The sequence below is a fragment of the Trichosurus vulpecula genome, chromosome 1 (assembly GCF_011100635.1).
Source record: "Trichosurus vulpecula isolate mTriVul1 chromosome 1, mTriVul1.pri, whole genome shotgun sequence".
Classification (NCBI taxonomy): domain Eukaryota; kingdom Metazoa; phylum Chordata; class Mammalia; order Diprotodontia; family Phalangeridae; genus Trichosurus; species Trichosurus vulpecula.
Window position 1 is genome coordinate 400,631,494 of NC_050573.1, and position 288,358 is coordinate 400,919,851.

The 288,358-nt window shown below is 38.5% G+C and overlaps 4 protein-coding genes across 10 annotated transcripts; 1 reads left to right on the forward strand and 3 right to left on the reverse strand.

The window, feature by feature from the left end:
- Window positions 1–13,771: 13,771 nt before the first annotated feature.
- LMBRD2 (LMBR1 domain containing 2) lies at window positions 13,772–76,277 on the reverse strand. 3 transcript variants are annotated; one of them, XM_036758531.1, is made up of 18 exons: window positions 75,997–76,277; window positions 51,490–51,719; window positions 51,181–51,275; window positions 50,182–50,277; window positions 48,928–49,095; window positions 47,308–47,518; window positions 40,539–40,613; window positions 37,235–37,348; window positions 36,769–36,952; window positions 35,304–35,485; window positions 34,461–34,594; window positions 33,226–33,331; window positions 31,873–31,970; window positions 29,847–29,950; window positions 24,648–24,694; window positions 22,417–22,522; window positions 21,266–21,395; window positions 13,772–19,233 (listed from the first exon to the last, which is right to left on the reverse strand). In XM_036758531.1, the coding sequence occupies exons 2-18, from the start codon at window positions 51,661–51,663 to the stop codon at window positions 19,173–19,175; spliced, it is 2,085 nt and encodes a 694-aa protein (XP_036614426.1). In that variant the 5' UTR covers window positions 51,664–51,719; window positions 75,997–76,277; the 3' UTR covers window positions 13,772–19,172. The 3 variants fall into 3 exon arrangements, with proteins under 3 accessions (XP_036614426.1, XP_036614435.1, XP_036614443.1); XM_036758540.1 differs by having other exon boundaries at window positions 76,097–76,239; XM_036758548.1 differs by having other exon boundaries at window positions 21,266–21,392; window positions 75,997–76,239.
- Window positions 76,278–76,686: 409 nt separating this feature from the next.
- Window positions 76,687–105,636, forward strand: SKP2 (S-phase kinase associated protein 2). Its single transcript, XM_036736113.1, has 10 exons — window positions 76,687–76,694; window positions 77,184–77,443; window positions 92,516–92,627; window positions 94,357–94,500; window positions 96,441–96,575; window positions 97,353–97,451; window positions 99,216–99,346; window positions 100,807–100,858; window positions 101,009–101,116; window positions 103,656–105,636. The coding sequence occupies exons 1-10, from the start codon at window positions 76,687–76,689 to the stop codon at window positions 103,867–103,869; spliced, it is 1,263 nt and encodes a 420-aa protein (XP_036592008.1). The 3' UTR covers window positions 103,870–105,636.
- Window positions 105,637–110,904: 5,268 nt separating this feature from the next.
- NADK2 (NAD kinase 2, mitochondrial) lies at window positions 110,905–167,959 on the reverse strand. Of its 4 annotated transcripts, none has more exons than XM_036758555.1 (13): window positions 167,472–167,959; window positions 153,751–153,839; window positions 152,755–152,843; window positions 151,165–151,246; window positions 146,765–146,848; window positions 144,688–144,824; window positions 134,758–134,836; window positions 133,294–133,359; window positions 131,482–131,625; window positions 119,902–119,957; window positions 119,764–119,817; window positions 116,203–116,326; window positions 110,905–113,772 (listed from the first exon to the last, which is right to left on the reverse strand). In XM_036758555.1, the coding sequence occupies exons 1-13, from the start codon at window positions 167,814–167,816 to the stop codon at window positions 113,634–113,636; spliced, it is 1,488 nt and encodes a 495-aa protein (XP_036614450.1). In that variant the 5' UTR covers window positions 167,817–167,959; the 3' UTR covers window positions 110,905–113,633. The 4 variants fall into 4 exon arrangements, with proteins under 4 accessions (XP_036614450.1, XP_036614458.1, XP_036614465.1 ...); XM_036758563.1 differs by having other exon boundaries at window positions 131,482–131,577; window positions 167,472–167,958; XM_036758570.1 differs by lacking the exon at window positions 133,294–133,359.
- Window positions 167,960–187,293: 19,334 nt separating this feature from the next.
- On the reverse strand, window positions 187,294–250,489 carry RANBP3L (RAN binding protein 3 like). 2 transcript variants are annotated; one of them, XM_036741953.1, is made up of 16 exons: window positions 250,313–250,469; window positions 249,880–250,096; window positions 228,205–228,263; window positions 227,609–227,645; window positions 226,980–227,051; window positions 226,407–226,481; window positions 219,714–219,785; window positions 219,008–219,153; window positions 216,564–216,667; window positions 215,164–215,248; window positions 213,240–213,342; window positions 212,680–212,804; window positions 211,284–211,404; window positions 197,985–198,127; window positions 191,730–191,919; window positions 187,294–187,859 (listed from the first exon to the last, which is right to left on the reverse strand). In XM_036741953.1, exons 2-16 carry the CDS (start codon window positions 250,010–250,012, stop codon window positions 187,816–187,818), a joined length of 1,509 nt encoding a protein of 502 aa, XP_036597848.1. In that variant the 5' UTR covers window positions 250,013–250,096; window positions 250,313–250,469; the 3' UTR covers window positions 187,294–187,815. The 2 variants fall into 2 exon arrangements, with proteins under 2 accessions (XP_036597848.1, XP_036597849.1); XM_036741954.1 differs by lacking the exon at window positions 226,407–226,481 and having other exon boundaries at window positions 249,880–250,489.
- Between the last annotated feature and the right edge of the window lie 37,869 nt (window positions 250,490–288,358).

Consider the following 288,358-nt stretch of genomic DNA (forward strand, 5'->3'; position numbering starts at 1 on the left):
TGTGGCCTCAACACCACATGCAGCCCTCTAGGTACTCTGTGAAGTTTGGATTCAATCAAAAGGCTACACGTGAGGAGCTAGCAGACCTTATGTGGCCTCAAGGCTGCAGATTCCTCAACCCTGTTAGGTGAAAACTGTCTAGTTCCCCCTAATGGGAGAGAAATGCTCAAATCATGTTTCTTCCTTCTCAAAACCCCAGTTTCCTGAGGCAGATAGGCGGGGCAGTGAGTAGAGCACCAGCCCTGGAGTCAGGAGGACCTGAGTTCAAATTCAGCCTCAGACACTTGATGCACTTACTAGCTGTGTGACCTTGGGCAAGTCACTCAACCCCAAATGCCCCCCTCCAAAAAAAAGATACACTAAAAACCCACTTTTTTTCTGTGACAGCTTCCAACAAGAACTGCCTTTTGACACCAGTGGTAAGAACAGTTACTCATCTGGATCCACCTATTCCAAAACAGTGTCTCTCAGAAATCTAGAACAGAGACATTAAACACATGGTTGGTTGCAAGTGGCCTGAAATACTCTCAAGTGCTGCATAACCAGATTAAAGTATATTTGGGAAATATTTAACAAAATAGCTAAGAATACAATGAAATATAGGTAATGTTAAGCTGTCATTTTCTGAGTCAATATGTGCACCACAGGGACCCTTATGTATGGGTTAGTGGTCATATTTCTATTTGAGTTTGACACCACTAATCTAAAATAGCCAACAGCAGAGCTACTCTTTGGTTCTAAAAGGGTTAAAAATGTTGCAATCCTCAAGGAAAGAAATCCAAGTTGTCAATAGCCTAGCCACATGAAAAGCTGCTCAAATTCACCAATAATAAGAGAAATATAAACTAAAACAATTCTGAGATTCCAATTCAGACCAGATTGGCAAAAATGCCCAAAAAGGAAAATGACAAATGACAGAAAGAATGAAAGAGGGAAGACATATTTAGTGTACTGTTAGGGGGGCTGTGAATTAATGGTCCAGTTATCTCAGAAAGCAATTTAAACTATGCAAAAAAATCACTAAATTTTGCATACTCTTTGACTCAGCAACACTACTACTAAGTATATATTCCATAAAGTGATCAAAGAAAGAGGAAAAAAGACACACACACACACACACACATATATATATGTATATATATATATACATAAAAAGACTATATATAATGCATAGGAAGGAAGGAGAGAGAGAAGAAGGAAAGAAAGAAAAAGAAAGAAAGAAAGAAAGGCAGGTAGGTAGGCAGGAAGGAAGAACCATCAAAACATTTTTAAAAGCGCAGAAGAGAACAAAAAGTTCAAAGGAAAACAGCAGGATAGCTTCAAAATTACCATGATGAACTTTATATAGATTTTTTAAAAAAACAAGCTATGTACAAGAGATTCATAGTACTGTAGACTTTTCTTCTTTTTATAGAAAAAATTGTTTTGCTGGTGTTTTTTAGATCAGAATAACAAAAAATAAAAATTAAAAGATGGCCCCTCTTAAAATGTGCATGATCCCAGAGAAATGTGACATATCTAGCCACTAGATCTTACTAAGTTGTTAGCTCAGAATAATTTACCTTTGCCTCCTCACACTCTCTCACCCCACACATTTTAATCAGTTGCCAAATTTTTGCCGTTTTTACCTGTCCAATACAACCCTTTTCTCCACTCTCACAGCTACCATCTAGCTTCAGATCCTTTTTTCTTCTAGCTTGGATAACTGAAATAGCATACGAATTGTTCTCTATGCCTCAAGCCTCTCAGCATTGGATTGAATCCCAAACGTGGCTGCCAAAGTCATTTTCCTTGAGAGCAAACCAAGTCACTCCCCAACTCAATCAACTCCAGCAGCTTTCTATTGCCTCTAGGATAAAATGGCAACTTCTTTGCTTAACACTTCACAATCTGGCTTCAATCTATCTTTCTAGCATCACTTGACATTATTTCCTTCTGGGTCACTATTCTTGAACTGACCTGTGATTTGAGCCGATCATCTTGAAAGTTTCTTTATCTGTAAAATGAAAGGATAAGACAAAATTAACTCTAAAATTGCTTCTAACTTTAAGTTTTATTCTCAGGAGAAAGGGGTTCTAGTTGTTCCTAGACATTTTAAAATATTTGTGTCCTCCATATTGACTCTATGTGTTCTTGGGGAAAGTTGACATAAAAATTTGTGTATGCAAAAATATACATTCACATGTGGATCTTTAGTGATCCCACTCACAGTGCCCCAATAGTCTTATAGTTCTAAATTCTTTAACAATTTTCAATTCTATATTTTTTCTCTTGTTTATCTTTCTGTTAGATTTAACCAACTCTGAAAGTAGACTATTAAAGTCTTCTACTATTATTGTGTTGCTACCTATGTCTTTTTGTAGCTCAGTTCATTTTTCTTTATGAATTTAGATGCTATACTATTCAGAGTATATAATATTAATATTAATTTTTTGTTTATGATTCCCTTGATCAAAATGTAATTTCTTACTATAGTGAATTTTATTTTTGCATTGTCTGATAGTATAATTGCAGCTACTGATTTTTTTATTCATTTGCTGCATAGTAAATTTTGTTCTAACCTCTCATTTATACTGTGTATATCTTTGTTTTTTAGATCTGTTTCTTGTAAGCAACACATTGAGGGGTTTTGTTTTCTCATCCAGTCAGTCATCTCCTTTCATCCTTTTGAATCCATTCATGTTTACATTTATTAGAGTTAGATTTGTGTTTTCTTCTTTTTGTGCATCTAATATTTTTAATTAAGATTTTTTTGGTTACTCTTCCTCTTTTAAGTCAGTAAATTGTCCTTATTATCAGTTTTTCTCTATCTACTTTAGATTCAGCATCATTCGATTAAGCTCTTCTTCTCTCTCTTTAACAGCCCCTCACATTTTCAACCATTACAATTTGAGTCTTACTTGATTTCTTTTGTTTCTTTTATGTATTTCTTTCCTGTATTTTCCCTTTCTTTTTTCCTTCTCAATTAAGCAGTTAATTCAAAAATCCTCATCCTTTCCTCTGCTCTATTTTTTTCTATGTGTTAGGTCTTTTTTTTTTTCCTTTTTCTGCACATTTTTCTAGGAAATGTTTCTCTAGAAACGGACATTTCCTCTTTAGAGTATCAATTCATGAAGGAAGTAGTAAAGAAAGAAAACATTGCCCCATGATAGAAATTACCCTGTGTCCCAAATGATCTAATTCTATCCCTTTTCACCCCATGATTATTCTACTTCCATTTTCCATATAATCTCTTCTCTACATCCATGTCCTCCCCACTCTTTTGGACGTTAATTGAGAGAAGTTCCATTTTTTCTTGTACTGAGGCAAGGTGTTGTTAATGGAGGCAAAATGGTCTGTCAGAGGAAGTGGCTTCCCTGTGAACCAACTCTCCTCAAGTTAGACCCAATATAAGGTTTTCCTTTCACATGATGTTTACTAGTGCCTTCTGCCACCAAAATTACTTTATCCATATTTTATATTTGTGCACATTTTCCCATAAGTTCAACACAGAAAGTCTACACAAATTGCCAGAAGAGTTTTAATTATTCAGATATTGTTATATTGCCACTTTTGGCTGACTTAGATGGGCTGCTATTTGCATTACTGCAGGTGACTTCCAAGTTGATGCCTTAATAGATCCATTTAAGTTTGAATATTTGAGTGCATGTATATATGTATATATATACACATATATGTACACACGAGCGTATACACATGTATTTGCAGTGATTTTTCAGTCATGTCTGACTCTCCATGACACCGTTCAGGGTTTTCTTGGCAAAGCTCTTGGAGCAGCTTGTCATGTACTTCTCCAGGTCATTTTACAGATGAGGAAACTGAGGCAACCAGAGTTAAGTGACTTGCTCAAGATCACACAGCTGATGTGAGGCTGGATTTGAACTCAGGAAGATAAGTCTTCCTGACTCTAGACCTGGCACTCTATTCACTGCACCACATAGCTGCCTTGTGTATCTATACAGATAACCTGTTATTTCTCCCTTAGAATGTTATAGTCTTTGAAATCAGGAGTGTTTTCATTTTTGTCTGTATATCTCCAATAGACCAGCCTAGAACCTGGCACATGTTCAGTGATTAATGCTTATTGATCGATTGACGGAAGCTTTGGGAGGATGAATTAGAGCAGGTCAAAGCAACTTATTTTGCATAGTCTATCTTCTCGATAAGCTAAGACAAAAGGTCATCTACTAAAGGCAGGGAGAGAGAAAATTTGGGGGAAATTTGAGGAGACAATCCTCTCAAAACGCTGTGATTCCATCCCTGTGGGTGCTCCTCTACTCATATAGATCACACTCTCTGCAGTGTTAATTTATAAGAACTAAGTCCACAAAGGCTAAAAAGTAAAACCAAAAAACCTTTCTCCCCAAGACACAGAAGATGGCTGAAATGCTTTCCAGCCCAAGGACCTTTGACTTTTCTCAGCAGACAGTGATGGGCGACTGAAGGAAAAAGGGTAGTTACTACCATTCCTTCTCACCTCTAAACAAGGACTGAAAAAAGATTTAAAGGCCAGAGGGTAGTCAGGACCAATATAAGAAAAAGGAACAGAGAAGGAAGCCAGAGAGAAAGAGCAAGTCAAGCTCCAAAAACCACTTAAGTGAGGGTCCTTCATCTCCTATCACTTCCCATCACTTCCTTCAGTCTCCACTTCAGACCTGGACTCTCCCTGCACTCAGGCCCTGTGTCCTAGCTCACTCCTGCTCAAGTGGCTGGTCTAGGAAGATGACCACGGCCAGTGGGTGGATGCTGCTTCTGCCCAGATTCCTTCTTGCCCAGGGCCTTGTTCCTGGTGGGAGTGCCAAGATCTTGACTGTGTCCCTAACTGGTAAGCATGGGGCCGAGAAAAGGGCCAAGAAACCAGGCCAGCTCTGGTTTCCCAACACAAACACATGCAAGGAACTGGCCTGTTTTCCTCTTCTAGGTATGTCTAGATCTGAAGAGCTTCCAGGTGAAAAGAATGAGGGAAGGAAAGAGGAGGGAAAGGAGGGATGAAGAGAAAGAAGAGCAAAGACAGCATAGTTGGGTCCCCAGGAACAGGGTGGGGAACTCAAATGCCTCCTCGGGGAGAGTAGTGGACTGGCTGGGACCTACTCTGGAAGCTGTGGAATGAGAGTGAGGTGTCCATAGAGTGATGAGCGCTGAAATTCAGTCATGAAAATCCAAAGTAATAATTAGGGCTCCAACACTTTATGTTGTAATCTTGGGCAAATTATGTTACTTCTCTGAACTCAGCTTTTTTGTTTTGTTTTGTTTTGTTTATTGAATTAGACCTGTAAAATTTTATGGGAACTTCCAGTGTGGAAACTCCCTTAACTAATGCAGACAAGTAAATGTTCTGCAATTTATAGTCATAGAGATGTCATGGGATGCTGCATAGTCAGAGGACCTCCCTTCCAATCCCACCTCTGACAGTGATCACCTTGGGCAAACATCCCTGGACTGCCTCAGTTTCCTCATCCTATAAAATGAAGAGATTTCCTGAAAGAAATATTTCAAAGTCTTTCATTTTCCCCAGTGGTAATGTCTTTTCTCTAGTGGAACAATAGGGACTAAGCTTTTCACCTGAGAGTTGTATGTATCTTGAAATTCTTTATTTCATAATGTCTTTGGAAGAAGTGCGGTGAAGAAGGGAAAAATGGAAGGTTTAAATAGTTTTGTTTTTTTCAGTATAATTCACTGGGAAGAGTATGTAAGTTGATTACCCTGTGGCTCTATTCATCAATCCATTGACTTCTCAGACCTAAAGCTCCTTCAGGTTAGGCACTGCCTTCTTTTTATATTTGTATCTCCAACGCCCAACACTTAGCAAGCACTTAACAACTACTCTTTCATTCATTCATTCATTCATTCATTTCAGAGATGTATGACAACTTGGAAATGGCCAAATGAGCCACAAGGCCAAATGGATGGCAGTTTTTGCTGTCGCCCAAATGCACATCACAAAATAAATCTGCCTCTGCTTTGGAAGGAGCAGATGTGGAACAGAAAGTGCTTAGAGAAAGAAAGGAAGTCTAGGTTGCTAACTTTATTTCCAGCACACCTGCACAGGTTTTATTACTGCAATGAAAACTGCAACAAAATGAAAGGCTAGCATTAAAAAAAATCAATCTAATTTGTGGAAGAATGTGAGTGAGACGACTACAAGAGCCTGAAGGGGAATAGATAGCCTGCACTGCATCAGGGAGGGAGGACGTTGTGTCCTGACTATCTGTAAGTATGTAAGTATTCAGGGAGGGCATCAAAGCAGTTTCCCATTCTGTCCCAGTCTTTTCTCTTTCCCCCACAGGTGACCATAGAAATACTTGGTTTGGATGTATTAAACGTCTGTAATTAAGACTAATTGCAGAAAAAGAAGGATGGAACACTAGCTAGGGCTTTGTCTTTAGAGTTAGAAAGACCTGGGTTCAAATGCCGTGACACATACTGGCTTTGCAACCCTGGCAAAGTGACTAAACCTCACAGTGGCTGAGGAAATTGTCTAGGGCTACAAGTTGTATGACTGCATGGGTAGAGGTTGCTCCTTACTGGGAGATTACTATGCAGATGAAATCACCGGCCAAGACCCTCCTCACTCCCCTAAAAGAAACAACAACAGGTATTTTTTTACTTTTTTTAATTTTATTTTTTTATTTTTAGTTTACAACACTCGGTTCTACAAAATTTTGAGTTCCAGATTTTCCTCCCTCCCTCGCCCCCTCCCTTCCCAAGACGGCATAGAATCCCATATAACTTCCACGTATAACTTCACATTGAAATAATTTACACACTAGTCAAGGTGTGGAGAAGAATCATGACCAATGGAATGAATCATGAGAAAGAAGAAACAACCAAAAAAAAAAAACAACCCAAAAACAGAAACAAAAGAAAAAAAAGGGTGGGGGAAAGGTGAGCACGAAGTGTGCCTCCATCTGCATTCATACTTCATAGTTCTTTCTCTGGATATGGATAGCATTCTCCATCGTGAGTCCTTTGGAGTTGTCTTTGTCCTTTGTGTTGCTGAGAAGAGAGAAGTCTGTCAGGGTCGGTCCTCACAGAATCCATATATCTGTGGTTGTGTATAATGTTCTCCTGGCTCTGCTCCGCTCACTCAGCATTATGTTGTGTAGGTTTTTCCAGGTTGTTATGAAGTCCGTATCATCCCCATTTCTTACAGCATTCCATTACCTTCATATACCACAGCTTGTTCAGCCATTCCCCAATTGATGGGCATCCCTTTGATTTCCAATTCTTAGCTACCACAAAAAGAGCAACTATAAATATTTTTGTACATATGGGTCCTTTTCCCACTTTGTGTGACCACTTTGTGTGATACAACCCTAGAAGTGGTATTGCTGGGTCAAAGGTATGAACATTTTTATAGCTCTTTGGGCATAGTTCCAAATTGCTCTCCAAAATGGCTGGATCAGTTCACAACTCCACCAGCAATGTAACAATGTTCCAATTTTCCCACATCCTCTCCAGCATTTATCATTTTCCTGTTTTGTCATTTTGGCCAATCTGACAGGAGAGATGTGGTATCTAAGAGTTGTTTTGATTTGCATTTCTCTAATCAGTAGTGATTTTGACCATTTTTTCATATGCCTATAGAGAGCTTTAATTTCTTCCTCTGAAAACTGCCTATTCACATCCTTTGACCATGCCTCAATTGAGGAATGACTTGTATTCCTATATATTTGGCTCAGTTCCCTGTATATTTTAGAAATGAGGCCTTTATCAGTGACACTAGTTGTAAAGATTTTCTCCCAATTTTCTGCTTCCCTCCTAATCTTTGTTGCATTGGCTTTTTTGTACAAAAACATTTCAATTTAATATAATCAAAATTATCCATTTGTAATGCTCTCTATCTCTTGTTGGGTCAAGAATTCTTTTCTTTTTCATAAATCTGATAGGTAAACGATTCCTTGCTCTCCCAAATTGCTTATAGTATCAGCCTTTATTCCTAAATCATGAACCCATTTTGACTTTATTTTGGTATATGGTGTAAGATATTGGTCTATGCCCAACAACAGGTACTTATATGAACATCTTAATTACCATTGATCTCATGAATAGATCTGATGACTTTTTCTCAGTTGCCTTTGCTGGATCATCATCCATGTTCTTCCCTCCTGTCTCCTGAGGCTCCATCATGGGCTCTTCCTTTTTCTTTTTCCTTCCTTTCCTCATCCTCTTCTCTTTCTCTACCTTCTCCCAGTTTCCTTATTTTTGAGGCTACCACCAGTCACCCAGGCCCATAGTCTCCATGTTAGTCTTGACTTTTCACTCTCATTCCCCAAATCCAATCTGTTGCCCTCTTGTTTCTACTATCACAACATTTCTTGTCTATATTCCCTCTCTCCACTCATATAGCCACCATCTTGGTGCAAGCCCTCATCGCCTCAAGCCTAGACTACTGCAATAGCTTTCTGGTGGGTCTCCTTGCCTCAACTCTCTCCCCAATTCGGTTCATCTTCCCCTCCACTGTCAAAGCCATCTTCTTAAAATGCAGGTCTGACTATGTCACCTACCTATAAACCTGGTGGTTCCCTGTTGGCTTTTAAAACCCTTCATAACCTGGGCCTTTACTACATTTTTAGGTTTCTTATGTTTCGCTCCCTTCTATGTAGGAAAGGCCCAGGGCAATAAAGGTGGGGCGGATGTGTGAAGAGACTGGATTTTAAGATATGTTGTGGTGGTAAACTTGGCAAGATTTGGTAACTGACTGGATATGTGGGGTGTGAAAAGTCAAGAATAATGCCAAATTTACAAACCTGGGAGACTGGAATAAGGATTGTGTCTTTAACGGAAATAGGAAAACTCAGAAGAGGGTTGGATTATGTAGTGGGGAGGGGGGAAGATAATGACCTCTGCTTTGGGCGTATTGACTTTGAATCAAACAGCTCTGGAAAAAGGTGGGATTGGGCAGGGAGAGAAAGTCAAGAGAATTCCAGGCAAAGGGAAGAATATAAACAAAGATACACATATGGGTAATCAGTTTGGCTGGGGTTTAGAATACCTGGAAGAAAGTAATAAGAGATAAGATTAGAAAAGCAGAACCTTCGGGGGCAGAGCCAAGATGGCAGCTGGTAAGCAGGGACTAGAGTGAGCTCCGTTACCGAGTCCCTCCAAAAACCTATAAAAAATGGCTCTGAACCAATTCTAGAACGGCAGAACCCACAGAACAGCAGAGGGAAGCAGGGCTCCAGTCCAGGACAGCCTGGATGGTCTCTGGGTGAGGTCTATTCCACACGGAGCTGGGAGCTGGGAACGGAGTGGAGCAGAGGCCAGCCTGAGCGGCGTGGACCATCCAGACCAGAAGCCGGGCGGAGGGGGCCCTAGCGCCCTGATTCAGTGAGCTGCGGCAGTTACCAGACCCCTCGACCCACAAACACCAAAGACTGCGGAGAAGGTTAGTGGGAAAAGCTGCGGGAGTGGAAGGAGTTCCTGGTTCCGCTTCCAGCCCCGGGGGCAGTGGAGGTGGGGCAGCTACAGCTGTTGTTACTTCCTGCTCCAGGTACACCTGGCGGGAGGAATTAAGTGGCGGATCAGAGCAGGGGTGCACAGCCTGCCAAAGACCTAAGCCCAGTTCGGGTTGGGGGTTCTTGGGGAAGGAGCAGTGCGGGTCTGACAGAGCTGGCACCTCCCCCCCAAACGTGGAACATAGAACTCGTTAGTCTACAAGCAGTCATACCCCACTGAAAAACTCAAGGGTCAAGTTAGTTGGTTGGGAATATGGCCAGGCAGTGAAAACGTGCCCAGATTCAGTCTCAGACTTTGGATTCTTTCTTTGGTGACAAAGAAGACCAAAACATACAGCCTAAAGAAGACAACAAAGTCATAGAGCCTACAACAAAAGCCTCCAAGAAAAACATGAACTGGCCCCAGGCCATAGAAGAACTCAAAAAGGATTTGGAAAAGCAAGTTAGAGAAGTAGAGGAAAAATTGGGAAGAGAAATGAGAAGGATGCGAGAAAACCATGAAAAACAAGTCAATGACTTGCTAAAGGAGACCCAAAAAAATACTGAAAAATACACTGAAGAAAACACCACCTTAAAAAATAGACTAACTCAAATGGCAAAAGAGCTCCAAAAAGCCAATGAGGAGAAGAATGCCTTGAAAGGCAGAATTAGCCAAATGGAAAAGGAGGTCCAAAAGACCACTGAAGAAAATACTACTTTAAAAATTAGATTGGAACAAGTGGAAGCTAGTGACTTTATGAGAAATCAGGATATTATAAAACAGAACCAAAGGAATGAAAAAATGGAAGACAATGTAAAATATCTCCTTGGAAAAACCACTGACCTGGAAAATAGATCCAGGAGAGATCATTTAAAAATTATTGGTCTGCCTGAAATCCATGACCAAAAAAAGAGCGTAGATACCATCTTTCAAGAAATTATCAAGGAGAACTGCCCTGATATTCTAGAGCCACAGGGCAAAATAGAAATTGAAAGAATCCATCGATCGCCTCCTCAAATAGATCCCAAAAAGAAATCTCCTAGGAATATTGTTGCCAAATTCCAGAGCTCCCAGATCAAGGAGAAAATACTGCAAGCAGCCAGAAAGAAACAATTTGAGTATTGTAGAAACACGATCAGGATAACCAAAATCTAGCAGCTTCTACATTAAGGGATCAAAGGGCTTGGAATATGATATTCTGGAGGTCAGTGGAGCTAGGATTAAAACCAAGAATCACCTACCCAGCAAAACTGAGTATCATGCTCCAAGGCAAAATATGGACTTTCAATAAAATAGAGGACTTTCAAGCTTTCTCAGTGAAAAGACCAGAGGTCAATAGAAAATTTGACTTTCAAACACAAGAATCAAGAGAAGCATGATAAGGCAATCAAGAAAAAGAACAAGAAAAAGAAATCTCAAGGGACTTACTAAAGTTGAACTGTTTTGTTTATATTCCTATATGGAAAGATGATGTGTATGATTCATGAGACCTTTCTCAGTATTAAGGTAGCTGAAGGGAATATACATATATATGTGTGTGTGTGTGTGTATGTATGTTTATATGTATGTGTGTGTACATATATATATATAGATAGATATATATAGATATAGATACATATATAGATATATATAGACAGAGGGCACAGGGTGAGTTGAATATGAAGGGATGATACCTAAAAAATAAAATAAAATCAAATTAAGGGATGATAGAGGAATATATTGAGAGAGGGAGAAAGGGAGAGATAGAATGGAGTAAATTATCTTGAATAAAAGTAGAAAGAAAAAGCAGTTCTGTAGGAAGGGAGGAGGAGGCAGGTGAGGGGGAATGAGTGAATCTTGCTCTCATCAGATTTGACCTGAGGAGGGAATACCATACACCCTCAATTGGGTATCTTACCCCACAGGAAAGAAGGAGGAAGATAAAAAAAGGGGAGACAATGGAAGGGAGGGCAGACGGGGGAGGAGGTAATCAAAAACAAACACTTTCGAAAAGGGACAGGGTCAAGGGAGAAAATTCAATAAAGGGGGATAGGTTAGGAAGGAGCAAAATATAGTGAGTCTTTCATAACATGAGTATTGTGGAAGGGTTTTACATAATGATACGCATGTGGCCTATGTTGAATTGCTTGACTTCTTAGGGAGGGTGGGTGGGGAGGGAAGAGCAGAGAGAATTTGGAACTCAAAGTTTTAAAAACAGATGTTCAAAAACAAACAAAAAAAAGTTTTTGCATGCAACTAGGAAATAAGATACACAGGCAATGGGGCGTAGAAATCTATCTTGCCCTACAAGAAAGGAAGGGAAAAGGGGATTGGGAGGGGAGTGGGGTGACAGAAGGGAGGGCTGACTGGGGAACGTGGCGACCAGAATATACGCCACCTTGGAGTTGGGGGAGGGTAGAAATGGGGAGAAAATTTGTAATTCAAACTCTTGTGAAAATGCTGAAAACTAAATATATTAAATAAATCAAATTAATTAATTAAAAAAATTAATGCTAAAAAAATTTCAATGCAGGAAAAAACAAGTTTACAATAAATAATTTAAGATGCATCATTTTTTAAAAAAATGACACACATTTAAAAAAAAACCACTAAAGAATTAAAGAAAGTAGATTTCAAAAAAAAAAGTGTTTGAGGCTTAAAATTCTCAGCCTTGAACTTCATCATTCCTCTCATTGATGTAACTCAAGGAGATAAACAGAAATTAACACAAGTCAATCAGCTTCTCCTATGTGACTTGGTTTTCCCCTTTTGGCAGAACACAAAGGCATTGAATTCTATTGCTCAAATACATGTAAAGTGACCTGACTTCTTCCTATTCTCAAAATGTGGACAAATCAAATAGCCTCTTTTTCTAACACAGAATCTATCCTATGACTTAAAAACAATACCCCTATGTTTATATTACCAACGTTTTCAGGCAGAAACATTTAAAAACATTAAAAAAAAAACCTCATGTCATGTCATTTTTAAAAAATGTTTCACAGACTGGGTAAAAAATGCTATTAACATGCCATCTGTAACCTGGAAATTAAATTCAGAATTTTTTAGAATTTTTAGAGTTGGAGAGAAACTTCCAAGATTTCTGTGCAGATGAGAACATTAAAGCACAGAGGGGTTACCTGAATTGCCCTGTCACACAGGTTAGCAGCATAGCCTTGAATCCCACAGAGGGAGGTCACCCCACCCTAGAACTTACATTCTTCCCATTACTACTACATGATCATCGTCTTGAGGATTCCTGTTCAGCAAAAAGCTCAACGTAAATACTCTGCTCACCAAGAGCTTCCCTCCCTGCAGACCTCTAAACACGTGGAGCCTGCAAGTTCGCTGCATTACTTTACAATATACTGTGGTGTACTGTGGGACAAAATCTTTCCTACTTCTTCCATGAGAATAGTACACTGCTACAGCATGCAGTTCTCAAAGGATGTGGGAGATGGGGCAGAAAAAGTACTAAATTGCCTTTGGTGGTTTCATTGCTCGGCCCTTTATTGACAGGATGGGTCCAACTCAAGAATAATTTTCCTAGGACTCATACCTAGACATGACACTCAGAGGAAAGAAGCTGCTTTCTTTCCATTTTCCCCAGGAAACCTTGTTCTCTAGGAAGAAAGGCGAAATGTTGCTGTTAAACCAGGATGGGACCTCAAGAGATCATTTTGTACAATGCTCCCATTTCAGATAAGGAAACTAAAGATAGTATGTGGCTTGTCCCAACTCAGAGCCAGCAAGTGCCAAAGCTGGACTTGGAGGTCAGGCCTCCTAACTATTATGGTTCCTTCTATTAGATACCACACTGTTGTGCTGTACTGTTTCCCAGAGTCATGCCTGGACAATGAATTTAATCTATATGATCACATACAGCTTATTGAAAACTTGAGCTTTTACGCTAAAAAGGAAAACTACCCTTAGTGTATAGAAGGTGCCTAATGGTTGTTGAACTGAAATTATTTCTTTCTATAATGGAAATATTTCTCTAAGAATTATTACTTTAAAAGAGGGGTTATGTAAAAATATAGCTGCTGTATTCATTGTCACCTGGATTCAAAGGAACTTGGGGACTGCAAAATCAGTCTAAAAGGACATCTGCTCCAAATACTAATTCTCTCTGGAACACCATGGGGTTTCTCTAGCAGTTCTAATGTCTATTTTCTTATTACCACATTGCTCTCTAGAAGCTTAAGGAGCAGCGAGAAGTTAGTGGTTTTACCTGCCTAAACTTGGTCATGAGTGAAACGTAGAAAATCAGGTACTAACACTCTTTTAAATCAAATCTTTGTTGGGATAAAAGTACAACTCATATATGCCCTAAAAGATAGCACAAATTGAAAAGTACATTAATATTTAGCAAATTTATTGAGAGATCCAAGTTGCACAGCACTTACTAATTTTAGAAATGGATTTTATTTCATGCAAGTCTACAATTGCCTATATTTTAACAGTTGACCAAATATACATTCTTCAAAAAAAATCATTACATCACCAATAATTTAACATATACAGAAAAAAAACTGATTTTATTGTATTCCATAACCAAAATGGAAGGCTATTAAGTAGAGATAAGGCTGCTAGTCTGCTAATAAACAGCACTTCTACAGCCTTTTCTAAATACAAATTGAATATACACTAAAGTTTTACAGCACAGGAATTGCACAAATAGTTAAAACTTCCAACCAACAAATTTTCAGATCAAACGAAACTAGTAAAATAAAAGGAGTATCAGGTGAGAGAAAGTCTGTCACTGAATTTCACGTAGTAATTAATGGCTGACTGAAGATAACATTGGCATTGCGCACACAAATCATAGCTAACCTACTGACAAATTATGTGCTCAGATACATCTGTTAATTTACAGATTGGAAGGAATAAACCAGTACTTCACTTGATTTTCATATGATCAAATTAAAATGGAAAAAATACCACCAATATAGTTCATTCAAAACATTAGATTCCTAGCATATTTTGATAAAACTAAAAGGGGAAGAAATGGGAGAGTGTTTTAATACAACTGATAGGCTAGAGGTGTAATTAACAATGGCAGAACACTGCTGTAGGGGGAAGGAGTCAAATGACTTCAAAATGTCATCTGAAAGCAACAAAATATCGTTATTTACAGAAATGGAATAGAAAAGTTAAATGCCAGGAATAAGAGCATCTACACGAAAGCACTTTTGTCATCATATAATTTACAAGTGTAAATCTGACTGCAGGAAATTAAAAGGCAACTCTATATATCCCCAACCTTCAAACAAAACATTTTGTTTGTACTTTTCAAACCAGAAAAATCCATTATTTCAATACCACTTTTCAATGTGGTCAGAAGAAAATGCATTGTTTTACTGAGGAACAATCACCATAGAAACCTAAAACCTAATATGCTAAATGTCAAAGATACTGGCTAGAGTGTCATACTGATAAATATAGAACTTTAGGTGGCCATAGTGAGAGGAGTAATACCACAATTAACTTATGCTGCACAATAACTTCCAAAAATGCTGTCTACCATTGTACATGTCAGTCCTGCAAAATAAAGCGCTTCTAACCACATGCAAAAAATGCCATCAAGTTCTACTTTATCAGACCATTACATCAAAGAGAATTTTCAAGGTATATATATTAGCTATTTAACCCAATAATTTTATTCAAAATAAAATGTATGCTTTTAGAATGAGAGATAAAACATGGCAGTGTTCCTTATTTTTCTTTTCATTACTAAACTAGACATGTCCTGGAAATAAAATAAAAATCTGATTGATATCTAAATCAACAAATTCTCTGGGCACAAAAGCTTTCTGAGCATGGAATGAATTGGGGGAAAGTTCAAGCCTCCTTAGCACTGGCTCCCCGGAGGCAATGGAATAATCTCAGGTGCCAACCACTCAAGGACAAACCGGCACCCAGATACTTCTGAAGAGAGGGTCCTAGGACTTGCACTGCCCCAGTGTATTATGGTCTATCAATTGGCCAGAGATAGTTTCAAGAGAGGCAGAATTACTATTCATTCTGGGGAACAGTAAGAAGGGGAAGAATGACCAGTTGCAGACAGGAAATCTGCACCCTTAAATGTGTTTTTCTAAATTACAGATGTTTTTATTTTTGCTAATGAAGTTTCTGATTAAGAGAATATCATTAGAAAGCATTCGTTTTGCAAATAGAAGCATTATTACTGTAATAAAATTATCATCCAAATATTACCAATTTCTTTATTTGTAAGCCAAGCAGTTTTGTTCAAATAATATAGTTTAACAATCAGATTTTATGGTAGTAATCTACTGGCCTGAAGAAATCCACATTAAAGTGCCTAAATAACATTCAGTTTAGTCAGCTAGCACAATGTCTTCCAATAGTGTAATGTATTATTCTCATTTCAAATAGTGGAAGTGGAAGCCAGAACCCAGTTTTTTCTACAATCTTCAATGTTCTGAACATAACTTCTAAAACAATCACTCCTAAGTAAGCAGGGCAAAGAGAGTATAAAGATTTGAAAAAAAAATACTGGCAGTACAGTTTTAAAAAATGATGGGTAAGCCTTAGAAAAACAATTACTTCTTAACATTTGAGGTTTAACAAAATGCAATCTATTACTACGATTACCATTCAAGTTTATGAAAACCTCTTAAATTCTGCTAGGGAGGCTTAAGAACAGCTTTTGCCAATTATTGCTCCTATAACTACTTTCTGAATCTGAGGCATAATAAAAAAAATAAACTATTTAAATTTAATAGTTTGAATTACATTATAGCAGAGTGGTGTTAAAAAATTCTTTCTTCAATATATTAACTTTTCAAGAACTTCCCATTGTGGTACAATAAAAGGAGGAAAATCAAACAATTTTCCTATTTGTGGTCAATTTAATTAATACACAAGACTCAGATTTTGGTACTGACAATTTGACCAAATACATCAAATAACATACAATCCAAATATTTATAACTATCAGCATTTAGCTCTAGACTCTGTATTTCCTAATTTTTCTAATAAAAATGGGAAATTCTTTGTCAATGGCAACCCTTGAAAAATTTAATTTAGCTCTAATCACTGTTGTTTATTAAGTGCCTTTTTATATAAGTAGTCTGAGAGGAGGTATTCGTTTCGTAATGGAATTCCAAGTAATGATTAGGACTATGTCTTCATAGAACTGGAAATATAGATCTTCTAGTCCTACCACTCTGATTTAAAGATAATGAAACAGAGGTTGGGAAAAGGAAGTCAGTAAACGAGCATTGATTATGACTCAGGTGATTTGCTTAGTGTCATACAGCTAGCTAGAACGCAGAGCTGGGACTAGGTCTGGAACCCAAGTCTCCCAACTGTCAGTCCAGTGTTCTCTGTGTAACACTGTGCTGTCCTCTTTGTTTGTCTCTTACTTTAAGGTTTCATAGTGATGCCCCTTTGACTATAAATATTATACAGAAAATGTAATACAGTGGGGAGAAAACCCCTAAATCCCAGTGATACGTAGTAGCTTACATGTTGTTTATGAAAACAACAAATTTATTATTTCCTAGCATGGGTGTTATTAATTATTCGTTTAATATCCTAGCCCACTGGTTACTTTGGGACACTGTCATTAATGACTTTCATTATAACATGGGGTGTTACTATTAGTGAGCCATGCTTTAAATCTGCCCTGCATGTAAAAAGCATAACTATACTAATAATGCTCTGAAGTAGATACCATTAGACCATACTCCTTGAGATAGAGTTTAATTTCATTTGTAAATCTTCAAATTACCTAGTACCATGGGTTTTCTCAGTTTTCTTTCCTCTCTGTCTACACTGCCATGTGAAGTTCATAATAAAACCTGAAAAGAAATACCACTACATTTAAGGGAAAATTTCTAAAGTAAAGCCACATGATAGAAAACATTAGTAATAATAACTATTTTCACATAGGTGGAAAACAAACCTCACTATATCTACAGGTCTTGCCAGAGAGGTGTGTTAGTTTCCACAGAAGACTAAGGAAAACAGTCCATTTTGTATTTTTTTCATCCAATACTTTCAAGTATAACTTATGATGATGATGATGATGATAAAAGGATAGCCATGGTTCTTTGACTTGAAGTATTATAAATGTTCATCTAATACCCTCACATTATCCTTGCGAGGTAGGTAGATAGAAATGTCTTCATTATGTAAATGAAGAAACTGAGGCACTGAGAGGGTACATCTCACCCAAGGAAAACCCACGGTGGTGCTACATTCAGCACCAAAGCATCACTATTTCCTGCTTACTGCTCTGTGATCAACCACACTTTACAAAGGGAAGAATGTGACTCAAAAAAAGAGCACCCCCTTCAATGTAGTGTGGCAAACCTTCCCATTAGTATTTAGCTTGAATGTACTCAATTTCATTCTTTTTAGAAACTGACTAAAAATAACGAGATAACAGGGTTAACCATAATCCTTTGAGTATTTGCATTATATTAAATTTATAAAATTACATAATACTAATTTTAAAAAATTAAGCTTTTCTGAAATATGATAACTTGGGAAAAGTTCACTTTTCTAAAAATATATAACCTACTAAATTGTGTAAGAAGTGGAAAATATTTCAAGGATTTCACTCATTCATATTCACTTTGCAAAATAAAGATGGTGACTTAAAAACAAACACAACTTTGGTTTAAACATGAAACCAAAACAAATTACTTTTTAAATGAGCATATTTACCCAATACATTATTTACAATCTATTTTGGTTTGACACATTTCATAAACCACAATTTAAGTATTAATCTGTAGCATCTTCCGTATTAGTATTTTTTTCTTTGAATTGAAAGAGCATGTGTCTTTTGTAAAAGCTTTACTGGTATATACAGGCACATTTTAAAATCTCAGATCTCTTTTTCATGTGTTTTGGATATCAAAAATATCTGCTATTAATGCACATACTTTTCCTTGAACAGAAAGCTCAGCAGTTAAGAATACAAAAAAGCACTGAATTGGAAAATTTTAAACTCATCTCCATCAAATTAAAACCATACAAAAAAAAATTACAAAGATTTCCAGCTACTATCAAAGACTTAAAAAGGAAAGACCACTTGATTAAAAACGAAAGACCACACATGCTAAAAAAAAATACTAATGTTGCCAATTGAAATTATCTTAAATATACATGCAAAAGACATTTATTTGCATATAAAGTTAAAGCAGAAGGATTATTCTGCTCTGTAAATTTATGGATAAACCTTATGTTTTAAGATATGAGTTCTTCAAACATAATCATCACTTGATTTCTCCATTCAATTACATATCCTTGAAAAGTGACTGACAAAATATCTTCTCTTTAAATCACAAAATATAGGCCACAAATGACAAGAGAACTGTAGTGTAATACAGATGTGGTACATATTACTTATTATTTTTAAACTAACTTTCAGAAGAAAAAATTCATTTCAACCAACCTGAAACACACAAATGTTTTTGCACAGACTAATTTTTAATATGAATTAAATGGACATTCCTATTATCCATTGAGAGAACACATAAAAAGTTGCATCATATGCAATAAGTCCTGTGAGAATATGGTACTCTACTACTTGATGAGAAATAAATAATTATACAAACTGTAAGTTCTGTATTATTTTTTAACCCTAACTTGACTTTCTTCTTCCAGAATAGAAAGCAAGTTCTGAGGGCACACCACTGTTACAAATACTTTACAACATAAAAAATGATTTGGATATGCAGACTTCCAAGAGTTAATTGTCACCTAAATATTTTCAAGCTTTAGACGTCATCAAATATTTTGCTTCGAGACATTGACAGATACCTTCCACCAGGCTGATACCTAAAAAAAGATCATAAAAGAGTTAACTGAAAGGTTTTATGAAGTCAGGTTTGAGAAAAAAAATTAAGGAAATATAAACAGGAAGGAATGCTATAATTTAACACCCACTATAATACATTATGCAAATTATTTGCTTTTGGAAATCAGTGACACCAGCCTCATTGTTCTTCATAGATGACAATCTATCTCCAGATGGCATTTTCACTGGCTTATCCTCCATGTGTGGGGATGCTCTCCCATCTCATCATCTCATTTCTGCCTCCTCACTTCTCTGTCTTCACTCAAGTCTCACATCGAGTCTTACTCTGCTAAAAGCCTTTCCAAGTCCTCCTTAATCTTAGTGCCTTTGCTCTGAGGTTACCCCGCCCCCATTTATCTTGTATACAGCCTGCTTGTACGGGGTTGTTTTGTATCAGAAAAAGGTCAATTTCACTGCACCTTCTTTCTGATTTGTCAGCAGCCTATATTTTAAAATTAATATCAGCATATACATATATATTTTGCTAAAATAATTTTTCTTCCTTACTCCTGGAAGCCAATAATAAAATTTAAGAATTTCAGAGAATGACAATTGCTGTTTAATGATAACAATTAGAAGCAAGGCTCAGAGTAGTTATAATGACCCACCAACCTTAAGGAAGAGCTAAAGAGAATATGAATAGACACAACTCTGCAATCCACCAGGGGCAAATAGTCACTACACTGGACCTCTTTTGTACACAGGCCACTTGTGTATACCTACAATGGGGAGGCCGATACCACACTTCACGATAGGCATCTCTTTCTTCAGCAGAGACAACAGGAGTGGAGAAAGATATGGCAGAAGCTTGCAAACACAAGCTGCCCTTACACCTCTATAGGCTAGAGCCTTAGAAGACACCAGCTTAGTGGTACTGACAAATCAGAAGGAAGGTGCAATGAAGATGACCTTTTTCTGAAGGTAAGAAAAATGCTTGGGAAAAAAAAAATGCTGTTTCAGCCTACATTATTTCACCTAAAATTAGCCCTGCTATTCTGTCTGAGACATTCTAGAGAAAGGTGCACACAATTCACTTTACCTTTGTGAGAATATCAAATGCAAGCTGACATGAGGGATTTTTTTGAAGAAAACGAGGGCCACAGATGTGTCGGTCTCCCCCCCAGCCCCGCCCCCATCTTCCATCTTGATCTAGAGCATATCACAATGATAACTCAGAATTATAGGATAGGGATGGGGAATGCTTCTCAGTGAAAAAGGGCTTAATTCAGTGGTGGGATTCAAATAAATTAACAACTGGTTCTCCAAGGAACCAAACCAAGGAGGCGCAGCTGCTGCTGACACGGCGGGCACAGGCCCCATCCTCACTTAATAACCTTTTGGCTGAACTCAACCTAAAATTAGGTACTGGTTCTACTGAAACGGTGCGAACCGGCTGAATCCCACCACTGGTTAATCACATTGTTTCTGATGTTAACAAGGTAGGCACGTATACAGCGTATTTCAGAAAATTAGAAGCATACTTCTTGAATGAACAATAGGTGGAATGAATCCAGATCTTTGTAGTGATTCTGAGTTAGTGCCTTTTCTACTTTATAGATCATTTGATAAAAAGCAGTTACTAAAGTAATAAAAAAAAAAAAGAGTCCTCCTTCCCCGCTTTTCACCTGATTCCACTACCAAAAATCCATTTTAAAAAGGAAACAAAATTCATCTTTATTTTAACTGTTAAATCCACAGAAAGAAAACTTTTCTGACAAGGGTAAAGTACAGAAACAAAAACTTCTCAATGTTTTATTCACAAAACAGTAAAATTTGGTCAAATTTGTAAAGCTATTTAAATTTGCATAGATTCAAAACCTATTTCTGTTGATTCACAGGTAACATTTAAAAAATAGCTTTTAAAGTAATAGTTATTAAGCGGATACTCTAAATAGAACTATTTTTTGGAAACTGTAGAAAATCCAATTAAGTCAATCTAGTTAAGTCAGAAGGTTAATAAAACCCTTTGAAATGGATGAATACTATAGTTAAAAGATACAGGACCAAACTGACCTTCCCGATTCAGATTCAAGAGGATCATCAGTGAACGTTTCTGCATTAAAATCAAGAGGTTCTGCATCTTGAAGTAATTCAATTCTATCTCTTTCAGTCCGATTATTAGATCTTGTATACTTAGATGCTGCTATAAAAGGAAGTAAAGAGGGGGAAAAATTCACATTATTATTTCTTTTACAGTAATGATTTTTTATTTGTAGATAATAGTCCCTTAGCATGAGGACAGAGTGGAGTCAAAGTTGCAATGGGCTTAAATTTTGAATCTAATACAGTAACAGAAAAAAAATATACAACAGCACAGCACCTTAAAATCAGAAGACTATAAATAAGGTAATTTAATAATTTTAGGGGCCAAGATTTCATTTAAGAGAATATCTTTCTTTTGATTACCTGAGGTAACTTCTCCAGGTCTCAGTAAATGGATAAATGAGTTGACGTGGCAAAAAAAAAAAACAAAAAACAAACAAACAAACAAAAAAAACCCCTCAATAGCTGGTGGTCAGCCACACTGGTGATATGCCTCTTCAATCTTAGCTAGTCTGGTCTCAGCTGCCAAAGAGTCTGCCACCCATCTTATACTTGGCAATTGTCTAGCTTGGTACAACCTGCCTGAGCTTGGACTTTTTTGGTTTTGCCTTACATAAACCATGATGAGAAATTAGAATAGGACTTTCATGGAAAACATATAGCACAAAGGTAGATAATTAATAGGTAGTCCAAGCAAAGGAAAAGATTTTTAGAGTAATTAGTTAAGCCACTAACACAAATCAGAATTAGCTATTTTATTATTTCTTTAAATAATTAAGACTATTTTTATTGAGGACAGTGTTAATTAGTCTTTTTAAAAGCACACAACTGCCTAGAGAAAAGTAAATGAAGCAAAACACGAATAGAGTAATCATGGAAATAAAGTGATATGAAAGCTTAGGACAGATGCTAACTTTGTCGATGTAAGTCAATACACTGATATCCTCTGGCTTCTGCTCCTCTGATTACTCCTGCCAATGTATCTCCTACCCTGTAGCCCAGCTTCCTGAATCTGTGACTACAAATGCTACTTCCAACTATCTGCCCAGCACTGATTCTTAAGCTGAAGATTGGCAAGCAACCTAATTTACTTCCCTAAACCAAATGCAATGACCACTTACATCTGTTGGTATTGGTTTCTGAGTAGTTTGACTCCTTTGCGTCAGTATGAACATTTCTATTCCTGGTGGAATCTTCTCGATTGTTTCCATAACGCTCTTTCCATTCCTTGAAAAGAAACATAAAACTAGCAAAAATAACTCACTGAAATAGGTATGAAGAAAAATTAACAATTTTATTTCATCAAAAGTATAATTAACTAAAATACATACACTTGGCAAGAGGGGCATTCAGTCAGTCCACTGAGCATTATGAAGTGCTTATTGTGTGTCAAGTACTGGAGATACAAAGAAAGGCAAAAAGAGTGTTTGCCCTCAAGGAACCTACCTTCCACAGAGGGAAACAACAGATAAATACAAGATACATACAGAGACGATGGATGGGAACTAGAGGAGTAGGCACTGGCAGCTGGGGGGACTAGGAAAAGTATCCTGTAGATGGTGCTGAAGGAAGCCAGGAACTCCAAGAGAGGTTGTGAGGGGGAAGCATTCCAGACTTGAGACATAGCCAGTGCAAGGGCAGAGACGGCTTGAATATAGAATGCATGGAGAGAACTAAAGCACACAAAAACTAGAAAGATAGGAAGGGAGCAGGTTATGGAGAGCTTTCAATGCTAAACAAAGGAGGTTATCTTTAGTCTTGGAGGAAACAGGGTGACATGGCCAGACTTAAGGTTTAGGAAACTCACTCTGGCAGCTATGTGGGGGATGGACTGGAATGGGGAGAGGGATGACAATTAGATGGCCATTGTAAATGTCTAGGTGAGAGGTGACGAGAACTAGAATTAAAGTGATGGCTTTTTGAGCAGAGAGAAGGGGATGCTACAAGAGGCTGGGAAGGTAGAAACAATGAAACTCTGCAACTGACTGGAAAGCAAAGATGAGAATGAGAAGTTCAGGATGACAATGAGCTTGCGAACTGCCTTCGACATCCATAAGGAAGTCCCTGAAAGCTAAAGAGCAGGTGATAAGCTTCAGAGGTAGAGAGACTTCATATACCAGGAATTCTCTATTCCAATGAATTCACATTGTTACCTCCCTGATATTTCCTCTCCCCTCCCTGGAAAGAAAGAGCATAGTGCTTTAAGCCTAACAGTCATTCTAAATATTATTGGATTTGGTTCTGTAAGTGAAAACAGCTTATACTTACAAAGCAAGATAGTTTTAAAAGCACTTTCCAACTAGAGTTATATCAAACCATACAACTCTTATGTTTTCCAAAAAAATAATCAAGAAAATACTATACATGCCACTTACTGCTATTTAGGTTAAGAGACACTACTTCAAAACTAAACAAAAACTTCAGCAAATCATTACCTTCTAATAGTTATTATGTAAATATCAGCTATATTAAAATTGTTTTCCCCAGGAAAACTAAAATGCTCCAGAAATACAAAGTCACACGGCACTAATGAGAACAATCTTGTTCTGCATAATAAAATCTCTTTAATTGGAGTGCACTAATTAGAAGCATATAATTTAAGTGAAAGAAGGCTTAGAGGGCATCTAATTCAACCCACAAATCAGCTCAGGGATCATTTCCAGAGAGTCCCTGACAGCTTGGTATTCAGTCTCTAGCTGTACATGACAAGAAGCTTCATTACCTATGGAGATGGCCCATCCCATCACTGGACAGGTCTAGCAGTTTACAAACTTCTTACAGAGAGCTGAAATTTGCTTCTTTGTATTTTGTATCCACGTGTCCTCGTTCTCCCTAAACAACGCTTTGAGCACGAGGAGACAACTATCACTTTTCTCTAACTCTTCTCTACACCAAGTGTACACCTTTAGGAAGTAGTAACTGTGACCGGGCAATACTAATGACTTTTTCTATTTAGGAAAAGAAAAGTCTGGCTAAGCAAACGGACGGTATAAAAAAATTTCAAGTACATTTAATGTGTAAGAAAGCATCAACTTTTTACGAAGGTCAAAAAGCTATTCCTGTACTTGTGTATACATATAGACACCTGTATAGGTGTACATACATACATACATAATTATGTGTTATTTTCAGCATTTTTAATGCAGGTTCAATGGGTGTACTACATGATAGCTTTTGTTAACCTGTTTACATGTACATGTAATTTTTTTTTAAAAAAAAATGTAATCCTTTTAAAAAAATACAATCAATTTCTATTACTATGTACCATCCTTCCCACTTGGCCAAATTAACAAGCTCTTACTGTGCTTTTTCAATTAATACCTTCTAAAACAGCCTAAAATATTATACTTACTCTTCTTCGGTTTTCACCTTCTTCTTGCCTTTGCCTCTTTCTTTTCTCTAGAAAGAGAAAAATGTCAAGTTTAAAATAATGTGGCTTATTTAGAACTAATTAAAGAGTGTAAAGGTGTTAAACCTGTGGTTTAAATCTTTTAAAGAAAGGATCATAAAATTCTTCGTTGAATGTTACAGACCACCTAGTCCAACTTCCCAATCAATGGAGAGTATCTTTTCTGACATCCATGACAAATAGCCACCTGACTTCTGTTTACTTTTCCCTAGCAAGAGATTAAGTTACATACTTCATAAGGGGCAAGCAAGAGACGGAGACAATCCAACATAATAGCCTGGTGTTAAATAAACCCATAATTTCAAATAGTGGGGCAAAGACTACTAAATACAAATTATTGGAAAAACTAGAAAGCAGTTTGGCAGTTCATCTAATAAGATTAGATGAACGTCACTATCACAATTAAATTTATATTATTTACCACATTAATCTCCAAACGGATACTCAACTTAAAAATAAATGGCAAATAAAAATTAATATACTAAAAGGAGATACCCTACACAAGTAACCAAGGGAAAAATTCACAAACAAAGGACAGAGGTGATAAACAGACCATTTCAGTTGCCAGAGTAAAAAATTAAAATCAATGCTATTAGAATAAGAGGAGCCTTTGATTAGGGATATTTTTCATAGAAAAACTCTCTGACAAAGGTCTGATATACAGGAAACCAATAACAAATATATAAGCACAAGTGTATTTCCTAACAGATGGTATTAAAGGATGTGAATAAGGACTTTTCAAAAGCCCAAACAATCAAAAGCACTGTAGCAACAATTCAGCTAGCAGCTGTTGCAGGGTGTAAGACCCAATAAGACCAGCAGCAAGAGCTGCCAGCACAGGCTCCTTGATCTGCTTTACTAAGGAAAGTTACTTTAAGGGGTTGACAATCTCACTTTAATCCAACATACAAATATCATTCACTTAGTTCAGGAGGAAAAGCCAATACCCTGGGCTTCAGAGCAAATACAAACAAATCACAAACATACATTATAAACAGACCAAATACAAACCAACATCTGGGTTAGCAAAGCCGGGGGGTGGGGCAGTTACAATGGCTTGCCCAGAGTCAGGCGCCATTCTTCCAGTGAGTGACAGCCCCAAGGAAAAATGCCAACCTCTGGGTATATATATCCTGGTTCAGGGTCAAAGGGCATCACAACATGTGATTCAAACCCACGTGGCCTAAAAGCTTCTGGTATGCAAAAGAATGTTCCAAACTGTTAATAAAAGAAATGCAACTAACAATTTTGAAGTTTTATCTCATACTCAACAATAACAATATATACAAAAAAGTTCCAAAGCTGGGGGAAGGCAGTCACATGAATGCAGTCATACAATAAACACTTTATTAAATGCCTACTGTGTGCCAAGCACTGTACTAATGAATACTAAAAAAAGCAAGATTGTGCCTACTCCCAAGGAGCTCACAATCTAATGGGAGAGACGACAAACAAACAAATATGTATGGACAATGAACAGTATAAAAAGGAAATAATTAACAGATAAAAGGCACTAGAATTAAGAAGGATGTAGAAAATGGGGCAACAGAAAGCCACAAGAGGTTATTGAGTGGGAGGACGGACATTTTTAGACCTGTGCTTTAAGAAAATCATTTTGGTGGCTGAATGGAGACTGGGGAGAAACCTGAGGTAGGAAGACCCACCAGCAGGCTATTGCAATAGTCCAGATATGACGTGATGTGGGCCTGCACTAGAGTGGTGGTAGTGTCAGAGGAGAGAACAAGGTGTATTTAAGAGATGTTGCAAAGGTGAAGTCAACAGGTCTTGGCAACTGATTGGATACGGGGGAAGAGAGATAGTGAGGAGCTGAGGATGGCCCTTAGATTGTGAGCATGAGAGACTGGCAGGATGGTGATGCCCTGGCAGTAACAGGGAAGACTGACAGTGGGGAGAGTTTTAGCGAACAGGTACTAAGTTCCATTATGAATATATTGAGCTTAACATTTCTACTGGATATGCAGTTAGAGACATCTGAAAGGCAGATAGAGATGTGAGATTGGAGGTCAGCAAAAAAGATTAGGACTGGAAAGGTAGATTTGGGAATTATCAGCACAGAGAATATATTTATATAGAATATAATATATAATGTAATACATAATAATTATAATATAATAGAATAGAATATTTATATAGAATATAATTATTTAAATCCATGGGGGCTGATGAGATCAAGTGAAGTAGTACAGAGGGAGAAGGGGGCTCAGGAGAGCCCCTATGGGCACCTAAAGTTAGAGGGCAGGATCTGAATAAGGATCCAAGAAAGGAGAGGTCAGATAGGTAGGGAGGGAACCAGGAGAGACTGGTGTCATGAAAAGAATATCAAAGAGAAAGGGTGGATCAACAGCACCAAAAGCTGTAGTCGTGGAGAATGAGGACTAAGGAAACAGCCAGTGGATGTGGCAATTAAGAGACCACTGGTAACTCTGGGGAGCAGTTTCAGCAGAATGATGAGAGTGGAAACCAAATAGTAAGGGATTAAGAAGAGTGAGAGGGGAGAAGGTGCAGGCAATTATTGTCGATGGTCTTTTTAAGGAGTTTAATCACAAAGGAGAGAAAAGCTACAGGCAATAGAGATGGAAGGATCAAGACTTTTTGAGGATAAGGGACACATGAGGGTGTTAGCACCCAGAGGGTACAATCTGTTGGGAGGAAATGGGATGGGATGGAACTGCTTGTGCAGGTAGAGGCATTAGCCTTGGTAAGAAGTAAAGCACCTTATCATATAAGATGGGAACAAAGGTAAGGACAGTGGCAGAAGGCATCTGAGTGACAGAAAAGGAAGTTCGTGGCAAATAGTCTCAATTTTTTCCTGCAAAATATGAAGCAAGGTTCTCAGCTAAGAGGGTCAAGGGAGAGGGAGCTGTGGGAGATTTGAGGAAGGATGAAAAGGTGTGGAAGAGTGGTCATGGAGAATGGGGGACAATGAGTTGATGAGAGAGGTATGGAAGGACTGCCTAATAAGGGCTCAGTTGGGGTTGTCTAACACAAATTTGTAGTGGATCCAATCAGAACAGTTGTCTGATTCCTTCTGTCTTTGCTCAGCAGCACATGTGTAGGACAGTGTATAGCTGAACTGGTTTGCCAATGGTCAAGGAGGAGAAAGTAGGAGAGAGCGGTTAGTACAAGAGAGATGGCATGAGAGAGAACGAAGGGGCTAAAGTTTAAAGGTCACAGTGTGGATGAAGAACATGGTTTTGTAAGGGAAGGCAGAGGAAGAGGTGGAAAGCCAATAGACTGTGGTCAGATATGGGGATTTCAGAATTCTTGAACAGAGAAATGGTGCGTTTGTGGATGATAGCATGATCACTGCTGTGAACCACCTTTATGTGTGGCTAAGGTAGGGTAGAGGAGGTCATGGTGAGTAGGTTGAGGAAGTAAATGATTAGGGTATTTCAGGGAGAGTCAATACGCAAGTCGAAATCCCCAAGTGTGAAGGCAAGAGCTGAAAAGGAGAGAAAAATTGTGAGCTAGGTACTGAACTCATTAAGGAAGGAAGGGGAATGATTCTGAGGTCTCTAGAGAATAGCTACTAGGATTATGATTGAGTAGTAGATAAGAACTTCAAGAACTTCAAAGGAGGAGAGACTGCTGAGTGACGGAGGTAAAGGGAGAGCCTGAAACTGGCAAAGAAGAGCAAGGAATATTTCTATTACTCTCCACCAGTGAGCCAAGGGTAACATGTGAAAGTGTACCCAGTATTGGAAAGAGGTGCCAGGGAATCTGTTGTCAGAAGGAAGTCAGGTTTCAGTAACAGTTAGAAGATGGAAGGAATAGGAGAGGAAAAGATTTAGGATGAAAGGAAGCTTGTTTTCTATGAAACAAACATTAGAGGGCATAGTGGAAGGGGTGGGTACCATTTGGTTGGACTTTGAGGTATAAGGAGTTTGAGAGAATGGGAATAAGGAATTGGGAAGGACTGGACAGGAAATGAGGGTTGGATGATGACCTAAAGGATGTTTAGGGTATCACCAGGGTTAGAATATTCTTTATCATGGGGAAGGCGCCTCAGGCTAGAGACAAATGAAGGGCAGATGGTCACAAATCCTCTTCCTTCTGAAGGCTGGAGACTGAGTAGGAAAATGCTCAGAAGGAGACAGAAGTCAAACCTGAACACAGTAAGAAATGGAAGTCCTAGACCCACTGATTTTCCTCTTCTTCCCTCAAGGCACAGGAAAAGCAAGAGATGGAAGGCCTGAGGTCAAAGGGAAGGTTGCTCCTCTTTGCACTGGAGGTCCCCCATATCCTGGCTGGAAGATTAGGCTGACAGCAGAAAGAGGAAGTTGCCTTGTGCTAGCACAGATGGAAGCATCTCTGCTGGCCTCTAAGCAGCCTTCCCTCAGGGAACAGGAGAAGCAGGAAATGGATTTGGCAGAATACTCCAGAGACCTACAGAATCTCCTTTTAATATTCTTGCTTGTAGCTTTTACTCACTTCCCAGAACTGCTTTTTATTGTCCTTGAATAATGTGTGTGCGTGTGTGCGTGCGTGCATGCGTGTTGGTATGTTGTGTGTGTGGGTACACAGTGGAAATCCCAAAAGCTGGAGTGCAGTTTTAAGCTTTAATAGCTTTATGCCATGTACATACAGTGATGGGCAAACCTTAAAGTCCTACAGAAACAGTAATGTCATATAAATGTGAACTATCACTGCTTTAACAGTTAATGTTTGTAATGTAATTAATAAGTGTTTGTCAAAGTTGGTTACGTACTGAAACAAAACATTCTGACAAAAAAGATTTACTATAATAGTTAAAATGAAAAGTGTACCTCCAATTCACCTCTTAGGATCTGTTTGATCCTACATTACTAAAAGTTCATCTAATGTTAAAAAAAAAAAAGACATTCAACCATAACAGATGAATGTTTTTTCCCAATAACTTATGCTACAGTATTTCTTATATATATAAAAGCTGTAATGCAACATTATTGTGTTCAGATACACTTTTTAAAAAATGTGTAAAATTCAGTGCTTGGGACACATTCTCTACTCCTTTATCATATAAGTAAAGGATGAGTACAGCTTTTAGTAAATTCAACCAAATACATTCATGTATAATATCAAATTTCAATTTTTGACTTGTCATAGTATTTCTCTTTTTCTTATTTTAAATACACATCTTACCTCGTCTAATTAGCTCTTTTCCTTCATCAACTAAGTCAGATGTCATATCATTATCTCCCATGAATTGTTGGAAACCTAACAGATTCAGACACCGTGTTCCTAAACTGGAAAAAGGGGTAAAGAGGAAGACAAGAAAGCACGGATTGAATTTATATTATGGTGTAACTACATCTTAATGGAAGATAGGCTTTAAAGTTATTAAATAAGGCCAAAAGGAAAATCTCCTGAAGTCAAAAATAACCTTGAAAAAATTTAAAGTTATCCATAAAATACAGCTAACAAAAAGTTGGAGTTGGGAAGAGACTAAGGAGGCAGTCTGTATGAAGAACAAATGGATCTGAAGTAGTCATGAGGTAAGATTTATATTTAAATAACTGAATGTTAAACTTTGTTTCAGCTAAGCTATTGATTAGGAATAGGAACTCAGGACCTCTCGAAAGGGCATCATACATACATGCAATTACACTGTTTGTTGCTCATGATTCACCATGAGCAAAAACAGACACAAGGAAACACAGCAAAGGCCTTCCCACTGAGCAAGAATGCAAACAAAGATCCTTCCTCTTTAGCCAAACCAAAATAAATAGTACGAACATAGATATAATGAAAATGAGATCCCAGAATCATACTCATCATGTGTGACATTCACACTATGAGAGGCAAGGACAACTGAAACCACGAAAAATATCTCAACCAAGTATTTCAATCTATCCTCCACTGAGGCTCTATACACCCGAAACGCTGGAACACAAAAAGTACTGACTCTGGAATCAGATAAGTGTCTGTCACTACCTATGAGATACTGGGTCTGAGTCACCTCATCTCTTTGGGACCCAGTTTCCTCATTTGTAAAATGAAGGGATAAAACTAGATAACTAAAATCCCTTCCAACTCTAAATATATAATCCTATGATTCCAAAAGGAATAAAAACCATTCGTTAAATGTAAGCAATTTGTGTAATTCTATAAAAACCAAACATGAGGTCAATAATTCAGTCACAGAACGCACTAGATCTCAGATAACAAAAGTATTTGAAGTATACAAATATTCTCATAGTTTTCCTATTTCTTTTGAGAGAGCTACAGACAACAATCGATTTTAAAATCTTCTATATACTTGTAACATCCGGAAAGCCTCCAACATTAATGTAGCATTTTGTTTTCAAAATGGCTGTACCAGTTCACAGATCCACCAACAATGTCTCAGTGTGCCTATCCTTCCATAATATCTACAACATGACTATTGCCATTTTTTCTCATTTCTGCCAATTTTGAGGATGTGAATATTGTTTTGATTTGCATTTCTCTTATTATAAGTGATCTGTAGCATTCTTTCATGTAGTTATGAAAATTCTATAGCTCTTCTTTTAAGAACTGCTTGTTCATATCTTTTGACCACTATCTATTGGGGAATGCCTATATCTATAGATCCATATCTATATCTCTATATAGTGCTGCTATATCTCAGATACCAAACCCTTATTTGAGAAATTTATACAAAGGTTTTTCTTTTTACCCATGTAACCACTTCTCCTAACCTAGATGCATTAATGTTGTCTGTGCAGAAACTTTTCATTTTGAAGTAATCAAAGCTATTTATTTTATCTTTTGTAATTGCCTTTATATCTTCTTGGGTAAAGAATATAACTCCTATCCATACCTGTGAGAGGTTTCTCTTCTAATTTCTGTTTTTCTAACTTCTAATGATGTTTCTCTTCTAAATTTTTTCATAATAAGAGCATAACATTAAGGTTACATATACAACGTTTAGAATTTATCGTGGAATATGATATAAGATCAAAGCAGGGCTACAACCATACACCCCTTCCTCCCGTCATGTCAGGCAGGTTCTTTTGAACAGTAGATCTGGTTGGCTGTTGTAGTTTGTGCTTGAAAAGGACCAAAATGACATCACTATGACATCACAGTAGATCTAATGAGTATCTTAATTGCCAAGAAAGTGGGTATCCAGTTTAGGGTGAGGACATAAGGAAGAAAATTAATGTTCATGATCTAAGTGTCTTACCTAAAATAAGTAGCAATACAGAGAATAACAACCAACATAGGATAATAAATATAGAATCCGTCAGCAATAAAAGATAGTACTTTCATGGAACCCATAATCTGAAATAGAAGAAAAAAATAAATTTAGTTTGATTTTTTTTCCCTTTACATTAAAATAAAAAGTCTATCTTAATTACCAGTCAAATTACAACAATAAACTTGCCTTTTCAATAGGAAGAAACACATCATTAGGATCACATATTTAGAGCAAGAAGGAACTCAGGAAATCAAAATCCAACTTTGTCTATGAAATCCAGAGAAGTTAGGTGACTTACCCAATGTTACACAGATGGTTAAGTGACAGACTTGGGATTTAAATTCAAGCCCTTTGACTCCAAATCCAGAGTTCTTTTCATTATACTAAGTTTCAACCTTGGTAGTTTGAATATATAAACTTATATCCCCCTTTCAAATATGGCTTATCAAACATTTACAGTAATGTCAATATCAGCTGTAAAATAACTGTATGGCAGACTATAAACATAAGCACTATTTTGAGATAATCTGACCACTAGTCCTGTTAGCATACCAAATAAGAAAATCAAGCAAGACTGTAGGTGGAGCTGTTGTTTTCTGGGTGATTCTTGTAGATATCATTTAAACTAAGATACTTAAGGAAAGAAGTTGTCTATCATATAACTTTAGATGTTTGGGGTAATTTCTGGATTAGGAGTGAGATTCAGTAAGACTGGGGAGGATTATAGTTATCCAAGTATTTCCTCTGTTTACGTGTATGCTTTTCTGTTACAATGATCTAGTGAGAAGACATACAGCAAAGTGACTGTAGTATGTGGGTATTTATAGCATTTTGGAAATCATGACTATGCTTCCTACTAGCCCTGGTATCTTATCTACGTCAGCCTTATAGGCATGTCTGTTATGAGACTGCAATTGCGATGTAGCGAGAGGTTTCCTATTCTAAGAAAGCATTCAGAAACTCCTTCCTACCCCCTAAGAAATGACCTCAAGGGGTAACAAAAAAAATTAAAACTACAAACAGGATGCTTCACTATTCAGTGTTAGGTTACCTGTTTCAAAGGTCAAACAGTTAAATGAATAAATTAAATCAAAATGTTAAAATTAAAAATTTTAATCACTTGCTCAGAATTATCAATTAGGTAAACTTAAAGAAAATGTTGTACATAAAATTAGAACCTCTAAACCAAAAAACCACAAGGATAAGTTTCTGTATCACTAATTGCACAAGAAATAAATTCTAGTATATCTTTTCATGCAAGTCATTAGTCAAGTGACCTTCCTGAATGTTATATTACACTTCTTTTGATTGAATTTGTAGTATATTCCATTTACTTACTGATGTATAAGCAGTTGGTTGAGTATCCTGGTGAGAGATTGTTGAATCCATGTGTGTCAAGCCCAAAAAATTTAGACACAAAGGAGGAGTCAAACGACAGAATAACCTATAGTAATAGAGGGTTTTTAAACAAAGTATATACACAGTAAATTCTTAAAAGAGAACTATAGTTAGGCAAACACAAATTTTTAATCACTTGGAATCTTTTGCTAACAAATTTTTTTTTTATCAACAAGACATTATTTTAACAAGACTGTATTTATTTTGGATTTTGAACATAAGCTGCCCTTATTTATCTAACAATCATTTTGAAAAAGTTGGTAGTCATGACTTTCAAAGGCTGCCTGCTTTTGCTAGTGCTTCTATTGTTACCTGGGGGTGAAGGGTGGAGGGGGACACAATAGAGAGGGAGCAGTAGCTTCAGGAATGTAACCTCTGATTCTCCTGTCTACACCTGCTCTCAGCAGGCAGGTCACTTGTGTTGAATGCACAAAAACTATTTCAGTAATTTTTTTTATCAGAGAACAACATATAGGTAGGCACACAGAGTTGCCACAGCATCCAGTTATGCGTAGATCAAGAGATAAATTTTATCAGTCCCCCAGTTCTAATCCCTCTGTCTTCTTTCTTAAGTCTAACCCTTTCCTCATCCCCATCTTCTTTTGTATATCTAAGAAACTTCAGCTAATATAAATTAAATGGTGGCAAAGATCTTGGAGTTCATCTAGTCCAATTTCCTACCCCCATGCAGATATTTCTCCTGTCTGACAAGTACTCACCTGGCCTTCCCTTGAACACTGCTAAGTGCTGGGAAACCAACATCTCCCAAAGCAAATAATTCCAATTGGGGATTGATGTCTTAGTTTCCATCTATCTCTAGGCATAGTTCAAGGGCCTTTTAATCCTCAATTTAAGTCAACAAACATTTATTAACAATACCGATTTTCTGGTCCCTGAGAAAACAGGTCACTCTAATTAGGACCTCAATTCAGACCTACATGTACCTCTGGCAGTGATGTGACACTTCTGTGCTGTAGATTTAAACTTGTCTCCGACTTCTAGAGCAGTTGCCATCACTGACTTATCAATAAGAATTTCTCCTACCAACTAATCCATTCTCATACTAACTCAGGTATTTGCAGGGTGTCCAAGACAATAACATATAAAGAAGGTATATACAAGAACATGTACAATTGAGAGATTTTTGTGGCAATTTTTAATCACCACGTACTTACATGCCACTAAAGAGAAGACTGTAAGCATCAGTCTGGTGATGTGATGCTAAATAATAATAGTTAAATACACGGATCCTGAAGACAGTAGAATAAACACAGATACTTAAGAAGAAGATGGAAAGAAAACATGCAATCTGAAAGCAAAGGGAAAATTGTTATATTTATAAAGTGACTTATACAATCACAATATTAAGTAAGTTTTGCCTGTCTTCAGGAAATGTACTCTGTAAGATTTCATAATGGTTTTCATTGGGAAGAACTATGTCAAAACAAAATGTCTATTAAAAACATGGACTTAATACAACATTTTATAAACTACACAATAAACATTATATGTATATACATCACCCATAAATTAGATTACAAGCATTCTGAGGAGTAGTATTATAGATTTAAAAACTAGAACAGAGCTATAACTAGGAAATTAAAATCATGAAGGGAGCATATTTTGATTAGGCCAATATCTATTTATAATCATAAAGTTTTGCATTTAGCCACCAAAGCAAATGAAGGTTCCTATTTCCTTGGTGACTCCTCATATAAATATTAGAAGGTCAAAATGTGGAAAAACAAGTAAATTTTAGCACAAATATTTTTAGGTTCTCTGTATGCTACCTATGATTATTGTAGATTACTTATGACTTATTCTCAAATAACATATTACAGGCTTTCTTGCCTTTCATTACTACTTGATGAAAGGGAGAATGAATGAAATAAAAGTTATTGAAGGGATAGCATAGCTATTGTAAGGAAAGTGCTTTTCAAACTTTAAAGTGATATGTAAATGAGTTAGTATTATAAATTGATATGCACTGGTATATGACAGACAGATGCCAAACTGACCTCAATATATATATAATTGTATGTTCTTTCTGCCAGTTGTATGAAGACTGCAAACAGGGATAAGACAGGTTTAGTGCTAAAGAATGTGCATTCTGACCACACGACAATCACAGAGAAGACGGCCAAAACAATAGCAAGTATCCTGTAAAACCAAGGCCTCAAGAGACATTCCCAGTACCATTCTGGAAAACAAAAGAAAATCAAAAGGTTAAAAGAGCTCATAAAAAGAAAAAGAAAATGCCATAATTTCATTTAAACTGTTTCTGAGCTCAGATAAAATGCTTTATCTCACAGGCCACAAAGATTATAGAGGGACAGAACAAGGAGGTAGAGCTCTCTCACTTGCCAGAGGCTATAGCAAAACACAGCCACGGCTCACCTTAGCATCAAGGATAGTTAAGTATTCCAAGAATACTTCCCTAGTTGGAGAGTTAACTGTGGTAGAAAAGAAAGGATGACTAGCAACTCAGTTTGTGAGGAAAAGAGAAACCTCTTCCTTTCCTCCCCAAAAATCCAAGGTGAGAAGAAGGCTTGGATTTTATGAATCCTGTATTCACAGTCTTAAGAATTTATAAAGTCTCAAGTGATAGGGTAAATGATACATAGGAAATAATATAGCACATGAAACTAAAATGTTATTGCAATGTATTCATCATTAGATATAGATGACCAGACTAGGCTGCCATTATAGAAAACATAAGAGCAAGACCTGAGTTTGTTCTGGATATTAATTCTGCAGGTTTAAGGCCGTACATGTCAAGGAAAAATCTAAGTTGAAACCATTTGGTTAAACAGCTAAAACTCAAGAAACTATAGGTAAGAGAAAATTATTTTCTGATCAGTTTTGATTCCTACTTCCTAAACCATCTCATAGCACCCTTTTAAAAATGATTTTTAATCAACTAATACTAAAGTTCATTTCTTAGCCAGAGATGATGATTTTTGTGTGTGACAATCGGATTGGCAGGTGACTTGGGATGGGGGGGGGTGGGGTGGGGAAGGGCATACACAGTGGCAAGAACAGAGAACAGTTTGTATGAAGATTGGAATGTATGGATAAAAAAAGATAAATGGGCAAGTGGCACCTTGGCAGGTCCCAAAATTATATCACAACTGAAAAGGGTTAACCACTGTACACTCTGTGTGGCCTAGGATAAGAACAAAAAAACCCCAAACAAGAAGAATCAATTGTTTCAATTTTTAATTACTGAAACTACAGCTAATATGGTGCAAAGAAAATATCTGAGTATTTGTATAGACAGAGTTAAATATATAATGCAGAAATATGAGGATGATGATACTAAATAAAGAATACTATAGTAGTTGTGAGGTTTTTTTTTTGGCTTAACACTGATGAATGCTTGTAGCATAGCATAAATGGAAATAAATATCAAACAGAAATAATTAAATTACATACATAATTGAGAATAATATATGCGTAAGAACATTACAGTTTAGCACATACCAACTGTGGGAGTATAGAAATACTGGATAAATCTGTTTTCTGGCTCTTGTGGTTGAAAAGTATGAACAAACTGGCGGGTAGCGCTGGTTTCATTTTTTGCCACATCTTCAAGATAAAATGCTTGTTCCAAAAGAATGCGCCACTGTACTTGTGTACGACGGTGTCTCTGAACTGAATAAATGACCTAGGTCAGAGAAAATGGAGTAAGCAGTTAAACATAAGGCACTTTAATGAGATGGAATGTTTAGTACAAAAATTGTTAGGAAGACTATTAAAAAACTCATGTGTGAAGATAGATTGCAGATAATATCTAAGCAAATCCTTCAGAATAATATGTAACTAGCGAAATGGACAAAAGACACAAGCGTAATCGAATCAAGTTTATGACTCACACTTAACTAAAAATTCTACATTTGTGGGCAACAGCTACACTCTTCAATAAATGAAATGGTTCATTTTTTTTTACCTGTTTATGAAGCTTAACCAAACTTTTCTCACTTGGGTAAGTATTATGTTTTTCATCAAAGTCTTCATAGTCATCCATGTTCCTACCCATTTTTTCCTGGTATTCTGTAGGACACTATTAAGAATAAACACATATATATTTTAAAATGAGTACTTTTGCATACATAGAAAATAAAATTTTCAATTTAATGAAAATATCTGCACTTCCCATCATAGCTAAGTTTCTCAAAACTTTTGCTTCGTGATTGGTATTTTGAATTCAATTCAAAAACAATAAACTTTTATTACGCGCTTATTTTGGATAAGATGCAACTAAGAATGGAGGATATATGGGGGAAAAAGGTGTCAGCTTCTGCTTTCAAGTTCCCTATTTATTCTACTGTTGAAGGATTTGACAGGTAGGTGACTAAGTCTAAGACAAGGCTGGGAGAACGGGGACGAAGAGAAATATTCAAGACAAAGAAAATCTGGAAAGAAAACAAATACTTTTAGCTAGTGAGGGGCAGGGGAGAATCAGGGAAGTTTCATGGTAGACAGAGGCACCTGCAACGAGTCTTGAAGAAAGACAGATTATGAAATAAGGAAGGTGTGCATTCCAAGTACCGTGGGAGATTTGTACTACTGAATGCAAACAAGAGGTAATGGACAAAATTCAGGGAACAGTAGGCAGTCCAATTTGAAACATTGAATATGTGAAGGGAAATATACTAAAAAGGGCTAAAAAGACAGAATGGTATCAAAATGTATCCTAAGAACCAGGTTTAAATGTTTTAGGCTATTAGAACAAGAAGTTTTGTGAACAGTAGAATGACAGTCAGACCTGTGTCTTGGGAAGAATGGAAAGGAAAAGAGTATAGCCAAGGAAACTATTATAAAAGTTGAAGCAAGGATAAGGACCTGAAATACAGTGATGGCAGGAGAGTAGACAAAAAGGAATTTATGGGAGCAATAGAGTTGAGGCAGAATCAGCAGCCACTTGGCAAATGATTAGGGTGGAATAGGAAAAGTGAAGAATGAAAGATGAGTGATGTTTTGAACCTGAGTGTTGAAAGTCTGGGGGAGTGGGGGAGGTAGGAGACATGATTAGTAGTTTCTAGGGGCATGTTGAATTCAAAGTGTCAGCAGAACACCCAGGCAGAGAAAACCAATAGGCAGTTAGAGATGAATTCAGGAGACAAATGAGGTCCAGATCTATAGATCTGAGAGTTGTCTGTATAGAAAAGCAAATAATAACCATGGGAACAGACAAGATCCCTAAGGGAGAGAGTGAATAGGGAAGAAGATTTAGGACAAAGCCCTATATGGGGCCTATTCAACAGTTAAGGAAACTGAAGTCCAAAGGGCTTAAAGTAACAAGCCCAAAGGCACAGAGGCAGATAAGATTTGAACCCGGCTGCTATAACTCCAAATCCAATATTAATAATGAAGGAAGGAGACATATGGAAAAACAGTGAAGGTTTGAAGGGTTCATGGAAGACTTTTTAGGGGACCACAGATCTAAGCTTATCTGTAGACATTGGGGAAGTAACAAATTAGGGAAGGAACAAACAGATAAGGAGTGAATGAAGATGGAAAGAAGTAAGGGGTGATAATGGCACGTGCCTGAAGGAAAGAGCTTAGATTTGGGGGCACAAGGAAAGGTACTGATCCCTTGGCAGGACCAAAGGTCACCCCTCTGAGGTTGAAACAAAGTAGAGACACAAGAGGTTTTGGTGGGCAAGAAAGGAAAAGGGAGATGATCTCAAAATGTAGATCTATAAAAAAGCAGCACAGGTCTATTGAGAGAGGGAGGAACCGAGAAGTGGTTGCTGTGGGATGTATAATCAATAATCAATCAGAAACGAATACAAGGACTGGGAAAGGCCTCTCACAAAAGGTGGGATTTTAGGTGAATCTTAAAGGAAGATATGGAAGTTGAGAGGCAGTGGTGAAGGGGCTGAGAAGCACAGCCAGTGTAAAGGCAGAGAGACGGAGATGCCAGGGCAGGGTCAAGGAAGCACACACAAGCCAGCATAGAAGACTCACAGAACAGGACAGTGGTGAGAGGAATGACAAGCATGTTTCTAAATGCTTTAACATAAAGAGTTTTAATGTTCAATAACTGGTAAAGTTATTGAAAAGAAAAAAGATCCCACTACATTCTATACTCAGAATACTTGCAGGCTTAAATTTATTTCTCAAATACAGAATTAACACCACAATCATGATCTTCACATATAATTCCAAATTTGGAGATTTTAAAAAATCCTTATTAACAATGCTAGTAGTGTTACAGTGCTAGAGAGTAGACACATGATGAATTCATCAATCACTTTAAAATTAGGCATGTGGATAAATCTAACACACTGATTATTTAGTCATGAGCACCCAAGGTGTACTAATCCTAAATGGTTCATTTCGAACAATAACAGAATAATGTAGAAGGTACTTAACAGATCAATGAATCCATCAAGATAGGTAAACATGGAGACATGTTCAACAGAACTGACAGAAACACTGGAGACTTAAGATACTGATACAAAAGTGGCTCGAGGTAAGCCACATGACCATCTCTCATCTTTACCAAAGTCAACAAGACAGAGAGTGCAGAATATGGAGGAGAAACGGGAGCGATGTCCCTAAATAAGTATACTGAAGATACATTTAGTAAATCTTCAGACAATTCAATTTTTAGAACTACTGTTCACAATACTGAAGCATCAAAGTACTCCTTGCTATTCTTTCATTCATTTCATACTGTATGTTGTGCAAACACCATGAGATGACAAAGGGGGAGCTAAATAAGCAAACATAATTAGATGTTTTTATTTTAAAGAGAGACGTACCTTTAGTAATTATATATAAGAGCCTTATGAGGGGCACAAGAAACAATTGCTACTCACATGTAGCAGTGCACACTCACTATCACTTTGGCACCCCCTCTACTGCTTATTATATGGTAATGTGAAAATGTTTTGTGTAAAGCATATTATGACAAAAGAAAAAAAATTCATGTGGAAACAACTAAAAAGAAATTCAATTAAGCTAAATTTTTTCCAAAGTTATTAAAAGAAAAAAAGATATACTTTTTATGTTCTCCAGATACCCATGGTTAAGGTTGGCTAGCTAAAATCACAACTGCGGCATTAAAAACAAATTTTTGAAAAATCTTGGAAAGTTATAAAAAGTTATTTAAAAATTATATTATTTAAAAAGTTATTAAAAAGTCATAACTACTTTCAAGTGTTATGAAAAATCTTAAAATCTGTGTCATTAAAAAGCACATAAAACAGCTAGTATCTAGGATATAACAGCAATTTAGTTACCTTTTTTAATATTGTATCAACACATTTTCTCAAAGGGTGGTTATACTTTATACTTTCATTCACTTTCCGAACCTCCTGTAAAACAAGAAAAATCTGAATGTTTCAATTTCTTTAGAATAGTAGGTTAAACTTCAAAGTATAGATGATATGTGTGCAAATTATTTCCCATGTCAAATTTCTTATTTTTTTCTGTTACCATGATGATTGTTTCGGATACTATGCTCTCAAGCTTAAGTTTTGTAACACAACAGAAAAAAATCCTTTTAATATCATTACTGCTTAAAAAGATAGACCAAAATTTAAAACCCACAAGATTTTAATATGCAAGCTTCTTACTTACATGTTCATATTTTAAATTCGTCTTCTATATCATGATCAAGAATGAGCTCAGAAAACTTGTAACTGCCACAACTACTACACAAAGACAAATACACAATAAATAAAAAGCTACACACCACAAGATTTTCAGGGAAGCTTTGAAATGCCTCTATTCTCAGTGTTCCCTAAGGCAGTAAAACCCTCCCATTACCTGATCAATTGTTAGGTAATCCCGAATACGTCTAAGAATACTTCAAGAAGTATGTTTTTTTTTTTAAAATCTGATCTGTAAAAACAAAGTCCATGCACTAGAAATGCTTATATCTAACAAGAGAAGACTGATCAAAACTGTCTAGAAAAGTTTTGAAATCAGGTTGTTTCAGCATAGGAAACAAAATATTTCTGTGTTTTTAGCATTAATGGATAACTGATAATTTTGCTTGGTAAATATTATGAACTACTTAAAGCAAGCTAAGAAAATTTATGATCGCATCTAGTGACAGCAAGACACTGCCCCTTCTTAACTTACTTTCCTTGCATGTAAACCTATAAAAGCTGTAGGAAAACTTCGTAAGTCACAAGACAAATATTCAACTGTCTCCTAAAAATAATACAACTGTTTGAAAGTCTTGTTTTTATCAACATGTTTTTATAGAAATGGAAAATGAGTAAAAGCATTATGTAATATGTTTCAGAAGGCAAAACTTCCTAAGATAAAGCATAACTTCCTCAAATTCAATGAGCTCTACCTCTCCTTCTAATTCATTTGCCCACCAGGATAGCCATGTCCTGTATCTTGATATCATTTGAAGCATCTCCTCCAAAATTCTATACTTTAGGGAAATTTCATTGAGCACTCCAGTGCCTAGGAGGAGATTATAAAGTGGGGTAAAAGAGGGCCCCAGACCCATACCAGGTGACTGCAATGGCAATACGCACCAACTGGCAGCTCTGCTGCCTACTACACAGTTCCAGGTTACAGATCCAGGGTGGAATGAGAGCGGATGTGTACTCAGGGGTGGTGTTCCCAAGTATGGAAGTACAGGGTAGTATACTGACAAAGAAGGAAGTCTGGGAGTCAGTAGCAGCAACAGTGGGGTGCCGCTTAGTACCCAAACTCATAGTAGGTTCTCCCTTCCAGCATTTGGCCCATCCTGCAGAAAAATAACTAAGGCAGAAATCCAAGAACAAAGGGGAGCCTACAATTCTGCTACTCTGAACCAACAGAAATTTCCCGTTGGCTAATAAGGTGAAGTCCAGTAGCACCTACTGTTGCTCAGACCCAAACACAGACTGGGAACTTGCAGAGCTCAGATTCTGCCCTGGAGCAGTGAAAAGCTTGCAGGTCATAGCCTGTCCCTGATGGTCTAGAATAACACAATATCCAAGATAGCAGCAGTGAGACCAGCCCAGATCTTCCCTCCAGAAGTGTGGCAGGACCCAGTCCTAACACCAAGTCAAAAGTCAGGAAGTAGGCTAGAAGAAAGAGTAAATAAAAGAAGAACCCTACTATAAAAAGCTATTATGGTGCCAAGGACAATCAAAACACAAACGCAGAAGAAGGTAATGATTCCAAAACATTTGCAATCAATGTCTCAGAGAAAAACACAGCTTAGGATTAAACTCTGCTACAATTCCTTATAAAGATGAAGCGAGTTTTTTTAAAAGAGTTAAAAATGTTTTTATAAATCTTGAGGAAAAAAATTGGCAAGAAATGAGAAGGGGCAGCTAGGTGGTACAGTGGATGGAGCACTAGCCCTGTAGTTACAAAAACAGGAGTTCAAATCTAGCCTCATGTACTTACTAGCTGTGTGATCCTGGGCAAGTCATTTAATCCTTATTGCCTTAAAAAAAAAAGAAAAATTAGAGAAGGAATCAGTAGCTTGGTATAAGAGGTGTAAAACTTTGCCCAAACAACAAATTCCCTGAAAATTAGAACAAAACAAATAAAAGTCAATGACTTTATGAGGCAATAAGAAGCATTCAAATAAAGTCAAAAGTATGAAGAAATAAAAAAATATAAAGTGTCTCATAGCAAAAACAAATAACTCTGAAAACAGAGTGAAGAGAAAAAAATTTAAGAATTATCAGACTATCCTGTAGTCTACAACTAAAGAAGAGACCTAGATAACATATTTCAAGAAATCTTAAAAGAAAACTGCGCAGATTTCTTAGAACCAGAGGGGCAAAGTAGAAATAGAAAGACTTCAACAGTTGCCTCCTGGGAGGAAAAAACAACAAATAAACGAAATGAAAACTTTCAGGAACAACAGAGCCAAAATCTAGAGCATCCAGATCAAAGCAAAAAAATATTGCAATCAGCCAGAAAGATAGAATTCAAATAGTGAGGAGTCACAGTCAGGATCACATACAATTTAACAGCCACCACAATTAAAGGAGCCAAGAACATGGAAATGATATTCCTGAAGGCAAAGGATATGTGTTTACAGCCAAGAATAACTTACCAGCAGAACTGAGTACAGTGCTACAGGGGGTGAAAATGGACCTTTGATGAAATAGAGGATTTCTAAGCATTCCTGATAAAAAGATTAGAGTTGCAGAGAAACTCTGAAAATTAAGTAGAGGAGTAAAGAGAAACACAAAAAGGTAAATATGAAATAACAGTGATAAAGGCCTAATGGTTAAACTACTTACTTTTATATACAAGGAGAAGTAGTATATGTATCCCCTGTGAGCCCTATCATCATTAGGGGTGATAAGAGGAGACCTATTAAACGAGGTCTTGGAGGTGTTCTGTTACGCTTTGCTCTTAAAAAAAGAATGGTAAGAGAGGAAAATAGGAATACCTGGGGCAGCAGAGACAAGGTCAGAGAAAATTATATCACATAATTAGGGTGGCACATCTATACAAACAAGGAAGAGAAGGTGGGAGGGAACAGCTGACACTCAGACCTCATTCTCATCTGAACTAGTTAAAAGGAACACACACGCACACGCACACACGCGCGCACACGCACACACGCGCGCACACACACACACACGCACACGCACAGAGTTGAAAAGAGAAATACAGTTTACTCAAAAGGGAAACAGGAAGGAAAGGGGAGAAGAGGTGAGGGCAATTAGAAGGAGGACAGATTAAGAGAGGGATTAGTCCTAAGCAAAACAAAGTCTAAGGAGGTAAAAAATATGTATGTATTTGTAGCTCTTTTTGAGGTGGCAAAGAACAGGAATCTGAAGGGGTGTCCATAAATTGAGGAACAGATTACAAATTACGGCATACAAATATGATGGAATATTATTGTGCTGAACTCTAATCAGCATAATGACCAACTGGGATTCTAGAGGACTAAATATAAAGTGTGCCACCTACCTTCAGACAGAGAGGTGAAGGATGCAGAGAGACAAATATTTTAAGGGGACACAGCCAATGTGAAAATCTGTTTCAGTTTACTATGCATGTTTGCAGTGTTTTTTGCTTTTCTTGTGTTCTCAATTGGGGAAGGAAGCAGGAAGGCAGATCTTTGCTGATTAAAACAAATAAAATATTTTAAAAATAATAAACAGATAAATAAGAAAAATTGTGGATGACAGGACAATTACCACAAGCACTAGATATGGGCCAGATTTTCAAAAAGGAAGAGAATGAATTCTGCAAACTTAGACCGGATAGCTTGACATGGATCCCTGGTAAAATTTTAGAAAGTAATAAGAGGGATAATTAGTGAACAACTGGAAATGGAAGTGGTAATAACAAAAAGCAATATAGTTTCACCAAGGATAGGTCATGCCACATTTCCTTTCACAAGATGACCAGACCAGCAGGATGTTTTAGGCAGAGTTTACCTACATTTGAGCAAGGTAGTTGACCGAGTTTTGTGCTATTCTAGTTTAAAAAAAAAAAAAAAGAGGCAAGACATGGGCTACATAAGAATTTGGTTAATTGAGAACTAGCTAGAATGACCAGATCCAAAGTGTATAATTAACTGTTCAATGCTGGTCTCCAGGAGGGCCCCAGAGATTAAAGAATCATAGTGGGATCTAGGTTTTGCTCTGTGAGGCTCAATATTATTAGTGACTGGGATAGAGGCATAGATGGCATGCTAATCAAATTTTCGGATGGCATATGCTAATCAAATTTTCATGTGGCACAAAGCTGGAAGCGATAGTTAACACAGTGAATGACAGCCAGGAACCAACCGGCCCTCTACACACAAAAAATATCGATGGGCTGGAAAGTGACTGGCTCCTGCAATTAGTCAGAAAAAAGAAATATGGTTTTTAAATGTAAATTACAAGATAAATACCAGTTAGGAGCATAATAAAGCAGGCAAGAAAGCTAATGGAATCTTAGGCCACATTAAGAAAGGCATAGAGGGGAAGCTAGGTGGCGCAGTGAGTAGAGCACTGGCCCTGGAATCAGGAGGACCTGAGTTGAAATCCGACCTCAGACACTTAACACACTTACTAGCTGTGTGACCTTGGGCAAGTCACTTAACCCCAACTGCCCTGACAAAAACAAACAAAAAAAAAGAAAGGCATAGAGTCTGCCACCCTCACCAGAGGTCTCATCAAGCAAAAGCTGGACAATTGAACTACCTGGGTATATTTCATATGTGGGTTGGCCAAAGGCCTTTAACTTTACTTTTAACTGAAGTTCTGTGATTCTTTGAACTCAATGAAACTATCGCCTCCTCCATCATCTCTTGACACTAAGTCCATGTCAATGAAACTTACCATAGCATTAGCTTTCCTACCTGTCACATCATACTACTGACACTTTGAGTGTGAAGTCCACTAAAACTCCTATCCCTAGCAGTTCACTGCCAAACAGTCCATCTCTTTTAATAATAATAATACCACAGCCTTGTGAGGTAGGTAATGCAAAGAAATCACTTCATAAATCCTTTTACACCATATAAATGTGAATTATTGCTTAACACCAGTGACTTTAAATGGTTGTAAATCATGTGACTTCCCTATCTCATAAGATTCAAAATTGCAAGTGAAAAAAAGCCAGAAAAATGCATGCTAGACATAAACAGGTTTCAACATATTATTTTTGACTTGCATGCAAGAAATGGCATTAGTTAAGACTTATAAGCATCGCGAAAGATGAAACTGACAATTGTGACTACATAAAAAAGATTTTGCACTAACAAAACAAAACAAAACAAAGGGAAAGAGTTATTTAACTGGGGGAAAATTCTTTGCTGTAAGTTTCTTTGATAAAGTTCTCACTTCCAAGATATGTATGAGGAACTGATTTAAACTATAAGAACCAAAGCCATTTGTCAACAGATCTAAGGACACAAACAGGCAATTTTCAAAGGAAAAATGCTCCAAATCACTAATAATGAGAGAAATGAAAATTAAAGTAATTCTTGGTAGAGATAACAAAAGAGGGAAAATGTTGCAGGGGCTTTGGGAAAACAGGCACATTGATGCACTGTAGTTGGAGCCACAGTCATTTTTGAAAACAATCTGGAACTCTGTCCCCAAAGTCATTAAACTGTGTATACCCTTTGGCCCAGTGAGTAGCACTACCAGGCCTATAACCCAAAGAGATCAAAGAAAGAGGAAAAAGGACCTGCATGTACAAAAATATAACAACTCTTTTGGTAGTGACAAAGAACAGGAAATTAAGAAGGGTATGCAACATTTGAGAAGTGGCAGATGAATGAGATGGTTTCAAAGAAACGTGAAGATTTGTAAAAACTAAACAGAGTGAAGTGAGCAGAACCAGAACAAGAAAGACTTAAGAACTCTGATCTAGTCAGTGACCAGCCATAACTCCAGAGAACAAATGATGAAACATGTTCTCTTGAGAGGTGATGGACTCAAGACACGGAATGAGACACATAGTTTTGAACATGGTCAATGTAGGAATTTGTTTCGCTAGACTACATACATTTGTACTCTCCCCCTCTCCCAGTATTTGGGAGGGGGAGGTGGGAAGGATACAAATAAATATTAGCTGAAATAAAGCAAAATAAAAGTTAAAAAAAATCCAACATATATATGGGCTGGAACACTCAATGACTTTACCATAATTATTTAGTATCTCTCAGATTTCTGTGAGGAGCAAATATGGCAAGTGTTTTGCAAATCTTAAACCACTACATGAATATCACTGTTCTCATAATTATCTACCAAGACAGCACTGGGCAAATCATCTTAAAAATGTTTTCGACATGAGCTTTTTTCCTGTACATTTTTCTTAACCTCTGAACTTTCTTTAAGTTCAACTATAAGGATGAGACTGCGAATGAGATTAAGAATTTATTGGCTGTGGTATCTCATGAGATTTAGTGGCTAATATGAACATACAGCTAGAGGGCAGGGGCAAGGTATCTTGGAGGGATTTCCCACTGCCTGATTTTCTCTAAGTCCACAAGCATATGTTTTTAAAAAGTGACATATTATAGGTAATTTTCTCAATATTTCCATGGGTAGAAATGCTTACCATAAATCAAGAATATCTACTTACTTCCATTATATCCTCTAAATTTTCTTCAGCATCTGCTTTCTCAGTCATCAGTTTGGCAGCCTTGAAATATGTCTTCATGAGTAGGTACCCTCTCTTAGCTCCATTCCAATGGGACCGAGGAATTTCCACCAAGCCATACCCCAACAGTAAAACAAGGAGAAACAGGCCCCATGTATTGGCAGCAGCTATCCCAATTGTCTGAAGCTGATTCCTAAGGAGAAGAAAGCATGATCAAATGCTTATTTCTACAATTTCACTACTCTGTGACAGATGAATGAATGAATATATATTTGAACAACACCCAAGACAGAACTTGCTCTCCTTCAAGAAAGTTCTTTATTTTAGGCTGCTCTAATTATTGAAAGTATATTTTAACATTGAACCAAAACACTATTTGTCCTAGATTCACCCTCTGAGGCCAAACAGAATGATATTTTTTCCACCTTCTTTATTTTTGGCAACATGTCTAACATAAAAATGTTTTACACCACTTCACATTATATAACTGGTATCAAATTGTTTATATCATATCTCAGTGGGTGACAAAAGGGCTAGAGGAAAAGAATTTGGAACTCAACACTTAAAAAGGAATGTTAAAAAATTTTTTTTTAAGGAAAAAAAAGGCAGTACGGACAACGAAATTTATGTTGTCTAATCTCAAGTTGACCCTTGCTGCAGGAAAACAAGCATTCTACTCCTCCATAATCCAGTCATTATTGCACTCTCTACACTGGCTGTTTCAAACCTTGTCTCTACTCAAGCCTTCCATAGCAACTTTGCCTTTAATCCTGTCTACTGAGGACCTCTCTTCATACTTCATTGAAAAAAATTTGAGATCATTTGCCATGAGATCTCAATTCTCCCCTTCTCATCTTCCATTATTCTCCTCTCTTTCTTCACTTTCAGATAAAGAGGCTACTCTTATGACTTATCAAGGCCAACCGTTCTACAGGAACCTTTGATCGAACTTCCTCACCTCTTAAATAATGTCCCTATTATGCTCCCCACTCTCTCTCTCTTATCTTCATGTCTCATCAATACAAGTCTCATATCATATCAACAATAAATGTCTCAAATACAATCATGTCTCATCCATCATCAAAAAATCCTCAATCCTACCATCTCAAGTTATTATCCCATCTGTCTCTTCTCTTTCTTGGTTAATTAAACTCCTTGAGAAAGTCACCTATTTTTAGGAGCCTCTACTTCCTTTGTTCTCAATCTCTTCTAAATCCTCTGTACTATGGTTTCCAAAATCATCATTCAAATGAATGAACATGTCTATTTTGGACAAATTAGACTGAAGAAATTTTATAGCAACAAAACATGTGTAAATTAATATTAATGTGATTTAAATCAGAATGCTAGAAAAAAATTAAAAAACAGGAAAATGAATTTGATAATTTGAACAACACAGTTAATAGTATGGGCATTCAGACTGCACGTATGTTTTTAATTAACAACAGTCTATATAGACTCCTATTTTATGAATCATTGAGAAGCACAATTTATTTTATTTTGTGAAATCTGTATTTATTTAATGTATAAAACACAAAGAAGTTTAAAAAAATACCAACCTAAGAATATTTTTGTTTCTTTTCTTAATAGTGAGCTTCTTACCATTCTAAGTGCAAATTTGGATTTACAGCCACATAAATTAAAAATGCTCCAAAAATCAGCAAATAGGTGCCATAATAAATTGCATTCTCAATCAGTGCTGTTTTGATCTTTCCGGTAATGGAAAATCCTCCTGATCTTGCATATGATTGCATAAAAGGTAACAAGATCCTAAAATGAGAAGAGAAAAAAAAGCAAAGAGTGCAAAAGTGCTTAATTTCATCTACTAGATATTTTTGTTTACCAGCCACTATAGTAAAATAAGTATCATATTCTCAAATTAAGAGTTTAAAAGCATATCTAGACGGGTCTGTACCCTTATCTCTGCCAATACTAGCTCTATGACCTTGGGTCAGATAGTTAACTTCTCTTGAGTCCCAGTTTCCTCATTTTTAAATGTGTAAAAATATCTATCTAGATAAAAATACTTGCCTCACAGCTCATATCTGGAGACTAATTAAGATTAAATGAATGCAAATGTAATGTGATCAATTGAAAATGACAAAGTATCATGCAAATGTAGGGTATTATTAAATGTGAACAAGAGCAAAGAAAACTGGGATAGTATAACTATTATACTGGCCAATGGGATGTTGTTTTTGGAAAAAAACATATTCAGCCCAATATAGTCAAAGTCTCATTTTAATAAGTATTTTTAATAGCAGATATATAATTTTCCTTATGCTTATATACTAATCTATATTCCAATACATCTTATGCCTTAGAAGTAATATAATCCCTCTCATAAAGTGTTATGTTAGCAATAAATGCTACACATAAGGAGAGATAATGTAGTATAATACATAAAGGTCCAGAATTGGGAGTTTGGATAATCTGGATCCAGTTTCGCCTCTGATACATACTGGTTTTGTGACCACGGGCAAGTGATTCAACTTCTCATCCTCTCGTTAACTCCTCCAAGACTTTAAGTTACAGAAATGAGTTGGATATCTGTATTAGCAGAAGAAGTTTATACATGGGGAGTTCCCTAGACCAAAGTCATAGATCTGGCCCTCAAAAAGAAAAACTGAGACACTTTTGGATCCTAGGATGGAGTAGCAGCTACAGAGTTATTATCATTATACTCAATCAAAAATAGTAAACTGGAACATACATTAAAGAAAATACTAAGAAAATACCTAATAAAGAAATAACTTCTGCCATGTCATTAACACTTGGCTAAATCCTAAACAGTGAAATCTTATTGAATACTGAGGAGGGAGGAGGAAGACAAAAATAGAAACATCCATTACTTACCATGTTAAAAATTGTGATGTCCAATATACAACGCGCCAGAAAATTGGCATTATTCCATCAGGGATATAGCTCCATGGCTTGAAACACGGATGTTTTCTGTTTTAATAACACCACCATACACCACCCCCCCCAGGCCCAAACAAAACAGTTAAAAACTGCTCACAACTTAACAATCTTAAGTTCATTTTATGTTAACAAAAACTGAATTTTCTATTATATCTAAATTCTATTGCAATAGCATTTCAGTCTTGTTTTAAGTCATTCCTGCAACACATTAATTTTAAATTCAATTCAAAATGACAGTGGCTTCGTGCTGAGTAAAAATAACACATCAATAAAGCACTTTGTTCTAGCAAAGAATATAGTTTCAACTTGAAATACCTGTCTTGCTTTAATATTAACATTTGGAAAGATACTTTTGAAAAATATTATTTACAAACTTTTAAAAAGAGCTTTATAGAATCAGAATACTAAGGGAAATGGTGTAGTAGCTTTAAAATACTGAGTTTCAGGCACTTTCAAATAAAGAAAGCTATAAAAAAATACACAGATACACAGCCAGATACATCTTTAGACTATCTGAAGAAGTAAAAAGCAATACCCATTATTGTTTCATTTGGAAGTTTTCTAGAAACTTAATTAATTTGTTAAAATTAGAGTTAAAATACTCTGGCTCACTCTGAAATTCTGTACCCATTCCACTGCTTTTGAATCTATTACCTTCACTTTCGAATCTATTACCCTCACTTTCATAGGTGTTCAGTGCAAGAGGAATAACCAATATACTGAGTGAACAAGTTCCTAACGCCATAACAGTGCCTTGCACACTCAAGTATTTATTTGCATGAATTGTCCATACTCTTAAACATAAAAGACACAGCTTTCTTTATGGGGAAAAAATAATTTTTAACAGGAAAAAAGTTATTTAGATGAAACTTACAGCAATGATAATTTTTAAAATGGTAAGCCATTTTTAGATTTAAAAACTAAAAGTATTACCCTGTAACAGGGGAGGCTGCAGAGTGAGATCCAGTTATGTTGCCATTTTCCAAAGGGCTAGAGTTGGTAGCTTGTTTGCATCGGTTGTATATTGTCTAAAATATTGAAAATGTGTTTGTCAAAAATGAGGGCAGGTTATATAAATCTGATTATATTTTTAAAAGTAACCAAATTTAGAATATTTCATTAAAAATTAAAACTTGCATAAAGCATTACCAAATTGAGCTGTTTTTCTTTTTTCATATGTATATTTCGAACAGATTTGTTAAAGTATACAAAACTCGGACCAAAGAAAATGTGAATTCTTACCGTACTAACATCCAAGGGCAGAATGAAGACTATGAGAAAGCAGAGATACCAAGCAAGTAGTGTTGCTACAATAACAAGTCTATGCTGTTTCTTGAAGTCTCCATATCGATGAAGTATTAATAAAGCCAGAAAAAAGACAAAAACAATCTCAAGTCCCAAAGCTGCACCACTCATTATTGTGTGCTCACTCCGACCAACCAAGGATATTCATCTGAAGATAATGACCATAACTGTAAAAAGAAGGAGGGAAAAGAGCAATATCAGCATATAAAACATTATTCTTAAGAAAAAGAGTATTAATCCAAAATAGAGCCCAGCACCCCTCCTGATTAGAACTGAGATCTTTACTGTTTTAAAACCTAAAATTCACTTCAATGTTTGTTTGCTCATGAAAATTCAAGATAGTATCATCAATTATTTCAATAAACCAATTCCGATGAATTTACAAACCTTAATACAAAATGAAAAGTGTCTAATCTATATTCGATCATCGTTACTTTTTCCTCTCAGCTACTACATTCTAATCACAATCCCTAGAGTATTTGGGTTGTTCCTCATCCACTTCTGTTGGATTACTTTAAAAACACAAAAAATAATAACATCTGGAATTAAAGGTTTGGAAAAGTACTTTATACCAATCATCCCATTTGATCCTCACAGGAAGCCTATAAAGTAGGTAGTAACTAACCTTATTTTTTGAAGGCAGCACAGGACGGTGGAAAGAATGTTTGATTTCGGAGGCCCTGGGTTTGAATCCTGTCTCCCATCCTTTTACTGAGGCCTCTGGTAAATCCCTTAATATCTATGAGCTTTAGTTTTCTCACTACACAAATTTAGTCTCTCCTCTTTAAACTTACCACCTGTCAAACTGCATCTATTACTTTGCGTCTGGGATAAAAATCAGCCAGGTACTGAACTCCTTGAGAAAAAAAATGGCTTATGATCCGGAAGCTGGTGTACAACAGCAAAAGGAGGATATGGGACAAGGTAATAAGAGGGATCTATCAAACCTCAGAGTGAGATGCTGCCAAGAGCTGGCAGCAGAGAGGGTCTTTAAGTACTACCAGAGAGCAAGGAGAATAATGATGACTGCTGGCTCAGTGTGTCAGGGAGTGGCCAGCATTGGAAAGGGTGGCAAGGGGTGAATTATCTTCTAGAAAGCTAGTTATCCGTAAATAACAAAATGGAAAGTGAGAGACAAAGACATCTTAGGATGATGGAGAATTGAGGATAAATTCACAGTTCCTGAGGGTATGGTGGAAAGGGAGAACAGGAGACTGATGACTGGGAAAGGCGTAGAGTTGAGCAGGACAGAGATGAAAAGTAGTAGGTCAAAGAGGTCTTCTCTGCTCACACAAACTCTGAATCAAAGGGGCTGAGGCCCCAGAAATAGAAATTTGTTAGCTATTCATAGGCCAGGGTAAATTGATCAGAGCACTTGGCTGATAAGTAAGTAGGTGGAAAGGTCAAGTACTGAAAGATGCCAGGAATCACTTGTCTATCCCTCTCCAGCACAATCCTTGTAAAGGGCCTAGGAGGGAATTATGAGGATCACTGGTAATAGGGGTCAGAAAGTATGGTATGAAAGAGATCTCCTTCTGTAAGAGGTAGCCTCTTTACTCTTGTGTACCACACCTGAACTGTCCTAGACAGCAGAGGCAGGAGCAGTGGTGGAAAGGCCAATGGGCATTCTTCTCTCTGCTGTGACTACGGCCCCTGCCTCTTGCATTATGGAAGGAGGAAAGGAGAGGTACTGGCTACACAGTTTCCGTCACCAGGGAAGGTAGAGTAGGTGCCACTTCCATAGCTAGCAAATGTTTTTTGGGAAATCTAAGTGAATGAAGTCTCTAATTCCAGCTGACCCACAACAAAGGTAGCTACTTCAATACTCCATCTCTCTCCACCACAACCCCTGTGAAAGGTTGGGGATGGGGCAGGTGTACTTCCTCTTTCCTAAGGAGCAGTGACCCTACCAACAATACTTTGCAATTTCTTCCAGGGGCCTGGTTTTTCTTAGGGTCACAGAAACCATTCCCTCCCATTCAATGTTTTCCTTTTGGGCAAGGACAGAATCCTCAGCTAGCAGAACTTAGTTATTTTAAAGAGAGTATTCTCTAAACTCCCAAAGCACAAGAGAATGGGAGTTTCTGCTGGGGAGGTGGGGAGAAAGGGGTGGGGGGGAGGATTTCCTGGGTCATATGGCCAAAGCCATATTCCTGACCAAATCCAGGAGCTAAAGGTTTGCTCAACTTTCACTACTATACTGTGAACAATGAAGAAAGCAGAAAAGAAGGGGCCAGTATGTTTTCTCTCTCCTTGAACTATAGAAGGTCGAGTTTGATTCTGACAAATTCATTATCTCCAAGAACAGGAATGTCACAAAGATAAATCCTCCTCAAACAGTAAAGGAAAAAAAATAATTGACAGAAAGAAACTGCATTAGTTACGGACAAGTACTAATACTAGAACCTGGGTAACTGGCAACCCCCAGGAGAGGATAAAAGCAGAAAATTGACTAAATGATCCGTAGGTGGTACAGCAGATACAAGGCAGGGAGTCAGGAAGACTAATCTTCCTGAGTTCAAGTCCAGCCTCAGATACTTACTAGTTGTGTGACCCTGAGCAAACCACTTAACCCTGTTTGCCTCAGTTCCTCATCTGTAAAATGAGCTGGAGAAGGAAATGGAAACTCAGTCCAGTATCTTTAAGAAAACCTCAAATGGGGCCATGAAAAGTTGAATATGACTGAAGCAACTGAACAACAAAAAAACAATCCCTATGATTCCTTTGCTCCTTTAACATTCTATAAGCCTATGGATAGAGAAAAGAACATACCCAGAAAGAGGATTCAGACTTACCACCCATAAATGTGCGTTTCATGATGGAGCACAGGTCACATTCCCTAACTGTATTTTATTTTGTTACTGAAGGAAAATCATATGAAAAGGTCTTCTAATTAAAGAGACTTAAAATTCAAACCATTAGAAAATTTTAATTTGTGTGTACAAACGGTATTCAGCTATGGAATGTTGGATGGGCCAAAATTAAAGGGAAAATGGGTAGTTATCTGGGTTGACTATGAAACAGATAATTAAGATCCACTAAAAACTCTTTCAGATCTGAATTACTTAGCTGGACATGTACATGATCTAAAGTAGCCAGACCATCCCTTTGTAGATCTTAAACACTTCTAATCATCTAATAACTATTTCTGATACATTCTTAGGACCTATCCTCCTAAAAGGAAACATCACTCTTTATAACCAAATTTTCCTTTGACTATTATGATCTTATAAAGAATATTACATAAAATTGGATAAGTTATAAGATAAAGGAAAAAATTACTTGAAGAATGAAAAATATAGAATGACCTCCTGTCAGTGAATGGGGTCTATAATTGGCATAACTTCCTTTAAAAAAAACTACTTTTATCATGTATAATCCTTTCATTCAACATTTTATTGACAAACATCAAAAAATGTTCATCCCTGCATTCAGTTTCTTCAGTTTTTTTTTATCAATCTCTTCTTTTTTTATTCTTAAAATAAAAAGGAAATGATATTCCCTTGGTATACTACATATTTACTCATAAATTATTTTTATTTGCTCATCACAACAATCTTTAGAATGTTTTACAAAACACCTAAAAAATGAAAAAGTCATTAAAAGTTTGCTTTTTATGGACTTCATGTAACTACTTATCAAAATTTCAAGCTTCATATTCTGAACAGCTGGTTCTGTTATTGGTATTCTCCAAATTATATAATTCTAAGTCAGCTTAATAGTTCATCAAGTTTATTTGACATTCTAATCTTCCATCAGTATCAATTCTTCCTAGACATTTTCTATTCAACATAAGAGGCTGAAATCCAACACCATTATTATTATGCTGACCAGTTAAAAGCTGGGTCCAGTGTTTTCTTGTCTGATATTTTATCTGAACTAGGAATTGGAACTGAAAACTATAGTGACTAGTACACATTATTAAATTTTTGGCTTTCAATATTGGATAAGAAAAATACATAAGCAATACCTCTGTAAATGAAGAAATGGCTAAAGAAACATTACGTCCACCATATGTACAAAAATATTTATAGCAGCAATTTTTGTGGTGGCAAAGAATTGGAAATCAAGGGGATGTCCATCAATTGGGGAATGGCTGAACAAGTTGTAGTATATGAATGTAATGGAATACTATTGTGCTATAGGAAATGGGGAGCAGATGGATTTCATAATAACTTGGAAGGACTTATGTGATCTGATGCTGAGTGAGGGGAGCAGAACCAGGAGAACATTATACACAATTACAGACACACGGTATCTGTGATGACTAGTTTTGAAAGACTTGGCTCTTCTCAGCAATACAAGGTTCAAAGTCAGCTCCAAAAGACTCAAGATGGAAAAAGCTGCGCACATCCAGAGAAAGAATTAGAGTCTGAATGCAGATGGAGGCAAACTATTTGATCTTTTTTTTCTTTTTTGGTTTTGTTTCTTCTTTCTCATGATTCATTCCATTGGTTATAGTTCTTCTTTACAACTTGACCATTGTGTAAATAAGTTTAACGCAAAGGAATATGTAGAACCTATGTCAGATCACATGCCGTCTTAGGGGGGAAGGAGGGAGGACAGGGAGGGGGACAAAATTTGGAACTCAAAAACTGGTAAAACTGAGTGTTGTAAACTAAAAACAATTAAAAAAAAAAGAAACATTATGTCCACATGCTTGGCCATCCTTTTCACCAGAAAGCACTAAAACAGAAGCATCAAACTCACAGCAGTCAAAACTCCAGAAATGTTTAACAAAATAAAAATATAATACAATATATGTAATGTGAACTTGTGGTTTTCTAAGTCAGTATGAGGCCCACAGGGATCTGTTTCTATTTGAGTTTGACCTCAGTGCATTAGAGTCAAGCAAAAGGAATAAATGTCCCAAATCTGGGTTTCTTAATATTCCTAGTTTCTTTATTTTCCTCATTGATATAAGCCAGTTTCCGGTTACTTTATCCACTGTACAAAAGCCTGCTTCCCAGGGAGAATGGGATGGAAATGGGTTTTTATCTTGTCCCTTTGATGCCAAGATGATAGTTCCTAAGATACTTTACCTAGTGCCTACATCTGAGTCACTAAATTCTCAATAATTTCTCTAGGTTCCTTACATACTCAAGCACTAGTTTTTAATTTGTTATTGTTGTCATGTTTTTATGTTATCTTAATTTCCAAATATATCCGTCCTTATTGCCCTACCCAGCAGGCCATACCTTGTAGCAAATAATAAAAAAGAACAAAAACCAAAAAGCAGCTCAGCAAAATTTAAATCAGCTGAGTCTAACCACATATGCAATATTCACACACAGAGTCTTTTACCACTACAAAAATGGGAGGGAAATATACATCTCCAATCTGAGGTCAAGCTTGAAAGGAGGCTGACTAATGCTGACAGGAAACTGCTCTACAACTTAAGAGTCTAAGAATGTCGCATGGAGCAGAAGAGAGGTTAGGTGGTGTCACCAGGGGGTCACAGAGCCAGTATAAGCGGGGGAAGGGGGAGAGAAGAGAGAAGGAATAGAAATGGAGACTTGAATCCAGGTGTTCCTGCCTCCCAAAAGCAGTCTTCTACTACACCAAACATTTCACACATAAGTATTAAAAATTGAAAACTTTGTATCTTAATGATAAATCAGTGTCTAGTCAATTAAAAGGACCAGTTTTTGTACATTTTTTTCTTTTTAAATTATGGATCTAAACAAGACCTTAATGTCTGATCTAAACTACACCTTAATGTACTAATTTTTTTTCAAGTATATTGGCCTAGATTAGTCCTTGAGACATGACATATATAATAAAAGGGAAGATAAGAGTATTTGGTTCATTTTACTAGAGCTATATAGGCCCAGAGATTTGATTAGATAGTGCACATCCCTCTCCAAACCATTTTGAACCCCCAAGATCTTAGGAAGGCTTAAAACCTGTACTGGCCAATTAGGAGAAACATTTTGGCCCACTCTGAGCTTAACCTACCGTAATGCTTTGCATGCTCTGGCATAACAGACATGTTTCCTTTGCTCTCTGAGTGAACTGAAAATGCCCCTTCTATGTCAGCAACTACAAGGCCAGATGAAGCTGACCAAGAATATTCTTCTGTTTTTGACTACCAAGGACAAGGCTTCTTGAACCAGAGACTATCTTGAATAACAGGACTTTTCTCATGTTAAAGCATGTCATGTAAATGGTAAAAGAAACACAGAGATCATGGATCTGTAATTTCAACGGGAATCATGACATTCTCCTATCTTATTGTATTTACAACCTATCCGATTAAGAAATTCCTTTCTCACATTATGGTTAACACATCTGAGATGAGAGGCAATAGAATCTATTATTGATTGATTCTACCAACCTTCGATGGCAGATAATGACAAAATCTAAACCAATATGCCTTTCTTCAATCCCTTTGAAATCCTTCTGAAGCACACTCACTGCTAAAGTGACATTCCTAAAGCACAGGTCTGCCACTCCTCAGCTGCAGAAGCTACGGTGGTTCCTCCTTTGCCTTTAGGCTAAAGCAAAAAACTCCTTTGTTTACTACTTCAAGTCTTTCACAATGCAGCTCCCGCCAGTCTTTCAAATCTAATGATATTCTACATCAGGGCTGTTCAAAATGGGCCTGCAGTGAGAGTTATGCCACAGGCCTACAAGCATAGAAATTTACATAAATGCTTTAGTAAAGGAAGCCAAACTACTGCAGAGCTCTCACTAAAATGGCAAATCAAAATATATTGTCTATTGTTTCAATAAAAACCTAAGGTTGGACAGCCCTGTTCTACATCATAGCCAAAACTGCCTATCTCCCACCTCTGTGTCTTTGCATAGGCCTATCACTCTGATGCCTGGAATGATTTCCAGGCTCACTTCTACCTCAGCTCCCTTGCAAGCACAACTGAAATACTTTTTCAGATTTCTACAATTATAAGCACCAATCCCATCCCAGAAATTACTTTGGATTTACCAGTTTGCATGCTGTTCCCCACCCCCTAAACACAAGAGAATATAAATCAAAGATCAGAGGGTCATTTTTTTTTCGTACACTCAATCAACCCTACAATGCTTGGAATATTAAGCACTTTTGTGCTTATGAATGCTGATTAAGTAGATTTATATTAGAAGAGAGGCAGCCTCGGAATTAAGATTAGAAAGACTGGCATACACAAACCTGCCTGTGTTACTTCCAAGTTCTGCTAAAATAAATGTCACAACTTCTCATTGGCTCCAAACAGTTCTCTAAAATTATATATTCCAGGGCAACCTGGTGGGAGGAGTTTCCTCACTGGGAGATACCAATGGAATCATAGTTGTGATTCTCCCTCTCCCCCACTTCAAGCTGTGCTACACACAAATATTCATAAAGTCCTAAGAATTGGAAAGGACCTTAGAACTCATTTAGTCCAACCCCATATGATACCTCTTCTTCAGCAACTACAAAATATGGTCAATCCAGCTTGAAAATCCTTCTGATACTAAAAATTCATTACCTTTATTTTTGGTAGGGCAGAGACTTGTTAAAACATATATCCCATCAGACTGTAAATTCTGAGGGTAGGGACTGTTTCATTCTTTCTCCAGTCATCAAGGCGGTACAGTGGATAGAGGGCTGACTTGGTAATGAGGGGTCACCAGCCTCCTCCAGAGCCATACGGGTCCAGTGGCAGACGTGCCTCATATACTCACTAGTTCTATGACTCAGGACAAGTCCTTCAACCTTTCTTGGCCTGGAGGTAATGGAGGTAATGATAGCAACTAGGGCAGGTAGGTGGTGTAGCGGACTGCACTCTGGGCCTGGAGTCAAGAAGCGGCTCGGTTGCGTCCAACTCTTGGTGACCCCATGGACCACAGCACACCAGGCCCTTCTACCCTCCACTGTCTCTCAAAGTCTGTCCAAGTTCATATTAATTTTTTCATGACACTATCTATCCATCTCATTCTCTGCCATCCTCTTCTCCTTTTGCCTGCAATCTTTCCAAACATCAGAGTCTTTTCCAATGAGTCCTGTCTTATCATTATGTGATCAAAGTACTTAAGCTTTAGCTTCAGTATTTGACCTTCCAGTTAACAGCTGGAATTAATTTCTTTAAGGACTGACTGATTTGATCTCCTGGCTACCTATGGGACTCTCAAAAATCTTCCTCAGCATCACAATTGTAAAGTGTCGGTTCTGTGGTGCTCGGCTTTCCTTATAGTCCAACTCTCAAAGCCATACATTGCTACTAGAAAAACCACAGCTTTCACTGCACAGACCTGTGTCAGCAAGGTGATGTCTTTTTTTTTTGCATGCTGTCCAGATTTGTCATAGATTTCATTCCAAGAAGCAAGAGCCTTTTAATTTCATGGCTCCAGCTGCCATCTGCCATGAACTCTGAGCCCAAGAATATAAAATCTGACACTGCTTCCATTTCTTCTCCTTCTATTTCCCAGGAAGTGCCACACAGTTAAAGGCTTTAGTGTAGTCAATGAAGCAGAAGGAGATATTTTTCTGACATTCCCCTGCTTTCTCCACAATCCAGCAAATGTTGGCAATTTGGTCTCTAGTTCCTCTCCCTGTATGAAAACCAGCCTGCTCTTCTGGCAATTCTCAGTTCACATATAGCTGCAGCCACGCTTGCAGAATCTTAAGCATAACCTTGCTGATGTGTGAAATGAGCACAATCATTCGATAATTTGAACATTCCCATGGATTGCTCTTCTTCCTTTCTAATCCTGTTGATGAGGTTTAGAGTTGGTAGAGCTAGTTCAGGTGTGAAAGAATTCACTTAGACCTTCTCTTGCAGCCACTGGGAGCTTTATTGACACAAAAACTGTACAGGTCTCCTAGCAAGAAAGCCAAGTGAGACTCCGATATTTGGAGGAGTTATATGCTTATATAGAGATTTCAGAATGATGATGTAGTTTTAGAGGTTTTTATGGGGGTTGAAGATTACAGACAAGATGAGGAAGACAGATGATAGGATAGGAGACGCAATATAAGGGAGACAGGGGAAACTTTATGATCCAGGATGGGAGGAGAAAAGGAATTTTATGGTCCAAGACAAGGGGGAAGTTTTATGGTATTTCGAGATAAGGGAAGGAGACTTGAGGATGACTTCAGGTTAGAGAATAAACTAGGGAAAAGCAACTCTTAACCCTTAGGGCACTGTTTGTATCCTCATCACTGTGGCCACTGCTGTGTTTTCCAAATTTGCTGACATAGTGAGTGCAGCACTTTAACTGCTTCATCTTTTAGGAATTTAAGTATCTCAGGTGGAATTCTGACACCTCCACTAGATTTATTGTCAGCAATGTTTCCTAAGGCCTAGGGCCCACTTGACTTCATTTTCCAGGATATCTGGCTCTAGATCAGGAACCACACCATTGTGGTTATCAGCGATGTTAAAATCTTTCTTGCATAGTTATTTTGTGTATTCTTGTTACATCTTCTTAAATCTCTTCTGCTTTGGTTAAATTTCTACCTTTTTTGTCTTTTATCATGCCCACTTTGGCTAGAGTACTAGAAATACCATCTAATTCAGTGGAGAGAAAAAAGCCAACCTTGTTGTTCTATAATAGAGTCTCATAGCCATACAGAACCTCAAATGGCCAACCCATACAAATTCCCTCCATAACAACTCCAGTGAGGGGGAATTGCCTACATCATTTTATGTTTATACAGGCTTCTCCTTATAACGAATCAAAATGTGCTTCTCTACAATTTCCATCCACTGCTCTGTTCCAGTTCTCCCCACCAAGACCAAGCAAAATAAACCTAATTCCTTATGTGACAGTCCTCCTTCAAATATCTGAAGACAGTTATCGCGTTCATACTGTTTTCTCTTTTCTGGTGAAATATCACCTTTCCTTCAATTGATCTTCAAATGGAATGATTTCAAATCCCCCCATCACCCTCATCCCTCTGAGCACAATGTAGCTTGCTGATATCCTTTATAAAATTTGTCATCAAGACTGGAAAAATAGTCTGGTCAGGTTGGAGTATCTTTTTTTTTCTTAATACGCTTCTCTGAATGAAACATAAAATCACATTGATTTTTGGGGGGTTCACATGTCAAGCTGATGGGTGATGAGACCTGGACTCCAAAAGAAAGGCAAAAACCATGTCTCTAGAAGCACCCCTAATCTCAGCAGGCCCCTGTGAGGAAATGCTCTCCTTGTTACAGTCACATTCTCAGATAAAAACTATCTCAAGGGTGCCTGGCCCAAGTGATGAGGGCACAGTCTCTGGGAACCCCTTGAACCCTTGAACTCTCCTTGAATCTTGCCACTCGACCTGGCCTTGACCTGAGGCTATAACCATTAGGCCCAAATGCCTACCTTGCCCAGTCCTCTATTGTCCAGCTGTTTCCCACCCTTAATCCTGTTTCCCGTCCTTAATCCTGATCAAAATATCTATACCCTAGCTCAGCTACCCCAGCCCTTGATGGGTTGTCATTTCCATATAGCCTTCAGCTATTTTCCCCCACCCGGGAGTCTGACCTCATCCTTAAGTCCCTCCCTAGACCCCTCTTCTGGTCACCCCAGACCACCCCTCAATCCCTCCCACAACCTTTGTGTATATAATCTCCATCTTGCCTCCATGAAGGCGGTCAGAACCAATCTAGCTCAGATGGGTCTGGCCCTTTTTCCTTACAGGCCTCGCAAGGGGTGGGATCTCTCGGGGCAGGCTTATTTGGCTAACTCTTAATAAACTTTGTCCTTTCCCTTGGCTGAGAAAGCTTGAGTCGAATTCTTTCGGCAGGACCCGGCGTGTTGGTACTTTGGGGTGTCGAGCACCTCTCACCCCAAACCCTCATCATTTATGGTTCCCTGAACCGGGAAGCACTGCTAATCTCAAGTTCTTCTCCAGCCAAGACTGAAGGTATGTGAGCCTCCCCCTCTCCCAATCCCCCTCCTCACTCTCCAAACATTTTGGATGTGCTTCTCGGGCCTGACCTCAGCAGGTCCCAGTGGGTTGGACAGCTTGGTCCAGTGGTCTCAGTGAGTCGGACAGTCACACTGTCCTGGTCAACCTGACGCTCTCTGGTGGTTCTCAGTGGGTCGGACAGCTTGGTCCAGTGGTCTCAGTGAGTCGGACAGTCACACTGTCCTGGTCAACCTGACGCTCTCTGGTGGTTCTCGGTGGGTCGGACAGCTTGGTCCAGTGGTCTCAGTGAGTCGGACAGTCACACTGTCCTGGTCAACCTGACGCTCTCTGGTGGTTCTCGGTCCACTCGGACAGCTCGGTCCAGTGGTCTCAGTGAGTCAGACAGCCAGGCTGTCGTGGTCAACTCAACCTGACGCTATCAGGTGGTTCTCGGTCCAGTGGTCATGTCGAAGGACATGGACAGATGCCCCATCCGGAAGCATGTGCCAGATCCTTTCAATTGTTTCGGCGCTGGGAATTTGGGAAAGTTTCAGGTACCTTCTGTATATTTTGTTTTCTTGTTTTATTTTGTTTGTCTCCCGACAATTACTCCTAACTTCTCCTTTACTAAGGAGGAAGGAATTTCCAGCCGAAGGGACCCCATGCCCTGCCTCTACTGCAGGCCCTGCAACATCTATCACCATGGGCCCTGCCCCCATGGCAATATCTCCTCCCCTAGCCTCTCTCTCTGAGGTAGCACCCACTTGGGTCTCTGGGGTATCTTCCCCTCTGACCTCTACCCCTCCTCAGGTACTAGCTGATCTCCCTTGCCAGGCAGATGCCCTGGCCTTGCAGTCTAATCTACCTCAGCCCCAAGCTCCAGGTCCCACAGCGCCTTCAAGGCTTTTTCCCCTGAGGGAAATGCCTGCCTCCCCTGCTGGGACAAGGAGATTGCATGTTCCATTCTCCATTTCAGATCTCATCCAAATTAAAGAAAAACTGGGGAGATACTCAGAAGATCCCACTAAGTTTACTGAGGGTTTTAGGGATCTGTCCCTGCAATTTGAACTTTCTTGGTGTGATTTGCATATCCTCTTCTCTACCTGTTGTACCACTGAGGAGAAGAGGAGAATATGGGAACACGCTCAAAAATTTGGGGACAGTTTGGCTAGCAATAACCCCATAAACTATCCCCCAGGAACAGCTGCTGTTCCAACTAGTGACCCAGGATGGAATTATCAAAGGAGTGAGGATAGAGAAAAGAGAGACCATATGGAAATTTGCCTGTTAGAAAGCCTAAGAACTGCATTTCAAAAGCAAATAAATTTTCAAAAAATTAGGGAGATTACTCAGGGAGAAAAAGAAAACCTTGTCCTTTTCCAAGCCCGGCTAGTAGAAGCTATTAAGAAGTATACAAAATTGGATCCTTATTCTATTGAAGGGGCGGCAATAGTTAACATGTATTTCATTAGTCAGTCTGCCCCAGATATTAGGAGGAAACTGCAGAAATTGGCAATGGGACCCCAAACACCTCAGGCCCAGTTACTGGAGACAGCATTCGGAGTGTTCAATAATAGAGACTTAGTCCAGGCAGAGGAAAAAGCCAGAGACAGAGAACATGCCCAATTCTTGGCGGCTGCCATGGCCAGTAGATTGCCAGAGGGTGCTTCTGGCAACTTTGGCAAAGGGGAAACCTGCTTTCGATGCAACAAGGAGGGTCACTGGTCTAAGGAATGCCCCTCTAGGGCGCCCCCCTGGAAGAAGCCTCCAGGATCCAGGCCTCTAGGACCGTGGCCAGCATGTAACCAGGAGGGACATTGGAGGTATCCCCGAGGCTGGAAAAGTGGTAGAGCCTCCTCCCAGCACCCTGTCCTCCAGTCTTCTCAAGACTCGGAAGGAGGGGAAAGCCTGGGGCTTGGCTGTGCTCCCACTTTCTCCACCTCTCTCGCGGAGCCCTGGGCAAAATCGAGGCAGAAGGTAAGGTTACCCACTTTATCACGGCTATGTTCTCTTGTTTTAACTAATGGCTCTGGCCCCACATGCCCCTCGACCCATCAGGTCATGGGCATCAAGTATCTGTTGTCTGAACACTCCTTCTCTGGCCCTGCCCCCTTTTGGGGAAAGGACCTGATGGTGAAATTGGGAAGCCAATTTTCTCTAGTTAAACCTCCCATCTCCCTTCTCCCCCTGCTTAGCAGACCTTCCCACATTCCTCCAGAAGTGTGGGAGATAGTCAAGCCAATTATTTGGGATCAGAGAAATCCTGGCAAAGCTGCTCAGGCCACCCCTGTCCTTAGTCGCCTCAGAGAGTCTAAAGTGTTCCCCAATTGCTGTCAATATCCAATTAAGCCCAAGGCTTGGGAGAGGCTGCAACCATTAATTGGCACTCAAGGCCCTGACTCACTCCCTCTAGAGTGGGGCCCCTACCCAGCACAAGCTTTTGGGACTTTGAAAACTAAACTGACCACCACTCCAGCATTAGCCTTACCTAATTTAGAAAAACCTTTCACTCACTCTGCTGAAGGAAGGAGAGGACAGGCTTTGGGAATTCTAATTCAGTCCTTAGGATCTGACCCCTGTTTTCCAAAACAATTAGATTCTCTGGCTGCTACAGCCATTCCAATTGAGGAAGCTTCTAAGCCTCTAGCAGACCAGCCCCTAGAAGCTCTGCCTTGCCAGAGCACCCTGGAAGCAGAGGGCCACCAGTGCCTGGCTAACCACAGGCTCACCAAACATCAAACCTTGCTTTTAGATATCCCCGACCTAATTTGGATGTGCTACACACTCCTGAACCCCGAAGCAGAACAAGTGGTTAGGGGAGCTAGGTATGAAATAGTCATCTTTAATTCCCACCAGGGATATTGTCCTTTCTCTGTACTCCTGTACTGTCTGTTTTGTTTGCTTAACTTCCTTGCCAGGTTTGTCTCCTCCAGTCTCCAAGCCATCAACTTCCAGATGACTGTGCACCCCTTGAACTGGACCCATCAAGCCAGCTCTACGCCCCTTATCAGCAGGAAGCAATTCCAGAAGCTGAGACCTTCGTCCCTGACCCCAAAAGAATTTGGGTCCCATTTGTTTGAGGGGGGAATGATGAGGGCACAGTCTCTGGGAACCCCTTGAACCCTTGAACTCTCCTTGAATCTTGCCACTCGACCTGGCCTTGACCTGAGGCTATAACCATTAGGCCCAAATGCCTACCTTGCCCAGTCCTCTATTGTCCAGCTGTTTCCCACCCTTAATCCTGTTTCCCGTCCTTAATCCTGATCAAAATATCTATACCCTAGCTCAGCTACCCCAGCCCTTGATGGGTTGTCATTTCCATATAGCCTTCAGCTATTTTCCCCCACCCGGGAGTCTGACCTCATCCTTAAGTCCCTCCCTAGACCCCTCTTCTGGTCACCCCAGACCACCCCTCAATCCCTCCCACAACCTTTGTGTATATAATCTCCATCTTGCCTCCATGAAGGCGGTCAGAACCAATCTAGCTCAGATGGGTCTGGCCCTTTTTCCTTACAGGCCTCGCAAGGGGTGGGATCTCTCGGGGCAGGCTTATTTGGCTAACTCTTAATAAACTTTGTCCTTTCCCTTGGCTGAGAAAGCTTGAGTCGAATTCTTTCGGCAGGACCCGGCGTGTTGGTACTTTGGGGTGTCGAGCACCTCTCACCCCAAACCCTCATCACAAGGACTCTTCCCTGGCCCCTGATCCCCAAAGACGATTGTGTGCAACAACACAATAAAGAGTTTGGAGTCTGAGCCCGAAATCAGAAAAGGCACTTATTATTCTTTCTCACCAGAAAGGACGCCACCCAAGCGGTAGAGGTTGGGGGCGCTTTAATTATATTTTAGATTTATTTGGTCTGAACGGGTATGTCCCCTGAACAGAGTACAGGAGAGAACAAAGGGCTCAAATGGAAGCCAGTCCTTTTATTGACCTCCACTTCGAATCTCCCGCCAGGCTCTTCATCAGCCAGATACAACCCCCTGATGGCCTATGTCATGCCTTCCTCAAATGGCTAGTTGAAACATGTTTACAAGCCTCTAACCTTTCACCTGAGAACTTTGATTAGAACTAGTTCTAACCAGTCACCTGACTTACATTCTGCTAAAGCTGGGTGGGGGAAGGGGGATACTTTCTGTGGAAACAAAACTACCCCCTCACCCCCCCATATTTTTTTGGAGGGGGAAGGGCAGGGCAATTGGGGTTAACTGACTTGCCCAAGGTCACACAACTAGTAAATGTGTCAAGTGTCTGAGGCCACATTTAAACTCAGGTCCTCCTGACTCCAGGGCCAGTGTTCTACTTACTGCACCACCTAGCTGCCCCAACCACCCCGCCCCCTCCCCTTACACCATGCTCTGGAAACCCTTCTATCTTGTTCCTTCAACAAATCTATCTCTGTTGACTCTGAGTTTTCCCATACATTCCCATACATTAACTTTTGCCCCAATTAAGCCTCAGACTACTTGCATGTACTCAATACTCCCTAATTCCCCCTCCCCAATCACCTAATTAGCATACTTGGTACTCCTTTTTCTTATAAGCATTTTCATCACCCCATTAAGTTGCAAGTTCCCTAAGGAACTTCCCCAGCTTCTATCGGCATCACAATAAACTCTGCCACTTGACTAGATGATTTGAGCAGGTGAATCCATTCCAGGTGATGCTGCCCTGCACCCTAACATTTTGGGGGTCCCAGCACCCCTAAGCCAAGTCAAGACTATGGAGTCTGCAGTCCCCCCAAACCATCTTCCTTCGAATCTGTTTTCTAGGCAGGTCTCTCCCATCGAAGGATTAAAAGCTCAAAGTTCTAATATGGTAGTCATTTCCTTACCTTTAAATCAGTATTAAGACACATGTGTACATACATTTGCAGCCTTCATTTTATATTGCAGATTTCTAGAAAATCAGCGTGTGGCCATATTAACTGAATCTTATTTCAATCGAACACTGAAATTTGCCTCTCAAGCTAAAAATACTGAGAATTAGTAGTACATTAGAAAAATGACATATACGTGAGTTAGGCAATTCGAAAAGCATTTCTTAAACTTTCCTATATGCCAGACACTAAGGATTTGTGAGAAAGACAAAAAGGAAGAGTTAGACGGTCAAAGAGATTACATGGGGGCGGGGTATAAACAGGTACATATAAGGGAATAAGTAGTAAGCACCTACTATGTGCCAGACGCTGTGCTAAGCACTTTAAGAATATCATTTTATTTGATTCTCATAACCTTATGAAGTAGGTGCTATCTTTATTCTCATTTTACATTTGAGGAACCTGAGGCAGAGACAGGTTAAGTGACTTGCTCAGGTTCAACATACCTACTAAGTATCTGAGTCAAATTTGAACTCAAGGCCCTAACTATAGGGCCAGTGCTCTCTCCACTGTGGCTATACAAAATAAATACAAATTAATTAGGGAAGATGCAGGAAGAGCTAACAACTAGGGTTGGAAGGGATCAGGAAGGGTCTTTATATAAAAGGTTTGATTCAGACGATACACACACGTATAAATATGCTTGTATACAAATACATTTTCAATTATACCTAAATTTAATCCTAATTTTTTTTATTAAATTGCTAAGGAATTATGGAAATGTTTGTCTAATATACTAATAAACCCCTGTTGGAAATTATTTGGATGGTTAAATTATTTCCATTTTTTTGTCAAATATTTGTTATATGAATATAGAAAAAGGATAGTCATAGTACTTGTCAAGTTTATTTTTTAACCTAAATGTAAGCCCTTACATTTTTATTTTTAATTAAATGTTTATTGATTTCTTTTGTATTGTTTTTTATATGACCAGAATGTCTTCCAGTACCCTTCCCCCTTGCCCTCCCAAAGAGCCATCCTCACAACAAACAATAATTTTTAAGAAAAAAATGACAAAAAAGTCAATAAAACTGATCAACAGATCGAGAAAGTCTGAAAATATATGACTTATCATACTTATGGTTCTCCTCCTTTTGCAAATGAGTAGGGTAGGGAGGTGTCTTCTCCAATCTCTTCTTTGGAGCCCTTAAAAATTTACATTTGTCCCTATTAAGCCTCATTTTGTAAATTATAGCATTTCAATCTTCTGATATCCTGATTTTTTCATCCAAAGTGGTAGCTTAGCCTTTGAAACTTCATGTTATCCTGTAGACCAGATGAGTATTTCCAACTTAAATCTGATTAGGTATTTTACTTGAAAAACCAAAAGATAATAAAAGATATTCAAAAGAGATGTTAAATAAATGGAATACTTCATAAAATAAGATAATTTGCTCCATGTAAATTAGTAATCATACTTAGAAAGGCATGGTAAACAGAAAGTCCCTTAAAGTGACTTCAACCCTCCATTAAAAGGTAACAATAAGGTAGATTTAAGTTTCAATAACTAGAAAATTTTATTACTTTTTAAATTTTCAAGCTCCTGAAACTAACCATTTCATATATATAAATTTTTTCGTTGGCCATTAGCCTCAAATTATAAAGTCTACCTACACCTTGCCTGGTGGCCCTTCCCCCAAAATGCCTTGAAATGAAAATTTCCTAGTATTTCTTCTAATCCTCAGTGTTTCTCCTACATTAAGCTCATCATCTATCTTACCCACCAAAAAGTGAGCTCCCAGATATCACAACCTTGAAACTGCTTTTGCCAAATCTTACATACTTACAAACCAGGGCTTGCAGCTCTTTGCTTATGGCAGAAATCATGTCCATCTTGATGACAGGGAAACCAATATGCTTCTTTCACTTGGTTCCGAATGCTTATCCCCTGCCTCCACCATCAAGATGCTCCTAGCACCTGGTTTAAAATTACTACTAACCTCTGGGTCCCATACCATCATCCATAGCAACACTATGAGATCACAGGAAGTAATTCAGATTCTTATCTGCTCCAACTCCCTCACTTACAGAATGGGAAACACCACCAGAAAGGTGAAGTAACTATATCAAGATCACACAGGAGGACTGATCAGTCTCAGGACCAGGCATACTACAGAACATATTTGATATATCAGAATTATTAAGCATGGGGATATAAGGGAATAAGCATTTATTAAGTGCCTACTTTAGGCCAGACACTGCGCTAAGTGCTTTTACAATTTATAAACATTATCTCATTTGACCCCTCACAAAAACCATGGAAGACCAGTGATATAATTATCCCCATTTTACAGTTGAAGAAACTGAGGCAGAAGTTAAGTAACCTGCCTAGGATCACAAAGTGAGTAAATGTCTGAGGCCAAATTTGAACTAAGGTCTTCCTAACTCTAGGCTCAGCACTTTCTGCACTGTGCCACCAGCTGCCCTGTGCCAGTTGCTCGCGTACAAACGCAAAAGTAAGAAAGCTCCTGCCCTCAAAGGGGGAGGGGGCAGGAAAGACAAGGTAAGTAAACCACAGAATTTTTTTACATATGTACAGTGACAACACAAGATGGTGAGAAGGGAACCAAAAATCCAGGCAAAGGCTTCAATATGGAGGTAACATTTGTACTGAGGCTTCAAGGGAACCAAAGGCAGAGCAGAAGAGGGAAAGCATTAAGCAGTAGATGGAATGTCATTCTTGCAGCAGCTCAGTTCAGATGGATATCTAAGGTCACACAATGATTTTGTAGGAAGAAACAGAGACAAAGGGAAAGAAATTAGTTGAGAAGTTTCATGTCACTTTAACAAGGCACCTAGATAAGAGATGTCAAACCAGCAACACCCCTGAACCAGATTAAAATGTAATTGAGAAATAAGTTAACAGAATACATAAAAATATAACAAAACAGATAACAGAGGCCTATTCACTGAATGGGTGTTACCTCACTCTAAATGAGTACAGGACAAGGCCTGAGCCTAAAAGGGCCAGGGTCTTCCAATGCATCCTGGGCCATCTCCAGTCATCCTGGTGAGTATCAGGAGACTGGACCCAGATGGCTCTGGAGAAGAAAGTACCTGGCACAGCCCTCCTTCACTCAAATCCAAGTCAACTGCAAGTCAGGTCATCATTTCCCTGATGTCATGGTCCTCTTCAAAAACAAAGGAAAACACAAGTCAATATGTGGCCAGCAAAGATCCTTAAGTACAGATTACTGGCCCCTCCTTTTCTATTTGCATTTGATACCACAGATTTAGATCACTGTCTGGCTTCAAAGGTAGGTCAGTATGTACCTTACAAAATAGCTTTACATCCTGTTTCTGTTGTTTAGCCAATAAGAACATTCTGTTGGACTCTTTGTGACTCTTTTTGCTGTTTTCTTGGCAAACACACTGTAGTGATTTGCCATTTCCTTCTCCAGCTCATTTTACACATGAGAAACTGAGGCAAACAGAATTAAGTAACTTGTCGAGGGTCACAGAGCTAGTAAGAGTCTGAGGCTGGATTTGAACTCAAGAAGATGAGACTGCCTGACTCCAGGCCTGGTGCTCTATTCACTTAGCCAACTAGAGCTCCTTCATACATACCGAGATTGGATAACTTCCTAGGTGAAGAGACATGTGGCTAAAGAGTGAAGAAGACTTAGCTTCTGACATGTACTGGCTATAGGACCCTGTGCAAGAATCCTTTTCCTAGGAAACTAAAGCTACCAATTTCAGAATAGCTGTTGATCTGTATTGATAGATGGAACTCCCTACCTCAATTAAATCAAAGTTCTGAATAAGTAATAGCAATGATTTCTCTCTAAAGGTCTCACAAGCAAACTATGCAAGGAAGTGATTCAAATTTATAAGAATAAGAACCATTCCTCAATAGATAAATGGCCAAAGGATACACACAGGCAGATTTCAAAGGAAAAAAATACAAGCTATCACCAACTATATGAAAAAGCTCTATATTAATAACAATTAGAGAAGTGCAAATTAAAACAACTTCAAGTTTCAAGCCAGCCCATCAGACTGGCAGGTGACAAAAAAGGAAAATAACAAATGGAGGGGCTGTGGGAAAACAGGTACACTAGTGTATTGTTGGTGTAACTTTGAATTGGTACAGCCATTCTGGAAAGTAATTTCTTTTTAATATTTTTTTATTTTTAGTTTACCACACATGGTTCTACATAATTTTGGGTTCCAGATTTTCTCCCCTCCCTCCCCCCTCCCTTCCCAAGACAGCATGGAATCTCATATAACTACCATGTATAACTTCGCATTGAATTAATTTATACACTAGTCAAGTTGTGGAGAAGAATTATGACCAATGGAATGAATCATGAGAAAGAAGAGACAGAACCAAAAAAAAAAAAACAAAACCCCAAAACAAAAACAAAAGAGAAGAAAAAAGGTGAGCATGTAGTGTGCCTCAATCTGCATTCCAACTTCACAGTTCTTCCTCTGGATGAAGATAGCATTCTCCATCGTGAGTCCCCTGGAGTTGTCCTTGCACCTTGCATTGCTGAGAAGAGCGAAGTCTGTCAGGGTTGGTCCTCACAGAATCCATATATCTGTGGTTGTGTACAATGTTCTCCTGGCTCTGCTCCGCTCACTCAGCATTATGTCGTATTGTTCCCAGGTTGTTATGAAGTCCGCATCATCCCCATTTCTTATGGCACAATAGTATTCCACTACCTTCATATACCACAGCTTGTTCAGCCATTCCCCAATTGATGGGCATCCCTTTGATTTCCAGTTCTTGGCTACCACAAAGAGAGCTGCTATAAATATCTTTGTACATATGGGCCCCTTTCCCTCTTGTGTGATTTCTTTAGGATACAACCCTAGAAGAGGTATTGCTGGGTCAAAGGGTATGAACATTCCTATGGCTCTTTGGGCGTAGTTCCAAATTACTCTCCAAAATGGCTGGATCATCTCACAACCCCACCAGCAATGTAATAATGCTGGAAAGTAATTTTAAATTATGTTCCTCAAACTATGAAAATGTTCATTCCTATTGACCTAGCTATACCATTACTAGCTCTATACTCCAATGATATCAAAGAAAGAGGAAAAGGACCTATATGTACAAAAATATTTATAGCAACTCTTTTCGTGGGAACTCCAAACTGAAAACTAAAAGTGTTCCCCTATTGGGGAATGGCTAACCAAACCATGGTGTACAAAATTAATAGAACATTACTTTGCCAAAAGAAACTTTAAAAATGAACAGTTCAAGAAAGACCACTATGAAATGATGCAAAGCAAAGGGGGCGAACTAGGAAAACCATTTCCCCCAACATCAAAATTGTAGAGTAAAACAAGTTTGGAAAACCTTAGAAGTCTGATCAACACAATAATAAACCACAAGTCTAAAAAATGATGAAACATGATACTTCTTGACAATGTGGTGATAAATTAAAATACAGAAGACATGCATTTTCAGATATAGTCAAAGTGGGAGTTTGTTTTATAGTACTACAGCTGTTGTAATGAGGGCTTCATTTTATTTGCTTTTTTTTTTTACTTAATCTGATCCATGGGTTAGAGAGGGGGAATGGGAGAAACATTAATAAAGAAAAAAATGGCATTTTATAATAAAAATAAACTAAAATAATTCTCTCTTCAATTTAAGTTCATTTCTCTTGTTCAATCCTTTATGATAAAAAAAAAATTGGTCTGTAACTTTCACTTGAAAACCCTTCAGATATTTCAAGATAAACATTAGATAACCCCCATTTGTTTCATCTATCAACTGCCTGAGAAACTCCTAAAAAGTCTCAAAAGGCTGAGCCAGATTAACTAAGAAAAAGGATAAAGTAGTAACCTAGATGCTAGAAGGTTCTAAAGAGAAAATAATTCAGAGCAGTCTAAAGACCACTATTAAACTTTAAAGAAATACTAAACTTTCTGAATTGGCTGAAGATTAACTGCGTATATAGCTATATTGGACACTATGTGAGGGTAAAGTAGAAAACAAGGAGAGTCAATTTTAATTAAATATGCTGTCTTTAAGGCACACCGCTATTTTATCCTTTATAGTTATAAATATCAACCAAGGTTAAGTCCTACCTGCTTTGAGAATGTTTTATATTTAACAGATTATAAGGGACCCTTTCTGGAATACTCTGCTTAGGCACCCAAAATTTCTGACTATACACCATGGTCCTTAGCCATTTATCTACAAGGTAAACAAATAACACCAATACCTTCCCCCCTTTGTGTAAGTGCCAAGAGAATTTAAAAGGATTACATTCCAGTTCTTATTTCATGTAGTTGATATCATCGAAGCTGAAGGGGCAAGTGTAAGAGGTTGAGAACTTTGATTTCACTGGTATAGAGAACTCAAGTTCCCAAGTGTAAACTTTCACAACCAATGCAGATAGATGCCTGGGGCACCGGAGATAAAGTTCAGGGTCAGTGTGGTATATGTTAGCACCAATCCAAGTTTCCCAGACTGAGGGCCAGCTTTCTCTATCCACTAATCCCACAATTTCAGCCTGGCATCAGTGCCATTATTTCTACTAAAATGAATTCTTATCATATTTGATTTTTTTTATATTATTACACTATCCATATTCCTATAACTAATTCCACTTATGGTCAGCTGTGATTCCCAGTTCTTATTCTGTTACGTCTGTGTTCAGCTATTTGTCTCCCTGTATCTGTTTATTTGTTTTTACCACCAAGTATCTTACACTTTACATATATCCCAGTAGAATGAAGTCCAACAGAGACATGCCTCCTTTACAATTACTTTGAATTATATTTCAAGCTTCCAAAGTGTTGGCAAACCCCCTACTCAATGGCATGAAATATAATAAGCATATTATTAACTTACCTAGGTCACTACAAAATATCTTTACAATAATCCTGGCCATGGAAATAATAATATCTCTGCCTTAAATGCCAAATGAGGTGTTACAGAAGTGAGATTTAATACAAAAAACCCTCAAATTTATCAAGGATCTGTATTACTCAGAAAATGCTAAATCTAAGTCAGGAGCAATTAAAGCTTGTGGAAACCATCTAACTGAAAACTGATGGGCTAGATGACTCCAAGTTTAAAATGGATAAAAGTTATTATGGTTTTAGGTAACACTATCAATAATTTAAGTAAATTGAAAAAAGTTAAGACAATGGGTCAAGACTGAATATAATGCATAATAAATTAACCCACATTAAGCAAAGTGTAGGCATTCTGGTTTAACAGTGTAATAATGCTGACGCTGCCGTCTACAAAACACCTGTTCCGCTATTGCAAGACTTTGTTCTCTAGAGCTGTCATTCAAGATGTTTAAACCAGAAGTCCTCTAACGGGAAATTCTCTACTAATCTGTACATCAGCATATGTTTTAAGTAAGAGAAGTTTCACAGTCTGAATAAGAGACAGAATGCATAAAAGGTGTTCCTAATTTATAAAATTAGAACTTTATATCTTACACAAAACAGAAAAATACTAGAAGAAAAAATTCTAGACAGTTTCTAAGTAGTAAAGAGAAAACCTGGCATCAGATGGATAACAGTCAAACTTTACGGAAACCTTCCCTAACCTCAAGATTTTCTAACCACAAAAAAACTAGTTAATAATCAACGTTCTGTGCAAAAAAAAAAAAAAAAAAAAAGGATGAGAAAATGGATGAAGAAATAAAATGATTTGCATTTAGGTTGGGCGTGCATTTTCTTTAACCTAAATATACTTTTCCTGGAGAAGAATATAATTATTCACATTTAAATGGTTTTTCCCCAGAGGAGTGTTGAAAGAGTAGTCAAATCTTTCGGACTAAGCCCCCAAACCACATTGACAAAAGGGGCGGGGAGGGCTCAGGGAGTTTCACGATAATAAAGTTAAATGCATGAGAAAATAAAGATAATCTACTTAACATAACCACTTTTAGTTTAATGAACCATGCAGAGGAAGCACTAAAGCTGACGTTCTTTGCGTAACTTAAAACAAAAATAGCCAATTCAACGAATATTGATCTTCTTCGCTATAATTTACAAATCATCCACAACTTCTGTTTCCCCAACACAATATCAACAATTTGTTTTCACGGTTAACATTCGTAATAACTTCAGGGATCCAGAACTCTCTAAAGGGAAAAAGATGAACCACCCCCCACCCCCATCTATCCATCAATCCATGCATTCATGCATCCAGCCAGCTAGCCTGCCAGCCATCCGTAAAGAATAGGATAAACGCTTAAACCAAGAACAATCAAATATCCGGGCGCAAGGAGGCTTAATTCTACCAACAGATATTTCAGTTTCCCATTCTTCCGAGGAAAACCAGAAGAGCGACCCAAAGCTTGCTCAGGGAATGCCGCATTTTGGCAGGGGGAGGGGAGGAGGCGTCTTCAGAAAACCTTTTCCCTTAACGTCGGAGTAGAAAAGCATCCTCCCCCCGCCCCTTCCCCGGGCACCCCCCGCCCGAAGCCTCAGGTGATAGTCCAGCCCGGGGCCCTGGAATTCGCTCGGTCATCCCTGCGTGATGCAGGCCGGCTCCGGGACCCTCACAATCCTCCAAGCCTCCGCCCTAAAGTCCGTAGACCCGCAAGTTTTGGGGTTGCGACCCGGAGAGGGGGAGGTGGCAAGTGACGCCCCCTCCCCTGACCTCACCCTCGGTCGCCGAGCTCGGGCCCCTCGTTCCTCTCCACGCCCACCCCCACCCCCGGCTGCGGTGTTGTGATGCTTCCCTAAGCAGGCTCGGGATCCCGAGGAGGCGCAACCCGGTCTTCGCCGCACGCCGGGGAGCCGCCGCCTCCGACTTACCGGGGCGACTGTGCTCCCCTCAGCAAGCGCGGCGGGCCCCCGGGGTCACCATCCCACCTCGGCCGTCACCCACTGCGCGTTCCTGGAGCCCCAATCTCACCGTCCCGCCTAGGGCTCCGCGGGCCAACGGGCGGAGGGACCGCGAGGACCCGCCGGCGCCTCCGCCGTCTCGGGGTGAGCACCGAGCAGAAGCGCCGAGGCAGCACAGGAACACCGGCTGCCTTCAAGCCGGTGACATTTCTCCGCCGGCCCCCCTCCTTCCCTTCCGCTTCCTCATGCATACGTCACCGTCCTCCCCCGGCCTCGCAGGTGTCCCGCCCCGAAGGGGATTCTGGGTTATCGTAGGCGGGGCGGCGGTGGGAGGAGAAGTGACAAGGAGCGCGCGAGAATTACGAAGAGTGGAATGAAGGGACCGGCGCAGGCCGATGATTTGGCAGGAGGAAGGACCGAGGGATTGGTAGTTCGGAGACTACAAATCCCAGCAGGCAGCGGCGTGCCCCGAGGCCGCCTACCAGGAGAGGGAAAAGGTTCCGCGCGCGGGTTGAATGGAACGTCGCGCTCCTGGGTCCGGATCTGCCTGCGGGGCGCGGTGGTGCAGCTGCTAGTCGGAGACGCGGGAAGTCTGGAGATCTAGGGCTGAGCAATTAATGCAAGGACTTAAATCCCCTACTCTGCTCCAGCAAGCCCATCATGCACAGGTAACCAAACCTATTCGCGATGATGATGAACAGCGGATATAAGGAGGAGAAGGAGAATGTGGATGCTACGCATCTCACCTCTGTCTTTACTTTTTAGCCTTCTCCGCTTAATGGCTTCGGATCTTTGTGGGTTTGCGAATGGAGTCTTTCCCCTCGTGGCTCTGGCCCCGCTGGCTGGGCGTGGGTGTTAATGTTTTGAATGAATGGATGCCCAGTTACCTTTTTCCGCCTCACCGCCCCCTTCCCCCCTTTTAGGTAACCTTCAATGAAAAAAGTCATTTTTGATAAATGCGCATGTATCCTAACTTACTAGCGTTAGCCCCCCTAGCCCCTTCCCACCCAAACTTACGAGAATCGCATGTGGTTTCCAAATAAAGAGTGTTACCTACATACAAGAGGCCCTTGTTTCTTTTTGACTTGGACGCATCCCTTTTGGGGGATGCAAATTAATGGAAAGCTGTGAGGATGCAACTTGTCCATTTCCTGCAGGAAACACCTCCAGGAGATTCCCGATTCGAACAGCAATGTTAATATCAGCTTCACGTGGGGATGGGATCTTAACAAGACGTCGGATTTGCTCTCAGGAATGGGGGTTGCAATTCTGGAGAAGGAAAAGGTGGATAGTGAAAACATTCCCCAGGAGCTGCTCTTAACCCAAGCCCCTCCGCCAAAAAAGCCGAAGGTGAAAGCGAAGGAAAAGGACTTTGTAATTGCCCGCAGGCCAAGACAATCCAAAGAGAACAGTTCAGGTATGTTCTGGGGCAGAGTTGTAAGTCTGAAAGACTGAAGTCTCGTTTTACTGCAAAACTGTTCCTAGAGTTAATAGAAAGCTTCTAGGGACGACTATTAAGCACCAGATCATAGGTTCAGAGATGGAAGGGACCCATGGAGTCCACCCCCCTCATTTCACACATGAAGAAGCTGAAGCCCAGTAAGAGTAAGGTCTCAAGGCAACATAGGTTAAGTATATGGTAGACCAGAACTTGAATCCAGGTCTTCTGACTTTAAATCCAGCATTCTTTCCAGGTGTATTATATTTGTAGCTCCCAGTATTGAGAGGCATTGAATTATTATGTGGTATAGTAGAGGCAGAGCTAGGAGGACCTGCCTTCCCTCATCTTAACACATACTGACTTTGTGACATTCTGATACTTACAGCACTTAATACACTTGTGTTGGTAGAGGGATGTTCCTCACCCTTAGTCTTCTAAACTGATTAAATCACTGTTCCAGACCAAAAAAAAAATAGATTACTTTAACCACTGCTTTCAGTCTTGTCCAGGAACATTTAAAATTTATATCTTATGGTCATGATCTGCTTGAAGATATATCCGGTCATTACACATTCCTGACTTTTCACTAGGTCAGACTGAGGCACTGAGCTTCTGGATTTCTAAATTATGGGGAAGAGCTTGTGAGATGAAAATCTTGCAGGTACGTGCTTTGGTTTATACTGTGTAATACTGCCCTGTACCTATGCATGGGCCTTTTTTCCAAATCTCTGCACTTGGTATTGGACAAGTATTTGAGCATGAAATTAACACTGTATCCTAGATGGGCAATTAAGGTTTAATAGGCTTACTCCTAGGTTGGAGTGCCAGGCAGGGAGTCAGATAGACTCATCTTCCTGAGTTCAGATCCAGCCTCAGCTACTTACTAGTTGTGTGACCCTGGGCAAGTCACTTAACCCTGTTTGTCTCAGTTTCCTCATCTATAAAATGAGCTGGAGAAAGAAATGGCAAACCACTCCAGAGTCTTTGCCAAGAAAACCCCAAATGGGGTCAGGGAGAGTTGGACACACTGAAAGTGATTGAACAAGAGCCTTACTCCACTGGGGTAAGAGGCTAAGTAAGCATTAATTGGATTAAGTGATGACTTTGCCTGAGAAGTAGGGAGGAGGAGTTAAAAAGTTTGTTCTGCAAAGTTGGGGAACTGAGGCAACCTAAGTCTGGTTTCAAAGACTACTGACCTTTTGAGTACATACAAACAATTTTAGATTATCCCTAGGGGAGAGAGGAAAGCGGTGTGGCACAGTATCAAAATTATAGACTCATTTTTCCAATAAGGTTTATTGGGTGCCTACTCTTTACCTAACATTATCTGAGATACAAAAGATGTTGTAATCCTGGTGAAGCTGTGCAACATAAACAAACCACTTAATATCTCTAGGTGGTTGGACTGGGTGGATTATTAAGACTCCTCAACTCCAAACCAGCTATAATGAATAGGTAAACTGAGGTAAATTCCCAGTTGAGATTGGTCCAAATATACCAACCTTAATTAAGATCTTTTTGAAAGGAAAAAATACCGAAAATTATCCTGGAAAATAACCCTGCATTCAGGTTTTATACAGAATAGGGGATTAGAACAACATTGTAGTCCTTAGAAAAACTTATCCTTTTCAGAAAGTACTGCTGACCAAGTCTGCTATGGCTTTTTGAGTGGTGTCCAACTTCATGACGCCATTTTGGGAGGTTTTCTTGGCAAAGTTACATTTGCTGTTTCCTTCTCTAGCTCATTTTATAGATGAGGAAACTGAGGCAACCAGGGTTAAGGGATTTGCCCAGGGTCACACATCTAAGTAAATGTCTGAGGCTGGATTTGAACTCAGGAAGATAAGTCTTCCTAATTCCCTGCCTGGTGCTCTATCCACTATGGTGCCATGTAGCTGCCTCTCTCCTGTGGTTTAGTGGGCCAGTTATAACAATAACCACCACCACACCCCTGCTTTTTTAAAGCAGAAAGGAGGATAATTTTTTGAGCTATGGAGTGAAGGCCTGAACAAAATCACACTGACCCCATTAACCAAAAAAAAAAAAAAAAAAAAAGAGGATTGGCTCCAGTGTAGTGACCAGGTCACAAGTTGAGAGACAGCATAAAGAACCATATTTGGAGCCAGAAAACTTGGATTCAAATCCTAGCTCTACCGCTTACTTCTGTGTGGCTTTGAGCAAGTCGCTTAATTTGTCTGAGCCTCAGTTCCCTCATCGGTAAAATATTGGGGAGGCCCTGTTGAATTAGATGACGTCTAAGGTCCTTTCCAGCTCTCTGACTTCGTAGATAGGCAAGATTTTTGAAGCTGTAAGTTCATTTCCTGTTGAATTTTACCTTTTCTTTAATATAATTGCTATTTAATGTATGTCGTACACTGAGAAGCAATAGTGACCTGTTCGTTCTGTGGGAAAGCACAGTTGAAGACAAGCCTTTCCAGGTTATCGAGATCTGGACACTCCTGGAAGCTGTACCCATAGTTATCACTGACCTTCCATGGCCTGTCCCTTTTACCTGCACAACTAATGGCCAACCATTCATTAACTGCTCCCTTTGTGGAAGGCACCGGTCTAGGCCCTGTGATCTCTGTGGTGCTTATGTGAGTCCATAGAATTATAAAACTTGTCTTTCCTGGCTTTGAAATCTCTGCAATCGATTTCTACTTGTTTCTCTTTATCCTTGTATTTTTCCAGGCTCCAAGTCACTTTCCCAGTTATCTAAGTGACGTGAACACCTAACTTCTCTCCGTTTCCTCTTGTCTCCTCAGCCTGAGGGGCTTCAACATTTATTTTGATAATCTCTTTGGCCTCCTGAACCACGCAAGCCCTTTCAACTTCTTAAGATTCCAACAACCAGCTCCCTTTTCTACCTTTCAGCCACATGTCATCTCCTTCCAACCTCAGCTTCTCACAGATCTGTCCACCCCTCAAGATCCTGACTCTCTCCTTCTCCACACCTTTCCATATTTCTACAGACATTGGTGTTTGTTGTTGTCTTTCAGTCACTTCAGTCATGTCCCACTCTTCCTGAGACCCCATTTGGCATTTTCTTGGCAAAGATACTGGAGTGTTTTGCCATTTCCTTCTCCATCTCATTTTACAGATGAGGAAACTGAGACCAAGAGGGTTAAGTGACTTTCCTGGGGTCATCCAGCTAGTGTCTGAGGCCAGATTTGAACTCTGGAAGATGTCTTCCTGACTCTAGGCTTGGAGACTCTATCGACCATTCCACATAGCTGCCCTCACAGACATTATTAATTCCAACCCTAAAAGAGCTTTGCCTTAATCTCAGCCACACTTCTTGAAGAAGTAATTCATATGCAAAAGATTACACTTCCTCACCACCCATAACTATCTCCTTGAAGTGTGTCATCTAGTCTACTGAAAGTACTCACCAAAGTCACCACTGACCTCCTGATTGCCAGATCCAATGACTTTTTAGTCCTTACCCTCCTAGAACTCTCTAACATTCGGTAGATTCCCTCCTGCATACTCTTCCTCATCCTTTATGGGTTCGGAGTTTAACCACTCTATATATTACTCTCTCTCTTGGTAATCTCTGTTCCTTCTATGATTTCATCTACTACTCCCATCCAGATAATTACCAAATCAATATCTCTAGCCCTGACCTTTCTTCTGAATGTTAGCTACTTAAAGAACAGGTTGGATCTTCCACCAGCACCTCCAATCCAGCGTTTACCTTGTTAAACTACTTAACATTCCAAGGATGGAATGTGTACCTTGTTCCAGCAGAACTGGTCCCCATATGCCGTGCTCCTCCCTGTGATTGGTATGTTCTCCAGTACTCCTTTACCTGTTGAATATAACCTTCTTTCATCTCTAAATCTTTGACTGTTATTTCTATCGATGGTGCCAATTTTTATTTTGTCTCTTATGTTTAAAACCGTGGTGTTATCTTTTACTCTTCCTTCTTCTCAGCCCATGTAGCTAATCAGTCAACAAATACTTGGCACATGAAATTTTTTTAAAAATGGGATATTATTCACCCTATAAGTAAAAGCAGTATCTGGCACCCCAAGTCAGATGCCGGTTTAGGATTAAGGTTGTAGGACTTGCTAGAATCAGGAAGTGGGAATGTCTCATACACATCTCTCTTTCCTGAACTGAGATTTAAGGTAGGCAAAACAGCATAGTAAAAATTGGGCAGCTAGGTGGTACAGTGGATAGAGCCTTGGGCCTGGTATCAGGAAAGACCTGAGTTCAAATCTTGGCTTAGACACTTACTAGCCATGTGACCATGGGCAAATCATTTAACCCTGTTTGCCTCAGTTTCCTCATCTGTAAAATGAGCTGGAGAAGGAAATGGCAAACCACTTTAGTATCTTAGTCAAGAAAACCCCAAAAGGGGTCATGAAAAGTCAGAAAAGACTGATAGGACTGAACAACAGCAAAGACTAGAACAAGAACAGGAGGCAGCATTGTACAGTGAAGTCTTGGGCTAGGTTCATATCCCGGCTCAGACCCTTACTAGCTGTGTGACCCTGGGTAAGCCTCTGGGCATCTACGAAAGGAAGGGGAGGGACTAGATGGTCTGTAAGAGCCCTTCTGGCTCTTAGATACATGATACTGTCTCTTCTATCTTCACCATATGCTGGTCATCTAATCCCTTTTCTCAGGTCCCATCATCATCACCTTAGTACAGGAATAAATTATCACCCACATAGACAATTGCAATAGCCTGTTAACTGGTTATCTTCTCTCCACTTTTAATCTGTCTTTCATACTGTTTCCAAATGACCCTTCCTTGTCATGTTCAGATATGTTATCAAAGTGTAAACTCCTTCCTCTTGCTTTGAAGACCCTCGGTAATCTAGCACCACTCTACTATTCCAAAAATGGAATGTGTGCCTTGCTAAACTTCTGACCCTCCTCCCTGCCATATGCCATGTTCTTTCCTATGACTGGCATGCTTTCCCATACTCCATTACCTGTTGAATATCTACCTATTTTATTTTTTTTCCCCCAATTACATGTCAAAACAATTTTTTACATTTTTTTTTAAAGTTTTGAGTTGCAAATTCTATTCCTCTCTCCCTCCTACCCCAAGACAGTAAGCAATCCAATATAGGTTATACGTGTAAAATCATGTAAAACATTACCGTGTTATTAATTTTCAACAAGAAGACTCAACAACAAAAAAAAGAAAGTGAAAAATAGTATGCTTCAGCCTGTATTCAGACAACATCAGTTCTTTCTTTGGAGGCGGATAGCGTATTTCATCAGGAGTCTTTTCTTGGATCATTGTATTACTGAGCATAGCTAAGCCATTCACAGCTCTTCATTGTGCAGAACTTCTGTTAATGAGTACAATGTTCTCCTGGTTCTGCTCACTTCACTTTGCATCAGTTTATGTAAGTCTTTCCTGGTTTTTCTGAAATCTGCCTGCCCTTTATTTCTTATAGCATAATAATATTCCATCACAATCACATACACCAGCTTGCTCAGCTATTCCTCAATTGAAGGGAACCCCTCAATTTCCATTTCTTTGCCACCACACAAAGACCTGCTATAAATATTTTTGGTACCAATAGGTTCTTTTCCCCCCTTTTTTATATCTCTTTGATATACAGACTTAGCACTTGGTATTGCTGGATCAAAGGGTATGTACCATTTTATAGCCCTTTGGGCATAGTTTCAAATTGCTCTTCAGAATAGGTTGGATCAATTCGCAACTCTGCTGTAGATAGTGCGTTAGCATTCCAGTTTTCCCATATTCCCTTCAACATTTATCATTTTCCTCTTTTGTCATATTAACCAACCTGATAGGTGTAAAGTGGTACCTCAGAATTTTTTTAATTTGCATTTCTCTAATAAATAGTGATCTAGAGCATTTTTTTCATAATGACTGTAGATAGCTTTGATTTCTTTGTCTGAATACTGCCTGTTCATATCCTTTGACCATTTATCAACTAGGGAATGACTTGTATTCTTATAAATTTCACTCAGTTCTCTGTATATTTGAGAAAGGAGGCCTTCATTAGAGACACTTGTTGCAAAAAAATTTTTTCCCCAGTTTTCTGCTTTCCTTCTGATTTTGGTTGCATTAGCTTTGTTTGCGCAAAAAACTTTTTAAATTGTATATAATCAAAATTATCTATTTAATATTTTCTATTGCTCTCTACATCTTGTTTGGTCCTAAATTTCTTCCTTCATCCATAGAGCTGACAGGTAAACTATTCCTTCCTCTCCTAATTGATTATGGTATCACTTTTTATGTATAAATCATGGACCTATTTTGACCTTCTCTTGGTACATGGTGTGAGATGTTGGTCTATACCTAGTTTCTGCCATAGTTTTCCAGTTTTCCCAGCAGTTTTTGTCAAATAATGAGTTTTTGTTCTAAAAGCTTGGATCTTTGGGTTTATCATACTAGATTACTATGGTTATTTACTGTAATGTATTGTGTACTTAATCCATTCTGCTGATCCATCCACAGCTCTTAGTTCTTAGCCAGTACCAGATTGTTTTGATAATTATCTTTTAGGTGTGCTGCCTTTTCCAGGAAGTCTTCTCTGATCTTCCCCAGTCTCTTTTTCTAAACTTTGTTCCCCCAGGGCTTATCCTGTAGACCCTTAATGAAGATTTGTCAAATGGAATTGCTTTTAAGTATGGAATCTAATTGAGGGTAACAAGCTATATGAAAATACAAGCGCTAAATGAGTGGTGCAGACCCTGAGTGACCTAGGATTCTAGTCCAGAGTGATCATCTTGGGCTGGGTGTTCAGTGAGATCAGAGCTGAGCCAGTGTCCTAAAGGCATTTGTTGTGGACCAGTCAGGTTATAAACCTTTTTTCCTTAGAGGCCCTAAGCAAAAAATAGAGATTTGGGAGATTTTTTTTTCTATTAAGAGAAAAAGTACAGCAATGACATAACAGACATTGATGAAATGATTTTTAATGATTTTCCCTCCTAAAGAAAAAGTAATAATCTATAATAAGTAAAAGTAATTCAGACACTTAGAATGAAGAGCTCCCTAATGACCCTGGGAGGGAGGTACTGCAAGCATTACTAGCCTTACTTCACAAATGGAGAAATTGAGGCTCCGGGTGTTTGAGTGTCTCGTGAATGGTCAGGTAATACGTGTTAGGGATGAGATGCGAGCCCTGTTCTGCTCCCAAGCCCAGCACTGGCCTTGCTAAGCTACTTCTCAAAGAAGTAATGTCTCAGCAAATGAAGGTAAAGTGTTAGAACAGGAAAGTTGAAAAGCAGTCAGTTCTCTTTTTGTCTTCTTCCCTGGATGTTTTCCAGGGGTTGGTAGAAGAGGCAAGGGACCAATGTAGAAGAGATGGTGTGCCAGACCATTAAAGTGGAAAGATGAGCAGCCAGGTGGCACACAATGTATGGGAGAGCATTTTGTAAGCGTGCTACTTATGAGTACCTTGTGCTCCAAGGATCTCTGGCTTTGTCACTGCGGGTCCTTCCTTAAGAGAACAGACATGGGGGAACGAGGGAAGAGGGCATGCTACGGAGGGAGCACAGTCTTCCAAGAACCTGGAGCCATTAAAATCTTAGAATCTCTCTAGTTGGAAGGGAACCAAGAGGTCAAATGAGGTTTCTATCTAGGGGGTCCTCAACAATTGGTCTTTCAGCCTGGTGTCATTGAAGCCCATTGCTCATTGAAAGAAACCTGCATTTGGAGTCAAGACAACCCAGGTTGGAATCCAGGCCCTGCCACTTAATACTTGTATGATGGGCAGCGAGACCCTGAATCTCTCTTTGGTCTCAGTTTCCTCATCTGTAAAAGGAGGGAGTTTGAATAGATGCTGTTTCGGGCCTTAATTCTATGATCCTTAAGAGACGAAGAACTCACTACCTACTGAGAAAACTCATTCCACTTTGAGTTATCTAATCATTAGGAAGTTTTTTCATTTATGAAGCATAAATCTGCCACTTATGACTTCTATCCATTGCCCTAATCCTACCCTCTGGAGCCAGGCAAAGCAGTTAATAAGCACCGGCTGTGTGCCAGACTCCGTGCTGAGTGCTGGGGATACGAAAAGGTATTCCCTGCCCTCAAAGAGCACTCAATCAAATGGTGTAGACAACATGCAAAGAAAATAATGTACAAGGGGCAGCTCAGTGGCACAGTGAGTGGAGCATTGGCCTGGAGTCGGGAGGACCTGAGTTCAAATCCGGCCTTAGACACTTGACACACTAGCTGTGTGACCTTGGGAAAGTCACTTAACCCCAATTGACTTGCCTTCCCCCCTCTAAAAAAAAGAAAGAAAGAAAGAAATACAAACAAGCTACATACAAAATAGGAATTGACTAAGAGGGGAAAGGCACCAGAATTAAACAAGTCTAATTATTCCATGCGACAGTCTTTCAGATACTTACAGACCTATCTTGTGTCCATCCCCACTTAGTCTTCCCTTCTCCAGTCTGAACATTCCCTGCTTCTTCTACCTGTTCTCATGGAACAGTTTTTTAACCCTGTTAGCATCTTGGTCTCTCCTCTGGACACAATCCAGCCTTGGCTTGAGCTTAAAATATGATACCAAACTTTATTAATGTAGCCAGGTTGAAGGAATTTTTCTGACCACTTGTATCAACATTGTCTCATCCTGAGCTGGCAGTTTGTTAAAACCTCCTGGCCTTTTCCATATGAACTGTGTGTATGCCTCATTCTGCACCGGTGCAATTGTCCTTTGAACCTCAGCATAGGACTATTTCATCTTATTAGACTTTGCCCATCATTCTGGCCTACTTGGTGATCTGGTGAAGCCTGTAGACCCCTTCTCAGAATAATGTTTTTAAATCTACAAGATAAAATACACAGGATTACAAAATAAACCAGTTATATTGAAATAGAGATGTGATTTCCCCTTCCATCTATGAGGCAGCTAGATGGTATAGTGCATGGAGCAGTAGGCCTGGAGTCAGGAAGACCTGAGTTCAGATCCAGCCTCAGACACCTACCAGCTGTGTGACCTCGCGCAAGTGACTAAACCTCTGTCTGCCTTGGTTTCTTCAACTATAAAACAAGGATAATAATAGCATATTGGGATAATTTCTTCCTACCTCTTCCCTCTCTCCTTTCTTCCTTCCTTCCTTTCTTTCTTCCCTCTTTCCTTCCTTTCTTTCCTCCCTTTTTCCTTCCTTCCCTCCTTTCCTTTTCCTCCCTCCTTCCTTTCTGAAAGCGCATGGACCCAGACTGAGGTCTTCTTTGTTCCCAGTCGTCATTCAAAAAAGTCGCCCCGTGTCATGAGAGGGCATCAGGCAGGATTCCATTGGAGGTGTTATTGAGCTCGGTGACCCCAGATAAGGAACTCCCTGAAAAGTCAAGGCGCAACCTCAGTGCGTCAGCGTCAGCATAACCGGTAGTTTTCTAGGGATGCGTTTATAAACAAGTATGAGGAAACTCATTCCATTCCATTCCTCATTACAGGTGAGGAAACTCACCCGGCCTGTATACCTCTCATCTGCCGGTGCACGAGGGCCGCCCTTGTGATGGAGGTGTTGGTCATTGCCCCATTATGTTTCTGTGCCTGGTGAAAATAGCCTGGGGCTTCCACCAGCCTCTGTTTAAAGTGGTTGAGTCACATGGAACTCCATGGGTGTCCTTTACGAAGTGTTTAAATACCTAGAGTTGGAAGGAACCTCAGATGCCATCTGGTCCAACTGCCTCGTTTTATAGATGAGTAAACTGGGACTCGAGAGATTAGGGTACATGCCTGAGGTCACACTGGTTGTCAGTATTAGAAGTGGGATTCGAACCCAGGTCCTGGGACTCCTGGGCCAATGCTCTGTTTTCACTGAGGTAATTTTCACAAACTACTTCTCATCTCTTTACTGTAATAAAAACTGTATGTGCTAAAACATAAGCCCCTACCAAGACACCTCTCACTGATCTTTAGGATAAGTTGCCTGTATGAGACACCTGTCTTGGAGAACCCACCCTCCCTTCTGGTAAGGGAAACAGTCCAAAGCACGTGCCTCACAGCTGAGTCAGATATAAGAAGAGAGACAGAGACAGACATCTAGCTTATTCCATCCACAGATGTTTGTAATTGTGACTACACTCTGGGGCCCTCAAACAGGGACTGAGCAAAAGGTGATGGGTGCCATTAAACAAACATCAGGATGGCTGACCTGTCAGCTGGGGCTACTTAAACTGCCCAGGATTTGCCCTTCACTTGAATAGAGCTCTCACTAAAAGATTTTCTCCCCCTCTCATCGAGTTTGGCCAGAAAAAAGGGAAAAAGTGGTAAAGGTAGGGAGGAGCCAGATTCTGGAGGGCCTTAAATGCCAGCCCAGGAATTTAGTAGGGAGCCAGTGAATATTTTGGACCCATCCAGCTCACTCATTTCACAGTTGAAGAAACTGAGATCTCAAGCAATGAAGTGATTGGCTTGTCACAGCTCATAAGAGCTGGGATTTCAACCCATGTGGCTCTTAATTTCTGAGTCCAGTGTTTACTCCGTTTCAAGGGATCCTTTAACAGAAACTTGGCACCGTGTGAAGCAATGCCCACTTACCACTGTTACACCCTGAGGAAGCATTTCTGTGGGACATGCAATCAAGAAAGGACATTATTTGCTCAACCTGAAGAAAGCACTGTACCTGCCTCGGGACAAAAACCCCAAAGCACAGCATGTAACGACCTCTTTGTGTGTCTTGGTGGAAAGGCAAGCTCTTCCCAGATGGCTGATTTTATTTCTTTTTTTAATGAATTTTATTACTCTTGTGGGTAAGCATAAGCCAATTCCTCTGAACAAACTGTAGCAAAAGTAGCTAGACTTGAGGAAAAAGATTTAGGCAGGTGTGCGAAATTGAGACTGTTTATGTTACAAGTACAGTTGGTGACAAGACAAATTCATCTTGTTTGGCATCTATTTAGCGTTTTATTTATAGACGATTAAGGCCAGGAGGGACCTTCTAAGATTGTTTAGGCCAAACCTGTCATTTTAAAGATGGCCCAGAGAAAAGGAAGGTGACTTGCCCAAGGCAACGTGGCTTGTTAGTGGTCTTGGGTTGTTTTTGTTTGAATCTGAGTCTGTCTTATGTTCAGGAAATTGACTAGACTTTATATGCTCTTTAAAAACCTGGCTCAGGTAGAGCAGAAAAGATACCTGATTTTCTTTTTCTCAGCAAGTAATCTGTAAGCGTAGGGGTTTATGGTCACAAATTTGAAATTAAGTTTTTCTTCCTTCAGTAAGCAAAATGATTATTTAAGGTTGCCAGGAATGCTAAGTAACCTGGATAATTTTTCACCCTTCTAAGACGTTGCTCCTTCTTCCCCTCCTTACACTGTGCTAAAGGCTGGCTGGCTGCAAAGAATGCCTAATCCCTGCCCTCAAGGAGCGTATGTTCTAGTAAATGCATGGAGATAATTAGGTACATACAAGATACTTGCAGAATAGATGAAAGGTAAGCAGAGGGGAAGGCTCTAGTAGCTGGGGGCTCGGGTCAGGGTCAGGGCAAGAAAGGCATCCTGCAGAAGGTGGCGTTGGACCTGAGTCTTGAAGGAAGCTAGGTATTCTAAGAGGTGGAGGGTAGGGAGCCTTGCCGGCAGGAGGAACAGCCAGATGGAGTGTGATATACAAGGAACAGTACTTTATCTGTGTATTTGGGGGAAGGGGAAAGGCAAAGGAGGCCGAAACTTGCTGTGTAATCAAGTGGAGCAGCCTGCTTTACGGAGATAGTGAGGTCCACATCCTTGAACCTCTTCTGAGTTTAGTGTGACCATTTGTCTGGGATGTATTGAGGGAAGGAGGTGGAAATTGTGGTTAGATGTAGGTGGGGTTAGATAAACTTTGGATTCCTTTTCAACTCCAAAACTCTCTTATTCCAGAAGTATTCAGAATAATAGAGAGTTTGCCACCCTCTCCAAATTCTTGAGAGCCCCGTCAGACAGTTTTATAGCTGGGGGAAGCTGAGACATGTTCTCAGCAGCCAACATGGGTACCAGTAAGACAGCAACAAGATACTGAAATTTGCAGCCAACCATCGAAGCTGTTTATCCAGTTCCTTCTGGAGCAGGAGCTAGTTCCGGGACATGACTGCTGGTAGAATCTGAAATTGTACATATTCCTAGTTTTTGAAGTGGGCCATATTTTAGTGGAATATCCCTATGTAATCAGCCCAAGAAAGTCCCAGGAACTTAAGATATTAAAATCTTAAAATTTGCTCACCATAGTTGGAAGTTGTTATGGGGTAAAAGAAAGCACTGGAAGTGGCATCCCGGGCTGGGCATGAATTCCAGGCTGGTGCTGTGGTCTTTGGCTTCTTAGTCACTCAGTTTCCTCATGTATAAAATGGAAATAAGAATACGCTGACTACCTACATCGTGGAGCTACTATGCCAGTCAGATCAACGCCACCCACGCAGAGTTTTGGCCCAATATTTTATGTACATTTACATCCGCTTTAAGATTTACAAAGTGCTCATCCTATGTATTTCATAAAGATTCACACACATACACATAAACGTGCGTGTGTGCATGCGAAGACACAGACCCAACATTCACAAGTTAACATGCTGATCAGCACTGGCATGGTAACCAAGAGAGAGAGTGTGTGAGTGTGAGTGTGAGTGTGTGTGTGTGTGTGTGTGTGTGTGTGAGTGAGTGTGTGTGTGAGAGAGAGAGAGGGTGTGGGTGGGTGTGTGGTATGTTTGTAAACCTTAAAATATTATGTAAATCTGAGTTATTGTCTCTATATTTTCATTGTGTCTCCTGGATGAATCATTGCAACCCATTTGTTCTACCCTAACTGGATTTTGCTACATCCTATCAAGTTTATTTCTCATCAGGCCTCCACAGCAAACAAATACTCATCTTTGAAAAGGTCAGAGTAGCTGTTTCCAAGGGGTTTTGGAGGTGTTTCTTTGGTCTTTGCCACCCACATTAGTTACCCTTCCATTATATTATTGTGGATGCTGGTTCTCTGTCTTGTATCCTTGTTCCGTGAAACCCCTATCACCCTGGAGAAGATGGTGGAGATGCTGTATTGGGGGTGAGTGGAAAACTGTTCAGAGATTCAAAATTGAATAGAAAAAATTATCAGAGAGGGGATGGGGTGGAATTTGGGTCAAGCATATGGTCATTTCTTTTGTAAAATAAATGACCCTCAGAGTTCAAGCTGGGAAAAGACTCAGAGATCACAGTGATCTTCTCTGTTGCCAAGTCTTGTCATTTCTGCCTACAATATCCCTTGCACCCATCTGCACCCGTGGAGCCCTCTTCACCTCTCACCCCAACTACTGCAGTGACCTGATTGCCCCCTTCCCTCAAGCCCTCTCTCTTTTCTAATCTGTCTGCCCCTCAGTGGCCAAAGTTCTTTTTCTTAGTGGTCAGCCTGACTCTCTCACTCCCCTGACTCTAACCCTCAAGTAGCACCTTATTGCTTCTAAGATAAACTATGGCTTAAAAAAAAAAAACTTTTCAGGTGTTATAAGAGGAAATACAGACTAGGTGGTAGTTTTTTTTCTGTTTTAGATTGAAGTTATTCTGCAGAACAACGAGAAATACAACAGTACAAAGTTCATTAGATGTGTTAGTTAATTGCTTAAGTACCTTATCGATAATTAGTGCTTTATCAATTGTAAAATCCTCTGGCCCTTCGAAACTCTTGCTTCCCCTTCTCCCCCACCTTTCCAGTCTCATTACACTTAACGCTACTATTACCACTGTGCTCCCCTTCCTTCCCCTGCCCCCCAAACACACATATACAGACTGATCCAGTGATGCTGGCCTCCTGGCTGTTCCTCAAACCAGACACCCCATCTCCAATCTCTGGGCATTTTCACTGATTGCCCCCCATGCCTAGAATGTGCCTCCTCTTCCTCTCCCACCTTTTGGATTCCCTGGCTTCCTTCACGTCCCATCTAAAATCCCACCTTCTATATGAAGCCTTTCCTGATCCCCCTTAATTCTTCTCTCTGTTGAGTATTTCCAATTTATTCTGTTATTGCTGCTGCTGTTTGTCCTTCATTCTCAAAGAGGACCATGACGTCAGGGAGGTGATGCCATGACATGCAGGTGAACTGGATTTAAGTGAGGGAGGGCTGTGCAAAGTCACCAGCCTCACTTTCTCTTCCAGAGCCTTCTGGGTCCAGTGCGGAGGAAAATCCCGTATTATAGCTTGTCTGTTCATAGTTGTTTGTATGTTGTCTCCTCCGTTAGACTCTGAGGTTCCTGACAGTGGGGACTGTCTTTTGCTTTTCTTTGTATCCCTGGTGCTTAGCACAGTGCCTGGCACATAGTAGGCCTAAGGTGAACCCCCAATAGTCTGAGCCTCATCCTGCTAAAATATATATTTGCTTATATTAATATAAAATGTTGTATTATATGTTAATATAAAATCACTCACACTGCTCCCTGGCACCTGCCCCTACCCTGTCTTTCTAGCCTTGTTATATATCACTCCACTTCATGCCCTCTACAATTCAGCTGAACCAGCCTTCTTAGCGTACCCGTTTCCATGACACTTGGTCTCTGATTTGTGTTCTTTGGCTCTTCCCAGTGCTTTGAAGGGGCTTCCTCAGTTTCTTCAAGGCTTGGCTAAAGTGCTACCTTCAAGGGGAAGGCTTTCCTAGTCCTCTTCAAGCTGCTGTGACCTGCCTCTTGAAACTGCCTTGTATTTAGTTTAATAATTCTTCTGTATTTGCTTATGCATTTATTTACATATGTAAATATGTCTATGGCCTGATATATGTATAGACTATTCTTTTCTCCAATAAAATTCCTTGAGGGCAGAGGCTGTTCCGTTTTTTTTGTCTTTGGATACCAGACACAGAGTAGCTGCTTAATAAATGTTGATTGATGAAATCTAGCCCCACCCATCATACAGATAGGGAAACTGAGACCCAAGGAAGAGGAATGACTTTCTCATGATCACACTAGTAGAAAGTGGCAAATCCTAGATTCAAACCCAATTCATCCAACTCCAAATCTTATGTCCTTTCTACTCCCTCCAGATGTCCATTTAAAAAAGTGCACAAAAAGGATTTAATAGAGTTTTTGTTACCTATGTGCTCAAATCAGAAATTTTGAGGAAACAAACCTGGTCTGGTTTTGTTTTATTACAGGAATTTCTTGGGATATGCTTCCAGACGAATTGCTCCTCGGAATCTTTTCGTATTTATCTCTGCCCGACCTTGTAAGAATCTCTGGGATCTGTAAGAGGTGGCATCGCCTCTCGTGAGTACTTTCTCGTTTTTTACTTTGTTGCTTTGGGTGGATGTTGTTGAAGGAAATGCTGGTTGGTTTCAAAAATTCCGACAATGCACTTCATTGGACCTGTGAGCTGATGGTCAGTGGTTTTCGATAATGAATGCTTTCTGAGTAGTCACAGCCAAAGGAAGGTAGGTGATTTCTTGAGCCCCCTGACACTGAACCTCATCCTCTTTTTGTGCTTTTTTTTTTTTTAAACCCTCAGGATGCATGTAAGCTTTGCTTTTTGTTAACAGCTCTGTTAATGTGCACAGTGTTCTTGCCTTGTACCCTGAGCTCTTGGGTAGCCATCTGCTACTTTTTTTTTTTTTAAACCAATCCTTTCAGCCAGAAATGAGGACAGAAATCCTAGAAACAGCCTGGCTCTGATTTGGGGCTTCTCTGTCTGATTTGCATTAGTGCATTAGCAGGATTGTTCCCCCCCTCCCCCCCACCAAAAAAAAATCACAGATTTCAGGACCTCAGCTTTGGAAGAGAACCTCAAAGGTCATCTACAAATTTCATTTTTCAGTTACCATTTTCAGTTCTTGTTCTTCTCTCTACTTATTTCTTAAAGAGGCTCCCTCTAAAGGGAGCATGTACATCTTTGAAGGACAGTGGTTGCTGCTGCTTCCATATAAAAGCCAGGAACACTCTTTATCCAGGTCTTCTGGAAAGGGCCCTGCTCCTGAGGTTGGATGTGCCCATTTGTCACCAGCCATCAATACCTATTTTCTGGCAGGTCTGGGAGCTCAGTGTCCTTCCACTCAGCCCCACTATCACTTGGCAGTTGTGGATTTGTCCCTAGTAGCCAAGTGAATAAAGTATCCAGTTGACCAGTGATATGAACACTCAGCTTAGAGTTGCTTCTGAATTCTGCCTGCCACCTAATGGTTGAAAGGTGCTTTTTTTTATGATTTTGTGAAAAGATGATTGAAATCAGGAAGGTGGGAAAAATAAGTACTAGGCACTGGGTTGTGAAATTTTATTTCCTCCTCTGGAATAATAACCTGAAATGTGGTAGCTGAGCCTTTTAGAACAAAACTGGAAAACCATTTGAAATAGGCAGGATCATTTCCTTGGGACAGGCCAACAGCAATGATTAGTGAAGTTACAAAAGCTGGAGCCTCAGAGCTCTTGAATCAACTTCCCAGGACCCAAAATGGCCAGATCTAAGATAAGGGTCCCTTTCCCAGTGTCTAGGGGTCCTATATCACCAGCCCAGCAGTCTTCAGTAAAATAGGACAGATCCTGTTAGAAAAAAATATTGTAACAACATATAAAGATTGTACAGCTTTATGCATTAGCCCAGGTATTTCAAATATAAGAAATCTAACTATAATATGATAAATCGCTGAGTATTTTTTTTTATATCTAAAGAATTGGAATAATCCCTTGGAATATGCTGTAAAGAAGTTTTTAAAAAATATAAGTTTTTATTGATATTTTCTATTTCTTAGATTATCATAGCTATCCCAAGTGTTCCTCCTCTCCCCCTCATAGAAAGCCATCATGATCATTACCTCAGCAAACATTTGAAGGGTTATTATTTTTGGAGTTTTGGAGACTATTCTGCTAATGGACAAATGCAAATTAGGCAGAAACGCCTAAGATCAGACCCAGGCTGGCCCTAGTATCTCTTGTCATTTTTTGACTGAAAGGGTTGGTGAGATTTCCTAGGGTTTAGCTTTCTAAAACAACTCTGCCTCTCCTCTAGGTTTGATGAATCGTTGTGGCAGACCTTAGACCTGACAGGGAAACATTTACTGCCAGGAGTAATTGGGCAGTTACTCTCTGTAGGCGTGGTCGCATTTCGCTGCCCAAGATCACACGTGGATGAACCACTGTTTAAAAACCTCAGGTAAGATTGTCCCTTGGGGGGAGGGAGGAAGGAGCAAAAACTATAATTTTGTGACCAAAAAAAGGAAATGATAGACTCTTAGAGCTGGAAGGGACCTTGGCTGTCATCTAGTCCAGTGGTGGGGAACCTGCGGCCTTGAGGCCACCTGTGGCCCTCTGGGTCCTCAAGCTCAGCCCTTTGACTGAATCCAAACTTCACAGAACAGATCCCTTTAATAAAAGGATTTGTTTTGTAAAACTTGGACCCAGTCCAAAGGTGGCACTCAAGGACCTAGAAGGCGATGTGTGACCTCAAGGCTGCAGGTTCCCTCCCCTGATCTAAGCCAGCTCTCACTTGAAGCCCAAAGCACCCATCTCTACAGTGTCCCTGGCAAGTGGTTGTCATGTAGCAGCGCAGAGCTCAGAGGGGAGGCCCACTCCACTTTGAACAATTGGAATTGTTACTTTCCTAGACGATTTTATTGGTTGCAGGTACTCCCTCCGCTGAGGCAGATTGAAGTCCACTTTGAACTTTGGGAGACTGTTGGTTACGTGACATACTGTAGCCAAAATAAACCTAATCCCCTACCATTGACCTGAGGGGGAGCCTGTCCAGATGTATACTGAGTCTCAGAGGACAGACACATAACCCTTGCTGGGCCCATACTAAAGATGAGCCCACGAACAACAGTGGGGAGCTGTCTGAGTTCTTGTCTTACAGGCACAGCCCTGGAGAGAAGCAAGTACTCCCCTCCATGACAAGACATCATAGGAGGGCTTTAGGAGAGGGCTCCTGCTTACATTCAGCAAACATCTACTTCAGAGTTAGTCTAATGCTTTCCAGGGTCAGTGAAGTACAATTGTAAGAGCCCAGGAACATCTGAGAACCCGAATTCAGCTGTTCTTCTTTAATACATTATCATGGTCCTTCTCCTATCCCTGCAGCAACTCATCTAATCTTCTATTAGTAGGAAACAGCAAATTCAGCCCCAGATGAGCATCCTTTTTATTTTTCCCCAGACTTAGAGGTCATCAGTGTAAGAAACTCTTGGTGTAGGAATGCCTTCCAACTGGCAGTTCATCAGTGATTTGTAGTCTTAGTGAGGAGGTTAAATGTTACTTTACACAGCAGTATGTGTCAGAATCTATGAATCTATGTCTTCCCATCTTCAGGGCTGGCCCCATTATCCACTATCAGTCAATAAATGTTTATTAAGTAAGCAGTAAATATTTATTAAATAACCTCTGGGATAAAAATACTAAAAAGAAAGACAATCCCCTCTTCTAGGAGCTTACAATCTAATAGGGGAAAACAGTATAGAAAAGGAATGTGATAAGGGGCTGGAGAGAGGGAGGAAGGGTTCTTGATGAAGTTTCAAGCAGTACCAAGTAGAAAATGAAGAGATGATCACCTAAGGTTCTTCTTGAAATGCAGGTTCTCCACCCTCCATTCAGAGGAGTCCTGGGGTAAAGGGTACCGATGAAGGATGAATACAAAGGCCAATTTCATCTTGCAGGATGATGAGGTTTCTGTGGGCACAATGAAGTCCACAGGGCCTCTATTTAGCAGTGCTTACTTTTTTAACTACTAAATCAAATCCACAGTAGCTGGTTATATGCATTTATTCATTTCACAGTGTTATCTAAGCAGAAATGCTGTGGTTTAAGGAACAGAAGTCATTTCCAGTTTACGCAATAGTGAGAAGAACGTGTGACTCAGAATCATGAGACCTGGCTATGTCAGTTGCCAGATCTTTGACCCCCTGGGGGAAAAGCATGTAACCTTTCCAATCCTCAGTTTCCTTTTCTGTAAAATGGCAATCCTTATACTTTCTCCCTCCTGATGCTTTTGTGAGGATAGAGTAAAATCACATCTGTCGAAACAATGGGTGGTCACAAAGTATGATGACAATGGAACCTTTTGTTATTGTATAAGTAAGGCATGGCCTTGTTTATGCACAGACCACTTCGGGTGCAGCACATGGACCTGTCTAACTGCATAATAGAGGAGGCCTCGCTTCAGAGCATCGTGTCTCGATGCTGCAAATTACAGAACCTGAGCTTGGAAGGACTGAGGCTTTCAGATGCCATCGTCAGGTGGGTCGTAGTTACTACTGCTAACTGAGAAACACACCTGCCGCATGGTATGGCAAGGGGGTGGTCACAGAGCAGAGGATCTGGCATTAAGTGCCTTTCTATGCCCATCTCTTCTTGGGCAGTTGTGAAGGAAGATGGATTACTTCAGGAGTGATAGCTGGGCATCCCCAGCAATGGCAGTACTCTTAGAAAATCTCTGGGAGCCATAGGAATTCTCACTTGCCCTTGCACCCTTACTGATGTGTCCCTAAGTTGCTGTCCGCAGCAAATAGAAGCTTAACAAAGCAGAATTTATTCATTTAGACCAGCCTTATTCACCACTTGACTTTGTGTGGGTTTCTGGCTATTGATTTGAGTTTGGAGCCTGACATATGATCTTAACACATCCTGCAGTGTTTCTACTCACTTGCTCTTTTAAGCCTTTTCCCTCCTTTAGTGCCCTGTCATCTCTCCCTTTTCCCCTATTAATCTCAGGGCCCAGATTTAAGATTGGCTTTTTTCGTGAAATCTTACCCAACTAATCCCCTCTCTTTCAATTTCTTCATCCTTTAAGCATAGAGGTCTGTACTGTGCTATCTTACACTTAGGTTACCTTAGAACTTTTCCCTACTTATTTTATGCACATCAGATTTTATTTTTCCAGACCAGTTGTTCTTCCTTTTGAGATATGTATAGTCTTCCATATTTTTAGGTTCTTCCTAACCATAAAACACACACACACACACGCTTTGTAAATGCTGAATGTGCCTATTTGTGTGTTTCTGACTTTTCTTTCAGAAATTTGGCTCAGAATTCAGACTTAGTGCGATTAAACCTCTCTGGGTGTTCCGGATTCTCGGCCTCTGCACTGGAGGCTCTGCTGAGCGGCTGTACTCGGTAGGAATTGCTTTGTAGTAAAGCTGTCGGGCTAACTTATAATGGGCACATCTCTTTGTTCATTCATTTAAAAAGGAAAGCAAACTTGTTAGGGTGTTTCAAGCCCATGTGATTGGAAAAAATGTTGGATTTGAAATGCAGAACTCAGTATTTCAAACTAAGTCTTTTTTCTACAGTAATTTTCCACTTAAATCAAATGACTTTGCCAGACTTGGGAGATACTACATACCATCAAAGTAAACCTTGATTTTTGTGGTGGTTCAGATTTTTTTTAAAAAATCTACTTTTTCCAGTGTTTACCAGATCTCAGTGACATTTGATAGCTGTTACCGAGAAGGGGGATGGGACAGAGGGAGAGCTATAGCTTATATAACCACAGGTATACTGTATTTCTAATATGCCTCTTAGAGTCTTTGTGGGACTTGAGGATAGAAAATATACCCTCCTAAACCTATTCAGAATGAATTATTTGGCAGTGAGGTAATTCATCAAACTAAGCGCATCCCAGGTCTCAGGTGCTGGGTTTAAGAAGCAGTGCCAGAAAAACCTATGTTCTTTGGTGATACCAAATATCCTGCAGGCTTGCATAAACAACTTTTTGCAATGTTATTGTTTCTGTACATAAGAACTACAGTGATAGCATCATATGTAATGCAGTCATGCTTGCCTAGGTTTGAAACAGGGACTTAGATAACAAACGCCTTGTCTTTTTCCTTAAAACAGGGTTTACTTTTTTAAAAAACATGATTTATTGATGCCTTCTGTTTTTATATCCCATTCCCTTCTCATTCTGTTCCCCTACCTTATAATTGAACCCTCCTTTGTGACTCCTTCCCCCCCTCTAAAAAATCAGTTATAAAACTGACACAGTGAACATCGCAATCTGCATCTGTGGTTCTCGACCTGTCCACTGGGAGGAGGGAGAGGCTTGTATTCATACTGTTCTCTAGGGCCAAAACTGGTCTTAAAATTAATCATTTGGGCTTCCTATCAGTGTCATTTTCATTTGGGTTATTGTGGTCATTGCAGAGTTCACTTTTTAATCTTTTCACTAACTCACCATTAATAGCACCTTTTCCTCAGAGCAGTACAGTTTTGAGAAAATATTAATCCCTACTCATTACCTATTTCCTGCTCAATTCCATTCCTGGAATGGTGTGGACTAGGAAAAGGAAAGAGGAATTATTCAGTGGGGACTTTGACAGAAATCCTCTATGATTTTTCCAGGATATAAACATTGGGGATGGGGAGCAGGGAGGATAAAATTTTCTTTCCCAGTATATAAAAGTAGCTGGTTGTTTTATGTAAGAGTTCATTGGATTTAAATTTTGTTTTGTCCTCCTGCAGAATTTCAAGTACTGGGGCAGCTAGGTGGCACAGTGGATAGGGTGCTGGGCCTGGAGTCAGGAAGACTTGAGTTCAAATCCAATCTCAGACACCAGCTGTGTGACCCTGGGCAAGTCACTTAACTGTCTTTGCTTCAGTTTCTTCATCTGTAAAATGAGCTGGAGAAGGAAATGGCAAATCATTCTAGTATCTTTGCCAAGAAAGCCCCAAATGGGGTCACTAAAAGTTTGACATGACTGAATAACAACAACATTTCAATTATTGCCCTGAGCAACATTGACCTCTCCTTTCTGGTCAGTTAGGGTCAGGTGACTTGGCCTGATGTGGGACTGGCTCACCGTTCAAAGAGTATTTTCCTGTGGAACCTGTTCTCAGTCACTGTCTCAGACCCAACTATGATTTCTGTCTTTTACGCAGCTTAGATGAGCTGAACCTCTCCTGGTGCTCTGATTTCACGGCAGAACACATCCACGTTGCCGTCAGCTCTGTTACAGAAAGCATTACACAATTGAATCTCAGTGGGTACCGACAGAATCTACAGAGATCAGGTAACTGGGACGGGACCACCTGTAAGGGAGTAGAGTGAAGTTGCCAAATGCACTGGAGGAAGACCTTCTCTTCTCTCCTCCCACATCCCTAAACCTAGCCAGAGCCTTTTAGGTCATCTTTTACTGGAGCACACATCAGAATTAACACCAGTCATACCTTCAGACCATTACCACCTATTTGCAGATGCCACACCAATATATATTCAGATATAGGAAAATGTGCTTCATCTGCTTAGAGGAAGAAGTCATTTCTTGATTTTTCTCCCTTGCCCAAAGTTATCCTATTCTATATCTTTTAATATTCCCATCCCATCTGTTCTGCCTTCTTCCCTTTTGTGTCCCATTTCTTCCATGCCCCACATATCGGAAAAGAAATCACAGCACATTATCATCACCTTATAAAAAAGGGACAAAATACCCTATGTCAGGGTCTCTCATTCGTCACTTCTTTAGAAGAGAATGAAGTTAACTGATGCCAGCAAAAGTTCCAGGCAAAATATTGAAAAGTCCATTTAGAAACTCTCTGGATTGTTTCAGAAACACTAGGGAGAAAAGGTTCTCTCAGCCGGGTCTTAAGATGTTAACCTGGAACATGCATGGGCATACTGAATTTCAGCAGGAATACTTCATGACAGTGGTCCCAAGTGTCTGGCGGCCGTAGAAGAGGAAAGAGGGAGGCCCAGGCAGGCCCGTGTGGTTTAAGTTGGTGGAGGAGGGAATGTTATTGATCACCCTAGGAAAGCTGAGACACAAAGGATCAGATAACGGTAGCTCTTACATAACAGCAGTGCTCCAGATTTTGTATTGTGTAAGGTGTTTGTTTTGCTGGAAAGAAAGGTAACTTAAAAAAACAAACCTTACATGGAACTTTCTAGGCCCCTATTGTATTATGATGTGGAGCTAAGGACACGTGGAACTAGGAGTTAAGAGCCCAAGGTTTTAGCAGCTGGCTTTGCCTTTCGTCAGCTACATGACATTGGGCAAATGCTTCACTTTCAGAAGGGGAGCCTGAATTAGATAGCGCTGTCAAACTCAAATAGAAATGGCATTATTCATTGACTTAGAAAGCCACAAGTTAACATTATTTACATTGTATTTTTATTTATTTTGTTAAATGTTTTCTGGTTGCATTTCGATCTGCTTCAGGAGCATAATGGAGTTTTGTAGGCCAAAACTGTTGCTTGTTTTACCCTACATTCCAAGCACTAACTTTCCATTTGATAGTTCTGGAGAATGGTTTCTACACAGGCATTAGAGGGAATTTGGGTGACGTAAAATGTTTCATCAGTGTTCCATGTTCTTAATAACTAAATTTCTAAATGAGAGTAACTTTATGGAGGGTGGAGAAAGGGAGTGGTCTGCCTTACCTCAAAAGAGAAGGTAGGACTTCTTTTTTTTAACGCATATTTGTGTCTAACAAATTGCCCATAAAATTGCCTGTATTTTTTTTTCCTTCCTAGATGTAATGACATTAGCGGGAAGGTGCCACAATCTGGTCCACTTAGACTTAAGGTATGGATTTGTGGAAATTTGCCATGGAAAGGTGTAGTTACCTCGGGAAAAGGGGGAAGGGTGACTGTTAAGGGATAGAGTGGCTATAAGAAGCTTTTCTTGGATGACGGAGAGAATTATTTTGGATGCCATCTCTTCCCTCTCTTTTAGTGACAGTGTCCTGCTAAAGACTGACTGTTTCCAGGAGTTTCATCAGCTCATCTACCTCCAACACCTGTCACTCAGCCGATGCTATGAAATAATGCCAGCAGCCTTACTGTGAGTGCCTCCTTATAAAGCCTTTTTTGATCATTCGATTAGTAAATGTCACCAGCCTTCATCATTAATTGCAAAGGTATGGAATAGAGTACCAGCTCTGGAGTTGGGAGGACCTAAGCTCAAATCTGACCTCAGACACTTGACACTTATTAGCTGTGTGACCCTGGGTGAGTCACTTAACCCCGCTTGCCTCACCAAAAGATATTACGTAAAATAAATAAATGAATGAATGAATGAATGAATGAATAAATAGCAAAGGTATCAAACCTGAATGGGTGACACTGACCAAAGGCAGGTGAAGCCCTAGGACCAGGCAGAGATTGTCTGTTGAACTTTGAAAATGTCTCAGGAAAAACCAGAAATGCATCAACAGGCTGAAGAAGGTCAAATGGGCTAAGATAGCTTTTCCTAAATATTTATTTTTATTCTGAGTATCTAACCACTTACCAGAAACTCATAGGGAGAATAGAAAGGATGTAAGAGTTGGTAGTCAGAAGACCTGTGTTCATTCAACCTCCATCACTTACTACCTTTGTGCTCTTGGGCAGATCATTTAATTTCTGGGCCTGCTTAGTCATCCATATGGCACTGGGGTATAAATGACACCCCCATTTTTTTTCTGAGCTTATTTCCCCTCGGCATGCATCCACTCTGTCAGTTAGAAGTTTTCTAAAATGGGGCAGCTGCTAGGACCACTACTCATGGTAATCCTTGCAGGTGCAGTACCTGTGCCCCAACTGGTGAGAAGATCTGGGTTTGAATTCTACTTTTGCCACCCAAATGAGGTCACAAAGAGTCAGAAACAACTGAAAAACAACTCAACAACAAGTCTCTGCAATAACTTTTTTTTTTCTATCATAAGTGTCCAAAACAAAAAAGGAACTTTTATCTCTCTGCCTCTTCTAGTTATCTTGGTTACTTTTCAGTAATGGAATGGTTTGTCGAAATTCCAAAACAAATATTTTCTTTTTTGAGACTTTGTACCTTCAAACAAATAGATAGTGGAGATAATGAAATCCTAGGCACATCAGTCTGCTTTGAGAGGGCAGCTGTTTCCCATGTTGACATTTGGCACACAGTCACCCTTTTCTTTGAACCAGGATTTCATTGACATTGAGAAAATTGTTTGCCCTGTTCTCATTTCACCTCAATGTAGTAGTGAGTGGGTTGATTGCCCCATAGTGGGGGTGGGATGAGTTCGCAGAAGAATGGGGTTGGGAATGCTTTCTGTAATGTGGCATTGGCCGCTGATAAGCGCTAACTCCTCCTTTTTACCATCCATTCCTAACTGGAATGCAGCATTTTAAGTGTGTGGAGAAGCTCAGTTTTAAGGTATACTATTTTGTCAGATTGACTGAATTTGATAGTTGATTGTTACTTAAGATGTCATTTCTTTTTGAAATAGGAAGTTCAGCTCATAAAGTTCTCTCTCTCTCTCTCTCTCTCTCTCTCTCTCTCTCTCTCACACACACACACACACACACACACACACGTGCGACATGTTTTCCATGAGAGTAATGCTAAGGCTGTTTCATGTGCAAAAAATCCCTTTCCTTTTGCTCTCATGTAATGAACATTGCCCCTTCTCTTATGGTATGACTGCCCAACTCAGAGATGGAGAAGTGAGGTGAAACTGGTCAAGAACAAACCCTGAACAAACATAAACTTCCACCTTTACATAACATCAAATTCCCCTTTTCTGACCTAGCGATTGTTGCCAGGAGGGAACTGAGATTGAAACCCAAAGCGCTTCAAGCCAAGCCACTTAATATAGGGTGTTTGGGTGTTTTTTTCCACTTACGTAACTACTTGTGCACTAACTTATCTTCTGCAGAATTTCAGAAAGGTTGTCATCATTTACCAATGTTAGAAAAACAGATGCCCCTTTGTCTTGGTATTTGTGTCCTTAGCACCTAACAGAGTACAATTGCATGAAATAATGCGAGCACTTACTAATAACAGTCACAGGCACTTACTGATAACTACTAACAATAAAAACCTTGTACGAGGTACAAGGCAGTGGGGGGATATGAAGCAACACAGCTCCTGCTTTCCAGAAGCTTACAGTCCAGTGGAGGTGGGAACAGAGATACCAGAAACACAGAAACTCAGGCACGTAAGCATGTGTGTTATGTTTGGAGGAAGGAGAGAATAGGAATCACTAGATAATTAACCTGAACATGTAGGATCTTAGCTTGCTTTGCTTCATACTCTTAAACCCGAAGAGAGGTGAGCTAGAGATAATGATGGCCTTCTGCTAATTTTCGCGTCTTCCAAACGTTTTTCAATGGATATCTCTGTGTGGAATTGTCCAACAAAGCAGATGCATCCCGTATTCACAAAGGGATCATTATGTTCAAGCGATAGTGCAAGGTGATAAGTTTCTGGGTTTTGTATTACTGTGTCTTTTTTTTTCCTCCCCCCCATATTTCCCAGGTTGACCAGAGGTTGTGATAGATCATGTAGAAATGTTATTTGGTGGGGAAACTGTACAGTTCAGATTAGCTGGCCTAAAAGTTGTCTATGTCTCCCTTTCCAGTGAACTTGGAGATATCCCCTCACTGAAGACACTACAGGTTTTTGGAATTGTAACAGAAAATTCCCTTCCTGTGCTAAAGGAAGCACTCCCACATCTGAAGATCAACTGTTCTCACTTCACCACCATTGCCAGGCCAACAGTGGGTAACAAAAAGAACCCAGAAATCTGGGGAATCAGGTGCCGCCTGATGATGCCCAATCCGAATAGCCACTGATGTCCTCGTTTTAAAGGACTTCAAAGAGCAGACAAAAAGGCCCCGCTGCTTGGAGCCCCTCAGCTGTTTTGCTTCTGATGAGTTACACTTTTCACCTTATAACTGTTTTGGCTTGAGGTTCACTCGAGAAAGAATTGTTTCTTGTCACTAACTCACAAAAATTTAGGAATAAGTGTTTTGCACTGGGTACACAACTTTTGTCAGTGCCCTTTAAAAGCCTTCCTGATGAACCATGACATTTCAAGTATTTATGAGTTTTAAGGGAGTAAACCGGTACTCAATATTAAAAGGTGGTTCAAGGTAAGTACTTCAGACCACCTCTGAGACATTCCCTTCTCTAAAAATCTTCAGAATGCAGCCGGTGCTCACTAAGCGAATAATTTTATAGAAACCATTTTGGTAATTACACATGCTTTTTCCATTTTATTTTTCTGTCTTGCCTTATGTGGAACAGATTGGAAGAACCCCAAATCACTGATTTTCTGAACTGAGTACAGAGCTTGGGGGAAGGAAATCCCAACTCCGTCTTTGGGTGCTAATCACTGAACCTTGAGGTAATAAGGATCATGGGAAAAGAGACCCCACAAAAGCCATTTTAAGAGCCTGAAAAAAAGTGTTGTCTTTAGCTCAAGGGTTGGGGCAAAGAGTAAAGTGTATTTCATTTTGATATATTCATACCAAAAATGCTTGGGTACCTTAGAAGACAGAGCAAGCCATATGACAGCTGGTTTCTGTGACTGATGAGCTTGAAGTCTTCTTGGACCAACTCTGTAACATTTCTTTACCGTGACTCAAAGGTAGTTTTTCTAAGTTCTGAAACTAGCAATGGGAATGTAATTATGGTGTTGGTTGTTTGTTTTTTTTTATAAAATCTCTTTTCACATCATGACCAGGTATCCTAACATTGGAAGAGACTTGCTACCTTATTCATTTTTTTATATTGAAGGTGCTTTTGCTTCTGATGGTTCATGTTCCACAAACCAATTTCTTTTCAGGTGCTAGGCAGAATTTGGCCTTGTTCCCTGTTCTTCCTTATAACTGAGGTTTATAAGGGGCTGTTTTGATTTTTTTCTCCTAGAATCACATACTGAATAAGAAGAAATAAAAAATTTTGGCATCTGTTGTTTGGAATGCCCCAGCTTGGGGGTCTACAGTCTCCTACCAGTAGCATTTTTAATTACTGGGGAGCACCATGAAACTACTTGCACTCTTGTGAAAGAGGAGCAATTTCTTGACTCAGGGCAGTCTGGGAGCAGGAACCCCAACTTAAAAGCATTGATTGTACCTGTAGGGGAACAGCTTTGACTTTTTGTAACTGATGGAACACCCAGAAAAAAAAATTATTCATATCGCTAAAAACTAGGTCAACAAATCATTTCACTTTTTCCCATCGATCAAGGAAGACTAACTTTATTTTGTTTCTGTGACTGACTTAAAAAAAAAATCAAGCTGGGATTAGTATGTTAAGCGTACCTTAGGTTGAACCGCATCTCCACTAAGGACACTATCATCTGTTAGACTGCGGGAGGGAATGCTTTGGCCTAGTGTTATACAGAGATTAACTGTTGCCAGCCTGTTTTATGTGCTGTCACTAAATGGTAACTATACCTTGAAATGTTGTTTACAAAATAGCCGTAAGAGACCTAGGGTGGGTCTGGTGGGACTTGGGCCTCTCACGTCCTTTGACACTCATGTCCAGATATAAGCTATCTTGCCAAGGTTTTAGTGACCTTTGTGATATCTACTTTTACAGTTTTTTTTTCAATTAAAAGTAAAAAAAAAATTCACACAAACGACTCATTCTTTATGCGTTTAAGCCCAACTTTAGAGCAACATGGGCAGCATGGGAGTAAAATACAGTGCAGTAGTAATATATCATCACTTTAAAAATGATACCGATAGTTTAATGGATTGAACTTGGTGTACTTTGCTCATATTTCTTATACTTTCCTTACCCATATTGCCAAAAATTGTTGCCATCACTACACAAAAGATTGTCTAGAATCCTCGTCACTTTTCAATCAACAGATTTAATTTTGGGGGATTGCCCTGGTACACAGGGTTATAGAGTCTTCCCTCTATGTTTTTTTTTCTGTACTTAGGAACTAGGCCAAACACTAGGGGCAAAAAAAACCCAAAACAAAACAAAACCCTGAAAGTCTCCTTTAATCATCTTTCTTGAGCTAGATAAAGGAAGGCAACAAGCATTTATTAAGTAGCAGGACATTTTACAAATATCTCATTCGGCCTCACAACTCTATGAAGTAGGTGCTACTAGCATTGTAGTGGAAGAAACTGAGGCAGAGGTTGTAACTTTGCCATGGTCACACAGCTATTAAGTGTCTAAGGCTGGATTTGAACTCACTGACTTCAGGCCCAGTGCTCTCTACGTTATGGCACACTAGCTACCTCACTGGGTGGGAAGGGGGAGGGAACCCCCTTCAACGTAATTGGTTTATTTTGTAATCCTGGGTATTTTATACATTTAAAAACATTGAGAAGGGGGTCATAGGATTCACCAGATTGCTAAATAGGTTCATTATACAAACTAGATTAAGAATCGTTGGGCTAGAGTGATGGGCAAAGTCTGATGTTTAAGAGTTACCTGTTTTTGTCATGGATCCCTCTGATAAATCCAGTAGAGTTTATGGACCCCTCCTCAGAATTAAGTTTTTAAGAACAAAATACAAAGAAAGGAAACCAATTATACTGAAGTTAACAAAAATTTTTTTAAAAAAACTCAGACTCAACATAATAACATCGGGCCCACTGAATCTTCTCTCCCCCTGGGCCCCTAAGCTCCCCAAAGCTAAGGTGAATCTCAGGAGACATTCCCTAACCCAACCTTCATAGCCCCCCAAATCTCAGCCCTGTCTTGTTCTAATTCTCTCACTTTTTCTACCAAAGGTAGAATCTTTGAAATCTCAGAAACTAAATCTCAGGACTATTCATACTGAAGGGTAGGAAAGTCAAAGGTAGTGATGTCAGAGTATAATGCCAGATCTCTCCTGTCATCTTTTCCAATTTAATTGAATCCAGCAGTTTAATAACCTGCTAGGTGCAAGTGCTAAAAATGCAAAAACAATGAAAAAGCCTCTGCATCAAGGAAGCTTCTATCATACTACCAACTCCCTATTACACATTTTGATATGTTGGGTTTAGTTTCACCAATGTTCAGCCTCTCCCTGAGGAGATTGGCCTAGCCATCATGCTTGTCACATGACCCCAATAGGTCTCCCTGCCTCTTTCTGCCCATTCCATCCTCTACACAGCTTCAATAAAGTAATGTTATGCTTCAGAAATCTTCACTGGTTCAACTGCTTCCTAAAAGACTGGGGCCATCACCTCATTCAGGCATTCAAGACAACATAATGTGGTTCCCACCTACATGTCCCAAGCACCCTTATGTGAATTTTCTACTCCCGTCAGAAGCAGGTTCCTCAGGGGTTACCCTGTACCATTCTGTGATGTTGAGGTCACGCAGTCTTGACTACTTTAAAACCAGTGAGGGGGAAACCTGTTACCTAAGGCAGCCCATTATTTCGAAAGTGTTTTTTCCCCTACATCAAGCCTGAATTTTCCTTCATTGTTACCAAGTATTATCTTCTGTGGACTAGCAGAAGAAAACTAGCCCCTCTTCCTCAGGATAACCCTTCAAATACCCAAGTATAGGTGGTATCTCATTTACCCCCAGAATGAATACCCTTTTTCTTCAGTTACTCTCCATATGGCACAGCCTCCAGGCAGTCAGTCAATAAGCATTAAGTGCTCACTGAGGTCTGGGCACTATGCTAAACACAGGTAAGAGGTGTGAAGGTACAGAAGTCTAGTGGAAATGAGTCAGCAGCGGAGTCTGGAAATGAACATCCTCTTACCATCCGGGCTGCCCTCCAGGACAAGTTCCATCTTGTCAGTGAGCTTCCTCATATGTGGCATCTGGGACTGAATCCAGTACTGCCGATGTTTTACGACCAGGATGTAAGAAAGGAAGCTGTCACCTCCCTCATCTAGGACTGATTCTCAATGCCCTAGAAAGGCATACTAGCTTTTATTTTTGGCTGCCAAGTCACAATGTTGACTTATTTCGAACTCCTAGATTCTTCCCCATCAACTGTTGTTTGGACGTTCCACCCATATCCTTGTGCAGTAAACCTAGGTATAATTTTACATTTGTTTCTACTACTTTTCATATTACTAAATTCCATAGCAAGATGTTTTTTGGATCTTAACTGTTTCCCGTATTAACCATCCTAGATAACCATCTCACCTGACTTGACAAGCATGTCACAGTCATCTTCAAATCACTGACAAAAGAACAATCAACACTAGGGTCAAGGCCAGACAGATTCCTGGGGCATTGTGAGAACCCTTCAAGTTGACATCAACCCATTAATTTACCACTTTTTTTTTTAATTCCATACTTTAGTATTTAATATTTTTTAGTTTTCAGCATAGATTTCTACAAGATTTTGAGTTACAAATTTTCCTCCCCATTTCTACCCTTCTCCACTCCAAGATGGCATATATTCTGGTTGCCCCATTCCCGTCAGCCCTCCCTTCTGTCACCCCACTCCCCCTCCCCCCATCCCTTTTCCCCCTACTTTCTTGTAGGGCAAGACAGATTTCTATGGCCCATTCCCTATATACCTTATTTCCCAGTTGCATGCAAAAATGACTTTTTTTTTTTGAGCATCTGCTTTTAAAACTTTGAGTTCCAAATTCTTTCCCCTCTTCCCTCCCCACTTTTGCTTTTCTTTTAACCAGTCTAAATCCACTTAACTATACTATGATTCAGCTTGCATCTCCATCTCATTCATAAGGATAGACTTATGATTGTCAAATCACGCTGAAATCCAAGCTAGAGATTCTACTCTTCCTCTGATCCAAGGTAGTTTAGTCACTATTTCCTTTTATATGCCTAGGCCTCTGTACATACTTTGCCCTTTCTGCAGCCCCACACTCCCCCAGTCATCCTTTATATAATAAGCAACTTTGAAGGCCAGTTTAAATCCTTCCTAATGATCCTTATTTGTATGCTCATCCTCATCTGCCGCATTCAACATTGTTTGCCACCCACTCCTGGATATTTGCTCCTTTCTAGGTTTTTGAGATTCTTGACACAGGTTCTCCTCTTACCCAACTGTTCTTCAGTCTCATGTTGGTTCATCATCCATTACACTGCCTATGGGTATTTCCCAAGACTCCTGCACACTCTTAGTGATTTGTCACCTCCCTTGGGCTTAATTATCTATATGTGGATAACGCAGATCTATAGCCAAAGTGAGCAGTAATTCTGCATTATCAGTTGTCTATTTGTTGTCTCAGATATCTCAAATTCATTACGTTCAAACTCATTATCTTTCCCCAAGAATCCACTAATTGTCCCTCTCCTATTTCTGCCACCATCATTCTTCTAGCCTCCCAAATCTGTAACCTCAGAGTTGTTATCCTTACCTCACATATCCAATCAGGTGCTAAATATCTTGCCGTTTCTACCTCCACAGGATCTCTCTAGTCTAGCCTTTTCTCCGGTCCTACAGCTGTCACCTTACTTCATTCAGGCCCTCCACATCTCTGACCTAAACTATGGCAATAATTCATTTTTTTTCTCCCCGATTCAAATCTTCCCCAACGTAATCCATCCTCCAAACTATGTGACTGCTCTATGCATTAAACTGCAGTGGCTCCCCGAAGGCTCTCACATAAACATTTCTAACTTTTCAAGCCTGTCACAAATGGGTCCCTTCCTTACTTTCCAAGTCTTCTTACACACTACTGTCTCCCCTCCAGAAAATCTACCATCAGCCATACTGGCCTTTCTGTGCCTCACAGACAATACCTCACCTCCTGGCCCTGTGCCTTTGTGCTAGCTGGCCCTCAGAGTTGAGATGAAGTCGATTTTCACCTCCATCTCACTGAATTCCTCTCTTCCTTTTAACGTAGCCCAAGTACCATCTTCTGCTCTTTCTCCCAAACTGCCTAACATTTAACTATGTACTCTCCATGTTCTGTGTCCATTCATATGTTCACTAACACACAATACATGTCCGTATGTAAATATGCATATATATCTAGGGAAGACCCAGAAAAAGGTGTGACGCCAAAGTTGTTGGCCCTGTTAGATGGTTCAAGTCAGAAACAATATGATCTTTATCAGGAAACAACACTGATGATGTATTTATTACCATCTGTTTTGCACTTAGGACTGTGGGAATTTTCCATCTTACAGCTGAAACCTCGTGTCATCTATACCCCATTAGAAGGTGAGCTCCTTAAAAACAAGGCTGTATCCATTTTCTTATCTGTATCCCAAGGGCTTACTTAGCACAATGCTTTCCCTTTCATTCATTCTTCCTTCCTTTCTTAAGTCAGCTCACTGTGAGTGAAAATTTTCATTTAGTATGTATATCCCTAGCTCCTTTCACATAGTAGGGACTTAAATGCCTGATCACTCCAGCTGAAAATGATCTCTCCCTCTTTTGAATGACCAAAGCACTTACATACTACCTTCCACTATCTTCATTAGCTTACATAGTTTATGGTCCCAGTTCCCACAGTGTGATCTGGCTAAAAAACCAGACAATCTTCCTTAAGCCCTACATGAAACTGTACTTTACTCTTATCATAGTTGCTTTGCAAAATACAAAAGCAGCCTATCGCAAGTGCACAAAAAAGCTGAATGGAAATGGTCAATTTTCAAAAGCATTATCATGAAAAGTGGCTACAGATCCATTAATATTAAGACTTTTACACTGTTCCTTTCTGACGGCCAAAGGGTGACTACTTTGGCTAATATTAAAAATAATTTTCATTCTTTGGTCACACACCAGTCCAGAAGAATAAAGAATGAGATAAAGTGGATAATCCACATGCTGATGAGTTTAATACATCTTTTGACAGCTGGGCTGCCTAAGTGTCAGAAAAATCAAATTTCTTTCTTTCTTTCTTTCTTTTTTTTTTTTACAAAGAACCTATTTTTCAAACAAGATGCTCTGGGTAAGAGATTTTATGAATAAATGAGGCTAGTAACAAGAATGAAAATACTTGGGTTAATTTTATCCAAATATAGCTGTCAAATGTCAAAAACTGGTGATAATCAAATTGAAACATAAATTATGAAAATACTTAGGCAGACACCGTATCATTTTGTATTTAATACACACTCAATTACCAACACTCCATAGTCATTTTTTTTCTTTCATAAAAACAAAGAATGTCAAGTTTCAGTTTGGTAAAAACCATGTGCCGAGACTGACAGTTTCGGTACTGGCAAACTGAGTTAACATGTGATTTATTCATTGTGTCATATTAAAAGCAAAAGACATAATTCCCTGCCCTTAAAGAGCTTACACTCTAATGGTATGAAAAAGTGACAATTTCAGAGATCAGGTCGTTACTTTTCAAAATATCAACGTATACATAAGAATGTATGTCACAAGAGTTTTTCCTAAGTTTCATTTTTCAAGTATGGAATTAGAACTTAAACATTTGCTAAACCAAGATAAAATTTCCAAAATATCTTTAAGGAAAATGTTCATTTTTCTCCCTAATACCCTTTATTAGTCTCAGTAAAATGTCCATTTTATCTTTTAGCCAGTTATGTTTTAAGATGTATTTTTAAAAGCTGTTTTGCCTTTCCTTCCTTAAAAAGTGAAAAAAAGTCCTCCCTCTTTATAAGAACCCTAGTTATATGTATATATGCAAATACACATATACACACGCATATATATGTATATATACACACACATACATGGGGCTCACTTTTTCTGTTGTTCCTTCGGTTGTATTCGTTATTGTAAAATCAGCAGAAGGAACTCAACATTAATATGTAGCAATTTGAACAAAAATCACCAGAAGATGGCGTGCCTGCACTGATGGAAGAGCCACATTCCTAAAATCAAGTCTTCACCAACACTATACCCTTATACACTGGCACAGTGGATTGCATGATTAAAGTAATATGAATTTAAACTTTACATTCCTGTTTGACAGATGACAAAAATGGTAGTATATTTAATTTTTTAAAAAGTTATATAAATTATTCAGTCACCAAGATATTTCAGAGTGAAGAAATGTTTACATGGTAGAACCATTAATTTTTACTTGGGCAAAGTGCTTGCTTCAAAATTTTAAAAATAACTAACCAAATCACCACAAACTAAAGGTTTGAACTCATTCTTAAACAAGTCAGGTCTAGCTCTAAAATAGTGTTTTTCTTAGATGAAAAACAATATTGAAAAAAAATTGACATTACCCATCTAATACAGATACGCTATCTTATGTATTCTCATTCTGTTACACAGTGCAAAATCTGGGCTCCCTCTGAAGACTCACAAGCAGTTTGTAACTTGGTAAGTAAAAGTAACATGATATATTCATTGTACTGCATGGCAAGACATTTTAGTTCACTTATGTTTCTAATTAATATTATCATTCACAAATTTACTTCTTATTGCTATGAAAAAAATTTTCAATGAAACTTTTTTCACATGAATAGTGTTTATATAAGCAGTAGTGGGAGTATTGGGAGAAAATTAGAAGGCAACTTGCTAATGGGCTGAAAACTAAAGAGATTTTCTTGCATTTTTATTCACAAATTTTCATCTAATTCATAATGTAAGAAAAAAAGGTAATGGTCATAATGTACACAACATTGCAGCTACATAAAGCTTGCAGTAAATCAGATGGAAACTCAAGAAAATAATAAAACTATAACCAAGGCATTCAAAAGAGAATGAATACAAATGTTTCACTGATTTTTGTGTTGACTTTCTTTTAGATTCTGTGCCCAGCCAGTAGATTCAAACAGTAGATGGTTTTTCTTAAGGTTAAAGTAAATTCAGATTATGCAGATATAACTTAATTTTATTATCACATCATCTTCATTACCATCATCATCATGGAATTATAGAAATGGAAGGAACCTTAGAGATTACCTACTCCAATGATCACATATTTAAAAGTTTTTGATTCATTATCAAGACAATTCTTAAGCAGTTAGAAAGTTTATAATAGCAGCATGATTTTCTCCAGATAAATGCATTTCAACCACAAGTGAACAGCATAACCTGAATCAAGATATAAATGAAAGGGTTCTTGTAAAATTTTTAAAAGATGAGAGGGAACATGGGGCAAAAAAGGAAAAAGATTCAAATTTCACATTGGCCTTAAATCACTGAAGATGAAAAAATAAGGCATTATCATCACCATGTTCTGAAATTATAAAATTCTTAAAAGTACATATAAAAAACATTTACCTATTTCAAATAGGTCAATGTCAGGATTTATAAAAATTATCTATCATCATCATCAGAACAATAAATCTTAACATTCAAGTTGTTTCTCTGTAAAAAAAAAAATATTCATGAGTGATAAGTATGTTTGGTTTGAACAATCCTCGAATACTATTGGAGGGAGTGGGAGATGAGGGAAGAGGTGAAGGGACCCTATTATAGTTAAATCACACCCTATACATTTAATCTTTTATTTGAACCTACCTCTTTAAATTTAAAGGTATTACCACTTAACATCTGTAGGTTATACAGCTGGCACCAATCTAAGAATTCCACGTAGTTTTAGTCCATTAAGTTTTCTTCAACAATAAATACTTTTTTTCAAGCTTTCTCAACCACAGAGGTTCTCTCAAGACCTCCCAAATTTCTGAGTTGGCTGTGTATCCAAATTGTAAGGAACAGTGCTATGACATGCAGTCCGTTTCTGCAATTAAGATGGTTTTCTTGGGGTGATCCGAATTTATAAATCCTTCACTGCTCTAGCAGCACAGTTCGAAGCTCATCATCTCTATTGATCATTATTGAAGCTATTGCTCCATCATTAAACTCAAAAGAAGTTCCTCCGTCTATAACCATACAGGCATCCCAACAGCGAGAACGAACACAAACCCTGCAAAAATCAAAGAAGAAACACGTTATCATTAGGAATAATATTCCACAAAACAATGAGCAAATGAAAAACCATAGCATTTTAGCAGTCTGGTCATCTTTGAAATATTAAGAAGTTCATGTACCTCAAATATCTTCATTAACCTCAAACCTCCAAATTAATTTTTCAAGGTATATAAAGTTGGATGAACCCTTATTGAGTTCACAGAATGTTTTGGCGGATATGTTTTATTAATGACTTAATAAAGCTTAAGATACTTGCAAAAGTAAAGAGTTTTCACGAAAAAGAATCGGTATCTTTAAGACCACTGTGTTGTTTCATGCTTGATAGCAACATCATGAATTTAAAAGAGAGCCTACCAAAATTAACTCACAAATGACTAAAATGAATTATAAATGAAAATGCTTTTGTTGACCTGAAAACCTGTACCTGTACATATAAAGACAAAGCCTAAATAGAAGTTTAAAGCTAAACTTTTTTTCAATAAGGAAATGGTGAGAGGCAATGTGGTATAGCAGACCACAGTTACAAACATGTAAATTAAATTCCTTTCTCTGACACATAGAAGCAAGTAACTTAATCTTTCAACGTTAAATGTCACACTTAAGAATATTATTTCAAGAACAGTAGCTGGTCTGCATTATTAGAGAATTTCTTTACATGCAAACACGGGAAATTAACTAGAAAAGCATGACTTTTTGGGGAAAGTGGATAGTCAGAAGTAAGACACTTTTGAAGAGGGACACAGTGAAAGGAGAAAGAGAGAATAGAATAAACAGGGAAATAGGATGGAGGGAAATACAATTAGCAACAGTTAAAAAAATTTGAAATAAGTTTTTCTGATAAAGGCCTCATTTCTCAAACACAGAGAACTGAGTAAATTTTATAAAAATAAGAGCCATTCCCTAATTGATAAAAGATCAAAAGATATATAAGTTTTCAGGTGAAGTAATCAAAGTTATCTATAGCCATATGAAAAAAATACTCTAACTCACTACTGATTGGAGAAATGCAAATTAAAACAATTCTGAGGCACTACACCTCATACCTATTACATTGGGTAATAGGACAGAAAAGGTAAATGGTAAATGTTGGAGGGGGGTGTGCGAAAAAATGAGACATCTGTGCACTGTTGGTGGAGTTGTGAACTGATTCAACCATTCTGTAGAGAAATTTGGAATTATGCCCAAAGGGCTATTACACCAATCCTTTGACCTAGCAATACCACTACTAGGTCTATATCCCCCAAAAAATAAAAAAACAAAAAGGAAAAGAATCTATAGGTACAAAAATATTTATAGCAGCTCTTTTCTGGGGTCAAAGAATTAGAAATCAAGGGGACACCCATCAATTGGGTAAATGGCTGAACAAATTGTGGTATGTGATTATGATGGAATGCTATTAGAAATGATGAGCAGAATGCCCTCATAAAAACCTGGAAAGACATGCATGAGCTAATGCAAAGTGAAATGTACTGTGTACAGAGTAACAGCAATATTGTAAGATGATCAGCTGTGAATGACTTAGCTATTCTCAGTAATACAACAATCCAAGACAAGGCTCTGAAGGACTTATGATGAAAAAGGCTATCCATCCTCAGATAAAAAACTGATGGTGTCTGAATAGAGACTGAAGCATACTTTTTTTTAACTTTGTTTTTCTTGAGTTTTTTGGTCTATTTTTTCTTTCACGTTGACTATTATGGAAACGTTTTGCATGACTACACGTGTATTAACCTATATCAAGTTGCTTTCTCAACGGGGTGGGGGGAGGTGGAGAGGGAGGAAGGGAGAGAATTTGGAACTCAAAGTTTTAAAAATGAATGCCAAAAATTGTTTTTACACGTAATTGAGGAAAAATAAAACTGAAAAGAATAGCATGACTTCTGTCAAAGAGTTCAAATTTTCTTCCAACAGTAACTAAGTTTCCTTTTTCCAATCTGAGAAAGCTAAAGCGTAATAAGCCATTAATTTCTCTTTTGAACTCTAAAATAAATTTATAAGAAACATCCAGTTATTTTTAATGCTGTTGTTCACTAAGGGAAAAGCTGAAAGCACTGAATCTGATTACTTTAATCTACTTTAAATAGAATTAAATTTCTGTGAGAAGTAAGGTATTAGCTTCTACTCAAATTTTTCTCAATACATTGAACCTTCCATTACACCTTCTTAGATGAAAAAATCAAAACCAAAACCACTCAAGTGAAAGATCCAACATCTCCAAATATCACATAAACTGCAAAGTTTCTCTGAGACATCTACCAGTTCAGAATAAGATTGAATAGAGTACATTTAAAGCCAATCTCTTACCACATTTGTTCAACAGGTTGCTTTTCCACTATGTTAACTACAGATGAGTGAATTTAATGAAAAGCAATTCATTTTAGTACTTAAAAGGGAAGAGTCACTAGTGAAACCTTACAAAACTTACTTTGAAGAGAAACACCGCTGACGACTACTTGAGAATATGCGATTTGCTATAGGTTCCCGAATGCTGAAAAGCATCTTTGGCTCTTCCGGACTATACAATAAAGATTCATTGTACTCTTTTGTTACTGAAAATAGAGAAATAAAAGTAAGCATAACAAATTTCACTGATATATACAAAAATATACTAGCTCTTTTTGCAATAGATGAAAATTGGAAAACCAAAGGAATTTCCTTGTATTGGGGAACAGCTAAACAAATTATGGTGTAAGAATATAATGAGATTATTATTGTACCATAAAAATAATGGAATGGACAGTTTCAGAGAAAACTGAAAATATCTCTACGAACTGGTACAGAGCAAAGTGAACATAACTATTAGAAAAATTTGTACAATGATAACAAAAACACAGAGCATTGGTTCTCAGTCCAGGAACCCTTTGAGGAGGTTCATGAGGTAAAATTTATTTTATAATAATAAGATATTTTAAGTTCTAATATGGTAAATACCAGTAGATAGAACCCACATAAACAAATGCTCTTTGGGAAGTATTCAATCATTTTTTCCCCAACACAATATGGATTTTTAATTAAATCTGGATCATAGGTTCCTAAAGTAGGCGATACTGCCCCTGGGAGGCGCTGGAAAAATGGTGGGAAGGGGAAGGAAGCAGTAGTAGCTTTAGGTGAAATTGTGGGGCACTGAATAAAAAAAAGGGTTAATCTACCCTAACCCCAAGGGGGCATTGCATAATTTTTTTTTGAAAAGGGGGTGGGCTGTAAGCCAAATAAGCTTAGGAACCTCTACTCTGGATGAATGTTACATTTCAAGGGTTGCATCCCCTGAAAACGTCAGTAGGAAGTTTGTAACTGCTTGCTGGCAGTAGCTTCCCCAATGCATATACCTTCCCTGACTGTTTTCAGTAGCCATCTTTCTGGTCTCTTACAATAACCTCAATAGGTACTCGGCTTATGGTTGAAGACACACTCATTGTTTTCCATCAAGTTACCCAGCCTTTCTGCCAGCTGTAGGGCCAGATTCTGCCAGGCTGTGGGCTCTGTGCAGTGCATCACCATTGCCTGTGCTGGCTAGTCCAAGATGATCATGGAGTGAACAGCAGGCAGATCCATCTGGAACATTTCAGACACTATCTCCATACTAACAGACTTGTAGACGCTGCTTATAGGTGAAAAGACAGGTGAGCAGTGAGTCTTCCTGGATCTAACTAGCAAGGTATGGGCTAATTAAATTTTTAACTTTGTTTTTAACTTTGGCTTTTAACTAGCTATTACAAAAAGGGCTAGTATATTTTTGTATATATCAAGGAACAAATCCCCAACTTTCCTTTTCATCTTCTCATTAATAAAGATATGGTCAACTCTTCCAGTCACCCAACTTCATTGCTTTAGAAGCTTCTACTTCCCTCATTTATCCCAGTGGACCTAGCAAGGGCTGCTGCTTACCCACCCACAGCTGGTAGTGAAAGTGTTTGCTGATCATGTACCTCCAGGCATCATTTTCATGAGCTGCTATGTATGAGATGATCTCCAGAAACATGGCAGATACCAGACACATTTAAGCAGCTCCAGGTTGATATTTAAAGTACCAAGTAGAAAGAAACTTGGCATCAATACTCCACCTGCTCCTGGTTTCTGCCCTGCCCCACCAGCTCCTTAGCATGACCTGACTGAAATATCCAGAAGGGAACTGTGTGAATCCTTGGTTAGACTCTGGCAGAAAACACAGATGCCACTGTGGTATGGTTATAAAGGATCTGTATAGGAGGGTCTGCATGCTGAATTTTGTCCTGTGGGTGGCTCCTGAGCATAAGGTACTAGTGAGAATGAAAGAATGAGAGATGTAGATGTGGCAGAGGATTGCACATGACTGAATTTGGTCTAATCTTGGGTATATATGTTATTTGCATACTTGAATCCTCCCTCTAATTTTCAGCCTGATTGTGTTCTGACTTTGAAGACCCTTCATGGGAGCAAGCTGCCTGTCTTTGGCCTTGCTGTCAAACTTATAGTAGCTATGAAGCACACTAAAAAGTAGAAATGATAGGTCTCAGTCATTCCTTTTTCCTGCAGCTAGCACTGAACATGCTCAATGATGGCAGATAGGAGCCTAATCCTTGAGATGCTCCACCTATTCTTGGGAATGAGGATTTGTTTTCTGCATCATCTTGGTAAACTTTTTATCCATCTTTCCCACCAGAATTAGGACACAATTACAACCACAAAGTGGCTGCTCAAAGTTAGATAGGTTCTAATTTTCTCCCAGGATATTCTCTCCAACAAAGATGTTAGGATTTGCAAACAAGATGTCTATCTTGATGCAACCTAAGCACTTCTGCCACCTCCTCTGGCTTTGTGTATGTGGCCATGCTGGGGTTGTAGTCATAGAGGGAAGTAATGATATTGAATTTGATTTTAACAATCACTCCTTCCTGTAGATTATTTTCTGCAGAGATATGAACCAGCAGTGGCAACAGCTCACACTGGGCTCACAGACCAGTTCCTTTCTTGTCACAAGTTTACAAGAGCTCATTCAGCTTCTTGACTACTATTGCATGGATAATCGCTGTTCCCTTGGTAAACATTTTAGGCTCGACGAGAGGTGCCCCTCCTTAAACCTTCTCCCAATTCCTGCCTTCATTATCCTCCTCATCTAGGCACTTTTATTTTGAAACATGCTTTTTCTTGGCTTTGTTCTTTCACTTTTTTGCAATCTTTTTATCTGAGCTGCTATTTGCTAAGGAATTTAGAAATCAATAAGGTATATTTTCCATTATTCTCCTGAGTCAGAGTCTGAGGAAGTGGAATCTGAACCCCAGTCTTCATCTTCATCCAAATCCTCATCTTCGTCTTTCATCTTCTTGAGGAACATGTGACTTTCTCTGAATGGTGCCTCAGACTTCTTCAGGAAATCTGTCACACTAAGACCATCCTCATCCTTACCTGAAGAGGAAGAACTTTCTGAATCCTCATTTTTTTCAGCACGCTCATCTGTAGACTGCTCAGGGTTCTACTTATAGTTGGTGATCTGGACTTTGTAATCCTGATTATATTTATCAATCTTCTGATGCAAGGAGTGCAAAGGAGTTCTGAGGCCAAAAAGTTTGAGAACTGCTGTGTAAAACAACTCTGAAAGACTTCAGGACAATGATAAACCACAAGTCCAAAAGAATGAATATGAAACATGACACTCACCTCCTGACAGAATGGTCATGTACTTATAAATGCAGAAAGAGGCATATTTTCAGACATAGCTAACATGGGAATTTGTTTTTCTGTACTATGCAGCTATGTATTGAGGGGCTTTAATTTTTTGATGTGCACAATGGAGGAGGGACGGTTATAGTGGGAGGGACAAGATGAAAGGGATCGGGGGAGGGGTGGGAAAACTGAAATGTCCACTAATGAAAAAGGTACAAACATTGGTGGATGCATGATTTCCCACAAGTGACCAGTACACATTACAGTGTGGACATTCTTGGCTACTAGGTACAGCATTATTTAGAACCAATGGCAGCCAAACTCAAGAAGTTTTAACTTCACTAACCTTTCTCAATTAATTCCTTATTCAATGGAAGATCCAAGTTTGCTTGCTGTTTAGCTGTTGGAAGAGGAAAAGCAATGGAATTAAATAATATTCTTTTTAAAAATACAGCTAGAATCAAGTAGTCACTGGGGTACTTACCAATCTTTAACACATCTTCTACAGCTTGTGTTGCGACCCTGTTAATATTATATGACCTAGAAACAAAATCATATTTTTTGTTGCTTTAAGTATGTGAGTTTTAGAAACATCTAGATTTTTGTATACCTAGTTTATTCTCTTTATTGCTATTTATTGCTAAGGAATACAAGAAAGGAATTTTAATATCTAGCCAAGACTGAAATGCGTACTTGTACACAAATGTAATAACTAACTCAACATAGGACTGCACTAAATACAATGAGGTTTAAGATAAAACTAAAGTCCTAAATATAAATTTGACTTTATCACCAACACCTTAATAATAGATTCAGACTCCAGAACCTCTCCTGAGAGTGCACTCACATGACAATTCTGAGGAACCAGAATACTGGAATGGTTCATAAATGTCTAGCAACTAAAGGTTAAACAATTTTTTTCTTTGAATAATTATGGTACAAGGAAAAGGACAGGCTTTTTAAAATGATCTCTCAAAGCTAAATAGCAAAAAAAAAAAACCTACACAAGGGACAATAAAATGCTTTATAATAAATAATTTGGCATTCAAAGAATGGGATATCTACATTGCTTAAAGAGTAGCCTAGCCATTCTCAAGATTAGGAGTCTGTGGGGCAGCTAAGTAGCACAGCAGATAGGGCATCAGCTCTGGAGTCAGGAGGACCCAAGTTCAAGTTCAGCCTCAGACACTTAACACTTACTAGCTGTGTGACCCTGGGCAAGTCACTTAACCCCCAATCGCCTCACACTCCTCCCGCCTCAAAAAATTCTGCACTTTTTAAAAACTGATAATTTCGTTTCAAGATAATTGGGTCCTCTGCAATCCTACATATTTTATTTTATCCACTTAAAAACTTTAATCTGAGAAGGGGCCAAAAGACTTCACCAGAACCCTCCTTAAATAATTTAAGAAAAACAGCCTATCATCATGAGTTCTAATGTTCTAGCTCTTCTACCAAAACCTTGTTTTAAAAAAAATGTCAGAGAAGTAGAACTTTAAGTAACAACGTAGACATGTGATATAGGCATGTGGCAGGTTTTAGAGAGGTCCCAGGAATCCCAGAATGGGGAGAGAAGTTGTTGTTCAGTCATGTCCAACTCTTAGTGACCCACCCCATGGACCAAAGGCACACTAGGCCCTTCTATCTTCCACTATGTCTAGAAGTCTGTCCAAGTTAATGTTCATTGTTTCCATGACAATGTCTATCCATCTCATCTTCTACCATCCCTTTTCCTTTTGCCTTCAATCAGGGTCTTTTCCAATGAATCTTGTCTTATTAGGAGGCGAAAGTATTTAAGCTTCAGTTTCAGTATCTGACCTTCCAGTGAATAGCTGAATTAATTTCTTTAAGCACTGACTGGTTTGATCTACTTGCTGTCCAAGGGACTCTCAAAATCTCCAGGACCACAATTCCAAACTGTCGATTCTGCGGAGCTCAGTTTTCCTTATAGTCCAACTCTAACAGCCATGCATTACTACTGGAAAAACCACAGCTCTGACTACATAGTCCTTTGCCAACAAGGTGACACCTCTGCTTTTTAGTATACTGTCCAGATTTGCCATAGCTTTCCTTCCAAGGAGCAAGCATCTTTTAATTTCATGGCTACAGTCACCATCTGAAGTGATCTTTGGGCCCAAGAATATAAAAGTTGACACTGCTTCTCTCTTATCCCTCTATTTGCCAGGAAGTGATGGGACCTAACTGCCAAGATCTTAGTTTTTTTAATGTTAAGCTTCAAGCCAGTTTTTACACTCTCCTCTTTCACCCTCATCAAGAGGCTTCTAAATTCCTTTTCACTTACTGCCATCACAGTGGTATCATTCGCATAGCTAAGACTGCTATTTCTCCCAGCAATCTTAATTCTGGCTTTTGATTCACCCACCTTGGCATTTCATGAGGTACTCTGCACTTAAATTAAATAAATAAGGTGACAATATATAGCCTTGTCTTACTCCTTTTCTGATCTTAAACCAATCAGCTCTTTCACGTTTGGTTCTAACTGTTGCTTCTTCACCCACATAAAAGCTGCTCAGAAAACAAATAAGATGATCTGGTATTCGCATCTCTTTGAGGACTTGCCACATTTTGCTGCAATCCACAGTCAAAGGCTTTATTGTAGTCAATGAAGCAGGAGTAATGTTTTTCTGGAACTCCCTTGCTTTCCTCCGTAATCCAGCAAATGTTGGCAATTTGGTCTCTAGTTCCTCTCCCTGTATGAAAACCAGCCTGCTCTTCTGGCAATTCTCAGTGCACATACTGCTGCAGCCATGCTTGCAGAATCTTAAGCGTAACTTGCTCGTGTGTGAAATGAGTGCAATTGCTCAGTAATCTGAACATTCCTTGACATTCCAGGAGTACCTTAAGCATTTCTACTTTAGCAACTTCTGGGTTCTAATTCATTAGAAAGCTACAAAACCAGCCCAACTCAACAAAATCGTAGAATTTCAGAGTTGGAAGAGATCTCAGTAGCCATATAACCCAATCTAATTCAACTCAAACCCCAAAGAAATTCTGACTATAATTACCATCCAGTTTCTGCTTAAAAAAATTCAAAGGAAAAGGAAACCATCACCTTCCAAGGCAGCCCATTCTACTTCTGAACAGCTTTTACCATCAGGAAATGATTTTGCCTCTTCTACCATTACTTCTGTACTCTAGGGTGAAACAAAATCTAATCAACCCTCTTCCAGATAAAGGTCATTCAAAGACTTGTGGATAGCTACCGTGATTCCTCTAGGTCTTCAAGCTCTTCACCATAGTAGGTGATCACCTCTAAATAGTCCCTGACTTATCAATGTCCACCCAGAACTGAATAGAATATTCCATATATGGTCTGTTCAGGACAAAGCATAGACTGACTGTTGTTATTCAGTCATTTCAGTTGTGTCTGACTCATTGTGAACCTATTTGAGGTTTTCTTGGCAAACATACTGGACTGGTTTGCATTCCTTCTCCAGCTCATTTGGCAAATGGAGAAATTGAGGCAAATGAGGTTAAGTGACTTGTGCAGGGTCAACTAACTAGTAGGTGCCTGAGGCTGAATTTCACTCAAGTCTTCCTGACTCCAGGCCTGGTGCTCCTTCCACTGAACCACCTAGCTGCCCCTTCATCACCTTGTTGCCCAGAAAATGGACTCTCACTCCCTTCTTCCTGAAAGCTGTCTCTCTAAAGGCACTTTAAGATCACATGAGCTTTTCTACCATATCACACTAATGACTCTCATCGAGCTTGCAGTTCACCAAAACCTCACATCTTTTTCAGACTTCTATCTAATTATGTCTTTCACATCTTGAGTTTGTGAAACTGGCTTTTTCCCCTAAAGTCCAAGTATAAGAGCTTGCATTTATCCCTACTGAAATTCATCATATTACATTCAAATCAATGTACTTGCTTAATGGTGTTTACATTTTAAAATACAATAAAATTTCATTAAAAACTATAAATAAACATTCTTAATTTAGGACTTTCCTTACAAAAACAGGCAGCGGGCAGAATTTGGCCCATGGATAGTTTGCCAATCCTAGATCCTGACAATGTCATCCAGTGTTAGTTGTTTCTCCCAGTTTTGTGTCATTTGAAAATGTGATAAATATGACAGCTTTACATTTACCCAGGTTATTGCTTAAAAAAATATCGAACACATCAAGCACAAGATTCCTGAGGTACAACACTAGAGACATCCTGATCACTGACATTCAACATTAACAACTACTCTACAGTCTAATAAACCCTCCAAGCACTTCCAAATTCAAATATCCACGTTGCCTAGACTATACCTCTCCATATTTTCCACAAGAACTTTATGAGACACTTTGACAAAATCTAGGTAAACCAAATAAACAGCATTCACTTATCAGTTTAGTTATACTTTTAACAAAAGATACAAAGTAATTCTGGCATGACCTATTTTTTAAATTTATCTTTGTACTGGTTATCTTTTATTTTTACATCATTTGTATTTCCCTCTAATTCTAAAAGGGCCATCTCTTCTAATAAGGAAGTGGGAAAAACCATGCTCAGCAAAACTAATAAACACACCAAGATTGCCAATTATATACAGTGTTCCCTCGCTAAGAAAAAGGAAGGGAGATACATTCTCATATGCCTTTCTGGAAGCCAGTCCAGGACATTATAACCAGAGAATTCCATTTCAGTTTTCTGTCATTAGTCTTTCCACTGACCCTGTTGTCATTTGCATATACTGTTTTCCTGGTTCTGATTTGATTCACTTTGTAAAACTTCACAAGTCTTCCCACACTTTTCTGTACTCTTCATATTCAACATTTTTTTCAGAGCTGTCATATTCCCTTACATTTTTGCACCACAACTTATTTGTCCATCACCCAACTGATAGGCATCTATCTACTTTGCTGCTACTATAAAAAGTACATAACCTTTGGTCTCCCTATCCCATGCAGGCTGGAAGTGTAGCAGTCATTCACAAGCCTGTCCCCACTGCTGATCAGCACAGAAGCTTTGTCTGACCTGTTTTGTGATCTAGGCCAGGTCACTCATCCTTAGGGCAACCTGGTGGCTGCCCACTCCTGTGGGCTCACCATTTTGGTGTAGAACTTAGTATAAATATCCAATTGGCTTTAATCCTACTGCAGCTCAGAATTCTCAAACCCCAAGGACCTGCCAGCCTCAACCTCTCCAGTAGTACAGATCCTAAGTATAAATCACCACATTGAGCACCATAAACTATTCTTGATGATTATATCCTGGCTCTTAGCAATCACTACTTCTTGTCCAACACATTTGCTGACCCCTCTTTTAATGACCTCTTATGGAATCTTTATCTTCCTTCAAGACTCAGCTCAGGTCCCACCCACCTCCTCTATGTCTATGAAATTTTCCCATAGCAGAAACTTTTCATTTTTTGGAGTTCTCTGACTATCCCAATTAGTTTTACCTACTTATTCATCTATATGTTATATTCTCCCAAGAGAAAATAAAGTGCATGAGGACAAGTACCATTTCATTTTTTTTCCATCTCCAACTCCTAGCAAAATGCCTTGTGTACTATAGATGATTAATATTTGCTGAATTAAACTTAGAACTATAATCATTTGCACCATTTTGCAACTCTCCACCTAACCCTAAAACAGATATGCCCTAAAAGACAACTCAACAAGATGACTTCAGATTCTCACTGTTGGTGATAAAAATTTGTATTTCAATTTGTATTTTGTACATAAAAACATTTGTATTTGTATTTCCTCATGCTTATTTTTGGTTTAATACGAAAAAATACTGAATCAATGAATATGGCAAACATTAGTCTTTCAACTTCTATCATAAAGCTTACAAAATGATAACTTCTATTCATCAACTCAGAAGTCTTTCTCTGACATCCTTAATTCTCTTTCTTATGGCGCAATCATATACCACAATTTATGTAACTATTCTCCAACTACTGGATACCTACTTGGTTTTCAAGTCTTTTATTCCACAAAATGTGCTGCTATGAATATTTTTACATATATATGGAATCTTTCAGTCTTTGACTTTCTTTTGCATTATTATGCTACTACTTTATGCAAGAGGCATTTCTGAAGAATTTGCATAAGTCTAATTTATGTTAATAAAATAAAATATACAAGAAAGGCATCCCACTGCAAATCCTTTTGAAGACCAGTCTCCTCCAGCCCAATTTCTTTTTTGTGCCAGCCTATGTTAAAATCCAGCTATGTGCCAGGCACTGTGCTAGGGGCTGGGGGCAAAAGGATAAAAATTAAATAGTCTCTGGCTTCAACAAGGTTATATCATACACATACATCGTAATATATACACGTGATATCCTAAGAATTAAGATGTTTTGGGCAGAAGGATATTAGCAGCTTCGGAGAATCAGGAAAGGCTTCAAACTGAAGGTGGAACATGAATTGTGCTTTGAAGAAAGCTAAGGATTCTATGAAGCCAAGGTAAAAAGGAAGGGAATTCCAAACATCACCTATGCAAACCTAGAGAGGCAGGTGATGAGAGTATTGTGTATGAGCACAGTCAGGTAGGTTTTCCTTGGAACAGAGAATACATAAAAGGGAAGAATTTAATATTTTATCCTAAAAGAATAGATTTGAATGGGGGTGATATGACCTGGTCAGATATGTCTTGGTAATAAAATTTTGGTAGCGGTGTGGAAAATGAATTGGAAGAGATGGGAATTAGGGAGATCAATCAGGAAGCTGCTGCAATAGCGTAGAAGAGAAGTGATGAGGGCTTCAATTAAGATAGACTCAATGGATAAGAGACAGATGCAAGATACTACAGAGGAACAAAACACAACTTGGCTAACAAACATATCTGAGGAGAAAAAAAAAGTCAAGAGTGATTCCAAGACTGTTAACAGATGAAACAGATGGTGGTATCATCAAAAGAAATGCTAAGTTTGGAAAGAGGGATATGGAGATGAAAAGAATGGATTCCATATTGGATGTGTTAAGTTTGAAATGACAACAGAACATGCAGGTAGACAAGTCCAACAGACAGCTAGTAATTAGGTGCTGAATTTCATGAGAAATTATGGCTAGACATATGGATTTAGGAGCCACATACAAAGAGACAATTGGAGCCATGGGAGCCAATGAGATCACAAAGAGTATATATAGAGAAAGTCTAGGATAGTACCCACAGAGTGCATAAAACAAGCATGATGATTTAGCAAGGACTCTGAGGAGTAAGAAGAGCAGTATGAAGAAAACCAAGAAAGAATCACAGGAACTAAGGGAGATGAGCACATCCAGGAGAAAGATGTGGCTGACAGTATCAAAAGATGTAGGGTCAATAAAGATGTAGACTGAGAAAAGGTCCCTGGATTTTACAGTTAAAAGAAGTTTCACTACACTAGAATGGTTAGGGAATGAAGAATGGGAGGTTTGAAAATGGAGCCAATGAATACAGAGCCATTTTAAGACTGATTGTAGAGGTAGTAAGAACTCTTTTCCTCCTTAGAACTACTAGAGCACTTACTGTCTATATCACTCACCTGACAATTACATACTTTGTGATATCTCTTGTTATTAAGTGAACTGTTATTTATTTCATCTTATTATTAAGCTTCTCACAAATTTATATTTTGTAAACATCAACCCAAGTATAAGATTCTTGAAGGAAGGAAGTATTTAAATTGCTCTGTGTCCAAAATAGGCTCATCTCCCTAGGAGTAAACTGTCTGAGAACAAAACAGACTATCACCTCCCCAGGGATGTAAACTCTGCTCCCAGGTGCCTTGTTTCATAGAGGTCAGTCTTTGCCATATCTTGCTAGGGCCCAGGCCTCCACACCAGCCAGCTGTAGCATGTAAAACTTTCTTGCCAGCTTCCCTTTATCTGTTGTCTTCCCCCCATCCCCATTAGGATATAAAGTCTTTGAAGATAGGGACTATTTTGTTTGCTTGTATTTGTAGCCCCAGCACTTAGCATAGCACCTGGCCCATATTAAGTGCTTCATAAGGAAGACAGCTAGCTATCTTAAGAAATATTATTTGAATGACTCCTGTTGCTTAAATCAAAATTGCCCAGAACAAGTATCAGAGAGAGAGGCTTTATAGTATATTTGAGGGAGACACTTTGTCTCCTGATCTTCTTTCTGCTTTTACCATCTGTTAGGGATAATTAATGATAATCACAACACCATACAGGAAAGAAGGGGAAGCATGAAATAAGAGAGCTACTTGGTCTTTTCTGTACTTATTTTATTGCTTTGATGCAGTTTTTGCCTTTTAATTCTTTTCAGTGAAACACCAACCACAGTTCCTTTTGAAGGAGAATCTTAAAAAAAAAAAAAAAAAAAAAAAAAAAAGGACAAAGTACCTCCATAACTTACGAATTAAACTTAATAGTGAATGTGTCTCTTTTGATCCCCATGCTTAGAGCCAGACCCTTTCTGAGAAGAATTAGTAAACAGGTGCATTAGAGTCTTTTTCACAGCCTTGGGAGTCTCTAGAAAGCAGCACTTGCTTAAAAAGACAAGATGCATGCCTTTAGTTAAATCACAGAGAAAGATAGTAGGATATTGTATTGAAAAGACCTCAAAGGTCTTTTCCAACCTTAAGAGTTCATGAGTTTATGAATGTTACAGATACTTCTAATTGATCTTCATACTGAAATTTGGTGACTGTGTTTTAGTCAAACTTCTTTTCGATGGGAGCTGAGAAAATGGTGTATCAAAGGTATATTAGCCAACTCATTTGTCTTCACAAGTTATTATAGGTGGTCAGCAAGAGCTAGTATCAAAAATGTTCAAAAAAATACTAGCCTAGAATTTTAAATTTAATATATTTTGCTACAAGTTTAAAGTTACATGACTCATATTCATTGAAAGTCTATCAAACAAAAAGAGCTTAACTGCACCAACACCATACTGATTGTGCCAAGCCATATCAGTTGAGATGATAAAAGTTTTCTCTCAGGATCCAACAAGCCAAGGAACAAGCCAGTAATTATACTCACTAATGGTCTGAACAGGCTTCTTTATTAGGAACAAATTTGCTATTTCTGTTTGCATCCACCCCTGGGGATATCAGCCCTCCTGAAATCTGAGATACATGTCAGCACAGATGTTACCAGAGTTTACACCAACTGGGAAAGTAGCCTAAGCATCCATAAGGACCCAAGCCCCTAAGTTGTGACTGCCCCCCTAAACCAACTGTTATCTTCATGCCATCTATTAGTCACAGTGCCTGGAAAAGCTTGATAAGAATGGAGCATTACAAAGTAGGTTAAAGTCCAGATTTCATCAGTTATCTCGGCATTGGGTAAGCAATTTCAGAGTTAAAAGAATTACAGACCAAGAGCCGGAAACAACCTTGAAGGTCATCTTGTACAAAGAGGACAAATAATTTAAAAAATCTCTAAATGGCAGCATCATGTCACATAGTTCACATAGACCTTCAAGGTCTATGCTATTAATGAGGTCTTCTGGACCAACTCACAAAGTACAACAGTAACATAATAAAATACTGAGATAACTTATCAGGGTGACCCTAACTCAATACTGTGTGGACACAGAAACTTCAAGAAGCCCTGTTTGTCCATTTACTCTTTTATTCCATGATCAATCAATCAACCAACCACTATCATCTATCAAGAAGTATTTTTGGAGGCTCCTACTATGTGCAAGGCACTGGCTAAGAGTTCTGGGGATACAAATAAAAGGAACAAAACAATATCAATAGATATTAACTGGACAGACAAGTACATATATAAATATAAAAAACAGATATAAAGAGAAAAATACAAAGTAGTTAAATTCTAGGCAGTTTAAGAGGGAGGGCATCAGCAACTGAAGGAAACCAGGAAAAACTTCTTCTAGAAGGCAGTACTTGAGTCTTAAAGGAAGAGAGGGATTCTATGAGAACCAAGAAAGGAAGGAGGTGTACTCTAAGCATTTGGATGGTCAGTACAAAGGTAAACACAAGAGATGGAGCACTGTGTGTAAGGAAGAGAGTAAGACAGGTTGGCTAGATCAAAGTGTAGCAGAAGTAATGTACACCCAGAATGGAAATACAGGTTGGGGTCAAGTGATGAAGGGTTTTAAAAACTAAACCAAGGAACTTAATTTGATCCTAGAAGCAACAGGGTGCCACGCATTTACTGAGTAGGGGAGTGACTTGGTGTCACTGTGCAATAATCTGCTGAAGATGGGAAGGGAGAGCATCAAAAGCACATGCCCTCAGCATTTATGCATGCTATGTAATTTGTACTTCTTTCTATTACTCTTAGTTGTTCTTCAGTATATTTTTGTGCTTGAGTATTATCAAAAGGTCACATATCATTTCAGATAATCACAGAATCTTAACGTTAGAAGGGACCTCGAAGGGCATCTATTTCAATTCATACCTGAACAACAATTTCTTCTACAACATATAGGTAGTCATCTAAGTCTCCAGTAAGGAGAAACCCACTACTTACTGAGGGGCAGTCCATCCCACTCCCCGTAACCTGTTATGATGTATTTCCTTTCAATTAGTGTAAATCTACCTTTCTACAATAACACCTAGTTCTGCCAGAATGAATTCACATCTTTCACATGACAGCCCTCTCAAGTACTTCAATATTTACCATGTCCTCCATGAGTCCTCTCTTCCTCAAACTTGATATTCTCATATTTTTTTACATACTTCCCACAAGACACAATAGAGCTTTACCACTGTGGCTGCACTACTCTGGAGACCCTCCAGCTTGTGGTACCAATTTTCCCATTTCTGTTACATTTCTCCAAAGCACTTGCTATGGTACAAAGCTGTAACCTGAGTGACCTTTGTTTTCTTTGAGTGACTCAGCTTACCTCATTGAGCCTCGCTGGGCGCTGGGGCTTCACTTCCGGTGCAGGAAGCCCAGAAACCATGCCAGGAAGAAGAGAACTTCCTGTGTGATGAGTCATGGGGATGGCTGAGGGGAGATGTTAACTCCAGAGCCAAGCCCTATTGGATGTTAACCTAGTCTACGCTAGGAGGAGAGGCCAACTCAAGAACCAATCGGCCCTGGTCATTCAGGCGGCGCATGATGATGTCAAAAACTCTATAAGAGGGGAGAGGACAGCTTGGACTCTCTTTTCCTTTTCCGGTTGGTGTGGGAGCAGCGGGGAGCATGACTCTGGGCCAGCCCTTGCTCTCAGGCCGAGCCCAGATGTTGGTAACTATGAATTGTATTGGGTCTGTCTGTTGATATTTGTAATTTGTTTGTATTTAGTTCTGAAGTTCGGGGTGGTGGTTTTGTTTTCCCCCGAACTAAATGAATGTTCTGAACTTCAGGGTGCTGGCTGTTTGCTCCCCTGAACTAGCTGACTGTAATCTGTATTTGGCCTGTCTGTTGATGCTTTTCTCTTTGCTCCCCTGAACTAACTGAATGCTAACTGAATACTGGATTAAAGTAAGCTGGTCAACCCCTTCACCGTGCTTTCCTTGTTTAAGCAGATAAAAAGAACCTGTGCTTTTCTGGCACGCCGGCAGCCTCCTGGGTGCATCTTACGCTCCCACAGAAGCTGCCAGCTGATTGTTAAAACAGAAGCACATGATATAGAGTGGCTGACGGAGTTTCAACAGTAATGCAAGAAGTAGAAGCAGACTTTCTGAGGTCCCTCTACTAGTGTGGCAGATTCTCAAGCTGGGGTCCATGGACGTTTTTTCTTTAATATTTTGAGAATTGTATTTCAATATAATTGATTTCCTTTGTAATCTTATGTATTTCATTTTATGCATTTAAAAACATACTTCAAACAAGACCTCCATAGTTTTACCAAGTCTGTTAAAGGGGTCCGTGACACAAAATATGTTAAGAACCCATGTTCTTTGGACAATATGGATTACAGGATTCAGAATTGGAATAGACCGTAGAAATCATATAAGCCAATACTCTCATTTTAAATACTGGAAAAGTAGGACTTCGGAAAGAAAGTATCCTGACCAAAGTCACACAGATCACTTCCTAGGAGGGACAAAAATGTTAATACTAGGCTCCTTTTTTTCCTCAGAACCCTCAGAATCCCTAATATAAGACAGTCAAATGCACTGAAGTTCTTATAACCACTAACAACTTAAAAAGCAAAATGTCTAGTGACTCACCAGGCTTTTGATCCTGTTCCAGTACACAAATTGAGTCCTGAACTCTTCTGTTTTTCCCAGGGACCATCATCAACTGAGATTTCATAGTAGGAGGCCCTATGAATTGAAAATGTAAAACTGGGTTTGCAGGATTTATAGTTCACCCTGAGTAAAACAGAACATAGCCTACTATTAGAACCACTGAATTCTAAATAGTAAATTCTAAATTAGGTAAAGGTACTTCGTGGTATTGTGACTGTGACACCGATTCAGTTTTGTTTTGAAAAAATAAAATCATCCCCCACCTTGTCTGACTTATTATTCCTTTTTTGCAATCACTTTTTTTTTTAAACTTCTAACAGAAGCTTCTTCAGGTAATTTTTGGAGGTAATATTATCTCCTGTCCTCACAGCATCTAGTAAAATGACTCACCTCATTTCCCAAAAGAACATAACTTTTAAGAGGGCTTCATTTCTCCAAAGAAATGAATACTTATTAAATACTGCATCTAGCAGTCCTTGAACCAAGTTAAATGTGAACTGCTTACATCTTAAGTGATCTACTATGCTTGCCTTTGAACCAGCCAATATAACAATAACATTTGGTTAGAGTCCAAAGAAAATCTCAACTACTTCTTAAAATGTAACAATATAGCACTAGGTAAAATTGGCAATGAAAAGGAAGGAACATTTGCTCTTAATAGATGTAGTTTAGTTTATAAACCTAGAATCAAATGAGTTACCTTTACCTTTAAATGTAAGTAAAAACTTTAAATTGAAATGTAATTTTGAATGATTTCCAACCATTTGGGAGTTTCTGAAAGATGCCATTATTAGTTGCAGTGGATATTATCCCCAGCAGAGAAAAGTAATCATTTTAGCAGAAATTAAGGAAAACTCTTTGTAGGTGCAGCCTTTTAAGCAACTGAACATGTCTATCACACTGGTCTAAGACAAAACTACGTTCCAATACAAACTTTTTGTTATTTCTGAAAGGGCTCAATTTGGTCGATATCTCACATATCCTTAATTCTTCTCTCTCTCTCTCACACACACACACACACACGTGTGTGTGCGCACGTGAGCCCATATGTATTTTTTGTAGGGGGGAAGGCAAGGCAATTGGGGTTAAGTGACTTGCCCAAGATCACACAGCTAGTAAAGTGTCAAGTGTCTGGGGCCGGATTTGAATTGTGGTCCTCCTGACTCCAGGGCCAGTGCTCTATTCACCGCACCACCTAGCTGTCCCTATATTTTCTCTTTCATCATAGCCCTGTTTGGTCTGTGTAGAAAATAAACAGTGAGGGTGGCACATTGAGTGCACGTGTCCAGACAAACAAGGCCGGCAATGAGGAATAGGAATGGCTGTCACTATACTGAGAACAAACAGAGAAATGGGATTATAGGCAGGTGGAGATCTAAGAGATGCAAAAAGGAGAAAAGAAAATTATACAATAAACCAAATGCATCTGAAGCTAAATAGAAGAAGACCAGCACAAGCCAAAATGGCCTGAAATAACAGTTAAGGATATTGAGATAGCAAGATAAGAAATTCAAGGGAATGGGAAGAACAGAAGAAATTAAAAAGGATGGAAAGGGATTTATTAAAGAAGGTAAGGAGGAGGGTAGGGCCAGAGTAAGAACACAAGAGAATGGTGGTTAGAGTCTGGGGGGGATAAAAAGACAAAGAATAAGAGAAAAGGGTACAGGGCGGGGGGGAATAATACAGATTATGCTAGGCAAATTAATGTGATTATCACATGCAGGTTTATAAAAGATTAGTCAATCCTCAGAATTTTGTTCCAGGAAAATGATTTTTTTTAAAGAAACTCACAGTCCCTTTAGAGTGGTTATACCTCTTCTTACACTGTCCACAGCGACAGCCCAAGAATGAGACATTCTAGGTTAGGACAAATGGAAAAAAAATGGGCTTTTTGGGTTGTTTTAAGGGTTAAATGTTCCTAACTTTAAACATACCACATGCTTATCAATGAGGCAGAATTATTAGGAATATATAGCATGTTGAAAATATAAAATACAGAGCAACCTCACTATAATACGATCAGTATCTCTGTCAATCAGATACTGTGAAATAGAAATTCTTTGGGTACCATAAACAAAATCTCTTGCATACAGTTGAAGACTGAACTAATATACACCAAATTTTACTCTAATGAATGTCATCACAAATGAATAGGCTTGTAGTCTTACACAGTACAATGCAGAGAATGTCTATGACTACAGGTTTTTTTTTAATAATGTGAATGATAGTGTAAGAAGCAAAAGGACCAGAAAAGTCCTATCTATTCAAAAGAGGGAAGCGAAACTAGACGGTTCCTTCCAGGGATAATAACCTATGACCTATGAAGTAACAAGGGGCTTGGATAGCACAAAAGTACTTGAAGGAGGAACTTTCTCCAATTTCCTTCAAAGTTTTCTCCTCTATTAAGGGTAAAGAGACCAGGTATATAATTAAATAGAATAAAGAATATTCTCATTTTATTACTGCCAGCACACAAAAATATACATTACTGATCTTATTTCACTTCAAATTTGTTAAGCCTTATAAATACTTGTCTTCATATAATAATTTCTCTACTATGCTGAAACACGCAAGTCAAACCTATTACAACACAAAAGAAGATAATCAAATTTTTATTGTGTTGGCATTTTTCCTATACAATACTGCTGGAGGTGAGAGACATATAGTTTAACGAATTCTTTTCTCACTGTAAATATCAATTGTGACAATATTTGATCTGCAGTAAATTGCAGATTTTATGTAATTACTGGAGAATTCAGACATGTACCAAGGGGAGGAAAGACAAATCCAGCTCCTAGTGGTTACTAGGAAAGCAAATAATCATGCAAAGAGAGAGCTGTAAGTCTCAATCTTCTACTCTTCACAATAAAATTAGCAAAAGGAAGAGAAATTATACAAGTACTGGAAGTACCATCAACAGCTAAATCAGCTTTCTAGCGTTTTATACATCCATCTGAGCTCCTCAAAACAATAATGTTTCCTTGGTATTTTCTAAATCTATGATGCAAACCTAAACAATTAAAATCTGGAAGCTATCAAAATAGAGGAATGAATTTGAAAGGGGAGAATGAAAAAACACAAAATTAAAACAGGATTAAAATGTATATTCCATGCAAAAACATTAATTCATCAACTAAAGGCAAGGAGTAAAAAAAAAATCTTTCAAATTTATGTTTTGAAAATTCAGTGAATTTCCAAAGAACTATATAACAAACATAAAAAATGACAAAATTAAGAGCAGAAGTTTTAACATACCTGGATGACAGACTCTCCCCTATGAAGACTTCATTTAGTGCTCTCACTGGCAAAAGTTGTGGCCCAGAAACCTCAGATCCTGCAGGTAATGAAATATAAATGGCCAAGATATTTGCTAATATTAGCTATATATGTATGTTTGGAAGCTTATATATGCATGTGTGTGTAGATGCAGACATATAAGAATGTTTTAACACAAAATTTTTATTTAGTAAGATTATCTCTCTATTTTTGAATTTGGAAATATGCACAATAAATACATACCAATTAAATAAATTTCTCCTGAGACAAAATTCAAAATTCCATCCTTTCTTTAAAAAGGTAAATGACCCACATGATAACCACATCCTCTATCTTTAACAATACTAACTTAAGTACCTCTTCATGAAGTTTTTAATATTGATATCTGACTCAAGTCCCACTAGCCACACTTTTCTTAGGTGTTTTACAATAGTGTTCGACAAGTGAAAACATTTTACTTTCACAAGGAAAGTAAGCACAACTTGCTCTAAAAATGTAATCAGACCTATAGGACAAAGTAAGGCTAGTCATTTCATTATTAAAATAATTCTTTAATTTACTATTTGAAGAAATTTTATGGAAAATCATTTTATGGTATTTATCATCTTATGGTAAATCTCACAAACACAATTTAAATTATTTTTTAAAAATCTATTCACAGAACTTTTAGAGAATGTACATATAACATATATAAAGACACACCTATATTATCTAACACCAACATACCTGCATATATGTTAAGTGCCTCATGGTTAGAAACAAATAGACTTAAATTTACCACCTTCAGTACCACATAAAAGACAAGCAAAAATTTTACTGGATAATTTTTCAGATGCACATATAAGAACAAAAGTCTTTAACAGATAAAGAACAAAGCATTTTGAATTTTGAAAAATTCTGTCAAAATCTCTGTACTCAGAGCACAAGGCACACCATGTATCTCTTACTTTCTTTAATCTGAACATGTCACTGTTTTCTTTACTCTTAACAAGTCACTAAGACAGTTAAGCCTCCAGCAAACTCAAGAATACTCACAGAATCAAAGATTTAGAGCTGTGAGGAGCTTTGGAAGTTTAGATATGAGAGTAAGGCCCCTGGGGTTAAGTGACCCACTCAAGTTCACACAAGTACTAAGTGGCAAAGCCAGGATTCAATCCCAGTTCCTACACAAAGAAGTATCTTCCTTTACTAAAAATAATAGAAAAAAAACAAAAGGCAAAATCAAGATAACAAAAAGCAGTAATACACCCCAAACATTCTTTTTTCCCCAAAGACAATCACTAAAAGAAAAATGAAGCAACAAATTCTGTCAATCAATAGAAAAATCCTGAATTCAACGTTCTACCCATCCTTTAAAAGATCAACTCAAATTCCACCACAAAGATCAGTATCTGATTCTCCTGGAAATGAACAAGTTAGCTTATATATTTCTGTTATACTTATATGTTGTTATTCTTTACTATAATTAACTGTATATAGATGTCCTCAAAATATGTACACACTTCCATTAATAACTTGTATTTTTTTCTGAAAAAAAAAAATAGCTGTTACAGAGTTTTGAACTAATAAAGTGTGCATAGGTTTTTTTTGGGACACCCTGTATATCATATCTTTCTACTAAACTATAAGTTCTATGACAGATAAGTACATTTATCCAAACTTTATCATACCGTACACTTGGCAAAGAACTTGTCACAAAATAGGCTTTAATTCAAAAATAATTTATTAAGTACTTATTGTGCTCAAAGTATTATGCTGGGCACTGGAGATGTGAAGACAAAGGGAACATAGTCCCTGCCCTCAATGAGCTTACATTCAACATGTAACTTAACTGACTCAATCTAGAGGCAGTTCTTTACTATCAAGCTTAGAACGTTGAAAGGATACCATAATTACTTATAAGACAATTCCATTCAATTCATTTATGCTATCTTCTTGTGACAATTATCTTCTGACCCCCAGATATATTCTCAGAATTTAACATTTGTTTCAGTCTTCTGCTCTACCCAGTTTCATACCATTAATCTCAAAGACTTCAAAGTTCACACTAATAACCCCTCTTAGCAATACAACCTCTCAATTCTTTAATGTCATCATCTCCAACAACCTTGTCCATCTCACAGCAATCACATTTAACCATAATCACCAGAACTGCATCACTTCCAAAGTAACTGACCATGAATTATCTCCTGTCTTCTACCTCTTCCACTTTCTTAGTTAGCTACCTATCATTTGTTCTTGTTGTGGCCTTCAGTCCCTCAATACATTTTTCCTATTATTCCATCCCAACTTCCCTACTCTGACTTGCTTTTCCTTCCAACTCTTTCAAACTTCTACCCCATGTTTTTCACTTTAGTGTTTCACTACCTACTCCCTAGAATCCCTTGTCCCACTGACTTTCCACTGATCCCAAGCTGTGAATCCTCATTCCTGGGTAACCCCCACCATCTGATTTCTGTATTTCTGCTCCAAGACTGCTGAGTATCACTGGAGAAAGTCACAAAATTAAACGGATTGCACCCAATACAAATTTAACCTCTACTAGGCCCTCACTGCCTTTTCGCTCTACCATATTTATTTTATCATAGCTAAGGGGAGTAAATAGTCTATGGGTTGAGGTGAGAGAGGCCTAATAAAGAAGTAGTTTGGAATGAATAGTACGTTGAAATAATGTATCAGTAGGTTAATACACAGACAATCCTCTGAGAACTGAGAAATGTGCTGAATTAGTGAAAAGGGAAAAGATTAAACAAAAATTCTGAAGAGACAGTAAAACCTTGACATGAACAGTGACTACTAGAAGGTAACTTTTGCCTAGAAATAGAGGTAGGGACTATGTTGGTGCATATTAACGACCATATAATGAGAGTAAACATTTAAACATCACCAGAACTGATGGATGAGTGACAATTGAGGAGGAACAACCTCTAGAAGCCTTAGCCATCTACCACTGTACTACCTCCAACACAGGAAGGCTCTGGAGCTTTGAAATTCCACTATAATTACAATCTTAAATATCTCTCTTTACCTCTCCAACATTCTTTATCACACTAAACCTACTATTCACTGTTATGGTGATCCTTGGTTCCCCAATTCATTTATCTTTTTGTACCAACCAAATATAAATAAAGAACTATCACATAAGTAACAAAACACAGCTGCTAGTCGGACTGTTACAACACCTCCACACTGGAAGCAGAGCCCTACCTTAACAAAGAATTAAAAAGTCAAGTAATTGGCTGGGAAGATGAGCAAAACAGCTCAAAAATATCATCTTACTTTGGTGGAAAATCAAAACATACAACTAGAAGAAGACAACAAAGTCAAAGCTCCTACATCCAAAGCCTTCAAATATGAATTGGTCTCAGGCCCTGGAAGAACTCAAGAGATTTTGAAAATCAATTAAGAAAAATAGAGGAAAAAATGGAAAACGAAATGAGAATGATGCAAGAAAATCATGAAAAACAAGTCAACAGCTTGCTATAGAAGACCCCCCCAAAAAATACAGAAGAAAATAACACCTTTAAAAATAGACTAACCCAAATGACAAAAGAGGTCCAAAGAGCCAATGAGGAGAAAAATGACTTAAAAAGCAGAACTGGCTGAATGGAAAAGGAGGTCCAAAAGACCACTGAAGAAAATAATTCCTTAAAAATTAGAATGGAGCAAATGGAAGCTAATGACGCTATGAGAAATCAAGAAATTATAAAACAAAACCAAAAGAATGAAAAAATAGAAGACAATGTGAAATATCTGATTGGAAAAATAACTGACCTGGAAAATAGATCCAGGAGAGATAATTTTAAAATGATTGGACTACCTGAAAGCCATGATCAAAAAAAGAGGCTAGACATCATCTTTCAATAAATTATCAAGGAAAACTGTCCTGATATTCTAGAACCAGAGGGTGAAACAGAAATTTACACAATCCACTGATCACCTCATGAAAGAGATCTCAAAAGGAAAACTCCTAGGAATATTGTAGCCAAATTCCAGAGTTCCAAGGTCAAGAAGAAAATATTGTAAAGCAGCCAGAAAGAAACAATTCAAGTATTGTGGAAACACAATTAGGATAACACATGACTTAGCAGCTTCTACATTAAGGAATCAGAGGACTTGGAATATGATATTCTGGAGGTCAAAGGAGCTAGGATTAAAACCAGGAATCACCTACCCAGCAAAACTGAGTATAATACTTCAGGGGGAAAAAACGGACATTCAATGAAATAGAGGACTTTTTCAAGCATTTTTGATGAAAAGACCAGAGCTAAATAGAAAATCTGACTTTCAAATACAAGGCTCAAGAGACGCATGAAAGGGTAAACAGGAAAGAGAAATCATAAGGGACTTATTAAAGTTGAACTGGTTACATTCCTACATGGAAAGATGTTATCTGTAACTCATGAGATCTTTCTCAATATTACGGTAGTTGGAGAGAATATACATATATATATAGACAGAGGGTACAGGGTGAGTTGAATATGAAGGGATGATATCTAAAAAATAAAATTAAGGGGTGAGAGAGGAATATACTGGGAGAAGGAGAAAGGTAGAATGGGGTAAATTATCTTACATAAAAGAAGCAAGAAAAAGCTTTTACAGTGGAGGAGAAGAGGGGAGCAGGTAAGTGGGAATGAGCGAATTTTACTCTCATAGGATTTGGCTTAAGGAAGAATAACATACACACTTAACTGGGTATGGAAATCTATCTTACCCTACAGAAAAGTAGCAAGGAAGCTGATGGCGGGGGGGGGATGATAGAAAGGATGGTAGACTGGGGGAGGGGATAATCAGAAGCAAACAGTTTTGAGGAGGGAAAGGGTCAAAGGAGAGAACAGAATAAATGGGGGAGGGTGGGATGGGATGCAGGGAACTAATAGCCTTTCACAACATGACAATTATGAAGTGTTTTGCATGACTACACATGTATACTTATATTGAATTGCTTGCCTTCTCAATGAGGGTGGGTGGGGAGGGAGAAAAGGAGAGAATTTGGGACTCAAAAGTTTTAAAAAAATGTTAAAAATTGTTTTTACGTGCTACTAGGAAATAAGATATACAGGCAATGGGGCACATAAATCTATATTGCCCTATAGGAAAATAGAAGGGGAAGGGGATAAGAGAAGGGAGCAGGGTGTAATAGAAGGGAGGGTAGATTGGGGGAAGGGGTAATCAGAATGCATGCTGTTTTGGGGTGGGGAGGGTAGAGATGGGGAGAAAATCTGGAACTCAAAATCTTATGGAAGTGAATAAAAACTAAAAATAAATTTTAAAACATTTTTAAAAAAGAAATACTGAAAATTTACCTTTATCCTTTCATTACAGAGAAAAGGGACTTGAAGTATACTTCATACTGTGTATTGCTGTCAGACACAACTAACTAATGTGTTGAATGATTCTGCAGAACTCCTTTTTTCCTCTTAAAAACGTACACTCAAAAAAAATAAAAGAATGTTAAAAAAAAAAAAGAAGTGAGTCAAAGGATGGCCCCTTTAATCCAAAAAAAAAAAAAAAAAAATCAAACTGGGAGGGGAAGGGTTGCTGGCTAAAAAATAGACAGTTACTATTTAGTAGACACTTGATAAATGTTTACTAAATAGAATTATATTATTAGCATCTGGTACATAGCAAGTGCTTAATAAATGTTTGTTGACTTTAAAAAAAATACACATGGGATGCTTGCTGGGTGAAGAGGCAGAAGGGATATCTATATATGTGTGTATATGTATATGTACATGATATACATACACACAATATTCTTAAATGAAAGTAATGTAAGTGCATAACACTATAAAAGTGCCACACTTGGTATTCTAACATCACAATCTTAGATGTGCTATAGCCAGCCATCCAATTATAGGACAGATTGTTGATCTATATTTTATTTTTCAAACACAGAAAAAGTTCTCAAAGGTAAAAATGAAAAGTTATTTATGAAGATAAAATTCACTCAATCCACAGAGAAAAAATTTTAAGGCTTAAAGCAAAGAAAAGTAAAAGCAGCAAGATAAGGGCAAGGGAACACAAGGAAGAAATCTATGAGGAGTGACAACTATGAAAGTAGGAAAGGATTGACTCACAAGGTAACTGAAGGAGGAAAAAAATACTGAAGGCATAGAAAAAAGTTTACACCTAACTAATACCAAAAAAGATGACTGTGAGAACATCAAACAGCTATCAACATATATGCTTATTTATATCAAAATACACAGAAGCGTAGTGAATAGAGAACTGGCCTAGAAACCAGAAAAATCTGGTTTCAGGTCTTATCTCTAACAGAGAAAATCACATGGTTCTGTGACCTTGGGCAAATCACAACCTCTTAGTGCTCTAAACAACCCAGACAGTTTCAAAAAGGTGCTGACCTCCATTGGTAAAGCTGCATACACCAGTGAAATAACAGGCCCAGATCCTAATCCTATGAGATTAAAAGATGCAAGCTCTTTGAGGGATGGTCGAGTTCATTAAAGGCATTCTATAAACATTTGTGTAAATACACTGAAAGAGAATCACCTATATACATATCCACAATTAGGGTAGTAGTAGAGAAAAGGTAGATTTTTGTAAACGATATTCTATAGCAGATCACATCTTTACCATTGCACAACTGCCTGAAAAATACAAAGAATAGAAGTTTCCCTAGTGCTTACTGTTTGATTTTTTTAAAAAGCATTTAATTTAGTTGAGTTAAATGCCAAATTAATAAGCTCTCTTCCAGCAAGTTATCTCTCTCATCCATATAACATCTTTCAAGATTTCTTGAAAGATACAAATAACTTTGTTTATGACCTGAAAGTCAACAAACATCAGGAGACTTATAAAATGAGGGGATTTTCAACAAAAGCGCTTTTCCCTTTGATGTCAGGAGCCCCAGCCAAGTGCAAGTTTAAGAGGGAAGCTCTATGAATGATTAAGAATTCGTTCACTTTTTCCTATTTGCGGATGACATCATGTTGGTTCAAGCCCTAGAACCATTACTGAGCCTCCTGAAAAAGAGTCATAATGACTCAAGAATTTGATCTGACAATCCACAAAGGAAAAATCAGATGTTTGAAGATTGTCTACTGCCTAAATTATGACATGAAGAGCTTTTTCACTCATGGATATCTGGAACAGATAAGACAAAGAGACATTGTGCTGGGCTCAAAGTTAGGCTAAATTGCCTCTAGGAAACTGAAAAACTCCATTAATGATCCCAACCTTCTTCCAGAAACAACTCATTTTTTTTAATACCAATATTCTACTGATGTTGTTACATAGCTATGAGACAAGAAACATAGCCTCAAAAACCTGAAAATGAACATCACACACAGGGCAATGGGGGCACGAATGGGAGATATGAGTAGGCTACAATGTAAAAGAAAGAACTTTAAAGAAGAGAAGTAAAGGATATCATCAGCATCTTAAAATACACAATCATAAAAGAAGATGGGTGAAAAACAGGTGGATAGTATAAGTGCTCCCACTAGTATTCTTAAGAAGCCAACAAAAAAGCCTCCATCAGTGAACTTATGGGAAGGACAAAGAGGGATCACAGAGGATGAGCAGGCATGGATCATTTGTGATCTTGATCAATGAAGGGCGCATCTAAGCTGATGAGATCATGAATGTATTTGAGTACATCCGAGGGAGGATAAAGGGAAAATTAAGATATACCCTCCCTGTTCTCTAGTTTAGAATAGGGTGGTTCCATCTTTTAAAATGTCTCTTTTATGCCTGTTAAATTTCTCTGCCCTTCCTCCATTGCCAATGTACGCCTTTTTAGCAGTTGGAAGGGTTAGAATGATGCCTTTTAATTGTTAAACACTGCTACTGTGGCCTGAGATCAATCAGAGATCCATTGCAGCAAAAAAGATTTCCCACAGAACAGTGATTAAGTGGGCTTAATTAAAATTTTAACAAATAGGGCTGCTCTTACCTCCAAGTGCCCTACCATGTCTCCAGATTTGTTCTTACAATACACCAAGGATAAAATTATAGAGGAAAAAATTTAAGTACAAAACTATTTACCACAACATATGACTGAAGATATATCCATCTGTAATTCTACTAATATTAGTTTTCTCTAGATAGAAAAATATATTTGTAATTGAGACACCTCAAAACATCTGCAATAAAATGAACTAAAACATATAACCCAGAAGACAAGTCTACATATACTCACTGAGATTTTTATTTCAAAGGAGTTACATGTCATGCAGATAGTAGGGATAAAGAGAAAGCTTTTATATATTTAAAGGTCTATCCACAAAAGTCTAACTGCAATGTCCTTTGATAGTACATAAGTAATCCTGTATTATCCTAGCCCATTCCATTACAATGTGGACTCCAGCAGGTCCTTCCTAATTGTAAAAGATTCAAATGTAACAGCCCAGCAACAGCTTAGCTAAATTCAGTGAAGTAAAGACATGTACTCAATTCATTCAACATATATTAAGTGCCTATAATGCGTCAGGCACTGTGCTACTTACTGGGAACATCAAGACAGAAATAAAATAGACCCTCCCTTTTAAACAGCTAACATTCTCCTGTAAGTACTTAATTTTACTTGAATGTCAGTAAAATGTCAGGGTTGGGGAACCTTTGGCCTCAAGGCCACATTTGGCCTTCTGTGTTCTTGGGTATAGCCTTTTGACCAAGTCCAAGTTTTACAGAACAAATCCTTTTATTAAGGGGATTTGTTCTGTGAAGTTTGAATTCAAAGGCCTGAACTTGAGGACCTAGAGGGTCACATGTGGCTTCAAGGTCACAGGTTCCCCACCCCTGTACTAGACTATGTGCGGCCTCCAAATCATCATTCAATTAAACAGACATTTACAAAATATTTGGAATTTAGAAGGCATTTGTGTTAGGCAGTGGAGACACAAGACAAAAACAAAATCACCCGAGTTCAGGGAACTTATTTTCTACTGGAGGGATACTGACCTTATAAAGATAAATACAAGGTAATTTGAGAAGGGAAAGAGTTCTAGCAATCAGAAAGACTTTAGGGAAGACTCAACATCTGAACTTATCCTTGAAGGAAGGAGATTCCAAGAGATAAAATGAAGAGGTAGTGAAATTCAAGCATAAAATATGGTACTGGTACAAATGTATGGGGACAGGAGACAGAGCACTAGTTTGAGGTACAGTTAGTAGTGCAATCATGCTGGAGTGTTTCAACTGAAGCAATGTGAGATATTACTGGAAAGGAAAGATGGAACTAGAATGTAGAGGGTTATAAATTTTATATATTTTATCCTAAATGCAAGAGGTAACTCTGAGTAAACGACAGATAGTAAGACTTATGAAAAAAAAAACTTTGGCAGTTGTGCTGAACATGAATTGGAGAGAGGAGAGAATGGAAGCCAAGTCTGAGTGGACAGTGATAGACGTAAGAAAGAGTTAAGAGTCTGGAATGACTCTGAAGTTATGGCCAAATTGAGGATAGCTGGGACTTCAATAGAAATCTTGAGAGATGGGTTAGAGAAAGAATAAGTTGGGGTGAAAGAGCTATTATTTGTGAAAGTCAAAAATAAACGTGGTGCAACGAAATGTCAAAGTTGGAAGGAAATACATGTGAAGGCAGCATCTATGATAAGTAGTTGAAAAATCTATGCTCAGCTTCTGCTGGGAAAAAAAGATACATCCAATTCTTAATTATTTATGTTAATAGGGAAAAAAGAGAAATCATAAATGAAGGAAAAAAATCTATATTTAGCCCCAAAAAGCATTCATAACTAAAGTCTCCTGACTATTCTATGGAGCATTCTCTTAACAGTTTTAAGTACTTTATTTAAGCAATAAAAAGTACCTCAAAATAGACAAATAAAAAAAATAGTTAACGTAATCTCAAAATGGAAAACAAAAAGCCAACGTAACCTTAAAAGGAGTGTAATACTGACAACATCCTTAACTCCATTAACCTACTCTGATCATGGATTCTCGTACTGTTGAGGGCCTTGCTGTGTTGATCCAAACTCAGTTGCTGTTCATGGAGATCTACAGGAATTGGGTTTATTCCAGTTCCTTCAAGATATAACCTGATTCGCTGCCTCCATAGCCACCTTGGAGGAGGGAAAAAAAAGACTAATTTGAGAGCAGCATACGTGAGTACAATAGAGATTATATATTGAAACAATTACATCAAATATACAAAAACCAATCATTTTATGAATAAAATATTTATACATGAAAAAACAAACTGAAGAAAAGTCAAGAGGTGGCCTATTTAAGGTAGAGTGTCCCTTAAAAGCAAAATTATATCTTTTTCTCTCTGAAAATCCTAAATGGATTTATTAAGGAAAGATATATGAAGTCTGTTCAAAAATCTATTGTTACCTCATTAACATAACTAAGCAATGTTTCCTGAACTCCAGTTCTAATTGAGATAACAATACAGTGCATTTAAATTTAAATAGTAATTTAAATGAAACTTCTACTTAATTAAACCTCCCTCAAGTTTTCATTCCCCAATGCTTTAATGCCAATTTCAAGAATAGACACAAAAAGTGTGTACACGCGCACGCGCGCGCGCACACACACACACACATAAAATTTAATGCTAAAGATCATTCTAAGAAAGTTTCTTCTTTGGTATAAATATTTCAGAAAGGTACCCAAACTCTTTGAAGGGACAAGAATATTAGCTGACATACTTGAGCAGTAATTAAACTAATACCAAATAGTTAAATTAGATTTAATGTGGCTTTATGAATACTCCAGGGAATAGTTTCCTCAGTGTATAAGAACTATCCTAGAAAAATATAAAATTCCAAGACTAACCTGGTCACCTTCAAATAAATTTGGGCCTTCTTCTTGACTTATCTAGCTACCTAGAACTTTGTAAGTGTAACCATTACTACCATTACTTACTAGAGTGAGAGGGAAGTATCTGAAAAGTCAAGATGGGGCATGAAGAGCAGCACTAGAATTAGAATTTTAAAAAAGCTCAACTATTCTTATTTATCAAGGCAAACTGGAACAAAAGAAAATGAAATCACAGAAAAATGAAAAACCCAGTTCTAGCCAATAATTTCAGCTATATGACCTACTAAACTACTACAAACATGTAATAAAGTGCATTAAGTAAAGAATCAGCCTCTAAGGCAAAAAAAGCTGTCACAATGGAGAAGAGGGGGGAGACAAAAGGGAATGAGTGAACCACACTCTCACCAGATTTGGCTTAAGGAGGGAATAACACACTCAAGTGGTTATCCTGCCCTACAGGAAAGTACAGGGGAAGGGGATAAGAGGGGGTGGATAATAGAAGGGAAGGCAGATTGGGGGAAGGGGTAGTCAGAAGCAAACACTTTTGAAAAGGGACAGGGTCAAAGGAGAAAATAGAATGGGGGTCGGGACAGGATGGAGGCAAATATAGTCTTTCACATGACTATTATGAAGTGTTTTGCATAACTACACATGTATAACCTATATTGAATTGCTTACCTTCTCAATAAGGTAAGGTGGGGAGGGAAGAAAGAGGAGAATTTGGAACCCAAAGTTTTAAAAACAAATGTTAAGAACTGTTTTTACATGCAACTGGGAAATAATATACACAGGCAATGGGGTATAGAAATCCATCTTGCCCTACAAGAAAGTAAGGGGGGAGAAAATTTGGAACTCAAAATCTAGTGGAAATGAATGTTGAATGAAATAAATAATAAAAAAAAAACAATCAACCTCTTTAAATGCAGTGAAACTACTACTAGCAGCTACATTAAAATCACATATCAAATATTTGTCATGGCCATAATTTTAATTATTCCTAAGTAGGACTGAGGGAAGGCAAATTGCACACACTTTACTATGGTGACTCAGTTAAACAGTTACCTTTTAAAATGACTAATTTGAAAACGTAATATAATTAGTATTGTATCAAGTTACCCAGTTCATGTTCAGTGGTTTTAAACTACTTATACTTTTCCATGAAATAATTTCTACTTATAAAAGTTTATCTCAAGAGTATGTTTTTATAAACGTAAAAAGGCTAACAAGATAATCCTACCTGAACTCACCACGATAAAGCTTCTGTAGTGCTTCTGGAAAGGAGTGTGTATATCGCACAGGCAGGCATAAATGACCCTCAGACCTTTGTTTTATAGATTTAGTAGGGTTGGGGAAGAGAAAAAAGAGAGATCTTTCATTTGTAAGAGTATTAGCATCAAGAATTAGGTAGAACATTTTAACATTTATATTAAGTTGTATTTTATCTTGTAAAATAAACTCTTATTTTCCATATAAGACAATAGCAAACTAATTTAAAATTAAAATCTAAACACAATGTAAAAATAATAGCATAGTAATATTTAATATATGGTATATAATATATAGTAATATTTAATGTCTACATCAAATTAAAATTGAAGGTGATGTTAATAAAAGGCTACACATTCTTAAAGAATTCATGCTAGATCTTATTATAAGTTATTTAAAATTAATGGAAGACCAAAACTAAGAATACCTTTTTTTTTTTTTTTTTTTTGAGATTGAGTCTTCCTACTTCACCCAGAATGGAAGTGAAGTAGCCTTGGACAGGCCTGACCCCATTGCTAATTGGCACAGAAACTGTGACTTGCTCCATTTTCAACCTGGACTGTTTTCATTTACTTAGTTTGTTTCATGACCCTTCATTCTCAAGGCCTCACTATACTAGTGTGGATTTCCATTTGGCTCTAACTTTACTACAACTCAGAGCTCCCATGTTCAAGTGATCCTCAGCCTCCTGTAACCCTGTAGCAAGAAATATTGGCATACATCACCTCATCTACCTCCAAAATAAAAATTCTGTAGAAGATAGTTAAATGTGAATCAGTGTAACAGTGGTATCAATGTGTAACAAGAGATTTTTTTGGGGGGGGGGGAGGGGAGAAGGCAGGGCAATTGGAGTTAAGTGACTTGCCCAAGGTCACACAGCCAGTAAGTGTGTCAACTGTCCGAGATGAATTTTTAGTAACAGAAGCCTAAGAGCTGAGGAATAATCTTGACAAATTTAGAACCTCTATAAAGTTAACTCTTGATTATATTTATTGCTTTGGGCAAAGATAAGCCCTATGAAGAAAACAAAAGCTTAACAGAATTAAAAATTTTTCCTACCCTACAGACAGAATGTAATTAGGGTAAACAGAAAACTACTCTTCTATTATATACTTCCTAGTGATATCTATGTTATGTGAGCAACCTCTTCTTTCTAAATAATTAAGAAAATATTCAGATAACGAATCATGTTAATTGAGAAAGCGCCTAGTTAGGAACTCCCCAAAAAATTTGGATTAAATCTGGAAACGAGATATAATCACAAAGTCTTTAAAGTAACTGCATATAAAAAACAAAAAAAACCTCACTTTTTTTATTCCCAATAAAGAGAACATAAGATACCAGTTACTCATGCAGTCCTACCTAAGCTTCCCCACAATTCATGTCCTGCTCTCTATGAGAATACATACACCCAGTAGTGGGATTCAAATGAATTAACAACCAGCTCTGAGCTGAGGCACCACCCCCCATGCTGACCTGGAGGGCACAGGCCCTGCCTCCACTGGCAACTGGTTCGGGGAACCCAACCTAAAAATTAAGTACCAGTTCTAGCGAGCCGGCACAAACTGGCTGAATCCCACCACTGCATATGCCCTATTAAAACCTTAAACACTATAAAGACTTAACTTTCTTTCTTTTAAAGTTCTCTATACAACCAATTTGTCTCAGCTGAGCAAGAATAAACATGACTCACAAAGCCAGAACTAGCTCTGCCATCTACTACCTGTGACTTAACTTCTCTGGCTGTGGGTGCCACTTTTATAAAGGAGGGAAACTGGGCCAGATGACCACTGAGAACCCATCTAGCTCTAAACCTTAGAGTTATTTCACTACAGTCAGTCAACTGTCATTTATTAAATGCCTAGTAATGTGCCAAGAATTTTAAAAAGAGCTGGAGATACAAAGAAAGGCAAAAATTAGTCCCTGCTCTCAAAGAGCTAAGAATCTAATAGGGGAGACAACATGCAAACTACTACATTCAAATCACACCTTCTGTGGGAAGCCTTTCTCAGGTCTACTTAATCTCAGTGCCTTCCTGTACTTTTGGAGGGAACGCTGGGGCCTTGTTTCTTCCTGATCTGTTATATGAGGTTCTTCTACTTTCTTCTAAGATTGAGTGCTGTCTTCTTCAAGGATCTCAGGAGGGACTCATGCCAATGAATTACAAACTCTGGTCTACGGCATAGTCTTATCACTGCCCTCCATTCTGAGCTTTGCAGGTTTCCCATTCTGAATGGAGCATAAATAGACAGCCGCTGGTCCTAGGCTCAGTCAGCTAGTCAGAAGACTCTGCAGTTTCAAAGCAACACAACTGTAGGCTCACCCCTACTCTTGGCTCCCTGCCCTGCTTATTCAACTACAAGATCCAAGCCTCAATCTGTGGGCCAAATCTGGGCTCTGCTCTCTGGTCAGAACAACAGAGCTGTCAAATCATCCCTGTTCCACAATCCCTGGGCTAGTACAGAGCTGCAGGCCCCAGCCTCCATTCTCCTCAATCCTGTCCATAACAGCAATATAGCCATAGGCTCATCACTAGTCTATGCTGCCACATAGCCAAAGGCTATAGCCCTTATTTGGGCTGGAAGTTCCAGGATCCTACTCCTCAGGCAGAATAATATAGCTTCTAGCTTGCCTCTACTCCAGCTCCCTACCAGAGTCCTACAGACAATGGGGGGAGCAGCCAGCCACAAAGGCTTCTGAAGAGCCTTAAAGCAGGATGGGACCTGTGGCTCTGTACTTAGGCAGGGACAACGAGAAAAGTAAGATAAGGAAGAAAAGGAATATTAAGCTGAATAAGTTGTTACATTAATTAGACTTGATTGACCTATGTCAGACAATCCATGTCTGAATTTGGTTACAAAAATCAGCTATGGGCTAAGGCAAAAAAGGAATCAATATATGTTTGAATGTCATAGGTTTTATATTTGTACCTCATTTCAAGGGTCAGGCATCCTTTCATTAAGGGCAATAATCAATGAGGCTTTTGTTAAATAAGTAATTAAGCAACAACCATAATAAGAGTTCTTTTTACATAGCACTGGACTAGTTTTACACACACACAGCACTTCACATGTATAAAGTTCTTTCCAAATTTGCTGTCATTCTTGCATTATCCAGAACATACAGACACATCTACAAATATATATCTTTGTTGCGTGGTCATTTGTCTTCAGTGACATAGCGTTCTTAGCTCCAGCCTGTATTTTTCTCCATTCTTTACCCCATTCTACTGAGCCTATTTTGCTGTCATGTGACTTATAAACACCAAAATGAATTAACTGAATATTCAGAAGTGGAATAAAATTGTAGCAGAAGGAAATGAAGATGGATTTTAAAGACTGATACCACAACTCGTTCCTAAGAGATATCAAGTAAAGCAAGTAGCTTAACAAAGGTTTAGCTACCTTTGTGCCTGAAGGCAAGAAGACAGAATGCATAACCTCTTATGAGCCCTTCTGAATTATTCCATGTCCAAAACCAGATAAAATGGGATATCATCATGGCTATGCTACACCATTTCCACATATCTCATTGGTTTACACAAATTAGTGATAACCAGAGTTTTCTGATTAAGAAGAGATTTTCATAAATTGTGGGAAAAATTACCATTTAAAAATTACTTAAAAAAATTACTTCAAGAATCACTTTAATGTTGCAAACGTACACACAAATCTAAACTACAGATACAAGAGCAAGCACTCAAATTACCTACTGAGTAGGCAAATCAAAGAAGCTGTGTTACAGTAAACCCATACAAAGATAACATGATCAGCTTAGTTAAGGGCAAGGCACTCTTTCCTATATCTGGGTTAAAACGGCTTCTTGACAAGGGGAAAGGAATCCACATATTCACCACAACAGGATTCTCCAGTACTCAGCTACCTCAAGCACTACTCTCTGAAGTAATTACTGATGCAGACAGGCTCTCACCCTCCAAACTAACTTGGCAAAAAAGATTCCCACTGTGGAAACTAGCTCTCCCCTCAGTGAGGATTCTCCACCACCCAATCCAGCTAGAACCATACCTTCCTCCCATGAATGAGATATTACTCGGAACCAGCTGAATGAAAGGGAACTACACTAAAGGGAATGCCCAACTCTCTGGGCAAGAGTCCAGATTTTGGACTCCAGCTCCATTCCATACCAGCTTAAAAACCAAGAATAGAGCTAGGCTTCCAAAAAATACTTCTCATTTTACGGTTATGGCCCCAACCCAAATTACCAACATAGTAGCTTGGAGCAGGAAGTAAAAGACTAACTCCTGATACATGAGAATCAACGTGCATGAATCAGCATGAATTGACAGAATTTTCTTATTTAGCAATTTTCATTCATTTTTAACAAGGAATTTATTTTCCTATGTTTTCTTACCTTTCTGGATCAGTGTTTACTCCAATAACTGGTTTAAACCTGTCCAAGATCTTACTGGCTGCCAGTAGCATTGTGCCATCACCTAGGAAACATCATAAGGCAAAATTACCCATTACATGTATTAAAATCAGTTGTTGAGACCAAAATTCAGGTACTATTTTCTCTTTTGTCATCCCTTGCCCACTCCTCCCCAACATGTTTTATCTCCTTATCTTCCTTCTTATTCCCATTTGTTGATTACCAAAACCCTTACCTGTTCACTCACTTGATGAGGAAATATTCTACAATTAACAAGAACAATCTGCTGCAGATCTCTCTGACAATATCACCCTTAGTGTCTTTGCATGTGATCAATAACCAACTCAAGTATCAATCATCCAACAAGCACTTATTAAGCAGTTACTACATGGCAGGCATCATACTAAGAAGTGGGGATACAAAGGAAGACAAAGACATTGTTCTTGCCCTCAAAAAGTTCACATTCTAAAGAAGAGAAAACACTCCAATAACTACGAGATACAAAATATATTCAGTGTAAGCGGAAGGCAATCTCAGAGAGAAGACCTTATGGAATGGAGGGAGCAGGGATGAGGAGTATCCTCTCAGACACTGGAAAGACCTTTTTGCTAAACTCAGCCTATGAAGAAGGAGGCCAGAAGACAGAGATGAAGAGGCAGACAGCAGGTATGAGGCACAGCCAGTGAAAAGGCACAAGGTCAGGATAAAAACGACGACGCTGCTGTCATCTATACAGAACTTTAAAGTTTTTCATTATATCCTCACAACAACCCTAAGAGGGAGGTGCTGTTGTTATCTCCATTTTACAGACAAGGAAACTGAGCCAAAGAGAGGTTAAGTGATTTGCCCACAGTTACACAGCTAGTTAAGTGTCTGGGGCTGGATTCAAACTCAGGTCTTCCTGATTCCCACTACAGCATTCTATCCTTTGCACCGCTTAGCTGAAGGTACTACCTTGTGTAAGGGACTAAGGCCAGTGTTACTGGATCACGAGTATATGGAAGATACTAAAGTGTAACAAGACTGGGAAGGGAAGAAGGAACCAGGTTGTAAAGAGCTATAAAAGCCAAACAGAGAAGATCCTGGAAGTAAGAGAAAACCATTGAAGTTTACTGAATGTGGGGGAGGGGGATGGTGACACAGTCAGAACTGGGCTTAAGAAGGTTATTTTGGCAGCCAAATAAAGCATGAAGCAGAGTTGGATGTGTGTGTGGCTTTTTGTCTTTGTTCCTTTTGGGGTGGGAAAGTAGAGAGTTGCGCAATTTTTCCAAATTAATTTTACAAAACAAACTATTTTTACAAACCAAGTTTGCTTTTAAAAGAAAAAGTTGATATATGTAAATTCTAATTACTCCAAAAAACTATTTGACTCACAATATATGTTAAATACTTTCATTCTTTGACAATAATAATGCAAAATTCTCCATAAGGCACCTATGTTTTGGCTCCTGAATTGCTGAGAAGTCATAATCATCTCATATGGCTTTGACAGCTCTACTATGCAAGGCTATGGTGTATTTTCAAATACATGTTTCTATATCTTCCACCATGCTTGTCCTATAAGAATATTACCTCCTGCAGCTATAACAGCATCTGCCCATTGAACAGTCTCTTCATCATACTCTCTCCTCTTCACTAAACGAACTTCAATCCCCTCATTCCTAAGAGGTACAAGAAAGATGAATATAAGGAACAAAATCTTACTACAATTATTATGTAGTAATAGTATTCATTATTCATTAGCATTATTATCAATAGTATTCATTACTTCAAATTTTCCAGAATAAAACACAAAATAGTAAGGCGGAGTCATGTTTTAACTATTAACTAAGATTTGGGGATTAGGTTGACTTCCTTAACCAACCAAAAAACCCTTAGAAAATACCAAAATTGAACAGCTTGATTTCACTTTACTTCTGACTACTCTGATATATTAAGGAAAAGGAAATTAACAAAAGCCTTACAAGTTAGGAGAGGAAAGAAAGAAGCATAAAACTTGATCAGCAGTCCCTGAATTTCAGTATGGAATGCTATTACGCTGCTGTTTCAAATAACAAACATACAACCTCATTTAGCCATATTGCTATATCCTAAATTTTCTGTGATTTTGACACCAGTTACATTCATCTACAATAGATTACTTAGGTGCTGTACAATCAGAATGATTATTTATCACTATAAATTTTTCTTAAGAATTTTCTTCTTAGTTTACAGATTACTTTTTTAAAACGAAAAATAAAATGACAATAATGACAATTATTTACAATTAATGACACTAACTTTTGAAAAAGCTCACAGATCTAGTTTTTGAATTTCCAACTGCTATCCATAGTATAACTCCTCTGGTTGCTAACCTTAAAGGGCTGGGCTAGGGTTAGCATTACGCAGTGAAAGGAGTACTATCCTAGATTGAAAGTCAGAGAACTTGGGTTCAAATATTATCTCTATAACTTATGACCTGGGTGACCTTGGATAAGCCCCTTAACTTCACTGGGACCCAGGTTTGGCAATTTAATACATAAAAGTTTGGAAGCCCAGGAGCCAAAAGGTCATTCCAATTAGTCTTACCGTAAACTATCCAGAATATGCTCCACATTCCTGGTATGAATATGATGTCGCTCAAGTAGTCCATTGTAGCTGGATCCTTTTAGTGCAAGCTATAGAAAAAAAATTATCCATTATGGTATTAGATGAAAAATGTCTTAAAAAATCCAGGTGCAATATAAAACTTTATATTCACTTCAATAAAGCCAAATTCATTTGAGGGGGGGCAGTGATAGTAGAATTTATGATTACCTATAAAGCTGGATTTAAAAAATTAAAATTTGGTTTTAATACAAAGTTGACATTTACTTCTGTCTATAACTCTGAACAATAGCAACAACAAAATCCCATAACTAAGAAAAACATGGATATCTAAAATTCTAGAAGTAGTTTGTCTATTTTCTTGCTTATTTCCCCCCCTCCATTTTTGCTGTTGCCATTTAGGGTCCAAAAGTCAACTGACAAACATACTATGAAATGTACATGAAACTGGCTAACCAAAGGCCAAAGACAAATTTCTCAAGCAATACTTAAGTATCTTTGTTTCACATTGTGATTTCTAACCAGCTCACTCTTACTTTGATAAGCCTCAAAAATAATTTTGAACCTGGAACAACTGAAATCCAAACATATAACTGAGTCTACCTCAAGTGAATGAGACATAAAAGATACTTATTTCAATAATTTTTATCCCATTTTCTACTAATCTAGGAACAGTCTGACTTCTTTTAAACTTTTTAAATAATGATTGAGTGAGGTAATGTATATGTACCTCTTTGATAACTTTAAAAGGTGGTGAACTGAATACAGCACCGACCCTGGAGTCAGGAGGATCTGAGTTCAAATGTGACCTCACACACTTGACACACTTGCTAGCCGTATGACCCTGGGCAAGTCACTTAACCCCAATTGCCCTGTCTTCCCCCCTCCAAAAAAAAGTTATAAGGTACCATATGGTAGGTGGTATTGTTTATATATTTATGTTATAATAATTTATACTATACCATTGATAATTATTCAGCTAGCACTATTTTTGGGAATATTTTATGATTTAAAATTAAGTATTAGTTCTTAGGATAGATTAAAAGAATAATGGCAACACTACAATATGATAGCACTTAAAGCTAAAAGGGACCTTAGAGATCACCTCATTCAACCCCCTGGATTTTTTTCCATGAGGAAATAGACACTGAAGTTAAGACGACCATAGTTACACAAGTAGTAAGCAGCAAAGCAAGGTCAAATGCATTATTTGTTTCCAATTTACAGCTATCCCTAAAATCTAAGGAATGAAACACATCTTTAACATGCATTAATCATGATAAAACACTCCATTTTATTAATATGTTCACCTAACACCATGATCACACCTGCTGAATTTTCAAACATGCCCTAATCCTACTTCCTGCTTTCAAATTCCTGTCATTTTTTCCATTCATTTGACTGACAGCAATAAGGTTTTAAAAGTAATCATAACTAGATATCTTTAACACTGTCGTACAAATGAAGACAGATTTTTCAGGGGGAAATTGGTGCTCTTTAGAAGTACAGAGGCAATGACTCATCAGATGAGTCATAAAAATGAATAATGAACAGATATTACTTGACATTTACACAGTGCTTTAAACTTTATAGGGCATTTTACACATATCATCTCATTAGATCCTTACAACAGCCTAGAAAGAATCCCTCTTTTGCAGATAAAGAAACTGAAGTTTAGAGAAGTTAAAAGGCTTACCGTAGCTATTCAACTAGTAATTTTAGGAGGTAATATTTAAACCAGAGTATCTTGACTCCAAATCTAGTGCTCTTTGCATTAGATCACGATTATCTCACCATGGTGTTTAGTTCTAGATCAGGATATATCCAGATACAGATCAAATAGCAATGAAGAATGGCCTTATTAATGAGTACTAAAGTTCTTTCCAATGTTGAAATTCTTTGCTCTCATCAAGAACATGGAGCAAACCATAGGGTGAATCTTGTGACTGATCAATCACTTTTCCCTCTTATTTAACATAGAAAAATAAAAAGAAATCATCTAGAATGAAAGGTTACCAAGTTATTTTCATATGGTAGAAATCTCAACAGAGACAACATAGTAATGGCCAAACTGTTCCCATCAATATGCCTAACTATATACTAATTGAATTGTGAATTAACTATGTGACCTGAAACTTTCACCTTTAATGGAACAATCAACATATATTAAGTGCCTACTATGTTCCAGGTACAGTACTTTATAAACACTGGATAAAAATTCTTCGAAGCAATAACAACAATGCAGACGCTGATGGAGATGATTAAGCTAGGTGACAGAGAACTACCATCTTAAATTATTCAACTTAATGTCTTTCTTAGCACAGATAATAAAGTGACTACATTTCTTTGTATCATGATGCTCCCTTGACACTATCCTAGTATGAATAGTTTTTTTTTTCTTTAAATCACATAATTATCAGTAGGAGAATTAAACAGAGTACTATTTAGAGCAATGAATACTGAATGCAGGCAATGGGAAATAAAAGAATATGCAGAAAATCAACTATTAGCAAATGTAAATGAATGTACCTGAGTTCCCACCATCTGACCATTAGGTTTATGATAAAATGTACTTCCTACCTACATAAGGAAAGAAACAGACTAAAAATAAGTAAAGGGATATTTGGGAATGTCACGAAGTAACTACAGGACTTTGAAGAAGTCACTTTATTTTCTATAACTATAAACTGAGGGGAAAAAAATCCATCCCATCTACTTCTCAGGTTGCTGTGAAGAACCCTTTAACAATAAGATACAATATAAAACAAAATGTTCTGGAAAACTAATGAGAGATTACCTCTTCAAGCACCAAGGCACTTAAAAAATTTTTTTTAACCAATTTTTGACTAGAATTTTTCTAAAAAGGTTATTATATACTTCTCTGTCTCCTTATGAGGCTTACACTAAATATAATTTAACTTTGATTTTTAAACTCTGAGTTAGTGGAAAAAGTCTGCAACCTTGGGCAAATGACATGTACTTCTCCAATAGGTCTCAGTTTCTGTTTCCTCATCTGGAAAATGGAGTTAATTATACATTGTATAACTGCACTACCTACACCTCAAAGAGCTGCTTTGAAGAATCATCAACCTCAATTATTACGTTATGCTATCATAGTGGCTATGCTTCTTTTTTTTTTTAAAGTTCTTGTATTTACTCTGTAATACTTTTTGTTGTCATTAGACTGGAAGCCATCAATTCTTGCTTTTTTCTATGGGAAGACTATGTGTGTATATGCACACGCATGTATATGTGTGCATGTATGTGTATACACATATACATACATAAAAAATTTTCCATTCCCTAATAGCAACTATGACTGCTCCAGATTATCTTATTTCTAGCTTCTAATCTGTCCTAAGCTCAGAACACGCACAAACTTTTTAGAATTGTAAAATACCCTGACAGCAATTGGTTAAGAAAATACACTTTTTCAAGAGTATGAAAACTTGCAGCTGAACTACTTCATGAAACTAAAATTTCAATTGATTGCTCCTGACGTGAACTTCGTGTTTACAGATTTTTGTAGTTGTAGAATCAAGTAAACAAAAAAAGTAACTCTGAATAGACTTGGTCCACTTATGATACTGTCACAGAAGTTATGTCCAAAATACTCCAAAACCTGTTATTTCCCTTTAACAAATTATTCTTTGTTCTTGAAGAAAACACAGTTATCTACTTTGTTACTATTTCAGTAATAGTCATGGAGATGGTAGATGACTAAAGTACTGCCAGAGTAGAAGTTAGATACTTAGATGCTCATCATAAATTTAATAAATTACTAAATGATGCAGTAAATGGTACTTTTTAGTAACCTAAAAGGTTAATGGACTTTTAACGTATTTAGCTTAATCTAAATAGCAAGTTATTCAGCCAGAATGAACAGGCTCAATGTACTAAATTCTAAAAAATATCCACTTTTATTTTATTTTCCATACCACAATGGGTAATGTTCCCAGATGATTTTTTTTGTCGTATCAATCTAAATTCTTAAATCTGTACCTCCTTACTATATGCTCAATAGAATTCAGGCACCATTCTTGGCTGCCATGGTATTCAGAGAATGTAAAAAGTCCTAAAGGAAGACCTGGAACTCATCAGATAAATCAGCATGGACAAGATGAGAAGCCAAGAGAGGCTGTGCTCTACAGCGAGGGAGGGAGGGATTTCTACCTACATGGAAGAAACCTTGGATCACCTGAAGTTAAATCACTTTTGTGAATGAGATGTTTCTAGGTCAAGATTTAATCATTCTAACATTTGGAACTGAGTCCAGTTTTTCCCTTCTTTTGGAGAGCTTTTTCGGAGTGGCGAGGAGAAACTCACTTAGTTGACAACAAAGTTGCTAAATTTGCTGGGTGGATTCAAAAAAGGAGAAACAAATACAAAGACACAGATACTTCATAAAACCACTTCTCAAAAGTTTCCCATCTCAAAAAAAAGTTTTCCATCTTCCCAATGAAAAGGAATATGGTATCTACCAACTACTTTCCTTTAATTTTTAGTAGGGAAGTAAGTCTTAGTTTGAAGCAGGGTTGGCCTTAACTGTATGAGATAATTTAAGGGGCTCCCAAAACTCATCACCAACCTTCCCTACACTGACTGTACTGTTGGCATTAAGCTGTGAATCCTTTATATATCCTAGAGACTATACTGATCTTTAAGTATCACCTACTAATGTGGAAATCTATCTTACCATAAAAAGTCAGAGGGGAAGGGGATAAGGGAAGGTAGTGTCTGTGTGGGGGGGAGAGGGGAGGTGTTTGGGGGTTGGCTAATAGGAAGGCAAATTGGGGGAGATAAAAGTCAGAAGCAAAACAGTTTTCAGAATGGACAGGGTGAAAGGAGAGAGGGAGTAGGATAAACAGGAGAAAAATAGGATGGAAGGAAATACATAATTGGTAATAATTACTGTGAAAAAAATTTTATAGCAAGTTTCTCTGATAAAGACCATATTTCTCAAATATATAGAAAACTGAATCAAATTTATAGAAATAAGAGCCTCTCCTCAATTGATAAATCATTAAAGGATATGAACAAGCAGTTTTCAGATAAAGTATCACAGCTATCTATAATCATATGAAAAAGTGTTCTAAATCACTATTAGAAAAATGTAAATTAAAACAACTCTGAGCTACCACCACACATCTCTCAGATTGGCTAATATGACAGAAAAGGAAAATGACAAATGTTGGAGGGGATGTGGAAAATTAAAACACTAATGCACTGTTAGTGAAGTTGTATACTGATTCAACCAATTCCCAAGAGCAATATAAAATGCTGCATATACCCTTTGACCAAGCAATACTATTACTAGATCTGTATCCTAAAAAGATTTTTAAAAAAAGGGGGGGGGGGGAAGAGGAAAGGACTCATATATACAAAAATATTTATAACAGCTCTTTTAGTGGTGGCAAAGAATTGGAAATTGAGGAGATGTCCATCAATTGGGGAATGGCTGAACAAGTTGTTAAATATGATTGTAATGGAACACTAGTGTGCTTCAAGTAAGGACAAATAGGATGCTGCTCTCAGAAAAACCTGGAAAGACATGAACTGATGCAAATTGAAATGAGCTTAACTAGAAGAACACTGTACACAGTAAAAACAATATTGTATGATGACCAACTGTAAATGACTTCACTATTCTCAGCAATACAATGATTCAAGAAAATTCTGCAGGACTTATGATAACAGGTGCTGTCCATCTCCAAAGAGCTGGTGGAGTCTGAAGGAAGATCAAAGATACTTTCTTTGTGGTTTGGGTTTTTTTTCCTATTTTCTTTCAGAGCATGAATTACATGGAAACACGTTTTGCATGATTGCACACTGTATAACCTATGTCAAATTGCTTAGTTTCTCAATGAGATAGGAGGAGAGGGAGGGAGAGAATGTGGAACTCAAAATTTGAAAAAAGAACATTTAAATTGTTTTTACATGTAATTGGGAGAAATAAAACATTAAATTAAAAAAGAATCACCTATTAAAATGCAGATAGATGCTAGTACAAGGGGGCAACTTCTTAAATTTAAATCAACTCACACATCGGTGAGGACTATTTAAGTGTAAGGTTCTGGGAGATTTAAAAACAAAATCTTAAATAGTCCAGAAGGCAAGAAGACATACAGGATTTAGAAAGAAAATTAAGAGATGCAACAGTGATAGTAAATGTTGCTTACTTCTAACTGGGTCTATATGAAAGCTAAATACAAACACAGTCATATTGCACAACGTAATACAGTAGTGTGAGAAGCCCCAGAAATGGAGCCACAATATATCCATTCTGTTGCACTAGGAACAGAAGACAACAAAGAATGGGCCTTAACCTCGGTCCAAAGAACGCAAGCTTCCATGTTACCCATGGAAATGGCAATAATCAGTGTTTCTAATGAATGGGAGCACTCTATTAGCAAAACAATTGCTACATGATTATTAGTCATTTAATCTCTCTACACATTTTAGGAATACATAATCAAATACTCTAATTCTGAAATAAGACTTTCTTCAGTTTCACAAAAATTTAAATCACATTTAATATGAAGGGTGTGACCATGGGAAATAGATACTGTATGTCTGTTTATGGTTTCTAAATGCCAAGTACCTTGATTAAAAGACTTATTTATATTATACCTATAATCATAACAATCTAAGTGTATGTAACCCATAGGTCCAGGGCTATAATAGATGAGGTCTGTCAAGGCTGTCAAAAAAGCAATATTCTCCTTGGCTCATTATGTTCCTACAACACTTATCCTGAGCAATTTCCCCATACGCTCTAATCAAGCTTTTCACAAATGCGGTTGACAGGGTTCCCAGCTCCAGTACCAATATTCAAGATAACAATAAATATCAGATAAAGGGCAGTTTTTATTTCATGTTACAGAGTCAATACAGAAGGCAAAAAAAGGACTCACAAGAATCCACAAACAGATAAAGAAAATACAAAAAGCACTCTAGCTAATAATCAAATAATGCAATTCTCCTTCCTCCCAAGCAGGTTCCTGGAGTCTAACTAGACCACCACCCTATGGTTTGGATATTCTTAGAAGGGAAAAAACTTGAAGTGGCCAGCAGAACAACACCTGGACATTCTGGTGAAATTCCTCTAAGACTGGCAGTGCTGTCCCAAGGCTTAAAAACTTCCTCTCCACCACACCGCCATCTCTGTCCCCCCACTTCACCCCACTCCAACACAAACACACTTAAGGGGCTGCTAAATAAGTAATATCCCTCCCACCACTGGACCACTGTCTGAATCACTCATGGGACTCTCAAATAGCTACCCCACGATATGGCTTTAGTCTCTTACTTCTCCTCCAGTTATAAGGTGGTTTTGTTGGGGAGGGGAGCTATTGATTTGGGGGAGGGTGGAGAGAAATGTCATGGATCATCCATTCCTCTCCCCAAGAAGCATCCTCTTTACAAACCCTCAGTCTTGATGAATCTCTCAAAGAGGGCGCTACCCAAGAAACCACCTTCTCTTCTGTCATTACAATACCATACTTGGACACTATCTTTTGGGACAATCACAAATTTACCTCTACAATGTGTAGGATACATGAGGGCAGGTGGAAAGAAATCTCCCCCTCTCATCAGCTATACTCTCTGCAGGCTTTCTCTTATGGGTCAACATAAGGAATGGCTTCTCTGATAGTACAAGGTGTCCCTAAAGTCTGGACATAAGCAAAAGTGCATATTTTGAAATATTTGGAATATTAACAGACCATACCTGCCTTGACTTCTTTTTCTGGGGTATGCTAAAGGAAAAGGTGTACTCAAAGAAAATCACAGATGCAACACACTTGATTGAACACATAAAGAGTGAATCTGCTAAAATTGACGGCAATGTGGAGTTACTGCATCAAGTTCATGTGAATTCTGCAAAGTGCATCGACCTTTGCATCACAAATGTTGGAAACCATATTGAAGATGCTATTTGTTAATATTCCAATTAAATAAGATGTTGTTGAAAATTTCATTCATTTCATTTCTCTAAAGTATGCATTTTTGCCTAGGTGTCCAGACTTTAGCAACACCCTGGCCCAAGATGTGCTCCAAACTACCCAGTTCATCCTAGGGAATCCCAATGGCTGAGATCTAATCCTATGCTGATATTTGTTTTCACTGGGCATATGTACTCAAGAGGGAGAAGAAGGAATAACCAAAAGTCTAAACCAGTGGTTCTCAAATTTGGTCTCAGGACTCTTTTCTCTCTTAAAGTATTTTGAGGATTCCAAAGAACTTTTTTTTAAATGTAGAATATATCTATCAGTATTTATTGTATTAGAAATTAAAACTGATAATTTTTAAAATACTTATTTTAAAGTAATAAAAATAAGCTATTAGTTAACATAAATATCAAATGAAAAACAAATTTTCCAAAACAAAAATTTACTAAGAGTGATACTGTTTTACATATTTTTACCAATCTCTTTAATGTGTGGCTTAATAGAAAGCTGGATTCTCATATCTGCCTCTACATTCAATCTGTTGAGATATGTTGCTTTGGTTGAAGTATATGAAGAAAATCAAGCTCCACAAAGACGTGTAGTTGGAAAAAAGAGTATTTCAATAGGCAAATAGCATCTTAGTATTATTATGAAAATAGTTTTCACCTCGAGGACCCCCTGAAAGGATGTTAGGGACCCCCAGAAGTCCACAAACCACACTTTGAGAATCACTGGTATAAACAAAGGTTCACCTCCCATTAAACTCAAACTGATAAATTATAATAATGGTTTCGTTATGCATGACTGCATTCTTTACTTGAATGTCCTGTATTCCCAACACAAGCAGGTCACTAATGATTCTGAAAAAATAGCAGATATTACAAGGCAACTTGGCTGTACGACAAAATCAAATTCATCAAATTAGATTTCTACAATCTAAATTGGCTTACTCTCACATTTCAAGGGGCCGAAGGAAATTAGTAGAATGGAGATCCAGGGAAAATCATGTTCACCAGTGATTAAAAAAAGAGAGGAGAGGGCTAGTCTATATATAACTAAGAGGAAGGAGAAAGATGAATTTAGAAGACAGAATAATAATCTCACATTTATATAGTACTTTGTTTCCAAAACATTTTCCTCACAATAACTTTAAGGTAGGTAAAAGAATATTGTCCCCATTTTACAGATGGAAAATGCAATTTGCTCAGTCACACAATTAGGAAAGTATCTAATCCTATCTCCAACCAATATCTTCTGTCTTTTGGTAGGAATGAAAAAGCCTAGCTCATGGTTATCTGTAACTACTAGATTACGAAATCTGTTAACTTTCTTTGTTTATTTTAATCCTCTTATTTTATTTCCACCTAGCTCCTAAGAGTAAAAATCCTCAGGATGCCTTTTTAAAACAGACTTTATTTCAAAGACAGCAGAGTAGGGGAGAGTTTCAGGAAGGCTCTGAATTAAGCCTCACATGACCCAGGTGGGAAAGTGGGTAGTTCATCAGCACAAAAATAAACAGGTAACCCTAGTGAGAAAGAAAAAAAAAAAAACCGTAGACTACAGGAAATCACCTTCTCTCTAGGAAAGTAACGTTCACAGTAAACACTCACAAAAAAACATGGAAGCGATCTCAGCATGTAATGGTATTCTTATACTTTCCCTCTCCAGATTCTTATTTTTAGAAGTGACCTAATGGGAACAACTAGGAGATGACATATATTTTTTAAAAAAAATATATTAGGCATTTCTGCGAGTGACTGAAGCTCTCTACCCACAGCAACAGCAATAGATCTAAGCCAACAGTTAATTGGCCATTCCCTCCACCTACAAAACAGAGAGAACAACCCACAGCTGGGAGTCACTCCAATACTGTTCACTTCCTATGCCTTTACCCTAATCTGCCAGTAAATTTTCTTATATAGCACTATAATTTGATTTTTCTTCTCATTCAACACATACACTTTGCCCAGTCCTGCTCTTCAGCCAGGGAATCATTCTAATCCAGCTGAACTGTATTACTGACCTTATCCTATAAATAAGACGGAGAATGAGAACTAGTACAAAAAGCTGGCAGTTTAATACGAACAACCAAAAGAGACTACCTGAAAGTTTTTATTTTGTAGCCCAGGAATCTTTACTTACAGATCTTTTTAACACAAAACTTTGTCTATTAAAGCAGTTTCTTCAGTTCTCTTGTTTCTACAATCTCTCCTTAAAAGTACCTGATAGTTAATTATATTTTTTTTTTGGTTTTTTTGTTTGTTTTTTTTTAATATTTATTTATTTATTTTTGTCTTTAGTTTACAACAGATGGTTCTACATAATTTTGAGTTCCAGATTTTCTCCCCTCCGTCCTCCCTCCCTCCCCAAGAGGGCATGGAATCTCATATAACTACCATGTATAACCTCACATTGAATTAATTTATACACTAGTCAAGTTGTGGAGAAGAATTATGACCAATGGAATGAATCATGAGAAAGAAGAAACAGAATCAAAAAAAAAAAAAAACCCAAAAACAAGAGAGAAGAAAAAAAGGCAAGAATGAAGTGTGCCTCAATCTGCATTCCAACTTCACAGTTCTTTCTCTGGATGTAGATAGCATTCTCCATCACGAGTCCTTTGGAGTTGTCCTTGCACCCTGTGTTGCTGAGAAGAGCGAAGTCTGTCAGGGTTGGTCCTCACGGAATCCATATATCTGTGGTTGTGTACAGTGTTCTCCTGGCTCTGCTCCGCTCACTCAGCATTATGTCGTGTAGGTTTTTCCATGTTGTTACGAAGTCCGTATCATCCCCATTTCTTATGGCACAACAGTATTCCATCACCTTCATGTACCACAGCTTGTTCAGCCATTCCCCAATTGATGGGCATCCCTTTGATTTCCAATTCTTGGCTACCACAAAAAGAGCCGCTATAAATATTTTTGTACATATGGGTCCCTTTCCCTCTTGTGTGATTTCTTTGGGATACAACCCTAGAAGTGGTATTGCCGGGTCAAAGGGTATGAACATTCCTATGGCCTTTTGGGCATAGTTCCAAATTACTCTCCAAAATGGCTGGATCATCTCACAAATCCACCAGCAATGTAACAATGTTCCAATTTTCCCACATCCTCTCCAGCATTTATCATCCTCCTGCTTTGTTATTTTAGCCAATCTGACAGAAGAGATGTGGTATCTAAGAGTTGTTTTGATTTGCATTTCTCTAATCAGTAGTGATCCCGAGCATTTTTTCATATGCCTATAGATAGCTTTAATTTCTTCCTCTGAAAACTGCCTGTTCATATCCTTTGACCATTTCTCAATTGGAGAATGGCTTGTATTCCTATATATTTGGCTCAGTTCCCTGTATATTTTAGAAATGAGGCCTTTATAAGAGATACTAGGTAATTATAGTTTTAAAGAAAGTTTCTCAACATTTTAAAGGTGGTGTTAGAGCTTCAGGTGATTCTCATTCAGAAGACTAAAGATACATATGACCTTTAAAATCAAAACAATTTAGTAGAATTAATGATTCCTTTGGATCGTTCAGCAGGAGTATAATTATGTGATACAGTATGAGACAACTTTAGCAAAAGCAGAATTCAACAATTTAGGAAAAAATTTCACATGTACACTCTCCCTTGTCCAAAAACAAAATATCAGCTACAGTGGAAGAACACAGGATTTGGGCTCAGAGGGCTCAAAGCTGAAATCCCCACATTTGTCACATATGTGACCTTACGCAAGTCATTCAACCTCAGTGGGCCTTAGAGTTTGCTTCTCTGGAAAATGAAAGTTGCACTAGCTGCCCTCTGAGAACAGTTCCAGGTCTAAATCTGACCTTGCAATCCAATATCACTTCTTCGGGGTCTCTTTGGTTTCTTCAAGATAAATATGAAAATCCATCCAATTCTGTTGCGGCACTTACTCTTCAAAGGACACAATTTCTACCAACTACTTCCTTTAAATGGTGAGGAAGAGAAAATATGTGTTTGAATCTTTAGTATTTGGGGAGAACACTAATTATTGAAACATAATTCCCTTCGTTATAATTTCCCTAAGATACTGACATTGAGCACTAACTAAAGTGATGATAAAAGCATGCAAATATGGAAAGCTATATAAGAAGCTGGATAACAAAGCAAACATTTAGGTGCTATCAAAACAAACTTCCATCTATCTTATCCAAGGTGGCAACAGAAACAATTTAGTCAAAGAGTAGGCACTTTATTTCCAGTGTTTCTAATCAACTGATAAAATACATACTTTGCTTAATACTAAAAGTCCCACAAAAGGTGATTATTAAAATTTTTCTATAAAAATAACATTTTTTAGAAAGCTCACAAAAAAGCCAAAAAACCTCACAACTACAAATTTAGTGATATCTCATTTAACAATGACAGAGAGACAGCCTAGGAGTAGTTTCAGTTACTGTACTTAATACCTCAATATACCTCAGTCAGTCAACAAACATTTATTAAGTGGTCTGGCACTGTGCTAAGTAAAGGGGACACAAAAAAAGGCAAAAACATTATCCCTGCCCTCAAGGAAATGAGCTTTTACGGGAGGGATAACATCCATGTAATCTTGTACATACAAGATCCATACAGTAAATGGGAAGTAATCTCAGTGGGAAGGCACTATCACTAAGGCAGAAGGGAGGGCTTAGAAAAGCTCCTTGATATATGTGGGATTTGAGGGAGTTGGAAAGGATAATGTTCAAGCTCTCTTAGCATTTATTCCAGAGCTTAAGTTTCATTGTTTACAATTTCTTAATGCATCTAGATTTTTTTTTCCTACATTTGAAGGCCTCAATATTCTCTTTATCAAAATTTTCTGCACTTTAGGCCTCTCTTTTTGAATGTATTAATGAAATGTTCAAAATATACCTTTTTTTCTCTTGCAATGCAAAAACAAAAACAAACTATAATGACAAGTGCCTCAAAGGTAGACTGACGAGTTTGGTCTTAACGTAACTATTCCAGCAAAGAAAGGACTCACCCGGGCCGTTACCAGGCCTGGAATACTGACCAGCGGGAAGGGGGTGTGTCTGCTGCACACAATCAACACCGACAGGGCCACAAGAGGCGCCCTGGGGGCCAATTTTCACATGGCTTGAGCAAAAGACTACATACCTAAGGCCATCCCTGCCCCCAACTCTCGTCTCTTTCTTTGGGGCTTAAATTTGGGTGCACTTTCTCAGTTCCTCATTTGCTCACTGCCCTCAAGGCAAAAGAGGATAATAAATAAGTAGTAAGAAGTCCTCGAAGTTTGCAAAGACTGTGATCCGATCCACACAGACCCTGGGGAGATAACAGGCTCTAACATTAGGGTGAAGGAGAGTTAAAAGTGAGCCTCAGGTAGGAGAGACGCACACACACCATAGAGAATAAGCAATGAGCCTCTCTCCAACGCACACAGAATGAGTACTAAGCTCTGTCCAACACACACAAAATGTATGATCAAAGGGCGTCTTTCCAATACATACACATCTACACAAAGAATGCCTCTAAAATACACACACATATGCGGTACACACACACAAAATAAGATCAAAGCGCCTCTCTCCAACACATACACACATACAGCACATACTTACATACACACTCGCTCACAGAATGAGCCTCTTTGCAACACACACACACACAATGGGCTTTTCTCCAATGCACACACTTCGAGGCTCGAGTGGGAGAGGCAGCGTGCAGGAGAAGGAAGAGCGGGCTGGGGGCTGAGGCAGGGCTGGGCTCGCCTCCGGGGGCGGCCCGTGGGGCTCACCAGATGCTTCAGGTCCTCCTCCGAGAGCTCCGCGTAGCGGTACCGCTGCTGCTCGAACTCGTAGCGGGTGGTCTTGGCAACGACCACGACCCGGGCCGGGCGGAACCCTCCTGCAGGGCAGCCCCTGCCGCCGGCGCTGCCGCCCTCCAGCTCGCGTGCTTGGCCGTGCTGCCCGTGCCCCCCGTGCCCCAGGTGTCGCCGGCCCCCGCCTCCAAAGCCGCCTAGTCGGGGCCCCGCGCTCTCCGCCGGAACCCTCCCCAACGGACACCGCCGCGCCGTTGCGGCCGCCCGGCTTCCCGCTACGCAACGGCAGCTGCACAGCAGGAAGCCTCGGTAGCAAGTCATTGTCCGTCCGCTCGCCGGGAGCTCGGGAGCCGTTGGAGCCCCCTCCCCCCACGGCGGGAGCCCGGCCGGGGCGTGCGCTTGTCCCCGGAGCCCCAGCCGCCGCCGCCGCCACGGCCACCGCCAGCTTCGCTCCGGCCCGGCTGGGGTTAAATGCAGGAGGCGGTGGGATATGGGGGGAGGGAGTGTGCGCGGCCCTGAGCCCCGGGGGAGGAGGAGACGTGCCGCGACGTGACCGGGGGCGGGGCGTGGGATTGGGAAATGAGACGAGGCGGTGGAAGAAAGCCCGAGGAGCCCGAGCTTTGGTGGGCGGGTGTCAATAGGTTTGTTTGTTTGTAGGGGCCTGGGCTACGCCTGCGCCAGTTCTCCTTATCGCGGCGCCCTTCTGGACGCACGGGGCCGCCACGCCCCTTCTCCCCTCCACCCCCGCCTCCCCGCTCCACCCTCCCGGCCAATCCAATCTCGCTGCGGCTCACTGCCACTCTGCTGTGATGGAGCGGGAAAGGGGATTGGCCAGCGGCCTGGGGGTGGGGCTGTCTGGCTGGGTAGCTTGGGGAGCCCGCCCGGAGGAATCCAGCTGGAACTGGTCTGGGGAAGGGTAGGCGTGGCTGCAGTTGTGGGTGGAGAGAGGTCTGGCTGGCATCCCCTCCTTCCACTGGACCACCCGGCCTTGCACGTCGAGCTTTTCCTACCTTTGGTAATCTTCTGCGCCGGCTGTGTGCTGGCCGGGACAGTTAAGCGTTGGAAGGGAGCCACGTCCATTTCTTTGCATCTCTGATGCCTTATGGTTGGAAACAGATCGGGAGGCAGCCTAGCACAGTGACCGCAATGGTGGACTTGCATGCAAACACCACCTCTGATATTTAATGAGCTGTGTGCATGGTAGTAACTGAACCTCTGAGCGTCCCTGTGAGATAACATACAGAGTGCAATTTACGTATAACTGTCCGTTTTTATCATGAGGGACCTTAGAAATCATCTTCTTTTAAAAGGGACTTGAATGATTCCAAGCTAGTACGATGAAAGGAGCTATGACTTTGGAGGCAGAGGACCTGGGTTCAAATTCTGATTCTACTTAATGCCTGTGAGCTTTGGGCAAAGCATATAACCTTCCTGGGTTTGAGTTCACCTGTTGATAAGGAGGAATGAAAATCAGGCTTCCTCAGGCTAGAGCATACCCATGAAGTGCTGAGTCTGCACACTGGCCACTTCCAGGGAAATGAGACCCAACGTCTAAGGGATTATTGCTTTGGGATGATGCAGAAATCCTGGGGATGTCTTGATCTGGTGTGTGGGGGAGGAGGGAAAATACTGCATCAAAGCCAGTTCCTTGGCCCTTAAGCCAGGAGTGTCCAACCAACTAGATGGGCTTCAAAGGCAGTGGCTCTCTCTGTTCGGCCAGTGTCAACCTGCTTCAGTATTTGGAAGGATTTGAGTTGAATCTTTTATATTTCAAAATCTCATTCAACGTATTCACCGTTCCCACTATTCCCCAAGGATTAAGAAAGGACAATTCCAAATAATCACTTATGTGCAAGCCCTAGAATCCCTTCTGGCTCATCTCATTTCATGAACTCACAGATATAATGCATATACCTTCATACATAAATACAATTAAGACCGTTTGGAGGGCATGATAAAAGTGCACCTCCATCACAAGCTGGTTCCCTTGGGGATTAGATGTTACCAGCTTAGACAGTGTCAAGTACAGACAGATGGGAAGTTTAACAGTCCTGTCTACAGGACAAGTTTTAAGTTTAGCTGGACACAGCCTTGAAAGAAATACATCTTCCAAAGTGATTGGTCTGAAATAATGGATTGAAATAAAGCATGGTTTGAAGAGACAGAATTGCTACATTTATAATTAAGAAAAATTTACTAGTTCTAAATGGAATGATTAGCTAGAGTTTGAGTTAGAAGGGACGTCAAAAGTCATCTAGTTTAACCTATAATTGGACAACAATTCTCTCTACAAGAAGGGATCATTCAACTTTTGCTTGAAGACCTCCACTGAGAGAGAACTCAGTACCTACGATGGTGTGCGAATAATTTGGAGTGAAGTAATTACTTCATTAATTTCACAATAACCTTTATAACTGTTAACATTAACAATTTTTTAATATAACCTTTAATATATCCAGTCATTTGCTTCACATTACTTGACCGTGGCTTTACAAGATTCTGACAGATTATTAAGTCTTCATTATGAAACTACCCATTGCATACAATATCAAGTGTACCTTTGGCAAGCAGTTCATTTTTCCAAGATTAGCCTTTAATTATAGCCTATGGGTTTTCAATGTGGCATAATCCAGATGAGTTCTCAGGCCATTGAATGAAGCATATTTATTTCCACTCCTTTAATACATTTCTTAAGCTTTTGTGACATGTGTCATAGTACAAAGACAAATTCCACATCTACATTTAAAAACTTCTGTAATTCATGAATAATTCTGCTTCTCAGTCTATCAACATTTTTTTTCAGAGTTCACATTTACCCAATAAAGTCAAAACTTCCAGCCCACAAGAAGTAAATTCCTAAAACATTGGAAGTGGGGAGGAGGAGGATGTAGATGTTTTACAATCTAATGAAGATATTCAGATATTACATACTTACCTGGACTTCTTTTGACTATGGTTTTGATATAGCCTTGAATTTTAAAAAGTGACTTTCATCAATGGAGTTTCACAAATTAAAATGGCCATTTTCCAGTTTTTAGTATTCTAGTTTTTGTGAGGCTTTTGCCCATGCCAAGGTTTTTGAGATTTTCCCCAAATTGTTCTTCTCACTGTTCTTCCAACTTCAGGATGCATATGTTGCATGAAAGAGGAATCAGCAACCCCTCTTCCTTAGTCCCTTCTCCCAGCTGCCAAGCCTTCTGAAAATCTTTTTTTTTAATTTTCTGAGGATTGATTGTAGTTGATACCACCAGTTTGTGAGCTCTTTTTCATTTTTGACTGAACTTTCCTTTGCCCTATAGTGTGACTGATCTGGATTCGTTGTGGATTCAAATGATACTTGAAACTCTCCCACACTGACAATCACTGAAGCTTCATCTTTAAACATTAAAACTTTTGCACATTTCCATGTAGTAATATGCCTCCTTTGATACCCCAGAATTAAAAATGACAAATGGGAGCAAGACTCCATGTGTATGGAACAAAATCTTGCACTCAACTAAAGATAAGGAAACCAAATTATTTTGATTTCATCTGGTCAAAGTTAGACATTCTGAATCAGTCTAGGGTAAGAAGTGCATATACATGTACATTGCTGTTAACAAAATTAAACCGTATTGTTTCCCTAAATATTTTGCACACAATTGTACCAACACAGCCCATTGCACTTTTGGATGACTCTAATTGTTAGTAGGTTTTTTCTGTCATTAAGGCTAAATTTTCCTCCATGCTCCTAGTTCTGCTCTCTGAGACCAACAAGAGCCAAGATAATTCCCGTACAAGGGGACAGTCCTCAAATATTTGAAAGGAGTTGTCATATCCTTCCTAAATCTCTTCTCCACATTAAGCATCTCTAGTTCTTTCGGCTGATAATTATATTGTATGATCTCCAGACCTTTTATCATCCTGACTGTACTCTTTGGACATTCCCCAGCTTATCAATATCCTTTCTAAAATGTGATACCTAGAGCTTAAGAGTTGTGGTCTAAGCAGGTCATAGATAGATAGATAGACAGACAGACAGATATAGAGAAGGAGTATCACCTACACAGTGCGTGCCATATCACACTGTTGACTCACTGGCTTGCAGGTCAACTAAAATTCTTAGACCTTTTTCAGAATTGCTTCTCAGCCCAATCTCCATGTTGTACTTGTGAAGTACAAAACTTTACATTTATCTGTATCTTTTTAGTTTGGACCCAGTGTTCTCATCTGATTTTTTATCTAGTATACTTACTATCCTTCCGAGGGACAGGTAGGTGGAGCGGTTCATAGAGTGCAGGGCCTGGAATTAGGAAGATTCATCTTCCTGGATTCAAATGTGGCCTTAACTCTGTTTACTTCAGTTTCTCATCTGTAAAATGAGCCAGAGAAGGAAATGGCAAAACAGTATCTTTGCCAAGAAAAGCCCAAACGGGGTTACAAAGTGTCAGACATGACTGAAAATGATTGAACAACATCTTTCCCAGCTTTATGCCATCTGCTAATTTTAAAATCCTTTTGTGTATGAACAACATCTTTCCCAGCTTTATGCCATCTGCTAATTTTAAAATCCTTTTGTGTATGCCTTTATCAAAGTCATTGATAAAAATGTCAGCCATGATAGGTCACACTCAGATCCCTGTGACACTGTAGTGAAGGCCATTAATGACTATTCTTTGGCTTTTACATTCAACCAAGAATATCATGAAATATTTTGTCAAATGTATTACTAATATACAGGTAAAATATCATCTGCAGTATTTCCCTAATCTAAGGAGTTTAACAATACTGTTTAAATGAATAAAAGGTTAGTTTGCCATGAACTCAATGAAGCCAACATCCGTGACATTCTCAATGTTAAACTAGAGGGAATTCCCCTTTGCCCCATAAATTCTCTTGTGTATCTTTTATATTTATTTTGTATATATTTTATATACTGTTCTCCTCTCCCCACCCCCACCCCTACATAGAATGTAGCCTTTTTGATAACTAGGACTGTTATGTTTTTTTCTAATCTCTATATTCCAGGCACCAGGCACAGTGCCTGGCACATAACTGGCACTTAACAAATAATTGTTAAATGAAAGAATGAATCCCAGCTCTGCAATTTCTAGCTTTGTGACTTTAGGCAAGTCATTTAAACTCTCTGAGCCTCATTTTCTTCATCTGAAAAATTAGGGGGCTGAACTAGATGGGCCTCTTAGATCCCTTGCAGATTGAAATCTGTGATCCTATAATTTCTTTGTATACCTCATGCTTAGTCTTAATTCTGTTTCTTGAATATACCACAATTTATTTAACCATTCCCTTGTTGTTGGACATTAGGCTATTTCCAGGTTGTTGTGGTTTAACGGGTTTTTTTGTTTGTTTATAATTACACGTAATGTTACTATGAAAATCTTTGCACAGATAACGCTAATAACACATTCAGGTTGTTGATTAGGGTTGATTCCCAACGTGAAATTATTGGGTCAGGAATAACAATAGACTATAGCTACTAGATAATATGGAGAGTTACAATAGGCCTAGAAACTGAGCTAAAGCACTGTCAGGGTCCTCTGTGTGTCAGAGGGAGCTGGTAGTGACAAAGCATTGTGGGGGGGTTGGAGAAGGGGGTATCTTCTAATGAAACCCTAGATCCTCTGGGTCAGAGCAGTAAGTCAGGGATGTGAGGAAGCTCTCAAAACATACCCAGGCCCTTTCTGTTATGTTATAGCTTATGACATAAAGGTTACATACTACACTCCACAAAAGCAATGATTGTTTATGTAGACAATATATAAGAAAAAAATAGTAAAAAAAATTAGGGAATTCTCAGTACCTAAATGATCATTCCATGACTGGCTCAAGATGTTATTCAGGGACATATAAAATGAGTGTGGACACAGTAACAGAATCTATACTGTCCTCTACTATCTCTTTCAGGGTATACTGGATTATAATATTATATTGACTTTATCTTAATTTCCATGATTCGATTTCTCTTAAGTAATCTATGTTACATTATTTTGTACTGAATTATCTCCATCCATTAAACTAAGCACTGTGTTAATATAAATTTTTGGTATTAATTCATTAATTAATATGTCATTACCATTGCTATTGCAACCTAGGTTACATGGTACTATATATTAAATATACAGTCAATATGTAGGGAGAATTTCAGGATCCAAAGAAAATATATTTCCTGAATTTTGGTATCCTCTAAAGTTGAAGCTAATAATGGACTAAATTATAACATTATTCCAATATTCTTGTGGACCTATTACTCCCTCTGCCAAAGTAGATTATCAGCCATTCATGCCTTTCTCCGTTGTTCAGCTACTGCCTATGTTCCCCTCTAAGTTCAATACAGAGGCTCCAACCAGCATACAAAGGAACCTCCACTTAGTTGAGGATCATGAAAAGAATAGTAGAGAAACCCACAGTCTATGAATGGACCACAACATATTTCACAAACAAGGAATGACCAAGGAGAAGTATAAAGCACAACATCAAAGAAATGTGATTGAAAGAGATGGGAAAATCACATAATGAAAGCTAAGGATAACTGATGGGCACCACCATGATTCCACCATGATATCAAGAAAACTTGATTAAATTATAAACTGAAATAAATTTAATTAAAATATAACTGAGGTAAGGTCACAACAGAAGGAAAATGTCTACATGGAGTTTAAAAAGTACAAATATGTTCTAACATTGTCTAAGAGAAAAGAGTATTCTATTTGGCCAATGCAAGTACAGGGAGGCTCAACATAATTTCACAATTTTGTCATCATCAATACATTATAATTAAACCCAACATAACATTGCAAAACCCTAACATAACTTACTCAGGTATTCACTCACAAATCGTTGTTCCTATGGAACAATGTACCTATCCCCTGTAGCATTGTGTCACCTAGCTATGTCTTCACAGGGCTAATTGTTAGCAACAGACCTGGTTCTCAAGTGTGGCTCTTTGACTAAATCTAAACTTCACAGAATAAATCCTTTTATTATTATATGTTCTATGAAGTTTAGATTCAGTCAAGGGGCCACGCTTGAGAACCCAGAGGGCCACATGTGGCCTCGAGGCCACACGTTCCCCACCCCTGGTGTAGCCTCTATAGTAGAATAATGATGATAATATATCAGAATCTGCCACAGAATCAAATATCCTGTAAGACTAAAAAACTAGCTCCCTTTGCCACAAATTCATGCTCACCAAGTAAGCTTTTTGTTCCTAATCCTGGCTCCCCAGCACCTACATTTGGGAAGAAGTTGTTCATCCTTAATTTTTTCAAAGAGGACCAATGACATCATGGGGGATATCTTGACTTGTGTGTGAAGTGGATTTAAGTGAGACAGTTGTCAGCTTCACTCCCTCTTCCAAAGCCATCAAAGTCCAATAGCAAGACAAAAGTCAAGACCACTGGCAATGGCCCAGGATGAAGGGAATGACCTTGAAGAAGTTACCTTGGTTAACAAACAGTAGCTCCGTCACTGAAAAGGAATATCACCTATTAAAAATTAAGGTAGCCTTTTGATTTCTAAATCAGGCCTTATGCACAAGTCCCTATATATTGGTAATTAAGGTGGGACTTTCTTTTACTGTTTTGTCTTTTAGCACTTGTTTAATCAAGTGCCTTCCAAGAGTTTGGCCTTTGTTTCTTTGATTGGATCAGGAGTCACTGATGACCTCCTTGCCTCATGGGAAAGCCTGCTTTGCATGGGTTTGAGTCAAATGTTTGTGATGCTTTTAGGTCATGTGGGTGAATCGCACATTGTGATGCCCTTTGACCCTGAACAGAATATATAAACCCAGAGGTTGGCGTTTTCCCTTGGGGCTCTCACTCTGTGGAAGAGTGGCGTGTGACTTGAAGAGACTCTGGGCAGCCGTCGTTAAGAGCCTCCCAGCTTGCAAACCCAGATGTTGATGCTTTCCTGGTAACTATGAACTGTGATTTGAATCAGACAAGGTCTGTCTGCTGATATTGTAATTTCTAATTTGTTTGTATTTGCTCTGAAGTTTAGGGTGCTGGCTTTTCCTCCTGAACTAAATGAATGAAATTTGTATGTGTGATTAAAGTGAGATTGTTAACCCCTTAATGTTGCTTTCCTTAGTAAAGCAGATCAAAGAACCTGTGTTAGCAGCCTTCTGTGTGCTGGTTGTGGTTGGTTTTACATAGCCACGGTAGCTACTAGCCGAATTATTGCTACAGTGTCCCCAGAGACAGTTCATCCCGGGATGAAGTAATGAAATTGAGGTCCTTGGGTTGCAAAATGGAACCTTCATTTAAGGTGCAGAATTTACCAAGTTTTGCCATTTTGTGAGGCCTTGCTTAGCTAAGCAACTTGCTACCTGACCTCTCTCTTATACACTACTTTAAGTGTAGCTCTTTGCAGTACAGACTGAATGGTATTTGGGAAAGATTTATATCCTATTCTCTTTTCTGTTCATTCTACCTCAAATGGGAAAAAAGAATTGAAGAGCTGTCCATCTTTTGCTATGCAAACAGTAGTTGTTCTTAATGCTTCAATTATTTTTCTTAGTAGCTTTTTTATTATTGTATTATTATTGTAAGCTTAACAGGCCACATCAAATACTAATAAAGCTATTGCATAATGCTTTGCAAATATTATAACAGATTGAGAAAAAAAATTCCTGCTTCACATTAATGTGGTCCTAAGTGTAACAATCTCAGAAGTGCAGATTATCTATTTAGTTAGTTGCACTCAATCAAGTTTTTGTTGTTAATTGCCTTCTTATCAGCATCATCCAGAATATTCCCAGCTCATGTGTTCTCACCGCTCAGGTGTCCTGTGCTTAGAGAATGTAAAATACCTACAGTTTTAATTCCAGATTAAGCATAATTAAAAAGGCAAATGGGGAGAAAGTGCTGTTATATCACATATATGAAGGTCAAAACACATGAGGTTTTGGAGTGGGTGAACTAGTAATCCAAAGGTCATGCACTAATCAAAGTCTTCTTTTATCCCCCTCACTCACAGCCTTGCAGTTTTTTATGGTACAGCTCTGAACAAGTTTGCTTCTTTGTCTCAGCCCACAGCAGACCAGAAACAACCCATAGAAGAGGAGGGAGGAGTGTGGCTACAATGACAGGCACAATGACAGACAGAAAAGTGACAGCTGATAGTTTGACATTGAGGGGGAAGGTAGGATAATGCTAAAGCGGAGAGCTTTAATTTTCCATAGCACAATAATCTTCAGAAATGTGGCCTTGAGTCATCATGAAAAGGTTAAGTTCTGCTCAGTATCCCCTATAATGCGTTTTATAAAGCTTTGCCTTAAAAAAAAAGTTTGACATCTGAAAGAGTAAGATTCCACCTCTAATCCTATGATCTAGATTGCTGGAAAATTCACTTTTATAAAACACTCCATTTCCTTTGAGATGATTGTACAGTGCCTTGTAGGTAGGAGGTACTCAAAAATATTTGCTGAAATGCAAGGGCCTAAAACAACTCCAAAAGACTTATGATGAAAAATGCCATCCACATCCAGAGAAAGAAATATGGAGTCTGAATGCAGATCGACGCAGACTATTTGCTCTCTTTTGTTTTGTTTTGTTTTTTCTTTCTCATGGTTCCTCCCGTTCCTTCTAATTCTTCTATACAACATGACTACTGTGAAAATATGTTTAATAAGAATATATATGTGGAGCCTATATAGAATTGCACGCCATCTTGGGGAGGGAGGAGGGAGGGAGGTAGAGAAAATTTAAAATTTATGGAAGTGAATGTTAAAACTAACAATAAATTAATTGATTTGCAAAAAAAAAAAATATTTGCTGAGTTGAATTTAGGGTGCCAGACAAGTGAAACATTACTGTAATACATCCCAGAAGAGGTAATTTTCCATTATTTATTCTGCTTTGGTTGTTACATTCCATTGTGCTCCAGGCACCCTTTCCAGCCACCCATAACTTCACATCGCCTTACCTTTGCCCTTACCTGTTCATCCTCCCCCGCACTCTTTCTAGCCCCACACAGCTGCCTGAAGCCCTAAGACAACTCCACTCAAGGCCAAACCCCTGTGTGTAATAACCTTCCTGAACTCATTGCTCAATGATTAACCTACTTCCACCCCATCACACTCATCCTATACCAGTAATTCTGAACTCTGGGTTGACATGTTCAGTTTTCTCTATTCTCCACTGACTTTTATTATTCCTACACTCTCAACCTCCCACTCTAAAGTCACCCACCACTTCCACTGTGCTGTCTGGAATGCCTGCTCCATAAGTAAAAATCTAGATTTCATCTTAAACCTTTCCCTCTCTCAATCTCACCATCTTCTTGCACTACCTCCCTATGACACAGTTTCTCTGGATCCTCTTTCCAGCGCTGCTCACACTTTTACTGGCATCTTGATTTGTGACTGGTCATAGTGGGATTAGAACCCCAAGGTGGGGTTATCCCTTGCTCCTCATTGCCACTTCCAGGCTCTCTTTCTACCACAATGACTCAGTAATCTCTTCTCCTTTGAGAATCATTCAATACTTACTTCTGATCCAATCAAGATTCTGGTAGCTGTTGTCTATAGGCCTCTAAGACATTCTCCTTCCTTCCTCAATGAATTCAATACCTGGCTCACCATCTCTCTCTCTGTGTCTATTTCTCTGTCTCTGTCTCTCCCTTTCTACCCCTCTCCCGATACATGTGTATGTCCATATATATGTACACAGACATATATAGACATATGCATACATAAGTATGTGTATATACATTATATGTGTGTATACTCTCTCAAACACTCTAAACTCCTAATTCTTCAACTTACTCCTTTCCCATTAGCCAATCCTCTACCCTGCAACAGCTGCACATAGAGATGGTCAATTTTATCATGATCCATAAGTGTCCCACATCTAAATTCATGAATTCTGAAATTCCTTTATCTTATCATAATTCCACCTTTACCTCCACCGATAATAATTTATCTGGTCATAATTCTACCTGACTTACTCCAAACCCTGTTCTTTATCATCACTATGGTCTCCAAATCCTTCGCGCCTCAGTTCTGTCACCCATTTCGTTACATTCTCTTCCCTTCCTTATCTTGACTCCTTGGTGAATCAGTTCAACTTTTCACTTATCTTCTCTTCTTGAGTTCTTTGTCCCTTTATCCTATTAAGATTTCGGCCTGCCAAACCCAGCGTTAGATTATTCTCACCATCCACTGTCTTTGCTTCTTCTCATATGCTGCTGAAAGGAGCTAGGGATCGGAAAATTGTGTTGACTGGATCCACTATAAATTTATTTTAGATAATCTGAAAGGGTCCCTCAAAATTGCAAGATAATCCTTTTACACCTCCCTAATCTCTCTATCTCACTCACCACAATGGCTTTTCCAAATCTTTTCATCTCTCCACAAACCTCCCATAAAGTTCACAACTTTATTACCCTCAACTCTGAATTCTGATACTGTATATCAAATCAGTTGCCAAGTCTGTAATCTCTACCTTTGTAATAGATCTTAAATACACCGTCTCCTCTCCTTTGACACTAAAACAACCTTGGTGAAGACCCGTCTGCCCCAACTGTCACAGCTAAGAACCTTGCCTCAGTTCACTGAAAAAAACAAACATACTGAGGCCATTTGCTGAGAGGCTCTCTTCTCCCCTGTTCCTTATCTCACATCCTTCAGAAATCTTCTGCCACTATCTCCTCCTTCATCCCTCTATCACATGAAGAGGTGGTCCTTCTCCTTGCCGAGGTAAACCATTCTATATATATAAGGGATTCCATTTCATCCCATATTTTCCAGCAGAATACCCTATTATTTCTACTCTTATTAATCTTCAATTTCTTGGCTTCTTCCCTATTATCCACAAACACAACCATATCTCCCCTATCCTAAAAAAGTCCACCTATCCCAGCTAGCTATCATCCTAAACTGTATCTCTCCCACCATTTGTGGTTAACTCCTGGTCATCTACAATAGGTGTCTTAATTTCCTTTCCTTTCACTCTTCTAACCCTTTGCAGTCTGCCTTCCAACCTCATCACTCAGCTAAAACTTCTTTCCCAAAATGGCTGATAATCTTTTTGTTTGTTTGTTTGTGTCCTTTTTGGAAAGGAGAAGGCAAGGCAATTGTGGTTAAACGACTTGCCCAAGGTCACACAGCTAGTAAGTGTCAAGTATCTGAGGCCAGATTTGAACTCAAGTCCTCCTGACTCCAGGACTGGTGCTCTAGCTAATAATCTTTTACTTGTCAAATCTAATGGCCATTTCTCAGTCCTCATCCTTCTTAATCTCTCTGAAGTCCCTGGCCAGTCACTAAACCTATTTTCTTTGAAATTTTCTTTTCCCTAAGTTGTTGTGACATTGTTCTCCACTGGTTCTTCTATCTGTCTGACTACTCCTCTTTATCTCTTTTGTTGACTCATTATCCACATTACCCAAGCTCACAACTTAATCATCCTCAACTCCTCACTGTCTCTTACCCCTATATCAAATTAGTTGTCAAGTCCTGTAATCTCTACCTTTGTAATATTTTTATATACACTCTCTTCTCACCTATGACACTAAAACAACCTTGGTGCTGACCCTCATTACTTTATGCCTGGATTGAGAGGATTTACAGTAATAGGGAAGTTTGAAAGAGGGGAAGATTTGGGGAGGGGGGAGTGATGAGCTGACTTTTGGACATGTTAAGTTTAAAATGTCAACAAGACATCCAGTTTCATATGTCCAATAGGCATTTGGAGATTGGATACTGGAAGTAAGGGAAAAGAGTAGGGCTGGATAAAGGGATCTGAGAATCATCTGCATAGAGATAATTATATCCGTGAGAGTTTGATGGAGTCTAGACAGTGCCCCCAGACCCAATATCTCAACTTTCTCATATGCCTCACTGCCTCACTAGAACAGCAGGGGAGTCCATGAACTTATATCTCATTAGACAGCAGGCGTGTCAACCACATCCATCTAGTTTTAGATAAGACCACAATAGCCTGCCCATCCATCAGTCTTAGATAGGACCACAATAACCAGCCAATCAGAAAGCAGCACTAACAGGACATAGAGTAGGATGTTTGACCACTAAATCACAGCCTAAGTGGACACCTGCGCAGTAATAGCAAAGCACTGTCCCAAGGTGAACTTATGATGTAGAAAGGCTTATTATAATATCATTATCATACATTAATGCCCCCCATGGGCTTTTCATATGCATTCTGGGTAACCACATGTGCAGTTCCACCAAGGCTAGGACCCCTCCTCATATCAATAGATCCCTCCTATATTTTTTTTTTGCAGGGGGGAAGGCATGGCAATTGGGGGTAAGTGACTTGCCCAAGATCACACACAGCTAGTAAGTGTGTCAAGTGTCCAAAGACAGATTTGAACTCAGGTCCTCCTAACTCCAGGGCCAGTGCTCTACTCACTGTGCCACCTAGCTGTCCCACCTCCTATATTTTAATATTCATATATCCTGTAATGATGTAGTTGCATCTTTTGCTCTATGAAAATCCCTGTCTTCCTCTGCTAAGCTGCTGGTTCCTTCTTGGAGCCTAGCCCACTTTGGTTGGAGATGGTCTGAGTCTGTGAATTCTTTTGAGATGACCCCACAAAACACCGTGAAACCTCAACAAGTTCATGAGGTCTCCAAGTGAAGTAGAATAGAGGAAGAAGAGAAAAGAGTCTGTGACAGAGCCATGTGGGACATCCACAATTAGTGGCACAACCAGGATGCAGATCAAACAAAAGAGACTGAGAAAGGGACACAGAGGAGTGAATTAAGCTCCATAAGTCAGACAAATCACTTCACTCTGTTGAGCTTTCATTTTCTTTAAAGTTTATTTACATAACAGTTTCCCATTTATTTCATTTTACTCTTGACTTTCATACCTCTCTGTTAAACCAAACTTAATCTGGTATGTTGGGCCAGGATATTGGTGGAAATGGGGAGGCTTGTGGTGGCATGCATGCTCAATCACGCATGTGCACACGTGCATGTGTGTGCGTGCATGCACACACACACACACGACACCAATAGGGCTATTGTGAGCAAAGAAATTATAGTGCAAAACTGGGCCAATTTGAGTTAACCTTGCCCCCAGGTAGATCAATCTGAGGTCCAATTGTGGGACTCAGGCAAGGGACTTTGAACCCCCATGCCTGCCATCTTTTACCTTCCAGTGACTATTTTTTTAACTTTTTGGGGGATTGCTTCTACCTGGAGATATTTGAATATGTTTTTATTACAAAGATGGTAATTTGAACCCCAGGCACTGAATGATCTGTTGTATTAGATATGGAACCATGACTAGGATACATGGTTAAAAATGAAACAAAACAAAATTTATCATACATCTAGAATTTTTCTTTAAAAAACTTAGTAGATTATCATTGGTAGTCAATTGTTCAAAAGCTCAGGCAAGGTTAAATTTTGCTGATCTAATCCTCCAGAAATAGAAGCCAGGAGTTGACTGACACTGAATAGATTTTGCCCAAATATCCAACTAACAGGACTCTCAACAATGTGTCACCCTCCTCTGATACTTTCATACCCATTGTAACCTAAGAATGAGTAACTGCTTTCAAGGATACCAAGGATACCATGTTCCAGGATATACTTAAGCTCTTCAATTTTGTGTTCCCAAAGTAAAATGTGCATTTCTAACTTTCAAGGAATCATTATTTTTAAAATTTATTCATTTAGTTTTTGTTTTCAACATTCATTTTTATAAGATTTTGAATTCTAAAGTTTCCCCCTCCTTCCCCTCCCCCTTCTCCAAGATGGCATGCAATCTGATGTAGGCTATACATGTACAATCATATTAAACACATTTCCACATTAGTCATGTTGTGGAAGAAGAATCAGAATCAAAGGGAAAAACCATGAGAAAGAAAAAAACAAAAAAAGAAAGGAAAATAGTATGCTTCGATTTGCATTCAGACTTTATAATTCTTTCTCTGAATGTAGATATCATTTTCCATCATGAGTCTTTTGGAAATTGTCTTAGAAGTGCCTTAAAAGTGACTTAGAATTGCTGAGAAGTGTTAAGTATATCAAAGTTGGTCATCACATAATGTTGCTGTTACTATGTACAGTGTTCTCCTGGTTCTGCTCACTTCATTCAGCATCAGTTCATATAAGTCTTTCCAGGTTTTTCTGAAATCTGTCTGCTCATCATTTCTTATGGAACAATAGTATTCCATTACATTCATATATCACAACTTGTCTAGCCATTCTCCAATTGATGGGCACCCCCTCAATTTCCAATTCTTTGCTACCACAAAAAAAGCTGCTATATATTTTTGTACATATGAGTCCTTTCTTATTTTTATGATCTCCTTGGGATACAGATGTAGAAGTGGTATCGCTGGATCAAAAGTATGCACAGTTTTATAGCCCTTTGGGCATAGTTCCAAATTGCTCTCCAGAACGGTTGGATCAGTTCACAAACTCCATCAACAATGCATTAGTGTTCCAATTTTCCTACATCTTCTCCAACATTTGTCATTTTCAAGGAATTATTCTAAGGCTTGGACCAATATATAGAATGGCAATACAGGGCAGCTAGGTGGTAGAGTGGATAGAATGCCAGGCCTGGAGTAAGGAAGACTCATCTTCCTAAGTTTAAATCTAGCCTCAGACACTTACTAGATGTGACCCTGAGCAATTCACTTAATGCTGTCTGCTTTAGTTTGTCATCTATAAAATGAAGGAAATAGCAAATCATTCCAGTATCTCTGTCAAGAAAATCCCACATGGGAGCACAACTGAAATTGACTGAACAACAACAAAGAATAATAATGGCTCCCAGTGTTGATCCAGGGGACCATATTAATGTAAACTGCAAGGTCTGTGTTAATTATGCAATTGATTGCCACTGTTTCATAGCTTTGCATGATGTGCTTTACCTTCGATCTCCATTCTTATGTCACATTAGTACTGGATTCCTTCCATAAGATTTGGTTAAGATTTCATGTTTACCTACATTGTAATGGTCCATTCCCTGCTCTGATTGACTTATAATGCTTATGTCTCAAAAGGCTCTCATCAATTATTCTCTGAGTGTTCCACCCTAGGGTCATGGGTTCTGAACCATGTTAAGGCCTTTCTTGGTTGATGAAGCCTCTAATAATACCCCTAACATTGCATATATCCTAGGTTTAGGTGATACTGGGACACCTGAGCAGATAAGAAATTACCTTTTTTCCCTGTAGATGTCCTTTGCTCAATAAAACATTCAATTTGAACTTTTAGTGAGTGAGCAAATAAGCATTTATTAAATATTTACTATGTGCTAGGCACTGTGTTAAGCAGTGGGGATACAAAGAAAGGTAAAAAAACTAAAACAATTGTCCTTGGGGAGCTTACATTCTAATGGAAGAAAACAGATGAAAAACTAGGTACACCTAAAGTAATACAGAGTATATACAAGGTAATCTTGTGGAATATTCCTTGGCTTAATTCCAAACACAAGAGAGCTTGCCTATTGCTTCAATTGATAAACTGATGCTGTCAGACTATTGTACTACTTCTCCACCCCCACATACCCATTTCTTTGCACACTTAAGTTCCTTGGAAAACATCCTAATAAAATCGTTGATAACTTCCTATAATCTTATTATGTTTATACTTCTTAAAGATGTTACTTGATTTTAAATGATAAATATAGTAATAAAGATAATGGATTTGTGATATAAATGCCATATTTGTGAAATAGTGGGTTGAAAACATTGACTCAGTTTGAGAGAAATAATTTTCCACCTTCAACATCCACACTATGCACTCACATCACAAAAGCTTTCTGTCATAAACATGGTACAAACAGGGTTAAAATCTTCATGCTTCTGTTGTTAACACCCACTAGAATTTAAAACAATTACAGTTTTATTCAATAAAAGTGCAAAGACATTATCTTGTGAGGAGGTTTTTAGCTCAGATTTTTCCCTTCCACAACAACAAAGCTAAGAAAATAATGGAAGCAAAGGATGGATTTGATGGTATTCTGTTTTGGGGCACATAGGGAGTTATTGTCTCATTCCTTTCCTGGTGCTTATGTTGAAGAAATGATTAAAGGGACAAAAATGAATGGGTGCCAGAAAAATAAGATTATTTTTAAAAAACCAAGACTTTAATTTCTAAAGTAATTGAAATTAGTGTCACCAACATTCCCTTATGAGCATTTGTACAAATCTGACACCTAAAAATCTCATAGATAGAAAAAAATCATTATTTTACTGCTCTGTCAATATGCTTCTCAGTTTATGGTTCTAACATTTTCCTGTATTTCTTTTCTTTTGTCTTCTACAACTCTCTTTTCCCCACTTTTTTCTTCTCTTTCTTCTTGTATTCACTTGATTTCTAGTGGTTAGCCACACACCCCCCATCATTGTGTATTTATTGGTAGGTAGCCCGTATTTATGTATTAGTAAACCTGTGGTACTAAGCATGCACATGCATGCGCACACACACACCCAAGTCAAAAAGTAAGCTCCTTCAGGGTAGAGACTGTCTCACTGTGGTATTTGTATTCCCAGAACTTGCATAGTGTTTGGCACATAGCAGGTGCTTGATAAATGCTTACTGATTGATTGTGAGTTCCTTAGAAACGAAGGACAGCCTTTAGTGTGATTCTCTCAAACTATGCTTCATGGCCTCTTAGTGACTTAAAAGAGTGAATCCATGCATCAATTCAGTCATGCAATCAGATAGGAATGAAAATTGAATTTAGGTTTAGAAGCCCTAAATTCAAATCCCTAATCTGAGATTTAATAGCAATGTGACCATGATTAAGACGGCTCAACTCTCTGAGCTCCAGTTTCCTCAACTGTACAATAGAGATATTAATAACTGCACTAGACTAGAAAACAACTCTCATACTGTTGTTTTAAAGTTCAATTAAGATCATTAATGGCAAATTCTACTTATGAATATTATTACAATGAGTCATCATGAGGCAGTGAATAGAGTACTTGGTTTGCTAACAAAAACTGTTTGACTAGCCACTTAAAATCTAAGCCTCCGTTTCCTCATCTGTGAAATGGCACCTACAAAATCTACCTTGTCAGATTTTTGTGACACCCAAGTGAGAAACTCTGGAAGTCTTAAGAACTCTGATCAATGCAATGACAAATCGTGATTCCAGAGGACTGATGGTCAGGCTTCCCATCTCCTAACCAAGAGGTGATAGATTCAAGTTGTAGAATGAAATAAAAATTTTTGGACATGGCCAATGTGGGAATTTGTTTTGTTTGACTATGCATATTTATTACAAGAGTTTTTTTTAATGGGAGAGAGTAGGATGGAGAGGTTAATACTTATTAATTGAAAAATAAAATAAAATTTAAAAACAAAAAGAAAATGTATGCAAAAATACTTTGCAAACAGTGAAGTGCTATATAAATTCCTATTTATGTAAGCAAAACTGTTAGGTGCTGAAGGGAACATAAACTTGAATTTTGAAAGAGCTCCTATTGTCAAAGAGCTATTGTAGAGTCTATAGTAGAGGAGACTGATAGGTACACCAAATATGAGCAAGGTAGACTATGGTATATATGAGATATATGAGAAATAAAAACAAAACACTACAAGAGATCAGAGATGGGAGAAATTGTTTCTACCTGGGAAGACTCAGGACAGACATTATAGGGGGAAAGGTTGCATTTAAATGGAGTCCTAGCATAAGCTAGGACATAACAATGGGAAAGCAAAAAATAGGACCAGAAAAGTAGCAACTGTTGCGACTTGAAAGGAGGGTATATAAGGGAGAAGAATGGAAGATAAACCTAGAATAGAAAATAAGGCTAGAATGGACCACCCTAAATACCTCCACCTAAGAATTATTTCAGCATAAGAGAGAATAAATACCTTTGCACCAGTAACTGGCTAAATCAGCTTACCGTAGTTCCAGTAATTTCTAAAAACACTTTGTTCCCAGAGAAAAGCTGAAGAATTTGACTCATTGAATGCGTGTAATGTAATACACAGCCAGTGTATAGTTGGGATTCCTTTGACAATTTGGTGCAACTTTTGGACCTCTTCTCAGAATAATGGTTTAAATTATAAAATAAATACAAACAATAGAAAACCAAAGTGAAGAGACGTGTGGGGGGGGGTCACAGACCCCCTAAAACGTATACATGAGGGCCCAATGAACCTAGGTTAAGATCGCCTGGCATATATAATAATGTGACTATATTTTAAAATACAAAAAGAACACATCATCTATATAAATAAGTTCTCTGTCATCCAAAGTAATGAATCTGAAATACTATACAATTATTCCAATGCTACTTTTGCTCAAAACATTCTTTTAACTCCTGTTTTCAGGGGTGTTTTTTTTTGGTATCTTTAATGTAGCAAAACTGTCTTTCTAAAGTAGGGTTGATTTTTAGAAACTTCAAAAAGTTATCCAAAGTCAAGTCTTACAATCAAACAGAGCAATTTAGTTTTAGGTTTTTAAAAAAATAAATTATAACTACAAAGTAATAAAACTGCTTTCTTGGTTAGCTCATAAATCAATTCCTCAGTTAATTTCAAGAGAGTTAAAAGCAAAACAAAAATCTTAAGCAAATTGTGGTATTACTGGGATAAATCCTAAGAAGAGGACTTTGAAGGACAAGCCTCATTTGGATAAATTTTTTAGGTATTAAAATAAAAGTATCATAACTTTAACCTTAAATGATGCTAAGGCAAATAATTTAACTTCATTAAAATAACTTAGAGAATAACAATTTAAAAGCATATAACATTTTTGAGACTTTGATACTCATGATATATATTTAAATATTTTTGTTTAAAAAGCTCATTGTCATTATGAACATACAAGTTTAGTATTTTACTAAACCATACATCTAAGTGGAAAATAAAAAAAACATTTTTGCCAAGGGTAAAAATTGTTTAATGACTTGGATCAGACTTACAATAACATTTTTCAAAGGAACAATCCTTGAAGTCTATGAAATATGTATTTCATGGATAGATAATGCATACTGGAGAAAATAAATATTTGAGTTAGACATTTATTAAATCTAATAATTCATAGTTTTAATTGTCCTATCCATCAATGTGATGAATAATCCTGATTAGTTATATTCTGAAATAATGTCTCTGAAAATAATGTGTTTGAAGCCTGTGAGATACTTTATAAATTCTGGTAATTTTTCTTCAGATTAATCCAAATATGAAGCAACAGGAATATGATTATTAAAATCTGTAAGTGGGAAAGTTTGAAGCAGAACAAATTCTAATTCTCTTCAAGACTAATTTCTTTAAAACCTTTCAATGAATATATAGGATTTTCTCACTAGAAGGTGAGTTGGAATAGTTGAGGATTTTCAATGGTCTTTCTGTAGTTGTAATCAGGATCAAAGGTGGCTATCATGAGCAGGCAACTGGTGGTCTGTGGTTCCATCTGGAAGGATCTGAAGTATAATTATAAAATATGTGGTTATTACAACATAAACAATATTTTCAATATAATATTTAACACAGCTGAAATTGAGTCTAAAGAAGGTTCGCTGGTGAAAAAAGGAAAAAATGTAACCTCCATACTTATAGGTAACAAATAAAAATAGTTCCACATATGAAACCATGCCAGAAATAAGATGGTTATAGAAAACTGGACCAAATTTCTTGAAAACAGGTAGTGACAGAATTTTTTTTTGGTTGGAGGGAGCAGAATCTGGACCTGTGATTTCATCATTATAGGGAACTCTATACTGAAGCAAATCAGTAATTCTTTGGCAATTTTTAGTTATAGAAAGCTGCCTATGGCATTGAGTTGTTAAGTGACTTATCCAGGGTCACACAACTATTATGTGTCAGAGACTGAAATTGAACCCAGGGGTCTTGCTGGCTCTCATCCATCTCTTAGTCCACTATGCCATACTGCCTCTGGCTAGTGGCAGATTAAAAAAAAAGGATACAAGAATAGATTAAAATTAATAAGCTATCAATCTTAATTCCCTAGAAAAATATACCTCAATTGTGGCAGCTGGATGGCAAAATGGATAGAGTGCCAGGCCTGGAGTCAGGAAGACTTGTCTTCCTGAGTTTAATCTGGTATTAGACACATACTAGCTGTGTGACCCTAAGCAAATCACTTGGCCCTATTTGCCCCAGTTTCCTCACCTGCAAAATGAGTTGGAGAAGGAAATGGCAAATCACTCTAGTATCTTTGCCCAGAAAACCCCAAATGGGGTCACAAAGAGACCTGACTGAAAATAACAGAACAACAAGATAGTAAGAGAAAATCTGAGAAAGGAAATATAAAATAAGCATTGGTATACAGGGTCTCCTAAAAATCTTGGAGCAGTTTAAAGCTTCTAAAGCTTCCTAAAAGATGCCCAGCATAACACTTTATGGTAGCCATTAAATTTTTTTCAGTAGTTCATAAAATAAATAACCATGAGTTGAAAAAGGCACTGAGAGCATTAACAGTTTTTTTTAGAGAAAAGAATTAATTTACCAAAGAAATATTGGAGTTTGTTTCATCTATCTCAGATTTTTCCTTGCTTGGATTTTCTTTCACTATGTAGCTAGATTAATTATTGAGATATATATATATAGAGATACATAGATATATAGATATATAGATATATATAGATATATAGATATAGATATAATTTGTGGAATTAAGATTTATAACTTAATAACATTAATACATTTTTTACATCTACTTTTAAAAATTATGTGTATGTATTGCCATAACCTCCCTACAACTACTCATGATAGAATGGTATTTAGTTCAAGCTGGTTTAGTTTTTTAAGCTACCAAAGCTCAAAACTGCACCAAGACTTTTGGGACACTGTATCATGCATTATGGAAATGATGTTGAACTAGGATACAAAATACTCTTTGTCAAGATGGTTGATATTTATTGAATTATTCCTTTCTTTTCCTTTTTTTTTACACAATTTTATCTCAATATATTTTGAACTTTGCTAACCTGCCCATTCCTTAAAATAGAGCACTACTTGATATAAATTGAATTGTATGTAGATGTAAAATGAATCCAATAGACATTTATTGAACTGAATGTAGTTTTCATAAACATATATACAATTTGGTGAGAAACATCAGTCACCACTTCTTTGGTTAAAACAAATAAGTTATAATTTGGGTTCATATACTTCTTTCCTTTTGCCTCTAGGGTTTGTTTTTATAACATTAGTAGAAGGCGTGGCACCCTAAAAGTATAATAAAGAGAAGATATAATTTCAGCTTTACTTCTCAAAGTCATGCTCTCTGCATTCATGCCTTATGCTGAGTTCTTGAATTGCGTATGGTTAAAATAAAATTCTGATTCAAAATGACAAAATTGAAACCTGAACACTCATTGGTACACATGGCAGGAGTGAGAGATGATCAGTCGATAGATAGCCAAAGGCCTCTCCTGGCATGCTCACAAAGTCAGAAGAATTTTCAGCAGATTGTGGCACCTAGAGAAGAACTGCTTCAGGCATGGATGGGTTTTCATCTGAATCATTGGAGGGAACTGTTCAATCAAGGAGATCACAGGTCTATTTGAATATTTGAGAAGATATCAAATGCCTAAATAGCAACAAAGTTGGTTGTCATAAGAAGTTGGATCTGTCTAAAGTGTTTGCTACTAGAAATGCCACAAAGTCCTTACCGTAACAGTTTCACCTACAGAATACTATTCTATAAATTGTTATTGAGCTGTTCGTTTCACCCTTCAAAGTGATGGCTATTTCTCTTAAGCTCACACTCTTAAACTTAACACTCAGGACATTTATATTATTTCACCTAAAAGTCTATTTGTTGTTTACTCATTTTCAGTATTGCTATATTTTTCAGTCTCTAGAAATAAACAGGACAGCTAGGTGGTATAGTAGACAGAGTGCTGGGCCAGGAGTCAGGAAGATTCCTCTTCCTGAGTTCACATCTGGCCTCAGACCCTTACTAGCTGGCCAAGTCACTTAACCTTGTTTGCCTCAGTTTCTTCATCTGTAAAATGAACTGGAGAAGGAAATGGCAAACCACTCCAGTATCTTTGCTAAGAAAACCCCCAACAGAGTATTACTTTCATGACTGAAAAATGACTAAAAAATAAGAAGAAATAAACAATGATTTCTGCTTCTAAGTAAAGATGTTCCTAATTGTGAATAGCATCTAGGTTTGTACACAATGAATCTCATAAACAAATTTAAATTGAGTCTTTTTTTAAGGTGGGGCAGCTAGGTGGCACAGTGAGTAGAGCACTGGCCCTGGAGTCAGGAGGACCTGAGTTCAAATGTGACCTCAGACACTTGACATACTTACTAGCTGTGTGACCTTGGGCAAGTCACTTAACTCCAATTGCCCTATCCCCCTTCTCCCCCCCCAGAAATAAGGAAACAAATAGGATTTTCATAAATACAGGCTAATCTCAAATAATGGCTTGTAATGGCAAGCCAAGTGGGACTTTTTTGTTGTCTTTTATTTTGGAGTGCTCCTCAGCACTAAGGAAATCAAGTGCCTTTGAGTCTTGCTTTTGTTTGTAGAAAGGCCCACACCCTTTTGCTAATTAGATCACAAGTGGTATAAAGTCCTCAAGAGGTATGAAGTACTCTGACCCTGAAGAAGTGTATATATATTTTGAGGTTAGCATTTTGTCTGGGGCTCACTCATTGGAAGACTCATTGGTGTGGAGACTCTGGGTAGCCATCAAAGAGCCCCCCCACCCCGTTTGAAAACCCAGATGTTGGTGCTTTTGTCTCTGGTAACTATAGCTTTGGTCAGACAGCTAGAAGCCTGTCTGGTGATTTATGTTATTTGCTCTGTTTATATAATTTCTGTTTTTAATTTCTGTTTGCATTTGCTCTGAAGTTCAGGGTGCTGGCCTTTTTCCCCTGAACTAAATGGATGATATATGTATGCTTAATTAAAGTAAGATTATTAACCCCTTAAAGTTGCTTTCCTTAGAAAAGCAGATCAAAAGAACCTGTGCTAGCAGCCCTCCTGTGTGCTGGTGTTGTTGGTCTTACACCCCACCCCCCACAGCAGCTACTAGCAGCATTGTTGTTACACAGCCCCATTCACCGCATCTCTATGTCCTTCTCTGCCATACCCTCTGTGTGTGTGTGTGTGTGTGTGTGTGAAATAAAACAGAAAAATCAAGAAATAAGCTTTTGTCAATGTAAAGTTTTAAATGGAAAATTACCTGAAAATAGAAACTATAATCTATAATTTGTGTACCAATAATATGTATGTCAAGATATGATTAGCCTTTGGAAAAATCCTAGCAAATACTGTATTTTAGGGTATGGGGGAATGAAAATCAACTTACCTGACCGACCTGTGGTGATTTTAAGCATTTCATCATCTTCATCACAACTATCACAGCTTAATAATTGGATGACTGTTTCTGACTCAGTTTCAATCTCATTTACATCTAGTTCCTGCTTATAAAAGGTTCTTAGTGCAACAAGACGGTGATGTATTGCTGCATAAAGACATCCAACATCTTTGGCACTTGCCTGCACAAAAAAATTAAATTCTTAAGAACAATCACAGGCTAGTATTTTTAAACATAGCTCATATGTCTAGGAGTTCCTTTTAAAAGAATTTTCCATCCTCCTTATTAATATGATTACTTGGCTTGCGTTCCTTGAAGGGAAAGTGCCTATGTAGCATAAATCTAGTAGAGTGTGTAGATAATAATCACCTCCCCTCTCCAAATGCTGAAAAACAACCCATGTTGAATTAAATTCCATTCTATAATGAATAGTTGTAAGGAGGTAACGGCTCATGCACATACATAATAACATTGCAAAAGCAAAGTTGAGTGATTTTAAAGACATTTTATTTGAATTTAGAATTGATTCTACAGAATTTAGTTCTATAGATGGCTATAGGACTTTGTGGAGGAAAAGAAAGTTATGCCCTAACCTCATAAATACACTTACTGTCACTGTCAATTGCCACCATAAAGGTAAAAAGAATAATTTTTAAAAGGGGGGCAAGCAAATTAATAAAAAGAGGCAAGCAAATTAATAAAAGCATTTTAAAACAGAATATTTGTTAGATCAATTTTAGAACATAATCTTTTTGGTGACTTATGCAGAGGAATCACGCTACTTTATGTGTCCTAAATAGTGTCTAAACATTTATAAATCTCAAGTAATGTTAGTTGATAATAAGCCCAGTTTGGGAGTGCTAGTTTCTAGGTTATGATGACTTTAAAAAATTTTTTTCCAATGTCCCCACACATTGGAGGGGAGCTGAACTCTTCCACTTCCTCAGAAAGCAACTAAGATTTTTCTTTGAGCTAAAATGCTCTTAGATTCTAATAAGCAGGGCATCAGATCAGGTTCAATTATTCCAGTACTCTAACCAGTTGATTAGAAAACAGGTTACTTGGGGGACCAGGTCATGTAGGCAAAGGACATGGCAATGCTTCCCATGTTTTCACAGGATTCTGCTTGGACATCCTGGCAACCCCTGAAAACACCGCCTTTTTCTAGAATAAAACCTAACTACCAGGCATTTCCTCAGATTCCTGTGTCCTTTTGCCTTACAGGACCAATACAGGAAACTTTCCTGTATTATTTTAAAATTAGTATGATAATAGCTACATATTTGTATAGTATTTTATAGTTTTCAAAGCATTTTCCCATACCTTATCTTGAGGAAATCAAGTCTGTTTTCCCCCCATGGTGGACTCAACGATCAGAAATTTATATGTGTGGGCCACAATTTTTAATATATTTACAACTAATCAACTATCAAGGCCTGTTAGTATGATACCAGACAGGAATCAGTAATACAATGCCAACTGCAGGCATATAGTTAGGCTCTATGGACCTATTCTTTCATGTTCATTAGCTATGTTAGGCAAAACTTTGCTTTTCCCCCTCAAAATCCCAAATAGACTACACTCTGGAATTAGGGTAGCATATGGCCATGGGCTAATTGATAAACACCTAGGCATTATCTCATTCGATCATCATAACAGGCTTATAATTATAGGCATGGCAGATATTAATCTCATTTCGAAGATGAGGAAACTGTATGTGATCACACACTAAGTGGCAGAAATAGGACTGAAATTTAGGTTTTTTAAAATTTCTAATTCAATTCTTTTGCCACAATTCGATGCTGTATTTTCTTCAATCTTTATAAAGAGCTTTGATTTCATCAGTATTAGTAAATCTATCATTTATGTAAATTGGAATATCTCTAAGCCTTAGAAGCCTATCTTAATTAAATTTAATTAAATAAGTATTTAAGTTTCCTATTCTGTGGCATGAACCTGGACTACGTACTATAGCTATGGAGCTGTCAAAATGACATGACTGATTAGTATACACAAAAATTGTAATACAGATCAGAATATGATAGGTCCTTTGGAGAAGTCAAAGAAAAAGGGAAAAGAGATTAGAGATGGATAACTTCTAGCTTGGAGAATCTGCGAAAGTTTCATAAAAAGAAGTGGCACTTGTTGAGGATTTTAAAATAAGATTCCAAAAGGAATAGATATAGAATAATTCCCCTTATGAACCTACCTGCATAAAGAAAGAATAGTATGATTTCAGGAAACAGCTAATGGTCCAGGGTGACTGGATCAGTGTGCAAAGGTTAGTATAAAACAAGTTTGTAAAGACAGGTTGGAGCCAGATCCTAGAGGGCTCTGTATTCCATTATAAATTTTATTCTATGTTGCTTGTTTGTAGTGCTAAACAATGGGACACTATTGAAGGTTTTCGGGCAGGGTGGTGACATGCTGAGACCTGAAAATTGGGAAGATTACTTTAGCACTAATGTGAAGGATGGATTGAAGAGGACAGAACTAGAGGAAGGGAAACCAGTTAGGAGACTTTGAAAAGAGTGTAGGCAAAAGGTTAAATATACTACCTTCGACCCAGTAATACCATGACTAAGTCTGTATCTCAAAGAGATCAAAGAAAAGGGCAAAGGACCTATTTGTACAAAAATATTTATAGCAGCTCTTTTTGTGGGGGCAAAGAACTGGAAAATGAAGGAATGGTCATAAATTGAGGACTGGTTTAACAAGTTGTGGTATATGATTGTGATGGAATACTACTGTGCTGTAAGAAATGAAGAGGGGGGAATTGTTTCAGAAAAACCTGGGAAGACTTATATGAACTAATGCAAAATGAAGTGAAAAGAACCAGGAGAACATTGTTCACAGTAATAGCAATATTGTAAGAATGATTAATTGTGGAAGACTTAGCTACTGTGATCAAAACAATGATTCAAGACAATTCAGCACTTATGATGAAAAATGCTTTCCACCTCCAGAGAAAGAAATTCTGAACACTGAGTGCAGACCGAAGCATACTTTTTTAAAAAAAATTTTCATGTTTTCTTTTGCAACATGGCTAATATGGAAATGTTTTGCATGACTTCACAATTACAATCAATATCAAATTGCTTGCTTTCTCAAGGAGGGAAGGGGGGATCTTAATAAATGCAAGTTGTTTCACTGACTTTCAAGGTTTTGAATATGGTTCACTGGAAAGATGGCAGAGCCATCAACAGAGAAAGAAGTTAGAAGAGGAACACTTTGGAGGGAAGAAAAGATCAGTTTTGATTGTGTTGGATTTGAAGTGCTACAGGAGAACCAAATAGCAATGTCTGTTGTCAAATTTCTAACTTCACAGTATCACTTCTTCTATATGTCCACTTCTCTCCATTCATCTACCACCCTAGTTCAGGTCCTTATCACCTGTTGCTTTTACTACTGCAATCACCTTCCAATTGATGTCTCTACCTCAACTCTCTCCCCATTTTTAACCACTGTCAACACAGCTGGCAAAATGATTTTCCTGGGGAAAGTCAAGATGGCAGAGTTGAATGGAAGCATTTATGCCTAGTTTACCCAGCACACCTCCTCCACAACGTTCTAGAAAATGTGCCAGATCAAATTCTGATTGGGAAAGCCAAAAAAAAGTTACAGTGAGTCACTTTTCTAGTCTAGAGTAGCTTAGGGAAACCAAACAGAAAAGTCTGCAGACATTGGTCATGGTACATGATGGTAGTAGTGGAGAGAATTCCAGTGCTTAAAGACAGAAATGGTGCTGAGACAGAGCACCAGAGCAGAAAGAGATCCCAGGGGATCCCTGAACTAGGACTGGGCATAGGAATGGGTGCCATGTAGTAGTTCTGTCACTTATTACCCAGTTTATTTACCCTCAAAGAAAAGTTCAAATTGAACACAAGCCCAAATATGAACTTTTAGAAGCATTTTTAAAGAGTTTAAAAAGAGCAAAAAAAAGAAAGGAAAAAGAGAGAACGACCAAATGAGAACTGCAGAGGAAAAATGGGGGAAGAAATAGGAGCTATGGAAGAAAGACATGAAATCAACAGCTTGGTAAAAAGAAGAAAAAACCTTATTTAAGAAAAACCTTATTTAAGAAAATGACTCCTTAAAAATTAGAATTGGCCAAGTGGACGCTAATGACTCCATAAGACATCGAGAAATAATAAAATAAAACAAAAAGACTGAAAAAATGGAATAAAATGTGAAATATTTTATAGAAAAAACAACTGACTTGGAAAACAGATTGAGGAGAGATAATTTAAGAATCATCATACTACCTAAAAGCCATGAACAAAAAAAAGTGGAAAAAAGACTTATGGACTCAAATCCACATAATTCTTACTCTCGAAAGGCCCATCTTACTCTGCTGAACAGAGGTTTTCTTGCCTCTTATGGTAACTACTTTGGGCTTAAAACATCGGGCAGACATCACATCGGTGTGAGGACATGAATGGGTGAGGATGTGAAGAGCAATGGAAGAATGAAGGTGAAATGTTGAAAGACTCCCCTTCAATAAATATGTAACATGGAAATGTGTTTTGCATGACTACATGTGTATAACCTATGTCAAATTGCTTGCCTTCTCAATGGGGAGAGGGAGGGAGGGAGAGAATTTGGAACTCAAAATTTGACAAAAAGAATGTTAAAATTGTTTTTACATATAATTGGGGGAAAATAAAATATTAAATTTTGAAAAATTAAAAAATAAATATATAACAGTGATTTTTGGATGGACTCGTAATGCCTTAATTCTTTCAGTTAAGGTACAAGTACACTGCTAGGGTGTGAGTTAGATATGACCTTGGAGCACTCAGTTTAACTCCCATATTTTATTTTCCTCAAATTAAGAAATCGAATTATATATTAAACGACCTGCCCAAAACGACACAGTGGTAACCTGGCAGAGCCAAGTTTGGAATCCAAGTCTCCTGACCTGGTTCAGATCCTGATCCAGGTTCAGGGTCCTTCTCACTATGTCACTGCTGCTAATAGCAACAAATAAAATACTGGCGGGGGTGGGGCGGGGAATGTGGCCAAAACTAAAATATCACTAATGCCCTCCTACCAATACTAAATACTCAATACCAGTAATACCAAACCAATACTGAAAATGTGTGTGAGAAGATCTTGATGGGTTTTCACAAGGCAGGATTTTGAACAGTCAGCCTGCTTTCTTTACTTAAATTCATGTGTGTGTGTGTGTGTGTGTGTGTGTGTGTGTGTGTGTGTGTGCATGCGTTTAAAAAATTGAGAGTGGTTCAGCTGCTGACCTTATTACTCAAATAACTTGACAAGAATGTGACAATATCTAAATATTAATTCCTCAATAGCTACCAATATCCTAGGCAAAGAGTACCAGCAAATGATTGACAGCTGTAATATTAGAATAAATCCTATGTCAGCATTTGGACAGCACAGGTCTACTGTGTACTTTAAAAATATAAATAGTGGTCTGAAATTCTAGTAATAGCTTTGGGGATGGGGCTGGAGGAAAGATACCAGAACTATGCTTTCACTGATACACGGGAATGAGTGTGAGAAGATTCCTTCTATCAGAGCAGGTGGGTGCTTTATTCTGCATTTTAAAGTCTTTGAGTAGATTAAGGATACTGAGTAATTGTGATGATCTCAGTGTCATGTGATGGTCAAAAACAGGGCTTTAACCCAGGTCTTCCTGACTCTGAAGCCAGTTTGTTCTTTTACTCTGGCCGTTTTCTGCCCTGCCATTTACTGCTATTCTACCTTCCAAAGTGGACCTGGCAGAGACCATGCTTGGCATGGGCTAAGCCACTTAACATGGTAAGGCTTCACCCTTGCCATTTTTCCAACCCCCAGTCTTTTCTAACTTCTTGCTCTGAAAACCGTAACAAAATCACCACAACCATTGTCCCTTGAAAGGGCATGCCAATCCACTGCACTAATGTTCAACTCACCATTTTGGGGACTTTTCAGACCATAACTCCATACCTTGCCTCCACTTCCCTAAAATGGATTATTTTCCATTAGAATGTCAGCTCTTTGAATGCAAGGGCTATCTCACTTTTGTGCTTACATTTTCCCAGGATTTAGCATATAGTGAACACAATAAATGACTTATTTCATTCATTCATTTATTCTTTCTCCTATGCTGATGCTATGATGCTGACTTTCATGTGTAAAAGAAAAAAAATCAAATCATTTGCTCACTACAGTGGGCTAGATATACACCATAAGATAATTACATTTCTTAAAGCAGGGAAAAACCCCCAAACACCTTACCTGAATTAAAAATATTTTGATGGAACAATCATCTAAATCTGTGGCAGTGATGCGTAGATTTTTGTGACTCGCTCTTTGTATCTCCATTTGTGCCCAGAGTTTGCTGTTGAGGATCAGTCTTAGACTGCCTTGATTTCGCATAACTAAAACAGAATGTATATGTGTTAAGGGCTGTTGAAAACAATTAATTCATCAATCTTCCTAGGATTTGCTATCATTTGAGGAATAGCAAATAGAAAAAAAATTATTCTTTTCATATTGTGTGCCCATTATAATTTTTTTTGACTAGGATTGAAGCCTTGTTTTCAATTTAGATTAGGAGTTCATTTTATTGTAAACTTGAAAAAAAGAATTCAATACCATGAACATAATATAAAAAGGAGGGTGATTACTCTAGGAAGAAGCATGGGCCTACTAGTGCTTTTCTGTCCCCAAACCTTCTTAAACCAGGGCAAAGGACTAAAATCTTCCCCCCGCATTTGAACCAGTGGGCAAACCTTGGTTATAATGATTTACCTGCTTGGCCCCAGTTCCATTCCTTATCTTTCTCTTTGTACAAGGTTTCAGCCCTGAACCCTGAACTGTGCTTCTATGTTTGAATCCCTATGACCTCTTGCTCTAGATACTGCCTTTCTCAGACTAATGATTTGGTTGTGTTTTTGTCCATGTTTTCCTGAATGGCCCAGGCCTCTTGATATAATAATCTCTCTAGGCCTCTGCTTCATTGCACCTTGCATAGACCTCTTAAAACTGACCCTGGCCTACCCACCTAATCCTAAACTTTATCTATGCCCTTCAGTTTGGCCTGATGCCAAGGAATATGGCCCAACTGCTCTCTATTCCTTTTTCTATGTAAACTGGCCCTTTGGCTATGATTTCTGCATCCTATTCTTGACGTTGTATCTGCAAACTTGGCTTCCAATCCTGGCCTCCCATATCCTAGGTATACCTACAACCTTATATAACATAAAACACCCTCTAAATGATAAAAGTGGTCATCCAAGTCAGAAAATCTTGTTGTCATTCATTGGCCAGTTGTATACTAGGAAAAGTAAAGTGGAGGGTTGGCAATTATCCATCGAACTCCAGCTGAGCATCTAAGCAACCAGGTCTAAGAAATAGACAATCAGATGAAGAAAAAGTGAATCTGCCTTCTAAGAGACTGAGCCTTAATATTACCATGGCCATTTTTTTTGTTTTGTTTTTGAGGCAATTGGGGTTAAGTTACTTGCCCAGGGTCACATACCTAGTAAGTGTCTGAGGTCACATTTGAACTCAGGTCCTCCCCATTCCAGGGTGGTGCTCTATCCACTGTACCACCTAGCTGCCCCCATTTGATTTTAAATGTTTGGTTTTTGGGGGGTCTCTGAATTATCTAGGTCAGGGGTGGGGAACCTGCTGCCATGAGGCAGCAGGTCCCCTACTCCTGATCTAGGTCATTTCTGTAACATATTTACACACACATTTATGTACGAACAGCAAGGGGGCAGAATGGATAGAATACTGAGCCTGGAGTCAAGAAAACTGGAGTTCAAGCTTGACCTCAGACACTTATCAGCCATGGAATGGTACCTTGGGCAAGTCACTTAACTTCTGTTTGCCTCAGTTTCCTCAACTGTAAATGGGGATATTAACAGCATCTCCTTCACAGGGTTGTTGTGAGAATCAAATGAGATAATTTTTGTAAATCACTCAGGACAGTCCCTGGCACATAATAGGGGCCATAGAAATGCTTCTTTCATTCCATTTACTTCTCACTAGAGCTAACTCACTATATCGCCTTATACGATATGTTTAGGGAAAGTTTTACAATTATTGTAATCATAACTAGGAATTCAGGTACCTGGGCAAATTCACTTGGAGGGGGGGAGAAGTTTAAGATACGATCACCCCTGTGCTTGGCTAGCGAGATTGCAGATAGAAGTCAGAGGAGTTGAGGTCAGGGTGTTAGAAGGGGCTGAAGAAAAAGATTATGAGAGGTGGAGTTATTGGAGAGGAAGGAGAGATGTTTCACAGACAATAACAACACAAATTCAAACAGGATAGAGTGGGTTTTAGAAGTGGAAAGGAGGTGATCGATGAGTAATGGTGGCCCAGGCAGGGTTTAAAAGTCCCAGTGGGAAGCAAGTAGTGTTACATCTCCTCCTCCTGGCCTTGTCGGAAAGAGAGGGAGAGGGAGAGGGAGGGGAAGAGAGAAAGGGAGGGAGAGGGAGAGACGCAGAGAGACAGAGAGTGATGGAGAGTGACGGAGAGAGAAGCAGGAAGCTTTGAGATGGTACCAACAGATGGGGTGTCTTCAAAAAAAAAGCTGATGTCACTGAACACCAGAATTTGGGAGGAAGGTGATAAAAAAAGATCTCAGGGGAAGGAGAGTTTAATAACAACAGAGAGGAGCTCCAGAGGGGATAGTGGAAATGGAGGTATGGGAAAACAACATGAAAAGATTTCAGAGTTCTAATTAATGCATGGGTAAATCATAACTTCAGAGGACTGACAGTGAAGTATGCCAAGAGGTTGTCTATCCCTTTCCACAGGGTAAGAAGGAAGAGTTGATATAGTCTTTCCATTAATAAAACATTTAAAATAAAAAATAAAGGAAGGAAAAATAGAGGAGGCTGGGAACTAGAGAGGACTAGTCCTGAGTTTAGCATGAGAGAGAACGGTGATGTCGAAAACATGCTGCCTTTGTTACTGTTGTACTTTCTCCTTCCAGATGATCTTGGGTATCCCGAGTAATACAGGATACAAGTCTCCAAGCCAGGTAGCAAGTCAGGGGAGGTCTTCCCTAGCAGGGAGGTGAGCCCTAGTGGAGAGGCCAAATGACAATGAGCTCCTAGAGAGTTGGGCTGACTGCTCTGTCATAGGAGAGGAACCCCCCTGCTCACCTCTTAGGTGTCAGTGCTGGAGACAAAGACCTGGGTGTCCTATACCACTTCTGGCTCTGGAAATTGGTATGATGTCAACAGTATAAAAATAGGATTAGACAGGCAGAAAGCAAAAGTCTGTGGAGGAGGAGGGAGAACAACAACAGCAACCAGAACGTGAAGAACCAAAAGAACAAGAAGAATAACATGAGGGAGAGCAACAATAACAATAAAAGAACAAAGGCATGAAGAAGAAGAAGAAGAAGAAGAAGAAGAAGAAGAAGAAGAAGAAGAAGAAGAAGAAGAAGAAGAAGAAGAAGAAGAAGAAGAAGAAGAAGAGGAGGAGGAGGAGGAGGAGGAGGAGGAGGAGGAGGAGGAGGAGGAGGAGGAGGAGGAGGAGGAGGAGGAGGAGGAGGAGGAGGAAGAGAAAAAGGAAGAAGTAGAAAGGTATAAGATACATTTTTAATTACTTTCATTTCCTTTCCTAAAATATTAGGACTTGGAGACTGCTAGATTTTTGAAAGCCTTGCTTTTAGGTTCTACTTTGGAAAAAAGGTCATCAGGTCATTGCTCTAGAGCTGAAGGGGACTTCAGAGGGGCCATCTAGTCCAACCCCCTCTCTTCAGAGATGAGAACCAAGGCTCAGGGAAGTTAAATGACGTGTCTCAGGTCACACAGGTGGTACATATCACAGGCAGGGATTTGAACCCAGGTTCTGTGATTCCTGAGCCAGTGCTTTTTCCACTGTACCACAGATAAAGTGATTTTTTTTTTAGTCTAAGTAAATCTTATCTATCCTTTAATGCTCAACATAAGTCTTACTTCATATGATCATGGATTTAGAGAGGGAAGGGAACTTAGAGGCTATTAAGTCCAACCCACTCATTTTACAGCTAAGAAAACTGAGGCAGAGAGGCCAAGTGAATTACTTGATATACAACTAATAAGTCTTTGAGACAGGATTTGAATTTAGGTCTTTCTGGCTTGAAGGTAGATTCTCCTATGCACCCATGCTGCCTGTCATCTTATATTATTGCTTAAAGTTATTTAATTCTGTTCCCAATTGAGAAATGGTCAATAGATAAAAAGAAGCAGTTTTCAGAAGAAGCTATCGATAACCATATTTAAAATACTGTAAGTCACTAATAATTAGAGAAATGTCAATTAAGACAATTCTGAGGTTCCATCTTATACCCATCAGATTGGCAAAGTTGACACAAAAAAGGAAGAATGACAAATGTTGTGGGAAAACAGGTGCATTAATGCACTGCTAGTTGAATTGTGGACCAGTCCTGCCATTCTGGAAAGCAAGTTGGAATTAAGCCCCAAAAGCTATTAAATCATGCATACATACCCTCTGATCCAGTGACATCAACTTTAGATCTATATGCCACACAGATCAGAGAAAGGGGAAAAAATATTCATATATACACATACATTTATAACAACTCTTTTTGTGATAGCACAGAATTGGAAATTGAGGTGGTATCCATTCATTGGGGAGGGGCTAAACGAGCTATGGTATATAAATAATAGAGTATTATTGTGTTGTAACAAATGATGAAAGGGGATGGTCTTAGCAAAACCTTAGAAAATTGGTATAAACTGATGCGGAGTGAGGTAAACTAATACTAGAAGAATATTTTATATAACAGCAATAATGTAAATACAAACAACTTCAAAAGATTAAGGAACTCTGATTAACACAATGACTAATGACAATTTCAGAATACTCAAGACTAAACACTTGCCTCTTGATAGAGAGGTGATTAATTCAGAGTACAGAATGTCTCTCTCTCCATACATGAGTGCATATGTACGTGTATGTATGTATATTTATATATATATATATATACATATATACATATGTATATGCACAAATATTTGGACATGGGCAACATGGGAATTTGTTTTCTTCTTTATACATGTTTTAACAGGTTTTGTTTTATCTTACATTCTCAGCTGAGCGAAGAGGTGGGAGGGAGAGAATTTGGATCAGAAAATAAAATTTAATTTAAAAACAAAGTTATTTAACCATGCCTGTGTAGATCCTGCCTCTTTTTATAAATGTCCCTGACAGTAGGTACTATGACTTCTCTTTCTTTGCTTTTATACCACAAGGTGCTATGCATGTATAAAGTACTGAAGGCCACTCAGTAAATATTTTTGAATGTGTGGCTTTCTATCACAAACAAACAAACATAGTGATTTTTTGAATTTAGAGTCAGTGTTGTGAAATCTTATTTCTGGTTCTGCCTTAATTTGCAGCTATGTTAACCACTGTGGCATTTTGCTTCTTTTTTCTCTGTCCCCTGTTGTACTGCTCAGGAATTTCAGGAAGCAATGGAATTCTAACAGCCGCCTTGAAGGATCCATGCTCTGGAAAAACTGAGTCAACAAAACATGCCCTGGCAATATAAACAAAGGGGCTCAATGTAGCTGTAATTTCTCTGAAGGCTTGTGCCTATGACCAAAATTATAGTCTTTGGGTATGTTATTTCAGGGTCAAGCCTGAGGAGGTCATAGTAAGGGTCAAATTTTCCCCTTTCTCTTCCCAAATTTCCCCCCAAATTTATTCTTCAGCACAGCTGAACCGAATGTTGAGCACACACTAGGAAAAGCACTTAATCACTAGCAGGAAGTTCCCTTCCTTCCCCCCTCCATTAAAAAAAAACAAAACCTTACCTTTGCCTTTATGGTAAACCCCAAATGCAATGAAAGTGCACACAATTATATCTTCTTTCACAAATATTTTTATAGTAGAATATGAACTTTTCCACAAAGTCCTATGCTGTTTTCTCACGGTGCACATGTGATAATGGGTTCTACAAGCCTAAGGCATAGTGGCAAAAGCTCTGGCTGTTTCTCCCAAGAAAGCTATCTAGCTGCTCCAGGCAATGGCCCAGCAACAGTATGTGTTTGTAGTCAAAGAGTTTAGCTAACTCAGCTATGGAGAAGCTTATCACCAGAAAGCTATCCACTAGATGTCTAATATTTTGGTCCTGGTAACCCATGAAACAGATACAGAACGGGATTCAGTCCAGTGAAGTCTCTTTCTTTTTTTGCTCTGACAATAGTAGAGTCAAGGAAAATGGAGGCGGTGGGGTAGGAAATGGAGAGCAGAGGGTGTTAACTCTTAGACCATCTACAAATACTAACTTAATTCTTGGTACTCTTTGTATTGATCTGCATTCGATGACCAACAAGCTGATACCTTATAGAAGGAGCTGAATCACATTCATATTGATATTCTCAATATGAATGAAAGCAGAAGTAATAAATAAGACTTAGGGACTCACATTCACACAACTCTTACTCTCTCCAAATACCAGGGCATCTGAAGGCCCATCTCACTTTACTGAACAGGTGTTTTCTTCCCTCTTAGGGAGGCTGCTTTGGGCTCAAAACATCAGTCAGACATCACGCTGGTTAGGGCTCTTTCTTCTTTGCTCCACAAATGCGGCTATAACAGTGTAGAAGGAGGGCACCAGAACCTACAGCCTACACTCCGCACTCCCAGCTCACCCTCCCGGCTGCTCCAACTCTACATGGCTGCCTGGCAGCCAGGAAGCTTGGGGATCTATACTTGAAAACTTGGTATCATGAGAAAGCTCAGGTACCCTGCTTTCTCCTTTGTATTTTATCTTCCTCTGTTAGAATGTAAGCCCCATGAGAACAGTGATTGTTTTTTTTATCCCCAAGATGTAGAACAGCACCTAGCACAAAGAAAGCACTTAAACATATTCTCTCTCTCTCTCTTTCTCTGTGTTTTTCTGTGTTTCTCTCTACATCTTCATCTCTCTCTTACTATCTATTACCATTAATAGGTTAAATCAGGGGTAGGGAACCTGTAGCCTCAAGGCCACATGTGGCTCTCTAGGTCTTCAAGTGTGGCCTTTTAACTGAATCCAAACTTCATAGAACAAATACCCTTAATAAATGAATTTGTTCTGTAAAATTTAAACCCAGTCAAGAGGATTTAGAAGGCCTTGAGGCTGCGGATTCCCCAAAGGATTAAAGTACCAATAGATCATGCTTGCTTCTGCCAATCTCAATACTGCCCCTTCAACACTCCCACAAATTCAGGTGCAAGTCACCTACTCTGAACCACTGAGTGTCACAGCAGCCATTCCCTCATTCTCAATTTTATTTGCAACTTTATAGGACCACAGGTTTAAGGCTGGAAGGAACCTTCCATGCTTCACACATGCATGGATTCAGTCATGCTATATAGGCTCTCACCCTCTGATGCAGTAAATCTCAGAACCAAATCAATCATTCAGACAAACTGCTAATTTTCTCCATGTCCCATCCTGCTCACCCACACTCTGCTGGGTCACAAGCCCCCGGGGACAGATTTTGCACTGCCATGATAAACACACCTAATTGACATCAACGAATTGATGCTCTTTAAATAGCACAAGAAATCAATAGTGCCGTCTAACAGGCCTACCTCTGTCTGCATTATAATTTGGATAGCCCTAGAGTCTAATAATAAAAAATGTGCAGTTAAGTAAAATATCATAGGTTCTCCTCAAAGAGGAAAATAAAGGACTTGGTAAAGCTGTTGTGCCTATCATGTGCCCAGAGTCAACAGCAACTATTATCTCAAAGGCTATTTGACTATCTTATTTTGTAGTGCTTACAGTGGGTATAAGCAAAAAGACCATAACGAAAGTAATTTCAGTTTAAATGCCAACATCACTGCCAAATAATATCAGAAAAATAAAAATGACTAATCGGCAGGAAATTATTTCTTACCACTATAGAAATCATTTCAGAATCAGTAATCTACATACAGTAAGATAATCAACTATTTAGAGAAATTTTCAAAATTAATATAAAATTAGATAAGAAGTTGGTGTCATATGCAATTACAACTCTAGCCTAACCTGTTCAAATAATCTGTCAACTCCAAAAAAAAATAAGAGATTAACAAAAGAATCTGACTCTATCACCATTTCATAGAGATGTTTAACTGAAGCAAAACTGTTACCACTAAGAAGAGACCAAAAGAACCCAGAAACCAGCTCAGACAACAAATGTTTGATCTCCTTGGTTATCAGAGAGACATTAGAATATAAGTTAATTTGCAAAACATTATAGAAGAAGATGAAACAAGATTATAAGTGTTATCTCCTTAAAGGATAGTGAAAAGCAGTTGAGGGAAAAAAATGAATCAATAAAAAAGTTTGAAGTACGACGCAGTTAAACCAGATTGTTTGAAAGCCATTTGAGGCTGAAACTACAAGTAGACAACTATCAGGCAACAATTAGAATGATACGTTAGCAAGTAAGTCGACAATTTAAAAATTATTCTTATAATAAATCATTATGACAATAGTGGAACCACTGTTTGGCCACTGCCAACAGTATCTTTTCTGTACTGTTAGGAGTGGCATTTAAGTACAGAAAGATGGGGAAGAGGAGCTAAACTTTACAAAATATATGCAGAAGGAATCCATGCTGGAAACAACTTTATTTTAAAGGCATTCATGACCAATTTTCAAGATATCTTAAAAAGGGGATGATTCTAAAAGAATGGGAAAAAATTACAAGCAGCATTTACGCCCCCCTCCCCAAAAGGTGTCTAAGAAGAGAACAGAATAATTGGCAAATATCTTTTTTATATCTATAAGAATCTTTGTGAGAATGATCTCTGCAAATATATAGTATACTTGATAAATATGAAAAAGGAACAAGGTTTTAACCAATTTCCTACAACAGACCATATCTCCATAATCACAACTGAGAGCTATAGAAAACATAAGATTCCACTCTATCTATTCTTTGTTACTTACACAGAAAGTGTGTCTCAGTAGAAGAAAATGTAGCCAGTCTTAATGGAGCACATATCACACAATGTTTCCCATTTATATGTTAAAATTAAACAAGAGTCTACTAAAGATTCAACCTCAGAGATGACTTTGGGCATCTAATCGTTTCGTATCAATATCAAATGAGTCATAAAAAGGAAGATAAGTGCTCATCTATGGGAGTGAAAAAAGATGTCCTAAGTCAAGTCCAAATAGAAGAGGGTGTTTTTATGATGGCAACCTTCTCCAAATGTTCCCATTTGCCAATGACATTCAAAGAATTTGATTTAAGCCCTAGTACAGTACAAATCCTCCTTGATAAAAATCTATAATTATTCAAGACACTATTCTAGATAATTAACTAACAACACTAGAAAAATCAGGGCAAGATGAAAAATGCATAGTGCCAAGATTATGAAATATAGTTGGATGTGTTCTCCATCAGAATGCAAGCTTGCTGAGGGCAAAGACCATGTTTTTGTCTTTCTTTGTATCCTTGGTGCCTGGCACATAGTAAATGCTCAATACATGTTTACTGATTATCTGACTGACTGGATGGGCTGCCCATTGAACTAGTCCGGTGGTCCATATGTAGTGGACAAGAGTTATAGGTGGACAATGTTCTGGGCCTGGAAGTAAAGGAAATTAAGTTGAATTGCATTTGGGAAATTGTGCCATCTTTTCAAAGATCCTTACTTGCCTTTTGTGGCAGGAGTCCATCTTTTTTAACACCAATGTTTTCCATTGTTCCTAATTAAGGATTGCCATGACATTGGAAAGACAAAAACTATAAAGTATCCCAAAGAACAAATGAAAGCTGTGTAATGGGCTAACGTATAGTACCTTTAATGACTTGAATCGATATTGATAAGGACAGGGATATCTGGAGAAGGAGGTGGGTTGGTGATGAAGAATGCTTAGTAATTCCGGGATTAATGCTAAACTGACCCTAAAGAAACATCGAAGCAATGAGAGGAAAACTTCTAGAACACAGGGAGAACACTATTCTCTCAGAGAATAGAAAGGCCAAGATCATACAGGATGAAAAGAGGTGAAAGGGCTGTGGTCTATTTAGCTAGAGGGAGAAATCACAGATTCATCAAGTGGTCTAGTATGGAATACTAAGTATCAAGTGGAAGTTGCTGTTCAGTTGTATCCAACTCTTTGTGTCCCTACTTGGGGTTTTCTTGGCAGAGACACTGGAGTGGTTTGCCATTTCCTTCTCCAGCTCATTTTACAGATGAAGAAACCGAAGCAAACTGGGTTAAGTGACCTGCCCAGGGTCACACAGCTAGTATCAGAGGCCAGATTTAAATTCAGGAAGATGAGTATTCCTGACTTCAGGCCTGGTATTCTCTCCACTGAACCATCTAGCTGCTACACATACACTCACTAATTCTCCTACTATTTTCTGAAGAAATAAAAATGCCCTATCATTCATCATCTCTGTTTCCATTTTACAGAAGTAACTGAGACAAAGACTAAATAAATTTGCCCTACACCAGGTATAGTATATGGTTACTCTTAATTAGTTCTAACATGCCTGAGTTACCTCCTTAAGGCAATGAACATATTCTATTTCTTGTTGGGGATAAGTTGATAAGTTGAAAACTTGAAAAGAATGTTCTGTGGTCCCTGTGGCAGTTTATAAGAAATAGGGAATGACATCTTTCTTCTGTTTGGGCAGGTCCAATCCAGGTGTAAGTTCAACTTTAGTGACCAAATAAAAGAAAGTCCCAAATGGTGTATTGCTACAGAGCTAACTGGAGGAAGGTTGGCAGTGAACACAGCTTTAGGCAGCAATTTATGAATGCTCCCTCTGCAAAGAAACACAAAAAAGTGTGAGAGCACAGCCAAAACTTTTTAGAAATATTGAGGGAACATTTTAAAATTATCCTAGTTTGAAGCATTTAGACTAATCTGAAAGAGAAACCCTTTAACAATCTTTCTTTAACCATAGGTTCTGAAATAATGTCCTACTTTCTTCTTACCAAAGCAGCTACAGGAAGGACACCTTCCTTAAAATCATTTGGGCAGATCGGATGGAGACAAGGCCTAGGGTCCTTGAATAGTCCATCAAAAGGACTTAGAATAATGACCCACCTAAAGGAAGTATCAGGGCAACTAGGTGGTGCCACAGTGCATAGATTGCCAGGCCTGGAGTCAGGAAAACAAATTTTCCTGAGTTCAAATCTGGCTTCAAACACGTACTAGGTGTGTGACCCTGGGCAAGTCGCTTCACCCTTTTTGCCTCAGTTTCTCATCTGTAAAATGAATTGATGAAGGAAATGGCAAACCACTTCAGTTTCTCTGCCAAGAAAACTCCAAATAGGGTCACAGACAACAGGACAGGACTGAAAAAATTGACTGAAACTGAATTAAAGGGCAGTATCTTCTTTCTTCCTTTCATGAAGGAGTCAGGGCTCTGATCAGAAGGAAAACGACCGTTTGATTATTACAGATAACCTATGACTAGCTAGTTGGGGGGTGAGGGTAGGGTATGAACCCTTGAGGTGAAAGTCAAAGAAAAATTTAGTGGTTTTATGAGGAAGATTATATTGCTCCACTGAATGTTAACCCTAAACTGTGTAACATGCTTTGTTATATTGTGAAATGTGCTTTGTTCAAGATTCCTATAAGTGTTATTTCAAAATGCCTTGTATCAAAGACATGTCAGGAGGTATGAAGAGATTCTGTCGGTTTAGAGTGACATTTGTCTCTCAGGCAGGACAATGTTTGAATTTACATTAATAAAAATGATTAAATAATCAAATTATAAAAATCATAACCATATTATTAAAATATTAAGATTATGATAATTAATAATAATATTAACAATAACAAAAAGATTTGTGCCTGAAATGCAAAGCATAGTATTAATTTTTTTCTTCTACAAAAGTGAAAGTGAAAGTTGAGTATTGTAGTTTCCTCTCAACATTGAAGGGTGTGTGTGTGTGTGTATTCGTTAACCAAGTCCCAGTAGAGAGCTACAGGCATAGCTCACTTTAAGCAAATATGCAAATCTACATTTCAACCCAACATTTATTGAATACAATCTACATCAATCAATCAACGTTTATTAAACATTGTGAGCTAGGCACTGTGCCAAGCGCTAGTGATACAAAAAGAGATAAAGGCAATCCCTGTTCTCATAAAGGTATATTCTAATTGGGGGGGGGGGGAAGGGAAAGACCTCAGTAAACAAATATATAAAGAGCAAGCTATATAACAGGACAAACAGGAAGTAATTGACAGAGGGAAAGCACTAGAATTAAGAGAAGTTAGGGAAAGCTTCCAGTAAAAAAAAAAAGCATCTCAATTGGAAGCTAGGAAGCTCAGTAGGTGCAATGATTGAGGATTGCACTCCAGGCATGGGAGAGAGCCAGAGAGAATACCCAGAACTGAGAGATGGAGCACCTTGTCCATGGAACAACCAGGAGGCCAGAGTCACGGGATCGAAGAGTATGCGGCCCCAAATAAGGTGCAAGGTGACTGGAAAGGAGGTGGCAGTGGAGGGAGGGAACAGGAGCTAGGTTACAAAGGGCTTTGAATGTCTGAGCATTTTGTATTTCCTCCTATAGGCAATAGAAAGCCACTGGGAGGTGTGTGTGTGTGCGTGTGTGTGCGTGTGTGTGTGTGTGTGTGTGTGTGTGTGTGTGTGTGTGTTTGCAGGAGGGCAGTAGAATGCAAATGTGGGGATGTAGTGGGAAAATCAGTATCTGGAGGATATATTGGATCAGGGACAGACTACATACCTGGAATGCTTTCCTGACCCCTCCACCCTCTTGCTGGCTCCTCCCCTCCCCCCAACTCATAGAAGCCATAGTTTTCTTCAAAACCTAAATCAAGTTCATCCATCGACGTGAAACTTTTGCTCTTCCACAAAGCTACTGGTATCCTCCCACCCAAAATTATCATGTATTTACTTTGTATGTACTTAAATATTATACACATTGTTTCTCCTTTATGAGAATGAAGACTCCCCGTGGTCATGGACTGTTTCATTTTCTCTTTTTATCTCTGACACTAAGTGCAGTACCAGACACATAGCAGTTAATAAACGTTAGCACTAAAGATAAATTGAGTTGGGGAAGAATCTTTTAGTAAAAACTGAGATTCACAATCAGATTCCTCTAAATAACGAACTCCTCTAATCTATTAGTGAATATTTTGTCCACTAGGTGGTACAGTGGTTTAGAGTGCTGGGTCTGGGGCCAGATCTAACTAAAGCCAAATCCAGCCTCTGACATGGCCTGGCTGTGCCAGCATGAGCAAGCTAATTGACCTTTGCTTCAGTTTCCTCACCTGTAAAATGGGAACAGTAATAATAAGACCTTCCTCCCAGGACTGTTGTGGGGATCAAATGAAAAATATTTGTAAAGCACTTTGCAAACCTTGAAGTGTTTACATAAATCACACCTATTATAATTGTTCATACAGAGTCTATTCGTGCAAACCTTTCAGAAATGTTTCTTACATAAAGTGAGATCTGCATATAACAAAATTTGGATCCTTAAGAAATACATCAGCCTCTGTTTCTGAGTTTTATATATATGTCTGAAATCCTGTTTACCCAGAGAAATGCGATTTAGTTAACAAATAAAATTTGTTTTCCTTACCCAGTCGTGATTGCAGCATCCCAGAGCTAGCATTTGCTGTGTCATTAAGTCTCAAAGTTCCTCTGCCCCTTTCAGTCCAAGATTGTGTTGTCTTTTTAAATACAAAGAGTTTGCAGTTGATCTAAATGAAAAATAAGAAGAAAGACAACTTGATACATAGGTAAATTTGTTCTGAATCAAGTATCTTCCATAGACTCACTTTCAAATGGATCTCAATGTTATGGAAAGATAAGGATCTATGACAACCAGAAATGAAATTTAAGATGTCCTATAATAATGGGCATAAGATATAGCTTAAGAGTAGCCCTATCACTCCAACCTACTGTTTGGACTAAATGTCAGAAAGTCATGGAGAAGGAAGAAGAGAAGAAAGAGAAAGGAGGGAGTCTTGGGAGAAGCAGACTTTGGAGTATGAAAACATTTGTATGATTGCTTTAAATTTTATTTCATATCATTGGATTGAGAGTCATTAAACTTGTCACGCAAATCTGCACAAACGACATACAAATTAAAGCACTCTACATGGCTCAGTGTAAGCAGATGAGGGAAATTTTAATATGGACAAAATGTCAAACAAACTCACTTAGCTGAAAGAACTTAGTCGAAGTAAAAAAAAAAACAACAAAAAAAATACCAAAAACAACCAATAGTGGAGAGAATGCCAGGAGTCAGAAAGACCTGAGTTGAAATTTGGCCTCAGACATTTACTAACTGTTTGGCCCTGGACAAGTCATTCAAACTCTGTTTGCCACAGTTTCCTTATGTGTAAAATGAGGATAATTAATGGCATCTATATTCTGAGGTAGTTGTGAGGAACAAATGAGACATAATTGTAAAGTGTTTAGCACAGTGCCTAGCACATAGTAAGGGTTATATAAATTTATATTATTATTAACATTATCATTATAATATCAATAATTGCTGTAATTAATAATAATATTGAAATGTTGTTGTAATATTATTATTGATTCCTATATCCTTATCTTGAATGTAAGTCATTTTTTCAATATAGCATTTTATAAATATTTTGAAACACAGACATATTATTTCTTTCAGAACTGTTTAATTATAGCACTCATTATAAAAACAGTTACCATTGAGTTTTTTTTGTTTTTTGGTCCTAAGTCTTAGGTAAATCAAATCACCGATACATTTGAGTATGTGAGAGGTAGGACCTATTGTAATATAGCATGCTAGGGTATCTTTTCCCTATAGAAACTAATTGTGAATGAGTCCCTTTCCCTTAAGAAGCAAAAATCCAAGTAAAGTGCTGGCTCAGTCTAGTTCCAAGTCAATATTAATTCACAAGCTTTTTCAAGGAAAGACACTGTTGTCCTTCATCTTCAAAGGTGACCTTCCTGATGGTTATCAGGCATAGGGATGTTGATAAACTCACCTTTAACACATTATGTTCTTCTTCCTCTCCAGTTATAACTTCAATTTTCTCCGGCATACATTTTGGTGATGGCTTTGAGGAGAATGCAGCTGCTGATTCCTTCAGAGTTGTGTTTTTACAAGAGCCTATTCCCAAGAGAAAATGAAATTAAATCAATCTCCATCCTGTGGTTATATGCCATTCTTAGAAGATGTTCTTTGTTGATATAAATGAACATAAGTATTGTTTTGGCCATCAATAACCTCTGTTTCCAAGACAACCTTATTGCTACTAATTAAGCTCAAAGACTGGTTGAGTTTCTAAATAAAATCTTCTTATATGACATTAATTCAAATTATATGGCATTTAACAATCCAAACGGGTTAAATGTCAATTTTGTTTATTTGTATATGTGCATTATTTTACAATTCTTTTTAATCATATATATTACTGGTATATTAAGTATATCTAATTTCATTCTAAGATATGAACTATTCTTAACAATATTTGGGCATATGTGATCTCACTATAGACAAAATGTAGAGAGGAGAGAAGAGGAAAAAGCAAAGAAGAATCCTTACTTTTCAATGAAAAGTGGAGGGGAAAAGACACAGATGAAGTGAATGGTCTTTCCTTGTTATATGGATCTTTTTCTTGGTGAAGCTCAATAGATTTTTGTGGACTCTAGAAAACAAGATGCATTCTTTAATACTGTCCTTAAAAATTTTTGTTCTTATACACATACACACACATATACACACGTGTGCAACAATTTCTTTTTAATCATAATTTTCCTGATCAGTATCAGATAATGAAATAGTTATATGAATACCATTCCTAGTGAGTAAACATTTATTAAACATGTTGTACCCTTGGTTCCATCTCCTACAGTCTCCTCTGGGAGCTCACTCCTTCAACCCTCTCATTTACCACCTCTTCTCATTACTTGCTCTTTCCTCAGTTTCTACAAATATGCACAGGACTTCTCCATTTTTCATAAAACAAAACCTCTCCAGTTGACTCTGCCTGCCATCACCTTAAAATTCCATTCTCTATCTCTTCTCCCTTTACCAACCAAAATCTTTGCAAACATCATCTACACTCTTGTGTCTCTTTCCTACCATCTTCCTCACTTCTCAAACTCTTTCAATCTGACTGCCAACTTTTCCCCTGAAACTACTCTTTCTGAAGTTATCAACAATCACTTAACCCCCATCCTCTTTCCAAATTTTTGCTCTTCATCTCAGGAATGAATTCTTTCCCCCTTTTCCACCTTTCAAAGATCCTCTCTTCCTTTTCAGGACCAACTTAGGTGCCATTTCCTCTAGGAAGCTTCCTCTGTCTTCATGCCCAGGTAAAAGATATCTCTTTTTACTTAAATTTCCCTTGCAGCTTGAACCTAATACCTCTGTACTTGTTTTTACTTTTCATTGTATTGTTGTCGTATCTACAACTGCCTTGTTGTTGCTAGCTTATTCTTGCTCCACAGTGTCTTATACTCAATATATCAAGGATCTGTGACTTCTTAGGTGCCAAGACTCTCTCCACCTTGTTCTTGTTGCTCAGTCATTCAGTCATGTCCGAATCTTCATGATACCATGGATCTAAGTATGTCAATACTGTCCACGGCATTTTCTTGGCAAAGATACTAGAGCAGTTTGCCATTTCCTTTGCCAGGTCCCTCCACCTGCCCAGTATGTAACTTAGAACTTATTGTTGAGAGTTGCTGAAGGCTTAAACAGGTTAAGTGACTTGCCCCTGGTCCTACGGCTAGTGTCAGTTCTTGCACATAGCTGGTGTTTAATAAATGCTTGTAAAATTTAATAGGAAACCTTAAACCTTATGAGATGAAACACTGACTCAGTTATCAGAGCTTCATGAATTCCAGCACAGTACCTTTGTACAAGTGGGTGCTTAATAAAATTTGAGCTATCACTCACTAATTCAAATTTTTTGAGTTTTTGCCCCAGGAGGAAGTCACTCAAAAGTACTAAGCCTATGTTTTCTATCCCTTAACATTTCAATGGTGATTATAATGGTTTTCATTTCTGTACTTCATGTGAGTATTGTTTTGAGAGGATTCATTAACAAATGATTAAAAAGCAGTTTGCTGATGTTTAGTGCCATTGAAATATGCTAAATAACAATTCTATTACCAATTGAGCATATCTAAGTGTCTCTAGTCCTGCTGAGATTTACCCCCACCTCCCCCAGTTGTGCCTTGATTAACACATGCCAAAGCACTTATGTAACAATATTACAAATGTAATATATTGTAATTATGCTGCTTCTTTCCTCTGAGGTTTCCAAGCTATTATCCTAATAACTAGAACATGCTTCCCACGAGGTTCCTTCTGTTCAAAGAGGAAAAAAGTATATCATTTCATCCAAGAGAGCTAAAAATATTAGAATTTAACTATTGTTTTGATGATGTTGCTATTAGAAGCACTACAATGAAATTTTTTCTTATAAGGATAATTGAATTCTTTGACTATAAAATCTTACCAAAACTCTCTCATTCATGTTTTCTCCAAAAATGAAATTGGAACTATGGCTTTGTAAAGAATGTCTGTCTTCATTTGGTTGACTTCTGAGGAAAGAAAAAAATTTTTAAGTATTATTTTCAAAATGTGATGATATTGACCATTCCAAATATTTAAAAAAACAGATGAAAAGACTAGATGACAATAGAAATTAAAACTGAAAATAATCTATGTTACAAATTCAAAACACACTATAGTTAATTTTGGATGATAGGTGATAATGGAAGGGTGACAAAAAGCAAAACTGTTGTGGATATTTTGAAGCCTCTCACCTCTTCATTTTCTCCTCACTATTTAGCTCTTTCTCCATTTCCACCCCCAGGAAGCCAGCATTGTTTCCTACAAAGTCCCCCTAAATCTAAAGCAAAGAGCTCTGATAAGTCAATAATGCTTGTTAGAAAATTTGCCTACTATCTTACCCCTAGAAGGAATATTTGTGTTTTTAAAAACACCTGCAGAGATAGGGAGTCAAAAGGATTACATTTCTTAAGGCAGAATTTCAGCACCTGGGCCAGTGGAAATTTTTGAGTTGGGGTGGGTAGAGGGAAGGAAAGATATTCCCAGCTTCTTCAAATCATACTAATAATAATCCACATTCATATAGCAGAAGATTTTCTTAACAATGCTGTGAAGTAGATAGTACAAATATTATCTCCATTTTACAGATGAGGAAACACAGTGACTCGCCCGTGGTCACATAAGTACACTAATGTACTCCTAATTGCTCATGCTTATGCAATACTTCAAGGTTTGCAGAGCATTTTACACATCATATCTCATTTGGTTCTCATAACATGTGAGGCATGTGTGATTAAAATATGATGCTATCTTACAGATGAGAAATCTCAGAGAGGTTGAGTGACTTGCCCCTGTTCACACAGCAAGACTGAAGCCTCCTATACGATGAAATATCTAGCTTGATTTGCTTTGACATCAAACATTTGCTTGACATCAAACATTTCATCAGATAATACAGATAAAAATTATTCTGTTTTCTTTCCCATCTTCTGTCCTCTGCCAGTGTCTTGTGGAAGTAAGACAATAACAAGGAAGCAGGAAAGAAAAAGAGAGTTCAATAACCTTAATAATCTGCTCAAAAATATATCAAGGTGTGAATATTTTTTTTGGTAGCTCAAAGTCCAAACTAAGACAAAACAAAATAAATAGGATATCATGCAATCATCAGGAATCCTTTCAGAAGCATGTGAAATACACAAACACGTATGTAGACATATTGTAGTAATCTTAACAATCTATCTTTGTAATCTTGATTCTTTTCCATGAAGTTAAAAAAAAAGGGAACTTGGAGCAAAAACAGTAGAAATTACTATTTAAATTGCTCTGCTTCCTCTATTAACTCACCTTATTGGGGCAGGACTTAAGAGGTGTGAGCTAACAGAAGATTTGACTGAGGTGTCAGTACTTGCTGAATTCTCACTCTGCATATGAAGATTCTCATCAGAAAGCTGAAAGGAAAAAAAATGCTACTCAGAAAAAAATCATGTTAACTCTGCTTCAGAAAGGGAATTAGAAAATGAACTAGAATTTAACTTTTTAAAACCTTTTAATTGGTCAATTTTTGCCTGCTTCACGATCAAGTGTAGCCAAAAATTTCACATGTCCTAGCCAATTAGTCAGTTAGCTGGGGAAAAGACTTAAAGTTATAGGAACCTCTGTGACTTTTAATTTTTAAATTAGTTAACAGAAATTAATTCCTATGCCTCGGTCAGTGATGTCATATCTCTAGACATAAGCCAATACCATTATTTCATCAAAAAGCATGAATGAATGAATCCATGAATAAAAGAATTTATTAAGCACTTATCACATATAAAGTGTACTGCTAAATGCCGGGGATACAAATAGATAAGCAAGAGAGTTTTTGGTTTCAGGAAGCTCACAATCTACTGGGGGTGACAGCACATCTAAGAGGCTTTAACTGTGTGAGATGAAAAGGCCCCATATTTTTAAGAGTGCAGAGCAAATTGTAAACTATCTTCTTTAGTGTCACTTCTACTGATAAAACACACTGGGCTTTCATGTTGAACTGTCTGATGGTGCCAAGTACTGATGGTTAGAACTCCCTTTTCTGAGTCTTCAGTAGCTGTGACTACGGCTCCCACATAAGGAGTGGGTAGACTGCATCTCCACATCTTCCTTGAGGGTGAGGACTGTGGGGATGCAACCTGTGCTGTGGGTGGTGTTGCTACTCCCAGGTTTCTTAGTTTTACTTATCCATTGATGGAAGTTGGTCAGAAGGTAGGTCCTCCATAGTGATTGCTCCCCTCAGTGATAAGTGCAGGACTTGGGTTGGAGGCAGGGCTGGTAGTCAGAGGGGCAAGCCTAATCCCAAAGTTCGTGGGTTGAGGGTCCTGGGCTGTCTTTATTGGGTCCTGAGGGGAGGTGTTCATTTTAGTAGTGGTGGTGGTTTAACTAGTATGGCATGTGCAGTCCCTTGTATCTCCTTCAAAATCCCTTCCTGCTTCAGCTAAGTTGAATTGCCTGCCCTATAGCATCAACATTGGAAGCACCTTTATAGTCATCTAAATTGGTCAGAAACCTATCTTTGGCTTTAGTAGAAACCTTCTTACTCTTCCAGCTAGTTAATCCTAATGTGTAAATAGATGCATGTGGATATACTTACTTAGAATCATTAAAATTTGAGCTGAAAGGCTCTGTAAATCACCAAATTCAACCCTTCCCTCATTTCACAAAGAACCTGAAGTCCAAAAGGGTCAAGTGATTTGCCCAAAGGCCAAAGCTAGCATTATGTGAGAACCAGGATTAATATCAAGTTAACTAAATTTTCACTGAATTAATGAAATTGACTATTTTTGTTTTAGTGCTAAGATGTTCATAGTTGCTCCCCATGAATGAATGAAAACTCATTTATTAAGTATTTATTATATGTAAAGCACTGTTATAATGAGGACTGAGAGGGAAATAACAGCATTTAACCAATCCTCAACAGTTTAAATGGAAATAGACTTCTTGACTAGTGTCAAACCTCTAATAGGGCCCTTTTCTACCTTTTTAGTTTTCTTATACCTTATTACTTTTCTCAGACTCTGAGATCTAACACATATCACTGTCTCCCAGCTGTACATTTTCCCTTGCTTGTCCCCCCAGGCTTAGAATGCTGTCCCTCCTCACCTCTTAGTTTTCTTCAAGTCTCAGCTAAAATCTCATTTTCTACAAGAAGCCTTTCCTGATACCCTTGAATGCTAGCATTTCCCTCTGAGATTATTTGCAGTTTGCCCACATATATTTTGTTTGTACATAGTTGTTTACAGGTTGTTTTCCCTTTAGACTGTAAGCTTTTAAAAACAAGGACTGTCTTTTGCCTTTCTTCAAATCCCAGCACTTAGCACAGTGCATGGCACATAGTAAATGATTAACAGATATTTGTAGATTCAACATGGGCTCAGAGAGCCCAAAGGCAAAACTGTAAGGTAAGCAAAATTCATCTTCCAAAGCCCATTCCCAGGATCATACTGCTCTTAGGATGTCCCCACCTTCTTCTCAAGATTCACCCCATCCCAGCTATGACATATTATTACTGTAATTCCTTGCTTTGATATTTCCTTACTTCATTCCACATTGCTTCAAAGCTCTCCCTAGGTGACGATGAGTGGAGAAGGGACAAACTAAACCTTCCTGTCACACAAACTACCTAATATAGTCACAATAGAAGCAGATAACATTATTTGGACACAATTAAGACATCCACAAAAAGACCCCTGCAGTAATTCAGTTAAATTCAACTTGACATATGTTTATTATCTTACAGAGAGTATTTTTCTTACCTCAGTTTTTGCTTTTTCACTGGTCTTGTAAAATTCCATAGCCTCAGCAGGCCCAAATGCATTGCTTTCTACACATCTCTGAGACTGAGGTGGTTGCAAAATGGCAGGTCTTAGAATGGGACATTGTTGACTTCGCTCCCAAAGGCCTTAATAATACAGAAGGATAAGTACAGTTTTGAAACAAAATATGCCCACCAATTTGGGGGCCAGTAAAAGGCAAGGCTTCTCCAGGAAAGAAAGGGTTGAGACGACTACATTTAATCCTGATTCACTCCTTTCTTGGTTCTATCTAGAAGTCAAAACAAAACAAAATACCCTTGGTATGAAGGGTTAGCAATTTATTCTATGACAAGTACACTGTGCTCTTCTAACGCTTAACAACAAGGGAAAGAGCTGGATCAGCAAGAATTGTCTTTGATTCTGGTTCACTAAGATGTAGTCAATGAAAACCTTCAGATCACATTAAGCTATGATGCCACTGGCTACCCAAAAGGTGGGGTTAGTCTTAGAGTTAGGAAGATCTACTTTTAAGTCCCACCTCTAAACCATACTAGCAGAGTGACCTAGGCAAAGTCACTTACCCTTTCAGTGCCCCAGGTAATTCTCTAAAACTTGCAGAAATAAAGATAATTGACACAAGAGAGTTCCTCTGTGTTGATGAACTTATAAGTACCAACCAAATAATAAAGCCAAAGTGGCTACATACCTTTTTGTGTTCTGGCAATGTCAACATTCCATTGTGAAGCAGTTGTGGTCATGAAAACATTATTTTTCTTAACTGTAAAATAAATATTTAAAGCCCTTTTAAATTTGTTTGATGACTTAAAAACACCAAAGAAATATAATCTATTATGCACATAACCTTTAGCTGTGTGTTATTGCTCATTTTTTTTCAGTTGTGTTTGACTCTTATTTGGGTTTTCTTGCCAAAAACACTGGGGTGGTTTGCCATTTCCTTCTTTTGCTCATTTTACAGATTAGGAAACTGAGGCAAATAGGGTTAAGTGACTTGCCTGGGGTCACACAGCTAGTAAGTGTCTGAGGCCAGATTTGAATTCATGAAGATGACTCTTCCTAACTCCAGGGCCAGGACTCCATTCACTTTGCCACCTAGCTGCCCTAATCTTAAACCATTCTTTTACCCCCAATAATTCATACCTAGTTATACTTTTTTAGCCCCAGGGGAAAAGCACTAGATTTGGAGTCAGAAGATGGGCTGGAAACAGCTCTGCCACCGATGAGCTGTGTGTCATTTCCCTTTTCTAGATGTTGTTTCCTCAGCTATGAAACAAGGTTGGACTATGATCTCTAAAGAGATCTAAAGAGATACATCTAGATCTGTAAGTAAGACTATGACCTTAAAATGAATTTCCACATGTCATATATTGGGCAGCTTGGTGTGGTGGAAAGAGCACTAGACCTGGAGTCAGAGGATACCAAGCTTTGAATCCTGCCTCTGACAATTAACTGGGTGACCATTTAAATTCTCTGAAATTCAGTTTCTTGATCTGTAACATAGAATGACCAGTGATAATAGATATCACTTAGTGCTTTAAGGTTTGCAAAGCTTTATCAACGTTATCTCATTTCATCGTCACAACAACCCTTGGAGGTAGGTGCTATTATTATCCACATTATACAGACGAGGAAACTGAGGTAGGAACATTCAAATAACTTTTACAGAAGGAATGTCTGGGGCCAGAGCTAACACTCTATCCACTTCACTACCTAATTGCTTCTAATGCTTTTAAGTACCCACCGTATAAGGTTATTGTGAGAAACAAAAGAGATAATGTATGTAAAATGTGCTGTGAACCTTATAAGTTATTTAAGTCCTGTATGACTCTTCATGACCCCATTTGGAGTTTTGGTTTGCCATTTCCTTCTCCAGCTCATTTTACAGATGAGGAAACTGAGGCAACCAGGGTTAAGTGACTTGACCAGGATCACACAGCTAGTAAGTATCTGAGGCCAGATTTGAACTTAGGAAGAGGAGTCTCCCTAACTCCAGGCAGGCACTCTATCCACTGTCCCACATAGCTGCCTCAATGTGTTATATAGGCTTATTATTAGTCACTTTCTTCGTAACCCTGTTTGATTTCCATTTATTTTATATCCTCTTCCCCTTAGAAGATGAATTACTTGAGAGCAGAGATTGTTTCTTTTTTGTTTGGTTGTTTTTGTATATTTGTCACTTAGCAAAGTGCTTATTGATGTCCATTTTTTTCTTTCTATGTAATAGTAGTCACTGTGGATACTGTTTCTACTTGCTTTTCTTCACATTGTTTTATATAAATCTTCATAAATATCTCTATATCCCATTATTTTAATGGCATCATAACATTCCCTTACATTGATTATTTAAAACAGTTTTTATCTGTGAGAATATGATTTGCTTGCCAGTTTCTCTACTCTGGGGGCCCTAGCTGTCCTGTGGTAAACTCACCAATAGATGTCGCTATTGGCATTGAAAGAACAAATAGGCAGGCTGACTTTGTGGCATAGGTTAGTTTCTGTCGTTTTGTTACTATATGAGATAAAGCTAAAACTAGTTGGATAATTGCAAGCACAGGCTCCTCTGGGGAGAGGAGGGAGAAGAAAAAGTATACTAAGGAAAATCCTAGATTATGAGGGATCTGGTCTGAATGGTCAACTAAGTCTCTTTAACACTGAATAGCAAGACCATTTGTGCTGCATTGTTAAGGGAATGATCAATGAATCCACAGAAACTGATGTTTCTTTTTATGTTATCACTGCTGGCAATTCCCCAGAGCCTGCAATGCTCTCCCTCCTTCTCTCTGCCTCCTGCCTTCTTCCCTGGTTTCTTTCAAGTCCCAGTTAAAATCCTACCTTCTATAAGAAACCTTTCCTGATCCCTCTCAGTATGGTTGCCTTCCCTTGATTGATTATCCATTTTATCCTGTATATAGCTTGTTTATACATCGGTGTTTCATGATGTGTCTTCCACTGGAGTGTGAGCTCCTTAATATCAGGGACTGTCTTTTGTCGTTCTTTGTATCCATACAGTCTGGCTCATAGTAGGTGCTTATTATATGCTAATGAATTAATCGACAATACTTTGATGAAACCACAAACTCATTGATAACAAATAGAACTCATGTCATGTGGAAGATGGATTAGAGAGGGAAAAACATGAGGCAGAGAGACCAATTAGGAGGCTGTTTCAGTAGTCTGAATGGATTAGGATGATGAGTGGCTAGAGAACAGGGGACAGATGGGAGAGATGTAGGGATGCGTCAACTGGTTAGATATGTAGGGGGAAGAAGAGTGAGGAATTGAGGATGACTCTGAGGTTGTGAACATGGGTAACTAAAAGAATGGTGGTACCCTCAACCAAAATAGGAAAATTAGGAAAAGGGGTGAATTTTTCTTGGGGGGATGCTAAGTTTTGAACCCCTACTTTTCTCTAAAATTCAGTTCAAATACCACCTCCTGCATTAGGCCTGTCCTGAGGTCTTTCAGATGTTAGTGCTGTCACCTTGCCTTCAAAATCACTTTGTATATATTCCGTGTACTCTCTCTCCCTTTGTCTCTCCTCCCTGTCTCCCTCTCCCCCCCCCACTCCATTTCTCCTAAGGGAATGTAAGCTCCTTGAAGGCAGGGACTAAATTTGACTTTTTGTCTATGTGTTCCCACCACCCAGCACAGTACCTGGCATGCAGCAGGTAAATGTTTACTTGCTTGCTTGATAGTAACAATAACTGTCACTCACATAATATTTTAACATTTATGAAGTGCTTTGCACACATTGTCTCACTGGATCTTCACAAGGACCTTATGATATACATACAAGTATTATCCTTGTTTTATGGATAAGGAAATTGAGAAATTGGAGATCGAACAGGTTAAGTGACTTGCCCTTGTCCACACAGCTAGTAAGCGTTGGAGACTCAGTTTGGGCCCACATCTCCCAACTCCAAGACTAGCATGCTATCCACTATATCAGGTTGTCTTAAGAGAAGTCAAGAGATGGACTCTTTCCACTGGAGCAAAATGCATGCAGACCTCATGTTTTTTCAATTCTTGGTGGCATAGTAGATAGAATGTTTGAATCAGGAAGACCCAAGTTCAAATCCCACTCCTGACTCTTACTAGTTGTGTGTCCTTGGGCAAGTCACTTAACCTCTATTTGCCTCAGTTTCCTCAACTGTAAAATGAGGATAATATTAGCACCTACCTCCTGGGGTTTTTTTTTTGAGGCAATCAAGGTTAAATGACTTGCCCAGGGTTACACAGCTAGTATGTGTTTGAGGCTGGATTTGAACTCAGGTCCTCCTGACTCTGAGGCCAGTGCTGTATTCACTGCATCACCTAGCTGGCCCCCAGAGGAACAAATGAAATTATACACAGTGCCTGGCCCATAGTAGGCACTATATAAATGCTTATTCCCTCCCCTCCCTCTCTTCCTTCCTTCCACAAATCTCCCATAGGGGATCTACCTAATACACTGGAGGCTTTCAGATTCAATTATTATAATTTAAAAATATTATAACCTTTTAACTCTTCAAAAATGTAGGGTGGGTTGTTTCTGTTATTTTGAATAGATCTCCACATGTGGAAAATGCAAGCAATATCAAGTGCCCTGTAGGCTCGTAGTTCTCAAACTTTTGACCTCAGAGTCCCGCTAAGCACTTAAAAATTTGCGAAGACCCCCCAAAAGCTTTTGTTTATGTGGGTTATATTAATACCATATTAGAAATTAAAACTGATAAAATTTTAAAATATTAATTCATTCAAAATAACAATAAACCCCATTACATGTTCGCATAAATATTTTGATGAAAAATAATTGTTTTCCAAAAAAGTGAGAATAGCTGTTACATATTTTTGCAAATCTGTTTAATGTCTGGCTAACTAGAAGACAACAAGATTTTCATATCTCCTTCTGCAGTCAATCTGTTTAGATATCTTGCTTTGGTTGAACTACATGAAGACAATCCATCCTCAGAGATATGGAGTTGGAAAAGGGAGGAGGATTTTAATAGTCAAATAATATTTAGTATTATTATGAAAATAATCTTGATCTTGATGACCCACTGAAAGGGTCTTGGGGACCATCAGAGGTCTACTGACCACACCTTGAGTACTCCTGCTATAGGCATTTCACAAATATTAATGGAAAAGCATGGAATTGATTCAAATTATGGAAGAAAATATGAACTGAGTCCTCTAACTATAAGGAAGCTTATTTAAATGGAGGGTGGGAAGAGAATTGTTCATCAGTTTGCTTTGACAGTTCCTCTAACTTAAGGTTTAGAAAAATAGCCCTTATTACTGAGTCTATATAGATCTGAGCATACCAACTTTCTGTTGTTCATTCCTCCCAAGAGCTTGAAAATTTTCTTCTTAGTACAACAAAAAGAAAAACTGCTACTAGTACTATTACCACCACTAGTACTATTAGTACTAGTACTACTACTGACATCAGCTTTTCCCCTGGTGCTAATATCCTCTTCTAATGTTTGTACCTTGCCAATCACATAATAGGCAGTATAGGGTTGTGAAAAGAGTGTATGACCTGGAATCAAGAAAAACCCATTGCACAAATCTTCATTCTAATATTTACTTACTAGATAGGAGTCTAGGCAAATCATTTATGCTCTATGAGCTTCAGTTTCCCTGTATGTTAAATGGAAATAATATTTGTACTACCTACATTACAGTGTTATTGCAAGGATGAAGTACGATAATGTGGATTGCTTTGTAAACCTGGAGTTATTACTTAGATTAATATCCCTTTTAGTAGGCAAAATTCTGTCTCATTGGTACCTAGCATGTTATTGGTGATCAGTAGTGCTAGTAGGGTCATGAAGAACAGAGATTTCATTTGTTTTACTTCATTTATAGTTCCTAGAGTTGATTCATTCATATTTTTAAAATAGGGTACATGCTTTTTCTTATTTGGCAAGATTGATTTTTGTAGTGTGTATCATATAGAGCAGACTACATTTTAATTAGGGAAACTAAATGGTGCAAGTGGATAGAGTGCTGGGCCTGGAGTCAGGAAGACTCATTTTCATGAGTCCAAATCTGGTCTCAGGCACTTATTAGCTGTGTGACCCTGGGCAAATCACCTAACCCTGTTTGCCTCAGTTTCTTCATCTGTAAAATGAGCTGGAAAAGGAAACGGCAAACCGTTCTAGTATCTCTGCCAAGAAAACCCAAAATGAAGTCATGGAGAGTCAGGTGCCACCGAAAAACAATTGAACATCAAAAAATATTTTAAAAGTAATACAGTTGTTATTACTATTCGACAGTAGTAAAAGTCGTAGGATTCTGTGACTCTCACAGATGTGACTCATATATTTGGACCTGGAAGGAACCTCAGAGGCTGCCTAGTCCAACTCTCTCATTTTACAGATAAGAAAACTGGGGCCTAGGAAGTTGAGTAAGTTGCCCAAGGTCTGTAAATAAAGCACTAGATCTTAGGAAAACACCAGACCCAGAATTTAAATCCACTCCCTCAGAGGACAGAGTCTACAAATAATAATTTAAATACCACTAGCAACATCTCAATAGTATAAATATTCTATTTGAAATATCTTTAGCCATCTATTATGTGCAAGGTACTGTGCTAGTGCTTGGAGACATGAAGTCAAAAATGAAATGGTCCCTACACTCAAAGAGCTAATATTCTGCTAGGGTGGGGGAGGGATGTTTCAAATATTCTTATTCGGTCTGGTACTGGTTCAATTAAAAAGTCATTTATTAAGTGTTTACTATTCTTAAGAACAAATTGGGATACAAAAACAAAAGGATGACTAAATTCAAGGTAATTGAAGCAGGATGAGAATGTTTAACACCTGGAGGAACCAGGAAAAGTGTCTGACCTGAACCATAGAAGTTAGGGATCCCTACAGGTGAAGGTTAAAGGGAGAAAGCGTTCCAGGCTTGACAGAAACTCGGTGTGAAAGGATATGGAATGCTGATAAACCGTTTTAATGAAACAATTCAACATTAAGTCAGAATAAATGGAAAAGTGCTATTTGGGTAAGTGAAACATTCCAGGTTGATGTATATTATATAAGTACAGTTTAATTACTGTTGGGCAGTACACACATTATCAATTAACAAGTAAGTGGGTGATAATAAGTGAAATACATTTATATTACATAAAACTGAATCATAAATAGAAAAGTATTTGACAAATTGTAGCTTTTTGTTAAAAAAAGATATAATGTGTTTAAATTAGTACAGTCTGAATTCACAAAGCTTTAATGTGTATAACATTTTAATTTGACTTCCATTTAATTTGACAAGTAAAGTCACAAAAATATTTAAAATACATTACTAGGTGAAAATGAAGAAGCGAGAGCCATTTTTACAATGCTTGCTATTCAGGCTAGACTCTCAGGTTAGAAACTTCAAAAGCTATTACCTGGCTGGGAGGGGGGAAATGTAGGAAGGACAGTGAAGGAAGATGATCTCATTCGTTTTTGGGAGGGTGCGGATTCTGAAAAGACATTTCAAAATAAGTTAATTGGCATATTGTAAGGTTTTTTTAAAAGGCGAATATATATGTATATATATATATGTATATATATTTCAAGCAGTTAAGATATAGCAAGAAAATGAACATACTTCTTTTGAAGTTATTTACAGCTAATAAAATTCTTAGAATAAAACGTCATTACTAAATGATCACCTTTAAAAGAAGTCATTCCAATTGGAAATTTTCTATTTTTTTTTTCATTTAATGTGAATTGGAAGAGGTTGGGGGACTATGAGTATGGAACATTGCATATACTGTGAGACTCAGTTGATGTGGTTTTGCTGAACAGCTTTTTTTTCTCTCTCTCTCTCTCTCTTTTGTATTCTTGTAAGGCATGGCTTACTTGGGACAGGAGGCAGAGGGATGGGTTAATAAGTAAACATGGTATAAAAAGAAGAGATAGCAAAAGCCAAAGCATTATTTGGAAAGAAAGTGAACCAGTAGAGGTAAAGACCCTACCTTGCTTGCTGTCTGCCGTGTGGAAAGTGAAAGATGAAGATCGGGCACGCTTTCTTGAAGAGCCAGGGAGCCCTGGGAGAAATGCAATGTGAAGGGGTAAACTCAGTGAAACCTTTCTTCATAAAATTAAAGCCTCCTTAACCATGCTCTCGATTAGATACCAAGCATCATCTGTTTTATAAACATTGTTCAACAGTACTGTTGCTCAAGATACTTGAGGTATAATTTTAAATAGTGTAACATTGATGGCAAGAGCTGGGACATTATAAACTACAGGCCCATCAGGCATGGCTGTAGAAGATTCATTATGAAATAGTCTCTGTTTCATCGAAAAACATGGTGATCACCCTGAGGGGAAAGGAGTCAAACATCTCCCTGCAGGTAGTGCATTCACAAGGCAGTGGGGGAGTAGCATTATAAAGTTGGAAGGTCTCATATCTACCATCTTTCCATGTACAAATGCACAGGAAAAAGAATATATCATCTTTAAACACAAATGACAACACCGGCGATGCATAATTCATAAACAGGAAATGATTCATTATTAGTATGATAGAGATGCACCAACATATTATATTTGTTCCTTTTATATTGAGATTATTTTAGAAGTTCAGGATATAACTTATTACCATGTTCTACTTTGTCAATAGTATCTTCAGCTGGCCTCTGGAAAGAAACAAAGATGCCTGTGAGATCCGGACTTTTGCTTTTTCTATTTCAGATGTGAATCTTTTCACTGCATAGGAGAATCTCCCCAAAACAGATACATACAGTTTAAAGCAAAGTAAAGGATTAAGACAAAGCAGCTCTTTGCCCTCTTCCCCCCCTCCCCCGCCCCCTTACATTTGTATACAAGTTTTATGCCTCCTGGATATTAAATATACAAAGGAGGACCGCCACCGCCCCCTCCCCCCCCAAAAAAAAACAACCAAGCAACAATAGCAAAATGGTATTATTTCTTGTTAATTATTAATAGAATTTGTCAAAGGAGATGATCTGAGTGTGATATTGAGAGGGATGACAACAACATTAAGCACCTTTGAAATCACTGAGATATATCTAAGGATCTTTTATCTCAGTTTAAAGGACAATATTGAAGAGATGAAAAATAGATCTAGAAGAAGTACCTCTTACAGTAGAGAGGGAGGGGAGGAGTTGAAATGGAGGAAAAAGATGGAGGGACAGGAGGAAGAAAGAGAAGGAAAATATTTTATCAAGGGTTTACCTTAAAAACCTGATCTCTGTTTTCATAAACAAATACTGGCTGAGCAATAACATGTTTTTCTGGAAAATAAAAAGAATATTTTAAAAAATTATACAAAGTCCAAACTCCTCTTTTCTTTTCACGTTTCAATTTATTTATTTGAGTTTTCAGCATTCACTTCCACAAGATCAAACTCCTCTTAACAACTGAAAACATTTAAAGAAATATTTGTATAGAATTCTCTCTTTCTTCTCCCCCCTCAAAAAAGACCTCCAGAATTGTGGAATGTTAGAGCAGAAGTTCAGAGAGGTACAATGACTTGCCCTGTCATCTGCCTAATTAGTGACAGAGTCAGCGATGGTTTGCTCCCTGTTTTGCTAATGATCATAAGGTTACTTGTGTAACCAAGTCACATAGGACCTCTCAGCCTCCATTTCCACCAGTGTGAAAGGGGCTACTAATAATATTTGCACTCCCTTCCTACAGGGTGGTAAAAGGGCCAAAGTAGGGTAAAGTGTGATTTCCCTCAAGCAATTTTTATGTAAAACACTATAAAAACAGGATCTATTATCATTCCTTCACAATTTCATTGACAAGGCAACATGTGGTGTACAAAGTCTCAAACCTTCTCCATACCTCACTCCCCATTAATTTACAATACTGCTTTTTTGTATGTTTTTATATATTAGACATAGTTTCCCCTCATTTATTATTTAGGAAGCCACTCCTGATCAAACCTGGTCGTTAATAGGAATTTCATTTGAGTGCATCTGGGAAATGTGAACCCCAGGGGCTGGCTGGGGTTTCAGGAGATTTGCAGAAGCTGAGGGTGTGTTCATGATCCTGTCGTCTAGCCAGGCAGGAAAAAGGAGGGATCTGGAGGACAGAGCGCTTGCCCAAGCTGGAGCTAAAGCAAGAACCCAGCAGGAGGGGTAGGGGCACAGAGGCTTCTAGTTGCACCCTGGAGGCACCAGTCTGGCATAACCCCAAGGGTGCTGGACAAGGCAGCACTGCCCAAGCTGCCCAGTGAGGGGGAAAGATAGTCACCCTGTTCTCCTGGACTGGATGGAACCAGGCAGGTCCAGCCTCAGGCAGAGCTGCTTAAGATGAGGTGTTGGCTGAAGTGGAACTGAGTGACTACTCCTGCAGAGGTGCCCTTGTTGCCAAATGGGTCACCTCTAATTGCTGCCAGGACTGGAATAGTCTGCCCTAGCTCTAGGCCTGGCATTTTCTTCTCCCTCCATTCCCTCCCCACAGTTTCTTTCTCTGCCTTTGTTTCTCTTCTTTCCTCAATTTTCCTTACCTTTTCCTTATGTCCCACCTTTTCTTCCAGCATAGATTTAGAGCAATAAGGGAGGAGGTTATCCAGTCTACTCTCCTCATTCTACAGATGAGGAAACTAAACCCCAGAAAGGTTAAGTAATTTGTTCAAGATTGCACAGGTACTAAGTGGCACAGCCTGGATTCGAACCTAGGTCCACTGATTCCAAATATTCTTCTGGTTCCCGTTCACCCTTCTAGTGCAGAGGTTCTTAACCTGGGGAGGGGTGTCTCTAAATTTGGTTTTTAAAAAATATTTTGACAACTTTCCACATAAGTGGTTTCCTTTGTAATCCTGGATATTATTTTATGCATTTACAAACATTATTCTGAAGAGTCCATAGAATCCACCAGACTACCAAAGGGGTCCATGAGAGTGAAAAAAGTTAAGAACACCTGCTCCAGCATTTAACACTCCATCCCCTTTTCTTTCCCTGGGTGGACTTAGCTAGTGGAAAACTAAACACTGTGGTTGAGAATGCTTTTGGCGGGGTGTGACGTAATGTCATAGTCCCTCAATAGTTTCTCCCCTGTCTTCTCCTTTGTTTTTCATTTTCTTGTTCTTGGCTCAATTTTCCTTTCTTCTTTGTCTTACACTATTTCTATCTTTCTTTCTCACCACCATATGTCATTTTTTCTTTGCAAATCTTGGGAAGCTCTCAGTCTGGTGATCACTAAGCTGTAGCCCCAGAAGTTTGTTTGTTAAAGACCAATGTACTCTAATGTTGAGCATCACTGTTCTGGGGGGCATAAGTTTTAGGGAGAGGATAGTGAGGATCACACTGGGTCCTACCAAGTGCTTTCTTAACTTTGATAGCCTACACTAGTTGGGAAACATAAGGGATGTTCCAAAGTGGTCAGATAGTTGATGAAAAATTAAAGAATCCTTCAAATAGATCAAATAGCATGGTTGGAGTTAATACAGAGTGACGTCAAGGACCATAATGAAAACTTTGGAAGAAATATCTAGTTCTAATATTGAAAATATTGATTTTTATAGCAAACACGAGGAGTTTTGCCTAAGGCTATTGATAATTTCCTCTCTCATATGATAAATCAATTTTATACGTCATTATTATATTTAAAATCTAATTTATAATTGTGGGTGGAGATGTTTTTGCGGGTAGAAAGAAACTTATTGGAAATATAACAGGTTAGAGCCTTTAAATACTAGGAACTGAGCTCATCTTATATTTCTCTGAAGTAACTATGATATTTTTTCCAGCAAAAATCTAGTGTGAAAGAAGGATTACGTCAAGTGAATTTGTCATGGTTCCATGATCAGCTGATAGGGATTTAGAACATAAACCTTCTTGTCTGTGTACATGAGTGTATGTAGACACGCTGAGTAAAATTATTATTTTGATCCAAGAGATGGCTCCCATACAGTCTCTGGCATTCCAATATCAGGCAACCCATTAAGGGAGTTCTAGTATCAGATGTTATCACTTACTCGGTGAAATTATGGAAGAATCATTGTTTTAGAGAGGCAAAGGTATATGCCACTTCTGGGGTCCTGCACAATGAAAGAAGGGAACACTTAAGGGCATTTGGTGTTAAAAGCTGCTTATGGCCCCATTAAAGTGATACATTCTTAAATGGCAAAAGAGCAAATATACCCCAGAAACTATAACTTTAATTCAGTCTATATGTTAAATACCAATTCTCATCACCACCTGACACTAGTGGTCTTTTAGAGTGATCAAAAGAAATCAATTCAGAAGTAAATATCTAAGCTAGTTTATTTCTCACACTTCCTCCCCGTCCCGGTTTCTTTATTAACACATAACAGGTAGAGTGAGAAGAGACTGATTCAATTCCTCATGTGGAAGACACTGGGGCTCTTGGAAGACATGATGACAGGTAATGGAAGTGCCTGGTTCCCCAATTTGGGGCATAGACAGACTTTCCATAACTGGTTCTGGTCTGTTAAACGTGTCTTAAGGCAACAAACTATTGATAAGAGTACACGCCAAAGGCACTAGTTAACTAGGATCTTCCTCTCAGTTGGTCTCTTTCCTGCCTAGCTGCACTTTAGTTGAGAGAGGCAGTTATGTAAGGCGAGAGGCTCTGGGCACTTCCCATCTGTGGCTGACATGTCCCTCATGAAATGGGCCTCTGCTCTTTCCCTCTTCGCATTTGTTCAATCTTGTTTTAGGTGAAGGGGACTGGAGAGGGCTATGACTTTATGAGCTCCCAGAAGTGTTGGAGACGAGCCCCATTATTTACTATCATGGGGAGAATGGGATGTGCTCCACCTTGTTCTGGTTGATCCCAGACTCTTTAGTGTCTGACCAATGGCTTTAGAACAAGGAGTTCCTACTTCCCTGTTCTAAAGGGTTCAGATTCAATCCATGAATAAGTAATTATTGATCATTTAGTCTAAGCTCACCACAATGCCTGACTCAGTGGAGAGAGATAAAAGATAATACTGCCCTCAAGGAGTTTACATGAACACCTTCCTGACGTCACAGTCCTCTGAAGACAAGAACAAATAATAACAAGCAACAGTGAACAGAAGACCGTAGATAAGTGAAGGTTCAATCTAGTGCTATCAAACCAAAATGTTCCTGAAAGGACTTCTAGAAAGAGGTGGGATATGAGAAACCCCACGGACAGATTATTTTTACAAATCCAAACTTGGTTTAGTCCAGCTCCCGCTCTTAGATAATGGCCATTGCCACACCCACTTTTGCTGTGACCTACATATAGCAACGTTCTGCCCCAAATAGAAATCTTCTGTTGGCATTCAAAGCTCTTTGTCATCTGGTCCTTCTCACCTTTTCAGTCTTCTTCTACCTTATTCTTCTTTTTCTCCCCCATGGTATTCTACCCAAAGACCCTGACTTGCTATTCCTCACATGGGACACCTCCTCCACTCTTCATGTTCACTGACTATCCCCCATGCTTACTATACTCTTCCTCCTCACCTCAGCCTCCTGGCTTCCTTCACGTATCAGCTAAAATCCCACTTTCTACAAGAAGCCTTTTCTGACCCCCTTCATACTAGTATCTTCCCTCTAAGGGATTACCTCCTTATCTTTTATATATCTTTTCTGTTCATAGTTGTTTACCTGTTGTTTCTCTCATTAGACTGAGTTCCTTGAGAGCAGGGACTGTCTTTTACTTTTCTTTGTCACTCTAGAGCTTAGTACAGTGCTTGCCACATAGTAGGTGCTTAATAAATCTTAACAGATAGAATAAATATTTTAAAATAAATAATTCTAAACAAATTTTATTAATTTAATTAAAATTAAATTAAAATTAATTTTAAATTTTAATTAATTTAATAAATGAAATAAATTTATAAATAAAGAAATAAAGTTCCCTGACTGACAGCCATACCTTCCCTTCTTCAGCACCAGTCCCAGTACTGAGCTGCTTCTTTCAATATGTAAGCTCCCAACTTTCTGAATCCAACCCTCAGGGCAGTTATATTCTAATCTGTATAGGGCCCATTAGCACCATCTGTACAGGTTTCATCAGAAAAAATTCTCCTATCACAGATCTCATTACGTTATCTTTCTCCACTTCCCTTTAAAAAAATGCTCAGCACAGTGCCTGGCACACAATGAGTGCTACATAATTGCTAGCCGCTGCTGCTACTGTTACTACAGTTGAGGGCATCACCATTCTTCTAGCCACCCAGGTTCACAATCTCAATATCATTCTCAACTTTTATTCCACATATCCAATTAGTCACCAAAAGCTTGTCATCTCTAGCTCCATAATATCTGTAGTATCTGTCCCCTTCTCTGTGTTCACACAATCCCTACTCCAGTGTTCAAATCTCTGGCCTAGACTATTAAAAAAAAAAAAGCCTCGCTGTTGGTGTTCCTGACTCAAGGGTCTTCTTTCTCCAATCCATCCTCCACATAGCTGCCAAAACGATTTTCCTAAATTGCAAATCAGATCAGACCCATATCCCTCCCTTACACAGTTAACAACAATGGGTCTCTTTTCCAATTTTGCCTCTCACCCATATTGGCTGTGTGACCCTGGGCAAGTCATTTAACTTTGTAGTCCTCTGGGCAACTCTCTAAGACAAAAATCGCAGAGAAGTAACTTATCTGCATTGGTAGAAGGAGCTCTCTCATCTGAAGTTTTCTTCTATGAATGAAATCACATGAATCAGGATCTATCTCCTTTATCTTTTCCTTTTAAAATTTCAATTTTAAGTTTTTATATAATGTACAAAATTAGTGGAGTAGTACATAATAAGAGCCAGCATTCATATAGCACTTGAAGGTTTGCAAAATGCTTTACAAAAATTATCTTATTTTGTCCTTGTCACCCTGGGAGGTAGATGCTATTAGTGTCATCCTCATTTTACTGATAAAGAAAGAGGTAGACAGAAGTTAAGTGACTTGCCTAGGGTCACACAGCTTGTAAATGTCTGAAACTGGATTTGAACTCAGGTCTTCTGAACTCCAGGCCCAGCACTCTGTCACTGCAAACTGACTGTCATTAAACCCTCCCCATACCTTTAAGGGAAATAAACTCTTTGAGATCAGGAAGCCCATAGCACAGTGCTAGGCATATAACCGGCACTCTGTATACGCTTGCTGAATTGAACCTTTGATTTTTATTTCTTCAACTAAATTATAATCCTCCAACATTTTCTTAATTTCTCACATATATGTATATAGAAAAACGCATATATGTAATACAAATACATACACATATGTGAGAAGACTTTTGAGAGTCCCTTGGATAGCAAGGTAATCAAATCAGTCAATACTTAAAGAAATTAATTCAGATTATTCACTGGAAGGTCAAATATGGAAGCTGAAGCTTAAATACTTTGCCCACATAATGAGAAGATGGGACTCATTGGAAAAGACCATGATGTTGGGAAAGATTGAAGGCAAAAGGACAGCAGATGACAAGATAGATAGATAGCGTCATGAAAACAACAAACATGAACTTGGATAGACTTCAAGAGATAGTGGAGGATAGAAGGGCCTGATGTGCTTTGGTTCAAGGAGTCACGCAGAGTTGGACAGGACTGAATGATTGAACGACAAAACAACAAAAATGTGTATGTATGTGTGTATATATATATATATATATACACACATATATGTACATATATAAGTTATTATACAGTTTATATTTATATATTTTAAATATATTATTATACTTATATGCATATGGCAAGCATATATTATGTAATAACACATACTTGAATATCTCTACATACAATCTACATATGTGCAGATTACATGTAGATAAATGTATATACACACACACACACACACACACACGCATTTCTTTTCATCTGGTTTGAGGAAGAAAAAAAAAGGAAAAAGAACTAGGTACGACAACAAGAGATAATAATGAGAAAACCCAGGTACTCTTGGGGTTTGTTCTAAAAGGCAGTGAGATCTGCAAAAGCTAGGGAAATCTCAAAGGAAGGCATGAGGTATGATAAATCTTGTCTGGTAAAAATCTACTTTAATCCACTTTGCTGTTCACTAGAATACATGAGCTTTGACCAGAATTAACAGTGCCACGAAGAGTAATGATTGTATAGTCATCTGGTAGGTGTAAGAAAGGACATTAAAGAAGAAGCCTCACAAAGGAAGGGATCAGAACTGAAGCAAGTACAGAATTGGGAGAAGCATGTCTCTCATGATGGGGAGTGGGGTGGGGGGGGCAGACAGAGCCTGATGTTGGTCTATGAAGGAGGTAATGGCTTTGCTGTTCAAGCGTATTAGTCACATACACAGAGCCCACAGCCTGCAATCTTCACTTAGTTTTGAAGTCAAGGAAACAGAAGATATAAAAAAGGCAATACTGTAAGGTTTCCCAAAGAGTCTTGCTTTCTTGATTTCCTTTAATTTGATGATTTTAGCTTAAAAAAAAAAGGATGGGTCCATATAAATCTCCTTGTACCTTTTTTTTTTTTTTTTGGTAAGACAAACTTTTTGAACCTCTTCCAAAATGACCTATCCCTTAGAATCTGGAAAGTCGCCTCCTTGGGCAAACTAAAAGAAACATACTAGTTTATATAAAAACCATTTCATGAGCTTGGAATATGAAGCTGGAAAATGTGAAGCTATAAACGTCTATTTTATTTGAAGAGTTTCTAAGTAATAAAAAAGAAAAGTCCTGGTGCTTTGTGCTTGGGGATAAGGAATCAGGAATTGGCACTATGCTTTTTTTTTTTCCCCACTATGGTGTCAAACATATCAAAAGGCTGAACAAAACTTCTGATATTCTTTTCAAAAACTGAAGTGAAAATCTGCATGTCAAACTTTCAAACATATTTCCAGAAAGAACAAGTTGTAATACTTGGGGGTGGGAGGGTGGGGTGGGAGTAGGGGGTGGAGTAGGGAGGGGAGGGAGAAGGACTCTCTATACTGAGCTCATGAAGTAACCACAAGCATGAGGTATCCTCCACTTCAAGTTCATAACCATATATGGAGGAGCTATGGAAATGTGCAAATAGGATGGCATAAATCACAAATTAGCAACCAGCCCATAAAATATTTCCATATAGAAAGAGCTCACAGTAAGTACCACAGAGTAACATTCTTTAAGGTAACATGAAACTCTTGGTTTATGTTTTTAATGCAAGCCTGTATACTAGCGTAAAGACATCATTCCTAAAAGCCTTCACAGAACTAGGAGCCCACTAGTAAAGAGGCCATTTGTTGAGGGCAGTTAACAGGGGTGGTTTCCAGGATAACGCAATAAAGCGACTATAAGGTCACTTTAGACCTAGGAGCTAGGGGTTCTGAGGGAACTATTCCAATGACCTGGGAGGTATATGCTATGCTTATTTTCCTGCCTCAGATGTACTACTGGGTGTACTATTCAATTTAACAAGCATCTATCAAGCATCTACTATGTGCAACATGATTAGCAGTATGGCAGGCTCCCCTTGGAATGTTGGCTAAATCATTCCTCTGACAGCTACTGACTGTATAGCCCTGGGCAAGTCATGACCTCCCAGCACTGCCAGGCAAATTTCTCAGACTATACATTGCAGAAAAGTGGCCAGTCTGCATGGGTAGAGGGGGTTGTCCTCACCAGGAACTCCCTACAGCAGTCACAGGTCTGGCCCCAAAACAAAACAAACCTGTGTCAGATATCGTGTTAGGCACAGAGGACACGATCAAAAATGACAAAGTCTTTCCATTTAAGAGATGTACAATTTAATAGGGCAATATTATAATGCATTAAAAAAGTGAAAGGTAAAATGGGTTAGGGCAAAAGAGAAATTCCCCAAAAGTCCAAAAAGGAAAATTAAAGAATAGCATTTTTCAGCAGGAGTCAGGAGAGAAAGTACAGGAAGAACTTTGTGAAGGAAGCCCCTAAACTGAGCCTTAAAAGAAGAGAAGAATTTCAACTGGCAGAGATGAGGAAGGAGGGCATACCAGTCATGGGAGATAGCCTGGATGGTGGTGGGAGAATTCACGATGAGATCTGGAACAGCTAGGAGTTCTGTCTCAATTGGATTGTAGAGTATTGAAGGGGAGTAGTATGTAATAAGGCTGGAAAGGAAGGTGGTTGTAAGAATGTAGAAGCCTTCCTTCTTACCTCCTCCTCTTGGAACCCCTAGATGCCCTCAAAGCTTAGCTCAAGTGACTTCTACTAGAGTTCTTTCCCGATTCTCCCAGTTGTTAGTGCCCTAGCCCCAATTCATCCCCTATAAGCTATACCATATCTCTCCCCTTTCATGACTAAACTCCTTGAGAAAGCTGTCTACAATCTGACTCCACTTCCTTTCTTCTCATTTTGTTCTTAGCTCTGCAGTTTAGCTTCCAACTTCATCATGCAAATGAAACTTCTGTAAGGTTACCTATGATCTCTCAACTGCCAGATCTAAGGACCTTCTTCTCAGTCGTCATACTCTTTGACCTCCCTGAAGCCTTTGACAGAGTTGATCTTTCTTCTCCCTAGTTTTTGTGATACCATTGTCTGCTGCTTTCCTTATTATCCATATGGTCTCAAGCTTCTCAGTCTCCTTAGTTCATTCTCCAGCCAAATTATCTCCACTTGGGCATCTCCCAAGACTTTGTCTTTGGCAGTCTTCTTTCATCATTCTACAGTATTTCATTTGGTGGTCTCGCCCAAGGTCACACAGCTAGTAAATGTGTCAAGTGTCTGAGCCCGGATTTGAACTCAGGTACTCCTGACTCCAGGGCTGGTGCTCTACTCACTGTGCCACCTAGCTGTCTCCTCCGTCTGTCTAAATACTAATCCTTCCTTCTGAGATCATCTCCAATTTATCCTGTATCTATATTGCTTGTACATGGTTGTTTGCAGGCTGTCTTCCCCATTACATTGCACTGTGACTCCTGGAGAGCAGGGACTGTTAATGTCTTTCTTTGTATTCTCAATACTTAGCACAGTGCATGGACATAGTAGGCTCTTAATAAATGCTTAGTAACTTGACTAACCATCTTCTTGAAGTAATATATGGATGTTTATATATGCTTATAACCCATGATCAAATGAAATAATGTATATAAATTGCTTGGCAAACCTTAAATCAGTATGCAAATGTGGCCTATCATTTGTTATGCTGGCTTCGCATTACTTATACTATCAATCATCAAAGTAAATATTTTCTCTCTCTGTAGGTATTCTCTAGGACTTTACATAATTTACAGCTGATAGGCACTGAAATATATCCATTTTTCTCCTGTTTCAGAGCTTCTGGGAAAAAGCTGATTGAGATATTATCACAAAATCTAATTTCTTTTCCCTTTGCACATGTCTACCTGTCTGCAAATACTGCATGGCTTCATTCATCTATTTTCCTTTTGCATATTCTATTACACATTCATATTCTGACCTTGCAGAAGGCTTGCTCAAAGTGGGTCCACTGGGAAAACCACAAGCAGTCTCAGTGATTTAACATCCTGATACTTTGACTTTTCAGTTTTAGAATGTAAATATACACCCCAGAATTTCAGAAGAATATATTGCTCTCTCAAGAGCTTAGTCATCATTTTTCCTGATGTCCAAATGTCATTTGTTCCTATAAACGAGAAATTGAAAGTCTTTTGTATACAGTTACTTGGAATATTTGGCTACCTGAGGATGTCAACTGAGCAATCCTTCAAGATGCTACTGATGTGGAAGAAATCCAGCAGGTGGAGGACATCTGGATCAAGAATGCTCAAAAGAAACCCGTAAGCTTTCTTTACCAGAGCCCTCATTTAAAATGTCTGCTACTCTTCAATTCAGTCTATGTGCCAGGTACTGTTCTGAACACTAGGTATATACATACATACATACACACATACAAAAATAAGTTAAAACTCTTACCTTTCAATAAGAAACATGGTTTTTGAATCAGGTTCTCTTTTCCTTACAATTCCCAAAATTTCAAATTAATTCTATCCTAAAACTTTTAAATAGGTAGGTGCAACATGGTCCTCATTTCCCAATTCTATTGGGATAAATGAATGGTACTGTCAATGAGAATAAGCCCTCTGCTGTCAAGCAACTTGCTGCCCATGTGGCCTTGAGTAAGTAACTTCACCCCTATGGGCCTCAGTTTCCTGTTCTGTAAAATTAGGGGGTTCAAACAGGTGACCGTTAAGGTCCCTTCTAGCTCTAAGCCAGGGGTTCTTATCCTGTGTTTCTGTGAACTAGTTTTTTTAATTTACATCTTTTTCAGTATGATTTTTTTTGTAATCCTAAATATTTTATTTTATGTATTTAAAATGATTATTCTGAGAAGGGGTTCCTAGACTTCCAAAGGGGTCCACACACAAAGAAAGGTTAAGAATACCTGCTTGAAACTTAATGATCATGTTTACTTATTCAGAAGGAAACAAACTAGACCAAAAGGTAACTGGAAGAAATTCATAACAAAGAAGATGCTCAGTCCTCTCTGGAGCAAAAAAAAAAAAATCTTCTCCATTTGATCGGGAACGGAAATATGACACTACAGATATTTCCAAAATCTTCCAATCTTATATTTTTTTAAGAAATCACTTTGAGGGAAGAATGATTCTAGGAGTGTGTGTGTGTGTGTGTGCGCGTGTGCATGCACATGCGCATGTGTACATATACACAAACTTAACTTAGACACTTTATTCATCATCCTAAAAATATCACAACCCAAATTCTAATCTAATTTTTCAAGGATCTTTTTTGTTTTTTGGGAGGGGAGCAGAACTCTTGGGAAAACTTGAAGTATTTCTTTCCTGCCGCTCCCTGCCCCCCAAATCTTCCCTTCTCTTCTTTATTCCCCTTTTTATTAACTTATAAAGTAAAAAGGCTGGCCTAAACAAAAAATAACTGGAGGTTCAGTAATTGTAGGGGATAAACTTCTGTAGTCGATCTTTTCTATTTTCTCTCTCCTTCTGTCTGTTCCCTCTCTCTCTTCTACTCTGTACCTGCTCCCCCCACTATATCCCCAAGCTTGGCTCTTCTCTACTTGTGCACAACAGTCTTTTTTTTTTATCTTGGTCTGTTTCTTACATATGTACCTTATGTCTGTGTTAACATCAAACAGTGTTCTTCCCTACTAACTACATAATTAGGAGAGGAACACAAAATTATACTTATTTTTTACCCTGTTGTGAGTGCTGTGTTATGACAAATGCTATTCCACATAATTCTTAGCACAATGTTTATCATCCTAAGTACTGCTTTGAGGAAGTTCAGTTTCATCTGTAAAATGAAGGGGACAGGTAGACTAAGTCAGTAACATCAAACTCAAATAGAAAAAAGGGCCACTAAACCCTAAGTGAGGATTGCTGTTACCACATATCGACTTAGAGAACCACATATTAATTAACACTTTTTATGTTCTGTTTTTATATTATTATTTATTTTGCTAAGTATTTTCCAACTACATTTTAATCTGGTTGGGTACACTTGGTAACGTTCCAGACAACCATTGAGCTACATGTTTGACATTTCTGGACTCAGCGTTCTCAAAATATCCTCAGATTCACAAATTATTAGAGCTGGAAGGAACCTTAGAAATAACCTACTACCAACTTTACAGATGAAGAAACTGAGGCACAGAAATGTTTTAAGTGAGTTGCCAAAGCTCACACAGTTGTTAACTAGCAGAACTAGGCTATAGACTCAGGGCCCCTACCTCCAAATCTTGAATTGCCTCAAGACACCATGATCCTAATAATTCAAGGATCTGAGATTTCATTAGTGCAAGTGCTCCTTGTACAATCCCAGACTACAAATCCTTCATGACTCATTAGATGGTCTTTAGTGAAGAATTCACCTTTCTTTGGCCATCCTAAAGACGACCCTATCTAAACTTAGGCCATCCCAGGGACAACAGACATAGAGTCAACATTACTGGGCATGCCTTTCCATCCTGGTAAGGACTTCACAGAGCATATGTACCACTGGCTTGATCTTAGTGATCTCAGGGTCATTGCCACATCCCCATGGGACATCTGTTTGGGACTTAGGTGGAGTTCATGATATGACTGAAGAAAGTTTTATATTATGATTGAACTCAGATTCATGAATCTAAGACTTCAGAACATCTGGAAAGTGATCAAGAGGCAGTTTGGTACAGTGCATAGACAGATGACTCCACAGTCAGGAAGAGCTGGGTTCTAATCCTTCTATGACACATACTAGCTGCATGACCCTGGGCAAATCACAACTTTTCAGTAATCCAGGCAACTCCCTAAGACCATACGTTGCAAAGAAGGCATCGATCTACAACAGTAGGAAGGTTTTCCTCATTAGAGGTTCCCTATACCAATGACATCACACATTGAGAAAAAAAATTATTTGGGGGTGCAATGGGGGTGGAGTTTGCTTGGAGAGGTAGAAAAAGTTTAGGCTCTGTAATCTGACTGCCTTTTTATTTGCATGTTTCCAGATTCGTAGACTGGGGTTTCCTTTCTCTACAAAATCTTTTAAACCAGGGATTCTTTCCTTTTTTTGTGTCATGGACTCTTTCGGCAGTCAGATGAAGCCTATAGATTCTCTCTGAATCCTTAGTAGCTGTGTGACCTTGGGCAGGTCACTTAACCCCAAATTGCCCTGTCTTCCCCTTCCAAAAAAAAGTACCATACAGATTGTCTCAGAATCATGTTTTTAAATGCACAAAATAAAATTCGTAGAAATACAGAGGAAACCAATCACATTGAAATATAATTATTTATCAATCCATCTAGCTATCTGTCATCCATCCATCCATCTAACCAGGAACTTCACAGACCCCATGTTAAGATTCCTCTTTATAAACATTTCTTTGTTTCATCTCCCCATTAAAACTCTTACTGTCAGGATCTATATGCAGGCAAATGGGAACTTTTTCTCAAGGGCAACTTTGTTTTTAGCTCATTCGTTTTCCTTTAATAGCAAAAATACAAGGATATGTCAACTAACAAATTTCTTGGCAATGAAAGCTCCTTTATGACAAAACTGGCTGTGTTATTAAACAAAGTTTTCATCAATCATATGAAGATGAGTTGGCAACCATTGTCTGGCTCGACTGCAACATTCCTATCGACATGCAGCAAAAAATATCTCCCTATGCTTTCTGTTTGTAAATTGTTGGTGGCTAACAGGGTCACTTTTAGGTAAAATAGTGGAATGAGTGAAGATTAGCCCTTTGAGGTTCTCAGATCTTCTAAATCATATACTCCCTGTTCCCTTCTCCTCCCAAATCATAATCTCTTCCTGATTGCATTTCATGGGCTCAGTGCCCTGTTGTTTTCTAACAAAATTGTCCCAACCATCAAAACAGGAAAGGTTCTGACTTCGGTCACTGAGACTGTTATACAGGAGGGTCAGAGGTCTTTCCCTGCTAGGTGGCCCTCTGTTCCTCTGGGGAGGTAGGGGGAGGTCTGGCCCAGATACAATCCCTGCTTGGGGTTGAGTGAGGAGAATTGCCTGCTTCTTCCAGGATCTAGAACTCTCCCTGTTCTTACGATAGCAATCTCTCCTGACTCTCTACTCCTGGTTTTTATCGAAAAGAGGTAAGGATTCTTCCTTCCTAAGTCAACAAGCATTTATTAGGCAACTTCTAGTTTTGCACTAAGTTATGGGCATACAAGGCAAAGTAACAAAACATCACCTTGCCCCCAAATAATAACAAAATAGTTCGTGCTCTCAAGGAACTCATAGTCTAACAGGAGAGACATTAGGCAAACAACTACATTTAAGATATATACAGGATAAACTGAAGATAATCTCAGAGGAAAAGCACTAAGATTGAAGACTGAGAAAGGCTTTTTGCAGAAAACAGGACTTTAGCTGACTCTTGAAGGAAGCCAGGAAGCAGAAGATAAGGAGAGAGTGTAACAGGCAAGGGAGGCAGCCAGTGAAAATGTCCAGAAAACCCCCAACTCCAATCTTATTCTTCACTTAATTTTTTTATGTCATAGACCCCAAGCCTTGTGTACCCCTTCTTGGAATAATGGTCTTAAATACAAATGATTACAATGGAAATCTATTATATTCAAATGCAGTTATCGAAATGTAAAAATTAAATCCATAGACCTCAGGTTAAGAATCATTGATCTTGCTTAAGGCACCAAGATGTGTATTTTGTGTTTTTCAGCACACTATACACCATTTTAGTTAGTATTTAATGAGATTTTCATAGTCTTCCTTCATCCCTCCTCCTTCTGATGGCCTGGAAGGATTGTAAAAATGATTTCAGTCCCAATAGGGAAGTTTCTAATAAAGAAATATTTTATTGAAACACCCATTTTGTTTAATAGGAATACCACTGTGCTGCATTTTGGGCTTTGTTTGGATATGGTGTTAGATTTAATGATGACTTCATAAAGTAGCAACTCAGGTGTGAAACTTCACTTGTTGAAATGTTGATTAAAATTGCACATATACTTGTTAATGATTTACAGTAATAGCTAACACATAAACTGCACCCCCCCCCCCAGTGCAACTAACCCAAAGAGAATCATAATTAAAAAAAAACAACTCTATCCATTCATGGTTTTGGGTGCACTTCTGTCCTTTGTCACAAAAACTTCCATAGACCACTATCCCTTCTGAGGCCACAGCCAAACCCGTGGTCATGAATAATTCCAATGAGCTGTTTTTTTTTTTTTGTTTTGTTTTTGTATTCCATCTCTACTTACCTTTAAGTGGAACAGCCTTCTTCAATTAAGATAATACTGCTGACTCAGAATGAGCAAGACACGAACTCTGAGTTATCTTCTAGTGGTGACGATAGAAGTGTAAAGTTCTGTTCATGGATATTCCCTTGCCCAATCCCTCTTGGGATGAAGGGTATGCATTTGGAAGGTAGCTGGCAATGATGGTTAGGCTTGTAGTCTGTAGCTATGAGGCATATCAAAACTAACTGTCCCATATGGGTGGCAAATTCATAACTTTTACCTTACAACATGAATGAGGACCAGCTGAACCACACATGCAAGTGCTGTATGCTATCAGGTCAATAGATTTATCATTCCATTAATTAAGAGATATTTATTGGGCATCTATTATGTGCTCAGCATTTTATTATAGCTAATACAACATATGACAGTATCCTTGCCCTTAGGGAATTCACAATCAGATTGAGAGCTGGAAGGGTGCTTAGATTCATGATGATGGAACTAGATTAGAAGAGTCAGTTTGAATCTATTTGGGTTTTTGTGGTGGGGAAGACTCGGGGTGTGTGTGCCTGTGTGCTCGTGTGTGAGAGAGAGCCAGAGAGACATAGGATCATCTATATAAAGCTTCAAAGGATCTCTGAGGTTATCTAGTCCAATTCCCTCATTTTACAGATGAAGAAATTGAGAACTGGGAGATTTTATAACTTGCCCAAGGTCACGCAAGTCATAAGCATGCAACAAATGAAATTCAGATGGTCATTAACCTTATTTCTACTTCAAGATTTTACTTTATAATTTCCAACCCTTCACCTTCACGTAAAACGTAAAAATGTAAAAAAAAATACTGATCCTCTTTCAGGGAGGTTATTCTATATAGAGTCAAAGGTTGGATGAAATAGAACTCTAATGCCATTTTCAGCTCTTGAATTCTGTGATAATTGATATCCCAAAGTCTCTGTCTTCACTAAAACTGTCTTCCTTAAATGTTCTATGTATCTGTCAACTCATACTTGGAAGAACTATCTCACCATTTGCATTAGGTGGTTTTGCATACACCATGGCATTCAAGTACAGCCTATCTTTGGATTTATTGTCCAAAGAGTTGTCATGAGGGATCAAATAAGATAAAGTACCTGGCACACAATAGGTACTATATAAATGCTTATTTCCCTCTCCTTTTATTTTTATGAGGAAAAACCAGATACCTGAAAAATCACACTTATCCTACTTTCATCAGAAGACAAGTCATCATTTAAAGGATATCACAGTCAATCAATCAATATTTATTAGAGGCTTCCTATGTGCTAGGCCCTCTGTTATGCCCTAGGTAGGAGCTTACATTCTACAGGGGGAGGCAAATAGAACAGATATAAGGTAACTCTGTGGGAGAAGCATTAACAAGTAGTGGTGGTGGGAACAGGAAAGGATATGTGTAGGAGGGTCAGTCATCCAAATGTTATGCTGCATATCTATTGTCTTAATTTTAGAATCCATACCAAGGCACAAGAATACTACACTGTCCTGTGAAAGCGGTAGGCTATTAGAATCTGCTTTGAGGATCACAAACCGTCTAAGACTTCGTGTAAGTTCCATATAAAAATATGTGTTATTTACTTGTCCAAAACCTCTTGGATTCAAATGCTGGTCTTGGATCAATCTTTCTGCATTCCCTAGTACTTAAGTCCTTTAGCTGTTTGAAATAAATTTCACTAATGTGGCCAGCAACATTACTGCCCCAAATCACTAAAACCTTGTGGAAAATATAAGAGAAATAGCATTCTCTGCTCTTGAGACAGTAAAAACATATTTTGTGTTCTATCACTTAAATTCTAAATGAATTTAACAGCAGAATGGGCATGCACTAAGGTTTCAGCCCCCTAAACTATTTATATTTATAATGTAAGAATCTAGCTTGGAACCTGCCAAATCCCAAATGTGACCGAAACCAGAGCCTAGATGAGGAATGCAGGGAAAGCCAGAGAGAATAACATTGATCAGGGAATAGAATGGCCTTTCTTTGTTCCACTTTTGTCTTAGTACCTGATGTCAAATTTCTCAAGAGGCAGCATTATACAATGGAAAAGTGAGTTAGATTTGGAGTCAGAGGAACAGAGTTCAAATCCAGTTCTGTGCCACCTTAACCTCTCTGGGCCTCAGTTTCCTCAAGTATAAAATGAGGAGGTTGCACCAGACAACCTCTGAGATCTCTTAAGCTATGATCCAACAGTCAACAATCAGGGTGGGAAAGCAGGAGGATGAATTTTGCTCTGTTACCTTGTAGACAACTGCCTGTATGTAAAGAGCAAAGTTAGACCTGGAATTAGACCACCAAAGGAAATTAGGTGGAATACACAAATTGCTGTGAGTTTGGCTTCTGAGTCTGTTTAAAACATCAGCAACCATGGCACTGGTGAGCAGAGCCAAGTGCTCAGCACATGGGGTGGGGTGGGGGGGAGGGTTGGAGGTTGCCTTTATTTTTGCAAAGTCTACAGCTATAGTCATGGGACCTATGGAAGAGCAACCAGAGACTATTTTAATATCTGCAGAGAAGTACTTACAAGAAGCTAAAGGTCAGCAACAGGGAACGGAATGGTTATCTTATATGGTTTCTATCTCTATAGCACATTTTCTTCCAAATCCAAATCACTTATTAAGCACCTACTGTATTAAGTGTAAGGCACTGTTCTGCTAATTCAAAGACAAAAACAGTCTCTTCTTAAGGAGCTTATGTTCTGGGGGTAGAGGTGTAAACCACAACCATATAATACAAGTTAGTTTGAGGAGGGAGACAGATTTAACTTGGGCATAGGGGTACCTTCTCAAAGGAAATGATACCTGAGCCAAACCTGAAGAAAAAAAAAAGATTTGGAGAGGTTGAAGTGAGTAGCAAATTCATTTCAATCATGAGAGATTGTTTACATGGTCTTTTTTACTAAAAATGTGCTATGGTGAAAATGCTGCATTTGGAGTCAAAAGACCTGGATTTGAATCCCAGCACTGCTATGTGTTCCTGTGAGACTTTCAGTTTCCTCAATAAAATGCAGGCATTGAATTCGATGATCTCTAAAAACAATCTCATCTAACTCTAAATCTGTGATCTATGTTACACAGTTAAACAGTCCAAAAATATGTGAGGGAACAGAGAAATATACCTGTGCCATTTATCTAAAGCAAATTGCCATGTTGTATGGAATGGCAAGGAAACTATACATATATCTGGTTGTTCCAGACATGTTCTCTGAGAAGTGAAGGTGCATGAAATTATAGCCTTTATGCTAACTAAGGAAGAGAAATTTAGTTTAACTAGGGCAAGCCGGACATCATTTCACCCAAAATGTCAGCACTATCAGGCACTAATGGCAGGACATTCCATGAGGTCCTGCTAAACTTTGCAGATTAGCAACCTAGAAGTCCAGCATTAAGGAAAAACCAAAGCTATGGTAGGAAATGATCCCCTATGAGTGTTAGGTCAGGGACTGGAATGTAGCTTATCAATATAACAAATGGTTTACTCAATGTCACTGGTCATTCCAGACTTCCCAGTGATACTCTTGACCCTTATGGTTGGTTGGCAATACACTCTGGAATTCTGGGTGTGATTTTTTTTTCCTGTTTATTTTTTGTGTACCTGAGAATTTGAGGGATTATGGTTGAAAAGAGCAGGTATTCTGAGGCTCAGTTGCAGAAGTCCTTGGTTAGTGGTGGTTGTCACAAAGTTCTAGTAAAGACCATAGAAAAGAGAACACATTTCTTCCAAATGACTGAATCTTGCAGATATTTTGAGAAGTGGGTCACTTTAAGTTTGGCTCCAGGCTGTAATGGTCATGGCCAGCATTGAGTTTAGGAGCGGCTATTAGGTCACTCTAAAACTACCAACTTACTCCACAGGAGGAGGCTTTTATAGTGATGGGTTTTTCTTGCTGAAATTATGGTACATGTTAGGACATACTCTGGTCTAGCTGATTTAAGTCACTTTAATTCCCTCAAACAGTTTGGTGCTCTGATATTGTAAAGTGTTAATTTTTTACTCTTATTTAATATATATTAGATTAGCACCCACAGTGAGAGTTGGTAATATAAAAAAATAACATTAACAGCTATCATTTTTATGGCACTTTAAGGTTTCCAAAGCACTGTACATGTCTCATTTGAGCCTTACAACAATCTTGTGAGGTGAATGCTATTATTATCCCCATTACACAGACAGGGAAACCGGGGCTGAAAGAGGTGGAATGACCTGCCCAGGGTCACACAGCTAGAAAGTGTCTAAGGCAGCATTTGAACCCATGTCATCCTGACTTCAAATCCAGCAGGTTATGCCACCTGGCTGCACATCATGGTACTGGCCCTCTGGACACCTATGCCTGTGGATCAGGCAAAGGGGCCTGATATACATAACATATAAATAGCACAGATGTCAACATGCAGGTACCCTTCTGGTAATTGAAACAAGTCAATTCTCAAGCCTGATCTGCTCAGTGTCTGCCAAAAACTAAGGATGTGTCTATATGACTCACCGCCACCTCCTGGCCCCCCACCCCCACCCTAAGTACAGAAAGATGCAATTCAGGAAGACTAGGAAGTAAATTAAATAAAGATAAAGGAAGAAAGGGAAAACGAAAGAAAGCCTGTAGCACAGTTAATCTATGCTTCCTGTATCCATTTGCAGATAATACAAAACAAGGGGAATTTAGGAATATTTGGAGCACAACCATAACTTTTGGGAGATGATTTCACCCTCATAAAATGTTCTCTTTTTTTTACCTAATTTTAAACCCCTCTAATCTAATTCAGCTTTTGTATAGTTACTAGACTAGTCATCCTTATGCACAGATCTGGATGTGTCTTTCAAATAATTTCAGTATTTCCCTATTGCTAACCCAGTCAAGTTCAGACTTCTTTGCCTCACAGCCAAGTCCTTCCGCCATTTGGAAACATCCTTTGCATTCTGATATCATTCTATACCTGCCAAGCATTTTATGCTTCAGTTAAATCATTCACCCCCAGAGTACACCCTACTTTTTCCCACCTGTATGTCTTACCTTGTTCTCTATGCCTGTAAGGTGTCATCTTTCCCAACTCTTAACCTGTTTTAATCTTACCCATCCATCACCACCATAATCAAATGTTACCTCCTTCAGGAAGCCTTCTGTCATCTCCCAGATAATCATGGATTTTCCCCAGCTTTGATCTCACAAAATAATTAACAGTTCTCTAATGCCCACATGTGTTATTTTGTATCTCATATTATATTATGTCATATATTATTTTGTATCATATACATATGTAGCACATCTTTCTACCACATGATAAGCTCTGTGAAGGCAGGGACATTGTATTATAGAATTTTTATGTCACCTGGTACCTAGCACAGTACTCTGCACGCAGTAATTGCTTGACAAATACTTGTTGAATGGAATCTATTAATTTCAGCCACTTTGCGGCGCAGTGGATAAAGTGTGGGATTTTGAGTCGACCTATATGCTTTAAGATTCAGGCTATGACCACCTGTATGTCACTTAGACAAATCATGAAGCTTCCTGGGGATCAGTTTCCTCATCTGTAAAATGGGGGATTAGGACATTATCACCTCTCAGGTCTCTTCCAGATCTCAGCCTATAATCCAATCTATGATCTGTCACAAATGAGGTAGCTCAACCAGCGTATTCAGATGAGAATGGCCAAGACCGTTGGATCAGTCACACCGCTGTCCAGTGGACCTATAACATAGACCATCCTGTACTTTTCCCATTTCCACCTGCTCTTGGACCATAAAAAAAGAAACAGTAAAAACCATTTTTTGTTTCACCATGTAATGAATAAACCAGGCAGCAAGCCTAAAGCTCAGATTATACCCTAAGTAGTAGGATATGGCTGCCAGTCACCAACTGGCATGACATGCTGGTGTGGAGCTAATCTGACCCATATTGATCCCAATAGTCAAACCTGATCCCATGAAATTTTTAGAATTACACAAACTATGATATTTCCCGGCCTCTCACCCCTTCAACCCGGATAACTGACATTCGTTGTCATTTTAAGTACAGAAATTTCAGTTTGTCGAGGGATTTAAGAACAAAAACTGCAACCACAAGGAGTTTGAGTTCTTAATCACCTTTCACTTTGGTCTCTTGAAAGGTGAGCATTTAATGCACATTAGTTCTCCCTGATGACCCACCACTCTTCACATTTTCATAGTTCAAAAAGTAGGCACATTTAAAAGACAAGAACTTCCCTTCCCCCATGATATTCGCCTTCTGCTGTGCTGGGATTGCCAGAGGCTGGGAGGTCACCATAAAACCAATATTGGTATTCTGTCTCCAAAGCTTACCTTGATAGTGGCCTGCCTTCCTTTTCAAGTCACACTCACAGGAACTGCCCAGCTGGGCGTTGTTGCTGTTTCCATGCAAAGCACAAGTGGTATTGGTCATTTGGCTCATGGTCAAAGGCATTTCCTGAGACATCTCCTTCCCTAGGACAGTCACCAATAAATATTCTGTTCTTCACCAGAGGTACAGAGCCAAGAATGATATTAACACATGGCAAGCCTGCATATGCAGAAAATATTTATTTCCTCAGGACAAAGTTTCCAGTTTTCCTAGTTTTTTTTTTTTTTAAATCAACCTCTATCCTCCTACCTATGGGGAAAAAAACCCCAAAACACGTCACTTTAGCTGTTTGGAGCACAGACTCATTCTTTCAATCTAAAACAAACCGAAGTTTCATTTCTGTAGTTTAAAGTCTCCCGGAGAACCTGTTTCTACCTGTACACGAAATCTGCCCTTCTCCTCTGGCTTTCTCCAGCTCCAGTGGGCATATACCTGAGCAAACCAAAGTAATCGCTGTGAAAAATATAGCACTAACTTAAGCAAACAAATCGATAGCACCAAGCAGAACCCAGAGCCAGCCCCTCCGAGCTCAGTCAAGCGATTTCTAAGCCCGGTCTGGAGCTGCCGGCTGTGACAGCTGAAAAAGATCCAGTATAACAGACGCTAGCGGTAGGCGGGGCTCAAGTAAGCTGCGGGTGATTAACGCCAAGGGGCGGCCAATAAATGACAGAGTCATTCGGAAGAGCTGAGACCCAAGCAGGCATCTGGAAACTGCGTAGTCTTTTAATTGTGGAATCCTCACACTTTTTCTGGGCCCTTTCGTTCTGGCCAAGATCGAGTGGCCGGAGATCATATCAATGATATGTATCAGGGGTGCGAGTGTGTAGGCGGCAGTGCTTATTTAAAGTCTTTATTTAAAAGACTCTCTTTGGTGGCGGCTGTTTCTCCTCTTCCCTCCCACCCCCACCCCTGAGATAGTTGTGCTCCTGAAACTTTCAACTTCTGAGAACATTGTGAGGAGGCTCGCCAGGCTTCAGGGGAGGGGAAGTCAGATCTCGTTCACTGTGGCTTGCTTTTCAAGATTTCTGGTTCTGTCGTTACAAAAGTAAACACCACTGCTTTTGACCTGTTCCCCCAATTATACACACAAAGGAAAGTATCTCCCCAGACCGCAATGCTTAGAGTTTGGCTTGCTAAGTACTTTTCTAAGTACTCCCTAAATTTCTCTTGGCTCTGAGTACTTTTACCTCTGAAATCTGTCTCCCATTAACTTTCCCTGCTAGATCTTTCATTGCGGATTAAAAACCCAACCCCTCTAACACAAGACATTTTAATCTCCTCGGGCTTCACTTTCTTCATCAGTCGAATGAGGAAGGTGAATTGTGTAGCCTCGGGGGCCCTTCCAACTCTCGATCTGTGGTCTTACTATCCTTTGACCATAAGGTAGAGGAGCTGCCTTAGAGTACAACGCTACGAATAAATAAAAGGTTGGGACTCCGCGTCAATTGTTAACAGCAAAAGGGCTTAGTGTAGTGGATCCTTTTATTGGGGGCGGGGAGGAGGAGGTCAAGTCGAGAAGCGTTTAAAAGCGCCTACTGTGTGCCAGGCACTGTGCAAAGCTCAGGGCAGAGGGACGCTAAAGAATGGGGGTTTACGGAAAGAGGATTGTTCAGCCATGGCTTTTAAGGAAACCACGTTTCTATGCACTGGGGGAAATTCTAGGTGACTTACTGTTTTTTTATTTTATTTTATTTTTGCAGGCAAGTGCTCATGACTCCCACACTTTGCACACCTAGGTGGAGAGAGTCTGGAAAGTTCTCCCTCTTCGTTTTTTGCCAGACAAAATTTTACCTATCCTTTAAAACCCAATTCAAACTCCAGGAAGCCTTTCTTAACCTCTTCTCCATCTCCCCAGACTTAGTATTGGATTTTGTTCTCACCTAGCACTTTATTATTATTATTTTTAACTCTCCCATGCACATATTTCATTTAACTTTTTATGCCACTCACTGTAACTTTCCAATCAACACTACTGCCCTCCCTACCCCCCTTCCTCATCTTTTTTCTTGGGGTGGGTAGGGGAGGGAAAGAGAGAAGTTCAGATCCTTGATTTTATCAGTGTTAAAGATCTCTAGTGTGGACACTACTTCTGTTGAGGCAGATTAGCAACGCCTCCATGAGTTCTAGTCTTCTGGAGTTGCATTGGGGTACTTGCTCATGGTCACACAGCTAGTATGTGTCAGGACTGGAATCTACATCTAAATCCTCTATTCCTTATGCATGCTGTCTCTCAGAACTCTCTATGATAACTAAGAAAAACAGCAAATCCAAACCAGCTGACTCAGAGATCCCAACTAACAATGCATTTAACATTTTGTCTACCATCTCTCCGCTGAGAGGAGAGAAATGTTTTTCAAGAGAAACAAATTTAGAGCTGGAAGGGATCTTTGATGTCATGTAATCCAATCATTTAATTTCACAGATGAGGAAACTGAGGATCAGAGAAGTTACATAATTTGCCCAAAGTCATACAGGTAGTATAAATGGCAGAATCAAGATTTGAATCCAAGTCTTCTGATTCCAAACATAGAAGCCTTTACACTGTACTATACTTACATCATCTCTCCTCTCAAATCAAGATTCCTCATTGTATTTAATCTTATTTCTGATTTCTTTTAATGTTGTTTTGTCTATATTATTGTAGACGTGTATATTGGTCTGTTCCTTTTGCATCAGTTCATACAAGTTTTCTCACGTTTCTTTGAGTTACTCATTTTTCTGACTTTTTAAATAACAGAATACTATTCCATTATATAACACACACACACACACATTTCAGCTATACTCCGATTGATAGACACCCATTTTGTTTCCAGTTTTGTGCCATGCTAATGCATTTGTGTAATATTGAATAATCTACTGTAATTATGCTTAATACCTATGCCACTACTAGAGTGTAAGCTCCCTCGGGATAGGGAATATCTTACCTAAATTTTATTTCTCCTTCAATGCAAGGTAAAAAGCTTTATGTACATTTATTGTTTACAGAAGAGTTGCCTTAGCACAGAATATGCCATTACTTGCCCTCTTTGTGGCACCAAGACAAACTCACTTGCCTTAAGGTAAAAATTCTTTACGGAGTGGAATCCTGAAAAAGAGGGTTGGGGTGGAGAACCTTAAGACTTATTCAGAAAATAGATAGATTAGTGAAAATTTTCATTATACTTTTTAAAAAATCTGAGGTGATTTCATCAGAGTAGATAATTTCTATGGTGGAAATGTACTCTAACATACAAAGACAATTGTCTGTAACTTAGAGTATTAGAGAGTTATCTTGGGGCACGGAGAGGTTAAGTGAATTGCCTATGGCCACACAAATAGTACATCAGTAAATATTTTATATTTTACTTAATATTTCTATACTTTGACTCAGTGTGAGGGCCCCTAAATGTCCAAAGATAGATAATTTAGCATGAAAAACAACTTAATTGATGAAAGGGAGGCAGTTACAGTTTTGTGTTTTCATGATGAATCTTGTAATCGTGGTACTAACTAGATATTTCAAGTCAGTAAGTGTCATCTGTCCTGTTGTAATCCACAAATAGTACACATTTTTCTTCTTATTGACACCTGTAAACATATCAAGATGCTCTGAAGATATTAGCCTATCTAGTAAGCATATTAATACATCAAGAAGTCCAGTCATTCCATGAGAGTACAAGATAAGCCTTGATAAGAAAGTTTTAGCATGTAGATTCTGTGAGGTAATACAGGCCTTTGAAATTTTTGAAGTTGTGAAGGTCTGTTCCAGATCCTTCAGTGTTGTCAGCCCTAAAAATTAACAGTTTTCTTTCTTGTGATTATGTCCTATGATATTCCTCCAGGACTTTGCTCTCATCACCCTGGTGCAGCTGGGAGGGTGATTATTCCCCTGTCCCTGCCTCTGTTCCCTATATAATACAGCACCAGATCTGGCCTGGTTCTCCAAGCTGAGCATCATTTCCCATTGTATGATTCCATTTTCCTTGCAGATGATGCACAAATGTGAAACCAGGTAAAGAAGAAGAACAGGAATGACCTAGTACTATAGAAAGGAAACTGGATTGGGAGACTTGAACTCTATTCACAACTCTGTTGGTTACTCAATGACTTTGAATAAGTTATTTAATTATCTAGGCTTTGGGTTTTCTCATTTGTTTAACAGGGGTGCTAATACCTGTTCTACTTCAAAAAGATTCTTGAGGACCAAATGGAATTGTGAAAGTGGAAGTGCTTTGAAAAGCACAATAAATATAAAGGCACTCTTACCAACTACTGATAATCAAAGGTTAAGATGGATATACAAAGGTAGAAAGAATTGGAAGAGCATTTTGTTCTTCTTTTAAAAAAATCACTGATCTCTTTTGTTTTTACCTTACCTTCACTTTATTCCCACATATATTCTTTCTTCCTTTCCTCCCCAGAGAGTCATCCCTTATAACAAAGAAAAGAGAGACATAGAAATTAACTCAGTAAAACTAACCAATACTTTAACACTAAGTCTGACAGCATATTCAATAGTCCATGCCCATAGTACTCTACCTCTGCAAAAGAGGGGATAAAAATATACCCTTTTTGGTGGGCCAAGCTTTATCATTATACTATAAAGTTTTTAGTTTCATTTTTTAAAAACGTTTTCCATTTACATTATTGTAATCATTTAGTATATTGTTTTCCTGGATTTGCTTACGTCACTTTGCATCTGTTCATATGTCTTCCCATGCTGCTCTGTATTCCAGAAGTAGAAGTTTCACAGAGTAGAATATTAGAATTTTATACCTGGAAAGGATCTAAGAGATCAACTTAAATCAAAGTATATAAACAGGCAGTTTTCAGATGATGAAATCAAAGCTATGTATAGTTATGCAAAAAATTATCTAAATCACTATTGATTAGAGAAATGCAAATTAAAACAACTCTGAGGTACCGTCTCTAACTTACCAGATTGGCTAATATGACAGAAAAGAAAAATGACAAACGTTGGAGGGGATGTGGGAAAATTGGGACACCAATGCATCGTTGGTGGAATTGTGAACTGATTCAACCATTCTGGAGAGCAGTTTGGAACTATGCCCAAAGGGTTATAAAACTGCATATCCTTTGACCTAGCAATACCACTATATCTATATCACAAAGAGATTAACAAAAAAAGGAAGGGGACCTATATGTACAAAAATATTTAGGGCAGCTCTTTTTGTGCTGGCGAAGAAGTGGAAATTGTGGGGATCCTAGCAACTGGGGAATGACTGAACAAGTTGGGGCATATGATTGTGGTGAAATACTATTGTGCTGTAAGAAATGATGAGCAGGATGCTTTCTGAAAAACCTGAAAACACTTACACGAATTGATGCAAAGTGAAGTGAGCAGAACCAGGAGAACATTGTACACAGTAATAGCAATATTCTAATGATGATCAACTATGAATGACTTAACTATTTTCAGTAATACAATGATCCCAGACAATCCTGAAGGATTTATAATAAAAAAAATGCTATCTACTTCCAGAGAAAGAACTGATGGAGTCTGAATGCAGATGGAAGCATATTGTTTTAACTTTTTTTTGTCTGCATTTTCTTTCACTACATGACTAATATGGAAATACATTTTGCACAACTGTACATGTACAACCTATATCAAATTGCTTGCTTTCTCATTGTGGGGGGGGGAAGAGGGAGAGAGAGAATTTGGGATTCAAATTTTAAAAAAAAGAATGATAAAATTGTTTTTACATGTAATTGGAAGGAAATAAAATTTTTTTTTGAAAAAGAGATTACCTTAATGATTTACCCAACATCACCCATCTAGTTAGCTGTTAGTTCTAGTCTAGAATCCACTTCTCTCTAATTTCCAATTCCTTGTTCTTTCTATAAGATCATTTTCTTCTAGGGGAAGCCTATAGAGAGAAGGAAATACAATTGAAATTACAATTTATGGATAGGAGACATTTGAAGGTGCTTTTAAAATTCTGGAACGAACAAGATTGACCTTGAATACCCTGAAACTTTCTAGATTGTTCTACTGATCTATTTAATCCATTAACCTTCAATGGGATGGTTGGAAGTCAGTACCAGATGATACAGAGCAGTAATGGGTTATCAAACATCCTTGCTCATGTGCCCTTCCTATGAGCATTCAAACTATGTAAAGTCATAGTAATAAACATATTAATCATCCAGCTGTTGTGGACCTGTGTTCCTCTGTAGGTCCCTTTGTCCAAGCTTCACTAAGTGGAGCCTTGGCATACTGACATCTGCTCAGGTTAATTAAATGTCAGTCAGATCATGGGCTCTTTTGCTTTTTGTCAGACCAAAAGTTTCAGCCTAAGAAGGAGCTGATGTTTTCATGTATTGATTCCCATTCTCTGCAAAGCTAGAGGCTACTATGGCCACACACTACATAGATGTGAAAGACGTCCAGGCCAACTCCAGCTGGCTTTAGACCTGATGATTATCTCTCACTTTTCACATGCACCTCCAAAAGACGCTGCTTGCAATTGTGCTTTATTTGCCCATACGTTAAAATGGGAAGTATTGTGGTGTAGGAGGCTAGAAAACTGGCCCAGCATCAGTTTCCTATAAAAATTCTATATACTTTTGACACTTTCTCATGGGATATGATTAATTAGAGTGGCTGATGTGACCATTTTAATCCCACAAATGCCAAGACAAAATCAGAAAGCAACTAAGCTACCACATTTCTGCTGTGTTTTAAGGGTTGCAAAGTGCTTTTTAAAATGTTTAATTTCTTTCAATTACCAAGAATTAATTTGCTCTCCCACCTCCCCCTTCAATGAAAAAGTAAAACAAAATCCTTGTAACAAATATGTAGAATTAGGGAAAACAAATTCCCTCACTTGCCATGTCCAAAAAATGTATGTTTCATTCTGCCTCTTGAATCCATCACTTCTTTGTTAAGGAGGTGGGTAGCCTGTTTCAAAAGGGCATCTAGGTGGCGAAGTGGATAGAGTGTCAGGCTAGAGTCAGAAAGACCTCTTTTCCTGAGTTCAAATCTTGGCTTCAGACACTAGGTGTGTGACCCTGGACAAGTCATTTAGCTCTGTTTGCTTCAGTTTCCTCATCTATAAAATGACCAGGAGAAACAGATGGCAAACCACTCCAGTATCTTTGCCAAGAAAACCTCAAATAAGATCAGAATAAGTCAGACATGACTGAACAGCAACAGTCTATTTCATCACGAGTACTCTGGAATTGTTTTTGATAGTTGCATTGACCAGAGTTCTTGAGTCTTCAAAAGCTGTTTGCCTATACAATGCTGTTATTAATATATAAAATTTTCTCCTGGTCTATCCAGTTTACTCTGTATCAGTTTATACATGTCTTCCCAGGTTTCTCTGAAACTATCAATTTCATCATTTTATAGCACAATATTCCATTACATTCATATACTATAATTTGTTCAGCTATTCCAGAATTGATAAACACATCGTTTAATTTCCAGTTCTTTGCCACTACAAAGAGAGCCGCTAGAAATATTTTTGTGCATATTGGATTTTTTCTTCTTCTTAAAAATTTCTTTGGAAGTATAGACTTAGTAATGATACCACTGGATGAAAAAATATGCAAAGCATAGTCATTTAGGGAACCCAATTTCAAATTGATTTCCAGAATGTATCAATACATAGCTCCACTAACATAGTATTGGTGTGCCTGTTTTCCTACAGCCCCTCTAACATTGGTTATTTTCCTTTTTTGGGGGGAGGGGCAACTTTGCTGCTCTGACGGATAGGAGGTGGCACCTCAGAATTACTTTGATTTACATTTCTCTATTTGGGATATGCAGCATTTTTTTCCCTATATGGCTATAGATAGCTTGTTTTTTTGTTTTCCCTTGAGAACTGCCTGTTCATATTCTTTGTCCATTTATCAATTAGGGAATGGATCTTATTCTTATAAATTTAAAATAATTCCTTATATATTTCAGAAATGAGACAAAAACTAAATTTCTCAGTTTCTCTTCAGGTACACTCTTGCAAGGGAATGAATCTGAGCTGCTCGCGATGTCTTAATAGTAAGCCATAAAGTTACTTATGTTGTTGTTCAGTTGTTTCAGTTGTGCCCAACACTTTGTGACCACGTTTGGGGTTTTCTTGGCCAAGATCCTGGAGTAATTTGCCATTTCCTTCTCCAGCTCATTTTACAGATGAGGAAACTAAGGCAAACAGGGTTAAATGACTTTCCCAAGGTCACATAGCTAATAAGTATCTGAGACCATATTTGAACTCAGGTCTTCCTGACTCCAGGCCAGGCCTGGGTTTTGCAACTGTCAGGAAAAATGTAAGTAGAAATTATCTACAGTTTCCCAGGTAATATATTTGGTTAGAACTCCCTCAAATGCTACCATAGATTCATTCAATTCCAATAATTTTCTCAGTGAAGAACATCATAATTATTAAGAGTCTCAGGGTAACAATTTTGGATTTTAGCGAGATGAACATTATTACGACGGCTTCCTTTTGAACAGCACTGATCAATTTATAGTTGGTTGGCTTCTGAAATGTCTTTCACTTTTCTTTAATCTGTGGAACTAAGGTGGTTGGGTCCAGATCCTAAGAAAAATTACTGAGAGTGTATTCAAAGCAGAGCTGGGCCCTTGCATGAATGACACCAGATTTAAATGGTATAGGCTGCCCCCTGGAGGCCCAAGAAGCCTTAGGTCATTGTAATAGGCCTCTAGAAAAGTGCAAATCCACTTCTTTGGGGTTTCAGCTAGCATAAACAGAATTTCTGTCAGGCATTTGGGAATCTGTAATGGGATTATATGTTTATGAGGAGTTGAACATGACTTTTAAAATAATTGTCTTGCTTGAACTTTGATAAAGGCAAGATTCTAGTGTTTTGTTGTTTCAGACATTTCATGACCTCATTTGGGGTTTTCTTGGCCAAGATACTGAAGTAGTTTGCCCCTTTGTTCTCCAACTCATTTTACAGATGAGGAAGCTAAGGTAAACAGGGATAAATGATTTGCCCAGGGTCATACGGCTAAGTAAGTGTCTGAGGCCAGATTTGAACTCAGAACGATGAATCTTCCTGACTCTAAGTCCAGCACTCTAGCCATTGTGCCACCAGCTGCCTAGCAGGAAGAACTGTGAAATAAAGGAAAGAGCACTAAGAATTAAAAGTCTCCGGTTTAAGTCCTGGTTCTTGTCATTGGGCAAATTTTTTTTTTACCTTTCTGGGCCCTGGTTTCCTCATTAGGAAAATGAAGTATTTGTGCTAGTTGGTTTCTAAGATTCTTTGTACTACTATGAGTCTATTTAATGTGTACTACTGAGGGGCTACCACCTGCATCAAGAGAAAATGTTATCCAATGAAGTCACAAACCATTCAAGTATTTTCACTGAGGTATTTCAGTCAAGAAAAGAACAATAGGTCTAATAAACTCTAATCTGCAAGGACACTCCAAATACAACATGAAGGACAAACACAACCTGTGAGTAGCCTCTCCTCCCCTCCCTTCCTCTCCCCTCACCTCTCTTGCCCTCCCCTTCCCTTTCTTCCCCTCCCCTTCCCTCCTTTCCCCTTCCCTCTCCTTCCCTCCCCTTCCCTTTCCTCTTCTTTCCTTTCCTCTCCTCTCCTCTCCTTACCTGAGGGTGCTCTGCCCAAAGGAAGGTACCTTTAGATGGCCGAGGGATGTCTCATTAACTCTGCGTTTACAGGCTACATTTCTTTCTCACAAACCAAGCCTTAAACCCAACTCACTCTGGAGCTCATAGATTGGGCAATAGGTCCTTGCCCTCCTAGCACAGAGTGAATATAAATTTAACTTCTTAACTTAACTTTAACTTCTTAAAGAGGCCTATTCAATGAATGGGCTTTACCTTACTCAAAGTGAGAACCTGAAAAGACAGCCTAAAAGGGCCAGGGTCTCCTAATGCATCTTGGGCCATCTCCAGTCATCCTGGTGAATATCAGGCCACTGGATCCAATGGCTCTGGAGGAGAAAGTGAAGCTGGTGACCTTGCACAGCCCTCCCTCCCTCAAATCCAAGTCAACTGCAAGTCGTGTCATCATTTCCCTTATGTGACGGTCCTCTTCGAGAATGAAGGACAAACACAACAGTAAAAAGGACAGCCACAGATAATCTCCTTCCATAAGGTCAGCCACGTGAATGGTATAGAAACCAGAATTTATATGCCAAATAAAACTTTTCAAAGTTTTGGAAAGGAACTATGGAAAGGCCCTAGTCACTGCCTCACAAGGATGGCCACTGCTGATGTTAACTACGTTCAAAGTAAATAGTGCAGCAGATGGGATCATTTCTAAAGTAAAGTTAAGTGATTTGTACCAGATTAAACTGTTCTTACGTCATTTGACTATTCACGGACAGTTGTTGTTCAGTTGTTTTAGTCATGTTTGACTCTTCGTGACCCTAGTTGGGATATTCTTGGCCAAGATACTGGAGTGATTTGCCATTTCCTTCTCCAGCTCATTTTATAGATGAGGAAACTGAGGCCAACAGAGTTAAATGATTTGCCCAGGATCACACAGCTAGTAAATGTCTGAGGCTGGATTTGAACTCAGGGATTCCTGACTCCGGGCCTGATCTCTAGCTACTGCGCCAATTTAATCAAATGAATTTCCTCCTTTGTATTTTTTTTCCCATCAAGGGTTTATGAATAAGTATAATTTTGACTTATTAGCAACACAACAATATTCAACATATCCATATGAAAGAATCTATTGAGAACTTTACATTTACCCCTATTCAGTTTGAATTTATTAGATCTGGCCCATCATTCTAGCTTGTCAAGACCCATCTGAATACTGACATCATCTCGTGTGTGAACTATTCCTACCAGAATTGAGTCTTCTGCAATGAACATTATGTGTGTGGACATATACACCCACCCAAGGAATTAATAAAAATCTTAAATAGTAAGGGCTGGATGAACTGAGCTAGGGTATGTCTCTAGGAACTTTCTTTCAAGTTACCGTCAGCAGACAATGAACTCTTTGGATCTGGGCATTCAATCAGGTCCAAGCCTATATATCTCCATTTTGTCGACAAAGATAGCATAAAAGACTTTGTTGAATGTTTCTGACGTTTAAGTTTATAATGTCTATAGTATTTGCCAGATCTGTCTACTAATAGAACATACTATCACAAAAGAGAAATGAGGATAGTTTCACAACTTGTTTTTGATGAAGCCACATGGATTCTTTGTGGTCATTGCATCTCTTTTGAAATACTCACAAACCATCCCTTTAATAATGCTTCCTAAAATTTTCCCAGAAGTCAAACTAACTGGCTTACAATTTGTAGATCTTCCACCCTTAAAAAAAAAAACCAAACCAACAACAACAGGACATTTTGGTTTCTTTAAGATTTCCAGGCAACAATAGAGAGGGAGGGGAGGGGAAAAATGTACTGTGATTCTCAAATATTATTTCCCTTAGGATAATTTAATTATAGTTTAATTTTTGTCTTCTTTTGTAACCTTCATGCTTAGCACAGTACCTGGCATATATCAAGAACTAAGTAAATGCTTGCTGTTATACTGTTTATTTCGTTGGTTGAAATTTAAATGTGAAAACTAATATTTTCTCATAATGTGTGCAATTTTTTCATCGTATCTGTACACTTGACCTACCACAAGGTTGATGGACATCATGGTTTAGAAGGAATTTTAGTGTTTCCTCCAATTTTAATGTATATTTGGCTAAAATAGATTACTTTTGAAGTATGATATGATATTACTCGATAAATGACAAATACGTTTAAGGGGAGGCCCTAAAGTAGGGATTCTTAACCTGTTGTCTTGGTAGCTTTATGTCAATATGATTGATTTCCTTTGTATTTTATGCATTTAAAAACACTATTCTGAAAGAAGTCCAAAGGCTTCACCAGACTATCAAAGGGGTCCATGACACCAGAAAGGTTGAAAACTCTTACCTGAAGCCATTCTAATTAATAATCCTTCTCCAAAAAATAATAGGTTATATAATTTCAATCTTTGGTCTAAAAGGCTAAGGCACCTACTTATAAATCAGATAATTTATTCAGACCTTGAGTCAAATTTTTAGCGAGAAGATGACTATAATCTGCAGCAAAAGAGGTCTAAATATTAGGATTCTTCATTTTAAATTTTGGTTTTAAACCTAGAAGTAGCTAAAAATATATCGATAATAAGATAGTCTACCATTTATATAACAATGACTATATTTCATTTTATCACGGAATATCACTTAGCTTTATACGGAGTTGAAAGTATTCCAATGACTTAAATTCTCCTAAAATCAATATGTTTATAATCCGTGCTTAGAAAGTTCTAGAGTTTCCATACTCATTATGGATACCAAAACTCAAGTAATTTTAAAAGTATGTCTTTTTATACACTTTGCTATAATCATTCTTGAAATAAATATAACTGGTAAAATCAAGTTAATTTTGGGGTTTAAAAATTTAAATCTGGGCATTTGCTTGTTTCTATTCTGGTAGCCATTTCCATTTTCTGTGATCTTTCAAAGAGGACAGACAGCATCTCAGCTATCATATCTTCCAGTTCATCCAGGCTCATTTTGTTGAACTAATTAAGAGCAGCTAAGTGTTCTCTTTGTACCTTCTCATTTATTTTGGATTTCAGTTCCTTGCTTAGCCATTTTTTTTTGTTCTGTACTTGTCCACCATAAGATCATTCTCTTTGGAGGAAATTCTATAGTATAAGAGGAGATTGGTTCTGCCTTTTCTCTGTGGTCTGTTATCAACACCCCATGCAACTCAAGGAGCAACCCTGCCCATTCTTTGAGAGTCATTTTACCTCTAACAGAGAAAACAATGAAACAAAAAACCTCTTTTGTTCCTTAGTGTTCATTGCCGGCCTTCCTCGTTAGGAACCTTAGTTCTCCTAATCCTAGTCTTTCAGAGTAGACCAATTTTTTTTTTATTCACCTTTCATTACCTGCTCTTGCTTCCACACGCTCTATGTGTCAGTATTTCTGTGTAGTCCATGCTATCACAATGTGGCCACCTCTCCCATCATTGCTGGTTGCAATCCATTCATGCCTTATCATCTGTGCAACTCTTGTCCATATCTTCCCACATACCCTCCAGAGGAGACCTACCTTTACTTGCTAGGACCTAGAGTCTAGGCCTCTTTGCATTACATGGTTACCACCAGGACTTGGACTGTCATTCTATTCTCCCTTACTCTCACTCTGAGTGGCTCTTTTCTTTAGGCCCCTGTTGGATAGTAACTTTTGCCCCTTTCTTTAATACATGCTCTTGTCAATAATATGCTATAGGCTATTTTTGCCAACCATTTATCTCTCCGTTGCCCTATGGGCCGCCTGCCATTTTGACTCTTTAGACACTGTGGTATTTTATGATCCATAATCACATAGCATCTGTAGAAGAATATTGATACAAGAAGATTGGTTTGGTTACAGGGAACAGCTTGGGATCATGATAAATCTTATATAATTTCCCAAATACAACCCAGCCCATTTTCAGTCACTTCATCTCTTTGGGCATCAGTTTCTTTATGTGTAACATGAAGACATTAGATTAGATGTTCTCTTAGACTGTTTCCAAGTTTCTCTTATATTATCATTTATTGGTAATCCCCCCAATCGTCCCCCACCCTCCCCACCCCCCAATCTGGCCTGTTCTCTTGGGTCCTTTACTGCTCTTTGCTGCCATCTGCTGGTCCACATATTCCCCCAGCCCCCTCAAAGAAGTTCTTTCAGCGTTTTTTTCTTTGCTTTTTTTTTTTTAAACTCATAGACCGAGGGGTTATGAGCTTGTTAGTGATTCAGAACCAGACCTACACATTAAATCTCTTTTTGAACTTCTTTGATTCTGCCTGCACTTTTCTTTCCTGACCTCCACCTGATATTTGACACAGAGCACTAAAATTCCTTTCTACTCCTTTCCATTCCAGTTGTACTAATCATGGTCCATTTAAATCATTCCTTGGAAGCGAGACTGAAAGGGGCTACCTTTGTCCTAAGTTCTGTTAATACCAGTGAATCTGCCCTTCTCACACTAATACCACAGAATTTCCGAAGGAACCATAGAGGCGATAGAATTCAATCTAACTCTGTCCACAAATTACCCTTTATTGTATAGCACCGCTGATAAGTCATGCCTTAGCTTGAAAGCCTTTAATGAGAGGGGACCTTCAAATTCCCATTCCAGCCTGTTCCACTTTTAGGGAGCTCAATTGCCGGAAAGTTTATCCTTACACTGATCTAAGACCCGTCTCTCTGGAATTTGCACTGGTTGCTTTTAGTTCCGCCCAATGGGACAAGGAAGAGCTAGGCTGGTCCCTTGGCCATATGATAGTTCATCAAAGACTGCTTTTTCTTTTTGGTATCCCCAGAAGTTAACACAGCGCCTATGCACTGAACAAATAAATGCTTGTTGACTGACTTGACTGCTTGACTCAAAGGCAGCTATCATTCTTCCATTCTACCTCCCTGCCCCTTCCCCAACCCCAACCAATCTTTTTCCTCAAGGCTAAACATTTTCATTTTCCACAGACCATTCTGCTATGTCCCTTCACTCTCATGGTCACCCTCCTTTCTATGTTATAGCTGGCCAATATCTTTGCTAAAATGTGGTTCACAGACCTAGATATTATATTATCAAAATCTCTATGGCAGAGTAGAGCAGAACATTTGCCTCCTTGTTCTGGAAAGTAAGCCTCTCTTACTGTGGCCTAGGCTAGCATTTGTTTTGTTTTCGTGCCATATTACACCATTTACTCGTTTCAAGCTTATACTCCAATAATACCCAGACCATGTTAATGCAAATGCTTGTCTGGCTACCCTTCCTCTGTTCTGTCCTGGTGAAGTTTGGTTTTGATCAGTTTTATAGAATTTTTCCACCTTTTCCTAATGAATTTCATCTCATTGGCTTTGTCCCATTGTTCAGACCTATAAAGATCTTTTTGAATCTTGACTCTGCCATCCCGTATGTTAATTGGACCTCCCAGGTTCATGCCATGGGAAAATTTAACAAGCATGTCATCTATTCTTCGATTCAGATAATTGATTAAAATGTTGGGCAAGGCTAAGGACAGATCTCTCTGGTACATTACACTTGAGACTTCCTTCCAAATCAACATTGCTCCATTAATGACTGTTCTTTGCCACCAATCATCACCTAGTCCGAAATACTGCCAACTGTATTGTCATAGAATTTAAGAAAATATTCTAGTAGGAGGAGAGGCAGAACTGAAGGGTTTTGTCACTGGGGATAATGATAACCAAATATTTCTCTTTGAAAATCAGCAAGAATATTTCATCCTCAGCTGAGATACTACACATTGCAGGATGAAAAGAAATTCATAGTATTGAATGATTAGAAATAAAGTACATAGATGCACCTAGAGGATGTAGTGGGTAGAATGTTGGCCTTGGAGTTAGGAGGGACTGAATTCAAATCTCACCTTAGACACTTACTAGTTTTGTGACCCTGGGCAAGTCACTTGACCCCGATTGCCTCAAAAAAAACCCCAAAAATGAAAGTACATAAACAAATACATTCAAAATTGTATGCCATGCATTTTTATGAGTTTCTCAGGTTATGTAGTTAAAAGAAAGTTAAATTTTTTGGTGGTGTTGTTTTAAATGACCATACATTTGGCTAATTCTATATAATATCTTTCCCAGATAGGCAGTCTGATATAATGCATAGAAGGTTGACCTTAGCATCAGGAAGACCTGGGGTCAACTAACTTCTTCTTCTTCTTCTTCTTCTTCTTCTTCTTCTTCTTCTTCTTCTTCTTCTTCTTCTTCTTGTCCTTTTCCTTCTCCTTCTTCCTCGTCCTCCTCCTCCTACTACTCTTCCTCCTCCTCCTCCTCCTCCTTCTTCTTCTCCTTCTTCTCCTCCTTCTTCTTTTCCTTCTCCTCCTCCTTCTTCATTAAGTGACTTGCCCAGAGTTACACAGCTAGTAAGTGTCTAAGGCTGGATTTTAATTCAGATCCTCCTGACTCCAGGCCCACTGCTCTAGTTGCTATGCCACCTAGCTGCCCCAAAGTCCTGCTTCTGATGTGTACTAGCAGTATGACCCTTCAGTATCTCAATTAACTTTCTAAGACTATGAGTTAGAGATTGAGTTGTCTATCAACATCAGTGGAAGGAATTTTCACACTAGAAATTCCCTAACACCAATGGAGCCATATATCCATACTAAAAATGCATATATTCATATTATGCCAATTTACAAATTTGTTATTTATTGTTTAGTTGTGTCTTTGTGACCCCATCTAGGGTTTTCTTGGCCAAGACACTGCAGTAGTTTGCCATTTCCTTCTCCAGTTCATTTTACAGATGAGGAAACTGAGGCCAAGAGGGTTAAGTGACTTACCCAGGGTTGCACACCTAATAAATGTCTGAGGCCAAATTGAATTCAGGTATTCCTGACTCCAGGCCCAGCACTCTATCCACTGTACCACCTATCTGCACAATTTATAAATATACAGTATTTATTTCTTTTTAAAAAAAACTTTGAAAAACCAAAGATACTAAACTAATTTGAATTAGTACAAAAGGGCATGTCAGCATTTTGTGTTAAATGTTTCACACTGTTTTAGAAATGTTTTGAGTTCAGCAAAACCCTAAAGGCATTGTTGCCAAGTATGCCTCCTCTCATAATTTTTAAGCCTTTGTTTTGATAGAAATATTATCTGGTTTATTTACATCAGTTCCTCAAGATCTTGTTTAGTTAGTGCTGTTGGATGTCCAGGGAGCCTTTCAAAGAGGATTTTGTCTCTTTTTTCCCCTCCTTTTGAAACCAGAAGATTAACCTGAGTAGTTAACTTGGCAAACCTTTTTTCTTATCTTCCCTGCAGGCCATCATCTCTTAGGTTATCATAATTCAGTATGCTAAAGATCTCTCACTTTTGAGAATGGATATAAGAATCGTAGGCATGCTGCTTGATTTTAGAGCTCAAATTTATACTTTGAAAATCTTGGTAGTTTCATAAGATCATAAAAAGTAAAATTTCTAAATGTTCCCTAGACAAACAATTATTTCCTCCTCCCCTTTTATTTGAGATTTTCTCTCTGGCACAGTGACTACAGTGCTGGGCCTAGAGTCAGGAAGATTCTTCTTCATGAGTTCAAATCTGGCCTCAGATTTGTATTACCTGTATGACTCTGGTCAGGTCACTTAACCCTGTTTACTTCAGTTTCCTCATCTATAAAATTAGCTGGAGGAGGAAATGGCAAAAATTCTAGTACCTTTACCAAGAAAACCCCAAATAGGGTCATGAAGAGTTGTACATGACTAAAAAATACTGTCCAAAAGCTCCTTATTTTACTCAATCTGGAAGTACAGCAGACACCCATGGGCTTGATCCTAATTCTGATTTGCACTGAAGCTTGAGTCTGTTTGCTCCTCCTTACATGGCTTGGTCTCCCTCTACTCCCTAGGGTCCATGGTACTATATTTAGTGTGGACATTCTGTCAGCTTTAGCCCTGCTGCTGACCAGAACCCCTGAATTCATGCCATCCACTGGCCTTAGCCTCCCAAACAGACTATAGACATTCACCATGACACTCAGCTTTATCCTTTGAAGTTTACAGAAGACAAACAAAATTGGAAAGGATTGATGATTAACCAGAAGATTAGGATCAAAATGACCTTCATCAACTTGAAATCAGGTGAGAAATGGCCTGAAATTTAGAAACAAATACATGTTGGTATACCTTCATTATAGTCACATGATGATGAAAATTTTCAGTTGCGTCTGACTCTTCATAACCCCTTTTGGGATTTTCTTGGCAAAGATACTGGAGTAGTCTGCCATTCCATTCTCCAGCTCATTTTACAGATAAGGAAACTGAGGCCAATAGGGTTAGGTGACTTGCCCAAGATCATACAACTAGTAAATGTCTGAGGCTGGATTTGAACTCAGGAAGATGAGTCTTCCTGATGCTACGTTTGGCGCTCTGTGCACTATGGTTCCACCTAGCTGCCCCTGATACTCATGAGTATATCTCTTTTAATACATGGTGTCCAAAGCTGACCTCAGTATCTGCCCAAAGCTTGTTCTTCCCAATAAATTTACCATTCCTGTTCAGAGCAGCACCATCTCCCCGGTCACTCATGCTCCAAAGCTCAGAATCCATTTTTGGCCCTCGCCTTTCCCTCAGACCTCATCCTCTGCATCTTTTCATATGATGAGTTGAGATCATGTTCTAGCAGGACTGATTGGAAGAGCTATGCATGTTTCACTTGGCAAAGAGAAGGTTTGTGGGAGGAGTGGGTAGGGGGGAACATGAGAGTAGTTTTTAAATGTATGAAGACTTATCATGTGGAAGAGGGATTAGGATTAATTCTTCTCCTTGGTTCTGGAAGGTAGAACTAGCAGCAATTGGTGCATATTACACAGATGTAAATCTCAGGTGCATGTAAGGAAAAACTTCCTAATGATCAGAGCTGTCTAAAAGTGGAATGAGCCACCCCAGGAAATAGTGGATTTCCCTTCCCTAGAGGTTTTCAGGCAGAAGCTGGATGACCATTTGTTTGGGGGTGGTGGTGCATGGAGGGCATTCTTGTTCAGGTTTGGGATCATAGAATTCTAGGATAATAGATTTAGAATTCGGAGGAACTTCAAGGCTATCTAATTCAACCCTCTCATTGTATAAGTATGGATTAGATTATTAGACAACTCTGAGGTTGCTACTAACCATGATGTTCTGGCCTCTGAAGTCCCTCCTAATCATGAGGTTCTGAATTCTGTCATTCCTGGTGATTTTCAGCTCAAGTTACCAGATGGATCTATGACCTCAGCCATTCTGGAAATCCCTTTGATGATATAATTCAAAACCCATCTGCAAGTCTGAATGCAGATTGACGCATACTTAAATTTTTTTTCATTTCTTTTCTTTTTTGGTCTGTGTTTTCTTTTGCAAAATGGAAATAGGCTTTGCATGATACCACATGAATAGTCTATACTTAACTGCTTGCTGTCACAGGGAGGGGGGAGGGAGAGAAAATTTGGAACTCAAAATTTTAAGAAATGAAAGTTAAAATTGTTTTTACATGTAATTTTAAAAAAATAAAAATTTTTGTGCACATAAAAAGAAACTTATCCAAAGGGAAGAATTTATGACTAAACAAGAGATAGACAGCATTATGAAACGCAAAATGGATAATTTTGATTACGTTAAATTGAAAAGTTTTTGTATAAACAAATCCAATGCAACCAAGATTAGGAGGAAAAAAGAAAACTGGGAAAGAATTTTTACAACCAGCATCTCTGACAATGGCCTCATCTCTAAAATATACAGGGAACTGAGTCAATTTATAGGAATGCAAGTTATTCCCCAATTGATAAATGGTCAAAGGATATGAACAGGCAATTTTTAGAGGAACAAATTAAAGATATCTATAGTCATACAAAAAATGCTCTAAATCACTATTGATTAGAGAAACACAGATCAATACAACTCTCAGGTAACACATCTCTCCTGTCAGATTGGCTAACATGTTGGAACAGGAAAATGATAAATGCTGTAGAAGATGTGGGAAAATTGGAACACTATTGCATTGTTGGTGGAGTTGTGAACTGATCCAACCATTCTGGAGAGCAATTTGGAACTATTAACTTGGAACTTTAACCCAGCCATACTACCTCTAGGGCTTTATCACGAAGAGATCACACAAGTGGGAAAAGGACCCATATGTACAAAAATATTTATAGCAGCTCTTTTTGTGGTGACAAAGAATTGGAAATCAAGGGGATGCTCATCAATTGGGGAATGGCTAAACAAATTGTGGTATATGAATGTAATGGAATACTATTGTGCTATAAGAAATGAGGAACAGACGGACTTCATGAGAACTTGGAAAGTCTTATATGATCTGATGATGAGTGAAGGGAGCAGAACCAGGAGAACATTGTACACAACAACAGATACATTGATTCTGTGATGACTAACTTTGATAGGCTTGGCTCTTCTAAACAATGCAAGGTTCTAAGACAGCTCCGAAAGATTCATGCTGGAAAAGGCTATCCATATCCAGAGAAAGAGTTACAGAATCTGAATTCAGATTGAAGCAAACTATTTGCTCTCTCTCTTTTTTCATTTTATTTTTTGTTTTGTTACATCTTTCTCATGGTTCATTTCATTGGTTATAATTCTTCTTTACACCTTGATTATTAGGAAAATAATTTTAATGTGAAGGTATATGTAAGACCTATGTCAGATTACATGCCATCTTGGGGGGAGTAGAGAAAGAGAGAGAGGGGGGGGAGAGAGGGGGGGGAGAGAGAGAGAGAGAAATTTTGGAACTCAAAAACTTGTGGAACTGAGTGTTGTAAACTAAAAAAATAATTAATTAATAAAAAATTACCATAAATTTTTTTAAAAAATAAAATAACTGTAGACAACATAAAAAAGAAACTCATCCACACCTGCCCATTCTATGCAACTCTCATCCATGCAATCCCAAAAGTTCACCAAAGGGAGTCCACCCAATTGTGCTATCATAGGATTTAAGCAAAAAGTATGAAATAGGTATGGAAGGAAAGCAATATACTGGAGGTATTTCCTCCACCTGCAATTTCTCTTCCGTTGATCCCTATCTTTCCACTTCCACTGCAATTGATGTGTTTCAGGTTTTCATCATCTCATACCTGGTTTGCTTTAATAACACCCTAGGTTGTCTTCCTTCTTTTCTAGACTCTTCCCCTGTTCTTGTCCTAGTAAAATTTCTAATCTATCACGGAATATATCATTCCTCTACTCAAAAGTCATCAGGGTTCATTATTGCCTGCCAAGTAAAGTGTAAACTATAAGCCTAGCATTCAAGGCCTTCTTCTGTCTGTACCCAAGCTACCTTTTCAGCCTTATATTACATATCTTTCATATATCCCATGTTCCAACCAAACTGAAATAGTCATAGTCTCCTGTCTGACCTCTGTGCTTTTGCCTATACCATCCCCCACGCTTGGAATGAATTCTTCTACCTCCTATGTCTGTTGAAATCCTTCTTTTAAGGCTAACTTCTCCATGATGCCTCCCTTATCCCCCTCCAGCTTAAAGTGACATCTTCCACCTCCATTTCTCATAACACTTTGTTTAGTGCTCTCCTTTCAATTCTCCGTTTTTTATTCCAATTATTTGCTTACATGCTTAGTCTCCATTTTTATAGTGTAATCTCTTAGAGGGAAGGCAATATTTTGTTTTTCGTCTTTGCAGCTACCATATTGTCCTGCACATTTGTTGTTGCTGTTTTGTTGATTAGTCTTGTCTGGTTCTTTGTGACCCCATTTGGGGTTTTCTTGGCAAAGATACTGGAGTGGTTTGCCATTTCCTTCTCAAGTTCATTTTACAGCTGAGGAAACTGAGGCAAACAGGATTAAGTGACTTGCCCAGGGTAGCATATCTAGTAAGTGTCTGATAAATAGCAACCACATAATCATTACTTTTTGCATTAGATTTTATTTGATTTAAACTTAAGTGATTAGATCCTTACGGGTTAGTAACAATTCACAAGGTGAACCAAACTTGAAGGATGTGAGGAAAAGAAGTAAGTCTCTGTTGAACCATGAGAGGAAATAATACTGAATAAGTATGGGTGAAGGAAAAAACCCACATCTAACAGTAACAGCTGGAAGTCACTGCGGATCCCAAGCTAAACACGATATTTTTTTATTTTCACATCACTTTGATTTCCGAGTAACTTACTAGAGAATTATCCCTTGTAACAAAGAATTGAAAAGAGAGGGGGAAAGCAGTATAGTAAGACAAACCAACACATCAGTAGGTTCTGATGATGTATACTGTGTACTACACCTATCATCCCCATTTCTGAGAAAAGGGAGGACATGTAGCAACAGCAGTGATTTTAAAAATGGTCATAATGCTGTCTTGCAAAAAGGAAGAGCAGACATATGGGAGATTGGAGCTCATCCTCCACTTCTAGGTCAGGCTGTTACTCAGGACCCTGCGTCATCCTCTGGATTCTGCTATTTGACATCAATATCCAGAATGCCTCAGAGAGAATTTAAAGGGGCAGTCGTAAAAGTGATTAAAAAATTGGTCCTTGCCAAAAGGCTTAAAGAACAGGAGTTTACTTTTCCTGCAGAAGAAAGAACTGAAAGGAGATTTAATCAGGACAGAGTAGAGGAAAAAGCTTAAGCTACAGCATGAGGGATTTAGCCCAGATTTAAGGAAGAATCTCCTGATAGGGAGGACTGTTAACCACTGAAATGGGACAATGTGGAATGTTTTGCGTCTTTTTGAGTACAGCATAGATTCTCTTTATTTTGAATGGTTCAGATTTTTTTTCCTGAAGGGATGAATTCTTGGGGTTCTCTCTAGCTATATCCAACTCCCTACCACCCAAACACAACAGTTCTCACCCTCCTTCTCTGACTTGTCAAATCCCTCCTTCCACTTTCCTGCCTGACATGAAATTCCTCTTGAAAATATGAGGATTGCAGTGCCTAAATATATGCAAGGATTTCAAAGAGGATTGGCAGGAAGCAGACAACTCTCATTTAAAAAATTTATTCATGCCTTTGATTCTATACATAACTGTTCGACATACAAAATCACCTCATCCTACATTTACAGGCCATATATCAATACTAAGATTGATACAGACATAGCTTGACATGGTGTAACAACAATGTTACTTGCTGCTACTATGACTGTGTAAGACCAATAGCACTAGCACACAGGAGGGCTCCTAGGGCAGGTTCTTTGATCTGCTTTTCTAAGGAAAGCAACTTTAAAGGATTTACAATCTCACTTTAATTAAACATACATATATCATTCACTTAGTTCAGGGGAAAAAGTCGGCACCCTGAACTTCAGAGAAAATGCAAACAGAAATTACAAGCAGAAATTATACAAACAGAGCAAAATAACACAAATCAGCAGATAAGCTTCTAGCTGTCTGTCCAAGACATTACATACATAGTTACCAGACGAGAAGCACCAACATCTGGGTTTTTCAAAGCCAGGGGGGCTCCTTAACAGTTACCCAGAATCTTGTCTGGTCAAGTCACGTGACACTCTTCCAGTGAGTGAGCCCCAAGCAAAATGCTAACCTCAGAGTATATATACACTTCTTTAGGATCAGAGGGCGTCACAACTATGTGACTCAAACCCATGTGACCTAAGCCTTAAGCAGGTCATCAAAGACTCCTGATTCAATCAAAGACTCTTGATTCAAACAAAGGTAAGACTCAAAGGCACTTGATTGCTGAGAAGCACTCCAAAACAAAAGACAATATAAATCTCACTTTATTTGCCTTCACATTTGGGTAATAGGTGTGTCCTGAGAAGTATGTTTTAAATCCAAATTAGGAACTAGAATTTTAGAAACATTAGAGGAACCAGAATTCTAGAGAAATCCTATAGTGAGACCTGTTGTAAGGAGAAATAATCCATCTGCTGGGCAAATGATCCACTCAATTTATCTTTTGTGTGAAGCTAAGGAAGGCATATTGGAGTTGACTGATAACAAGGCCCACTTCCACGTGAGATTCTTCAAATTAGCACCCTTGTTGAGACAAAGTACTCCCTTCACCTTCTAAGGATTACTACATGGAAAGCAAACTGAACACAACAGAACACAGTCCTTGAACAAAGTAGATGTAATAGCTCAATGGATATTTATTGAATGAATGAAAATGAATTTCTTACTCCTATATCTAGGAAATTGCTCACAACCTCATTGACTTTAGAACCCTTCAATTGCATAGAGAATCATAGAGTTTAGAACTTTTTGTCTTCCCTGGTGTCAAGCAAGGAGGTTTAGCTTTTCTGCGTTTCCAGATGCAGAAAGGACTTCAGGCCTTCTCTTGTGGGGAGAAGGATGTCTTCTTTCATCAGAGTTAAGCCTTCAAACACATGATCTTTTGGGTGCTGAGATAAGTAGTATCAATACCCCAGTGGCCTACTCCTTCCACCCTGGTTGACTTGAATCCATGAGTATGTGATTCTTCTATTACTTCTGTCCCTGTGATATCTATCCTTCTATGCCTTAGATAGAGGAATATTGGATACAGAATAGATTAGAATGCCACCTCGTGAGCTTCAAAATGGTGAGTGAGCTATCAGAAGGGTGGAGCTGGAGTGCATGCTAGAATTTAGAAACCGCCAAGCCTCAATTTATCAGCACAGCCCAGAGGATCAACTGAGGCACAAGCCCAGCAGAGGACTGGCCCTACAAGCAAGGAACCTCTACTTCCATTGGCTATCTTGAATTTAGATGTAATCACAATGGGGCAAATGTTTCTTAACAGTTACTTTAAGTTGGAGTCTATGCTCCCCAGGGACCGATTTGGTGTAGGGAAGAGTATGCCCCTAGCTAATTGAGGAGAATGGCTTGTACTTCTGTTCTTGCTAAATCTTTTCACTACACATCCCTTTGTAGTTTTTTTTAAAGATTATCTAGTTAACTGTCACTTTACAGGTAACTGTAGTTCAGAGGGATATAGTAATCACACAGCCGAACTGAGACTAAAACTCAACCACGACTCCTCTAATCCTCATTTTTAACCAAAGAGTTAACAAAATTCCTTTTTTGAGATATTCTCTCTTCCTTGGGTATTCATTATATTGCTCTCTCCAAGTTATATACCTAACTAATCCTTCTCAATCTTTTTTGCTTGATGAACAGCCATGCCTCCCCTTCTGTATAGTAGTATACTCCATGATTCCATCTCAAGACTTCTTTTCTTTCTTTATCCCTCTCACTAAGTGATCTCATCAGCTGTCATGAGTTCAACTACTCTTTCTATGCAGACAGCTCTCAAATCAATACACTCAATTATCATCTCTTCTGATCTCTAGCCCCTCCTTACAAACTGCCAGTTGGTCGGCTCTACCTGGACATTCCATGGGCATCTAAAACTCAGCATGTCTCAAACAGAACTCACTATCTTTCCCTCTCTTCCAAACTTCCTTACTGTTGTCCAGGACATCTCCATTTTTCTGGGCACCAAAGTTTGTGACCTCTGAGTCAGTCATTCCTGCCTTTTCCCTCAATCACAATACCCATATCCAATAAGTGTCTAAACCTTGTTAAATCCTATCTTCATAGAAATCTATTGAATCCATCTCCTTCATCAAAGCACTCTGAGGGAAAGACGGAAAGTAGCACGTACCAGGTAAGTTAAACCACCACCACCCTCACCACCATATGGAAACAGCCCAAGATCTGACCCAAAGAGGTTTAGGGATAGCAATGTCCCCAAATCACCAGACCTGCTTCCATCCCAGCCCATACGACTATCACTGAGGGGAGAAATCATTGTGGAAATGGAGCTCACCTTGCTCATCACCACCACCAATAGGCATTTAGCCTTAGGAGCCCTAGAAATGGCAACATTTCCCACCCCAGACCATTGGTCCTGCTTCCAGCCTAACTCTCACAGGCATCATCCTGTGAAGAGGCCAGTCATCTCCACAAACTGCCAACCAATCGCTACATACAGAGCTAGCAAGCTAGCCCAGCTGAAGCAACAAAACACCCCACAGGAGAGAGAGATAGCATGTCCTAGTGAAGTTAAACTATACCACCATGACCACAACCATCACCAAAACAACCACCACTTTGACCACAATCTCCCCTTAAATGCTGATCGAGATAGCTCAGGACATCGAGTCGAAGAGCCTTGGGAATGGCAATTCTTCCAGCTCTGTGCTCTGAGCCATCATCCTGGCAAACAAACTGTGGAGATGCAACCTGGCCACTGGTCCTGCAGGTGCTATGGCCACAGCTGCTAAAGACCCAGAAAAGAAAGTTCTTGCCACCAAAGTCCTTAGCATTGTTATATAGTTCAACAGAAACTGATATGATTTTATTAGTAGAAATTCAGCCCATCAATAAATATTTATTAAGCCCCGTCAATGTGCCAGGAATTGTGCTAAGCACTGGGAATACAAAAAGAGGTAAGAGATAGTACCTCCCCTCAAGGAGCTCACAGCCTAATGTCAGAGACAAGGAGCAAACAAATGTGTATGAACTATCCATATACACAACAAATAGGAAATAGTTAAAAGAGGGAAGATAGTAGAATTAAAAGGAAATTTACAAGATAATTTTGTTATACATTTGAAAGGAGCAGCAAGCTATGCATAGCAGTTTTGCAGTTTCACATACAATCATCTTTTTATTGTGCTAAGTTATGGAAATGCTTGTTTTATTCCATAAATTGAAAAGAAAAAAAAATACATAAATGCTGCAATAAATACAAAAAAGGGAGAGTTGGGAAAGGCTCTCTGGAGAAGATGAAAATTTAGTTAAAAGGAAGACAGGAAAATCAGTAGGTAGAGATAAAGAAGGAGCATATTCCAGGTTTGAGGAATAGCCAGAAAAAAATGCTCAGAGCCAAGAGATGGAGTGAATGAATGAAGCTTGTCTACTAGGATATTTTTAAAGCATTGATTTTTGTGGTAGAATTGGGGGTACCCTTGTATGACAGGAGAGCAGGAAGGAAAGAATAACTTTTTAGAATAACTGCAAAGCCCTAAGGTGCTGTTATCTGTCAGCCAGTCAACTACTTCTACAGGATTTGTGCACGCTTTCTTCTTTAAATCCACCAAGGTCTCATTTGAATAGCCTTCATATTTTTGTCAGATAGTCGGTCTTTATTCACCACCACCTTGATTCTTCAGGTTTTGTCTTTGCATCCCCAGGGTCCAGTACAATGCCCATGGATACTGAGCAGGAGCTTGATAAATGCTTGCTGAACTGAATTGAATAAAGGGCACTAGATATGACTTAGTAACGTAGCCACTAGTCTCAGAGACTATGGCGAAGCAGATCCAGCAGTAACTTGCTAAAGAAATACAAAGGGATGCAGCATTTCTCATTAAGAGGTACATTTTTTATTGTGCTATGTTACAGAAATGCTTGCTTTATTCCACAAATTAATATAAAATTTTAAAAAAGAGATGAGTGGCACAGTGGAAACAGTGCTAACCTTGGAATCAAGAGATCTGGGTTTGAATCCTGACTCTGACCCTTTCTAATTGTGTGGCCCTGGGTAAGTCACTTCACATTTCTGAGCCCGAGTCTCCTAAATAAGTAAAATGGTACAATAATATGTACACTACCTACTCCACATTTTTTTTCTGAAAGTGCTTTGTCAATCTTAAAATAATACAGAAATATACTTCATGGTCAATGCCAGTGGTGTTCACAAAAGAGTGAGACCTGAACTTCCAAAAGAGATGTCACATGCCTTGATGCTGGTAGACTAAATATGGGAGTGCAATGACCTATTAATGAAGCATGACTTGGGATCTGCTGATGGTCCCTTCCATAGCCATAACATCACAGTCTGTGATTGTGGTACTAGGCAAAAAGGCTAGAAGGATCCCTTTGCCCTACAAAGCCCTTGGCTCTCTATCAAGCTCTGTTGTTGTAACTGGTGTCCTTTTACTCAGGCCCTTTGCCAATATACTAGGCTTTTTGTTTATGTTCTTGTTTTTTTGTTCTTGTTGCCCAGACCCTTGGACTAGGTTCTACCCCTTTTTGAACAGCCCCCCTGCCTAGTCCCTAATCCCCTGTTTCCCAGTCTCCTGGAGTCCTGATCCTTCATTTCCAGGTTATGAACCCTTGCCTGACTGCCTGTTAGCACTCGCCTGCCTTTGCTGACTTCTCTGGAAGTGGTCAGATTCTACAGCCTGTCCACCCCACTCATGTCTAGCTAGTCTTAAGCTCCTGGGACTTTTAGACTTGCCTTGACCTGTTGCTACCTAAGTCCCATTATGGTACAGGGCAATTAGTTAGCAGACCTTTGCAATAGTTTAAATATATGGTGATGAGGGGCTTGACAAGGACCATGGTGGTGAGAGATGGAAAGGAAAGGATGAATGGTAGAACCATCTTGAAGGAAGGCCTAACAGTATTCAGTGACTGGATACTGGCAAAGTGAACATTTCTTTCTCTTTCATAAGCCAGATGGTAAAGGGAATTAAATGTGATGTGGGTTAAAGGAATTCAGTGTAGCATTCTGCATCTAAAGCCAAAAGAGAAATGAAAAGGCTCTGATTGCAAAACTTTTTAGAATCTGCCTTTAACTGCAATCTTTCTTCAGTTCTTCAAAAAATGACTCATTTTGTCAGTGAGTATGCTTCTATCACAGCCCACAACTCTTCTATTCTTTGGTAGGTTAATCAATCAATCCACAAGCATTTATTAAGTGTCAAGGAAGAGCTAGAACTCTGATCTTGGAATTAGAAAGCTCTGAGTTCAAGTGCTGCCTCTCCTACATACTGACCATGAATATGTTACTTAACCCCTTAATTCTCCAGGCTAGTTAAAAAGAAGGTACCCATCTATACTTATGGAGGCAGCTGTTCAGTGGGATTCTGTAATACTGAAGAAATAGCAGGTTTGATAGATGAAAAAAAGAGAATTAGGTACTAGGTATACAAAGACAAAAAAACCAAATAGTCCCTTACCTCCAGAAATTTACATTCTTCTCATAGAGACAACATGTACATATATCAGTATATACATAATAAATAGAAATTATTTTTTAGGAAGAAGGCAGTAGCATCTTGGGCATGGGTTCTTAGTCTAAGGTCCTTGGGGTCTTTGGATAGATTTGGTGGGGATCTCTAAACTTGAGTAGGAAAAAAATCTCTACTTTCACTAACCTCTATCTGAAATTTAATTTTTACTTGAAATATTTAAAAATATTATTCTGAGAAAGGGTCCATAGGTTTCAAAAGACTGCCAGAGGAATCTATGACACAAAAAAGGTGATGAGTCTCTGGTCTAGGGAGATCAGGAAAGGCTTTCTAAAGATGGTGCTTGAGTTGAGGTTTGAAAGAAACTAGGCAGCTAGGTGGCCTAATGGGTAGAGCACCAGGACTGGTGTCAAGAAGACTCATCTTCCTGAGTTCAAATGTGACCTCAGACACTGACTAGCTGTGTGACCCTGGGCAAGTCATTTAACCCTGTTTACCTCAGTTCCCTCATCTGTAAAATGAACCGGAGAAGGAAATGGCAAATTACTCCAATATCTTTGCCAAGAAAACCCCAAATGGGATCATAAAGCATTGGACGCAACTAAAGTGACTGAAGAACAGCAACCACAAAAGGATTTTAAGAGGCTGAAGTGAGGAGAGAGTGTATTGCAGGCATGGGGACAACCAGGGGAAAGGCAAGGAGTTGGGAGATGGACTTTCTTTTGTACAGAAGAAGGCCAGTTTGGCTAGAGGGGCATAATGTACAATAAGTCTGGAATGTTAGCCAGGAACCAGTTTGAAAAGGCTTTTCAATGTGAAACAGAGGACTTTGTACTTAATCCAATGGGTAATAGGGAGCCATTGGCTGCTAGGTGGCACAGTGGTTAGAGAACTGGTCTTGAAGTTGGGAAGATTTGAGTTAAAATCTGGACTTGCCACTATCTGTGTGACCCTGGGCAAGTCACTTAACCTCTGTTTGCCTCATTTTCCTCATCTGTAAAATGCGGATAATAATAGCACCTATTTCCCAGGACCGTTGTGAGGATCAAATGAGACCATATTTCTGAAGTGCTCAGCATGGTGCCTGGCCCAGAGGAAACACTTAAAAAGTGCTTGTTTCCTTCCTTCATTCCATTGGAGCTTATCGAGTGTGTTGAGTGTGATAGAATCAGACCTGTGCCTTTGCAAAGTCACTTGGGCAGCTCTGTAGAGAGATCGTACAGAGGAGGGACTTACAGGGTAACCAATAATCTTTACGATTTATGATTGAGTCCTGAAAAGAATCTAATTCTGGGAGGTTAACGTAGAAATGAATGTCTCCTCACATAGCTAGATCATCCTTAGGCAACAGACTGTCACTGGACCTGTATTTGACACTTTTCCAGCTTGGAAAAATCTGCTAGAGCTTGTGTTCTGTTGGTAGAACCTTTGAGAACCAGGATCATCTCTGGGCCATGATGTGGCATGGGAGTCAGCTTTTAATAAAGAGGCACTTATAATACATTAAAAAAAATGTGTGAGCAAATAACTTTCCTAGGCTGAAGTCTTACATTAATTTTCAGGATGTTAAGGGGATTGTGTTAAGCCCTGATCAACATAGCACTTGTACTAAAAAATTAAGAATTTGCTTTAACAATCTCCAGTTGAGGGTCTGAAGAAGGGTCAGTGAATTAAGCTGACATGGACTGGGCCTGGTGCCACCCCCTGCAGCTGCCTTTCCTTCCACTACACAGGGTGGGAAACAGAGGGTTCTTCAGGACGTTGGGAGCAGCACTTAGCTAGCCAATACCAGCAAGATATTTGTTCAGCTCAGTTCCCTTCCTCCCTCCTCCCTCCTTCCTCCTTTAACAATAAACAAAGAGCTGCTGCCATAGGAGTTTGTGGGCCACTAGGAACTTGTCCAATCCTCCTCCTAACTTATGGTAACTGGAAAAAGTAACATCTTAGGACCCTTTAGTTCTTGCTACAACTGTACCAACTAGGTCCACTGCAGATTTTCATTTTCTAAGCTTACCTGAGCCTCATGGATTGTGAGGCAGTGCAGTGTAGTGGGTGGCATTCTAGGCTTGAGCTCAAAGAAACCTGGGTTCAAATCCTATTTCAGACACATATTAGCTGTGTGACCCTGGGCAAGCCACTTAAGCACTTTTGGTGTGTTTCCTTATCTGTAAAATGAGGGAGATTTAATTTAATTTTAAATTTAATTTAAATAATTTAAATTACCTGACACAAATTACCTTGCATTTATTTTGTTGAAGTGTCCAATTAGCTTGATGGATGCTCTTCCTGCATGGCCCATGAGCAAGCTTAACATGTCTAAAATAGAATTCATGTTTTCCCCTAAATCTACTCTGTTCTCCATGCCTGGCATATACTCCCTCTCTACTTCTATCTTTGACCTTCCTGAGTGTCCTTCAGAACTCACCAAATGCCCCATTCTACATGGGGTCTTCACTGTTCATCTCTTTCCTTATAAAGTACCTTGCATTTATTTTGCATATATTTAAATATTCTTGTGTACTTATGAGTACATAAATAAGTATGCATGTAGAGTACTATAGAAGGTAAGTTCCACGAGAACAGGGACTGTTTGATTTATGGTCTTTGTATTCCCAGAACCAAGGCAACAGGATGGCACAGTAAATAGAGTGCCAGGCCTGGAGTCAGGAAGTCTCATCTTCCTGAGTTCAAATCTGGCCTTAGATACTTACTAGCTGTGTGACCCTGGGTGAGTCACTTGACCCTGTTTGCCTCAGTTTCCCCATCAGTAAAATGAGCTGCAGACGGAAATGGCAAACCTCTCCCGTCTCTTTGCCAAGAAAACCTAACCCCTAAATGGGGTCATGAAGATTCAGACACAATGGAAAATGACAGAACAACAGCCATTCCCAGAACTTAGCACAGTGTCTGGCATTTAATAAGGGGTTGGAAACGTATGTGTATATTGGTGGGTGCTTGAGAGTATCATCCTTTTTGTTAGCAACCTGGGAATCAGGTCCAATTAGCTGCTAATTTTGTATGATTCTTCCTCCATAACAATCTTACATCTGTTCTTTTCCTTCCACTCATAGAGCCCTAGCTCAGGCCCTCTAACCTTTTGTCTGGACTATTGCAAAATCTTGCTAATTTGTCCCCCTAGATCTAGTGGCTCCCTTCTCCAATCTATCCTATGGAGCTGCCAAATTGATAGTTCTGAAGAACAGGCCCGACTGTGTCTCTCCCTAGCTTAAGAAGCTTCAGTAGCTCCCTATTGCTTCTAGGATAAAATACAGACTTCTATGTTTGGTATTTTAAATTCTTCACAGATTGGCTGCAACCTGCTTTCTAAACTGATTTCCCATTGCTCATCCCCACATGTTTTATATTTCGAACAATCTGGATTACCTAATGTTCCCAGAACATGGCATTCTCTGGCCTTGTCTCTGCATTCGTACTATACAAGGTTCTGTGTGCCTGGACTACTCTCACCCTTTGGGATCCATAGGTCCCTTCAATTTTAATCACCATTTATTTACCTTGATTGGTTTTAATTTACTTTTCTTTATCTTGTCTTATAGTTCCCTCATTTCTTTCTCTTTACTTTTTCCTCAACCATGTCCAGAAGCTTTCTCACCCTGGAAGATCAATCCTTCCCTATGGCCTCTTCCTCTGGCCACTTCCTCCTGGAACCTCCATTTTAAGGCATGTGCCAAGGGCAATGACGTTCAATCCTTTTTTCCTCTCTGGGCTATTCCTGACTCTCCAAGACTTCTTTCTCTGCTATGCCCCTGTTCAATTACCCTCTCTACCCATTCACCCTCACCCCACCCACTCCATTAGAATGTAAACTCCTTGATGACAGAAACTGTCTTCCCTGTTGCAGTGCCAAGCATATAGTAAGCACCTAATAAACTCTTCTTGACCTCAGTTGACTAGTTTAAGTGAATCATCTTTGGCATTCTATGTTGTTGATTAATTTGGCTTGATCAAAGAGATCCAGTGAAAAATGAGGGCTCATGAGCCTTGGTTTTGGATAGTGTGTCCAGACAAGGTAGGTTCTAGGAATTTGAATGTGGCAATAACATGGATGATGCACAAGAATATCATTATTTCTCACCATGAATTTGGAACTCCTCTCCAAAAATGGCCTTCATAGCCAGTTTATTAATCACACAAGAGAGATAACATCCTTGCTTTACAGTTATTTTTCATTTTTGACCTCAAAAGGCATGACACAGTTTGATCATTGTTAAGCAGACTTGGCTCTTTGTGAAAAAAATCAACACTTTCATTAAAGGTGAAGATTTATCACTGTTGAAGGTATTTAAAAGTGTGTTTCTTTGAATGTAGAATAGAACACCACCAACATCTTTTCCAATCCTCAAGGTCAATGATTCTGCGTATTGTAGAATTGCAATGCCTCTCTCAAAGAGGAGTCCCTGAAATGTCCTAGGCAAAGATAAATATCTTTGAATCTATGTTTGAATAAGTAGATGGCTACTTGGGTGACTACTTGAAAGGGAAAAATGCTTACTCAGGTAAATATTGTATAATATTTTTATTAAATCTGTGAGTTGACTTCACAGTTACATCTCATATAATGAATTGAGACTAGTCATCTGCAGAGGTCTTCCCAGAAATAACCCATATTAATATACAATTTGGAAATACATTGCTATTGAGATTCAAGTGTCTCGTCAAAAGGCAACAACCCAAGATGTAACTTGTGAAGGTTGAGCTCTAGTTTTGGAAATTGCTATGTGTCCCTTATGAAGTAACCCAATCACAGAAGACTTGAAAAAGGGAGAATCAAAGGATGATAATTACTTTTATTGTTTTTCTGACTATATCCAGGGTGTCCTAACTGGATGATGCACTAAACCAGGAAGTATTCAGAGGGATGTTTATGTCGTACAGGTGCGTCCTTGTATAGCAGAGGAGGAAGAGCAGATAAGGCAACCCCAACTTACTGAAGCTATTCCTCAACACTACTGAAGTCCCTGCATTCTGATATTGTATTCACCAAGCAGTCTGTTGGTTTTCATTTAGTTTCTCAGCTAGAAAGAGAACGGATTGATTAATTGATGTGAGTACTTTGGTTGACTTAGTGATTTATCATAAATTAATAGATTAAAATTCTGGTTAATAAATATGTTCGCTATGAGTTTGCCTACTGTGAATTAACTCTCTAGAGCCTAGGCATCCCTGGATGACTTGATAAAATTGCATTTCTGAGTCTAAAAAGCAAAGGGGCTGTCACTGGACTGTGGTGTCTCCAGCAAGATGTAGCTATGGTTAGACAGGCCCTGGCGTCCTGGTTTTTATGGGGCATCTGCAACAGTCATCTTCAAAGCAGTCTTTGGAGAACTGTTTAATTCTGAAATATAATCTAGTTCTTCTTGACTTCCCTTAAGCACAGATCTGACCATATGACTCTCCTATTCAGTTAACCCCCATGACTTTCTATTATTTCAAGGATAAAAGATGAACTCTTCTGTTTAGTCTTTAAAACCCTATGCAACTTAGCCACAAACTATTTTTTCCAGCTTCAGTGGCTATTCTTCTCCCTCTCACACTACAATCAAGTCACACTGGCCCACTTTCTCTCCTTACTTCCACTTCATAGAGTCCTTCTCTCCCTTTAAGAGATAGCTGAGGTATGATCTTCTGCATGAGTCTTTCTTGACTTCCCGCAGCTGCTAGTTTCCTCCCTCCCAGACTCCTTGTATTGAACATGCACACATACATGCGCACGCACACACACAAACATACACCTATATTTATTCGCTCATATTTATGGTGTATACATTTTTATATGTCCCTGTTTATCACCTCTCCTTTTAGAATAGAAATTGTTTGTGAGTAGAGATTGTTTCATTGTTTGTAGTTGAATACCCAACACTTACATGGTGCTTGGCACATGGTAAGTGCTTAATAAATACTTTTGGTTGACTGATTTGCTTTCTCTCTCTTTCTTTCTCCACTCTAAGGGAATCACATTACCTCTGGTACTGAGGGAACAGCTGACTCATAAGTTATGAGGAATTTTCAAGTTGCGTAGGAAAGTTACCTTTCTGAGTCACATTAGAAAAAATTTTTTTTTTGGTTTTTGCCAGGGCAATTGGGGTTAAGTGATTTGCCCAAGGTCACACAGCTAGTACATGTGTCAAGTGTCTGAGGCCGGATTTGAACTCAGGTCCTCCTGACTCCAGGGCCGGTGCTCTACTCACTGCGCCACCCAGCTGCCTCTCACATTAGAAATTAAACGTGGAACTGCAGTCCTTTAGTATTTTGAAGAGCCAATTATTAGCCACAGTTAACACTTATATTGTGTTTTATGTTACATCTCCTGTGTTATCTTCTTTTTGATAAACATTAGCCCTTTGAGGTAAGCAGTACAGATATTATTGCTTCTACTTTGCAGATGAGAAGGCTGAGGCTCAGAGAGGCTTAAACCCAGAGTCATAGAACTGACAAGTGGCAGAGTCAAGATTCAAACTCAGGTCCTTTGATTTCAGATCCAATGCCCTTTACTTTACCCACTACTTTCTCCCCATGAGATGGGTTCCCCACTAACATTTTTTGGGCTTTATATCTGCCTACTGGATTTCTTTTCAAATTAGTCTACAAATTTCATGTTTGAAATAACATCTTTTTTACATTTCAAAGAAAATACATAAATTCCAAATTAGACATAGTAACTATAGAGATGAACACTTTTGTAGTGACATTTTGTTGTACTCTATTATTTTCATCATCCTTAACTATGATTATATTAATTAGTATCTTTTGCCTATTATGATTATTAATATAAGAATTTTATGGTAGGATAATTTTAAATCTAGGAGCTCCAAACTAGTATTTTCTTAAAAAAAGAAATACTGAACAGTAAAAATAATTTCATATTTATAATGATGTTCTTTTCTATTTTTATCCTAGATGAAGTCCTACAAAGAATACCCTTAATAGTCACGCTAAGGACTGAATATTCAGTGAATACTGTGCACTGCACAGGAGTAAGGGAAGAAAATGTATGTGTGGTAGCTTTCCACCACACCAGCAGTTGGTCTGGCACCAAACAGAAGAATTTAGTGACAGTATTGAGAAATAGCCGTACTTGTTATGACAGATATCATTTTTGTTAAGGGATTTGGGATTGTGAAACAGAGTTTAGTAATTAAGTGGGAAAGTATCTGTAAAGTATTGAGTAATTTTTTTTCTTTCTTTGAATTCAACAAATGTTTCTCAAGTGCTACTGTGTACAGAACATTGCGCTAGTTTCTGTAATAGATATAAAGCTGAGATAAAATACCATCCCTGCCCTCATGAAATTTGTAATCTACTTGGGGTGGGGGTGGGGAATATGACACATTCATAAATAACTATAACATAAAACAGAACAGGATGGGTATATAACAGAGATGCAAACAAAGTGATATATTAGAACTGAAAGGGTGAAGAGAAGGTCATTACTGGATTGCAGGGATCAAAGAAAGGTTTCTGGAGGAGGCTGAATTTGATTTGGGCTTTCAATGATGGGTAGGGATTCAAGAATTAGAGAACAGGGCATTCCTGGTGGGAGGAATATAACAAGCAAAGGCTGGAGATGGGTAAGTACAATGGGAATGTCACGTAGCCCAATTTCGAATGTATGTTCCTTGAGGCCAGGGACCATATAATTTTTGTCTTTGTACCCCAGTGCCTAATACTGTACCTGATGCATAAAAGACACTTAGTAAATGTCTCTTGACTATAACACTTACTGATTGAATTGTAGAATGTGTTCATGGGAGGAGTATGAGAGGTCTAGAAAGGCAAAGTGTTGTGTAGAATCTTGAATATCAAAGAAAGAAGCATGAACTTTTCTTGGTAAGAAAGGGGGAGCCATTGAAGGGTTTGATCAGTGGAGTGACATTATTAAACATTTGCACAAGGCAGACATGTCTGAAAGCAATGTAATAGGTGGTTTGAAATAGACTGAGAATGCCTGGTAGGAAGTTCAGAGTAAAAATTCAAATGGATAGTAATGAGTGCCTTTCCTAGGGTGGTGATAGTAGAAAAAAAAAGAGACATGTAAGGCATTGTAGATGTAGAATTGGTGGTACTTTCTAACAGTTTGAGGTGAGGAAGAGAGAAGAGTGGTGATAACATTAAAGTTCCAACATGAGAGAGTTGCTAAATGATGGGCTCACCATCAGAAAAAATGAAGTTAGAAGAAGAAACAGATTTTTGAAGAAGGAAATAAAGCTCAGTTTTAAAAATTTTGAGTTTGAGGTACAGGTGTTACATCATGACAAAACAACAGACAAAAAATCATATGTATTGTTAGAGATAGGGATCTAGAACTTGGGAGAGAGATCAGGGCTGGAGGTATTGATTTGTGTCTCATTTACATAGAAATAACAGTTGAAGCTTTGGGAATGTTTCAGCTTTCTATGTGGATGACTTCCAGGTTTCTACAGTGTGTAAAGTTCAAGTCTCTCTCCAGGACTCTAGTCCCACATTACCAGTGTCCTGGTATTGGACCTCTCCAATTGAATGTCCCACAATAAAGGCATCTAGAACCCAACATGTCCAAAGATAGAATTCAGTATTTTCCCCCAAACATTTTCTTCTTTCCAACATTTCTGTTTCTGTCAAGGTCACCACCATTCTTTTAGTTACCTAGGTTTGCAAGCTCGGAGCCATCATCTACTCCTCACTTTCTCTGACCCTGCAAATCTAACTAGTTGTCAAGTTTTGTCCATTCCACATCCACAATATACCTTGCGTGTCTTCCCTTCTTTTTACTCACACAGCCAGTACCTTAGTTTCAGCCATCATCATCTTCTCTGGACTGCTACAATAGCCCCTAAATCTGGTGTTTTGCACTTCGTCTCTTTCCTTCCAATCAACTAGCAAATTGATGCTTTTAAAAACACAAGCATAAGAAGCTCCAATGGCTTTCTCTTGGCTCTAGGATCAAAATTGAACTTAACTATTTGGCTTTTAAAGTCCTTCACAGTCTGGTTCTAGTTTGCCTTTTTAAGCTTATTATATTGTACTCTCCTTTACGACAAATTCTACTTTCCAATCAGATTGGTCCACGTGCTATTCCCCATAAACTTCATTCCACCTCTCTTTTCCATGACTTTATATAGACCATTCCTTATTCTTCTGAAGTATTTCCTCCTCACTTCTACCTCATGAAGTTCATGTTTCCCTTCAAGACTCAGCTCACGTGTCTCAGCTCCCCTATATGCAGCAGCCTATTCTAATAGGTCTCTGAGTAGCTCATACCTTCCTTTCAGAAATTCTTCGGTTATTTATTTTACATATGTAATAGGGGGACTGGCCAATCAAAGCCCAGGCCTTAAAGCGTATGCAGTATACTTTTACCTGGTCTCAAAGCACACGGAAACTTGGGAAATCCATCCTTTTCTACATCAGAGCATGCCTAAGGATCCTAGAACTGTTTCTTATAGCTTACTGCGTAGTTATGAAAGTGGCTTTTAAGTGGTCATTGAACCAGAACTGATAACATGAAGGAAGAGAGAGTTCTGTTCATTTGGGCTTTAAGGACTGGGTCCTTGTTGGCCAGTTCCCCTTCCCCTTCCCCTTGCCCCCATGACATACACATATAATGTTGATTAGGAGGCCTGGCCTATGAGGCCCAGTCTTCTTAAAGTTCCAATGAACATTATCTGTGTCTATGTCTGTCTATATCCATATATGTCTATGGTCTGTAGATCTAGCTCTGTCTGTCTATCTATCATCTATCTATCTATCTATCTATCTGTGTATGTATTATAGCTAGGTGGCTCAGAGAATAGAATGCTGGGCCTAGAGTCAGGAAGACCTGAGTTAAAATCCAGCTTCAGGCACGTGTTAGCTGTGACCTGGGTAAATCATTTAACTTCTGTTTGCCTTAATCAGCTGGAGAAGGAAATGGCAAACCACTCCAGTGTCTTTGCCATAGAGTCTTTGGTCCATAGAGTCACAAAGAATGGGATATGACTGAATGACTGTACCACAAACATACGCAATATGTATATATACATAT

Bases quoted from the DNA above. Each gene is read 5' to 3' on its own strand.
- LMBRD2 (XM_036758531.1), bottom strand. From the start codon at position 51,663: ATGAGTGGTGCAGCTTTGGGACTTGAGATTGTTTTTGTCTTTTTTCTG. The intron at 29,951-31,872 runs GTAAGACACTTA...CCCTTTTTCCAG, and splicing joins TGTATTGCTACTTATTTTAG to TTTAGGAACACGGTGTCTGA. The intron at 19,234-21,265 runs GTCAGTTTGGTC...ATCTTTTTTTAG, and splicing joins CTTGAATCTGAATCGGGAAG to GTATCAGCCTGGTGGAAGGT.
- SKP2 (XM_036736113.1), top strand. The intron at 97,452-99,215 runs GTAGGAATTGCT...TCTTTTACGCAG, and splicing joins CTGCTGAGCGGCTGTACTCG to CTTAGATGAGCTGAACCTCT. The intron at 101,117-103,655 runs GTGAGTGCCTCC...CTCCCTTTCCAG, and splicing joins ATAATGCCAGCAGCCTTACT to TGAACTTGGAGATATCCCCT.
- NADK2 (XM_036758555.1), bottom strand. From the start codon at position 167,816: ATGACTTGCTACCGAGGCTTCCTGCTGTGCAGCTGCCGTTGCGTAGCG. The intron at 151,247-152,754 runs GTAATATTCTTA...GATGTTTCCTAG, and splicing joins TGCTGTTATAGCTGCAGGAG to GTGATGGCACAATGCTACTG. The intron at 134,837-144,687 runs GTAGGTTAATGG...CATTACCTGCAG, and splicing joins TACGAGAATCCATGATCAGA to GATCTGAGGTTTCTGGGCCA.
- RANBP3L (XM_036741953.1), bottom strand. From the start codon at position 250,012: ATGTCTCAGGAAATGCCTTTGACCATGAGCCAAATGACCAATACCACT. The intron at 227,052-227,608 runs GTAATAAGTTAT...CATTTCTCCCAG, and splicing joins TATTGACAAAGTAGAACATG to GGCTCCCTGGCTCTTCAAGA. The intron at 216,668-219,007 runs GTAAGAAAAATA...TTTTCCTTTCAG, and splicing joins GTGAAAAAGCAAAAACTGAG to CTTTCTGATGAGAATCTTCA.